Genomic DNA, 227,704 nt, shown 5'->3' on the forward strand with positions numbered 1-227,704 from the left:
CGGGTCCCGCGGGAGGCGCCGCCGACACTTTTGTTCATCCCGGGTTAACGGCCGCCATCTTTCCCGGGGCAGCAGGGCGCATGCGCAGGGAGCCCAGTCCCTCTGGGGCTTTGTTACCTTTTCTCCTTCATCCCTTTTCCCAGTCCCAGGCTGCAGGCTCCAGTTGGCAATGTGTGCATCCAGTGTGGAGGAGGCTCCAGCTGGCAATGTGTGCATCCAGTGTGGAGGAGGCTCCAGCTGGCAATGTGTGCATCCAGTGTGGAGGAGGCTCCAGCTGGCAATGTGTGCATCCAGTGTGGAGGAGGCTCCAGCTGGCAATGTGTGCATCCAGTGTGGAGGAGGCTCCAGCTGGCAATGTGTGCATCCAGTGTGGAGGAGGCTCCAGCTGGCAATGTGTGCATCCAGTGTGGAGGAGGCTCCAGCTGGCAATGTGTGCATCCAGTGTGGAGGAGGCTCCAGTTGGCAATGTGTGCATCCAGTGTGGAGGTGGCTCCAGTTGGCAATGATGTGCATCCAGTGTGGAGGAGGCTCCAGCTGGCAATGATGTGCTTCCAGTGTGGAGGAGGCTCCAGTTGGCAATGTGTGTATCCAGTGTGGAGGAGGCTCCAGTTGGCAATGTGTGTATCCAGTGTGGAGGAGGCTCCAGTTGGCAATGTGTGCATCCAGTGTGGAGGTGGCTCCAGTTGGCAATGATGTGCATCCAGTGTGGAGGTAGCTCCAGTTGGCAATGATGTGCATCCAGTGTGGACATGGCGACAGCTGCCAGGGTCACTTTCACCTAGTGCCGGTCCCACCCATTCCCAGGTTCATTCAGCTCAATTTCACAACCTGCCTTTTTGTTTCTGCAGGTTCTCTCTCACTCCTTTTTTTCTGTTTTAAATTCTTTCCACAGAGTATCGGGAGGGGAGGATTTACAGTCAGGAAACAACCTCATCATCGCATCAAAGTCTGACAGCCGCTGAATGCATCCTAACCTGAATATCGTCAGATTTTGAACACAGAACTGAAAAGCTCCATTCACAGTGGAGAGAAACTGTACATGTGTTCTGCGTGTGGACAAGGCTTCAGCCTGTCGAAACGTTAGTGCAGTCACTCCATGGAGAAACCGTGGAAATGTGTGGACTGTGGGAAGGGATTCCGTTACCCATCCAAACTGGAAATCCATCGTCGTAGTCACACTGGGGAGAGACCATTCTCCTGCTCTGAGTGTGAGAAGGGGTTCGTTAGGTCCTCCCACTTGCTGACACACCAGCAAATTCACACTGGGAAGAGACAATTCACCTGCACCGAATGTGGGAAGGGATTCACTCAGTCATCCAAACTGCTGTCACACCAGCGAGTTCACACTGGGGAGAGACCATTCACCTGCTCCGAATGTGGGAAAGGATTCACTGCTTCATCTTACCTGCTGACACACCAACGTGTTCACACTGATGAGAGACCTTTTAAATGCTCAGACTGTGGGAAGTGCTTTAAAAGATCTGGTGTACTGATGCGCCATCAATGTGCTCACACTGACGAGAGGCCATTCAGATGCAGACACTGTGGGACTGGATTCAGACAATCATATAACCTCACTGTACATCAGCGAGTTCACACTGGGGAGAGGCCGTTCACCTGCTCTGATTGTGGCCAGGGATTCTCTCAGTCATCCAACCTTCTGAAACACCAACGAATCCACAATTAACCACAGTGATCGGATTCTGCTGTTAATCACATTCAGGACTTAAATGTGTTCATTAGGTCTGTTTCTGCTGGAGTTGATGAAATCCAACCCAGTTATAGGGGTTAATATTCTGGATAAAAGTCAAATAAATTAGCTTTGTGTTCAATACTGTGCATTGAATCTTTTCAATAACATCAACATAAATGAATTCCTTTTCAAATATATGGATAAAAGCAAATTACTGTGGATGCTAGAATCTGAAACCAAAAGAGAAAATGCTGGAAAATCTCAGCAGGTCTGGCAGCATCTGTAAGGAGAGAAAAGAGCTGATGTTTCAAGTCCAGATGACCCTTTTGTCAAAGCTCAAAACACCAGCTTTGGCAAAGGGTCATCTGGACTCGAAACATCAGCTCTTTTCTCTCCTTACAGATGCTGCCAGACCTGCTGAGATTTTCCAACATTTTCTCCTTTGGTTCCTTTTGAAATAGCTCCCTTTGTTCTTCCTCCATCTTCACCTCCCACAAATGCTCAAGGAGGAGAAACTCATGATCTTCTTTGTTGCTCAGTTTGAGACAATCCAATCAGCTGCCTCTGCTGCTTCCCTCCCTTTCAATACTCCATAGAATTCTTCTGGTGCAGAAGGAGGCCATTTGGCCCAACAAGTCTGCACCAACTCTCTGAAAGAATAGAATAGAATAGAAACCCGACAGTGCAGAAGGAGGCCATTCGGCCCATCGAGTCTGCACCGACCACAATCCCACCCAGGCCCTCCCCCCACATATTTACCCACTAATCCCTCTAACCTACGCATCCCAGGACTCTAAGGGGCAATTTTTAACCTGGCCAATCAACCTAACCCGCACATCTTTGGACTGTGGGAGGAAACCTGAGCACCCGGAGGAAACCCACGCAGACATGAGGAGAATGTGCAAACTCCACACAGACAGTGACCCAAGCCGGGAATCGAACCCGGGACCCTGGAGCTGTGAAGCAGCAGTGCTAATCACTGTGCTACCGTGCCGCTCCAGAACATATTACACAGCTCCCTTTGCCACCACCTCCCCCCCCTTCCCCCATCCTGTCCCAATAACCCCATGCACATTTTCCTTGCCTACTGCACCTAAGCTACACATCTTGGGATGCCAAGGGGCAATTTAGCATAGCCAATCAACCTGACCTGCACATCTATCTTTGGCCTGTGGGAGGAAACTGGAGCACCCAGAGGAAACACATGGAGACCTGGGGAGAACATGCAAACTCCGCACAGACAGTGACTCAAGCCAGGAATTGAACCTGGGTCCCTGGCGCTTTGAGGCAGCAAGCTAATTGACTCGACAAAATCTTCTTTAAGGTTCCCCTTTGTCTTAGCTCTGAACTCAAATCTTACTCTAGTTTCTCTCACCTCCTCTCATGTCCTCTTAGACCTCAGGGTGGTGCAAGCAGGCACCCTCACCACATTTAAGACGCATTTAGATGAACACCTGAAATGCTATTGCATAAAAGGGTACAGACCAAGTGAAGTGCTGGGTGATGGGATTGGAATGGATTGGTGTTTGATGGCCAGTGCAGACATGATTGGCTGAAAGGCTTCCTTTTGTGCTATCAAACTCTATGAGGAAGGACGGTTGTTGATGTGTTGTCTGGGTGGGTGATATTTGGAGGAGCTGTCTCCCTGGGACTGAACTGAAGCATTTTGTAGCAATGTGAGCCTTGTAAGCTCTTGGCGACACATAAAATCTCCTCACTCTGCTGAGTGACACTTTTGTATGTATTTCAGGCAGTGTGGGGAAAGATCCTGAGTGCACAGCTCAGGAATTTAACAGCCAGGTACTGTGAACTCACTCGCAAATCACATATGCCACATTGGAAGTTGAGATACGTTTGTCCATGTTCAAATTTTAAATACTGTTCATAGAATCATGGAATCCCTGCAGTTCAGAAGAGGCTATTCGGCCTATCGAGCCTGCATTGACTCTCTGACAGAGTATCTCACCCAGACCCTCTCGTCTGCTCTATCCCTCCAACCCCACACATTACCATGGCTAATCCATCTAACCTGCACATCTTTGGACTGTAGGAGGAAACCAGAGCACCCAAAGAGAATCCACACTGACATGGGGAGAGCATGACAGACAGACAGTCACCCAAGCTGGATTTGAACACGGGTCCCTGGAGCTGTGTGGCATAACTGCTGTGCCACTCCTTTTGCTGCTTAATGCTCAGTGACAACATATGGAAGCCCTGGTCAGAGCTGATTGTGCAGTGAGGTTATCAATGGGTTTTGAATGTAAATTCACACACAATGAAGATCAGAATTATGTGAGTTTTTTTCCTGCTCCCCCGTCTGAACCAATAACCGTCTGCACCTATTTACTAAATATAAAAATGCTTTATGAAATGAGCAGTTTCCAATAAAATGAGTAAAACCCGAAACCAAAGACCACCAGCATCTCATTCACTTCGTTTAACAAAGTGGAATGTGTTTAATCTACTTTGATGACTGTTTTTATCCAGAACGTCACTGACACAGAATATTAGAACATGTTTTATTTGATGGTGGGCTAATATAACTATCAGGGGATTTGATATAAACCCTGTCAAACATTACATTTTCAATCCAGCTTTCCAAAGAGAGAATACAGTCGGCAGCAACTTCGACTTATCGACAGTCAGTGAAAACAGAATGTCAGTGAGGCAGTCACACACTGAGACCACACACGAGTCAGAGCCTTTCTACAATATGCTTATTTTAGAAATAAAGAACTTATAAACTTCCCAAGGCAGCTTCTCCTGCAAGTGCAGGAGATGTAACAGCTGCACTTTCACCTCCTCCCAACTCACCATCCAGGGGTTACACATACGTGCCTCAATCCCAAATGTGTCAAATAGTTTGAAATCACATTTTGGAAGTGGAGGAAGGGAGATTTATTTAAAATAAATTGACACAATACATTTTATATATAGATTCTAAGTTTACGCAGAGAGTGGTTGGGGTGTGGAATGGACTGCCTGCAGTGATAGTGGAGTCAGACACTTTAGGAACATTTAAGCGGTTATTGGATAGGCACATGGAGCACACCAGGATGATAGGGAGTGGGATAGCTTGATCTTGGTTTCAGATAAAGCTCGGCACAACATCGTGGGCCGAAGGGCCTGCTCTGTGCTGTACTGTTCTATGTTCTATAATATCTCCACTGTATGTGGCATCTGTGCTATCTTACCCATGTAATGAAGTAAACACGACAAAATTCAACAAAATACAAAAGGTATTGTTACTGAGAGAATACATCATCAATATTTGATTTAATTTATTAGTGTTGCATGTACTAGGATACAGTGAAAAGTATTGTTTCTTATGTACTAGACAAACAAAGCATACTGTTCATAGAGTACAGAGGGGAAAAGGAAAGGATACGGTGCAGAATATAGTGCTGTAGTTACAGGTATGGTGAAGGGAAAGATCAGCTTAATATACGGTAGGTCCAGTCAAAATTCTGATGCAGCAAGGAAGTTGTTCTTGAATTAGTTGGCAGGTGTTTTCAGACTTTTGTATCTTTTTCTCGACAGAAGCAGGTGGAAGAGAGAAGGTCCGGGGTATGAGGGGTTCTTGATTATGCTGGCTGCTTTCTGAGGCAGTGGGAAGTGTAGAGAGAGTCAATCGATGGGAGACTGGTTTGCGTGATGGACTGGGGTACGTTCAGAACACACAACCCTTTGTAATATTACTATGTGAGTACATCACTAATAAAGGAGTTAGTGAGAGTGAAAGAGAAGGCTCTGAAAATCAAAGAGTAGCTCTTGAGAAAATCTCAAACCAGTCATTTAAAAATATATATTTTGATGCCCGAAGTAGAACCTTTCAGGCACAGAATTGTAGATTTTCCACCAAAGAACAATTTAGGATTAAAGGAAAAGTTTATAATTTTGTTGTAACAGAATTCCTGTTGAAAGTTCTTGAATTAAAAGAAATGGTGTTGTCAAAAATGGACCCTGAAGCCCTGAAAATTGGTGACATCGCCAGAATATTAAACCCCAGCCAGTCATATCAGCAGGAACAAAACCACGTATCAATACTAAACAAGATAAACAGCAGCAGTAACAGCAGAATCCAACCCCTGCAGTCACTAATGAACTTGCTGATGTCTCAGGAACCATTGTGACTGAGTGAATCCCTTCCCACACACAGAGCAGTTGAATGGTCTCTTAGTGTGAGTGCATTGGTGAGCCAGCAGGTTGAACCCCAGGCACGGAGCAAGTGAACGGTCTCTGTCCAGTGTGAACTCGCTGCTGAGCAGTGAGGTTGGATGACCGATTGAATCCTTTCCCACACACCGAGCAGCTGAATGGCCTCTCTCCAGTGTGAACTCGCTGGTGTAAAACAAGATTGGATGACTGCCTGAAACTCTTTCCACAGTCAGTGCAGCTGAATGGCTTCTCCTCAGTGTGAATTCGTTGGTGTCTCAGCAGGGTGGGTAAAACTGTGAATCCCTTCCCACACATGGAACAAGTCAATGGTCTCTCCCCAGTGTGAATCCGTTGGTGTGCAACGAGAGAGGTTGCCTGTCTGAAACTCTTTCCACAGCAAGTGCAGCTGAATGGCTTTTGAGTGTGAATCCGCTGGTGTGACAGCAGGTGGGATGACCCAGTGAATCCCTCCCCACACATGGAGCAGGTAAAAGGCCTCTCCCCAGTGTGAACTCGCTGGTGTAATGTGAAGTTGGATGACTGAGTGAATCTCTTTCCACACTCAGGGCAGGTGAACAGTCCCTCCCCAGTGTGAGTGCGTTGGTGTGCCGTGAGTGCTGAAGAATGCCTGAACCTCTTTCCACAGGTAGTGCAGCTGAATGGCTTCTCCTCGGTGTGAATTCGCTGGTGTGACAAAAGGCCAGATAACTGACTGAAAGCCTTCCCACACACAGAGCAGGTGAATGCCCTCTTCCCCGTGTGAACCCGCTGGTGTAATGATAGGTTGGATGACTGAGTGAATCCTTTCCCACATATAGAACAGGTGAATGGCCTCTCCCCAGTGTGACTGCGTTGATGGTTTTCTAGCAGGGATGGATAATTGAATCCTTTCCCACAATCTTCACATCCCCACCGTTTCTCCATGGTGCCGGTGTCCGTGTGTCTCTCCAGGTTGGACAATCAGTTCAAGTCTTGTCCAAACATTGAACAAATGTATGGTTTTTCCTCACCTTGTATTTTACAATGTTTTCTCAAGCTGAATAACTGGTTAAAACTCTTTCCACAGTCAGTTCACTGGAACACTCACTCGGGTGTGTGTGTGTGTGTCTCGGTGCTTTTCCAGTCACTGTTGTTTGAAATGTGTTCTTTTGGAACAGTTGATCATTTATCCTTCCACATTCAAAGACCGATGATATTCAGATCCTGATGAATGGAGTTACTCAACCAGAGCTTGATCTGACGTTTCACATCTGCAAATCCTTCGCTTCTGATCTCCTGTAGAAACAGTTCACAAACTCCGCTTCTCCGGGACAAACAAGCGCCAAGGCCAGCAATGACACTGCGCATGCTCCACATCACAATGCCCGGGGACTGATTGACGGCAGGCGCGGGCCAATAGGAAGAGGGGGCGGGGCTGGAGGACCGAGCGGGAACGGCTGGTCCTCCAACCAATCAGAGTGAATGAGGGGCGGCCAGGTCGGGAGTGGAGCATGCGCGGCAATGGTAAGGCGGTTGTGAGCCTGACAATGCAGCGTGCGCTCTGAGCATGCTCAGTGTCAGTCACAGTGTTGGGGAGTGTTCGGGAGGAGATTGTGAGCACAGGATAGGAAACAGCACCAACTTCTGGCCGAGGCCGCAGGCCCCGCCTTTCCCGCGGGGACAAGCCCCCCTGAGCCAAGGGGGGCGGGCTCGCTAGCTGCCATCTTACGAGTGTGAATGAGGGCGCTCAGAGAGGCGGAGCTTCCTCCTCGGTAATGGGCCTGGGTTACCTAGGCAACCATCTTGGGAGAGGAAGTGGGTCTGGTTCAGATGTCCTGCAAGGGTGGCCATCTTGGTGAGGGTATAGTGAGTGGGCGGGGCTTCTCCCAGTTGCAAGGTGCGGGTTACCCAGGCTGCGGCGACCTTGGAGTGGGTTCAAGTCTTTCCCTGAGACTGGGATTGACAAATTGGGGGAGAGAATATTCCAGAGAAACGAGAATTGTCTGCTCTGAATTTCTATCCTGTACTCATTGTGAGCACTCTTTTCAAACCATTTTCCAGGGGAGGATTCACACAAATTAAAATAAACATCAAAATCTGAGAGAGATTTATCAGGAGCTGAATATCATCGACCTCTGAATGTGGAACAAGAAATGTTTCTCTGTTCTGTCTGTGGGAAAAGATTTCAAACATCAGTGTGACTGGAAAAGCACCGAGACACACACATGAGTGAGAGTGTTCGAGTGAGCTAACTATGGAAAGAGCTTCAACCAGTTACTCAGCCTGAAAAACACCACACCGTGCACACCGAGGAGAAACTGTACATGTGTTGTGTGTGTGAACGAGGCTTCAACTGATTGTCCAACCTGGAGAGACACAAGGGCACTGGCACCATGAAGAAACTGTGGAAATGTGGGGACTGTGAGAAGGGATTCAATTATCCATCCCGGCTGGAAATCCATCAACACAGTCACACTGGGAACAGCATCACAGAGAGACCGCGGAAATGTGAGTCGTCTGGCCTTTGGTCACACCACAGAGTTCACACTGAGGAGAGGCCATACCCCTGCTCAGTCTGTGGGAAGGAATTTACTCAGTTATCTCACCCTGCTAACACACCAGAGAAATCACACTGGGAAGAAGCCATACAGCTGCACTTCTTGTGGGAAGAGCTTCAGGTCTTCATCCAACCTCAGTGCACACAAGCGTGTTCACACTGGGGAGAAATCATTCACCTGCTCTGAGTGTGGGATGGAATTTACTCAGTCAGTCAAACTGGTGATACATAAGAGAATTCACACTGAGGAGAAACCATTTAGCTGCACCTCCTGTGGAAAGAGCTTCGGGAAGTTATCCACACTCACTGCACAGCAACGCACTCACACTGGGGAGAGGCCATGCGCTGTGTGGGGGAAGGGATTCACTCAGTCAGCCAACCTCATGTTACATCAGTAAGTTCACACTGAGGGGAGGCTGTTCAGCTGCACTCACTGTGGAAAGAAATTCAGGCAGTCTTCCAACCTCACTGCACACCAGCAAATTCACACCAGGAAAAAAATCATTCAACTGCTCCGTATGTGGGAAGCGCTTCACTCGATCATCTGGGCTTTGGTCACACCAGCGAGTTCGCACTGGGGAGAAGCCATTCGGCTGAACTCATTGTGAAAAGAGTTTCAGATCTTCATCTGATCTGAACGTACAAAGCGAGTTCACACTGGGGAGAGGTTGTTTACCTGCTGTGTGTGTGGAAAGGGTTTCACTCGGTCAGCCAATCTGCAGACACACCAGAGCGTTCACAAGTGACTGCAGGAGTTGGATTATATTGTTATTTGCTGTTAAGCACACCGAGGATTGTTAGTCTATTTTTTATTTGGTTTGTTTCTGCTGGTGTTAACAGCCCTATTGCAGACAGAACTGTGATATTGTGGATATCCCTTGATTTTTGGGGCTGCTGAGTCCCTATTTAAAAGCACCATCTGTGATCTTTCTCTCTAACTCAAGAACTCTCGACAGGTACTACTTCACAATAAAATTATCAACCTCCACTTGAATTCCATGTTGATCGTTAATGCAAAATCTACAATTCAGTGTTGAAATGTTCCATCTCTAATTATTAAATGCTGATTAATCTTTGCTGACGATTCTCACTGACTTAAATATTCTTTACAATGGGAACTCCAGTACATTATCAAGGTACATTGAACAAAACAGAAAAATATTTCACAGTCACATCAGTAAAATCTTCATCAATCAACACTGATACTGATGAAACTTGGAAGTTGCTGAGTTCATTCATTTCTGACACAGCAGCGGCAACATTTGGTAAAAGTTGCAAAGATGGTTTGAGACCCACTCAGCAGAGATGACATCTGTCATTGAAGCAAAAAGCAAAACCTACCTGATGTACAACATCAACCCAAAAGCTGGAACACTGTGTCACTTGAATGTAGCCAGGACAGATGTGTAAAAAGCAGAGAGAGGTTGTGCAAATAATCATTGGATCAGCCTATTTCAAGAAATGCAAATTGTCTGTGGCAACAGAAATCTCTGTGCTGTGTATGATGGGATCAGGAGAGTAGTTGGCCTTCCCATCATCAAAGTTGCTCCCCTGAAATTGTCACTTGAGCTGGAAAAGGCTATTGATTGCAGACCTACCTCAGTTGATCTTTCTCTACACCCTAGCTATGACTGTATCATGACATTCTGCACTCTCTCCTTCCCAATGTACAGTATGCTTTGTCTGTATAGCGCACAAGAAACAATATTTTTCACTGTATACTAATACATGTGACAATAATAAATCAAACAGACCCCACAGAGAAACTAACTTTATAACAATCAGGATAGAATTAAACACACTGGTATGTTGGGATGCCCTGTGGTTGTGAAAGGCTCTGTAGAAATGTAAGTTTATAAATTGAAGATTTCTGTTCTCTGATCTTGTTATCTGGAACTGAATTGATTTCAGCCACCCCCAACTTGCCATTTATTAAATTCACTTTGGTTCAGACAAGACTTTAACCAATTAAGACAAAGGCAGAATTCTCTGGATAGTAAATTTAAAAAGTTTATTCAATGAAAAAGGTTCACTGAACCACTTTAAGACATTGGCTTTTATAACTTGATGTGGGTGATCAGTCTGGAAGGTTAACCCTCTCTGGCTCCTTCTTTGACAGGAATTTCCTTAAAACTCAGCCTCGGGACTCTTCAGTATTTGGTTCACAGGGAAGACCTTTGGAACCTCTACTTTTATCCCCCTACATCAGAGTTGGGCCTGTTTAACATGCCAATTGGTCAATTTGATGAGATTAATTCAATTGAATCCCCAATATTTACACCACCGTTTCCCTTCATCTTAGTCAGGAATACAACATAATTGTTTCAGACTATCCCTTTACCCGATTCCATACAATCCCTTGTTCATACAGTTTCAAATATTGAAGAGTTTGAAGGTCCCTCTCGCCAGTACATTTATCTTCATTGCACATTCTTTACATACACAGCAATAAACTTTTACATTTTTACAGTAAATAAAACCCAGCCTTTTACTATAACTACTGATTCATTAATTGTAACTTAATACAATCATCTGTTCCTGACTGGTGGCTAATTAATACAGGATTCTTTAATTCATTTGGTTAATACAAGATTCACTGGTTCAAAAAGACACACGATGGAAGACAATAGGTTTCTTTCTTATTCACCTTGATCAGACTGAACAATCGACCTTATTCTTGAGCCAGATTTGATGGAATATAATGTCCTGTATCTTATCAAAATGACAGAAGAAATTCTTAGTTTAAACAATTTCTGCTGGTTATGCAGTTTCCACAAGCATTTGGGTGAATACAGCATTCATTTTAAAAATAAAGCTTCATTCACATGTCAGAGTTTAAGATTGTTTCCTTGACCTTGTTACTTAGAATGTTCAAGGAACAATTCAGCACAGTAACAGGCACTTGGGCCCACCGAGCCTGTGCCAATAGAGCTTCAATCCCTCTGTTCACCTCCTGTCTGTCTATCAAGATACACCTTGAACATTGCTAAAGTGCCTGCTTCCACCCGCTTCACAGGCAGTGCATTCCAGGCACCCAGCACCTCTACAGAGTCATAGAGGTTAACAGCATGGAAACAGGCCCTTTGGCTCAACTTGTCCATGCCACCCCTTTTTTTAAATGACTAAGCGAGTCCGAATTGCCCGCATTTAGCCCATATCCCTCAATAGCAATCTTACTCGGAACTGTCTAAATGTTTATCAAAAGACAAAATTGTACCCGCCTCTACTACTACCTCTGGCAGCTTGTTTCAGACACTCGCCACCCTTTGTGTGAAAAAATTGCCCCTCTGGACCCTTTTGTATCTCTCCCCTCTCACCTTAAACCTATGGCCTCTAGTTTTAGACTTCCCTACCTTTGGGAATAGATATTGGCTATCTAGCTGATCTATACCCCTCATTATTTTATAGACTTCTATAGGATCACCCGTAAGCCTCCTATGCTCCAGAGAAAAAAGTCCCAGTCTATCCAGCCTCTCCTTATAACTCAAACCATCAAGTCCTGGTAGCATCCTAATAAATCTTTTCTGCATTCTTTCCAGCTTAGTAATATCCTTTCTATAATAGGGTGACCAGAACTGTATACGGTATTACAAGTGTGGCCTTAACAATGTCTTGTGCAACTTCAACAAGACATCCCAACTCCTGTATTCAATGTTCTGACCAATGAAACCAAGCATGCCGAATGCCTTCTTCACCGCTCTGTCCATCTGTGACTCCACTTTCAATGTATACTGGTATACATTGTAAGACTGTATTCAATGTAATACTGGTAGCGTGGCTGAGCGGTCTAAAGCACTAGATTTAAGCTTCAGTCTTTCCGGAGGCATAGGTTCAAATCCCACTACTACCAGAATTGATGTCTGTTTAAGCATTGGTGGTTCAGTGGTAGAATTCTCGCCTGCCACGCGGGAGGCCCGGGTTCTATTCCCGGCAAATGCAAAGCCCCTTCTTTTTGAAGGGCCTGTTTCCTGTGCTGTACTATAATGAGCTATGAACATGTACATCCTAGAAATCTTTGTTCTATAACTCTCCCCGATGCCTACCATTAACTGGTTCAATCAACCAAAATGCATCACCTCGCACTTATCTAAATTAAACTCCATCTGCCATTCGTTAGCCCACTGGCTCAATTGATCAAGAACCCATTGCAATCCGAGCTAACCTTCTTCACTATCCACAACGTCACCCACCTTGGTGTCATCTGCAAACTTACTAATCATGCCTCCTAAATTCTCATCCAAATCATTAATATAAATGACAAATAACAGTGGACGCAGCACCGATCCCTGAGGCACACCACTGGTCACAGGCCTCCAGTTTGAAAAACAACCACCCACAATCACCCTCTGTCTTCTGTCATCAAGCAATTTTGTATCCATTTGGCTGCCTCACCCTGGCTCCTGTGAGATTTAATCTTATGCAACAACCTACCATGTGGTACCTTGTCAAAGGCCTTGCTAAAGTCCATGTAGACAACATCAACTGCACTGCCCTCATCTACCTTCTTGGTTACCCCTTCAAAAAACTCAATCAAATTTGTGAGATATGATTTTCCACTCACAAAGCCATGCTGACTGTCCCTAATCAGTCCTTGCCTCTCTAAATGCCTGTACATCCTGTCTCTCAGAATACCTTCGACCAGCGTACCCACTACAGATGTGAGGCTCACCAGCCTGTAGTTCCCAGGCTTTTCTCTGCAGCCCTTTCTAAACAAAGGCACAACATTTGCCACCCTCCAATCTTCAGGCACCTCACCTGTGGCTGTCAATTCAAATATCTCTGCGAGGGGACTCGCAATTTCCTTCCTAGCCTCCCGCAACATCCTGGGACACACTTCATCAGGTCCTGGGGATTTATCTACCTTGATGCGCTTTAAAACTTCGAGCACATCCTTCACTGTTATATGCACACTCCTCAAGACATCACTATTTATTTTCCCAAGTTCCCCAACATCCATGCCTTAACAGTAATTACTGATGAGAAATATTCATTTAGGATCTCACACATCTCTTGTGGATCTGCACGTAGATGACTTTGTTGATCCTTAAAAGGCCCTACTCTCTATACTCTGCATTTGTAGAATCTCTGGATTCTCCTTTGCCTTATCTGCCAAAGCAATCTCATGTCTCCTTTTTGCCCTCCTGATTTCTCTTAACTCTACTCCTACACCCTGTATACTCTTCAAGGGATCCGCTTGATCCCAGCTGCCTATGCATGCCATGTGCCTACTTCTTCTTCTTGACCAGGGCCTCAATATCCCAAGTCATCCAGGGTTCCCTACTTCTACTAGCCTTGCCCTTCACTCTAAGAGGAATGTGCTTATCCTGAACACTGGTTAACACACTTTTGAAAGTCTCCCACTGACCAGACGCCCGTTTGCCTTCCCACAGACTCCCCCAATTAACTTTTGAAAGTTCCTGCCTGATACCATCAAAATTGGCCTTGCCCCAATTTAAAATTTTAACCTTTGGGCCAGACCTATCATTCTCCATAGCTATCTTAAAACTAATAGAATTATGGTCACTGGTCCCAAAGTGATCCCTCACTAACACTTCTGTCACCTGCCCTTCCTTATTTCCCAAGAGGAGGTCAAGTTTTGCCCCTCTCTAGTCGGGCCATCCACATACTGAATGAGAAATTCCTCCTGAATACACTCAACAAATTTCTCTCCATCCAAACCTCTAATACTATGGCTGTCCCAGTCAATGTTGGGAAAGTTAAAATCCCCTACTATTACCACCCTATTTTTTTTGGAGCTATCTGTCATCTCCTTACATATTTGCTCCTCAATTTCCCACCGACTATTTGGAGGCCTATAGTACAACCCTATCAAAGTGACTTCCCCTTCTTATTACTCAATTCTACCCATACAGACTCAGTGGGTGAACCCTCGGATATATCCCCTCTCAGTACTGCTGTGGTGTTTTCCCTCATCAAAAGTGCAGCTCCCCCTCCTCTCTCACCTCCTGTTCTATCTTTCCTATAGCATCTGTACCCTGAAACATTGAGCTGCCAGTCCTGTCCCTCCCTCAGCCATGTTTCAGTAATAGCTATAATATCCCAGTCCCATGTACCCCTCCATGCCCTGAGTTCATCTGCCTTGCCTGCCAGGCCTCTTGCATTGAAATAAGTGCACTTTAATCTGGACCTCCCTTTCTCTCTGCTCTGCTTTTGACTGACCTGTCTAGTACTAGAATTATTGACACTGTCTTTACTATTTAATGTGCTCTCTTTAACTTCTGTCCTCAATCTTCTCTTCTGTCTTCCTATTGCTTTGGGTCCCACCACCCCCTCCCCGCCCACCCCACCCCGCCAAACTAGTTTAAACCCCCCCGACTCGCTCTCACAAATCTCTCCGTCAGGATATTAGTCCCCCTCCAGTTCAGGTGTAACCCATCCCTCTTGAACAGGTCATCCCTTCCCCAGAAGAGATCCCAATGATCCACAAATCTAAATCCCTGCCCACCTGCACCAGCTCTCAAGCCACATATTCATCTGCCTCATCTTCCTGTTCCTACTCTCACTAACACGTGGCACCGGCAGTAGTCCAGAAATTACCATCTTCGAGGTCCTGCACTTTAGTCTGCTGCCTAACTCTCTAAATTCACTCTTCAGGACCTCATCCCTTTTCACCATGTATGTGAAAACTTTCCCCACATGTTTCCCCAAACCTCATCACCTCTCACCTTGTGCCCTCTTGTAGTCGACCCTTCTCCCCTGGGGAAAAGCCTCTGACAATCCACCCTACATTTGCTTCTCATAGTTTTGTAGTTTCTCATAGTTTCTCATAGCATCCGTCTTTCCAGTGAAAACAATCTGAACTTGTCCAACCTCTTCTTGTACCTTAAATCCTCCAGACCAGCAACATACCCTTTGACCCTCAGGAAAGGCTAGGGCTGTTTTTCTCTAGGACAGAGAAGACTGAAGGGTGACCTGATGCAACTCTTTAAGATTATGAAGGGGTTCAATAATCCAATAGGTATTTCAGGAGAAACCTCTTTACCAGCGAGTGGTGAGAATGTGGAACTCACTACCACAGCGAGTGGTTGAGGTGAACAGCGCGAATACATTGAAGGGGAAGCTAGATACATACATGAGGGAGAGAGGAATAGAAGGATATGCTGATGGGGGAGATGAAGAGGGGTGGGTGGAGGCTCATGTGGAGCATAAATACTGACACAGACCAATTGAGCCGACTGGCCTGGCCCTGTGCTGTAGACTCAATGGAACAGAGACAAATGTATCTACCTGTAGTATAGAAAAAACACTATTTACTACCCAGGATAAAATAAATGTCCTTCATCAACTTTTGTGGATCGTTTCAGTGGAGATGTACACTCCCAGGCTCAAACAGCATCAGCCCACTGGAAGCAAAGGTGTGAGAACGGCCAGTTCAGCAGAAAGAAACCCTCCGACCCTCCCACTTCACAAACAGTCAGAGTGAACATGGTTCAGTCCTGGATGTGATTAACAGCAGCAATAACAGTAGAATCCAACCACTGTAATCAATTGTGAACTCGCTGGTGTCTCAGCAGGGTAGATGACTGAGTGAATTCTTTCCCACAGTCAGAGCAGGCGAATGGTCTCTCCCCAGTGTGGACTCGCTGGTGTCTTCTCAGGTTGGACAAATCTCGGAACTGCTTCCCACAATCAGAGCAGGGAAATGGTCTCTCCCCAGTGTGGACTCGCTGGTGTTTTTGCAGAGTGGATGAATCTTTGAATTTCTTCGCACACACTGTGCAGATGAACGGCCTCTCCTCAGTGTGAATTCGGTGGTGTGTCAGCAGATGGGTTGAATTTTTGAATCCCTTCCCACAGTCAGAACAGATGAATGACCTCTCCTCGGTGTGAACCTGTCGGTGTCGTATCAGGTTGGATAACCATCTAAACCTTCTTGCGCAGTGAGAGCAGCTGAATTGTTTCTGCTCAGTGTGAACTCGCTGGTGTGTCTGCAGGTTGGATGACTGACTGAATCCCTTCCCACACTGAGAGCAGGTAAATGGCCTCTCCCCAGTGTGAGCTCGCTGGTGTGTCAGCAGATCGGAGAACTGATTGAATCTCTTCCCACACTCAGAGCAGCTGAATGGCCTCTCCCCAGTGTGAATTCGCTGGTGTGTCAGCAGGTTGGATAACTGAGTGAATCCCTTCCCACACTCAGAGCAAACAAATGGCCTCTCCCCAGAGTGAACTCGCTGATGTATCTTCAGGGTGGATGAATGTTTGAAACCTTTCCCACATGCAGTGCAGGTGAATGGCCTTTCCTTAGTGTGAATTCGCTGGTGTGTCAGCAGGTGGGATGAATTTGTGAATCCCTTCCCACAATCAGAGCAGGTAAACGGCCGCTCCCCAGTGTGAATGCGTCGGTGAGTTTCTAGTTTTGAGGGGGTTATGAATCTCTTTCCGCAGTCCTCACATTTCCATGGTTTCTCCGTGGTGCAGGTGTCCTTGTGTCTCTCCATGTTCAACAATCAAATTAGGTTTCTGCACACAGGACACCCGGCTCCAAATGGGAATGTTTTTTCAAGCTGTGTAACTGGTTAAAACTGGAACACTCAGTTCAGAGTGTGTGTGTTGATGCTTTTCTGGTCACACTGATAGTTAATAACTGCTGAAGCTGATAGAGCAGACAATTATTTCTCCATCTAGATTCAGAGGCCACTGATGTTCACTTTGCAATGAATCAACTAAATCTTTCAGATCCTGATGCGACGTTTGATTTAAGATTTCTGGCTTAAATCCTCACTTCTAACATCTGTAAAAGAAGTTGACAAAAGTAATCAGCGTTAGTACAGGATAGAAATTCAGAACAGACAATTCTAGTTCCTCTGGAGCACGTTTTCCTCTCTCATTCCCCAAAATCTGTAAATTTCATTCGCACACATTGGGAGGCAATGCCCGAGTGGTATTATCACGAGATTATTCATCCAAAACTCAGCTAATGTTCTGGGGACCCAGGTTCGAATGACGCCACGGCAGTCGGTAGAATTTGAATTCAATAAAAAAAATATGGAATTAAGAATCTACTGATGATTGTGAAACCATTGTCGATTGTCAGAAAACCCCATCTGGTTCACTAATGCCCTTCAGGGAAGGAAATCTGCCATCCTCACCTGTCCTGGCCTACATGTGACACCATAGCCACAGAAATGTGTTGGTTCTCAACTGTCCTCTGAAACAGCCCAGTGAGCCAATCAGTTCAAGGGCAATGAGGGATGGGCAATAAATGCTGGCCAGCCAGTGATGCCCATGTCTCATGAATGAAGAAAAAAGAACTCTCCCTCCATTCCCATTCTGCTGGATCTAATATTCACCCTCCCAATTTTCCTGAAGAGGCTGATTGACAGACCTGGGCCAAACTTTCCAGAGTCTGCAGCCTCCCTGGATTCACTTCCTTTCCCTTCAGTTGCTGCAAGTCAACAATTCCCCCAGAAATGAGAAAAGAAATGGAAAGGGGAAGAAAAGAAAGTGTTTTACTCACAGATTTTGGCCTCTTTTAAGGCGACAGGAGAAAGTTTCAGTCTGTGTGAAGTTCAACCTGCATTGTCACAAAGCCCGCGCCCTGGATTGTCTGGAGGGCCACAGCCCTTCCGGTCCTCCAACACTTCCCATGGGTCAACAATTCAGCATGAACGTCAGAGGGTGGGTTCTCCCCCGGAACATTCGCAGCTTCCCCTCGCCATTAGACATGCGCAGTCCCGGACTTGGGGGGGGAGGGGCAGATCACCGAGCGGCTTCTCGCTCTGACCGGAGCCGTCAGCCGGTTGCCTGGAAACCTTGGCTCGATGTGTTGCAGGGGTACGGGAACAATGGATGGGGGCGGGGCTCCCGAGTCCGCGCACCCGGGCTTGCGCATTGGAACCCGGAGACGATTCTTATTGGCTGATTCAGGCAGGGCTCCATTGTGACGTCAGAATACGGAAGTTGTCCAATGAACTTCAGAGTGAAACTCCCTCCTCTGTGTACATCAGGGAGGAAATCAATGTTTCCCCCTTTCCATTTCTTTTCTCATTCTGGGGGAAATTGGGGACTTGCAGCAACTGAAGGGAAAGGAAGTGAATCCAGGAAGGCTGCAGACTCTGAAAAGCTTACAGACGAACATCGGAATTAGGAGCAGGACTAGGCCCAGGTATCTTTTTCTTTCTCTCTCAAAGATATTGACATCCTTTAGCCCCCTCAGTTTGACACATTTATTTATGTGGCTAATAGGATAGCCTCTTACCCAATGTTCACAATTAAAGGGGGAATTTTCCCAGGAGAAAGCTAACATTTAAATGAACAGAAAATTCGTGTGGGACAGAGATATGTACAATGTAGTTATATTGCATCTACTACGTTATTTATGATCCCTTATTTCTTGTCTTGAAATATATAGCAATGTGGCTACTTTACTTATTTCCAGTGATGGAGACGTTACAACATAGAAGGAATCAGTTTGGCAATTCAGATCCATGCCAACTCTCTGTGGAGCAATTCAGTCAGTCCCATTCCTCTCTATATTCCCATTCCCCTGAGTTTCACATCACAATGGAATGGGTGAGAGTGCCAGATAATCTGGGACTGGGGTGGAGTTGTGCAATGTCACTGAGGAGGAACAAAATGGTCTTGATGATGATGTGGATATGTGGCTGGAAGCTCATCTTGGGGTGAAATATTTCACCATGATTGTGAACAGCCTGGTTCAGCCTCAGACAGTTGCCAGGAAGACGGAGAGAGTTTTTTTTAAAAAAGATTATTTATTAGTCGCAAGTAAGGCTTACATTAACATTGCAATGAAGTTACTGTGAAATTCCCCTAGTCGCCCCACTCCGACGCCTGTTCGGGTCAATGCACTTTTTTAACCAGCACATCTTTCAGTTGCTGGCGAGGAAGTGGAGTTTGTATTCAGACTGAAGACACTGGGTTCAGTTTTCCCAGTATTTATACAAAATAAATTTCTGTTCTTTTAGTACTGCAAGTCAGATAAGTCAGGATGGTGTGTGAGTTGGAGGAACTTGGAGGTGATGGTGTTTATATCCACCTGCTACCTTGGTCCTTCTAGATGCTGGAGGTTGAGGGTTTAGGAGATTCTGTCAAAGTTCTTGTCAAGATGCAGATGTATAAATCCCTCTCTTTCACCCCAGCCACTCCTACTTCTCTCTGTCTCCTCCCACAGTGCCACAGTGGGTCTTGTGTAGACCTAGACTGTGTGGCAGGGTTCCTTCCCTGAAGGACATCAATAAACCAGTTGTGTTTTTATGACAATTCAGCAGCTTTCATGGTTACTTTTTCCTCATGCTGACCCCACAAATTACCAGATTTCCAGATTCATTCAGCTCAATTTAACAACCCATCTTTGCATTTTTGTGGGTTCTTTTTCACTCTGTTTTCTGTTTTAAATCAATTTCGCACTGTTTTAGAAGAGGGGGATTTGCAGTTGAGAAACTGAAACCAAACATGACATCAGAACCTGATGGAGTCGGCCAATTTATTGTATTTTGAACATGGAAGAAAAAAGTGCCATTCACAGTAGAGAGAAAATGTACACGTGTTCTTTGTGTGGAGAATCATCTGGCCTTTCGGAACATAGTTGCAGTCACAACAGGAAAATAGCATGTGAGGATTGTGGGAAGGAATTCAATTACCCATCCCTGCTGGAAACTCATCGACGCAGTCACACTGGGGAGAGGCCATTCACCTGTTCCCAGTGTGGGAAGGGATTCACTCAGTTATCCAGCTTACATATGCACCAGAGGACTCATGCTGAGGAGAGGCCATTCACCTGCTCCCAATGTGGGAAGGGATTCAATCAGTCATCCAACCTCGCAACACACCAGCGAGTTCACACTGGGGAGAAACCGTTCACCTGCTCTGAATGTGGGAAGGGATTCGCTCACTCATCCACTCTGTTGATACAGCACGAACTCACACTCAGGAGAAGCCATTCACTTGCTCCCTGTGTGGGAAGGGATTTGCTGACTTAACCAATTTGTTGAAACACCAGCAAGTTCACACTGGGGAGAGGCCATTCACCTGTTCCCAGTGTGGAAAGGGATTTGTTCAGTCAGCCACTTTGTTCACACACCAGCGAATTCACACTGGGGAAAGGCCATTCACCTGCTCTGTGTGTGGGAAAGGATTCAGTCGGTTATCAACTCTCCTGACACACCAGCGAGTTTACACTGGGAGAAGTCACTCATCCAACCTAGCAATACACCAGCGAATCCACACAGAGGAGAAGGCATTCATCTGCTCTGTGTGTGGGAAGAGATTCAATCAATCATCTAAACTAGCAATACATCAGTGGGTTCACAATGTGGAGAGACCATTCACCTGTTTGCAGTGTGGGAAGGGATATGTTACCTCATTGAATCTTCTGACACACCAACAAACTCACAAGTGACTGTTGTGACTGGATTTCAAATTAGGGAGAAACCGTGAAAATGTGGAGACTGTGAGGAGAGTTTCAGTTACCCGTCAGAGCTGGAAGCTCATCGAGGATTCTTTGTTGATAGAGGTTTTCTACAAGCTACTCTGAGACTTGTCTTCTCTCTGGAAGTTTCAAGGCAGTCTATACTCATTATAGCAAATATATTTATGGTTGCTAACTATTTAAAGTGGGATTTACTTTGATAAGAGGAATGTTGCTTATTTGGGACTGAAATTGTGATAAGTTAGAAATTAAAGTTCTTTCCTTTCACTTTTAAATATTATTCAACTGTTAATAGTCAAACTGTTTCATTTGTTGGAATTATATTTGAACTTTTATTTAAAAATGTTTATTTTACCATGAAAAATCCCGAATTTGTCAGTGGAATCATTCCTGGAGTGAAGCATCCTATCCTCACACTTATGCCAAAATAGAAAAATTGTTGGGGTCTACTCTGATTTCCTAATGTAATTTAGAGGTTCTGGTCCAGGACCCGAACAGAAAGGATTCACTCAATCATCCACCCTGCAAACACTCTGGTTTCACACTGGGGAGAGACCTTACAAATGCCCAGACTGCAGGAACTGCTATAAAAGTTGTGGAGAACTGATGTCTCATCAGCGTATTCACACTGATGAGAGACATTCAGATGCTTTTACTGTGAGCCTGGGTTCAGGGGATCATCTCAACTCACTGTACACCAGTGAGTTCACACTGGGGAGAGACCGGGTCCCGATGGACTTAATCCTGGGATCTTAAGTGCGGCTATTGAGATAATAGCAAAAGTTTGATAATCTGAAATAAAAACAGAAAATTGGAAAAATTTGGCCTGGCAGCATCTGTGGAGAGAGAAACAGAGTTAATGTTCGAGTCCGAATGTCTGTTCTTTAGTTGAAGAGGGGTAGAAATGGTGAGTAAGATAGTGACACTGACATCAACTATCAGTGCAGGATAGAAATTCAGAACAGACAATTCCACTTTCTCGGAACATTCTTTCCTCTCCTTCACCCAAACATGTGGTTCAATCAAACAAAAAGACCAAAATCGGCAACAAAGTACCAATAGAATCCCCCTCCCCAGGGCCACCTGGGCACAGGCAAGATCACAGAAAATCAGTCGGCAGCCAGAGTGACCCCTGCCTCCCCCTTCAGCCCCACCCATCCTGGATCTACAGATTGCTGTTTTAACCAGGGTCTAGAGCAGGTCCAGAAGATTCTCCCACTCACCCACCCCCTCCACACTACAGCCTTCTGGACTCAACATTCAGTCCAACAGTTTCAGAGAGTAAACTCTCAGCCCGTTCTGTTTCTTTGTCTTTGATTGTTTCATTTTTCTTTCTTTCAGTCAGCAGCCCCCCTGCTCCAGGCACGGCTTCTGTTTCTTTTCTCGCTCCATCTCCATTCCCTTTGGCTCTTGGGGATTCACTTTTCTCTCATTCGATCTCTCCTGTCTTCCACCCACCCCTTTCTCCAAACCTGTTACATTTCTAACTTTTCCCAGTTCTGGTGAAAGGTCACAGACTTGAAATGTTAACTCTGTTTCTCTCTCTGCACAGATGCTGCCTGACATATTGAGTTTTTTTTCCAACACACCATTTGCCTTTTTTACTGTCTTTTACACCTGCATGCTTACCTTCAGTGATGAGTGTACGAGGACACCCAGGTCTTGTTGCATATTTCCTCCTCCTACTTTATGACTATTCAGATAGTAATCTGTCTTCCCGTTTTTGCTCCCAAAGTGGATGACCTCACATTTATCCAAATTATACTGCATCTGCCAATCATTTGCCCACTCACTCAACTTGTCAAATTACACTGAAGGATTGCTGCATCCTCCTCATAGCTCACCCTCCCACCTTGATTTGTGTCATTAGCAAATATGGAGATATTGCCTTTAGTTCCCTCATTTAAATCAATAATATATATGTAGTAAATAGCTGGGGTCCCAGCTCTGATCCCTTCAGTACCCTATTAGTCACTTCCTGCCATTTGGAAAAAGACCCATTTATTCCTACTCTTTGTTTCCTGTCTGCCAACTAGTTTTCTATCCATCTCAACATACTGCCCCAATCCCATGTGCTTTAATTTTACACGTTAATCTTTTTTGACTTTGTCGGAATTCTTCTGAAAGTCGAAATAAACCACATCCACTGGCTCCCCCTCATCAACTCGACTAGTGATATCCTCAAAGAATTCGAATCGTTTTGTCAAGCACAATTTCCCTTTCTTAAATCCATGCTGACTCTGTGCGATCCTGCCACTGTTTTTCAAGTGTTTTGCTATAAAATCCTTTAAAATTGATTCTTGAATATTCCCCACTAACAGTGTCAGGCTTACTGGTCTATAATTCCTTACTTTCTCCCTCCCCTCCCTTTTTAAATAGTGGGGCTACATTAGCTATCCTCCAACCTGTAGGAACTGTTCCAGAGTTTATAGAATCTTAGAAGTTGACCACCAATTAATCCACTATTTCTCAGGCATCTTCCTCATGTACTCTGGGATGCAAATGATCAGGTCCTGAGGATTTATAGGCCTTCAATCCCATCAGTTTCCCCAACACTAATTCTCGACTAATACTGATCTCCATCAGTTCCTTCCTCTCACTAAACCCTGTGTTCCCCAACATTTTTGTGTCCTCCTTTGTGAAGACAGAACCAAAGTAAGTAGTCAGTTGGTCAGCCATTTCTTTGTTTTCCATTATAAATTCCCCTGTTTCTGACTGTAAGGGACCTACATTTGTCTTCATCAATCTTTCTCTCTTCATACACCTGTAGAAATTTTTCCAGTCAGTTTTTATGTTCTCTGCAAGCTTACTCTCATATTCCATTTTCCTCTTCTTAATCAATCCCTTGGTCCTCTGTTGCTGAATTCTAAACTGCTCCCAATCCTCAGGTCTGTTGTTTTCCTTGGCCAAATTGTATGTCTCTATCTTGGATCTAATGCTATCTCTAATTTCTCAGAATTCTCTGTGTTGTGTCTCACTGCAAAATCCCTAAGTTCATCACATGATGATATTTTGAGTCAGACCTGAAGCACTCGTTAATTGTTCCCCAGTCATTCCTGGGGTTCATTTGTTTATTAATGCTGTTCCAATCTGTCTTTTGTTGTGATATCCAGATCTGCTATAGCTGCTTTCACCCCCTACAAAGCCTGTCAAAGTCTAACCATGTTTCATAACCATCCAGTAGATCATCTATCTTGTCAATCTCATCATTGAACCCAAACAGAAGATCCAAACCTTTATCAGTGTCCAACTGACGGACATCCAGCTCACAAAATACTTTGCTTCTGATTTTCCTTTCGCTGGGAAGTGACAATGCCAAGGCCAGACCTTGGTTCCCCCTTGGTAGGGATGTAACCAGTATCCACATCTCCACTTTCACATGGTTCAGACTCTGAGAGCAGCAGCGGGTAATCTGACCCTGACAATTCCCACTCACTTTCAGCCATTTCTCACAAAAGCTGCTGGGATTGCAAAACTTCTGTCTGAAAAATATTTCCCTTTAGCTTCCAATCTCCACCATTAGAAAACATTCCCTCTGACCATGTTACAATCCTGACAGTCTTATGGTGAAAGAAGAAGTTGGAGCCAATCTTTATTTGGTACAGATTTATTTAGAGTGAAACTTCACAGGTATTTCCCTCCTAACTTCACACTATGTCAGTACATGTCTCTTTATTTGCATTCATAATCATCCAATCAATGCCCTCAATTTGTATATACTTAATCTCAAATGATTTGTTATCCCCAAGAGTGGGAGCAGATAATAAGTCTAATCGGAGTGACTGCTGCGATGTCTCAACAGAGGCTGAATCATTCAACGAATATGATTAACAGAAAAATCCCATCACAATAGTTACTTGTGAACTCGCTGGTGTGTCTACAGAGTGGATGACTGAGTGAATCCCTTCCCACATGTGGAGCAGATGAAAGGTCTCTCCCCAGTGTGAACTCGCTGGTGTAACCGCAGGTTGGATGAGCGAGCAAAACCTTTCCCACAAACGGAGCAAATGAATGGCCTCTCCCCAGTGTGAACTCTCTGGTGTTTCAGCAGATTGGCTGAATGAGCAAATCCCTTCCCACACTGGGAGCAGGTGAACGGTCTCTCCCCGGTGTGCCCTTCCTTGTGTATTGCTAGGTTGGATGACTGATTGAATCCCTTCCCACATACAGAGCAGGTGTATGGTCTTTCCCCAGTGTGAATGCGCTGGTGCGTCCGCAATGTGTGAGAGTGAGCAAATCCCTTCCCACACTGGGAGCAGGTGAACGGCCTCTCCCCAGTGTGAACAGTCTGGTGTGTCAGCAAATTTGATGACCGACTGAATCCCTTCCCACATTGGGAGCAGTTGAACGGCTTCTCCTCAGTGTGAATTTGCTTGTGCAATGCAAGGTTGGATGACTGAGTGAATCCCTTCCCACACACAGAGCAGGTGAACGGTCTCTCTCCAGTGTGCATTCGCTGATGTTTCAGCAGATTGGATGAGTGAGCAAATCGCTTCCCGCACTGGGAGCAGGTGAATGGTCTCTCCCCAGTGTGAATTCGCTGGTGTTTTACTAGGGTGGATGGGTGAGCAAAACCCTTCCCACACTGGGAGCAGGTGAATGGCCTCTCCCCAGTGTGACTGCGTCGATGAGTTTCCAGCAGGGATGGGTAATCGAATTCCTTCCCACAGTCTCTACATTTCCATGCCATCTCCCTGTTGTGACTGCAATTGTGCTCCGAAAGGCCAGATGATTGGTTGAAGTCTTGTCCACACAGAGAACCTATGTATAGTTTCTCTCCACTGTGAACGGTGCTATTTTTTCCATGTTCAAAATACAATGATATTCAGGTTACAATAAATTGGCCGATTCCATCAGGTTCTGATATATTGTTTGAATCCTCATCTTCTAAAACCCTGTGAAATTGATTAAAACAGAAAGAAGAGAGTAAGGGAACCCACAAAAATACAATGGTTGTGAAATTGAGCTGAATGAATCTGGGGCCAGCACTCGGAAAAAGTGACCATGAAAGCTGTTGGATTGTCATGAAAAACCCAACTGATTCACTAAGATAAAAGCAAAATACTGCGGATGCTGGAATCTGAAACAAAAACAGAAAATGCTGGAGAAACTCAGCAGGTCTGACAGCATCTGCAGAGAGAGAATAGGGCCAACGTTCTGAGTCTGGAAGACCCATTGTCGACAAGTTATGATCTTTCAAAAGTCACTGGAGTCAGGGAAAGTCCCAGAGGATTGGAAAATCGCTGTTGTAACCCCACTGTTCAAGAAGGGAACAAGAAAAAAGATGGAAAATTATAGGCCAATTAGCCTAACCTCAGTTGTTGGCAAAATTCTAGAATCCATCGTTAAGGATGAGATTTCTAAATTCTTGGAAGTGCAGGGTCGGATTAAGACAAGTCAGCATGGATTTAGTAAGGGGAGGTCGTGCCTGACAAACCTGTTAGAGTTCTTTGAAGAGATAACAAATAGGTTAGACCAAGGAGAGCCAATGGATGTTATCTATCTTGACTTCCAAAAGGCCTTTGACAAGGTGCCTCACGGGAGACTGCTGAGTAAAATAAGGGCCCATGGTATTCGAGGCAAGGTACTAACATGGATTGACGATTGGCTGTCAGACAGAAGGCAGAGAGTTGGGATAAAAGGTTCTTTCTCAGAATGGCAACCGGTGACAAGTGGTGTCCCGCAGGGTTCAGTGTTGGGGCCACAGCTGTTCTCTTTATATATTAACGATCTAGATGACGGGACTGGGAGCATTCTGGCCAAGTTTGCCGATGATACAAAGATAGGTGGAGGGGCAGGTAGTATTGAGGAGGTGGGGAGGCTGCAGAAAGATTTAGACAGTTTAGGAGAGTGGTCCAAGAAGTGGCTGATGAAATTCAACGTGGGCAAGTGCGAGGTCGTACACTTTGGAAAAAAGAATAGAGGCATGGACTATTTTCTAAACGGTGACAAAATTCATAATGCTAAAGTGCAAAGGGACTTGGGAGTCCTAGTCCAGGATTCTCTAAAGGTAAACTTGCAGGTTGAGTCCGTAATTAAGAAAGCAAATGTAATGTTGTCATTTATCTCAAGAGGCTTGGAATACAAAAGCAGGGATGTACTTCTGAGGCTTTATAAAGCACTGGTTAGGCCCCATTTGGAGTACTGTGAGCAATTTTGGGCCCCACACCTCAGGAAGGACATACTGGCACTGGAGCGGGTCCAGCGGAGATTCACACGGATGATCCCAGGAATGGTAGGCCTGACATACGATGAACGTCTGAGGATCGTGGGATTATGTTCATTGGAGTTTAGGAGGTTGAGGGGAGATCTGATAGAAACTTACAAGATAATGAACGGCTTAGATAGGATGGACGTAGGGAAGTTGTTTCCATTAACAGGGGAGACTAGGACGCGGGGGCACAGCCTTAGAATAAAAGGGAGTCACTTTAGAACAGAGATGAGGAGAAATTTCTTCAGCCAGAGAGTGGTGGGTCTGTGGAATTCATTGCCACAGAGGGCTGTGGAGGCCGAGACGTTGAGCGTCTTCAAGACAGAAATTGATAAATTCTTGATTTCTCGAGGAATTAAGGGCTATGGGGAGAGAGCGGGTAAATGGAGTTGAAATCAACCATGATTGAATGGTGGAGTGGACTCGATGGGCCGAATGGCCTTACTTCCGCTCCTATGTCTTATGGTCTTATGGTCTTAAGTGTCATCCAGACTCAAAACATTGGCTCTATTCTCTCTCCACAGACACTGTCAGACCTGCTGAGTTTCTCCAACATTTTCTGTTTTTGTTCCAACTGATTCACTAATGTCCTTCACGAAAAGAAACTTGTCACCCGGGCTGGGTCTACACAAGACTCTGGGCACTGTGGGAGGAGACAGAGAGAAGTAGGAGAGGCCAGGGGTGAAGGAGAGGGATTTTATACATCAACAACTCAATGAGAACTTTGACAGAATCTCCCAAACCCTCAACCTCCATCATTAAGAAGGACTAAGATAGCAGGTAGACGTGAACACCATCACCTCCAAGTTCCCCTCCAACTCACACACCATCCTGACTTGTCTGATGTCCAGGACTAAGAGAACAGAAATTTCACCCATATAAAGACTGGGAAGTCTGAACCCATTGTCTTCAGTCCCCACTACAAACTCCACTCCCTCACCAGCAACTCTATCCCTCTTCCTGGGAACTGTCTGAGACTGAACCAGGCTGTTCACAATCCTGGTGAAATATTTCACCCCAAGATGAGCTTCCAGCCACATTTCCACATCATCATCAAGACCGTCTACTTCCACCTCAGTACCATCGCCCGACTCCACCCCAGTCTCAGCTCATCTGGAACCCTCATCCATTCTATTGTGACGTCACACTCTCACCATTGTGACGTCACACTCACTCTCCATTGTGACGCGTAACTGTCATGAATTCTATTGTGACGTCAGGACTTCACTCCCTGCCGGTCTTCCACACTCAGCCTCAATGGCGGCAGTCAGCCCAGGCCTAACACGACAAGTTGCGGCTCCATTTGGCACAAACGGGGGGAACCGGGAAGTTCATTTCCGGGGTTTGCCTTTGAACATGTTTAGGATGCTGTTCACCCACCCGCCATGTTCATCGCTCCCCGCGCGCCGCCCTCTTCCTGGTATTGATCTTGGTTCCGACTTTAAACCGTCCGTCCATCGCCATTACCCGCACTGCGCATGCTTCAGATCCCGCCCCTCATTCACTCCGATTGGTTGGAGGACCAGCCGCTCCCGCTCGGTCCTCCAGCCCCGCCCCCTCTTCCTATTGGTCCGGAGCTGCCGTCAATCAGTGCCCGGGCATTGTGATGTGGAGCATGCGCAGTGTCATTGCTGTCCTTGGCGCTTGTTTGTCCCGGAGAAGCGGAGTCAGCGTTAGGCGGTGGCTGGGAGGATCTGGAAACACTTTGTGGATCCGCAAACCCTTCAGAATCATTGTCAGCTCCCTGGTTTGCAGCTGCGGGGCTTCTCCCTCCCTCCCTCCCGGGAACAGGCCCAGGTTAACGGCCCCATCCTGGCTCAGCCACTGGAGGATGGTTCACATCAGAGGATGGGGGAGGGGGACAATAAATAAGAGGTTACACTTTGGCCTCAATTCAATGAGGACTCTGATCTCTGGGAAGGAAGGAAACCCTGGGAGGTTGGCGGGGAGGATTCACAAACACCCGCTGGAGGCCCCAACATCCCCAATAAGACCCATTGGTTTTATTGTCAGTCTGCAGACAGGAGCTGGAGAACTGAACCCATGATGTGGAGATGCCAGCATTGGACTGGGGTAAACACAGTAAGAGTTTTAACAACACCAGGTTAAAGTCCAACAGGTTTATTTGGCAGCAAATGCGATTAGCTTTTGGAGCGCTGCTCCTTTGTCAGATGGAGTGGATATCTGCACCCAGACAGAGGAGAGGGAGGGAGAAAACTGGGAGTGGAGGAAAGAAATGGTGGAGATGGTGAGATGGGTTTGGATTTCAGCCCAGGGAGGAGGGAGAGTGTGTGGGACGGGGATTTACAGATTTGGGGGAACAAAAGAGGAAAAAATGTTCCAGAAAAACTAGAATTATCTTTTCAGAACTTCTAATCCAGACTTAGTTATAATTTTCCTAAATTTCTTTTGCAGGGTGTTAGAAGGGGAGAATTTGCAGATAAAAAGTACAAAAGCAAACATCACATCAAGATTTAACAGAATCACCCGATTCGTCAGGATTTGAATATCATCAACCGTACACTGTGGAAGGAGGAGAATGTCTGTTCTGTCTGTGGGAAAAGATTTCAAACATCACTGTGACTGGAAAAGCACCGAGACACACACACCCGAATGAGAGTGTTCCAGTGAACTGACTGTGGAAAGAGCTTCAACCAGTTACACAGCCTGATAAAACATCACACCATCCACAGCGAGGAGAAACTGTACATGTGTTCTGTGTGTGGATGAAGCTTCAACTGATCGTGCAACCTGGAGAGACACAAGGACACCAGCACCATGGAGAAACCATGGAAATGTGGGGACTGTGGGAAGGGATTTAATTATCCATCCCGGCTGGAATATCATCGATGCACTCACACTGGAGCCAACATCACACACAGGCCACTGAAATGTGGGGACTGTGGTAAAGTGATCAGATCCCCATCAGATCTGGAAACTCATCGACGTGGTCACACTGGGGAGAGACCATTCACCTGCTTCAAGTGTGGGAAAGGATTTGCTCGGACATCCACCCTGCTGAGACACCAGCGAGTTCACACTGGGGTGAGGCCGTTCATCTGCTCCCAATGTGGCATGGGATTCACTCAGTTATCTCACCTCACTGTACATCAGCAAGTTCACACTGGGGAGAGACCATTTAGCTGCTCTGTGTGTGGGAAGGGATTCACCAGTTTAACTAATCTCACTTCTCATCAGCTTGTTCACACTGATAAGAGACTTTTTAAATGTTCGGACTGTGGTAAGAGCTTCAAAAGTACAAGGAATCTCCAGAGACACCAATACATTCACTGTAGTCAGAGCCCATTCTCCTGTTCTGTGTGCGGTAAGGGATTCACTCGGTCATTCAGTCTCCTGCGACACCAGCGAGTTCACACTGGGGCGAGGCCGTTCTCTTGCACTAAATGTGGAAAGCGATTCAGTCGGTCGTGCAGCTTGCAGAGACATCAACAAATTCACTCTGCGGAGAACCCATTCATCTGTTTCATCTGTGGTAAGGGATTCACTCAGTCAGCTCTCCTCCTGAGACACCAGCGTGTTCACTCTACAGAGAAGCCTTTCATCTGCTCTGAGTGTGAGATAGGATTCATTCAGTCATTCCAACTGCTGAGACACCAGCGAATTCACACTGGAGAGAGGCCATTCATTTGCTCCCAGTGTGGGAAGGGATTTACTCAGTCCTACCACCTACTGAGACACCAGCGAGTTCACGAGTGATTGCAGGGTTGGATTCTGCTATTATTGCTCCTGTTAATCACATCCGGGACTGGACTATGTTCATTCTGACAGGGCTCATTCTTTTCATGATGTTAATAATTCCTGTGACTGCACTGGAGTTAATATTTTCTTATAGTATTAAGTCTAACAGCGTTTTGACTGTGTGTTGGGTAAAAGTTTAAAGTTTCAAAGTTTATTTATTGTTGATTTCCCCAAGATAAGACACAAATTGATGTCCTTGTTGTGATATGAAGTTGAGGAAATATACATACGAACAAGTAACCAGGATGTGAAGCAGCATGTGACTGAAGTGTTACTGGGGAGCACTTTGGGATCAATGGCCATAATTCGATTAGTTTTAATATAGTTTTGGAAAAGGATAGGTCTGGTCCACAAGTTAAAGTTCTAAATTGGGGCTTGGCCAATTTTGATGGTATTGTACAGGAACTTTCACAAGCTGATTGGGGAAGGCTGTTCACAGGTCAAGGAACGTCTGGAATGTGGGATGCTTTCAGAAGCGAGATAGCGAGAGTTCAGGGCCAGCACCTTCCTGTTACTGTAAAGGACAAAGCTGGCAGGAGGAGGAAACACTCAATGACGAGAGATATTGAGATTCTGGTCAATAAAAAGAAGGAAGCATATGTCAGGTTCAGACAGCTGGGGCCAAGTGAATCCCTTGAGGAGTATCGGGAGTGCAGAAGTCCACTTAAAATGGAAATCAGGACGGCAAAAAGGGAACATGAGATAGCTTTGGCAGATAAGGTAAAAGAAAATCCAAAGAGATTCTACAAGTATATTAAGGGCAAAAGAGTAACTAGGGAGAGAATCGGCCCCTTAAAGATCAACAAGGTCATTTATGTGTGAAGCCACAGGAGATGGGTGAGATCCTAATGGAATATTTCTCATCAGTATTTACCCTGGAGAAAGACATGAAAACTTGGGAATTCAGGGATGTAAATAGTGATGTCTTCAATGGCGCCCACATTACAGAAGACAAGGTGCTGGAAGTTTTAAAACACATAAAGGTAGATAAATCTCAAGGACCTGATCAAGCGCATCCCAGGACATTGTGGGAAGCTCGGGAAAACATTGTGGCGCCCCCTAGTGTATATATTTGTATCATCAACAACCACGGGTGAGGTGCCAGAAGACTGGAGAGAGGCAAATGTTACAGCTATTTGAGAAAGGCAGCAGAGAAAAGCCAGGGAACTACAGACCGGTGAACCTAACATCAGTGGTGGGTAAGTTGTTGGTTGGTAGTCTGAGAGACAGGATCTACATGCATTTGGAAAGGCAAAGGCTGATTACAGATTGTCAGCATAGCTTTGTGCATGGGAAATTGTGTCTTAAAAATTTAACAGAGCTTTTTGAAAGGGTGACCAAAAAAAAATAGATGAGGACGGTGCAGTAGATGTTGTCTACATGGACTCCAGCAAGGCCTTCGACAAGGTATCTATGGTAGACTGGCCAGTTAAGGTTAGATCACAATGGATCCATGGAGAACTAGCCAGACTTATAAATGGTCCTACCTTGCACTAAGTTGATCTTTCTCGACACCCTAGCTATGACTAACGCTACATTCTGCACTCTCTCGTTTCCTTCTCTATGAATGGTATACTTTGTACAGCGTGCAAGAAACAATACTTTTCACTGTATATTAATACATGTGATAATAAATCAAATCAAAAATTGAATACAGAATTGGTTTGCTGGAAGGAGACAGAGGGTGGTGGTCGAGGGTTGCTTTTCAAACTGGAATTAGAGCAAGAGATGGATGGTCAGTTCCCCTCTGTCCGGGGCTGGGGGATTCACACTCATTTCCCCAGGGCACTCATTCTCACTGCAACTTTACAGGAGAAAGTCCCCGCTTCAATCCTGCCTGCAAACTTTGTGTTTAAAATTGTTACTGAGGAGGAATTAACAGTGAGTTTAGTTTCATGTTGAACAGGATGAGAGTTACTGTTGTCTCCTTCTTAAAACTCCTTCTTCATCTTTAAACAGATAACGGTAAGTCAGAGAAAACTATCCACAGTGACCCCAAAACTAGATACTGCAAATCCGACCTCAAAACAGTGAATATCTTCCCAAACTCAAAGCAGGTGAACAGCCCCTCCCCAATGTGAACTTGGTATACAGTGAGTTGAAATGATCCCCTGAACCCAGTCTCTCATCAGTGTGAAAACATTGATGAGACATTAGTAATCCACAATTTTGGGGTGGCACGGTGACACAATGGTTAGCACTGCTGCCACATAGTGCCAGGGATCTGGGTTCAATTCTGCCTTCGGGTCAGTGTCTGTGTGGAGTTTGCACATTCTCCCCATGTCTGCATGGGTTTCCTCCGGGTGCTCTGATTTCCTCCCACAGTCCAAAGATGTGCAGGTTTGTTTGATTAGCCATGCTAAATTGGCCCGAGTGTCAGGAGAATTAGTAGGGTAAATATGTGGGGTTTGGGGAATAGGGCCTGGGCGGGATTGTGGTCAGACTCAATGGGCCAAATGGCCTCCTTCTGAATGTAAGGATTCTATAAAACTTTTATAGCAGCTCCCACAGTCTGGGCAAATTTAAGGTCTCTCCTCAGTATGAAACTGGGGTGTTTGCAGGATGGGTGAGTGAATCCCTTCTGTTAGGGTCCTGGACCAGAACCCCTAAATTACATTCGGAAGTCAAGCTAGATCCCATCAATTTTTCTATTGGCATAAATGTGAGGATCGGATGCTTCTGACGAGGAGAAATTCCACTGACAAATTAGGGATCTTTCATAGTAAAGCTAACTTTATTTAATATCACAGTTTAAATATAACTCTAACAAATGAATCAGCTTAATCATTAACAGTTGAACAACATTTAAAAATGCAAAGGAACAATCTTAATTTCTAACTTATCACTATTTCAGTTCCAAATAAGCAACATTACTCTTATAGTTGTAAGTGCCACTTTAAATATAGTTAGTAACCATAAATATACTTGAGTGTAGACAGTCTTAAAGCTTTCAGAACGACAACAAGTCTCAGAGCAGCTTGTAGAAACCCTCTATCTTCAAACGATCAGAACTGCAAAAGCTTCTTTCTCCCTGCAAAGACCCACTATCACATGACCTGTCAATCAAATCTAGAAATCCCAGAGGAATGTCTTGTTTAAACAAAAGCCCATCAGCTCTATCAAAGTAACTGATTCCCAGCTTTCACAACCCTTGAGAGACACAGACACACCAGATACCTGCAGAATAAAGCTGGATTTTTAAACATTCCCCCTCAGCAGAAAAACATACACCCACTGCAACACGACCATCACGCTTCCCACACTTGAAGCAGATAAATGGCATCTCCCCAGTTTAAACCCACTGGTGTCGCTAACAAGCTGAGAAGACTGAATGACCCCTTGCCGTACTCAGAGCAGGTAAAGGGCATTTCCCCAGTGTGGTTTCCAGCTCTGACGGTTAATTGAATGTCTCTTTATAGTCTCCACATTTCCATGGTTTCTGCCAAATGTGACTGGTTATCAATGATGCTGATTTCTTCCATGTTCAAAACTTTCTACTTTTCAGGTTATGATAAATTCTGTGGCTACATCCAATCCTGATCTGATGTTTTGTGAGAGTTTCCTGGCCACAAATCCTCTAAGACCGACTGTATTAACATTATCTCAGGATTACTACCAGTGCCATGTGCTATTCAGAGTTGAAACAGCAGGATATATTGGGTGAATACCTGGCTGAAAAGATGATGTGAGAGGCAGGGTTTCAGATTCCTGGGACATTGCGACTGGTTCTGGGGAAGGTGGGACCAGTACAACTGGACAGGGCCAGGACTGATGTCCTTGGGAGGTTGGGGGTGTACTTGTTGAGTCATTGGGAAGGTTTAAACTAAAATGGCAGGGAGATGGAAACCTATGTAAGGATTCAGAGCAGAGGGTATCAAGAACAAGAGAAAAATACAGCAAGAAGAATAAGAAAAGTGGTAGGCAGAGAATCGAGAGCCAGAATCACATACGGACACAGTAAAAAATAGTAAGAATGGGACAACAAATGTTAAAAGGACTAGCCTTAAAGTTTTGTACGTGAACGCCTGGAGCATTCAAAATAAAATGGATGAATTAGTTGCATAGATAGATGTAAAGGGGTATGATACAATTGGGACCACAGAGACATAGCTCCAATGTGACCAAGGATGAGAACTAAACATTGGGGGCTATTCAGTGTTTAGGAAGGACAGACATAAACAAAAAAATGGTGGAGTTGCATTGTTAATTAAAGAAGATATTGATACAATATTAAGGAAAGATAGCACAGAAGATGTGGAATCTGTATAGGTCAAGTTAAGCCAAACCAAGGGGCAAAAAACATTTATGGGTGTGGTATACAGACCACCAAACCAGTGGTAATGTTGGGAAAAGCATTAGACAGGAAATCAGAGATGCATGTGTTAAAGGAATATCTGTGATTACAGGGTGACTTTGATCTGCATATAGATTGGGTGATCAAATTAATCACATTACAATAGAGGAGGAATGTTTGGAGTGTATAGAGGATGGTTTTCTGGACCAATACTTTTGAGGGACCAAGGGAACATGCCATCTTGGACTGGGTATTGTTCAATGAGAAAGGACTAGTTGGCAAACTAGTTGTGAGAGAACCCTTGGGGACGAATGACTATAATATGATAGAATTTTTTGTCAAGGTGAATAATGATGTAGTTGATTCTGACACCAGTGTCCTGAATCTCAGCAAAGGTAACTATAATGGATTGAGGCATGAGTTGGCTATGATGGACTGGGAAACATTACTGAAAGGAAGGACAGTGGACAGACAATGATAGGCATTTAAGGAACAAATAGGTGAACTCCAAAAGTTGTTTTCTCCTATTTGGCGCAAACATGGAAATGGAACTGTAGCCAAACCATGTCTTACAGGGGAAAATAGAGAGAGCACTGGATTCAAAGAAGAAGCAGACAAATTGGCAAGAAAGAGCAACAGACCTGAGGATTGGGAGCAGTTTAAAATTCAACAAAGGAAGATCAAGGGATTGATTCAGAAGGGGAAAATAGAATATGAAAATAAGCCAGTGGGGAACATAAAAACTGAGTGTAAAAGTTTCTATGGTAAAGAGAAAAAGGTTGACAAAAACGAATGTGGGCCCTTTACAGTCAGAAACAGGAATTCATAATAGGGAAAAAAGAAATAGCTGAAGAACTAAATTCGTATTTTGCTTCTTTCTTATGAATCCCATGATTCAAAAAGGGAGGAAGAGATAAAATAGGGAACTATGGACTATTGAGCCTAACATCAGTAGGAGGGAAGTTAACTTAGAAATCATAGAAACCTTACAGTACAGAAAGAGGCCATTCGGCCAATCGAGTCTGCACCGACCACAATCCCACCCAGGCCCTACCCCCATATCCCGACATATTTCCCACTAATCCCTCTAACCTACACATCTCAGGACACTAAGGGCAATTTTTAGCATAGCCAATCAACGTAACCCGCACATCTTTGGACTGTGGGAGGAAACCGGAGCACCCGGAGGAAACCCACGCAGACACGAGGAGAATGTGCAAACTCCACACAGACAGTGACCCAAGCCGGGAATCGAACCCAGGTCACTGGAGCTGTGAAGCAGCAGTGCTAACCACTGTGCTACCGTGCCGCCCCTGCTCGAGTTTATTATCAAGGATTTCATAGCTCAGCATTTAGAAAGCAGTGGCATAATCAGACAAAGTCAGCTTGGATTTACAAAAGGGAAATCATGCTTGACAAACCTACTGGAATTCGTAGAGTTCACCAGGGAGATGTTGTTTAGACTTTCAGATGGCTTTTAGCAAGATCTCACATGACAGATTACTATGTAAAGCTAAAGCACATGGGATTGCGGGTAATGCCTTGAGATGGATGGAAAACTGGTTAGCAGACAGGAAGCAAAGAGTTGGCATAACTTGGTCATATGGACATATGTCTGTCTGGCAGCCTACCTGGAGATTTCCAGCTCTCTGTGTCCAGGGCAGGAAGCAGTGAGCATGGATCTGTCAATCAGCCTCAATCAGCACTTTCAGGAGAATCGGGAGGGTGAATATTAGATACAGCAGAGTGAGAATGGAGGGAGAGTGTGTGGGATGGAAATTTGGGAATGAGAGAGGAAGTAATGTTCTGTTCTGAATTTCTATCCTGCACCAACAGTGATGGCTTTTATAAACTCCTTTTACAGGATATCAGAAGGTGAGGAATTACAGACAGAAATTTCAAACCAAACCATCAACATCTGACAGAGTAACTCAATTCATCAGGAGCTGAATATCATTGGCCTTTGAATCTAGAAGGAGAAATGTTTCTCTATTCTGTCTGCTTCAGAAAAGTTTAAACATCAATGTGACTGGGATAGCACCGAAAAACACACACACACCCAAGTGAGAGTGTTCCAGTGCACTGAGTGTGGAAAGAGCTTTAACCAGTTACACAGCCTGAAAATTCATCGCAGCATCCACAGCGGGGAGAGACTGTACCCGTGTTCTGTGTGAGATTTAACTGATTGTTTAACCTGGAGAGTCACAAGGACACCCGCATCATGGGGAGACTGTGGAAATGTGAGGACTGTGGGAAGAGATACAGAATTCCATCTGAGCTGCAAATTCATGAATGCAGTTACAAGGGGGGGACACCATTCACCTGCCCTGACTGTGGGAAGGGATTCACTCAGTTATCCAGCCTGCAGAGACACCAGCGAGTTCACACTGGGGAGAGGCCATTCACCTGTTCTGACTGTGGGAAGGGATTCACTCGGTTATTCCAGCTGCTGAGTCACAAAGTCACTCACAGCCAGGAGAGATCCTTTAAATGCTCTGACTGTGGGAGCGGATTCAAAAGCTCTCGGGTACTGATTTCCCACCAGCGCATTCACACTGAGGAGAGACCGTTCAGCTGCTCTCACTGCTCAAAGAGGTTTAGAACGTCATCCAACCTGCGAGTACACACTGGGGAGAAACCATTCCTTTGTTCTGAGTGTGGGATGGGATTCGCTCAGTTATCCACTTTGCGGAGACACCAGCGAGTTCATACCAGGGAGAAACCGTTCACATGCTCAGTGTATGGGAACAGCTATGTTCACTTATCCAGCCTGCTGAACCACGAAGTCACTCACACCAATGAGAGACCCTTGAAATGCTCTGAGTGTGGGAGTGGATTCAAAAGCTCTCAGGATCTGGTGTCCCACCAGCGCATTCACACTGAGGAGAGACCGTTCAGCTGCTCTCACTGCACAAAGAAGTTTAAATTGTCATCTGCCCTGCGGACACACCAGCAAATTCACTCTGGGGAGAGACCATTCACCTGCTCCATGTGTGGGAAGGGATTCACTCAGTCATCCCACCTGCTGAGACACCAGCGAATTCACAAGTGATGACAGGGGTTGGATTCTGCTGTTATTGCTGCTGTTGATCACATCCAGGACTGAAGCATGTTCATTCTGACAGTGGGTGAAGTGGGAGGGTCGGAGGGTATCTTTCTGCTGGACTGGCCGGTCTCATGACTTTGCTTCCAGTGGGCTGATGCTCTTTGAGCCTGGGAGAGCACATTTCCAATGAAATGCTCCACAAAGCTGATGAAAGACATATATTTTATCCTGGATGTAAATAGTTTTTCTCACCACTACAGACAGATCTAAAATAAATAAACTTGTCTCTGTTCCATTGAATCTACAGCACAGGGCCGGGCCAGTCGTGTAACTAAGTCTGCACGCTAGATTTTAGTGAAACCCAACCATTTTCAATTTAATTCCAGTTACATTGACAGCAATGAAAGGTCAAAATGTCATTTTGTTCTCGCACAGAGATAAGAAGCCGTTTAGTGTTCAGTATAATCACTCCCATGTATTCATGAAGGGTTATTACATCAATAGGAATCAGCCAGAAACAGGTGACTGACCAAATAGTGAACCTCAGTTAAGTTTCAGTTGAAGGATAAGTTATTAATAATCAGCAGTTAATGGGAAGTCACTTTGGGATATTTCTGTATTTCTCCATCAGCTTTTCTTATGAGGACATGAAGGTGGTGTCAGAGCTGGGAAAGAAATGGGATAAGCCTTGGACTCTCTCCCTATCAGGAACACACACACTGTCCTTGACTGTTGAGTCTGTCTGAATGAATGGGATTCCTGTAAAGACATCAAGATAACAGACAGAGCTGAAAGGAAGGCATTGTCCGAAGTTGAAGAGATTGTGCGTGATTAGCTGGAACCAATGGAGTTGACTCTACTGACAAATTATAGACCAATCAGCCGTTTCCAACCACTTAGAGTCATAGAGGTTTACAGCATGGAAACAGGCCCTTTGGCCCAACTTGTCCATGCCGCCTTTTGTTTTTAAAAAAACCCTAAGCTAATCCCAATTGCCCGCATTTGGCGCATATCCCTCGATATCCATCGTACCCATGTAACTATCTAAATGCATTTTAAAAGACAAAATTGTACCCGCCTCTACTACCACTTCAGGCAGATTGTTCCAGACTCTTATCACCCTCTGTGTGAAATAATTGCCCCTCTGGACACTTCTATATCTTGACATGTGCCTGAGGTGGGCTCACAACATCTTTTGAGTGTAAAGAGAGGGATCCACCTTTGTGAACATGGAGTGTGGAGAAGCGGTTTGGATCTTCAGGGACAGTTGAGCTTCCTCCTATCAGCGTGAAGGTTGTTTCCAATACAGCTCAGGGGCAGATGAGTCGTTTGTCCTGGCACTGGTTCAGTGATGGGTTCCCTGCCAGTCGAAACCCCAGGAAGGTGCCGCCTGTGCTTCTCAGAGGCAGTGACTGTTTCTCTGTCAGCCCCAGGAGTTCACGTTGTCGTCCACTTCTCTTGGATTGATCACTGATTAGAAAGTGGAGTTGGTAGAGTTTCATTGATGAGTAAACTTTACCTTATTTCCCACTCCGTTAGTTAGGTGATAAAGAACAAAGAAAATTACAGCACAGTAATAGGCCCTTCGGCCCTCCAAGCCTGCAATGACCATGCTGCCCACCTGAATGAAAACCCTCTGCCCTTTCCGGGACCATGTCCCTCTATTCCCAAGTTATTCATTTATTTGTCAAGACACCCCTTAGAAGTCACTATCGTATCTGCTTCCACTACCTCCCCTGGGAAGGGGAGTTTCTAAATGTTACATATAAACAATAAACTTTGATAGTATTGACTGATTTGATATCTGAGTCTTTGCTTGATGGTTGAGTCGGTGCAGACTCAATGGGCTGAGTGGCCTCCTTCCGCATTGGAGGAATTCTATGATTCTCAATGGAGATCACAAATGCTGACAATACTCCCAGTGCAGTATAACCATGCTTCTAAACAAGTTGAATATAACATCCCTGCTGTTCAATTCTATCTCTCGAAAATAGAACCCTATTTATGGGCCCCAGACCTTCGGGAAGATGTGAAGTTCTTAGAGAGGGTGCAGAGGAGATTTGCACGAATGGCATCTCACATCATTAAAAAGTAGCTGGATCAGCACTTGGCAAGTCAGAACAGTTAAGGCTATGGGCCAGGTGCTGGTAAATGGGATTCGGAGGGAGGTCAGGTGTTTCTTGCATGTCAGTGCAGACTCGATGGGCTGAAGGCCCTCTTCAGCACTGCACGATTCAATGATGAGGCAATTCAGTTCGTTGGAGAGACTGGAGCAGCTGAAATATCTCTCTTTAAATCAGTCAAGACATTAGGGTCTAGAATGGGGTCATTCAGTCCACTGATTCAATGCTGGCACTTTGCATGTCAAACTCTTGTCCGTTCTATTTATTGACAGATCCATGCTCACTGCTTCCTGTCCTGGAGTGGAGATGCCGGCGTTGGACTGGGGTAAACACAGTAAGAAGTTTAACAACACCAGGTTAAAGTCCAACAGGTTTATTTGGTAGCAAAAGCCACACAAGCTTTTGGAGCCTTAAGCCCCTTCTTCAGGTGAGTCGGAATTCTGTTCACAAACAGGGCATATAAAGACACAAACTCAATGAATAATGGTTGGAATGCGAATACTTACAGCTAATCAAGTCTTTAAGACACAAACAATGTGAGTGGAGAGAGCATCAAGACAGGCTAAAGAGATGTGTATTGGACACTTTCAGCTCTCTGTGTCCTGGACACAGAGAGCTGGAAATCTCCATGCAGGCGGCCAGACAGATATTTTTTTAAATACTTTTCCAATTCAATCAAATCAAATCCAATTCAGAGTCTCAACAAGTTGAGACATCCCAGATCCAGGCCGACAAGACAGGGCAAGCGACCAAACCACCCTGTCCTGGGCCTGATCCACATGAGCCAAGCTGACCGGAGAAGGGGGAGGTTCCTCCTCCAAGACTTGGGCTCATCTGCATCTTAGCCAAAAGGCCGAGACGCCGCTTTTAAAAATTGCTTCATATGAAACACATGAAGCTTCAGTGCAACCCAATGACCCCAACCAAGCGCAGGCGATCCATACTACACTTGATCTTAGCCAAAAGGCCGAGAAGCGATAGCCTGTAAACTTACAGATACTACACTTGATCTTAGCCAAAAGGCCGAGGCGGCCAGACAGATATATGTCTATCTGACTGGAGTAACAATGTGTGGAATGTACAGACTGGGGGGAACAATGGGTGGGGGCGGGGCTCCCGGGTCCGCGCGCCTGGGTGGGGGCGGGGCTCCCGGGTCCGCGCGCCTGAACCCGGAGACGTCACCACGGAGCAGAGTGATTGCTATTGGCTGATTCAGGCAGGGCTCCATTGTGCCGTCACAATGACTCAGAGGGGCGTTCCCAGCACACAGTGTCCCATTGGCAGCAATACCACTGGTTACAGAAGCAAAACACTGCGGATTGGACACCAGCTCAGCGCGGCTGGCGGTCAAAGCCCCGCCCACTCCTACTTGGGCTCGGCTTCCGCCCCCTCATTGTCCACATGCGGGAGATTAACCAATGGCAACGCGTGGAGGACCGGATGGGCGCTGGTCCTCCAGCCAATCAGAGTCCGGGCCCTGTGTCAATGGCTGCGCGGAGCTTGGTCCATTGTCTGTGAGTAAAGTGTTTGAATTCTGCGCTCCAGAGGACTGTGGAGCCTCAGTCATCAAATATTTTCAAGAGAGAGATTGGTAACTTTTGAGGCATTGAGTAACCTGGGGGATAGTTTGGGAAATATTGGCCCTGTGGAAATGATGCTGCGGTAGATCAGCCAATTCTCAATCAATGGTTGAAGCAGGTCGATGGGCTGAATGGCCAACTGCAGCTCCTATTTCTTACGATTTCTGTGCTGGACAGGAAGCAGTGAGCATGGATCTGTCAATCAGCCTCAATCAGCACCTTCAGGAGAATTGGGAGGGTGAATATTAGATACAGCAGAGTGAGAATGGAGGGAGAGTGTGTGGGATGGAGATTTACAGCTTTTGGGGAATGAGAGGGGAAAGAATGTTCCATAGAAACTAGAATTGTCTGTTCTGAATTTCTATTTCTATTTCTAACTCATTTTACAGGATATTGAGCGAGGAATTACAGGCTGAAATCTCAAATGTCACGTCTAGATCTGGCAGTCATATTCCTTGGGAGCGAAATATCATCGGCCTTTGAATCTGGAAGGAGAAATGTTTGTCCAGTCTGTCGATTTGAAAAAAAATTCAAACATCAGTGTGACTGGAACAGCACCAACACACTGTCACACTCGAGTGAGAGTATTCCAATGAACTGACTAAAGAGCTTTAACCAGTTACACAGCCTGAATAAATATCACACCATTCACAGTGAGAAGAGACCGTACTGGTGTTGTGCCTAGACGAGGCATCAACTGATTGTCCACCCAAGAGAGTGGCAAGGACACCTGCACCATGGAGAAACCATGGAAATGTGTGGATTGTGGGAAGAGATACAGAGCCCCATCTCAGCTGGACGCTCATCGGCGCAGTCACACTGGGGAGAGGCCGTTCATCTGCTCTCAGTGTGGGAAGGGATTCACTCTGTCATCCAGCCTGCAGACACACCAGCGAGTTCACACTGGGGAGAGGCCGTTCACCTGCTCTCAGTGTGGGAACAAATTCACTCAGTTATCCAATCTGCAGGCACACCAGCGAGTTCACACTGGGGAGAGGCCATTCACCTGCTCTCAGTGTGGGAAGGGATTCACTCAGTTGTCCAGCCTGCGGACGCACCAGCGAGTTCACACTGGGGAGAGGCCATTCATCTGCTCTCAGTGTGGGGAGGGATTCACTCGGTTATCGAACATGTGGAGACACCAGCGAGTTCACACTGGGGAGAGGCCATTCACCTGCTCTCAGTGTGGGAAGGGATTCAGTCAGTTTTCCAGCCTGCAGACACACCAGCGGGTTCATACTGGGGAGAGGCCGTTCACCTGCTCTCAGTGTGGGAAGGGATTCAGAGCTTCATCCAGCCTGCGGACACACCAGCGAGTTCACACTGGGGAGAGGCCGTTCACCTGCTCTCTGTGTGGGAAGGGATTCACTCGGTCCTCCCACCTGTGGAGACACCAGCGAGTTCACACCGGGGGGAGGCCCTTCACCTGCTCTCAGTGTGGGGAGGGATTCAGAGCTTCATCCAGCCTGCGGACACACCAGCGAGTTCACACTGGGGAGAGACCGTTCACCTGCTCGCAGTGTGGAAAGGGATTCACTCGGTCATCCAGCCTGCGGACACACCAGCGGGTTCACACTGGGGAGAGACCGTTCACCTGCTCTCAGTGTGGGAAGGCATTCATAACTTCATCCAGCCTGCGGACACACCAGCGAGTTCACGCTGGGGAGAGACCATTCACCTGCTCTCTGTGTGGGAAGGCATTCACTCAGTCATCCCACCTGCGGAGGCACCAGCAAGTTCACACTGGGGAGTGGCCTTTCACCTACTCTGTGTGGGAAGCGGTTCAGTGATTCATCCAACCAGCAGAAACACCAACAAGTTCACGCTGGGTGGAAACCGTTCACCTGCTCTGTGTGTGGAAAGGGGTTCTCTCGGTTATTCTGCCTGCAGACACACCAGGGAATTCACACTGGGGAGAGACCGTTCAGCTGCTGTGTGTGTGAAAAGAGATTCAGTCTTTCATCTCAGCTGTTGGTACACCAGCGAGTTCACGAGTGATTCCAGTGGTCGATTTTGCTGTTATTGTTTCTGCTCTCAATTATATTGGTCAATGGGAACGGTCGGAGGGTTTCTTTCTGCTGGACTGGCCGGTCTCACAACTTTGCCTCCAATGGCTGATGCTCTTTGAGTCTTGTTGCGAATACCTGGTTTCAAATTTCACACGGATCACAGAGTGACAGGGTGCTCGGAAGTTCAGAGATATTTAGTCACTATTTCTGTTTGCAACTCCCCCAATGCCCATCCAATTTCCTTTGTAATTGTTTATTGTCTCCACTTCCTCCTCCCTCGTAGGCAGCGAGTTCCAGGTCATTACCATTCACTGCATCAAAATATTCTTCCTCACATGGGCAGCACGGTAGCACAGTGGTTAGCACTGCTGCTGCACAGCTCCAGGGACCTGGGTTCGATTCCCGGCTTGGGTCACAGTCTGTGTGGAGTTTGCACATTCTCCTCGTGTCTGCGTGGGTTTCCTCCAGGTGCTCTGGTTTCCTCCCACAGTCCAAAAATGTGCGGGTTAGGTTGATTGGGCATGCTAAAAATTGCCCCTTAGAGTCCTGAGATGCGTAGGTTAGAGGGATTAGCGGGTAAATGTGTAGGGATATGGGGGTAGGGCCTGGGTGGGATTGTGGTCGGTGCAGACTCGATGGGCCAAATGGCCTCTTTCTGTACTGTAGGGTTTCTCTGATTCTATGATCCCACCCAAAACTTTAAATTTGCTTGTCATCCTTGTCCCATCAGCTAATAGGAACAGATTTTCTTTGTCCACCTTATCTAAACCTGTCAGAATCTTGTCCACCTCTATCAAATCTCCCCTCAACCTCCTTTGCTCCAAGGGGAACAACCCCAGCCTGACATTGACAATAAAGATCAATCCAACAGAATATGTTGCCTTCTGAAATCAAATGGGAATGTTCAATTTCTGTTTTAAAGATATTGTGAATATATTGTCCTGGACAATAAAGGAATTGGAATAACTCATCTTGGGAGTGGTTGAATGGAATATATCAATCTGGAACCCACTTACATTCTAGTGAAAGTCAGGAATGTGTAGCTGGAAATCCCTCCCTAACAGCACTTTGGGTCACCTATACCTCAGGCATTGTAGCAGTTCAGGAAGGCAGTGTTGGGGTTGACCATGGCCGAGGCAGCTACATACAGCCACATATTCTCTTATCATTGATGGACTGTAGTTTGAATGTGAGGCACTATAGGACTGGACTACGGAGTCATCGAGGTTTACAGCATGGAAATAGGCCTATCAGCCCAACTTGTCCATGCTGCCCTTTTCTTTAAACCCCTTAGCAAATCCCAATTGCCCGCATTTGGCCCATATCCCTCTATACCCATCTTATCCATGTAACTGTCTAAAAGCTTTTTAAAAGACAAAATTGTACCCGGCTCTACTACTACCTCTGGCAGCTTGTTCCAGACACTCACCACCCTTTGTGTGAAAAAATTGCTCCTTTCGACACTTTTGTATCTCTCCCCTTTCACCTTAAACCTATGCCTTCTAGTTTTAGACTCCCCTACTTTTGGGAAAAGATATTGACTATCTACCTTATCAATGCCCCTCGTTATTTTATATAAACGAGGTCACCCCTCAGCCTCCTGTGCTCCAGAGAAAAAAGTCCCAGTCTATCCAGCCTCTCCTTATAACTCAAACCATCCAGTCCCAGTAGCATCCTCGTAAATCTTTTCTGCACTCTTTCTAGTTTAATAATACTCTTTCTATAATAGGATGACCAGAACTGCACACACTATTCCAAGTGTGGCCTTACCAATGTCTTGTACAACTTCAACAAGACGTCCCAACTCCTGTATTCAATGTTCTGACCGATGAAACCAAGCATGCCGAATGCCTGCTTCACCATTCTGTCCACCTGTGACTCCAATTTCAAGGAGCTATGAATGTGTACCCCTCGATCTCTTTGTTCTGTAACTCCCCAACGCCCTACCATTAACTGAGTAAGTCCTGCCCTAGCTCAATCTACCAAATTGTCTAAATTAAACTCCATCTGCCATTCGTCAGCCCACTGGCACAATTGATCAAGATCCCGTTGCAATTGGAGATAACTTTCTTCACTGTCCACTATGCCACCAATCTTGGTGTCATCTGCAAACTTACTAACCGTGCCTCCTATATTCTCATCCAAATCATTAATATTAATATATAAATGACAAATAACAGTGGACCCAGTACTGATCCCTGAGGCACACCGCAGGTCACAGTCCTCCAGTTTGAAAAACAACCCTCTACAACCACCCTCCGGCTTCTGTCAAGAAGCCAATTTTGTATCCATTTAGATACCTCACCCTGGATCCCGTGAGATTTTAACCTTATGCAACAACCTACCATTCGGTACTTTGTCAGAGATCTTGCTAAAGTTCATGTCGACAACATCAACTGCACTGCCCTCATCTATCTTCTTAGTTACCCCTTCAAAAAACTCAATCAAATTTGACCACAGCTCAGTTTCTGCGATCATGGACCATTAAAGCTGCTTAGCAGTGCCCTGACAGAGGACCTGGTGAGAATATTTCCTCATTGAGTTAGAATTAAACTTATTCCAGGACTGGCTGGTGTTCAGTGGCTGAGATACCCGAATCTGTGAAAAGGGGGTCTGACCAATCAACAAACAGTGGTAGGTAGTTGATTAAGAAGTTAAGAAGCGTTCTCAGGCATTGTTTAAGTTATTTTATCATAAATTTGTGATGAGAACTGTGAGGGACTATGACCCGATAGTCACTGAAGTGACGGTATACTCCAAGTAGCACTGGACTGAAAAACGAGAGTAGATTCTAATGAATGGTTATAAACCTACCCTAGCATGGCCAGTGAAAAATCTGAGCTCGAGTGATCAAGAATAATAATGTGATAAGGTGCGAAGGAATAAGATCTCACCGTGTAAAAATCAAGTTGGGATGACATTTGTATCACATAGGAGTCAATGAATGGAATACATTGGGTATTGCACATCCCCTAGCCTGGCCTGATTGAACACATGAATGGGCTATTGAAACAACAAATCAAGCTTGACCACACACTCAAAGAGTGGCAAAGGCCTTACATAATTTGAATAATAGGCCACAAAACGGAGGGGTGGCACGGCGGCACAGTGGTTAGCACTGCAGCCTCACAGCACCAGGGACCTGGATTTGACTCCTGGCTTGTGTCACCGTCTGTGTGGAGTTTGCACATTCTCCCCGTGTCTGCGTGGGTTTCATCCAAGTGCACCGGTTTCCTTCCACACTCCAAAGATGTGGGTTAGGTTGATTGGCCATGATAAATTGCCCTTTAGTGTCAGGGTGTTATAGGGTAAATAAGTATGGTTATGGGGGTAGGGCCTGGGTGGGATTGTGGTCGGTGCAGATTCGATGGGCCGAATGGCCGCCTTCTGCACTGTAGGGATTCTATGAACCCTCTTGAGTAAGATGATAAAACAACCTGTCTCTTCAATTCTTCCCCCAGACAGGGAATATGACACACCTGTATGTAAGGGTGGCAAGGTGTGGGTACATATCTCAAACCAAACCCCACAGAAAAGAGGAGATAATTGCTGCTCGACATGCTTGGCTTGTACCTCCTAAGCTGCGTTCACTCCCTATGCATGGGGGATGGAAGGCATCCAGTAAAATATGCACTCAAAACAAATGTACTTGGGCAGAAGGACAGAAATATTATTTGTATAACATCACTGTCCAGGCATCCGTGCTCAATGTGGCGGATTGTAGCCAATGGCCTTTTGTGGTGGTATGTCCTCTACATAACTCCTCATACATGAAGCTTGTACCTTACAGCTGAGTCATGGCCAATGTCAATAGGAATTATCGCCAGTTAATGATACTATTATGCATGAAATTGGACAAGTTTGGTGGGGAAGCGATGGTCTCGTGATATTATCGCTAGATTACTAATTCAGAACTCAGCTAATGTTCTGGGGACCCAGGTTCAAATCCCACCACAGCAGATGGTGAAATTTAATGAAAAAGATCTGGAAATAAGAATCTCCTGATGACCATGAAACCATTGTCGATTGTCAGAAAAAAACCCATCTGATTCACAATGTCCTTTCGGGAAGGAAATCTGCCATCCTTAACTGGTCTGGCCCACATGTGACTCCACGAATAATTTAAAAAAACTATGTCTGCATTACCAGCACTCTCAATGTACATCTGAATGCCAGATAGCTTGAACCCCCTGTAAACCAATGTTGGAAAGATGCATGGGACATATTTGATGTACATACTAATAGAACATATTATTTGATATAGACACACCCACGGTATTGTGCATCTGCCTTCAATTGAACTTAATAAATTATGCAGGTTTATTGAACAAAATACACAAGTTTCTGCACACCTAAGTTAAGACAGGCAACATCTTCTTAGGCAGAGTGTGGAAATGACCTATGCTTAAGGCAAACTTCACCAAACATCGGGTGAACTTAATTGCCTCAGTTTTCACCTTTGGTGGGATGTTTGTAATGTATGGTCATCCAAAGCATCCACTGTTTTTACTTTAATGTTACATCCTGTTGTCATACTGCTACTTTGTACCCTTTTGTTCATCTTAATTGTCTTGTGGCACAGAGTGCGTGCATTGTTCACACAGGTCATTGTTGTGAAGGAACTTATACAGGTACAGATGGGATTGCTGCGTTAACTGCTGAATCTCAGGGTGGAATGTATAGAAAGTAAAGAGTTAAGATATTCACCAGTCAACTCAGCATTTATTCATGCTGTGAGAACCGAAAGAAGCAGCTGCGCTACAGAAACAAGCTGACCTTCCAGTGCTGTATTTGTATATTGTTTCCCAAGCCTGGGAATTGACCAAATCTCCTGTCAGGTTGTTTGTGCCGCACTGTAAAACACGGGGGGCGGGGCTTCGACCCGGGTACGTTGGTCTTCACCTTGGACCGGGATCACGAATGTTGCCGGGACCTCTCGAGCTCCAGACCAGCGTCGTTAGATTAGTCTCCGACAGGCAGAAGGCAGTGAGACTCATTGTTTTAATTTCTCTCGTATTATTTACTCTTTTTGAATAAACCATTATAATAGTTGAGAGATTATAATTCTGGTCTGTCTCTTATTTAACATTCACGTGGATCATTGGTGGCACGGTGGCACAGCAGTTAGCTGCCTCACAGTGCCAGGGACCTGGGTTTGATTCCCAGCTTGGGTCACTTGTCTGTGTTCTCCCCGTGTCTGTGTGGGTTTCCTCCGGGTGCTCCGGTTACCTCCCACAGTCTGAAAGACGTGCTGGTTAGGTGCATTGGCACCTAACCTAACTGGGTCCAGTGCTAAATTCTCCCTCAGTGTACCCGAACAGGCACCAGAGTGTGGCGACTAGGAGATTTTCACAGTGTCTTCATTACAGTGCTCATGTAAACCTACTGTGACACTACCCAGAGGAAACCCATGCAGACATGGGGAGAATGTGCAAACTCCACACAATCACCCAAGGCTGCAATTGAACCCGGGTCCCTGGAGCTGTGAGACAGCAGTGCTAACCACTGTGCCAGCCCATGTTTGTGACCGGGTGTCCCTAGAGAGGGAGCATGTGGTGACTACCAACACAAGATCTTCCGTGGGCACTGCGGGGGCTGGAGTTCTTCATTTCTCACCAGAACCACATCATAGTTTTAAGTTTTTAACTTTTCATTCACGGTTTAGTTTTTGTCCCTTTAAAGGACTCCCCCCCCCCGAACCCCCCCGCCATTCATTTAATTTGATTGTTTAATTTGATAATTTGATCCAAATTCTGATATTAAAAAGAAGGGCAATTCATTATTGACCCCAAATAACAGAGAATATGGAACTTGGTCCATGGTGAGTGGTTGAGGTGAACAGCATGAATACATTGAAAGGAAAGTTAGATCCACACATGAGGGACACAGTAACAGAAGGATATGCTGATCGGGAGGAGATGCAGTGGGGTAGGTGGAGGCTGATGTGGAGCAAATTACTGACAGACCAAAAGAGCTGACTGGCCCGGCCCTGTGCTGGAGACTCAATGGAACAGAGACTAATGTATTTATCTGAGAACTACCTGTAGTGATAGATACAGAATCTATCAATAAATTCAGGCCAGGCTTAAGGTTCATGGTGTTGTAATCTCAGTGAAAACAGTATGGAGCAGCCCCAGCATCTCGGTTACAATGAATACTCATCTCCTGAAAGTCCTTGTGTGGCCAGTGACAATGTGCGTCTGTGAAAGCTGGACCATCGAGACGAGCGGCACAGTGGTTATCACTGCTGCTTCACAGCTCCAGGGACTTGGGTTCGAATCCCGGCTTGGGTCACTCTGTGTGGCGTTTGCACATTCTCCTCGTGTCTGCGTGGGTTTCCTCCGGGTGCTCCGGTTTCCTCCCACAGTCCAAAGATGTGCGGGTTAGGTTGATTGGCCATGCTAAAAATTGCCCTTAGTGTCCTGGGATGCGTAGGTTAGAGGGATTAGCGGGGGGATATGGGGGTAGGGCCTGGGTGGGATTGTGGTCGGTACAGACTCGATGGGCCGAATGGCCTCTTTCTGTGCTGTAGGGCTTCTAAGATTCTAAGAGTGACGAGGTTCCAATAAAAGTGTTTGAAATGAAAGGACTCAGACGGATATTCCGTGTGTCACGGACGGCAAAGTGGGTGAATGAGTGGGTGCTGGAGAAAGCTGGTGTTCACCGGAACCTGTCTGAGGCTCTCACATCCCGGAAGCTCACCTATTTTGGACACGTGTTGTGAATAGGGAGGGAGTGTTTGGAAAGAGGTAATGCAAGACAAACACCTGGAAAATGTGTGCAAGGAAGGCCCGAGACGGGTGGATAATATCGGAATGTGGACCGGCCTCTCGATGGGACAGGCAGTGGAGAAAGATTGTCCAGAGCACGGCCAACCCTCAGAACGAGGACGGATAAAAGACAAGACACCTGTAGTGGTAGGAAAAAGACTATTTACTATCCAGGGTAAAATTAATGTACTCGATAGAAACTAGGAGCAGGCCATTCAAGTCTGCTCCACCATTCAATATGATCATGGCTGATCCTCGATCTCAATGCCATATTCTCCCCATACCACCTGAAGCCATTAAAATCTAAAAAAAATCTATCTCTTCCTTGAATATATTCAGTGACTTGGATTCCACAGCCTTCTGTGGTAGACAATTCCACAAGTTCACTACCCTTTGAAGAATTTTTTCCTCATCTCAGTCTCATCTGACACCTGCTTTTGTGGATCATTTCAGTGGAAATGTGCCCTCGCTCAAAGGGAATCAGCCACTGGAATGAAAATTGAGAGACCGGTCAGTCCAACAGCAAGAAACCCTCCGACCCTCCCACTTCACCAACTGTTAGAATGAACATGGTTCAGTCCTGGATGTGATTAACAGCAGCAATAACAGCAGAATCCAACCCCTGTCATCACTCGTGAACTTGCTGGTGTGTCAGCAGCGTGGATGGCCGAGTGAATCCCTCCCCACAGTCAGAGCAGGTAAATCGTCTCTCCCCAGTGTGAACTCGCTGGTGTCTCCGCAGGGTTGATAAATCACGGAATCCCTTCTCACACTCTGAGCAGGTGAATGGTCTTTCCCCAGTGTGAACTTGCTGGTGTCTCAGCAGACTGGAGGAATCTCCGAATCCTTTCCCACACACGGAGCAGGTGAACGGCTTCTCTCCAGTGTGAACTCGCTGGTGTGTCAGCAGATGGGATGACTGAGTGAAGCCCTTCCCACAATTGGAACAGGTGAACAGTCTCTCCCCAGTGTGAACTCGCTGGTGTTTCAGCAGAGTAGATAAATCACTGAATCCTTTCCCACACACGGAGCAGGTGAACGGTCTCTCCCCAGTGTGACTGCGTTGATGTGTTTCCAGCACAGACGGGAATCTGAATCCCTTTCCACAATCCCCACATTTCCACGGTTTTCCCATGGTGTGGGTGTCTGCGTCTCGGTGCATTTCCTGACACTCTGATGGTTAAACAGGCAATGGTTTCCCCGTCCTAATGAGTGACTCTGTCAGAGCTTGGTGTGAAGCTTTGAGATTTCTGTTGGCAAATCCTCCCCTTTTAATATCCTGTAAAAGGAGTTTAAAATCTCATCACAGTCAATACAGCTCAGAAACTGAGAATAGACAATTCAAGTTGCTGTGGAACATTCTTTCCTCACTGGCTTAAAGTGAATAATGAATTTAAAACATTATTGCAAGTCAGCAAATCAATCAAAATGCTCACAAAGGAGTGGAATTTCTCTCCAGATGTACAGAAATCAGAAATAGTAAAATTATGTTTAATTCATACAGAATTTTAAGAACTCATAATCTCTACAGTGCAGAAAGAGGCTCTTCATCCCATCAAGTCTGCACTGATGACTCAGATGAATGAACATGGTTCAATCCTGGATGTAATTAACAGCAGCAATAACAGCAGAATCCAACCCCTGTAACCACTTGTGAACTCGCTGGTGTCTGAGCAGGTGGGATGACTGAGTTAATCCCTTCCTACAGACATAACAGGTAAATGGCCTCTCCCCAGTGTGAATTCACTGATGTGTCAGCAGATGACACTAAAATAGGTGGTATTGCAGACAGTGAGGAGGTTATCAAAAATTGCAGCAGGATCTTGATCAGCTGGGGAAGTGGGCCGAGAAATGACAAATGGAGTTCAATACAGATAAGTGTAAGGTGTTGCATTTTGGAAAGTCAAATCAAGGTTGGACTTTCACGGTGAATGGCTGGACCTGAGGGAGTATCGAGGAACAGAGGGAACTTGGAGTTCAAGTGCACGGTTCTCTAAAAGTAGAGTCACAGGTAGGTAGGGTAGTGAAAAAGGTTTTTGGCATGCTGGCCTTCATCAGTCAGGGCATTGGGTATAGAAGTTAGGAAGTTATGTTGCAGTTGTACAGGAAGTTAGTGAGGCCGCAGCTGGAATATTGTGTTCAGTTTTGGTTGCCTTGCTATAGGAAAGATGTTATTAAAGTGGAAGGAGTGCAGAAGAGATTTACAAGGATGTTGCCAGGACTCAAGGGACTGAGTTATAGAGAAAGATTGGATACACTCGACTTTTTTCTTTGGAGCGTAGGACACTGAGGGGTGATCTTATCGAGGTGTATAAGATCATGAGAGGCATGGATAGGGTGAACATACTCAGTCTTTTTCCCGGGGTTGGGGAATCAAGAATGAGAGGGCATAGGTTTAAGTTAAGGGGGGAAGAATTAATGGGAACCTGAGGAGCATCTTTTTTACACAGAGGGTGGTACGTATGTGGAATGGACTGCCACAGGAAGTGGTTGAGGCAGGGACATTGACAACATTTAAAAGGTATTTGGACAGATACATGGATAGGAAACGTTTAGAGGGATATGGGCCAAATGCAGCCAAATGGGGTCAGCTTGGATGGGCATTTTGATCGGCATGGACCAGTTTGGGCCGAAGGGCCTGTCTCCGTTCCATCGATTCTATGATTGGATGACTGAATCCCTTTGCACACACAATGCAGGTGAACAGCCTCTCCCCAGTGTGAACTTGCTGCTGAATCACACCAGCCCCAGAGCCAAGGAACCTCTCAGATAACAGAGCACAGCACTAAAAACTCTGAATTGTGGGTGAATGTTCAATAATACTCACCTCTGGAACAATTTCACTCTTTTCAAATTTAAAACCTCCTCCTGGAGCCTGCAGCTGGAAAGATATCAGAAGTACTGGAGTCAGGGAAAAATAGCAGTCATCAAATCTTCCAACTCCCTGTAAAAGGAGGTTACAAGAGTCATTTGTCAACTGTGGTTAGAAATTATGAGATAAACATTTTCCTTGTTTGAGATTGCTGTGTAAATCCTCCCCTTGCAACTCCCTGCTAAAGGAGTTTCCAAAATCCATCAGTCAGTCCAAGATAGAAATTTGTAACATTCTCTCCTATTTCCTTGTGTACAATTATTTAAGATCAATATGCTTACATTGGGAGCAGTTCAGACAAGATTCACTAAGCCGATTCCAGGCATAAATGTGTTTGTTTTATGAAGAAAGTTTGGGCAGGGTGCATCTGTACTCATTAACTTTTAGATAAATGAGAGATGAGCTTACTGAAGCATGTAAGATTATGTTGGTGCTTGACAAGATAAGTCCTGAAAGAATGTTTCTCCAAAACGGGAAATCTAGAACTGCAGGCAATTTAAAAATAAGGCTCTAAGACAGAGATGAGGAGAAATTTCTTCTCTGAGGACCAATAGCCTGTGGAATTCTCTCCCGCAGTGAGCAGTCAAGGCTGGTTCATTGAGTATATTCAAGACTGCTTTCTACACCATTTTCACTCCCAGTCATGGGTTAGGGAGGTTGGGGCTGGAGGAAAATACAATGATCAGATGAGACATGAGTTTACTGAATGGTCGAGCTGAATGTGTCAATGTGTACTGAATGTGTACTGAATGTGTCAATGGCCTGCTCCTGCTCCTAATTCTGATGATCCTTTTCTTCTGTTATTCGGATGGCCACACATTCACCCTGCATAACCACCCCCTCTGAAGAGGGTGTACAGTAACCCAGCCCTGTTGGTCAACGAATCAAACATCTTCTCTCCTGGTCACCAGGACCCTGGAGCTCCACCCATTGCAGATGCCAGAATCTGAAACAAAAAGAGAAAATGCTGGAAAATCTCAGCAGGTCTGACAGCATCTGTGGAGAGAATAGAGCCAACGTTTTGAGTCTGGATGTCCTTTCGTCAGAGCTAAGGACAAAGAAAATCAAAAAGAAATTGAGGGTGGGGGAGGGGGAGCTGTAAAACGACAAAAAGAATGTAAATTAGGGTAAAGATGACAGAGAGAAGTGCTAAAAGTGTCCATTAAGGGATCATAATGTGTGAATGGCAGAATAGAGGTACAGATGGTTCAGGCAGTTGGCTTGAACGGTGGGGTGGGGGTGGGGGAGGCAAGGAGAGTGGGATTGGAAAAGTGGAAAAATGAAAGAGAGAAAGAAGGATGATAAAAATGGATGAATGAGATGAAAAGAAGATGTGGAGATGCCGGCGTTGGACTGGGGTAAACACAGTAAGAAGTTTAACAACACCAGGTTAAAGTCCAACAGGTTTATTTGGTAGCAAAAGCCACACAAGCTTTCGAAGCTCTAAGCCCCTTCTTCAGGTGAGTGGGAATTCTGTTCACAAACAGAGTTTATAAAGACACAGACTCAATTTACATGAATAATGGTTGGAATGCGAATACTTACAACTAATCAAGTCTTTAAGAAACAAAACAATGGGAGTGGAGAGAGCATCAAGACAGGCTAAAAAGATGTGTATTGTCTCCAGACAAGACAGCCAGTGAAACTCTGCAGGTCCACGCAACTGTGGGCGTTACAAATAGTGTGACATGAACCCAATATCCCGGTTGAGGCCGTTCGCGTGTGTGCGGAACTTGGCTATCAGTTTCTGCTCAGCGACTCTGCGCTGTCGTCTGTCGCGAAGGCCGCCTTGGAGAACGCTTACCCGAATATCAGAGGCCGAATGCCTGTGACCGCTGAAGTGCTCCCCAACAGGAAGAGAACAGTCTTGCCTCGACAATCACCAGGTGGTGGTGGAGGCAAACTCGTTGGGGTCTTTTAAGAGACTTCTGGATGAGTACATGGGATTTAATGGGATTGAGGGCTATAGATAGGCCTAGAGGTGGGGATGTGATCGGCGCAACTTGTGGGCCGAAGGGCCTGTTTGTGCTGTGGCTTTCTATGTTCTATGTTCTATGTTCTTACTATGAAAAGAAGAAACAGGATTAAATAAAATAAATGGAAATGGGGTGATGGTGGAGGGGAGTGTTCATGCTCTGAAGTTGTTGAACTCAATGTTCAATCCAGAAGGCTTTAAAGTGCCCAATTGTTCCTCCAGTTTGCGTTGGGGTTCACCAGAATATTGCAAGGATGGACATGTGGACTAGAGCGTAGTGTGGTCTGTTGAAGTGGCAAATGACAGGAAGGTCTGGGTCCTGCTAGAAGGTGCAACACCTGCCCCTTTACCTCCTTTCTGCTCACCATCCAAGATCCTAAACACCCCTTTCAGGTGAAGCCGTGCCATCTTTATCCTAATTACATTCCCTTTGTCCCATTCCACCCCATAGTATAAATCTTTTCTGATTCTCTTTACCCTTAGCTCTGACAAAGGGTCATCCAGACTGGAAACATTGGCTCCATTCTGATTCTGTCCCCACAGAAGCTGTCAGACCTGTTGAGCTTTTCCAACATTGTCTGGTTTAGCTCCGCCCACTGACTGCGCATGCGCCCTGCTCCCCGCGGAACAAAGATGGCGACCGCGGCACAGGGCCTGATCCCGGATAAAATCCCCGCAGCTGCAAACCCGAGACCCGTAGGGTCTGATTCCGACCTTGCGGCCTACAGCGGGTGTTTGTGAAGCCTCCGCTCCCTCCCCACCCCGGCTCTGCACCGCCCTCCGCCCCATCGACTCTCACCGCTGGAAAAACAGTCTCCCGCACTCGCAGGGCTCCGAGTAAAGTGACACTGCGCCTGCGCATTGGGCGCCTGTGGCGTAAATAGGGCACTTTCACACCCGCAGCGAATGCTGGGTGATAACTGGGTGATAGCTGGGTGATAACGACGGACTTCCTACAGAAACTCGGCACACATGGAGCAGTTGAGCCAGGAGCGCTCCTCGTCACAATGGATGTCTCAGCACTCTACACCAGCATCCCCCATGACGATGGCATTGCTGCAACGGCCTCAGTGCTCAGCGCCAACAACTGCCAGTTTCCAGATGCAATTTTACATCTCATCCGCTTCATCCTGGACCACAATATCTTCACCTTCAACAACCAGTTCTTCATCCAGACACACGGAACAGCCATGGGGACCAAATTTGCACCTCAATATGCCAACATCTTCATGCACAGGTTCGAACAAGACTTCTTCACCGCACGGGACCTTCAACCGGTGCTATACACTAGATACATCGATGACATTTTCTTCCTTTGGACTCATGGTGAACAATCACTGAAACAACTCTATGATGACATCAACAAGTTCCATCCCACCATCAGGCTCACCATAGACTACTCTCCGGAATCGGTTGCATTCTTGGACACGCGCATCTCCATTAAGGACGGTCACCTCAGCACCTCACTGTACCGCAAGCCCACGGATAACCTCACGATGCTCCACTTCTCCAGCTTCCACCCTAAACACGTTAAAGAAGCCATCCCCTACGGACAAGCCCTCCGTATACACAGGATCTGCTCGGATGAGGAGGATCGCAACAGACACCTCCAGACGCTGAAAGATGCCCTCATAAGAACAGGATATGGCGCTAGACTCATTGATCAACAGTTCCAACGCGCCACAGCGAAAAACCGCACCGACCTCCTCAGAAGACAAACACGGGACACAGTGGACAGAGTACCCTTCGTTGTCCAGTACTTCCCCGGAGCGGAGAAGCTACGGCATCTCCTCCGGAGCCTTCAACATGTCATTGATGAAGACGAACATCTCGCCAAGGCCATCCCCACACCCCCACTTCTTGCCTTCAAACAACCGCACAACCTCAAACAGACCATTGTCCGCAGCAAACTACCCAGCCTTCAGGAGAACAGTGACCAAGACACCACACAACCCTGCCACAGCAACCTCTGCAAGACGTGCCGGATCATCGACACAGATGCCATCATCTCACGTGAGAACACCATCCACCAGGTACACGGTACATACTCTTGCAACTCGGCCAACGTTGTCTACCTGATACGCTGCAAGAAAGGATGTCCCGAGGCATGGTACATTGGGGAAACTATGCAGACGCTGCGACAACGGATGAATGAACACCGCTCGACAATCACCAGGCAAGACTGTTCTCTTCCTGTTGGGGAGCACTTCAGCGGTCACGGGCATTCGGCCTCTGATATTCGGGTAAGCGTTCTCCAAGGCGGCCTTCGCGACACACGACAGCGCAGAGTCGCGGAGCAGAAACTGATAGCCAGGTTCCGCACACACAAGGACGGCCTCAACCGGGATATTGGGTTTATGTCACACTATTTCACATAAATATTTCTGCTTTTTTCCTCCTGAGTCTTTATCATGCGATCCTAGAATCAGAATTTATGTCACACTATTTGTAACTCCCACAGTTGCGTGGACCTGCAGAGTTTCACTGGCTGTCTTGTCTGGAGACAATACACATCTTTTTAGCCTGTCTTGATGCTCTCTCCACTCCCATTGTTTTGTTTCTTAAAGACTGGATTAGTTGTAAGTATTCGCATTCCAACCATTATTCATGTAAATTGAGTCTGTGTCTTATAAGTTCTGTTTGTGAACAGAATTCCCACTCACCTGAAGAAGGGGCTCAGAGCCTCGAAAGCTTGTGTGGCTTTTGCTACCAAATAAACCTGTTGGACTTTAACCTGGTGTTGTTAAACTTCTTACTGTGATAACTGCACCATTGAATTCTCAAACAGTTAATACAAAATAAAATTGTTAACATTTGAGATAACAAAATATTGTGAATTGGTGATTTGCTGTGCTCTATTTCTGGAAGATCTGCTGTGGATCACACAGAGGTATCAAAGTTTTTACACCGTTTCCCCTCTCACTCATTGAGTCATAGAGGTTTACAGCATGGAAACAGGCCCTTCGGTCCAACTTATCCATGCCGCCCTTTTTTTAAACCCCTAAACTAATCCCAATTGCCCGCATTTGGCCCAGATCCCTCTATACCCATCGTACCCATGTAACTAAATGCTTTTTAAAAGACAAAATTGTACCCACCTCTACGACTACCTCTGGCAGCTTGTTCCACACACTCACCACCCTGTGTGTGAAAAAAATGCCCCTCTGGACACTTTTGTATCTCTCCCCTCTCACCTTAAACCTAAGCTCTCTAGTTTTAGACTCCCCTACCTTTGGGAAAAGATATTGATTATCGAGCTGATCTGCGCCCTTGATTATTTTATAGACCTCTATAAGATCACCCCTCAGCCTCCTACACTCCAGAGAAAAAAGTCCCAGTCTATCCAGCCTCTCCTTATAACTCAATCCATCAAGTCCCGGTAGCATCCTAGTAAATCTTTTCTGCACTCTTTCTAGTTTAATAATATCCTTTCTATAATAGGGTGACTAGAATTGCACACAGTATTCCAAGTGTGGCCTTACCAATGTCTTGTACAACTTCAACAGGACGTTCCAACTCCTGTATCCAAACTCCTCTGTTGATGGTGCTGATTCTGGCTGGGTTCAATCGCACAGTCACTGGTTCCTCTCTCTGTCCCCGATACTGAATATTCACTCTTCTATATAATGATACAACACAAATAGAAACCATTTGGCCCATTATGTCTGTGTTGGCTCTCTGGAAGATCTATCCAATTAATTCCACCCCTGCTGGCAGAGTCAGAACAATGCATATCTGCTGCAGTAATCTGCGACCTTAATGGAAAAAGTTTTCCAGTCGGATAGTTCTCAGACACAATTGCCCCTGTGGAAAGATTGATTATCCAATTCATTGAGCAGATATAAAGTGCCCATTAAGCACACAAAGTGCCTGCCAGAGATTAATTATATATTTCTGCAGACCCCCATATACTGTAGTGATATTATCCTAAAGGGACAAGGGAGTATTCCAGTGTGTTAAGAGTAATTGATTGATGGAATTACAAAGAAAAAGAATTCATGTCCTGAATCTTCAGAATTATTACTTGGCTGGGATGTTTCAGTATGAAAGAATCCCACATATTAGTCAGGCAAAGAGATCATGTCCAATGGACCTGTTAACTACAAATCACTGTTAGATTGCACTGGGGTTTATGTGATCTGGTTTATGAACAAGGTCCGTATCAGACTGGAGCTGTGTCTTTGATTCTCCACAACAGTTGTCATATCCTCACTAAATATCCACCACAACCACAACAGTTAGCCCAGAAATCTGAATTTCTTGTGATCACAGCCTTCAAACTGTTACTGATACAATCACCAAATATTCTGAAAGCTCCTTTGGTTGTAATTCCCTCACAGAAAACCTACCCCTTTGGGGGAGAAAACATGGCTTCTCCACAGCAGAAAGGAAACCACTCCTCACCACTCCAAACTGAAAGATTGGGGATGTTGCTGGTAAGTGTCCAGGACAAATTGCTATTTGTGAGGTGAAGGTAGATCAGCAGCAAGAGTTAGTGAAGGGAGTGATGGTAATAACCAGGCAAACTGAATCACCAGGAAAGCTGCTCTAGAGGAGATTCCATGGGATCCACTCAAAACACAATCGTTGGGACTTGTACGACAGACTCCAGGTAAATGTCTTTTAAAAACTTATCAGGACGCTGACCCAAATGTGACTGTGGGCAAAGAGGGTGGGCACCATAGAAAAAACTTCCCCTCATCACTCACAGCAAGTAAGGACTCACTCATCTGACATAGAGTTTTTAAAAAATCACAAGCATGGTTTGAATTTGACTTTAGTCACACCTTAGAAAGGTAGTATAAGATCAAAGCAAGGCATATTTCTTGTTTTTTGACTCCTCAATATTATACAAGATGATCATACTATCAGCAGCTGAGGATGCATCAGAATGTCCATCAGCACCTGAAGCTGTGCCTCATCTGTATCTAAACTAATCAGATCCTGCAAAATGCATTGTCCTAATGAACACATCCCATATTATTGATCTTCCCTGGGAAACACTGCAGCTTGATTATACCGGCTCACTCTCCACACTAAAAGGAGGAGACTGGTATATCCTGCTAATTACAGGTATATTTAGCTGGTGGGTTGAAGCTTTCCCTGTTTGTAAAAATGATGCAGACACTACAGCTAAAATCCTGTGGGAACAGATCTTTACCAGATGAGGTTTCCTGAAATGGATGGAGAGTGATAATGGTTCCTCAGCAGAAATAATGTAAAAGTTCTGTAGTCTTTGGAAAAGAAAAAATCCAGAAAAATATATATATTTTTAAAAGTTGATGAATTTCATATTTATCCAGAAGTAAAGCCCAGTCAAGATAGGATGGTTATTATTGTCAGAAGCAAAACCTGACTCGCAGAATGAACATTGTTCAGTCCAACTGGGTGGCCCTGTGGCACAGTGGTTAACACTGCTGGCTCATAGTGTCAAGGACTCAGGTTCGATCCACAGCTTTTGTCACTGTCTTTGTGGAGTCTGCACGTTCTCCCCATGTCTGTGTGGGTTTCCTCTGGATGCTCTGGTTTCCTCCCACAGTCCAAAAGACATACTGGTCAGGTACATTGGCCATACTAAATTCTCCCTCAGTGTACCCGAACAAGCGCCAGAGTGTGGTGACTAGGGGATTTTCACAGTATCTTTATTGCAGTGTTAAGGCTACTTGTGACACTAATAAATAAACTTCAAACTTTTTTTAAAAACAGCAGTAATGACAGCAGAAGCCAACCTCTGCAGTCACTTGTGAACTCACTGGTGTCTAACCAGGTTCATAGAAATCCGACAGTACAGAAAGAGACCATTCGGCCCATCGAGTCTACACCGACCACAATCCCACCCAGGCCCACCCCCATATCCCTACATATTTACCCGCTAATCCCTCTAACCTACCTATCTCAAGACACTAAGGGGCAATTTTAGCATGGCCCATCAACCTAACCCGCACATCTTTGGACTGTGGGAGGAAACCGGAGGAAACCGACGCAAACACGAGGAGAATGTGCAGACTCCACACAGACAGCGACCCAAGCCGGGAATCGAACCCAGGTACCTGGAGCTATGAAGCAGCAGTGCTAACCACTGTGCTACCGTGCCACCCAGGTTGGATGACTGAATGAAGCCTATCCCACACCCAAAGCTGATAAAAACTACTCCCCTCTGTGGACTAATTGGTGTCTCAACAGGTTGGAAGAAAGGGAAAGTCCTTTTGCATCCATGGATCAGGTGAATGATATCTCCCTCATGTGAATGAGTTGGTGATGCGCATTTCATGTCTGCTTTTAAAGGTTTTCACACATTGGGAACATGTAAACACTCCTTTCAGTGTGAGCAAGGTAAGGGTCAATGAGACACGGTGACTGAGCAAATCCCTTCCAGCACAAATGTTCGGGTTTGGAATGCACTGCCCAGATTGGGTGGAAGCAAGTTCAACTGAGGCACTCAGGAGGGACTTAGACTGTTATCAGAAAAGGAAGAATGTGCAGGGTTTGATTTGATTTGATTTATTGTCACATGTATTCATAGACAGTGAAAAGTATTGTTTCTTGCGTGCTGTGAAGGAAGGGATTCAGTCAGTTGTGCAGCTTGCGGACGCACCAGCGAGTTCACACTGGGGAGAGGCCGTTCACCTGCTCTCAGTGTGGGAAGGGATTCAGAGCTTCATCCAGCCTGCGGACACAACAGCGAGTTCACACTGGGGAGAGACCATTCACCGGCTCTCAGTGTGGGAAGGGATTCACTCGGTCATCTAGCCTGCGGATACACCAGCGAGTTCACACTGGGGAGAGACCATTCACCTGCTCTCAGTGTGGGAAGGGATTCACTCGGTCCTCCCACCTGTGGAGACACCAGCGAGTTCACACTGGGGAGAGGCCGTTCACCTGCTCTCAGTGTGGGAAGGGATTCACTCGGTCCTCCCACCTGTGGAGACACCAGCGAGTTCACACCGGGGAGAGGCCCTTCAGTTGCTCTCAGTGTGGGGAGGGATTCAGAGCTTCATCCAGCCTGCGGACACACCAGCGAGTTCACACTGGAGAGAGACCATTCACCTGCTCTCAGTGTGGAAAGGGATTCACTCGGTCATCTAGCCTGCGGATACACCAGCGAGTTCACACTGGGGAGAGACCATTCACCTGCTCTCAGTGTGGGAAGGGATTCACTCAGTCATCGCACCTGCGGAGGCACCAGCAAGTTCACACTGGGGAGAGGCCATTCACCTACTCTGTGTGGGAAGCGGTTCTGTCCTGTGGACAGACTACTCAGGAAATGGAATAGGTTGTTCAGCCCTTCAAGTCTGCTCTGTTATTCAATTAGACCCTGGTTGATCCATTAGTCCATCTGATCTTGAACAAATACCTGAATTGTTAACTCAAGCTGGTTACAGCAATTATTAACAGCAGCAGAAACACACCATAGCTATCAGAATGCACATGGGTCAGTGCAGGATGTGATTACCTGTTCAATAACTGGGGAATCTGCCTCCAGAAGACTTGTGAACTCGCTGGTGTCTCATTAGGTTTTGTGACTGAGTGAATCTGTTCCCACATATGGAGCAGGTGAACGGCCTCTCCCCGGTGTGAACTCGCTGGTGTATCAGGAGATCAGATGAGTTAGTGAATCCCTTCCCACACACGGAGCAGGTGAAAGGCCTTTCCCCAGTGTGAGCACGCTTGTGTTTCAGCAGGTGAGATGAACTGCTGAATCCCTTCATACACACAGAGCAGGTGAATGGCCGCTCCCCAGTGTGAAGTCGCTGATGAGTGCGAAGGTTGAACATTCGACTAAAACTCTTCCCACACACGGTGCAGATGAACAGACTCTTCCCAGTGTGGCTGCGCTGATGTGCTTCCAGCTGGGATGGAGAACTGAATTCCTTCCCACAGTCCCCACATTCCCATGGGTTCTCTATGGTGTAGATGTCCTCGTGTTTCTCCAGGTTGGATGATTTAATGTGTGTATATTTCAAATATCCTGTAAAAGGAGTTTAGAAACATCATCACTGTCAGTACGGGATCGAAATTCAGAACAGACATTTCTACTTTCTGTGGAACATAGTTTCCTCACTTGATCCTGTAAAGCAGTAAATCCTCATCCTGAACACTTTCCCACCTCCCTGTCCTGCAACCAACTCCCACATTGAACAACCATCTCATATTTCAATGATTGTCCCGTGTTTGAGTCCAGTGTGCCAGGCTGCATGGCGTATGGGTACTGTTTCACCCATAAGATGGATCTGTGCAGCACCCTCTTCCAACTGTTCTGGCTGCCAACCAGCCCATGCCCACCCTCGCAGTTCCAGCAGCACCGCACACAATACTGCTCACCTGCTCTAACAGACTCATGAAGGATGTCCTTTCATTTTCTCTGAGAGAGTTGGTCAGCCTGGCAAACCCAGTGTGAAATATCTTCACAAATCTTTTCTCCCACTCTCTATTCTGGCTGGGTTCAGTTCTTTTGTACAGAGTCAAAATAAAATCAATCAATTATTTTCTCTCCTGGTCACTGCAGGGAGCTGCAGCTTTTTACTGGGGGTGTTGGGGCCTCCAGCGGGTGTTTGTGAATCCTCCCCGCCCACCTCCCAGGGTTTCCTTCCTTCCCAGAGATCAGAGTCCTCATTGATTTGAGGACAAAGTGTAACCTCTTATTTATTGTCCCCCTCCCCCATCCTCTGATGTGAACCATCCTCCAGTGGCTGAGCCAGGATGGGGCCGTTAACCTGGGCCTGTTCACGGGAGGGAGGGAGGGAAGGAGAAGCCCCGCAGCTGCAAACCAGGGAGCTGACAATGATTCTGAAGGGTTTGCGGATCCACAAAGTGTTTCCAAATCCTCGCAGCCACCGCCTAACGCTGACTCCGCTTCTCCGGGACAAAGGACTCTCGCTCCCGAGGCGAACAAAGGAATTGCGCATGCTCCACATTCAAACCGAGTGTCCGGCCTCATCAGCCGGAGCGGACTGCGCATGTGCCAGATCACAATGCCCCGGGGAGGGTGATTGACTGCAGCTCTGGACCAATAGGAGGAGGGGGGCGGGTCTGAAGGACCGCGGGGGGCTGGTCCTCCGACCAATCAACATGAAAGAGGGGCTCCGACTGAAGCATTGCGGGCAATGGCGACGGCGAATACTTCTTACCTCGGATCCGTAATTTGTAATCGGAAAATCGCCGACCGGTAGGTACGATGGAACCGGCGAGTGGACGGGAAGGCTTCGTAAACAGATTGTGCGGATCTGTAAACTGCCCCCAAAATTCTCCGGTTACCCCATTTGCATCGAGCGGGTCAAAGATCCCTGAGATCGGCCCACGCATTAACGACCTCCATCTTTATTGGGGGCAATATGCGGCAGTGCGCATGGGTGATCGCCATCTTTGTAGGGGGCAATATTGTCAATGAGTGGGAGGGGCTTGTTCTCCATTGTTCAGAATACCGGAACACCAAACCCAGGGACCACTTACACTGAGACATCAAATCCAGGGACCACTTACACCGAGATACCAAATCCATGAGATCATTTACACTGAGACACCAAATTTAAGCAATAATAAAAGGACATCTAAGCAAGCAGCCAATGCCACAATAAAATAAAGCTGCTTACAAACTGCGGAGAACATGTTTTTAAAAAATACATTTCTTAAAGGCACATTAGCGTCACTTTCTTGGAAACATAAAAGGTGCAATCTTCCCCAACAAAAATTCTATTTGTCAAAAGAGTCTGACGAGTTTGACTGCAATCTTCCCAAACAGGGGGTTGGAGTTTAAGAGCCGTGGGGTTATGCTGCAACTGTACAGGACCTTGGTGAGACCACATTTGGAATATTGTGTGCAGTTCTGGTCACCTCACTATAAGAAGGATGTGGAAGCGCTGGAAAGAGTGCAGAGGAGATTTACCAGGATGCTGCCTGGTTTGGAGGGTAGGTCTTATGAGGAAAGGTTGAGGGAGCTAGGGCTGTTCTCTCTGGAGCGGAGGAGGCTGAGGGGAGACTTAATAGAGGTTTATAAAATGATGAAGGGGATCGATAGAGTGAATGTTCAAAGACTATTTCCTCAGGTGGATGGAGCTATTACAAGGTGGCATAACTATAGGGTTCATGGTGGGAGATACAGGAAGGATATCAGAGGTAGGTTCTTTACGTAGAGAGTGGTTAGGGTGTGGAATGGACTGCCTGCAGTGATAGTGGAGTCAGACACTTTAGGAACATTTAAGCGGTTATTGGATAGGCACATGGAGCACACCAGGATGATAGGGAGTGGGATAGCTTGATCTTGGTTTCAGATAAAGCTCGGCACAACATCGTGGGCCGAAGGGCCTGTTCTGTGCTGTACTGTTCTATGTTCTATTGGGAGATTTGTGGGGGGTGTAGAGCTTTTGCATGCCAGGGAAGCCATCAAAATCAACAATGACAATTGAAAAGATCAGAACATTTCAAAGGCTCTCACATGCAGTACGTGTGATGGAGTTTTAATAAACAAGATTCCAAAAGGGTTAATTGATCCAGAAAATAACAGATTTCTTCTGCAATATTGTTCTACAATGGGTGGTTCACAGGAACTCCAGATGTGTGTAAAGTGAAACATTACAGTTCAATTTGTCACACCCACAAGTGGAACACTCAAACAGAACAAGCTTGCGGTTTCTTTTCTTCTCCTGTCTGAGAGAAGAAGCAAAAACCGTGCTAAATATTAATCTCTGAGTTCGATATCCAGGTCAAAGCTTCTGGTGTAAGATTTCTTATGAGTTTCGGGGCAGCCAGTGGCGAAGTAGTATTGAACAAGTAATCCAGAAACCCAAAGTCATGTTCTGGGGATCTGGGTTCGAATCCCACCATGGCAGCTGGTGGAATTTGAATTCAATAACAAAAAAATCCGGAAATAAACTTTTAATGAAACCATTGCCGATTGTCATAAAAAACTCATGTCCTTTAGGGAAGGAAATCTGCACCCTTTCCTGGTATGTTCCACATGTGACTCCAGATCCATAGCAATGTGGGTCTTTAAATGGTCCAGCAAGCCATTCAGTTCAAGGGCAATTAGGGTTGAGCAATGAGTATGGACAGAGTAAATAGTCAGAAACTGTTCCCACTCAAGAGAGCACCAAGAAGTAGGGCACAGATTCAAAGTATTTAGCAAAGGAGTAAGAGTGATGTGAGTAAAAATGTTTCACTCAGAGGTTGGTTGGAGTCTGGAACAAATTCACTGAGAAGGTCGTGGAGGCAGGTTCTATCGAGGTATTGAAAAGAAAATTAGATTGCTATCCGAAAAGAAAGAATGTGCAATGTTACGGGAATAAGGCAGGGAAGTAGGACTGGGTACAATGCCCTTTCAGAGACCCAGGACAGACTCAATGGGCTGAATGATGTCCTTCTGCGCTGTGAGGATTCTGTGTTTCTGTCAGCACAGACCCCACATCATCAGCATTGGAACTGAAACTCCCATCATTACATCAACACCAGAACCACGATGGAATTTCAGAAAACTGGGAAATCTTCCGAAAGGCAACTGATCCCAACAGGTGGGTTTCACCAAGCACCCAATGTCTTCAATAGATTGATAGGATTGATGAAAGTTCAGAGTTTAATCCGGGAAAAGATGAATCAGAGAACAGAAATAATCTTGAGCAAGAAAAGGCCCAAATAATGGCACTGTCAAAAACAGGAGATCAATCATTCTCCTCTTATTATTGGAGAAATCCAAAACACTGTGTTTGAATCAAAGCTGATTTAATCAACATTTACAAACAACATCACTGCACACACCAGCTTTCATGCTTATTAATATCAGCAGCAACAAACTCCAACTGTCAGAATGAACATGGTTCAGTCCTGGATGTGATTAACAGCAGATTCTAAATCCAATCCCTTCAGTTACTTGTGAACTCGCTGGTGCCTCAGCAGTGTGGATGAACGACTGAATCTCTTTCCACACACCGAGCAAGGAAATGGCCTCTCCCCGGTGTGAACTCGCTGGTGTGTCAGCAGGGTGGACGACTGAGTGAATCCCTTCCCACACACTGAGCAGGTGAACGGCCTCTCCCCAGTGTGACTCCTTTGGTGATTAAGTAGGTTGGACATCCAAGTGAAGCCTTTCCTACAGAAAAAGCAGGTGAAGGGCCTCTCCCTGGTGTGAGTGAGTTGGTGCATCAGCAGATCCATCTGGCTTTTAAAGTACTTCTCACAGTCAGGACATTTAAACAGTCTCTTATCAGTATGAACAAGTTGGTGTGTCAGTAGGTCGAATGAACGGGTAAATCCCTTCCCACACACGGAGCAGGGGAACAGTCTCTCCCCAGTGTGAGTGTGTTTATGGTTCAACAGATCATTTTTCCTTTTATAGTTTTTCTCACAGTCAGAACATTGGAAAGGTCTCTCCTCACTGTGGATTCGATGGTGTGACAGGAGGTGGGATGAGTTTGTGAAGTCTTTCCCACAGACGGAGCAGGTGAATGGTCTCTCCCCAGTGTGAACACGCCGGTGTCTTAGAAGGTGGGATGATTTAGTGAATCCTTTCTGACACACAGAGCAAGTGAATGGCCTCTCCCCAGTGTGACTGTGGTGATGAATATGTAACTCAGATGGGTAATCAAATCCCTTCCCACAATCTCCACATTTCCACGGTTTCTCCCCAGTGGGACAGCACTTGTGCTTTGACAGGTTTGTTGAGCGACTGAAACCTCATCCACACACAGAACATGTAAACACCTTCTCCCCATTGTGAACGGTGCTTTTTGATTCCATGTTCAGAAGTCGATGATGTTCAGGCCCTGATGAATTGAGTGACTGTCAGATCCTGATGTGATGTTTGATCTGAGTTTCCCACCTACAAATCATCCTCTTCTAATATGCTGTAAAATTAATTCAAAAAGGAGAAAAAAACAGTGATAAACACAAAGGTAGGTTGTGAAATTGAGCTGAATGAATCCGGTAATTTGTGGAGCCGGCACAAGGAAAAGTGACCACAAAAGCTGCTGGATTGTGATTAAAAACTCAAATGGTTTGCTAATGTCCTTCAATGCAGGAAACCTGCCACCCAGTCCAGATCGACACAAGAATTCAACCTTAATGGGAGGAGAAAGATAGAGACGGGTCCCCCATGCAAGGCTTCTAGAAAAAGTGAGAGGACATGGGATCCAAGGGGCTGCTGCCCTGTGGATCCAGAACTGGCTTGCCCAAAGGAGGCAGAGAGTGGGTATAGATGGGTCTTTTTCTAAATGGAGGTCGGTCACCAGTGGTGTGCCCCAGGGATCTGTTCTGGGACCCTTGCTGTTTGTCATTTTCATAAATGACCTGGATGAGGAAGCGGAGGGATGGGTTGGTAAGTTTGCCGACGACACGAAGGTTGGTGGGGTGGTGGATAGTCTGAAGGGATGTCAGAAGTTACAGAGGGACATAGATAGGATGCAGGACTGGACGGAGAAGTGGCAGATGGACTTCAACCCAGATAAATGCGTAGTGGTCCATTTTGGTAGGACAAATGGGATGAAGGAGCACAATATAAAGGGAAAGACCCTTAGTACGGTAGAGGATCAGAAGGACCTTGGGGTCCGGGTCTATAGGACTCTGAAATCGGCCCCGCAGGTGGAGGAGGTGGTTAAGAAGGCGAATGGTGTGCTGGCCTTTATCAATCGAGGGATTGAGTTTAGGAGTCCGGGGATAATGATGCAGCTATATAAGACCCTCGTCAGACCCCACTTGGAGTACTGTGCTCAGTTCTGGTCGCCTCACTATAGGAAGGATGTGGAAAAGATTGAAAGGGTGCAGAGGAGATTTACAAGGATGTTGCCTGGATTGAGTGGTATGCCTCATGAGGATAGGCTGAGGGAGCTCGGTCTTTTCTCCTTGGAGAGACGAAGGATGAGAGGAGACCTAATAGAGGCATATAAGATGTTGAGAGGCATAGATCGGGTGGACTCTCAGAGGTTTTTTCCCAGGGTGGAAATGTCTGCCACGAGAGGACACAGGTTTAAGGTGCTGGGGGGTCGGTACAGGGGAGATGTTAGGGGTAAGTCTTTCACACAGAGGGTGGTGAGCGAGTGGAATCGGCTGCCGTCAGTGGTGGTGGAGGCGAACTCAATAGGGTCTTTTAAGAGACTCCTGGATGAGTACATGGAGCTTAATAGGATGGAGGGTTATAGGTAGGTCTAGAAGGTAGGGATGTGTTCGGCACAACTTGTGGGCCGAAGGGCCTGTTTGTGCTGTAGTTTTTCTATGTTCTATGAAACAGGGAGGGAATGAACGGTAAGGACTTTATACATCTACAACTGGACAAGAACTTTGACAGAACCTGCCAAAGCACAACCTTCACCAACTCAAAGGACGCAGGAAAACTATCACCTCCAAATGTCGCTTTCAATCTCAAAACAACTTGTAATCCTGAGGTAACCTGTAACCTCCTGCATTTAAGGGGCAATTTAGCCTGGTCAATCGACCTAACCTGCACATCTTTGGGGTGTGGGAGGAAACCGGAGCACCTAAAGGAAACTCATGCAGTCACAAGGAGAACATGCAAACTCCACACAGTCACCCAAAGCTGGAATCGAACCCGGGTCCCTGGTGCTGTGAAACAGCAGTGTTGACCACTGTGCCACCCTGTGCCACTGTACTATGTTGCGCAGAAATAAGTTTTAGGATTCTGGCCGAGTGATTGTGAAGGCAGAGCAGTATACTACCAAGTCAGAATAGTGTGTGATTTTGAAGAGTAAATGCAGATAGTGAGGTTTCCACGGACAAACTGCCCTTATCCATGTTGGAGAAGAGGTGTGTAGTTTTGGAAGCTGCTGTCAAAGGAGGTTTAGCCAATTGCTGGTAATTCTAGTAATGTCCATGTTCCAGTTATTAATTTGAAATTTTTCTAAATGTAAATTTAATGAAAATCCCTGACAGAACTACTTTTTCCTTACTTGAAACACAGCTTTAAATGGTCCGTTTGTTTCTAGATTCAGTTCCATGAGCAATGCCTTCAACTAAACACAATCAAAACACTGCAACTGCTGGAAATCTGAAATGAAAAGAGAAAACGTTGTAAATACTCATCAGGTTAGACAGCATCTATGGAGACAGAAACAGAATTAATGTTTGCAGTCACTGATGCTCCTCTAATAAAACACATACCAATAGCTGCTGTTTAATGGGGCCGTGGATCCCACAATCCCCTGTGCCCCAGAAACAGCTCTATCCATCACACACATTTCCCATTATGACACTTCTGTGTCAAGAGGGCGAGCTGTTTAAAAGTCGTCAAGTTCCATTTTTGCGTGTTGATGTTCATTAAAGATACGGATCGATTTCCCCCTCATTATGTATCAATTTCAGATACTTTGGTCGAGAATTTCCATTCCCCTACTTCCTGGTGGATAATGAATGCCTTGAGTACTTAGAATCATAGAATCCTACAATGCAGAAAGAGGCCATTTGGCCCATCGAGTCTGCACCAACCACAATCCCACCCAGGCCCTATCCACATATCCCTACATATTTACCCACTAACCTATGCATCCCGGGACACTAAGGGGCAATTTAGAATGGCCCATCAACCTAGCCCGCACATCTTTGGACTGTGGGAGGAAACCGGAGCACCCGGAGGAAACCCAGGCAGACACAGGGAGAATGTGCAAACTTCACACAGACAGCGACCCGAGCCGGGATTCGAACCCAGGTCCCTGGAGTGCTAACCACTGTGCTACCGTGCCGCCCCCTAATTTGATTCCTAATTTATTGACTGCACCCCTATCCCTAATTTTCACATCGCAGCTAAAAAAGCTCACTGTTCACAAATGAGGAGTTTCGATGGCGTGCGCTTTACCCACCATTCCTCGCGGTGGGGAATGTCCCCTATCCACAGCACGGGGGGGGGGGAGTTGTGCATGCGCAGTGAAGCAGTGTTTGACGCATGCGTAGCGTGGATGCTGGCAATGGGGAGAGACATTCCTCTGTCTCATCAGCAACCGGTAAGGATGCGGATACATGGAGGGAGGATTGGAACCAGCAGATGGACGGAGAGGGTTTCTAAATATCTGGTGAAGATCTCAAACCTCTAATAGTAATCCGCAGGTCCCGTGTTTGCAGCTTTGGGTCTTTTTCCCGGAACGAGGCTCAGGTTAACAGCCGCCATCTTGATTCAGCAAGGAGCGGAGCGCATGCGCTGGTGTCTTGGTGACGCAACAGTGAGTGGGTGGGGCTTCAGCGTTTTCTGCTCCCAACCGGGTCCCAGTGACCGGAATGCAGAGCAAACTGAGCAACAGGTTTTCAACAGCTTCACCCACTCCCAGGCTGCAGCTAATGTTTGCAGCCCAGAGGAATCCATGGGCCATGTATATACTCCAGAAGTTGTTTATTCCTGTTTGGCGCAAGAGTGGTAAGGGAATTGTGGCCAAGCCATGGCTTACAAGGGAAATTAGAGATAGTATCAGATTCAAGGAAGAAGCATTCAAATCGGCAAGAAAAAGCAATAGGCCCGAGGATTGGGAGCAGTTTAAAATTCAGCAAAGGAGGACCAAGGGATTGATTAAGAAGGGAAAAATGGAGTATGAAAGTAAGCGAGCAGGGAACATAAAAACTGACTGTAAAAGTTTCTATAGATATGTAAAGAGAAGAAGATTGACAAAGACAAATGTTAGAAATGGGAGAATTCATAACGGGGAATAAAGAAATGGCTGAGGGATTAAATTGGTACTTTGCTTCAGTTTTCACAAAGGAAGACGTGAATAATGTACCAGAAGTGCTGAGAGAAACATGTTTTAGTCAGGGGCTGAAGGAAATCAGCATCAGTTGAGAAGTTTTTGGGGAAATTGATGGGATTGAAGGTGGATAAATCTCCAGGTCCAGATAAGCTTCATCCCAGAGTACTTAAGGAAGTGGTCCTGGAAATAGTAGATACATTGGTGGTTATTTTCCCAAATTCTTTGGAATCGGTAATAGTTCCAAGAGATTGGAGGGTAGCTAATGTAAACCCACTATTCAAAAAGGGAGGGAGAGAGAAAACAGGGAACTATAGACCAGTGAGCCTAACATTGGTACTGGGGAAGTTGCTGGTGTCTCTTATCAAGGATTTCACAACTCGGCATTTGGAAGACAGTGGTATAATCAGATAAAGACAGCATGGATTTACAAAAGGGAAATCATGCTTGACGAATCTATTGGAATTTTGTAAGGATGTAAGTAGTAGAGTTGACCGAGGAGAACCAGTGGATGTGGTTTATTTAGACTTTCAGAAGGCTTTCGACAAGGTCTCACATAACAGACTGCTATGTAAAGTTAAAGCACGTAGGATTGCTGGTAATGTCTTGAGATGGATAGAAAGCTGGTTCGCATATAAGAAGCAAAGAGCTGACATAAATGAGTCTTTTCCATGGTGCCGGTGTCCTTGTGTCTCTCTCGGTTAAACAACCTGTTCAAGCCTTGTCCACACAAAGACCTTGTGTATTGTTTCTCAGTGAGGGAATCAAAGTTTATGGGGCAAGGTGGAAAAGTGGAGCTGGGGATTATATCAGATCAGCCATGATCTTATTGAATGAGATCAAACAGTGTCATCACTGATCAGTCAAGAGGTGTTGCGGACCAGGCCCAATTTAAGATCATTAATCAGACTCACAATGTGGCCCACTTATGCTGACTAGAAGATCCATATATCCCGACTCGGGGTCTGGTTCACTCCAGGCAAAAGCAACTTTCCAGGAAGTCTTGCTACAGCTGTACAAGGGCTTGTTAAGAACACACCTTGAGTATTCTGTACAGTTTTGGACTTCTTCCTTCAGGAAAGATATACTGGCATTGGAAGCAGTTCATAGAAAGTTCACAAGGCTGATTCCTGGGGTGAAGGGTTGTCTTATGAGGAAATGCAGAGCATGTTGAATCTTAACTCAGTGGAGTTTAAAAGAAAAAGTAGTGACATTATTGAAACAAATAGGATTTTGAGGGGGTTTGGCAGGGAGCTGCTAGGTGGATGTTTTCTCTCATGAGGAAATCTACAACAGTTTAAATAGATGGAGATGAGGAGGAGTTTCTTCTCTCAGAGGGTTGTTAGTCTTTGGAATTCTGTTCCACAGAGAGCAGCGAAGGCTGGCTCATTGAATGTATTCAAGGCTGAGTTGGACAGATTTTTGACCAACAGGAGAGTCAAGAGGAATGGGTAACTGGCAGGAAAGTGCAGTTAAAGCCAGATCAGGTCAGCCATGGTCTCACTGAATTGCAGAGCAAGCTTGATGGAGTAAATGGCCTCCTTTTTACTCCCATTTCTTATGATCTCTGACTCCAGGACAGCAAACAATGAGCATGGATCTGGGAGCGTGTATATTAGGTACAGCAGAGTGAGAATGGAGGGAGTGTGTGTGGAATGGAGATTTACAGATTTTGGGGAATGAGAGAGGAAAGAATGTTCCATGGAAACTCGAATTGTCTGTTCTGAATGTCTATCCTGTACTGATACTAATGATCTTTGTAAACTCCTTCTCCAGAATATTAGAAGGCGAGGATTTGCCTCAACTCAAGATCTGACAGAATCTGCAATTCACTTGACCTGAATATCATCGGACATTGAATCTAAAAGCAGAAATATTGGTTGTTCTGTCTGCTTCAAACTTCAATGTGATTGGAAAAGCACCGAGATGTACACACACCCAAGTGAGAGTGTTCCGGTGCACTGACTGGAGAAAGCTTTAACTCGCTATACAGCTCCACAAACACATTAGACCGTTCACAGCGTGCAGAGACTGTACAGGTGTTCTGTGTGTGGACGAGGCTTCAACTGACCATCCAACCTGGAGAGACACAAGGACACCAGCGCCATGGAAAAACCATGGAAATGTGGGGACTGTGGGAAGAGATTCCAATCCCCGTCTGCACTCGAGAAACATCGACGCAGCCACACTGGGGAGCGCCCATTCACCTGCTCCAAATGTGGGAAGGGATTCACTCACTCATCGGCCCTCCTGACACATCAGCGAGTTCACACTGGGGAAAGGCCGTTCATCTGCTTTGTGTGTGGAAAGCGATTCTGTGATTCATCGGCCTTATTGGCACACCAGCATGTTCACACTGGGGAGAGGCCATTCACCTGCTCTCAGTGTGGGAAGGGATTCACTCGGTTGTCTAACCTGCAGACACCAGCGAATTCACTCTGGGGAGAGACCGTTCACCTGCTCTGACTGTGGGAAAGGATTCAGTGATTCATCCAACCTGCTTACGCACCAGCGAATTCACACGGGGGAGAAGCCGTTCACCTGTTCTGACTGTGGGAAAGGATTCACTAATTCCTATAACCTGCTGAGACACCAGCGGATTCATACTGGCGAGAGGCCATTAACCTGCCCTGCTTGTGGGAAGGGATTCATTAATTCCTACAACTTGCTGATACACCAGCGAGTTCACACTGGAGAGAGGCCATTCCCCTGCTCTGTGTGTGGGAAGGGATTCACTCAGTCATCCAACTTGCTGACACACCAACGAGTTCACTCTGGAGAGAGGCCGTTCACATGCACTGAGTGTGGGAAGGGATTCACTCAGTTATCCCAGCTAATAACACACCAGCGAGTTCACACCGGGGAGAGACCATTCGCCTGCTCTGTGTGTGGGAAGCAATTCACCCAGTCATCTAGCCTGCTAATGCACCAGCGAGTTCATAAGTTGGATTCTGTTGTTATTGCTGCTGTTAATCACATCCAGGACTGAACCATGTTCATTCTGACAGTTGGTGAAGTGGGAGGGTTGGAGGGTTTCTTTCTGCTGGACTGGCCGATCTCACAACTTTGCTTCCAGTGGGCTGATGCTCTTTGAGCCTGGGAGAGCACATTTCCACTGAAATGATTCACAAAAACTGACAAATTCATTAATTTTATCCTGGATAGTAAATAATGCTTTTCTTACCACTACAGCTAGATCCAAACTAAATATGTTTGTCTCAGTTCCATTGAATCTGTACCCAGTGCATCCATGTCCTAAATGGAGATCACTAATTTGGCAGAGTTCCCAGTGTTGTGTAACCCTGGTTTTAAACAAGTTGAACATAATCTTCCTGCTTTTCAATTCTATCCCTCTGGAATGGAACCCTATCTATGGGCCCGACACTTTAGGAAAGATGTGAAGTTCTGAGAGAGGGTGCAGAGGGGATTTACGGGAAGGAAACCAGGAATGAGGGACTTCAGTTAGTTGGAGAGGCTGGAGTAGCTGAAATTATTCTCTTTAGATCACACAGTAATTGGGACAGGCCATTTGGCCTATTGAGTCCAGGCCAACTTTGTAGAAAAAACATTCAGTCCCATTGCCCTGTTCTAGTGCCATAATCTGCAGATTTATTCCCCTCAAGCGTCCATCCAATTTCCTTTTGGTATCGTTCAGTCTCTGCTTCCACCCCCTCATATTCAGCGAGTTTCAGTTCATTATCAGGGTCTGTGATAAAATGTTCTTCCTTACATCCCCTCTGCATCTCTTCGCCAAACCTTAAATCTGTGCCACCTCATCCTTGTACAACCAGCCAATGGCAACAGCTTTTCTTTCTCTGTCTGATCTAAACCTGTCATAAATTTCTACACCTCTATCGAATCTATCAAACCAAGAGAAATGTTTGTCTCTTCCAAATTTCAGACCTGGACATGACTGTGATGGATTTTGTAAATTTATTTTGTCGTGTATTGGAAAAGAAGTTGCAGGCAGTAACTCAAACTAGATCTCACATCAAAATCTGACTGAGTCACTGTTCAACAGGACCTGGATATTGAGTTCCAGGTCATTACCACTCACTGTGTAAATGTTTTTCCTCCAACCTCCTCTGTAGATCTTGCTCAAAATCTTAAAACTGTGTCCGAAGCTGATGAGAACAGCTTTTCTTTATCTATCTTCTAAAATCTGTTATAAATGTGTACACCTTCATCAAATCTCCCCTCAATCTACTTTGTTCCAAGGAGAACAACCCCAGTTTCTCCAGCCTAACATTGTTGTTAAAACCCCTCATCCCTGGTATTATTCTGGTAAATCTCCTCTGCACCTTCTCAAGGGCCCTCACTTCCTAAAGTGTGGTGATCAGAAATGGACTCACGACTCAAGTTGGGGTCTAACTGGTCCCAGAGGAAACCAATGCAGACAGGAGCATAACATACAAACTCCACACAGTCACCAAAGGCCAGAATTGAACTGGCAGTGTGAGGCAGCAGTGCTAACCACTGTGCCAAAAGCAGGAGGTCATTTGATCCATTGTGCTTATGCCAGCTATCCGATTAATCCCATCGCTCTGCAATTTTCTTAGCGTTTACCCATTTGAAGCCCCCTCCCTTTATCTGCAGTGACAAAGTTTAATAATAAAACCCCAGTCTAAATAACATGTATCTGACTGACAAATGTTGAAGTGTTTGTTTGGAGCCACAAGTTTCAAGTTTCCATTTGAGCTTCGGGAACCTTTCTGCCCGTCTTGCTTCTTGTGTCAATGACAGCCGGGCGACAGAGCTGAGGGCTGAATTTAGCTGAGAATAACAGGGCCTGAGTCCCAGTTGGGAACCTGGGTGTCACACTAAGAGTGAGGCAAAAGGTGCTGGGGAACTGACTGGAAAAGGCCTTTAACTAATTGGGGCATGGGAGGGGTGACTGGGACATGGTGATATGACCCCCAGGGTTCAGTGTCCCTGTGTCCAAAGCAAGGGACCATGGGAACAGATTACAGAGGAGCTGAAGAGAAACATTGTTCACACCTTTTTACCCTTGGCTTTGATCTGAAATAATTTTGTGTTTTTAACCATGTTCTGCTTCATGAATAAACTCTCAGGAATAACATTTTATTTAGCTGGGCTTTTCATGACTAAGTTTATGTATTTTAGAGAAAGCGGGTGAAAGGGGTTGGCAGGCTCATTCTCACCTTCGAAGGTAATTGGTAAAGAGGGCGAGGAGGGAGATGAGATTGTATTTTTTTGAGGCACCAAACACACACAGCTCGGTGTATGGAACCAGTAGAAATGGCAGAGGTGCTCAATGAGTATTTTGCCTCGGTTTTCACAGAGGAGAAGGACCTGGGTGGATGTACTGTGGGCTTGCGGTGGACTGAAAGGATTGAGTATGTGGACTTTAAGAAAGAGGTTGTGCTGGAATCTTTGAATGCCATCAAGATAGATAAGTCGCCGGATCCGGATGGGATGGACCCCAGGTTACTGTGGGAGGCGAGGGAAGAGATTGCAGAGTCCCTGACGATTTTTGCGTCGTCGATGGAGACGGGAGAGGTGCCGGAGGATTGGAGGATTGCGGATGTGGTTCCTATTTTCAAGAAGGGGAATAGGGATAGCCCAGGAAATTACCGACCGGTGAGTCTAACCTCAGTGGTTGGTAAACTGATGGAGAAGATCCTGAGGGACAGGATATATGAGCATTTAGAGAGGTTTAGTATGCTCAAGAATACTCAGCATGGCTTTGTCAAGGGCAGATCATGCCTTACGAGCTGGTGGAGTTCTTCGAAAATGTGACTAAACACATTGACGAAGGGAAGGCGGTAGATGTGGTTTATATAGATATTAGCAAGGCGTTCGATAAGGTCCCCCATGCAAGGCTTCTAGAAAAAGTGAGAGGGCATGGGATCCAAGGGGCAGCTGCCCAGTGGATCCAGAAATTGCTTGCCCAAAGGAGGCAGAGAGTGGGTATAGATGGGTCTTTTTCTAAATGGAGGTCGGTCACCAGTGGTGTGCCCCAGGGATCTGTTCTGGGACCCTTGCTGTTTGTCATTTTCATAAATGACCTGGATGAGGAAGCGGAGGGATGGGTTGGTAAGTTTGCCGACAACACGAAGGTTGGTGGGGTTGTGGATAGTCTGGAGGGATGTCAGAAGTTACAGAGGGACATAGATAGGATGCAAGACTGGGCGGACAAGTGGCAGATGGACTTCAACCCAGATAAATGCGTAGTGGTCCATTTTGGCAGGTCAAATGGGATGCAGTAGTACAATATAAAGGGAAAGACTCTTAGTACTGTAGAGGATCAGAAGGACCTTGGGGTCCGGGTCCATGGGACTCTGAAAGCGGCCCCGCAGGTGGAGGAGGTAGTTAAGAAGGCGTATGGTGTGCTGGCCTTTATCAATCGAGGGATTGAGTTTAGGAGTCCGGGGATAATGCTGCAGCTATATTAGACCCTCGTCAGACCCCACATGGAGTACTTTGCTGAGTTCTGGTCGCCTCACTATAGGATGGATGTGGAAAAGATTGAAAGGGTGCAGAGGAGATTTACAAGGATGTTGCCTGGATTGAGTGGCATGCCTTATGAGGATAGGCTGAGGGAGCTTGGTCTTTTCTCTTTGGAGAGACGAAGGATGAGAGGAGACCTATAGAGGTGTATAAGATGTTGAGAGGCATAGATCGGGTGGACTCTCAGAGGCTTTTTCCCAGGGTGGAAATGTCTGCTACAAGAGGACACCAGTTTAGGGTGCTGGGGGGTAGGTACAGGGGAGATGTTAGGGGTAAGTGTTTGACACACTTCTGTTAAAATCCTGGTTGATTTGTACAAATAGAAAATCACTCTCTTTCTCTTCTTCTGCTTCCAATCCTCTCTCCCTCTTCTCCCTTCATAGAGATCATAATCTTGTCTCGGCTCAGATGGGGGTCAGCTTCCCTTCCCTGAAGGTTATTAATGAGCCAGTTGGGTTTTTAACAATCCAGCAGTTTCCATGCTCACTTTTTCCTTGTGCCAGCCCCAAAAATTGCCATATTTATTCAGCTCAATTTCACAACCTGCCTTTGTGTTTTGTGGATTCTCTCACTTTTTTTTCTGTTTTAAATTCACTTGACATGGTCTTAGAAGGGGTGGTTTTGCAACAGGGAAACCGGAAACCAAACATCATATCGGGATCTGACAAAGTTGCCCAAATTATTGGAACTGAATATCATCAAATTTTGAACATGGAAAGAAAAAAATCCTTGTTCATACTGGTGGGAAATCGTACATGTGTTCTGTGTGTGGACGAGGCTTCAGCCAATCTTCTGGCCTGTCGAGACACAAGCGTATTCACACTGGTGAGAAACTGTGGAAATGTGGGGACTGTGAGGAGGCATTTGGTTACCCGTCTGAGCTGGAAACTCAGTGACGCATTCACCTGCTTTATATGTGGGAAGGGATTCACTCGGTCATCAAACTTGCTGACGCACCAGCGAGTTCACACTGGAGAGAAGCTGTTCACCTGCTCCGTGTGTGATTCATCCAACTGGCTGAAACACCAGCGAGTTCATACTGGGGAGAGACCATTCACCTGTTCTGAATGTGGGAGAGGATTCACCCATTTATCCACCTTGCTGAGACACCAGCGAGTTCACATTGACGAGAGACCTTATAAATACCCGGAATGTGGGAAGTGCTATAAAGGTTCCTGGGAACTTACGTCCCCTCAAAGTGTTCACACTGAAGAGAGACTATTCAGGTGCTCTCACTATGGGACTGGGTTCAGGCAATCATCTCAACTCACTGGACACCAGTGTATTGACACTGGGGAGAGGCCATTCACTTGCTCTGAGTGTGGGAAGGACTTTATGCAGTCATCCACCCATCTGAGACATCAGCGGGTTCACACTAAAGACAGACTTTTCAAAGGTCCAGACTGTGGGAAGTGCTATAAAGGTTCTGAGGAACTGATGTCCCACCAACATCTTCACAATGATGAGAGACCATTCAGGTGCTCTCACTGCGGGACTGGGTTCAGACAATCATCACCCCTCACTGTCCACCAGCGCACTCACATGGGGAGAAACCATTCACCTGCTCCAAGTGTGGGAAGGGATTCATTCAGAAATCTCACTTGCTGAAACACCAACGAGTTCACAAGTAACTACATTGATTGGATTTTCCTGTTAATCTCATCCACGACAACCATCTTCAGTGGAGTCTGTTTCTGTTCATGTGAATAAACTCCAGGCCTGTTACAGTTAATATTGTTGATCAAAGGAAAATAAATCAGTTTTGTCTGAAGCACACAGTGCGGTAAATCTTTTTAATTTCTCATTCATGTTAATTTCTTTGGAAGGGCTCTCCCTCTCCCCTGTCTCCTTCCATCCTCACCTCCAGTAACAAGTGTGAGGAGCTCATGGAGCTTCTTTGTCACTCAGATTGAGACAAATTGATCAACTACCTCTGCTGCTTCCCTTCCTTCCATTAGCCCATTGAGCCAGACTTTATAGAAAGTTCCTCATCCAAGTCCTAACCCCAGGTTTCTCCAGTTTCTATCCTATATCTCACTTATGCCCTCTCAGAGCACATACTGTCTTCTGTTGTATTGACCCTATTCCCACTAAACCACCGAGCACCCACCTTTCCCGTGTTAGCTGATACTGTTTGCAGCTCTCAATCTCTTTTAATCTCTTTTAATTCTGTCCCTCCTCCCTTCAAATTCACCACCATCACCCATCCTAAAAAATCAATCTGTGACCACACCGTTCTCGCCAACAACCGCTCCATCTCATATCACTTTTCTCTCCCAAGTCCCTGAACTCGGAGTCCCTCTGGGATCTATCCATGGCCCCTCCTATCTCTCATCTACATGCTGCCACTATGTTATATCATTCAAAAGCACCGTGTTTGTTTTCACATGCACACTGGCAATGCCCAGTTCTATCATAGAGTCCATGCAGTGCAGAAGGAGGCCATTTGGCCCATCGAGTCTGCACCAACTCTGAGAGAGCATTTTATCAAAATTCATTGATTGTGACAAGGCAAGTTGACAAAGCTGTTTTTTTAAAAAAGCTAATGGGGTCCTCAGTTTATGAATGGAGGTATGGAGTGCAAAGCAGGGAGTTATCCTGAATCTTTATAAATTACTGATTACCCAGCAGTGAGGAAAATTGATCAGGTACACCCTGCATACAAAAAGCAGGACAAATGCTACCCGGCCAATTATTGGTGCATTCAACCTCCCTTGATCATCAGTAAAGTGATGAAAGGGGATATCTGCTGTTAAGTGGCACTTGCTTCAGAAGAAACTACTCACTGATGGTCAGTTTGGGTTCTGCAAGGGTCACTGAGTTCCTGACCTCATTACAGCCTTGGTTCAAACATGGAGAAAAGAGCTGAACTGCCTCATAGAGGTGAAAGTACCTTATTGTATCAGCTGATGTTACTACTGGCAATGTCAGATTCCAGGATGGAAGATGGCTTGATAGATCCTCACTATTATTTTGTTTAGATAGCTGGATGAGCAGACAGAGATTTTTGGTAAACTTTTATTAAACAAGAAAACATTAAGTAGAATTAACTCTCCTTCACCCCAGCAATACCTTGACAGATATAAACAGATTTCTACCATTACACAAGTTACAAACTTTATCTTACACTCAAATATTCTCAGTAAGTTCACAGTCCATGCAAACCAATCGGTGAAATGTGGCCAGACACCCCACACTCTGAAACCAAGTGACAGATGTCACCGAATACAACTTCTCTGGATTTCTCATCATTTCCCCAGATTGGTTGTCAAACTGTGAGCCAACTGATCTCACTGAAATTCTGTCTTCCACATGAGCATTTCCAATCCCACACTCTCGAAGATGACACTTTGGAATCTTCTCCTATACAATTCTTTCTATTGGATGCCTTCACCAAGGATCCACCGCCAGGATTTCAACTTCTTTCTGTATTCGTCTGGCCTCGATCTCCATGTGCATTCAAGCTTCCAAACAATCTCTCAGGTACCCAACCACGCTAACAGAACACACTTGTTTCACAGGCTAGATTCAGGTGTCAGCAACTTTTTGATCACCTCGGATCCCAAAAGGCCAGTATACAGGAACAGCAAGTAATTAGGAAAGCTCATAGAATGTTATTGTTCATAGTGAGGGGAAGTGATTACAAAAGTAGGGAGGTTATGCTCCAGTTGTACACACAATTGGTGAGACCACATCTGGAGTGTTGTGCACAGTATTGGTCTCCCTACTTAAGGAAAGATGTAAATGTATTGGAAGCAGTTTTGAGAAGGTTTTCTAGACTAATACCAGGAATAGACAGGTTGTCTGATGAGGAAATGTTGGACAGGGTCAGCTTGTATCCACTAGAGTTTAGAAGAGTAAGAGGTGATTAGATCAAAACCTGAGGGTCTTGACAGGGTGGATGCGGAGAGAATGTTTTCTTTTAATGGAGAATCTAGACCTGGCAGGGGTGGAGCATATGTTTACAAATAAGAGTTTGCTCATCTATGACCAAGATTACTAATGTTTTCTCTAAGAGGGCTGTGAGTCTCTGGAACTCTTCCTCAAAAGACAGTGGAAGCATTGTCTTTGAATAAGTTAAAAGCACAGTCAAATAGAATCTTGATTTATGAGGGACTGAAAAGTTATTAGGAGTAGCCAGGACTGTGGGGTTGAGGCTAAAATCAGATCTGCCATGATCTTATTGAATTGTGGAGCAGGTTGGAGGGACTGAGTAGCCTACTCCTAGTTCATTCGTTCATATATTCTTATGTCTCTTTCCCTGGAAATCTCTCTCTCTCTTGGGAATGTGCATCACTCAACTTTTCCATTCGCACTGATGATTGAAATCTTTTTGAACAGGGCATCATTGTTCCCCTGACATTTGATCACTGATGATAGTCGTGTCCAAATGAACCAAGATATTTCTGACTGAAAATCCTTCCATTCTAATCCCTTGTAAATAAAAACATCTATCAAAGCAATGAATGTAAGCACAGGATAGAAATTTGAAACTGATATTCTGGTTGTCACATAACCTTCTCCTCCCTTTCTGGAAAGCATTCTTTCTGGTTGTATCACAACTTGATATTGCTCCTGCTCTGTCCAAGACCACAAGAAACTACAAAGGGTCATGAAAGACCAAATCCATCATGCAAACCAGCCTCCTATCCATTGACTATGTCTACATTTCCCACTGTCTTAGAAAAGCAGCCAGCGTAATCAAGGACCCCACGCACCCTGGACATTCTTTCTTCCACCTTCTTCCATCGGGAAAAAGATATAAAGGTCTGAGAACATGTATAACCAAATCGAGAACAGCTTCTTCCCTGAGGCCATCAAACTTTTGAATGGAACTACCTCACATTAATTTGATCTTTCTCTATATCCTAGCTATGACTGTAATACTACATTCTGCACCCTCCTCTTTCCTTCTCTTTGTCAGTAAAACGTACAAGAAACAAACTTCTCACTGTCTACTAATACATGTGACAATAATAAATCAAATCTAATCAAATTTCAAACTTTAAACATCTGCCTCCTCCCTATCAATTGTAAGCCTAATTCTTTTGACCATCCTCCTTATTTTTCCCCAGTTCTCCCCCAAGGACGCTGCTGACTCTGGGGTTCAGTTTCACATTGAGCTATTCCACTCCCCAATATGTCACCCAGGTGTCTAAATTTTTACACCTGAATTTTGCTAAGGCGGCTTCGCTATCAATTCCAGTGACTACCCAGATGTACATCATATCTGGATGGGGTCACTTCGCCTCCTCCCCATCCCATCCATCGCAGTCCCAGGTGTTTGGAGACTGGGCTCCGGCCGAGTAATGGCGGCCGCGGCTCCCACAATCCCCCGCGCTGAGGAAATCGCTCTATTCGCCGGGTGGGACTGCGCATGATGAACCCAGAGAAGTGCTGCGCATGTGCGGAGGATAGCGTTTCCCATTGGCCAACAACTGAGAGCGACCGGGGTCAAAGTGTCTCCCACTCACTTCCGCTGCACCACTGTCTTCATGAGGGGTATTGACCAATGGGAAGAATTGGAGGACCGGAAGGACACTGGTCCTCCAGCCAATCAGAGTGCGGGCTTTGTGACAATGCAGATTGGATTTCAGACAGACTGAAACCTCTTCCTACATGTCAGTAAAACACTTTGTTTTCTTCTCTCCTTTTTCTCATTCTGGGGTTAAATTGGGGACTTGCAGCACCTGAAGGGAAAGGAAGTGAATTCAGGGAGGCTGCAGACTCTGGAAAGGTTGGCCCAGGTATCTCTCTCCTTCTTAAAGACATTGCCATCCTTTGCTTCCTCAACTTGTCACATTTATTTGTCTGGTTAAGAGGATGGTCTCTTTCCTAATGTTCACAATTTAAAGGAGTGATTTCCCGAGGAAATAGCTGAAATAAAGGGGCAGTAAATTAATATAGGACAGCGATGTGTGCAGTCTTGTAATATGGTACAAATTAGATATATTATGCATGGTCCAGTAATAAAGTTCATTTTTTATTATTTTTAGTTTTGTTAATACTGTAACTAAGTAGTTTATTTTCAGTAATCGAGTTATTGTATCACACAAGGAGTCCATTCAGCAACTCAAGTCCATGCTAACTCTCTGTAGAGCCAACTAGTCAGTCCCATTCCCCCATAAGTTCATAAGATAGAGGAGCATAATTAGGCTATTTGGCCCATTGAGTCCGCTCCGCCATTCAATCATGGCTGATATGCTCCTCATCCCGTCTGTATCCCTGTTCCCCTGCCAGTCTATTTTGACTGCCCATCTAATTTCATTTTGAAATATTGAATGTATCAAAATGCACCACCCTCATAGCCAAACAATTGATATTCAAGAATGTTCACTGTTGAAATAATGTTCTATCTCATAGCCTTGCTGTACTTCTATTTATTAAACTGGTCCCCTATGTTACATACATTTTACTTCACTAAGTATATTTAGGTATTTAGACTGGCAGCCTGCATGAAGGTATCTCAGTGCTGGAGAAGAAGCAGTGAGCATGGATTTGTTGATCAGCATGAATCAACACCTTCAGGAGAATTGGAAGGGTGTATTATACATACAGCAGAGTGAGGAGACAGGGATAGGGTGTGGGATGGAGATGTACAGATCCAGAGGAACGAGAAAGGAAGAAATGTTCCACAGAAACTAGAATTGTCTATTCTGAATTTCTGTTTGATACTGACAGTGATGACTTTTGTAAACTCATTTTACAGGAAGTTATAAGGGGAAGATTTGCTGCCAGCAATCTCAAAACATGTTAAGGCTTAATAGAGTCACTCAAATTATCAGAACCTGAATATCATCAGACTTTGAATCTAGAAGAAGAAATATTTATCTGTTTTTTCTGTCACATCAGTGTGACTGGAAAGGCACCAAGAAACACAGGCCTGAGTGAGAGTGTCCAGTACACTGACTGTCAAAAGACCAGTTACACAGACTGCAAAAATATCACATCATTTACAGCGGGGACAGACAGTGCACATGCTCTCTGTGTGGATGAGGATTTAACTGATTGTTAAACCTGGAAAGACACAAGGACATCCACACCATGGAGAAACCGGGGAAAGATGAGGATTGTGGTAAGGAATTCCATATCCCGTCTGCACTGCAAACTCATCAACATATTCGCACTGGGGAGAGACTGTTCCCCTGCTCCAAGTGTGGGGAAGGAGACTGCTCCCCATCTGCCCTGAAGATTCATCAATGCAGCCACACTGGGGAGAGGCCCTTCATCTGCTCTGATTGTGGGAAGGGTTTTCTCCAGGCAGCCGACCTGTGGAATCACCAAGCAGTTCACAGTAGGGAGAGGCTGTACACCTGCTCTGAGTGTGGGAAGGGATTCACTCAGTTATCCCACCTGCTGACACACCAGCAAGTTCACACTGGGGAAAAACCATTCAACTGCTCTGAGTGTGGGAAGCAATTCAATCATTCATCTGAACTTTTGAATCACCAACAAATCCACACCGGAGAGCGACCATTCACCTGCTCCGACTGTGGAAAGGGTTTCACTCAGTCATCTCACCTGCAGATACACCAGCGAGCCCACACTAAGGAGAGGCCTTTCAACTGCTCTGAGTGCGGGAAGTGTTTTATTCAATTATCACACCTAGTGACTCACCAGGAAGTCCACAGGAGGGAGAGGCTGTTCCCCTGCTCCGAGTGTGGGAAGCGTTTTATTCAGTTATCACATCTAGTGACACACAAAGGAACACACACAAGGGAGAGGCCATTCAGCTGCCCCGAATGTGGGAAACGTTTTATCCAATCGTCACACCTAATGTCACACCAGGGAGTTCACAGCAGGGAGAGGCCATTCGTCTGCTCCGAGTGTGGGAGGCGTTTTATTCAATCATCCCACCTAGTGTCACACCAGGAGGTTCACACCAGGGAGAGGCCATTTACCTGTTCCGAGTGTGGCAGGGGATTCATTCAGTTATCCGACCTGCAGAATCACCAGCAAGTTCACACCGGGGAGAGGCCGTTCACCTGCTCTGAGTGTGGGAAGGGATTTACTCGTTCAGCTAACCTGCAGGCACACCGACGTGTTCACACCAGGGAGAGACCATTCACCTGCTCTGAGTGTGGGAAAGGATTCGCTCTTTCATCTTATCTGCAGAGTCACCAGCAAGTTCACACTGGAGAGAGGCCGTTTATCTGCTCTGAGTGTGGAAAGGGATTCATTCAGTCATCCCACCTGCAGACACACCAACGAGTTCACAAGGATTCACAAAGGGATTCACTCAGTCATCCCACCTGCTGAGACACCAGTAAGTTCACAAGTGATGACAGGGGTTGGATTCTGCTGTTATTGCTGCTGTTAATCACATCCAGGACTGAACCATGTTCATTTTGACAATTGGTGAAGTGGGAGGGTCGGAGAGTTTCTTTCTGCTGGACTGGCCAGTCTCACAACTTTGTTTCCAGTGGGCTGATGCTCTTTGAGTCTGGGAGAGCACATTTCCACTGAAATGATCCACAAAAAAAAAGCTGATGAATGTGCCAACTCGACACAGCCACCCAAGGTCGGAATCGAACCCGGTCCCTGGGGCTGTGAGCCAACTGGTCTAACCACTGTGCCACCCAGATCATGGACCCCTGGCAAAACTGGAATCAATGGATATCAAGGGGCAAACTCTCTGCTGGTTGGACGTATACTGGCAATTAGGAAGATGGTTGTGGTTGTGGAGGGTCAGTCATCTCAGCTCCAGGACATCAATGCAGGGATCTCTCAGGGTCGTGTCCGAGGCCCAACCATCTTCAGCTGCTTCATCAATGACCTTCCCTCCTTCATAAGATCAGAAGTGGGGATATCCGCCAATGAATACACAATGTTCAGCACCATTTGTGACTCCTCAGATACTGAAACAGTCCATGTCCAAATACAACAATATCCAGGCTTGGGCTGACAAGTGGCAAGTAACATTCATGCCACATAAGTCCGAGGCAATGACCATCTCCAACAGGAGAAGATCTAACCATCACCCCTTGACATTCAAGGGTATTACCATCACTGAATCCCCCTTCCATTATCAACATCCTGCGGGGGTTACATTGACCAGAAACTCATAGACACTGTGGCTACCAGAGCAGGTCAGAGACTGGCAGCCCTGAGGAGAGTAACTCACTTTCTGACTCCCCCAGCCAAAGCCCGTCCACCATCTACAAGACACAAGTCAGGAATGAGATGGAATACTCTCCACTTGCCTGAATGAGTGCAGCTCCCAACAACACTCAAGCTCAAAACCATCCAGGACAAAGCAGCCCCACTTGATCAACACACTAACCATAAACATTCACTCCCTCTACCACCGACGGACAGGAGCAACAGTGTGTACCATCTACAAAATGCACTGCAGGGACTCACCAAGACTCCTTAGGCAGCATCTTACAGACTCAGGAACATTACCATCTAGAAGGACAAGAGCAGCAGATACATGAAAATATCACCACCTGGAGTTTCCTCTCTAAGTCACTCATGTCAGGAAAACAGAGATAGTTTTAAGTGATCTATGTTTCTATTGTTAAATATTAGAAATAAAGTATAGATTTAAGTAAGTTTGATTTAGTGTTTCTGTGTAGGAAGAGGAGAACTTTGGTTGGATTCATGTTGAACAAAGGTGTTTGCATGTGTGGGGGATAGGTTTCAATTGAAATTGTATTCCTGTTGTGCTGAGAGAGTTTATGGCGTGAAAAATAAACGTGAAGTTGGAGAAATAATGCATTGTTGCATAGCAACCAGGGGCACCTTGAGGGTGAGAAGGTTTTTTGAGTGTAGTATTAGTTGAATTTATAGTCTTTGGTCGTGACTTTTAAGGGGCGTCTTGACAAATACATGAATAGGATGGGAATAGAGGGATATGGTCCCCGGAAGGGGAGGGGGTTTTAGTTCAGTCGGGCAGCATGACCGGTGCAGGCTTGGAGGGCTGAAGGGCCTGTTCCTGTGCTGTAATTTTCTTTGTTCGTTGTTCTATAGCAGTTGGGGTGAGGAAACGAGAGAGTGAGCAGCTCTCAGCTCTACTAGAAGCAGGAAAGCCATACAATGGAGTAATGTGTCCGAAAGCAAGCTCCAGAGGAATTAAAGGACAGTTCGTTTGAGAAACCCGGGAATGGAAAAGAAGTTTCAGGAATATTTAAGTAAAAAAGGAACAGCATTGTCTTTGGAACAGGATACTATTCATGGAAGTTAAACTCAGACCTGGGAAGAAAAGAACTGATGAGGTTGGCGAAAGAGAAGCCGCATATCTGAAATAGTGGGAAGGTTTGATGTCCTTAAATCCAGATTTTGAAGCAATTGTATTCTGTTACGGACTGATGATCTGAGTTTATGCAGAATTTTGGAAGCATGTTGCAATTCAAGGCAAAGGAATTCTGAGAGTTAAAAACCTAGAGGCAGCTTCTTGCTAAAAGAGTGGAGAGAAAGCCTTGTTTGAAAGAACAATTGGAAGACCTGGAAGTGAGAAAGTTGCTTTGGAAGGAGATATTAACACGTGTCTTTTTGAGAGCCAAGTTTGGAAACACTCGTGACAATCATCTGGGGGGAAATTTGAGGAGAAATCCACAGAGGATCGATTGAGTTGCATCTGCCACTTGGTTTCAGAGTGGGGCTTGTCTGATCACAGCCAACCTGTGGGTTTAAAGGAACCATGTGTTTACTGAGAACATTATAGCATAAGGAATTTTAAATCTATGTTATTCTTGAAATCTGGATACATTTGTGAAGGTAAGTGTGAGTCAAGGAGTATTTTGTTATCGTCAAACTCTTCGTGTTTAATAAATATTTTGTTAAAAGCTAATTGGCAGTCCTGTGATTCTGTTCCTTTATGTTTTCTACAAAAAGTAAAAGTTGCGGTCTTTTGAGCCAGTGTTCCATCCTGGAATCATCCTGTCCAATTATAACATCAACTGGGATCGTAACACTCACCATCTTGACTTCAAAATATATCGCTGTTCCTTCGCTGTCACTCGGTCAAAATCCTGGAGCTTCCTCCCAAACAAGTGTGGGTGTCCCTATGCCACAGGGATTGGCCAGGATTGACAAAGACTGCTGGAGGCAAGGCTATTGGTTAATATAACTTTTTATTGCACCTTCTTCTAAATATGTACAGCACAAGGCTCAGCATAGAACCATCTCTCAGCAAACTCTTATCATCTGATCTTACATCACTGGGTAGAATATTTACAAATTTAACATTGACCCTTTACACTGCACCAAGTCTTCAGTCAGCCTCCTAACATCCCCTCAGTGCCAGTTGTCTGATTTATCAATTGATGTTTCTGAGATTCACCTTGGGACACTCTCCTACATTGAAGGTCTGATGTGAACAAAAGTTATTTTTTAAATCTCATTGTAACAGACTGAGGAAGTCAGGATTAAAACAATATCTGGGTAAATGGAGTTAGGTCACAGATCAGCCATGACCTCAGTGAATGAGAGAACAGGCTTGAGGGATAAATGGCCTCCTCCTGTTCCTGGTAAACTTGGACTCAGACACCAGCTGATGAATGGAAAGTGATGGGAGACCTGGGGAGAAGAGACTTCATCAGAAACCAGCACTGGAGCAGAGTTAGAGAGTGGGAGAAGCCTGGGAGAAACTACACAGGAACTGGAGTTGGTTGTTCAGCTCTTCCAGTCCGCTCTGTCATTCATAGAAATCATAGAAACCCTACAGTGCAGAAGGAGGCCATTCGGCCCATCGAGTCTGCACCGACCACAATCCCACCCAGGCCCTACCCACACATATTTACCTGCTAATCCCTCTAACCCACGCATCTCAGGACTCTAAGGGGCAATTTTTAACCTGGCCAATCAACCTAACCTGCACATCTTTGGACTGTGGGAGGAAACCGGGGCACCCGGAGGAAACCCACGCAGACACGAGGAGAATGTGCAAACTCCACACAGACAGTGAACCGAGCCGGGAATCGAACCCGGGACCCTGGAGCTGTGAAGCAGCAGTGCTAACCACTGTGCTACCGTGCCGCCCAGTTAGACTCTGGCTGATCAATCAGATTATTATCAAGATTTATTTGATTCTATTCTGTAGATTAAGCTGCAGCTCAGTTTTTTGGGAAATTAACATCAGCAGAAACAAACTCCAACTATCACAATGGGAACATGTGAATTAGGAGCAGGAGAAGGCCACTCGGCCCCTCGAGCCTGCTCCACCATTCAATAGGGTCCCGGCTGATGTGATTGTAGCTTCAACTCCACTTTCCTTCTTACCCCTCACACCCTTTGACTCTCGTCAATCAAGAATCTATTAAATTCAGACTTCAGAATATTCAGTGAGCCAGCCTCCACCACTCTCTGTGGAAGAGAATTCCACACTGTAACAACCCTCTGAGAGAAAAGGTTTCTCCTCATCCCAGTCTTAAATGGGAGACCCCGTATTTTTAAACTGTGCCTCTAGTTCTCCTCTCTCTACAATCAACATCCACTCTGTCAAGTCCCCTCTGAATTTTATGTTTCAATCAGATCCTCTCTCATTCTTCTAAACCCCTTTAGATACAGGCCGAACATGTCCAACATTTCCTTGTATGATAACACCCTCATCCCGTGAATCAGTCAACTAAACCTTCTCTGAACTACTTCTCACACAAGTCCTCTCTTAAGTAAGGAGACCAAAACTGTACACCGTGCTCTAGATGTGGTCTCACCAATACCCTGAACAAATGCAGCAAAACATCTCTGCAATAAACAACAATTCATTTACCTTTCTAATCATTTGCTGGATCCACACACTAACTTTTCCTGATTACGGTACCAGGACACCCAGATCCCTCTGTACCTCAAAGTTCTGCAATCTCTCTCTGTTTAAATAATCAGCTGCTTTTCCATCCTTCCTGCCAAATGGACAAGTTCACATTATCCAAAAATCTTGTTCCAGTTGCCAACTTTTTGCCCACTCACTGACCCTATCTATATCGCTTTGCAGGCTTGTTATGGTCATTCACATCTCACTTTCCTACCTACCTTTGTGTTATCAACAAATTTTGATCCTGTCATCCACATCATGAAAATAGTTTGTCAATAGTTGAGGGCCCAGCACTGGTCCCTGTGGCACTCCACAGGCTACACTTTGCCATCCCAAAAATGACTTGTTTCTCCCTCCTCTCTGTTTCCGATTAGCTCATCAATCCTCTATCCATGCTAATATAAAGAATCAACATGGATAAAATGCTAATATGCCTTATGCTACGAATTCTTATTAAGTGTGGTAAACATTGATGTGGCACCTTGTCAAATGCCTTCTGGAAAACTAAATACACCACATCCACAGGTTCCACTTTATCCACATTGCTTGTTACTTCCTCAAAGAATCCAACACATCAATTAACAGGATGTCCCTTGCACAAAACCATGTTGACTCTGCCTGATTGCACGGAGATTATCTGTGTCCCATCCCAGTCTCCTTAATAACAGAATGAACATGATTCAGTCCTGCATGGGATTAGCAGCAACAGCAGAATCCAACCCCTGCAGTGACTTGTGAACTTGCTGGTGTCTCAGCAGATTGGCTGACCGAGCAAATCTCTTCCCACATACGGAGCAGGTGAACGATCTCTCTCCCGTGTGAACCTGCTGGTGTCTCAGCAGGTGGGATGACTGAGTGAACCTTTTCCCACACATGGAGCAGGTGAATGATCTCTCCCCAGTGTGAATTTGCTGGTGTCTCAGCAGGTCCTTAGTGCTTTTAAAGCTCTTCTCACAGTCAGAACATTTAAAAGGTCTCTGATCAGTGTGGACCAGTTGATGTGCAATGAGCTGGGGTGGCTGAGTGAATCGTTTCCCACATGTGGAGCAAGTGAAGGGTTTCTCCCCAGTGTGAATTCGCTCGTGTATCAGGAGGTGAGGTGAATCAGTGTATCCCTTCCCACACACACAGCAAATGAATGGTTTCTCCCCAGTGTGAACTCGCTGGTGTCTCAGACGGTGGGATGAATGGGTGAATCCCATCCCACACACCGAGCAGGTGAACGGTTTCTCCCCAGTGTGAACTCGCTGGTGTGTCACCAAATCCTGTTTACTTTTAAAGCTCTTCTCACAGTCAGGACACTGAAATGGTCTCTTATCAGAGTGAACTCGCTGGTGTGTTTGCAGCTGGGATAAACGTCCGAATCTCCTCTCACACACGGAGCAGGTGAATGGCTTCTCCCCAGTGTGAGTGCGCTGATGGACTTGTAAATCATTTTTACTTTTAAATCTCTTCTCACAGTCAGAACATTGAAATGGTCTCTGATCAGTGTGAACAAGTTGGTGTGTCAGAAGGTGGGATGACTGAGTGAATCCCTTCCCACACACTGAGCAGGTGAACGGTCTCACCGCCATGTGAGTGCGCTGGTGTCTCAGGAGGTCCTTTGTGCTTTTAAAGCTTTTCTCACAATCAGAACACTGAAACAGTCTCTGATCGGAGTGAACCTGCCGGTGAATCAGGAGGCTTGATAAAGCATGACATCCCCTCCCACATTCGAGGCAGGCGAACGGCCTCTCACCAGTGTGAACACGCCGGTGTGTATAGAGGCTGGATGAGTAAGCAAATCCTTTCCCACACTCAGAGCAGGTGAACGGCCTCTCACCAGTGTGAATGCGACGATGAATATCCAATTCGGACGGGTAATTGAATCCCCTCCCACAGTCCATACATTTCAATGGTTTCTCTGTGGTGCGGGTGTCCTCGTGTGACTCCAGGTTGGATGATGAGTTGAAGCCTCGTTTACACAGAATATGTGTCGGGTCACTACTCACTGAGAATGATGTGATTGTTTTTCAGACTTGTTAAACCACTTTCCACATTCAGCACATTGGAAACTCTCAGGTGTGTTTGTGTGTAGGTGCCTTTTCAGTCACACTGATGTTTGAAATCTTTGCCCGCAGACAGAATGAACATTTCTCCTTCTGGAGACAAAGGCTGACGATATTCAGTTTCTGATGAATCAAATCACTGAAACAGATCTTGATGTGAAGTTTGGTTTGAGTTTCACATCTGTAAATCCTGCTTCATAATACCCTGCAAAAACAGTTTACAAATACCATCACTGTCAGTGCAGGATAGAAATTCTGAACAGACAATTCATAGTTTCTCTGGAACATATTTTCCTCTCTTGTTCCCCCAAATCTATAAATCCCCGTCCCACACACTCTCCCTCCTCCCCTGGGCTGAAATCCAAACCCATCTCCACCATTTCTTCCCTCCACTCCCAGTTTTCTCCCTCCCTCTCCTCTGTCTGGGTTCAGTTCTTGATGTGGAAATCTCACCAACTGTCCTGGCTGGAGACAATACACATCTCTTAAACCTGTGCTTAACCCTCTCTCCACTCACATTGTCTGTACCTTTAAGACTTGATTACCTGTAAAGACTCGCATTCCAACCATTATCTTGTAAATTGAGTTTGTGTCTTTATATATGCCCTGTTTATGAACACAAGTCCTACTCACCTGACGAAGAAGCAGTGATCCGAAAGCGAGTGGCTTTTGCTACCAAATAAACCTGTTGGACTTTAACCTGGTGTTGTTAGACTTATTACTGGGTTCGGTTCTTCAGCTCCTGTCTGCAGACTGACAATAAAACCAATGGGTCTTATTGGGGGTGTTGGGGCCTCCAGAGGGTGTTTGTGAATCCTCCCCGCCCACCTCCCAGGGTTTCCTTCCTTCCCAGAGATCAGAGTCCTCATTGATTTGAGGCCAAAGTGAAACCTGTTATTTATTGTCCCCCTCCCCCATCCTCTGATGTGAACCATCCTCCAGTGGCTGAGCCAGGATGGGGCCGTTAACCTGGGCCTGTTCCCGGGAGGGAGGGAGGGAGAAGCCCCGCAGCTGCAAACCAGGGAGCTGACAATGATTCTGAAGGGTTTGCGGATCCACAAAGTGTTTCCAAATCCTCCCAGCCACCGCCTAACGCTGACTCCGCTTCTCCGGGACAAACAAGCGCCAAGGACAGCAATGACACTGCGCATGCTCCACATCACAATGCCCGGGCACTGATTGACGGCAGCTCCGGACCATTCGGAAGAGGGGGCGGGGCTGGAGGACCGAGCGGGAGCGGCTGGTCCTCCAACCAATCGGAGTGAATGAGGGGCGGGACCTGAAGCATTCGCAGTGCGGGTAATGGCGTCGGAAGGACGGTTTTGACTCGGAAGCGAGATCAATACAAGGTAGAGGGCGGCGTGCGGGGAATGATAAATGTGGCGGGTGGGTGGAGAGGCTTCGTAAACATGTTGTTCAAACCCAGACCCCGGAAATGAACTTCCCGGTCCCCCCCCTTTGTACCAAATGGAGCGGCAGCTTGTAGTGTTAGACCCGGGCTGACTGCCGCCATTGAGGCTGCATGTGGGAGGCCGGCAGGGATTGTGATCGGAGAGGGAAGCCCTGACGTCACAATGGAGGGTGAGGGTGTGACGTCACAATGGAATGGGTGAGGATGTGACGTCACAATGGAATGGGTGAGGGTGTGACGTCACAATGGAATGTGATCGGAGAGCGAAGTTTCACTCTGAAGCCCATTGGACAACTTGCGCATTGTGACGCTACGATAGAACCCTGCCTGAATCAGCCAATAGGAATCACTGTGCTCCGCGGTGATGTCTCCGGGTTCCAGTGCGCAGGCCCGGGCTCGCGGACCCGGGAGCTCCGCCCCCACCCATTGTTCCCCTCCCCCTGCACCACATCGAGCCAAGGTTTCCAGGCAACCGGCTGACGGCTCCGGCCAGAGCGAGAAGCCGCTCGGTGATCTCCCCCTCCCCCCGGCAGGGGACTGCAAAATGTGCGAGGGAGAGGGAAGCTGTGCATATGCGGGGGAGAACCCACCCTCTGAATGAGAGAGGAAAGAATGTTCCATAGAAATTGTCTGTTCTGAATTTCTATCCTGTACTGACACTGATGACTTTTGTAAACTCATTTTACAGGATATTGAAAGAGGAATCACAGGCTGAAATCTCAAACATCACGTCTCGATCTGACAGAGTCATATTCCTTGGGAGCTGAATATCATCGGACTTTGAATCCAGAAGGAGAAATGATTGTCCAGTCTGTCGATTTGCAAAGATTTGGAATGTCAGTGTGAGTGAAAAAGCATCAACACACTGCCACACTTGAGTGAGAGTGTTCCAATGCACTGACTAAAGAGCTTTAACCAGTTACACAGCCTGAATAAATATCGCAACGTTCACAGCGGGTCGAGACTGTAATCTTGTTCTGTGTGTGGACGAAGTTTCAACTAATTGTCCACCCAAGAGAGAGGTAAGGACACCTGCACCATGGAGAAACCATGGAAATGTGTGGACTGTGGGAAGGGATACAGAGCGCCATCTCAGCTGGAAGCTCATCGGCGCAGCCACACTGGGGAGAGACCATTCACCTGCTCTCTGTGTGGGAAGGGATTCGCTTGTTCATCCGACCTGCAGAGACACCAGCGTGTTCACACTGGGCAGAAACCATTCACCTGCTCTCAATGTGGGAAGGGATTCACTCAGTCATCCCACCTGCAGAGACACCAGCGAGATCACACTGGAGAGAGGCCGTTCACCTGCTCTCAGTGTGGGAAGGGATTCACTCGGTTATCCCACCTGCAGACACACCAGCGAGTTCACACTGGGGAGAGGTCGTTCACCTGCTCTCAGTGTGGGGAGGGATTCACTCAGTTATCCATCTTGCTGACACACCAGCGAGTTCACACTGGGGAGAGGCCGTTCACCTGCTCTCAGTGTGGGAAGGGATTCATTCAGTTATCCAACCTGAGGAGACATCAGCGAGTTCACACTGGGGAGAAACCATTCACCTGTTCTCAGTGTGGAAAGGGATTCACTCGGTCATCCAACCTGCAGACACACCAGCAAGTTCACACTGGGGAGAGGCCATTCACCTGCCCTCACTGTGGGACGGGTTTCAGTGTTTCATCCCGGCTGCTGAGACACCAGCAAGTTCACGAGTGATTCCAGGGGTTGGATTCTGCTGTCATTGTTTCTGCTGTCAGTTGCATCCAGGACTGCATTTTGTTCATTCTCACAGTTGGTCAATGGGAAGGGTCAGAGGGTTTCTTTGTGCTGGACTCAGCCTCCAGTGGGCTGATGCTCTTTGAGTCTTTTTGCAAATACCTGGTTTCAAATGTCACAAAGATCACAGAGTGACAGGGTGTTAGGAAGTTTCGAGATATTTAGTCAGAAGAAAACAGAGGTTGGCAGTGCAAAGGTACATTTCTGAATGGAGGGCTGTGACAAGTGACATTCCTCAGGGATCAGTGCTGGGACTTTTGCTGTTTGTAATATATATAAATGATTTGGAGGAAAATGTAACTGGTTTGATTGGTAAGTTTGTGGACGACACAAAGGTTGGTGGAATTGCGGAAAGCGATGGGGACTGGCAGAGGATACAGCAGGATATAGATCAGTTGGAGACTTGGGCGGAGAGATGGCAGATGAAGTTTAATCTGGACAATTGTGAGGTAATGCATTTTAGAAGGTCTAATACAGATGGGAAATATACAGTAAATGGCAGAACCCTTAAGAGTATTGATAGGCAGAGGGATCTGGGTGTACAGGTACACAGGTCATTGAAAGTGGCAATGCAGGTGGAGAAGATAATCAAGAAGGCATACGGCATGCTTGCCTTCATCAGCCGGGGCATTGAGTTTAAAAATTGGCAAGTCATGTTGCAGCTTTATAGAACCTTAGTTAGACTGCACTTGGAATCTCGTGTTCAATTCTGGTCACCACACTACCAGAAGGATGTGGAGGCTTTGGAGAGGGTACGGAAAATATTTATCAGGATATTGCCTGGTGTGGAGGGCATTAGCTATGAGGAGAGGTTGGAGAAACTTGGTTTGTTCTCACTGGAGCGACGGAGGTTGAGGGGGGGGGCGACCTGATAGAAGTCTACAAGATTATGAAGGGCATGGACAGAGTGGATAATCAGAAGCTTTTTCCCAGGGTGGAAGAGTCAATTACTGGGGGCATAGGTTCAAGGTGTGAGGGGTGCCCCTTGCACCTTGAACCTATGCCCCCCTAGTCATTGACTCTTCAACCCTAGGAACAAGCATCTGACTATCCACTCTGTCCATGCCCCTCATAATCTTGTGGACTTCTACCTTATCTAAACCTGTCAGAATCTTGTCCACCTCTATCAAATCTCCCCTCAACCTCCTTTGCTCCAAGGGGAACAACCCCAGCCTGACATTGACAATAAAGAACAAACTAACAGAAAATGTTACTGTCTGACATCAAATAGGAATGTTTAATTTCTGTTTTAAAGATATTGTGAATATATTGTCCTGGACAATAAAGGAATTGGAATAACTCACCTTGGGTGTGGTTGAATGGAATATATCAATCTGGAATCCACCTACAGTCTAGTGAAAGTCTGGAATATGTAGCTGGAAATCCCTCCCTAACAGAACTGTGGGTGTACTTACACCTCAGGCATTGCAGCAGTTCAAGAAGGCACCCTTGGGGTTGGGTTTGACCATGGCCAAGGCAGCTACATACAGCCACATATTCTGTTATAATTGAAGGACTGCAGATTGAATGTGAAGCATTGTGGGACTGGACTATCTTGACCACATTCCTGAGACTGCCCGGAAACAAGTGCCTATTTTACTTTATAATTGAGGTTTTCTGGGAATAAGTTAAATGCGGAAATATTAAGCATAGCCAGGAGGAATTTGGAATAACTGAGAATTTTATCCCCAGATAAAGAACAAAGATTTTGCTGGTGTTTGGGTGTAACGTGTTTGGGATTTTAAATCAACAAAGATGTTGCCTCTAACATCAGTCTTTGTAAGTTGGCTTAAAAAAGGTTCAGTTATAATGACGGATCTTGGATCTTATTTTAATCAAGGAGTTGTGAGCTTGTAGTGCTCTGTCGCTTTAAGAAGCTATAGCTGCGAGAGAGAATGCTGAGGATTCATTGTTTGAAATTTACGAGCTGTGAGAATCTGTGTGTTTTGTTTGTTTTATGTGGATGTTTGTAGATATGTTTTATCATTGTTTTGGGCTACATTTGTTTAGGTTTATCTTTCTGGAGAATTAACCTTATCTTGAGTCTTTAAAGGCATTTTTGGAAGTTTAAAAACAGGATCACAAGAACGCTTAAGGAATTCATTTTGGTTATTGTTGTTGTAAATCACATGCTAAGTTTCTCTGTTTGTGTGTGGATGATATTTGTGGGTTGAACGCTTCAAGCTTTGAGGTTTTTTGTCTGTGATTTAAATCAAACAGATTTTTAAAAAAGGAAGTGTGATTAATAAAACTTTTTTTGTTCAGAAGTTATGAACCTGGAGCCATATGTACTGACCAGAGACAGGATTCCAGGATAGTTTACTAAACATGTGGGAATTTTAATCCGGATACAATTCACCCATGTGAGAATGAGAGTTTTAATTTGTAATGGTTATTTAAAATTTGACACATGTGAAATGATTCAGACCAATCCTGTGTTGGATTGATCTTGGGTTAAACTTCCTGTCAGGTCCAAAGATTTATTCCTGACGCAAGTAACACAAAGAAAAGGAAAATTCTGGAATTGGATACTGAAGAAAAGAGTTTAAAAAGAGAGAGCATTAAATAGAAATGTTCCCAGACCATGTGGTCATTCGATTAAAACAAAGGAAGGGTGCTGACGTCCATTTGAGAACTTTTAATCCACCCCATTTCTAACTAAGGGAGTCTATGTACAAAGAAAACCCAAGAAAGACCCCCCCGAAGGGGGGGTTTGGAAAGCATCATGATGAGGGCACCTGTCCATGAGATGATCACAAAGCCCCATAATGCCCAGATACTAATTTTATTGAACCTATAATGTATGTAATCTATCACCATTCTGATTGGATCGTGTCCAGCCGGGATGGGCTGAGTAACTGGATAAGAATTGATGATATTCTTTGTTGGGTGGAGTTACACATGGTCAGCCCCTGTGGCTTCTCCCCGCTGGCGTAACTCAATAAACTGTTTGTCGATTGAATCAGGCACAACACACTGGGTACATTACCACTTCATCCTTGGGAGTGGCCTGATAGGCCGTGGTCCAGAATAAATGTGGCCTTTGGGGGGCCTTTCATGAATCACATGTGTTTGGTCATTGTAAATGTGCATTCAAAATGGTTGGAAGCACAGATCATGAGTAATATTCCAGCTCCTGTGACAACAGAGAAGCTCTGTCAAATTTTCACTTGCCCTGGGTTACCAGATTGGCTTGTTTCAGATAACGACACTCTCTTTATAAGTGAGGTGTTTCAGGAATTCCTGTAAAGGAATGGTCTACGTCATGTGCGTACTGCACCGTTTCATCTGGCTACAAATGGTCTTCATGATGTGGAGATGCTGGCGTTGGACTGGGGTAAACACAGTCAGAAGTTTAACAACAACAGGTTAAAGTCCAATAGGTTTATTTGTTAGCAAATGCATTTGTTAGCTCGTGGCATTTGCTAACAAATGAACCTGTTGGACTTTAACCTGGTGTTGTTAAACTTCTTACTGTACAAATGGTCTCGCAGAAAGAGCTGTTCAAAGTCTGAAGGAGGGATTGAAAAGAATGGCAGGCGATACTTTAGGAACAAGCTCTCAAGATTTTTGTTCCAGTTTCGCATCACACCACAATCCACAACCGGACTCTCCTGTGGAATTTTTTGGTCGAAGGTTGAAGTCTCATCTGGATCTGCTTCATCCAGATCTCAGAGCAAAAGTGAGCAGGAGACAAGAGAAGCAGAAGGAGGGACACGACTGCCACGCCAAAGAGAGGCAGTTCAAACCGAGTGATCAGGTTTACATCAGAAACTTTGGGAGTAACCAAAGGTGGTTACCGGGAATAATTTTAAACCAAAGTGGTCCAGTATCTTGGGTGGTGAGACTGTAAAACGGAAGAGTTGTTCGCAGACACCAAGACCATATTCGCTTGCGGTGTGACCCCGAGTCAGGAACAGTTTCAGAGTCAGCAACCATTACTGAGAACATGGCAGAGGGTCATGCTGCTGTGGATGTTCACCGGGAAATGGTTCCAGCTTTGCCAGTTGACTCTGCTGTGGGAGTGGAAGAGGAATGTTCATGTACAGATTCTCAAACTACCTCTTCACCTCCCATTCCAGAAACACCATTACAAGATTTACCAGTGGTATTGTACAGGTCGCAATGCAACCACAAAGCTCCTGACAGACTTCCGTATTGTTAAAGACATTACTTTGTTGTATTTCTGTCCTGATGGGGGATTGAAATTTAAGGGGAGGAGAAGTGTTACAGAGTGTTCTTCACAACCTCTCTCCCTTCTGAGCACGTGCAGGCTTTGGGCGGGGTTTCAGTCTGCAAGTCCAGGCTGGTTCCAATGCTCCTGTTTCCTTTTGTTTGCCAATGATTTTTAAACTTTGTTATTTATTTATATAAAGAACATCCTGCTTTTAACAATGCATTTGACTACCTTATTTGTGACTGAAGTTCCCACAATTGTAAAGCAGGAGATTAGTTAAATGGACAGCCTGAATTGAGAGACAATTAAAGAATAAATGATTCATTAATACAGATGTTAGGCTGGAAATGTAAATTTGAACACAAAAGTTTATAACGTTTAGAATTATAAAGATATAAAGAATGGTTAAAATGCTGTGAGAATTATAAAATGTTCCCTTCTGAAGCCAACAGAATAGAAAAAACAGATAACAAGACTTGTTAGGATGGCCTGGTGGCACACTGGTTAGTTCTGCTGCCTCACAGCGCCAGGGACCTGGGTTTGATTCCCGGCTTGGGTGACTCTGTGGAGTTTGCACGTTGTTCCCGTGTCTGCCTGGTTTTCTTCCGGGTGCTCTGGTTTCCTCCCACAGTCCGAAAGATGTGCTGGTTAGGTGCATTGACCATGCTAAATTCTCCCTCAGTGTACCCGAACAGATGCCAGAGTGCGGTGACTGGGGGATTTTCCCAGGAACTTCATTTATTAGTGTCACAAGTCGGCTTACATTAACACTGCATTGAAGTTACTCTGAAAACCAGCATGTCTTTCGGACTGTGGGAGGAAACCGGAGCACCCGAAGGAAACCCACGCAGACACGGGGAGAATGTGCATACTGTGACCCAAGCCGGGAGTCGAACCCAGGTCCCTGGCGCTGTGAGGCAGCAGTGCAAACCACTGTGCCCTACAGAGAGGTGTTGGGAGCTGTTGATTTTACAAGTTATCCATGTTTTCGGAGCCATCACTTCATGTCCTGGTCTGAAAAGGATAGAGAGAAATCTGTTCATAAGATCTTGGAGCAGAATTAGGCCATTCGGCCCATCGAATCATTCGATCATGGCTGATATGCTCCTCATCCCTAGTTCCTGCTTCTCCCCATAACATTTCATAAGTTCATACATTCAATTGTTAAAGCTGAGCTTTCTCCTTTTACTGTTAATCGATACTTTCCTTTTTTATCTTTCTGACTTGTTACATTTTTAATGGTTAATAAACTTCCTGAATTCACCATTTAAAGTATTCTTTCGAGCCACATGGTTAAGTCACTGGAACCTGGTGTGATTTACAGTTATGGAGTTATTGTAAACAAGAGAACCTCATAAGTCTTTGTTCAAATAAATCACCATTCTCACAAATGGAATGCTATCCTTTATTACGAGAGAAATTGAACATTGAAGTAAAGATGTTCTGCTTCAGTTATACAGGGCGTTGCTGAGACTGCATCTTGAACACCGGGTGCAGTTTTGTCTCCAATTAAACAAAGGATCGTAGGATCCCTGCAGTACAGACAGAGGCCGTTCTGCCCATTGAGTCTGTACCAAACAGCATCCCACCCAGGCCCTATTCCCATAACCCCACACATTTACCCTGCTAATCCCCCTGACACAAGGGTCAATTTAGCATGGCCAATCCACCTAACCCGCACATCTTTGGACTGTGGGAGGAAACCGGAGCACCCGGATGAAACCCACACAGACATGGGGAGAACGTGCAAACTCCACACAGACAGTGACCCAGGCTGGAATTGAACCTGGGTCCCTGGTGTTATGATGCAGCAGTGCTAACCACTGTGCTGCCGTGCTGCCCCATTTTATAAATACCATGGAAGCAGTTCAGAGGAGATTTACTAGATTGATTCCCAATCCAGTAGTGTGAAACATTAACTCTGTTTCTCTCTCCACAGATGCTGCCAGACCTGCTGCGTTTTTCCAGTCCTTTCTGTATTTATTTCAGATCTACCTGTAGTGGGGGGAAAAACACTATTTACTATCCAGGATAAAATAAATGTCCTTCATCAGCTTTTGTGGATCATTTCAGTGGAAATGTGCTCTCCCAGGTTCAAAGAGCATCAGCCCACTGGAAGCAAAGTCGTGCGATCGGCCAGTCCAGCAGAAAGAATCTCTCCCACCCTTCCACTTCACCAACTATAAGAATAAACATGGTTCAGTCCTGGATGTGATTAATGGCAGGAATAACAGCAGAATCCAACCCGTCATCACTTGTGAACTTGCTGGTGTGTCCGCAGGCTAGATGACTGAGTGAATCCCTTCCCACACACACAGCAAGTGAACGGTCTCTCCCCAGTGTGAACTCGCTGGTGTATCCGCAGGTGGGATGACGTTCTAAATCTCTTTGAGCAGTGAGAGCAGCTGAACGGTCTGTCCTCAGTGTGAATGCGCTGGTGAATCATCAGTTCCCGAGAGCTTTTGAAATCACTTCCACAGTCAGAACATTTAAATGGTCTCTCATTGGTGTGAGTGAGATTGTGGTTCTGCAGGCTGGATGACTGAGTGAATCCCTTCCCACACACAGAGCAGGTGAACGGTCTTTCCCCAGTGTGAACTCGCTGGTGTATCCGCAGGTGGGATGGCGTTCTAAATTTCTTTGCACAGTGAGAGCAGCTGAACGGTCTCTCCCCAGTGTGAATGCGCTGGTGGATAATCAGTTCCCGAGAGCTTTTGAAACCACTCCCACAGTCAGAGCATTTAAAGGGTCTCTCATTGCTATGAGTGACTTTGTGTTTTGACAGGTTGGATAACTGCGTAAATCCTTTCCCACACACCAAGCAGGTGAACGGTCTCTCCCCAGTGTGAATGCGCTGGTGAATCATCAGTTCCCGAGAGGTTTTGAAATCACGCCCACAGTCAGAGCATTTAAAGGGTTTCTCATTGCTGTGAGTGACTTTGTGTTTCGACAGGTTGGATAACTGCATAAATCCTTTCCCACACAGCAAGCAGGTGAATGGTCTCTCTCCAGTGTGAACACGCTGGTGTTTCTGCAGATCGGGTAAATGAGCGAATCCGTTCCCACACTCAAAGCAGATGAACGCTCTTTCTCCAGTATGAACCAGCTGATGACGCTGCAGATTATATAACCGAGTGAATCTCTGCCCACACACAGAGCAGGTGAATGGCCTCTCCCCGGTGTGACTGCGTCGATGAATTTCCAGTTTACAGGGAGCTCTGTATCCCTTCCCACAGTCCCCACATTTCCACGGTTTCTCCATGGTGCGGGTATCCTTGTGACTCTCCAGGTTAAACAATCAGTTAAATCTCACACAGAACACGGGTACAGTCTCTCCCCGCTGTGAATGCTGCAATGTATTTTCAGGCTGTGTAACTGGTTAAAGCTCTTTCCACACTCAGTGCACTGGAACACTCTCACTCGGGTGTATCTGTGCCTTGGTGCTTTTCCAGTCACATTGATATTAAAGGCCTGTTGACGCAGACAGAACAGAGAAACATTTCTCCTTCCAGATTCAAAGGCTGATAATATTCAGGTCTGATGAATTGAGTGAGGGTGTCAGATGCTGATGTGATGTTTGTTTCAAGATTTTGGTCTGTCAATCCTCACCTTCTCATATCCTGTAAACGAGTTTGAAAAATTCATCAATGTCAGCACAGGATAGAAATTCAGAACAGACAATTCTAGTTTCTATGGAACATTCTTCCTCTCTCATTCCCCAAAAGCTGTATATCTCCATCCCAAACACTCTCCCTCCATTCTCACTCTGCTGTATCTAATATTCACCCTCCCAATTCTCCTGAAGGTGCTGATTGAGGCTGATTGACAGATCCATGCTCACTGCTTCCTGTCCTGGACACAGAGAGCTGGAAATCTCCATGCTGGCTGCCAGACAGATATATGTCTATCTGACTGGACTAACAAACATAGAAACCCTACAGTGTAGAAAGAGGCCATTTGGCCCATCGAGTCTGCACCGATCACAATCCCACCCAGGCCGTACCCCTATATCTCTACATATTTCCCTGTTAATCCCTCTAACCTACACATCTCAGGACACTAAGGGGCATTTTTTAGCATGGCCAATCAACCTAACCCGCACATCTTTGGACTGTGGGAGGAAACCGGAGCACCTGGAGGAAACCCACACAGACACGAGGAGAATGTGCAAACTCCACACAGACAGTGACCCAACCCGGGAATCGAACCCAGGTCCCTGGAGCTGTGAAGCAGCAGTGCTAACCACTGTGCTACCGTGCCGCCCCATAAATGTTTCTGCCCGGTTTCGAACCAGGGACCTTTCGCGTGTGAGGCGAACTTGATAACCACTACACTACAATGTGTGGAATGTACGGACTGGATTCACTTCCTTTCCCTTCAGTTGCTGCAAGTTCCCAATTTCCCCCAGAATGAGAAAAGAAATGGAAAGGGGGAGAAAAGAAAGTGTTTTACTCACAGATGTTGGCCTCTTTTAAGGTAAAAGAAGCGGCTTTGCATTGCCCAGGAATCGAACCCAGGCCTCCCGCATGACAGGCAAGAATTCTACCACTGAACCACCAATGCACAGGGCAGAGAAAACTGCTCAGTTCTTTCAACCAGTGCTTTCACATGCAAAGAAATGTTGATGATTTGCAGCAGCAAATTCAATGCTGCTAACACACACACACAACAACACTGTTGGAGAGAGGAGGAAGATTGAATCTGTCCACTCCCCCAAGGCCCGGGGCTGCGCATGTCCAAGGGAGAGGGGAAGCTGCGCATGTGCGGGGGAGGTCCTCCAGCCAATCAGAGCTCCCCATTGTCTGAATGCGGAAGTTGGACAATGAGCTTGTTCAGCTGCTCATTCCTGCCCAGCAAAGCTGCTGCTGCTCTTTCTCTGAATGAAGATTGAACTTCAGACAGACTTAAACTTCCTCCTGTCTCCAAAATCTGTGAGAGTGTGGGCCAGTGGCGCAATGGATAACGCGTTTGACTACGGATCAGAAGATTCCAGGTTCAACTCCTGGCTGGCTCGATGTCAATTTGAAAAATAGTTCGTGAGCTCCTTTTGACCGAAAAGAGGCCAACATCTGTGAGTAAAACACTTTCTTTGTTCCCCTTTTGCGTTTCTTTTGCATTCTGGGGGAAATTGGGGACTTGTTGAATTTTTAACTTCCAGGTCACCACTCGCTGCCTAAATAAAAATCCTCCTCACATTCTTCATGTATCTGTAACCAGGTAATACAGTGCATTACACACAGCATCAGTCTGCTCATTTATGGCTAAATGTAAAACTTTAACGTGGCTGTCAGCTTGAAGATTAATCATGGATCATTTGCACTTCCACAACCCTCTGAGGCAGCGGGTTCCAGGTAATGACCTTTCTGCACCAAAATAAAATTCTTCCCCACATCCTTCTCCTTCTCCCAATCCAGTTATCCGGTCCCACATATGGCACAGATTTTAATTTCTAGCGTGTAGGCCTGTCGTTACACGTAGGTTTTCAGATCTCTGTGTCCAATACAGAAAGTGGTCAGCATGGATCCGTTAATCAGCCTGAATCAGCACCTTCAATAGACTTGGGAGGTTGTATACTCAGGAGAGCAGAGTGAGAATTGAGGGAGAGTGTGTGGGATGGAGATTGACAGCTTTTGGAGAATGAGAGAGGAAAGAATGTTCCATAGAAACTAGAATTGTCTGTTCTGAATTTCTATCCTGTACTGACAATGATGTCTATTGTAAATTCCTTTTATAGATATCAGGAGGTGAGGATTTATAGACAGAAATTTCAAACTAAACATCACATCAAGATTTGACAGAGTCATTCGATTTATTGGGACCTGAATATCATCGACCTTTGAATCTAGAAAAGCAATGTTTGTCTGATCTGTTTGCTTAAGGAGATTTTAAACATCAGTGTGACTGGAACACACCTGAGTGAGAGTGTTCCAGTCCACTGATAGTGGAAAGAGCTTTAACCAGTTACACAGGCTGAAACAACATTGCACCGTTTACAGTGAAGAGAGATCGTACACGTGTTCTGTGTGGACAAGGATTCAACTGATCATCAAACCTGGAGAGTCACAAGGACACCCGCATCATGGAGAAACTGTGGAAGTGTGACGATTGTGGACAAGGATTCATGTTGCCCTGTGATTTGGAAATTCATCAATGCAGTCACACTCGGGAGAGACCCTTCACTTGCTCAGTGTGTGGGAAGGGATACATTAAGTTCTCCCACCTGCTGAGTCACAATCTCACTCACACCAATGAGAGACCCTTTAAATGCTCTGACTGTGGGAGCGGATTTAAAAGCTCTGGAGAACTGGTGTCCCACCAGCGCATTCACAGTGAGGAGAGACTGTTCAGCTGCTCTCTCTGCACAATGAAATTTAAATGGTCATCCACACTGCGGAGACATCAGCGGGTTCACACCGGGGAGAGACCATTCAGCTGCTCCATGTGTGGGAAGGGATTCTCTCGGTCCTCCGAACTGCGGGCACACCAACGAATTCACACTGGGGAGAGACCGTTCACCTGCTCTGTGTGTGGGAAGGGATTCTTTCGGTCATCCGCCCTGCTGACGCACAAAGTCACTCACACCAATGAGAGACCCTTTAAATGCTCTGACTGTGAGAGTTGCTTCAAAAGTTCTCGGGATCTGATGTCCCACCAGCGCATTCACACTGAGGACAGACCGTTCAGCTGCTCTCACTGCACAATGAGATTTAGATCATCATCAAACCTGCGGAACCACCAGCGAGTTCACTCCGGGGAGAGACCATTCACTTGCTCTGACTGTGGGAAGGGATTCACGCAGTTATCCACCCTGCTGACACACCAGCGAGTTCACACCGGAGAGAGGCCGTTCACCTGCTCTGTGTGTGGGAAGGGATTCACTAATTTACCCAACCTTCTGAGTCATAAAGTCACTCACACCAGTGAGAGGCCCTTTAAATGCTCGGACTGTGGGAGTGAATTCAAAATTTCTGGAGAACTGGTGTCCCACCAGCGCATTCACACTGAGGACAGACCGTTCAGCTGCTCTCTCTGCACAAAGAGATTTAAGAGGTCATCCACACTGCAGAGACACCAGCAAGTTCACACCAGGGAGAGACCGTTCATCTGCTCTGTGTGTGGGAAGGGATTCAGTCAGTCATTCACCCTGCTGACACACCAGCGTCTTCACACCGAGGAGAGACCATTTACCTGCACCGAGTGTGGGAAGGGATTCACTCTGTCATCCACCCTGCTGACTCACCAGCAAGTTCACAGCGGGGAGAGACCGTTCACCTGCTCCGAGTGTGGGAACAGATTCACTCGGTTATCCAGCCTGCAGAGACACAAAGTCACTCATTCCCAGGAAAGACCCTTTAAATGCTCTGACTGTGGGAGTGGCTTCAAAATTTCTGAGCATCTGATAGATCACCAGCGCATTCACACTGGGGAGAGACCGTTCAGCTGCTCTCACTGCACAAAGAGGTTTGGAAGGGCATGCACACTGAGGAGACACCAGCGAGTTCACACTGGGAGAGACCATTCACCTGCTCTGTGTGCGGAAGGATTCTCTCGATACCCCAGCTGCTGAGGCACAATGTCCCTCACACCCAGGAGAGACCCTTTAAATGCTCTGACTGTGGGAATGGTTTCAAAAGCTCTCAGGAACTGATGATCCACCAGTCCAATCACAGCTGCTGTGTGTGGGAAGAAATTCACCAGTTCATCCCTCCTGCTGAGACACCAGCGAGTTCACAAGTGATGAAAGGGGTTGGATTCTGCTGTTATTGCTGCTGTTAATCACATCCAGGACTGAACCATGTTCACTCTGACAGTTGGTGAAGTGGGAGGGTTGGAGGGTTTCTTTCTGCTGGACTGGCTGGTCTCACAATTTTGCTTCCAGTGGGCTGATGCTCTTTGAGCCTGGGAGAGCACATTTCCACTGAAATGACCCACACAAACTGACGAAGAACATTTATTTTATCCTGGAGAGTAAATAATGTTTTTCCTACCACTACAGGTAGATCTACAGTAAGTACATTTGTCTCTGTTCCATTGAGTCTACAGCACAGGGCCGGGCCAGTCGGCTCAATTGGTCTGTGTCAGTATTTATGCTCCACATGAGCCTCCACCCACCCCTCTTCATCTCCCCCCATCAGCATATCCTTCTATTCCTCTCTCCCTCATGTATGTATCTAGCTTCCCCTTCAATGTATTCATGCTGTTCACCTCAACCACTCGCTGTGGTGGTGAGTTCCACATTCTCACCACTCGCTGGTAAAGAGGTTTCTCCTGAAATCCCTATTGAATTATTGAACCCCTTCATAATCTTAAAGACTTCCATCAGGTCACCCTTCAGTCTTCTCTTTTCTAGAGAAAAGCAGCCCCAGCCTTTCCTGAGGGTTAAATGCTCTCAGTTCTGGGATTATTCTTGTGAATCTTTGTTGCTCCTTCTCCAGTGCCTCTATTTCCTTTTTCTAAATGGAGATCACAAATGTTGACAGTGCTCCCAGTGTAGTCTAACCCTGGTTCTAAACAAGTTGAACAGAACCTCCCTGCTGTTCAATTCTATCCCTCGAGAATGGAACCCTATACATGGGCCCCACACTTTAGGAAAGATGTGAAGTTCTTAGAGAGGGTGCAGAGGAGATTTACGAGAATGACTCCAGGGATGAGGGACTTCAGTGAGTTGGAGGGACTGGAACAGCTGAAATTTCTCTCTTTAGATCAGACAGGCATTAGGATTGGGAATGGGGCCATTCAGCCCATTGAGTCCATGCTGGCTCTCTTCAGATCAAACTGTTGCCCTGTTCTCTCTCCGTGTCCCGTAGATTTATTTCCCAGAAATGCCCATCCAATTTCCTTTTGGAAACATTCCATTATCTCTGCTTCAGCCGCTCGTAGGAAGTGAGTTCCAGATATTTACCACTTCAAATGCAACCGAGGAGCAGAGAGCACAAAAGGAGGCCGTGTGACCCATTGTGCCCCTGCTGCCTCTTCAAACATTCTCAGCAACAAGGTCAAGGAAGACATGTTAAATTCGAACATGTGACTGGAGTTGTATTTTAAAAATTAATGTTGGATTCACCTACATGCTTGTGGAAGCTGCATTGCTGGCAGGAATTGTCTGAACTAAGAATTTCTTCTATGAATTTGATCAGTTGGGGGACATTATATTCTGTCAAATCTGGCTCAAGAATAAGGTTGATTGCTCAGTTCAAGTAAGAAGGAAAGCTATTGGCTTGCAGCAAGTGTCTTTTCGAACCAGTATATCTTGTATTAACCTTATTCAGTTGTGGGACATGGGCGTCGCTGGCTGGCCAACATTTATTGCCCATCCCTAGATGCCCTTGTTCAGAGGGCAGTTGAGAGTCAACCACATTCTATGAACCAAATGTGTTCATTAAATATTACTGTATTTAGGACAAAGAACAAAGAAAATTACAGCACAGGAACAGGCCCTTCGGCCCTCCAAGCCTGCACCGACCATGCTGCCTGACTTAACGAATACCCCATACCCTTCCGGGGACCATATCCGTCTATTCCCATCCTATTCATGTATTTGTCACGATGCCCCTTAAAAGTCACTACCGTATCCGCTTCCACTACCTCCCCCAGCAACGAGTTCCAGGCACCCACTACTCTCTGTGTAAAAAATCTGCCTTGTACATCTCCTTTAAACATTGCGCCTCGCACCTTAAACCTATGTCCCCCAGTAATTGACTCTTCCACCCTGGGAAAAAGCTTCTGATTATCCACTCTGTCCATGCCTCTCATAATCTTGTAGACTTCTATCAGGTCGCCCCTCGATCTCCGTCGCTCCAGTGAGAACAAACCAAGTTTCTCCAACCTCTCCTCATAGCTAATGCCCTCCATACCAGGCAACATCCTGGTAAATCTTTTCTGTACCCTCTCCAAAGCCTCCACCTCTTTCTGGTAGCGTGGCGACCAGAATTGAACACTATATTTCAAGTGCGGCCTAACTAAGGTTCTATAAAGCTGCAACATGACTTGCCAATTTTTAAACTCAGTGCACTGGCCGATAAAGGCAATCATGCCGTATGCCTTTTTGACTACCTTCTCCACCTGCATTGCCACCTTCAGTGACCTGTGTACCTGTACACCCAGATCCCTTTGCCTATCAATACTCATAAGGGTTCTGCCATTTACTGTATATTTCCTATCTGTATGACACCTTCCAAAATGCATTACCTCACATTTGTCTGGATTAAACTCCATCTGCCATCTCTCCGCCCAAGTCTCCAACCGATCTACATCCTACTGTATCCTCTGATGGTCCTCATCGCTATCTGCAAATCCTCCAACCTATGTGTCGCCCGCAAACTTACGAATCAAACCAGTTACATTTTCCTCCAAATCATTTGTGCATATTACAAACAGCAAAGATCCCAGCACTGATCCCTGAGGAATGCCACTTGTCACAGCCCTCCATTCAGAAATGCATTCTTCCACTGATACCCTCTGTCTTCTTTGACCAAGCCAGTTTTGTATCCACCTTGCCAGCTCACCTCTGATCCCATGCAACTTCACCTTGTGCATCAGTCTGCCATGAGGGACCTTGTCAAAGGCCTTACTGAAGTCCATGTAGACAACATCCACTGCCCTACCCTCATCAATCATCTTCGTCACTTCCTCGAAAAACCCGATCAAGTTCGTGAGACATGACCTCCCCTTCACAAAACCATGTTGACTCTCACTAATACGTCCACTTATTTCCAAGTGGGAATAAATCCTGTCTCGAAGAATCCTCTCCAATAATTTCCCTACCACTGATGTAAGGCTCACCAGCCTGTAATTACCTGGATTATTCTTGCTACCCTTCTTAAACAAAGGAACAACATTGGCTATTCTCCAATTCTCTGGGACCTCCCCGTAGCCAGTGAGGATACAAATATTTCTCTCAAGGCCCCAGCAATTTCCTCCCTTGCCTCCCTCAGTATTCTGGGGTATATCCCATCAGGCCCTGGGGACTTGTCTACCTTAATGTTTCTCAAGAACCCCAATACCTCCTCCTTTTTGATCTCAACATGACTCAAACTATCTACACATCCTTTCCCAGACTCATCATCCACCAAGTCCTCTTTGGTGAATACTGACACAAAGTACTCATTTAATATCTCCCCATTTCCTCTGGCTCCGTGCATAGATTCCCTCCCTTGTCCTTGAGTGGGCCAACCCTCTCCCTGGCTACCCTCTTGCTCTTTATATATGTATAAAAAGCCTTGGGATTTTCCTTAATCCTGCTGGCCAATGCTTTTTCGTGACCCCTTTTAGCCCGCCTTACTCCTTGCTTAAGTTTCTTTCTACTTTCCTTGTATTCCACACTTGCTTCGTGTGTTCCCAGCCTCCTAGCTTTGACAAATGTTTCGTTTTTCTCTTTGACGAGGCTCACAATATCTCTCATTATCCAAGGTTCCCAAAACTTGCCATACTTATCCTTCACCCTTACAGGAATGTGCTGGTCCTGAATCCCTATCAACTTACACTTGAAAGCCTCCCACACGCCAGATGTTGATTTGCCCTCAAACATCTGCCCCATCTGGTAGCTATTTATTAGCTACCAGTCATGAACAGATGAGAAAGTCATGAGCCTTAATTGAGTTATAGTTAATCAATGAATCAGTCGTTATAGTAAAAGATTGAGTTTTATTTGCTGTAAAAGTTTAATTGCTGTGTATGTAAAGAATGTGCAATGAGGATAAATGTCCTGGCGAGAGAGACCTTCAAGCTCTGATTAGCCTCAACATTTGAAACTGTGAGAATAAGGGATTGTATAGAATCAGATAAAGGGATAGTATGAACCAGTTCTATTGTATTCCTGTCTAAGATAATAAGAGGTGGTGGTGTTAGTAATTGAGGATCCAGTTAAATTAATCTAGTGGTCAAATTGACCAATTGTCATAATACAACAGGCCCAACTCTGACGTGAAGTAATCGTCACTTTGTGGATAAAAGTAGAGGTTCTGAACGTCTTCCTTGCGAGCCAAATACTGAAAACTCCCGAGGCTGAGTTCCAAGGAAATTACTGTCAGAGAAGGAACCAGACTCCCAAGGCTGAATTCCACAAGAATTCCTGTCAAAGAAGGAGCCAGAGAGGGTTACATTTCTACAGACTGATCACCCGCATGAAGTTGTAAAAATCAATGTCTTAAAGTTTATTTATTAGTCTCTCTATTAGTGCGATGCCTATGGCAGTTTCCCAACTGGGGCGCAGGCCCCGTTATTCTCAGCTAATATTAGCCCTCAACTCCATCGCCTGGCTGTCATTGACACGAGCAATAGAGACAGAAAGGTGCCCAGGCTCAAATGGGAAGTCGAAATGTGTGCCTTTAAATGAACTGTTAGGATCTCTGATGATCAACAATTTTTTAAAAATTCTAAACCCAGTGAGTAAATTAAAGAATGACATGACAAAACTTCAAGTTTATGGCGTTTACTCCAACAAACTGGAAGCAACAATGATTAAACACTTTTTTATAGGGAACATCGCCCTTAAACTGTAAAATTAAACTTTGCCCTTTTACTCTTAACACCATTAAATATCCACTCAATGGATATATTTTACCCTGCCTTGGAATGTTGACACTCTTTCTCCAAAAACCAGCCCAAAGTGATTCTTTACTCCTCAACAGTTTATTTCCATTGTTTTCCTTTTCCAGTTTGGCAACCTTTAATCCCAGAACTGTCCTTCACAGTGATGGTTCTCCTGGACATTTTCCCACGAACACAAGCAAGGCGAATCTTCCAGCCTTGGTTCAGAATTCTCAGAAATCTGTGACCAACATTCGACATCGGAGCAGAAATCGGCCATTTGGCCCTTTGAGTTTCCTCCACCGTTTATTTACATCATGGCTGATCTTTTTGTGTTGCGTTCTCGTGCTATACCCGATACTTTTGATGCCCTTATCCAACAAGAATTAGTATAAAGGCAAAATTCTGCTGTTGTTGGAATCTGAAACAAAAACAGAAAATGCTGGACAATCTCAGCAAGTCTGACAGCATCTGTAGAGAGAGAATGGAGGCAACATTTTGAGTCAGGATGACCCTTTGTCAGAGGTGAAGACAAGGAAAATCGGACAAAATTGGGAAGCAATCTATTAAACCTCCTCTGAACCACTTTCAATGCATTTGTATCATTTCTTAAATAGGAGACAAAGCTGCACCGAGCGTTCAAGATGCAGTCTCAGCAACGCCCTGCATAACTGAAGCAGAACATCTTTACTCCGAGGTTCACTTTCTCTCGTAATAAAGGATAACATTCCATTTGTAAGAACTTTGATTTATTTGAACTAAGATTTATGGGGGTTCTCTTGTTTACAATAACCTCCCTAATAGTAAATCACAACAGGTTCCAGTGACTTAACCATATGGCAAGAAAGAACACATTAAATGGTGAATTCAGAAAGTTTATTTATCATTAAAAATGTAACAAGTCAGAAAGATAAAAACGGAGTGTCGATTAACAGTTAATAGAGAAAGTTTAACATTAACAATTGAACAGACTTCTCTCCATCCCTCTCAGACCAGGACATGAAGTGACCGCTCCAAAAACATGGATAACTTGTAAAACCAACAGCTCTCAACACCTCTCTGTAAACATCTCTCCCTCCACCTCTCTCTACCAAATTGCCTTCTCAAGACCACTTTTTTATACTTTAAAAATGCCGAAAGCCCATCTTAGCCAATTCCCATAAATCTTCAATTATAAACTAAAATAGACATGAGTTTTCAGATGATTTGAAAAGAAATGAACTGTCTGCTGAAAGGGTTAACTTTTCTACAGAACCTAAAGGGATGGGGAGTGAGCAGCAAACACTTGGCCCTCAATAATACCACTTTACACAAGTATAAAAATCAAAACAAACTCGATTGTAAACTTCATCTCTTAATTTTTTTGTTATATTCCAGAACCTAATTATTTTCATTTGATCAGTTTTTGTTAGGGATGGACAACTTCTGTTCTTTATAAACTGATTCACTCATTTTGTTTATTCTACATGGGCTCAGAGAATCAGAACCCAGACTTTATCATCCTTATCCTTTTTCTCCCTTTGCCACCACTCCCTCTGTTTTGCGGGAGGGTCGTGGGGATTCCAATCAGAACTAATCATTTTATCAGAAAAGTTAAATACTGCGGATGCTGGAATCTGAAACAACAACAGAAAATGCTGGAAAAGCTCAGCAGGTCTGGCAGCATCTGTGGAGACAGAGTGGAGCCAATGTTTCAAGTATGGATGACCCTTCATAAGAGCTGTTATGAAATGTCTTCCAGACTTGAAACGTTGGCTGTATTCTCTAATAATTTTATCGATAAGTTTCTTGTTCTTAGTTTCCAAACAGCAGGTAAGAGACCTGTCCAGTCCTCACTCAAGCTCTGATTTTTCACTGGCCATGCTTGGGTCAGTTTATAACCATTAGAATCTACTCTGAGGTCTGCTTTTCAGTCCAGTGCTACTTGGAGTATACCGTCACTTCACTGACTATCGGGTCACATGTCCCTCACAGTTCTTATCACAAATTTGGGATAAAATAATTTAAACAATGCCTGAGAACGCTTTTTAACTTCTTAACCAACTACCTACCACTGTTTGTTGATTGGTCAGACCCCCTTTTTACAGATTCGGGAATCTCAGCCGCTGAACACCAGCCGGTCCTGGAATAAGTTTAATTCTAACCCATTCTGAGTAAATATTCTCACCAGGTCCTCTGTCGGGGCCCTGCTAAGCAGCTTTAATGGTCCGTGATTGCAGAAACTGAGCAGTCACAGGAATGTGGTCAAGATAGTCCAGTCCCACAATGCCTCACATTCAATCTGCTGTCCTTCAATTATAACAGAATATGTGGCTGTATGTAGCTGCCTCGGCCACAATCAGCGCCAACACTGCCTTCCTGAACTGCTACAATGCCTGAGGTATAAGTACACCCACAGTGCTGTTAGGGAGGGATTTCCAGCTACACATTCCATACTTCCTCTAGACTGTAGGTGGATACCAGATTGATATATTCCATTCACCCACACCCAAGGTGAGTTATTCCAATTTCTTTATTGTCCAGGACAATATATTCACAATATCTTTCAAACAGAAATTAAAGAATATTTTGATGCAGTGCATGGTACTGACCTGGAACTCGCTGCCTATGAGGGTGGAGGAAGTGGAGACAGTAAACAATTACAAAGGAAATTGGATGGGCTTCTGGGGGCGTTTCAAACAGAAATGCTGACTAAATATCTCTGAACTTCCTAACACCCTGTCACTCTGTGATCCTTGTGAAATTTGAAACCAGGTATTCGCAACAAGACTCAAAGAGCATCAGCCCACTGGAGGCAAAGTTGTGAGACCGGCCAGTCCAGCAGAAAGAAACCCTCCGACCCTCCCCATTGACCAACTGTGAGAATGAACAGAATGCAGTCCTGGTGTAATTGAGAGCAGAAACAATAACAGCAGAATCCAACCCCTGTGAACTTGTTGGTGCCTCAGCAGCTGTGATGAAATTCTGAACCCTTTTTATACGCTGAGCAGGTGGACGGTTTCTCCCCAGTGTAACCTCACTGATGTCTCAGCAGGTGGGACAACTGAGTGAATTCCTTCCCACACTGAGAGCAGGTGAATGGCCTCTCCCCATGTGAACTCGCTGGTGTCTCTGCAGGTTTGATGAACGAGCGAAACCCTTCCCACACTGAGAGCAGGTAAACGGCCTCTCCCCAGTGTGAATGCGCTGATGTGTCTGCAGGACGGATGACTGAGCGAAACCCTTCCCACACTGAGAGCAGGTAAACGGCCTCTCCCCAGCGTGAATGCGCTGATGTGTCTGCAGGTGGGATAACTGAGTGAATCCCTTTCCACACTGAGAGCAGGTGAACGGCCTCTCCCCAGTGTGAATTCGCTGGTGTCTCTGCAAAGTGGATGACATGGTGAATCCCTTTCCACACTGAGAGCAGGTGTACGGCCTCTCCCCAGTATGAACGCGCTGATGTGTCTGCAGGTCGGATAACCGAGTGAATCCCTTTCCACACTGAGAGCAGGTGAATGGCCTCTCCCCAGTGTGAATTCGCTGGTGTGTCCACAGGTTGGATAACTGGTTGAACCCCTTCCCACATTGAGAGCAGGTGAATGGCCTCTCCCCAGTGTGAATTCGCTGGTGTCTCTGCAAAGTGGATGACACAGTGAATCCCTTTCCACACTGAGAGCAGGTGAACGGTCTCTCTCCAGTGTGAACTCGCTTGTGTGTCTGCAGGTGGGGGAACCGAATGAATCCCTCCCCACACTCAAAGCAGATGAATGGCCTCTCCCCAGTGTGGTTGCGCCGATGAGCATCCAGCAGAGAGGGGTATCTGTATCTCTTTCCACAGTCTGCACATTTCCATGGTTTCTCCATGGTGCAGGTGTCCTTGCCTCTCCCTTGGGTGGCCAATCAGTTGAAGCCTTGTCCACACACAGAACAGTCTCTCCCCGCTGTGAATGGTGTGATATTTATTCAGGCTGTGTAACTGGTTAAAGCTCTTCAGTCAGTACACTGGAACACTCTCACTTGAATGTGGAAGTGTGTTGATGCTTTTCCAGTCACACTAATGTTTGAAATCTTTTCAAATCTTCCAGATTCAATGGCCGATGATATTCAGGTCCCAAGGAATATGACTCTGCCAGATCTAGATGTGACGTTTGAGATTTTAGCCTGTGATTCCTCTTTCAATATCCTGCAAAACAAGTTGACACAAGTCATCAGTGTCAGTACAGGATCGAAATTCAGAACAGACAATTCCAGTTTCTATGGAACATTCTTTCTCTCTCAATCCCCAAAAGCTGTGAATCTCCATCCCACACACTCTCCCTCCATTCTCACTCTGCTGTATCTAATATTTACCCTTCCAATTCTCCTGAAGGTGCTGATTGAGGCTGATTGACAGATCCATGCTCACTCCTTCCTGTCCTTAACACAGAGAGCTGAAAATCTCCATGCAGGCTGCCAAACAGGTACATGTCTATCTGGCCGGCCGAACAATGTGTGGGATATACCGACTGGATTCACTTCCTTACCATTCAGTTGCTACAAGTCCCCAATTTCCTCCAGAATGAGAAAAGAAATGGAAAGGGGGAAACATTGATTTCCTCCCAGATGTTGTCCAGAGGCGGAAGTTTCAATCATTGGCCAACTTCCGCATTGTGATGGCACAATATAACCGAGCCTGAATTAGCCAATAGGAATAAGTCTGTTCCCATGTGACGTCCTGTGGTTCCAGTGCGCAGGCCCGGGCGCGCGTCCACGGGAGCCCCGCCCCCACCCATTGTTCCCCTCCCCCTGCACCTCCTCGAGCCAAGGTTTCCAGGCAACCGGCTGGCGGCTCCGGCCAGAGCGAGAAGCCGCGCGGTGATCTCCCCCTCCCCCCTCTCTCTACGGCGGCTGCTCCAAAAAGAGATCGAGAGCGACCGCTGGCGGCAGCCGCACTGCGCCTGCTCCGGACAGCTCGGCTCAGCAGCACTCTCTGCGCCTGCTCCGGACAGCTCGGCTCAGCAGCGCTCTCTGCGGCTGCTCCGGACAGCTCGGCTCAGCAGCGCTCTCTGCGGCTGCTCCGGACAGCTCGGCTCAGCAGCACTCTCTGCGCCTGCTCCGGACAGCTCGGCTCAGCAGCGCTCTCTGCGCCTGCTCCGGACAGCTCGGCTCAGCAGCGCTCTCTGCGCCTGCTCCGGACAGCTCGGCTCAGCAGCGCTCTCTGCGCCTGCTCCGGACAGCTCGGCTCAGCAGCGCTCTCTGCGCCTGCGTGCTGGGCTGCCAGCTGAGGGAGTGGGGGAGGGGACTTTGCAAAATCTCTTCCCATCATTTTCTTCCAAGTCCCGCAGTTTGATTTGAAACAGAACAGCTTCTGTTTGTAGCTTCACCACAGACTCAAACTTCACACACAGACTCCAACTTCACACACAGACTCCAACTTCACACACAGACTCCAACTTCACACACAGACTCAAACTTCACACACAGACTCAAACTTCACACAGACTCAAACTTCACACAGACTCAAACTTCACACAGACTCAAACTTCACACAGACTCAAACTTCACCACAGACTCAAACTTCACCACAGACTCCAACTTCACCACAGACTCAAACTTCACACACAGACTCAAACTTCACACACAGACTCAAACTTCACACACAGACTCAAACTTCACACACAGACTCAAACTTCACACACAGACTCAAACTTCACCACAGACTCAAACTTCACCACAGACTCAAACTTCACACACAGACTCAAACTTCACACACAGACTCAAACTTCACACACAGACTCAAACTTCACACAGACTCAAACTTCACACAGACTCAAACTTCACACAGACTCAAACTTCACACAGACTCAAACTTCACCACAGACTCAAACTTCACCACAGACTCAAACTTCACCACAGACTCAAACTTCACACACAGACTCAAACTTCACACACAGACTCAAACTTCACACACAGACTCAAACTTCACACACAGACTCAAACTTCACCACAGACTCAAACTTCACCACAGACTCAAACTTCACCACAGACTCAAACTTCACCACAGACTCAAACTTCACACACAGACTCAAACTTCACTACAGACTCAAACTTCACCACAGACTCAAACTTCACCACAGACTCAAACTTCACACACAGACTCAAACTTCACCACAGACTCAAACTTCACCACAGACTCAAACTTCACACACAGACTCAAACTTCACCACAGACTCAAACTTCACCACAGACTCAAACTTCACCACAGACTCAAACTTCACCACAGACTCCAACTTCACCACAGACTCAAACTTCACACACAGACTCAAACTTCACCACAGACTCAAACTTCACCACAGACTCAAACTTCACCAGACTCCAACTTCACCACAGACTCAAACTTCACACACAGACTCAAACTTCACACACAGACTCAAACTTCAAACACAGACTCCAACTTCCTCCTCTGGACAACATCTGTGAGGAAAACACTTTCTTTCTCCCCCTGGGAAATACAGAGACAGAGAAATTCTCTGGAACTGGAATTAGAGCCAAATATACTGAGGGGGAAATGTTTGTGATTTTGTGGAACCTGTTTTTATTGTCCGAGCTTTTTAAAGTGTAATTTATCCTGTCTATTCAAACACTGTTTCTTAATGCATGATTCAGTGATGTTAATTTTAGATTAATTTTTAAAGTAAAATTTTTTTAAAATGAAACATTGTCTTTCAGTTTATTCCATTGGGATTTGTGGGAATTTGTTTATTATAAGGTGACCATGAGGATCGTAACAACATTGATATGTCTGGTGTTGTTATATGGTGCATATGATGTGGAGATGCCGGTGTTGGACTGGGGTGGGCACAGTAAGAAGTCTCACAACACCTGGTTAAAGTCCAACGGGTTTATTTGGAATCATGAGCTTTCAGCGCGCTGCTCCTTCTCACCTGATGAAGGGGCAGTGCTCTGAAAGCTTGTGATTCCAAATAAACCTGTTGGACTTTAACCTGGTGTTGTGATACTTCTTACCATATGGTGCATATTAGGTATATTATTTATGGATTTGTATTACAGTTGATGTTGTTTAATTCCAGAATAGTATTGTAACTACTCTGTATATTTTCCAGTCAAAGAGTCAGCAGAGCACAAGATAAATCAATTCAGCAGCTTGAGTCCGTGCCCAGTCTCTGTCGGGGAATCCACTCAGTGCCATTTTTCCTCCATATCCCTGTTCCCCAGTACGTTTAATTCCTTCAAGTGCCCGACAAATTTTATTTTGAAATCACTGGTCGTCTCCACTTCCACCACTCTCATCGTCAGTGAGTTCCAGAACATGATTGCTTGCTCCCTAAGTCAAGTTCTTCCGCATCCATCTGTCATAGAATCATAGAAACCCTACAGTACAGAAAGAGGCCATTCGGCCCATCGAGTCTGCACCGACCACAATCCCACCCAGGCTCTACCCCCATATCCCTACATATTTTACCCACTAATCCCTCTCATCTATGCATCCCAGGACACTAAGGGGCAATTTTAACATGGCCAATCAACCTAACCCGCACATCTTTGGACTTTAATCTCTAATCTCTAATCATGTATCTCTAATCATGTAATAGAGTTCTGAATATTGCTTACATTTTTAGTCCACTAAATATGCAAATTTTTTATATGCTTAGACACAAGCCTGTGTGAAGATTTCGGGAATATGTGTCCTGTACATGAAACAGTCAGCACGGATCTGTCGATTAGGATGAATCAGCACCCTCAGGACAATGTCTATTTCAGGTCCAGCAAAGTGAGAATGGAGGGAGAGTGTTTGGGATGGAGATTTACAAAGTTAAGAATGAGAGGAAAGAATGTTCCACAGAAACTAGAATTGTCTGTTCTGAGTTTTTATCCTGTACTGGCAGCAATGATTCTTGTGAATTTCTTTCACAGGCTATTAGAAGGGGAGAATTTACAGACACAAATCTCAACAAACATGACGTTAGGATCTGACAGAGTCACCCAATTATTCAGGATCTGAATACCATCGGCATTTGAAACTAGAATGGGAAATGTTTGTCTGTTCCTTCAAACTGTTTAAACATCAGTGTGACTGGAAAATCACTGAGACACATTCACTCGAGTGAGAGTATTCCAGTGAACTGACTGTGGAAAGAGCTTTAACCAGTTACACAGCCTGGAAAAGATTGAAGGATTCACAGTGAAGAGAGAGACCATGTATGTGTTATCTGTGGGGTCAAACCTTCATCTGAACCTGGAGATGTACAAAGACACTCAGACCATGGAAATGTAGGGACTGTGGGAAGGGATTCAATTGTCCCTCGAAGCTGGAAACCCTTCGATGCAGCCACACTGTGGAGACACCGTTCACCTGCTCTGAGTTTGGAAGGGGATTTCGTGATTCATCCACCCTGAGGAATCACCAGCGACTTCACATCAGGGAGAGGCCATTCACCTGCTCTGAGTGTGGGAAGAAATTCAGCGATTCGTCTGCCCTGCTGACACACCAGCGGGTTCACAATGGGGAGAGACCATTCACCTGTTGTGTGTGTGGAAAGGGATTCACTCAGTCATCTACCCTGCAGAACCACCAGCGATTTCACACGGGTAAGGGACTGTCCCCCTGCTCAGAGCGTGGGAAGGGATTCACTCACTCATCCCTCCCGCTGACAAACCAACGCATTCACACTGGGCCGAGGCCATTCATCTGCTCCGAGTGTGGGAAGGGATTCACTCAATTATCTAGTCTGCTGAGACACAAATGATTACACACTGGGGAAAGGCCATTCATCTGATGTGTGTGTGGGAAGTGACTCAGTCAATCATCCAGTCTGCTGGAATACTGAGGCACCTCCCCCAATAAGGAACCTGTTCAATGCTCTGACTGTGGGAGCTGCTTTAAAACCTTAGCCTACCTGAGGGTCGACCAGCGCATTCACACTGAGGAGACTCCGTTCAGGAGCTCTCACTGTGCAAAGAGGTTTAGAACATCATCTGACCTACTGAAACATCAGGGAATTCACACTGGGGAGAGACCCTGATAATTCCCACTCACTTTCAGTGATTTCTCATAAAACCTACCAGATTGGAAGCTTCTGCCTGAAATTTTATTTTCCCTTAGTTTCCAAACTGAGACCATTCACCTGCTCAGTGTGTGGGAAAGGATTCACTTGTTCACCCAAGCTGCTGAGACACCATGGCAGTCACACCCATTAGTGATCTTTTGGATGCTCTGACTGTGGCTGTTAATTATATCAATAGAGGTTAAGTTTATTCAGATGGAGGGCGCTGATTAGACAGTTATAATGAGCAGGTAAAAAGTGGGACTCACTAATATAGCTTGGAGTCAGAGTTGAACCTGTAATGTTTGATTCTGTGAACAAATCTATACCAAATAAAGATTGACTCCGCCCCAAGGCTGTCAGGATTATAACATGGTAACAGAAAATGCTTGTCTAATGGTGAAGGTTGGAAACTAAAAGAAAGTATATTTCAGACAGAAGCTTCCAATCCCAGCAGCTTTTGTGAGAAATGACTGAAAGGCAGTGGGAATTGTCAGGGTCTGATTACCTGCTGATGCTCTCGGAGTCTGAACCATACAACCAGTGGAAGAATGAAGTGGCGATGTGGACACGGGTTACATCCCGATCAAGGAGGAAACAAGATCTGGCCTTGGCATTGTCACTTCCTAACACAAGGAAAATCAGCAACAAAGCATTTTCTGATCAGCCAAACTGCAAGTTGATAACTGCACTGGCACGGATGATTCATGTAAAGAATTCACTTCAGGTGGTTGGAGGGTAGAATCCGTCAATTGGTCTATGGGAGAAATCCCTAATTCCCCTCTGTGCCGGGCGATCGCCCTCCTGCTTTAAAGGGATACAATTAGTTCCATTTTCAGTCATCAATTATCTGATTGTTCCATGAAAAGAATTGCTCGAAGCAACAAATTATTGGAGATACCAGAAGAGGGTTTCTTCATGTGTAACGTTTGGACTGAAGGAGAATAAACATCTTTTTCTTCGATTTGTTTTGAAACACTGTTTGTGTGAATTTTTGCGATCCCGGTCAGGACTGTTAACGTTTGCAGAGAAATTCGAACACCCAGTGATTAACTGAAAGAATTACATCACAAGATTCCACATTTTTAAACAAAAACAAACTTTACTGTATGTTTAAATAAAATTTAAAAAGACACACTACAAATTGAATACTAGTCAATAAAGATTTATGATATAAACCTAGTTATATTTTTTTACCTCCCCCCAAGAGTTTCTTTATACTTAATGATATCTTGAAGGTTCATTCACTTCTGTTCCTAGGACCATCCCAAAGGTATGTCAAAGCTCTCCACAATTCACTTTAATTCTCCCCAGTACTCCAGATATTCTCCAAGCTCCAAGAGTTTATGGGAGTCCATCCATTATCCTTTCACTAAACAAGCCTCCAATTTTCCTTTAAGCTCTCAAACTGTGGACTCCTCAGTCCAAACATGGGCTTCACTGCATTCTTGCTGACGGATTTAAATGTTGGAAACACCCCTGGTTTCTAATGGTCCTCTCGGCTTCTGGTCCCACAGCTGGTTCACAGCTCCTGGTCCCACAACTGGTGGCTTCCAAGCTAACTGCAGACTGTCCGCTGGAACCAGGTCATTGATTGGAAAGGACTCAAAAGGTTCCGGGGAAAAGGCAGGAGAATGGGATTGAGATTTATCAGCCATGATCAAATGGCACAGCAGATTTGATGGGCCAAATAGCCTAATTCTGCTCCTATATCTTATGGTCTAATTCTAACCAAGGCTCCACCCTGAATCACATATCCCCATGGTAACAGAGACCAGGTGGAATATCTGACAGATATCTAGCTTCAAAACGAAACCTTTTTTCCCTGAGGTCTGCATGAAGAATTCACCTAACAAAAACAGTACAATAATTGTCAGACCCAATGTCTCCAGCTAAAAGACCCAGCTGACCTTTTACAGTTCTTACCTCTCGAGTTTTGACTTCTTAAACCAACATGGGCCATGCTTTGTGACTGCAAATTCCCTGAGGGTATTTTTGTCAGATTCTCCATCCAGGTTTTCCATTTTTTAAAAGCAATTCTTGCAACTAATTCTTATTTCTAAAACATAGGAATTATGAAATTAGATTTTTGGAACAAAAACAGGAAAAAATGAAAATGTATCACCTTCATAATATCCCATTTAGAATATTACAATATACAACATGCTGTATATCTTAACAACAGCCATGATCTTATTGAATTGTGGAGCAGGCTCGAAGGGCCAAATGGCCTCCTCCTGTTCCTAAATCCACTGTTTTCCTGTGTTGATCTATCTTATAACCTGCAACAGACACAATAATCCCTCCATTGTCCACTTCACATTCACAAGTCCAGCTTGGTAACAGCACACTGCTGGGTTCCATGTCCAGGAATTCAGTCCACTGAAGATGGAAATTACTGCTTGCAGTCTTTTCTGAAACTTTTCTTTTTACAATAATTATAGTCCAAAGTTCCTCCTGCAAAAGGAGAGTCTTCATTGCTGTTCAGTTGTGAATTTTCAAGTTCTATTTTGAAAACAGTCTGTTCAGAGTTCACATTTTGAAATTTATTTTCTTCCATGTTTGCAGTTTCTCCATTGTTTAAATCCAGAGAGAATATTCCAGTCAATTCCACCTTGAAACCGAATTCTTCTTGCTCAGTTATAGCTGATTCCTTTATTGTCCAGGACAATATATTCACAATATCTTTAAAACAGAAATTAAACATTCCCATTTGATTTCAGACAGGAACATATTATGTTAGTTTGTTCTTTATTGTCGATGTCAGGCTGGGGTTGTTCTCCTTGGAGCAAAGGAGGTTGAGGGGAGATTTGATAGGGGTGGACAAGATTCTGACAGGTTTAGATAAGGTGGACAAAGAAAAGCTGTTCCCATTAGCTGAAGGGACAAGGACGAGGGGGACACAGATTTCTTGTTTTGGGTCAGAGATGCAAGGGGGGGGGGGGGGGGGGGGGAGATGTGAGGAAGAATATTCTGATGCAGCGAATGGTAATGACCTGAAACTCGCTGCCTACGAGGGTGGAGGAAGTGGAGACAATAAACAATTACAAAGGAAATTGGATGAGCATTTGGGATGTGCCAAACAGAACGACGAACAAAGAAAATTTTGTTTTCTCAAAGAAAACAAAAAAAAAACAAAAAAAAGAACAAAGAAAATCCATCAAGACTTAATTTGACTGAGTGTGGCAGAAAGGGACCTACACAGGGTTGGAGTCGGTGGGATTTGGCGGGGGGAACTCTCCACCGGTTGGGGATATACCAGGTACAGACGAGGATGGCTGTGGTTGTTGGAGGTCAGTCATCACTGCAAGGGTCACTGCAGGGTTCATCTAAAACTCTGCTGGCCATGTTTAAACTCACATTAAGTGTTATTCCACTATCACCCTTGTGCACGATGATCCACCCAGTAAAGCAACAACTTAATATTAAAATTCTCATCCTTGGTTTCAAATCACTCCATGACCTTGCCTGTCCCAATATCTATAATCTCCTATAAGCCCCACAACCCTCAATATATTACACTGCTCTAATTCTGGTCTTTAGTTTGTCCCTGCCCTTGCTTCACCATTGCAAGCTCTACCTTCAGTTGCTTAGGCTCCAACCTCTGGAATACCATCCCTACACTCTCCAACTCTCCACCTCGCTTTACTCCTTTAACACACCCCTTAAAATCGACCACTTTGACCAAACTTTTGGTCATCTAACCTGATATCTTCTCTGTGGCTCAATATCATACTTTACTCTACAATGCTCCCTGGATGTTTTATTATTTTAAGGCGCTATATAAATATATTTTGTTGTTCCTCATGTCTCCTGGGCCTAATCATTTTCAGCGGCTTCATTCATTACCGTCTCCCCACCGTAGGGTGGGAAACGGGGATGTTCACTGATGATTGCAGTGTATATGACCATTCACAACTCTGAATACTGAAGCTGCCCGCATGCAGCGCAGGACCAGGACAACATTCAGGTTGGAGCTGATTGTCAATTCATATTGACACCACATAATTATCAGGAAATATCTATTTCCAGCAAGAAAATCTAACCATCTTCCCTTGATATTCAATGGCATTACCGTCAGTGAATGCCCCACCAGCAATAACTTTGGGGTTACCATTGACCAGTCATTTAAATACTGTGGTTACAGGAGCAGATCAGAGGTTGGGAGTTTTGTGGCAGGTTACTCACTTAATGATTCCCCAAAGGCTTGCCATGATTCACAAGGTATAAATCAGGAGTAAGGTGGAATATTCCCTACCTGGATGAGTGTACCTGCAACAATTTTGTAGATCATATCCAGGACAAAGTAGCTCGCCTGATCAGCATCTCAAATACCACCTTAAACATTCACTCTCCACCATCAGCCCACAATGGTGGCAGTGTATCCACATATTAGATACACTGCAAGAAATCACCAAGGCTGTTTTCACAGCATGTTCCAAACCCTAACTTCTACCACTTGAAAAACAAGTGCAGCCAGCGTATGGGAATGCCACCATCTGCAAATTGTACTCCACATCACACACCATTCTGACTTGAAAATCAATCACCATTCCTTCTCTGTCACTGCATCAAATTCCTGGAACTCTCTAACAGCGTTGTGGGTATACCTACACCAGATGGATTGCAGCGATTCAAGAAAGTGGCTCACTTTCTTCACAAGGGCAATCAGTGATGCGCAATGAATGTTGGCCTTGCCAGTCACATTCACATCCCCTGAAAGAATAAAACAAAATCCTCATCCCTGGTATCATTCCCAGTCATGAGGACTGCAATTATCAATGAACAGCTCCGCTTTCGACTTTATGATGGGGGGGAAGGTCATTGGTGGAGCAACTGAGGATGGATGGGCCTCGGACACTACCCTGGGGCTGAGATGATTGGCCTCCAACAACCGCGATCATCCTCCTCTGTGCGGGATGTGGCTCTCGCCGGTGGAGAGTTTCCCCCTGATTCCCATTGACTTCAATGTTAATCGGGTTGCTTGATGCCACGCAGGGTCAAATGCTGCCTTGATGTCAATGGCAATCACTCCAACATCACCCAGTTCAACTCTTTTGTCCATGTTTGGACAAAGGCTGTAAATGAGGCAGGAGGTGAGTGGTCCTCGGTGGAACCCAAAATGAGCATCAGTGAGCAGGTTATTGCTGTATAAATGCTGCTTGATCGCACCGTTGGCAACAACATCTTCCATCATTTTGCTGATGAGCGAGACTCGTGACATTGGAGGGCAGTTGGCCAGTTTGGATTTTTCCTTATCCATTGCCTTCAGCTGCTTATTGATATCCCTTGAAGTGAATCGAATTGGCTGAAGATGGGCATCTGTGATACTGGGGACCTCAGGATGGATAATTCATATGGAGAGATTAGAGAAGCTGGAATTGCACTCTATAGAGCAGGAAAGGTTAAGGAAAGATTTAATAGAGATATTCAAACTTTTGAGAGGTTTTAGTCCTATTTTCAAGAAGGGGAATAGGGATAGCCCAGGTAATTACCGACCAGTGAGTCTAACCTCAGTGGTTAGTAAACTGATGGAGAAGATCCTGAGGGACAGGATATATGAGCATTTAGAGAGGTTTAGTATGCTCAAGAATACTCAGCATGGCTTTGTCAAGGGCAGATCGTGCCTTACGAGCCTGGTGGAGTTCCCCTCGCACCTTAAACCCATGCCCCGAGTAATTGACTCTTCCACCCTGGGAAAAAGCTTTTGACTACCCACTCTGTCCATGCCCCTCATAATTTTGTAGACTTCTATCAGGTCGCCGCTCAACCTCCGTCGTTCCAGTGAGAACAAACCAAGTTTCTCCAACCTCTCCTGATAGCTAATGCCCTCCACACCAGGCAACATCCTGATAAATATTTTTCCGTACCCTCTCCAAAGCCTCCACGTCCTTCTGGTAGTGTGGTGACCAGAATTGAACACTAGATTCCAAGTGCGGTCCAACTAAGGTTCTATAAAGCTGCAACAAGACTTGCCAATTTTTAAACTCAATGCCCCGGCCGATGAAGGCAAGCATGCCGTATGCCTTCTTGATTATCTTCTCCACCTGCATTGCCACTTTCAATGACCTGTGTACCTGTACACCCAGATGCCTCTGCCTATCAATACTCTTCAGGGTTCTGCCATTTACTGTATATTTCCCATCTGTATTAGACCTTCCAAAATGCATTACCTCACATTTTTCCGGATTAAACTTCATCTGCCATCTCTCCGCCCAAGTCTCCAACTGATCCATATCCTGCTGTATCCTCTGCCGGTCCCCATCGCTATCCGCAAATCCACCAACCTTTGTGTCGTCCACAAACTTACCAATCAAACCAGTTACATTTTCCTCCAAATCATTTATATATATTACAAACAGCAAAAGTCCCAGCACTGATCCCTGAGGAATGTCACTTGTCACAGCCCTCCATTCAGAAATGTACCTTTGCACTGCCAACCTCTGTTTTCTTCTGACTAAATATCTCTAAACTTCCTAACACCCTGTCACTCTGTGATCCTTGTGACATTTGAAACCAGGCATTCACAAAAAGACTCAAAGAGCATCAGCCCACTGGAGGCTGAGACCAGCCAGTCCAGCACAAAGAAACCCTCTGACCCTTCCCATTGACCAACTGTGAGAATGAACAAAATGCAATCCTGGATGTAATTGAGAACAGAAACAATAACAGCAGAATCCAACCCCTGGAATCACTCGTGAACCTGTTGATGTCTCAGCAGCTGGGATGAAACGCTGAAACCCTTCCCACACTGAGAGCAGGTGAACGGCCTCTCCCCAGTGTGAACTAGCTGGTGTGTCCGCAGGGTGCATAACTGAGTGAATTCTTGCCCACACTGAGAGCAGGTGAATGGTCTCTCCCCAGTGTGAACTCGTTCGTGTGTCCGCAGGTTGGATGACTGAGTGAATCCCTTCCCACACTGAGAGCAGGTGAACGGCCTCTCCCCGGTGTGAATGCGTTGGTGTCTCTGCAGGTGGGATGGCTGAGTGAATCCCTTCCCACACTGAGAGCAGGTGAATGGACTCTCCCCAGTGTGAACTCGCTGGTGTCTCTGCAGGTGGGATGACCGAGTGAATCCCTTCCCACACTGAGAACAGGTGAATGGCCTCTCTCCAGTGTGAACTCGCTGGTGTGTCTGCAGGCTGCAGAACTGAATGAATCCCTGCCCACACTGAGAGCAGGTGAATGGTCTCTCCCCAGTGTGAACTCGCTGGTGTGACTGCAGGTTGGTTGACCGAGTGAATCCCTTCCCACACTGAGAGCAGATGAACGGCCTCTCCCCAGTGTGGTTGCGCCGATGAGCTTCCAGCTGAGATGGGGTTCTGCATCCCTTCCCACAGTCCACACATTTCCATGGTTTCTCCATGGTGCAGGCGTCCTTGCCTCTCTCTTGGGTGGACAACTAGTTGAAACTTCGTCCACACACAGAACAAGATTACAGTCTCTACCCGCTGTGAATGTTGTGATATTTATTCAGACTGTGTAACTGGTTAAAGCTCTTTAGTCAGTGCACTGGAACACACTCACTCAAGTGTGGCAGTGTGTTGATGCTTTTTCACTCACACTGACATTTTAAATCCTTTCAAATCGACAGACTGGACAATCATTTCTCCTTCTGGATTCAAAGTCCGATGATATTGAGGTCCCAAGGAATATGATTCTGTCACGTCTAGACGTGATGTTTGAGATTTCAGTCTGTGATTCTTCTTTCAATATCCTGTAAAATAAGTTTCCAAAAGTCATCAGTGTCAGTACAGCATAGAAATTCAGAACAGACAATTTCTATGGAACATTCTTTCCTCTCTCATTCCCCAAAAGCTGTAAATCTCCATCCCACACACTCTCTCCCCATTCTCAGCAGGTCTGGCAGCATCTGTATGGAGAGAAAAGAACTGATGTTTCAAAGCTTTGACAAAGGATCATCTGGACAAGAAACATCAGCTCTTTTCTCTCCTTACAGATGCTGCCAGACCTGCTGAGATTTTCCAGCATTTTCTCTCTTGGTTTCAGATTCCAGCATCCGCAGTAATTTGCTTTTATAAGGCTGCAGATACCTCCTCCCAAGTAACATGCGTGTGCCCAAGACATCACCACTTGTTTCCCTTATTGCTTTCGCACCCATGGTGCTCTCCGCAGTCAACACAGAGGAGAAGTATTCATTAAAAATCTCACCCATCTCCTGTGGCTCCACACACAGATGGCCATACTGATTTTTAAGGAGATCTATTCTCTCTCTCACCACCCTTTTACTCTTAAGATAGTGATAGAACCTCTTGGAATTTTCTTTAATCTTACCTGCCAGATCCATATCAGACCCTCTTTTTGTCCTCCTGATTTCCCTCTTCAGTATTTTCTTACACTTTTTATAGTCAGAGTGATTCACTTGTCCCCGATTGCCTAAACCCAATGTATGCTTCCTTCTTTTACCTGACCAGAGCCCAATGTCTGCCAGAGATCCTTAAATTTACCATTCTTTCCCTGCATCTTAACAGGAATATACTGCCCCTGGACTCTTGATATCACACTTTTAAAACCTCCCATTTGCCAGTCATTCCTTTCCCTTCAAACAAACTCACCTAATCGACATCTGCTAGATCCTGCCTAATGCCCACAAAAGTGGCCCTGCTCCAGTTTAGGGCCTTGACCTGTGGACCTGTCCTATCTTTTTCCAGAACTATTTTGGAACTATTGGTGCTCCCAATAGTGCTCCCTGACTGACACTTCAGTCACTTGCTCCACCTCATTTCTTAACTGTCTAATAGAAAGTGAGTCCAGGAATTGATGATGAAAAATAAGGAGCTGGGAGATGAATTGAACAAGTATTTTGCCTTGGTGTTCACAATAGAGGATACAGTTCAAACTCAGAAACAGCTGGAAATCAGAAAACAGGAGTGTGGGATGAACTCTGAAAAAGCACAATTCCCAGGGGAGTGGTCCTCAGCAAACTGTTGGAGCTGTGGGCTGATGAGTCCTCGGGTCCTGCTGGGCTCCATTCTCGGGTCTTAACAGAGTGAGATAGTTGATGTGTTGTTCAATTTTCTATAATTCCCCATCGGGAATTGGATAAAGGGAAACCGGTGGATGCGCTGTCCTTAGATTTCCAGAAGACATTTGATGAGGTGCCACATCAAAGGTTATTGCAGCAAATAAAAATTCATGCTGCGGGGTTAACATGTTGGCGTGGATAGAAGATTGGCTAACAGCAAACAGTGGGGAGAAATGGATCATTTTCTGGTTTGAGAGAGAGAGAAACTGGGGCAACCTTTCCAGCGTCTGCACATTCCCTGGATTCACTTCCTTTCCCTTCAGTTGCTGCAAGTCCCCAATTTCCCCCAGAATGAGAAAAGAAATGGAAAGAGGGTTGAAGAGAAAGTGATTTACTCACAGATGTTGGTTTCTTTTTGTTTATTACAAATACGTTAATGCAAAACAGTTACAAATACACAAAGAACAAATGTGAAAAAAATACATTACCAATGGCTAACGCCATCCATTTATCAGTTACTACCTTCTATTTCGGAAGGGTTCACTAACGGTCATAGTTTTCCAGGGCATTGCCCTCTCAATACACCTCCAATTACAAATCATAATCTACAAAGTGACAAACATTAGTACAACACAACAAGAATAAACATTGCAGCATATCCGCCGCCCTCCAGGGCACCGCCTCCCGGGTTTTTCCCCTGCCGGGGGATGCAACCCTCCAGAGGTACTCAGGTCCGGGGGTTCCACCTGACGGATGTTCGACTGGAGGCAGGGGGACAGGAAAACCACCCCAAACCTACTCAATCCGGACTGCCTTCCGGATTTTCGGCTGGGGCGGTGGGAAAAGCTCTCCGGGATACTCAATTCGGCCTGCCTTCCCAATTTTTCTCCCGGAGAACAAAACCCCCCCGGTGTTACCCCTCTGGGTGCCCCGGACACTTTCCCCAACTGGATGTCACACCCCCCGGGGGTCACTCTATCCGGGGGGGGGGGATACCCCCAGGCCACAAACAATGCAAAGATTTTCCGTTGGTTAGTACAAACACGATATTACAAAACAATTACAAATGAACAAAGAACAAATCTGAAAAATACATTACCGATGGCTAACACCATCCATTTATCAATTACTACCTTCCATTTCGGAAGGGTTCATCATCAATTACAGTTTTCCAGGGCATTGCCCTCAAAATACACCTCCATTTACAAATCATAATCTACAAATCTACAAACATTAACACAACACTACAACTGTACACAACAAAAAATAAACACTGAAGCATAAGGGCACCGTCCCCTGGGTTTGTCCACCTGCCGGGGGATGCAACCCTCCAGTGGTACTCATATCCGGGGGTTACACCTTACGGATGTTCAGCCGGAGGGGGGAAATGGGGAAACCACCCCGAACCTACTCAATCCGGAATCCCTTCCGGAATTTCAGCCGGGGCGGTGGGAGAGTCTCTCCAGGGTACTCAGTTCGGGCCTGCCTTCCCAATTTTTCTCCCGGAGAATAAAATCCCTCTGGTGTTACTATATCCGGGGCTTCACCACCCAGAACTTTCCCCAAGTGGATGTCACACCCCCCGGGGGTGACTTTATCCAGGGGGGGATGCCCCCCAGGCCACAAATAACGCAAGAAAATAGACGGGGGCCGGAACAAACCACCAACTATCATAACAGGAAAACCACATATTACAATAACAAACAATCCATGAACAACCATACAATTGTGAAACATTTCGGAGGCATCGCCTTCCAGAGCTTCGCCCATCAACATTCCACCGTCCGAAGTCGACAACGCTCAACTACAGTCCTCCAAAGTCCACCACTCCGGGCCAGAACTTCCAAAATCACACCCACTGGGGCTGCACCGTCTGGGGTCACACCTTCCGCGGCTGAACCTTCCGAAACCATAGTTCCCAAATGGCTCCTCCCTGGCTTGGGTCTTCCGAGATTGCATCTACCTGGGCCACGCCTTTCAAGGCACAGGAATCCCAGCGAGAGCAGCATTCAACAAGCCCGAGCCGAAACAAAAAGTTCTTGCACAAGTCACGAACCCAAGCACTTGAAACAGAAACTTCACGCCGACCAAGGCGTTCCTCCCAGCGGCCACATTTCCAAAAGCTCACCGCAAGGCGCGCATTAAGCCCGCCTTGAACTCCTTATCCTCTGCCCGCCCCCTGCCTGGAGCACACTATACTGGCCAACACGCAAAGCGAACGGCCAATATGGTGGACTGGCTGGACAATCCAATCTTTCCCACTCACAGATGTTGGCGACAGGGGGAAGTTTGAGTCTGTCTGAAGATCAATCTTCATTCACACAAAGCCCGCGCTCTGGTTGGCTGGAAGACCAGAGTCCTTCCAGTCCTCCAACTCTTCCCATTGGTCAACACCTCAGCATGAAGATCAGAGGGTGGGTTCTCCCCTGCACACGAGGCGGGGCTCCCGGGTCCGCCCGCCCGGGCCTGCGCACTGGAAGGTGGAGACATCAACACGGAGCAGAGTGATTCCTATTGGCTGATTCAGGCAGGGCTCCATTGTGACGTCACAATGTGGAAGTTGTCCAATGAGCTTCAGAGTGAAACTCCCTCCTCTGGACAACATCTGGGAGGAAATCAATGTTTCCCCCTTTCCATTTCTTTTCTCATTCTGGGGGAAATTGGGGGCTTGCAGCAACTGAAGGGAATGAAGTGAATTCAGTCTGTATATTCCACACATATTTACTCCACTAATGTAGACATTTATCTGTCTGGCAGCCTGCATGGAAATTTTCAGCTCTCTGCGTCCAGGGCAGGAAGCAGTGAGCATGGATCTGTCAATCACACATGAGGACGGCCTCAACCGGGATCTTGGGTTCATGTCACACTATCTGTAAACCCCACAACTTGCCTGGGCTTGCAAAATCTCACTAACTGTCCTGGCTGGAGACAATACACATCTCTTTAACCTGTGCTTAACCCTCTCTCCACTCACATTGCCTGTACCTTTAAGACTTGATGACCTGTAAAGACTCGCATTCCAACCATTATCTTGTAAATTGAGTTTGTGTCTTTATATGCCATGTTTGTGAACAGAAGTCCCACTCACCTGATGAAGGAGCAGCGCTCCGAAAGGCTTATGCTACCAAATAAACCTGTTGGACTTTAACCTGGTGTCCTGAGACCTCTTTCCGTGCTTACCCCAGTTCAACGCCGGCATCTCCACACTCTGAGTGGAAACAGAGAGAAGTAGGAGAGGCCGGATGTGAGGAGAGAGATTTTATATACATCTACAACTCAACAGGAACTTTGACAGAATTTCCAAATCCTGTGAACAGCATCAGCTCCAAGTTCCTCTCCAACCCATACACCATCCTGACTTGTCTGACATCCAGTACTGAAAGAACAGAAATTTATTTCATATAAATACTGGGAAGACTGAACCCATTGTGTTCAGTCCCCACTACAAACTCCACTCCCTCGCCAACAACTTTATCTCTCCTCCTGGCAACTGTCTGAGGCTGGACTAGGCTGTTCACAAACAGGGTGAAATAGTTCATCCCAAGATGAGCTTCCAGCCACATGTCCACATCATCATCAAGACCACCTTCATTCATAGAAGCATTGATAGTAATTAATTAACAATAATGAATAATAAAATACAGTGTAGAAGGAGGCCATTCAGCCCATCGAGCCTGCACCGACAACAATCCCATCCAGGCCCTATCCACATATTTACCTGTTAATCCCCCTGATACCAAGTGACAATTTATCATGGCCAATCCGTCTAACCGGCACATCTTTGGACTGTGGAAGGAAACCGGAACACCCGGAGGAAACCCACACAGACACGGGGAGAATGTAGAAACTCTGCACAGACAGCGACCCGAGGCTGGAATAGAACCCGGGTCCCTGGCGCTGTTAGGCAGCTGCACTAACCACTGTGCCACCGGGCCACATGTCAGTGCCATCGCCCGACTCCAGCCCAGTCTCAGCTCATCTGGAACCCTCACCCATTCCATTGTGACGTCACACTCTCACCCATTCCATTGTGACGTCACACTCTCACCCATTCCATTGTGACGTCACACCCTCACCCATTCCATTGTGACATCACACTCTCACCCATTCCATTGTGACGTCAGGGCTTCCCTCTCCAATCACAATCCATGCCGGCCTCCCACATGCAGCCTCAATGGCGGCAGTCAGCCCGGGTCTAACACTACAAGCTGCCGCTCCATTTGGTACAAAGCGGGGGACCGGGAAGTTCATTTCCGGGGTTTGGGTTTGAACAACATGTTTACAAAGTCTCTCCACCCACCCGCCACATTTATCATTCCCCGCGCGCCGCCCTCGACCTCGTATTGATCTCGCTTCCAAGTTAAAACCGTCCGTCCGTCGCCATTACCCGCACTGCGCATGCTTCAGGTCCCGCCCCTCATTCACTCTGATTGGTTGGAGGACCAGCCGCTCCCGCTCGGTCCTCCAGCCCCGCCCCCTCTTCCTATTGGTCCGGAGCTGCCGTCAATCAGTCCCCGGGCATTGTGATGTGGAGCATGCGCAGTGTCATTGCTGTCCTTGGCGCTTGTTTGTCCCGGAGAAGCGGAGTCAGCGTTAGGCGGTGGCTGGGAGGATTTGGAAACACTTTGTGGATCCGCAAACCCTTCAGAATCATTGTCAGCTCCCTGGTTTGCAGCTGCGGGGCTTCTCCCTCCCTCCCTCCCGGGAACAGGCCCAGGTTAACGGCCCCATCCTGGCTCAGCCACTGGAGGATGGTTCACATCAGAGGATGGGGGAAGGGGACAATAAATAAGAGGTTACACGTTGGCCTCAAATCAATGAGGACTCTGATCTCTGGGAAGGAAGGAAACCCTGGGAGGTGGGCGGGGAGGATTCACAAACACCCGCTGGAGGCCCCAACACCCCCAATAAGAAGCTGCAGCTCCCTGCAGTGACCAGGAGAGAAAAATAATTGATTTTATTTTCACTCTGTACAAAAGAACTGAACCCAGCCAGAATAGAGAGTGGGAGAAAAGATTTGTGAAGATATTTCACACTGGGTTTGCCAGGCTGACCAACTCTCTGAGAAAATAAAAGGACATCCTTCATGAGTCTGTCGGAGCAGGTGAGCAGTATTGTGTGCGGTGCTGCTGGAACTGTGTGGGTGGGCACGGGCTGGTTGGCAGCCAGAACAGTTGGAAGAGGGTGCTGCACAGATCCATCTTATGGGTGAAACAGCACCCATACACCATGCAGCCTGGCACACTGGAGTCATGGGACAATCCATTGAAATATGAGATGGTTGGTTAATGTGGGAGTTGGTTGCAGGACAGGGAGGAGGGAAAGTGTTCAGGATGAGGATTTACTGCTTTACAGGAACAAGTGAGGAAACGATGTTCCACAGAACATAGTTTCAAATTCCAGTATCCGCAGTAATTTGCTTTGATCCCACATAAACTTATTGGACTTTAACCTGGTGTTCTGAGACTTCTTACTGTGCAAACTCCACAGAGACAATCACCCACCGCTGGAATCGAACCCAGACTCAGTGATGCAGCAGTGCTAACCGCTGTGCCACAGTGAAGGTAGTTTGCCGCAAATTTGGGGTGATAACAATGGGCTGGATGTTGCTCAGAATGTGGAGCACTGCAGCAAAGTGCACAGAGACAGAGCAGCAGACTGGACTGAGAAATGGAGTCTGCAGACTGGAACTGGCAGCATGAGGAGAGGTTATTTAGTCTAACACTCACAGCAATCTACAACCCACCCCCATTACCGAGACAGTGAGACAGAGATTACAAACACTCACCAGCACAGCTCCACTGAAACGTCCCAGGAAAAGGGGGAATCTGTGACGGTTCCTGTCCTGAAATAGCCCCAGGACTGTCACTCAAACCCCCAACCCGGCCCAGTTCACAGCTCAGCCTCTCAGCTTGCAGCTTCCTGCACCTTGAGCCAACCCTGCCCAGGTGTGGGAGGGATGTCGAACCACAGAGTGGGGGGAGGGGTGACCTCCTGCTGTGTCCCAAATAGTTTCTCCTTCCCCTCCCCCTTGGCGCTCTACGGTCTGAATGTGGATGTGTTGATGGACATTGCAGAGCCTCACTGAGCTTATCCTGGGTCACATCTGTGATCATCCAGACTGGAAGCATTAACTCCATTCTCTCTCCACAGATGCTGTCAGACCTGCTGAGATTTTCCAGCATTTTCTGTTTCAGATTCCAGCACCCGCAGTGTTTTGCCTTTATCTTCATTTCAACAAGCATTCTTTGATGGCCTTTATCCCCAATGCTCCTTTCCAGAGCTTCCCACCTTCTGCTATTGTCCCTGACTCCCACATTAACTCTGTCATTCCTGCCCTTTATCCCGCTCACATCCCGCTCGAAACTCAGGCTCAGAGTTTTAGCGCCATCTCCCCCTCCCCCAGCCTCCACATCCCAACACCCGGAATCTCTAACCCAGCGGTTCCAGTTTGTCTGGTTTGAGTTCAGATTTGCCGCAGCACCGACAGGGTTTCACTTCAAACCAGCCGGAACTGACTGCTCACAAATCCCTAAATGTTTCTCCAGCAGCCCGGGCTTGTTAATGTTGTTTAAAGTCAGCGCCCAAATGCAGTTACTCTCCTCAGTTTAAAAAGCTTCTCCGTTTAATCCAAAGTATTATTCGCACCAGACACAAACACAAAATTGTGAACGTTACCCACCGCGCCCCTCCCGGCCCCAACTCCCCCGCCCCCCCCCTCCTCCCCCCCGCCCCCCCCAACGAGACCCGAGCTGGGGTGTCCTGAGTAAGAGACATCTGTTTCGGTTGTGACAATTCTTACACATTCTCTGGTTGACATAAAACGGAAAACGCTGGAAATTGCCCCCATTACCGAGATAGTGAGACAGATTACAAACACTCTTTTTTTTAATTTCAAAAATATACTTTATTCACAAAAAAAACTCTCCAATAAAACATTGCAAAATGACAGATCCAAAAGTCATAAACAGTGCAAAAAAGAATCATTTTTACAGTACAATACAGTGCTTATTTACAAAAACATTACATTTCGTTACATTTCATTACTTAAAACTATATACATACGTCAGAGTTTACTGTGTGCCGTTATTTTTCAGGTTGGCACACAGTTACGCAGGCCGAGGGTATTCTGCAGTTACTGAGCCCTCGGTCTGCCTCGGTTGAGATGCTTTACACGGTGGCCTTTCCCCATTGTGCCTTGGCGGCGGCTGCCCCAAGCTTGAGCGTGTCCCTGAGCACAGAGTCCTGGACCTTGGAATGTGCCAGTCTGCAACATTCGCTCGAGGACAATTCTTTCAGCTGGAAGATCAGCAAGTTTTGGGTGGACCAAAGTGCGTCCTTCACCGAGTTGATGACCCTCCAGCAGCAGTTGATATTTGTTTCGGTGTGCGTCCCCAGAAACAGCCCGTAGAGCACAGAGTCCTGCATCACCGAGCTGCTCGGGACGAACCGCGACAAATACCACTGCATCTCATTCCAGACCTTCTTTGCAAAGGCACATTCCACAAGGAGGTGTGCGACCGTCTCATCAGCCCCGCAGCCACTTCGAGGGCAGCGTGCGGTGAGGTTGAGACCTCGGATGTGCATAAAGAATCTGACGGAGTGCCCTTCTCACCACCAGCCAAGCCAGGTCTTTGTGCTTGTTTGTGAGTTCTGGTGATGAGGCATTCTGCCAAATGACATTGACAGTCCGCTCAGGGAACCATCCGACAGGATCTGCCGTCTCCTTTTCTCTCAGGGCCTCAAGGACATTACGTGCTGACCACTGCTTGATAGCCATGTGGTCAAAGGTGTGTTTCCGGAAGAATTTCTCCACGAAGGACAGGTGCTGCGGTATGGTCCAACTACTTGGAGCGTTCCACGGCAATGTGGCCAGACCCATTCTCCGCAACACTTGGGACAGGTGGAACCTCAAAAAATAGTAGCACTTGCTGTTACTGTACCGAGGATCTACACACAGCTTGATGCAGCCGCACACAAAGGTGGCCATCAGGATGAGGGCGGCGTTGGGAACGTTTTTCCCTTCATTCTCTGGAGATTTGTGCATCGCCTCCCTCCGGACACGATCCATCTTTGATCTCCAGATGAACTTAAAGATGGCCCGGGTCACTGCTGCTGCACAGGACTTGGGGAGAGGCCACACCTGCGCCACGTACAACAACACGGACAGAACCTCGCATTGGATCACAAGGTTCTTCCCAGTGATGGAGAGGGAGCGTTGCTCCCACAATCCCAATTTTTGTCTGGCTTTGGCGATGCGCTCCTCCCAGTTTTTGGCCCATGCCCCTGCCGCTCCGAACCATATCCCCAGCACCTTGAGGTAGTCTACCCTAACGGTGAAGGGGACAAAGGATGTGTCAGGCCAGCTCCCAAAGAACATGGCCTCACTCTTACCCTGGTTGATTTTGGCCCCCGAGGCCAGCTCGAACTGCTCACAGACTCGAAGGAGCCTGCGAACAGACGAGGGGTCCGAGCAGAAAACAGCCACGTCATCCATGTAGAGGGAGGCTTTGACTTGCGTCCCTCCGCTGCCTGGGATTGTAACCGCTTTGATGCCTGGGTCGCTTCTGAGGGCCTCGGCAAAGGGTTCAATGCAACACACAAAAAGGGCGGAGGAGAGAGGGCAGCCCTGCCTGACTCCAGACCTGATCTGAAACATATCTGATTCCCACCCATTGATTGAAACTGCGCTACTGATGTCTGTGTAGAGCAGTTGGATCCAATTGCGGATTCCCTCCCCAAAGCCCATTTTGGAGAGCACATCCATCATGTAGCTGTGCGATATTCTGTCAAACGCTTTCTCCTGGTCTAGACTGATGAGGCAGGTGTCCACCTGCCTGTCCTGCACGTAGGCGGTCATACCCCTGAGTAGCACGAGGCTATCAGAGATCTTCCTGCCGGGTACAGCACAGGTTTGATCAGGATGGATCACTGACCCCAGAGCAGACTTGACCCGGTTGGCGATGACCTTGGCCAGAATTTTATAATCCACATTCAATAGTGAAATGGGTCTCCAATTTCTAATTTCTTCCCTTTCCCCCTTCTGCTTGTAGATGAGGGTGATGATGCCTTTCCTCATGGACTCTGACATGCTGCCTTCCAGAAGCATACTCTCGTATACTTCCAGGAGGTCCGGGCCCGTCAAGTCCCACAACGCCGAGTAAAGCTCAGCCGGTAAGCCGTCGCTACCGGGAGTTTTACCCTTCTGAAGGGACTCGACTGCCTTTGTCAGCTCATCCAGAGCTACCGGTCTGTCCAGGCTCTCCCGCTCGCCGTCGTCCAAGACTTGCGTGATAGACGGCAGGAAAGAATGGGAGGCCGTGCTGTCTGTTGGCTTCAGGTCATACAGTCCGGCATAGAAGGATTTGCAGATCCTCAGGATGTCAGACTGCGATGACCTTACAGAGCCATCTTCTTCCTTCAGGCTTGTGATCACAGAGGTTTCTCTGTGCACCTTCTGGAAGAAGAAACGCGAGCACGTTTCGTCCTGCTCCACGGAGCGGACCCTGGACCGGAAGATAACCTTGGAGGCCTCCGAGGCAAAGAGCGAGGCTTGCTGGCTCTTCACCTCCCGGAGGTCCTCCTTGACATCCACCCCCATCGACTGCAGTTGGAGTAGCTCCTGCATGCTTTTCTGGAGTCGGGACATTTCCCCCCGTCTCTCCCTGGCCTTCTGAACCCCTTTTCGGATAAAGAACCTCTTGATGTTGCCCTTGATGGTTTCCCACCAGAGCGATGGAGACTCAAAGAAGGGTTTCACGGTTCTCCAACCATGGTAAACCCTCTTGAGTTCCTCGAGGTTCTCTGGGGTCAACAGTTCTACATTAAGCTTCCAGGACCCCCTGCCCACTTTCTGGTTTTCCTCCAGCTGACAGTCTGCCAGCAGGAGGCAGTGGTCAGAGAAGAACACCGGCTTGACGTCGGTGGACCTGACCGTGAGCGCGCGGGATGCAAACATGAAGTCGATCCTGGAGCGGACAGACCCGTCTGGCCGCGACCACGTGTATCTACGCTGCCCTCCATCTGCTGGGTTGCTGAAGACGTCGAGCAACTTGGCATCTTTGACTGTTTCCAGCAGGGCTCTGGACGTAGTGTCCAGTTTACTTTCGGCCCTGTTGGACCGGCCGCCCTTGTCAATGATACAGTTAAAGTCCCCACCAGTATGATTGGCCTGGAGGTGGTGAGTAGCAGTGGCAGCTGTTCGAAGAGTGCCAGCCGCTCGGTCTTGACGGCAGGGGCATACACATTTATCAGCCTGAGAGGGCAGTTCTTGTACGTGACGTCTGCTACGAGGAGGCGTCCTCCCACCACCTCCTTAACATCGGAGACGGTGAAGTTGCCCCCCCGCAGCAGAATGCCTAGGCCGGATGAACGGCAGTCATTCCCACCTGACCAGATGGACGGTCCGTGGGACCACACACTCGACCAGCGCCTGTAGTTGCTGAGGTGTGGTATTCCACACTCCTGCAGGAACAGCAGGTCGGCCTTGACCTTGGCCAGGTAGGACAAGCTGGCCGCACATCTCAGATTATCTTTGACGCTGCGAACATTTAAAGATGCAAACTTTAAAGACATTTTAATGTTTAAAAGGTTTGTCAGTTCTTAAGTGTCCTTCAGTCAGCCTCCTCCAGGTGCTGCATTCCTGTGGCGCTGATGAAATTCTGCAGGGCTGCAGGGCTGAAGTAGCAGTCCGACCCTGCCTCAGGGCCCCGACCACGACTGGGTGACATGGTCGGTGTCGTGTAGCCCTCGGTTGGTGCCGGGCTTGCGGGCCGATCTCCGTCTTGGGCATCGTCGGTGTCCTCGTTCCTGTTGTCCGGGGTTTCGGGGGCCTCGGCCGCACTGCTGCATCCGTCGGCTGGATGGTCCCCGGCTGCTTTGTGGTCGTTGGTCCGAGTCCGTTGTGGTTCCCGTGCCACTTTTCTATTGAGCCGTTTGATGCTTTGTCGGCTGCCCGCTTTCTTTTCCTCGTCTGAGGAGACGTCGCCACTGGAGACCCTGGCTGCGCAGGATTTCCTTTTCTGGGTGCTTTTCTTTTTCTTTACCACCTGCCAGGGGCCCTCGGGATCTCCGTTCTCCTGCTCCATGTCCTCTGCGCCCTCTGCTGGTGGTGGTGTGGATGTGTCATCATCCTGCTGCACTGGGGGGGCCACCTTTGCTTCAGAAGCTTTCTCCGTGCCAGGATCTTTTGCGGTGGGCTTCTTGTTCCCTGAGGTGGCAGGAGCACTCACCTTCCTCGCTCCGCCTCCGGTGATCTGGGCGTAAGTGACCTTCCGCTTGGGGCAGACTCTGTAAACATGGCCAGTCTCCCCACACAGGTTGCAACATTTGCTGTCTTTGCACTCGTCGGTCGAGTGCCCCTCCTTCAGGCAGTTTCTGCATACGGTGACACTGCAGCTTGCAGCAAAATGGCCGGTTTTGCCGCAGTTGCGGCAGTCGTGGCTGGCCCGTGTAGTACAGGAAGCCTCGATTCCCTCCGATGGCAAAATTGGAGGGCGGGTGCAGAAGGCCTCCCTTGGGGTCAGTCTTCAGGGTGACTCTCACCTGCCTTTTACAGGTCCATATTCCGTACTGGTCCATGACGTCCACGCTCTCTCCCTTCACCTCCACGTACCTGGAGAGGAACGTCAGCACGTCACCCGCAGGGACGTAGTGGTTATACATTTGGAATGTGATAACCCGGTTCTGCTGGGACGGCATGGTGAACAGGGGCTCCGCCGTCAGGATAGAGAGGGGCCCCTCTTTGCCTTTCTCCTTCACCGCTGTCAGGAGCTTGAGGCATCCTGACAGGCTTCTGAAGCTGATATCCACGTGCGGCGGCTTGCTGTACTCAGCCACACCGTAGACGTCTGCTGCTTGGAATCCGCAGCACTCGAACAATACCTTCTTCACGAGGTAATCGCGGCCCACAGGCGAGCCTCCTCCCGAAGCCTTCACCCGGATGGTGTTGGGCTGCCTTTGGCCTGTAGCTTTCAGAGCAGCTGCAGCCATAGCTCGAAAACACTGAGTCTTACTGTACCGGCGTTAGGTTCAAGCCAGAGGCTTGAAACCAGCATAAAGATCCACCAGTAGCAGCAGAGCTCAAGTGTTGCAGACGGTCGTCTGCCGGTCGTCTGACGCCTGCTTCTTCAATCCACAATCCCCATCGAAACTCGATAGCTCCTTGCGAAATCCGAGCCCTTGGCTTTGATCATACACTTGATCTTAGCCAAAAGGCCGAGAAGCGATCGTCTCTCTTGCCCGTGACGCTCCTTGCATTGAAGCAGATGCACTCCAGACCTCCAGGCTCACTGAGGTCATCCTCCCCCAGAATGCTCTTCCTCTTAGATAGCCTTGTCTTGTCCCCAGCCTCTATGCTTATTGACCTATTGTTCTGATCCCCACCCCCCCCGCCACATTAGTTTAAACCCACCCGAACCGCAATCGCAAAACTCCCAACTAGGATATTCTTGCCCTTCCAGTTTAGGTGTAACCCATCCTTCTTGTACAGGTGCCATCCTCTCTTGAAGACTTTCCAGTGATCCACGAATTTGAATCCCTCCCTCCTGCACCAGTCTTTTAGCCACGTGTTCAGCTTTACAATCTCCCAGTTCCTCGCCTCACCAGCTTGTGGCACTGGGAGTTGTCCAGAGATCGCTACCCTTAGAGGTCCTGCTTTTCAGCCTACTACCCAACTCCCTGAATTGCTCTCTCAGGACCTCCCTGCTCTTTCTGCCTATGTCATTTGCACCAATGTGGACAATGATGTCTGTCTGGTTACGCGCCCCTTTTAGGATGCTTCCTTCCCGCTCAGAGACATCCAGGACCCCGGCACCAGGGAGGCAGACTACCATCCTGGAGTCTCGTTCACGCCCACAGAACCGCCTGCCTGTGCCTCTAACTGTTGCATCCCCACTACTATTGCTCTCATAGACCCCCTCTTTCCCTTCTGAGCCACAGAGCCCGACTCCGTGCCAGTGACCCAGTCACCGTGGCTTCCCCCTGGAGGGTCATCCCCCCCCCCCCCCCCCCCCCCCCCCCCACCCCCCACCCCACAGTATCCAAAACTGTATACTTATTCTGGAGGGGGACAACCCCTCCATTCGTCAGATCTCGAAGCTTAAGTCCTGAAGAATATTCAGGCTTAACCTGATAAATGGCAAGTAATGTTTCACTACACAAGTGCCAGGCAAGGACCATCTCCCACAGAAAGGAATCTAACCATATTCCCTTTACTTTGAATGGCAGCACCATTGCTGAATCCTCAACCATCAACATCCTGGCTGGTGGGGGCGCACTGGGACCATTGGCCAGACACGGAACTGTAAAGACTACGGCTCCAAGAGTTGGTCAGAGTCTGTGAATTCAGATGAGGAATTTGCTTCCTGTTTCTCAAATGCTTGTCCTCCATCTACAAGGCACAAATCAGCAGTATGATGGAATCCACTCATCTTGATGGAATGAGTGCAGCTTCAAAAACACTCAAGAAACTCATCCATGACAAAGGAGCCACTGGATCAGCAGGCCGTTTACCAAATTAAACATTGACTCCACCACTGACACACAGTGGCAGCATTGTGTACCACATACAAGGTGGACTGTAGCAACTCACCAGGGCTCCTGAGACAGCATCTTCCAAACACGTACTACCTATCACCTAGATGGGCAAAGATATCAGATGAATGGAACAACAACGACCTTCAGATTCCCTTCCGAGCCAGACACCATCCTGACTTGGAATATATTCGCTTCTCGGCCTTTTGGCTAAGATCAAGTGTAGTATGGATTGGATGCTGCACTTGGTTGAGGTAATTAGGTTACACTGAAGCTTCATATGTTTCATATGAAGCAATTTTTAAAAGCGGCACCTCGGCCTTTTGGCTAAGGTGCAAATGAGCTCAAGTCTTGGAGGAGGTGTTGCTTTGCTCCTCCAATCAGCTTGGCTCATGTAGATCAGGCCAGGACAGGGTGATTTGGTCGCTCACCCTGTCTTGTCAGCCTGGATCGGAAATGTCTCAACTTGTTGAGACTTTGAATTGGATTTGATTTGATTGAATTGGAATATTGCTTTTGCATCAGTGCTGTGGGATCAAATCCTGGACATCCCTTCCTAACGGCATTGTACCAGATGGCTGCAGATTTTAAGAAGTTGATTCACCACCACCTTCTCTAGGGCAATTGGGGATGGGTTACAAGTCCTCGCATTGCCAATGACACCATGAAGGTCACCAATCTCTCGCTGGAGGATGCTATTTGTGTTCATACCTGAGACATGGTAACACTGCTGGCCTGGATTGACTCCTCCATGCTTTGTGTATGGAGACACGTAGCCTTTTTAAACTCCATCAGATGTTCAAACAGCTTACGCTGCAGCTCCAGTATCTGCCGCCTTGTTAAAGACTTTAGTGATTTTTCATCTTCCTGAAGCTGGCAATGCTCTGTCCTCAGAGTGTGAGTGAACTCAGCTATTACTGCCTCCATCAGCTGCTCGGGTTTCTCTGTGCTGTCCTGTGCTGCCAGATTGTGACCCCTTTGCTAATCGTGTGAGACAGTAACTGCTCTGGTGGAGGTCACGATGGAATAACATGACAGTGCATCCTCTGAGGACCCTTCCTCATCTTCCGAGATAGATGCCTGTTTCCCGCTCACCGCAGCTGTTGATTTGTGAGAGAGTGAAGGATGTTACAGGGTAATGCACATTCCAACATGTCCTGCAGACTGTTCCTAATCTGGAACTCCATGTGACCAATGGTGAACACACAAACACCAGGTTATGGACTCAGCAGCAGAGTCTCTCCTGTGTCCATCCATTCACTCACACAATCTCTCTGGATCCACAACCCATCTCACCATCAGCGATTGCCCACCCAGCCTCCAGGTCTCCCAGCTCCAGCACTTCATCTTCCATTGCCATAAGGATGACACAATCCGCACACTGTCACTCTTGGCTGCTTCTCTGACATTTTGTGCTCTCTTCTACAAGCACATAAATTTACATTGTTACTCACCCATCGAAGACACGCCCTATCCTATTGGTGCTGCCTGCCTGACAGACCATCATGGGACCACCAGGCTGGTCACTCAGACTCGGCAGTACAGCAGTCATCTCTGACTGGCCAGAACCCTTCACAGAGAGGCTGACATGTTCCTGACAGTCAATGCTGCTGTCAGATACATTGCCAAAGTATCTGGATTTCTCTTCCATTCTCATACACACATCAGCCTGTAGGTTTAACGCTCACCTTGTCAGAACATTTCAGTTTATTGATCCTTTTGCCTCACTGCAACCACGTACTGCCTGCTCAGGCCCTCGGCAGTTTCCATCCAGATCTGCTTGGGTTGATGTGACAGATCTCCTCCTCCAGTCCTGAGGGAACAGAACCTCCCTCCAAATCCATATAGCCTTGAGAATTTCCAGGGAAGTGTCAGCGAATTGGGTTTAATCTGCCTTCTGCCATTTCAGCCCTTTGTTCATTAACCAGGGCTCCCTCACTGGTCTCTGCAGAGCTGCTGCCTTGGAAAGTGCTGCTGGCTGCCTTTAAATATGGTGCCAGCATTGCCTGAATCGGATCTTCCTCTGCAGCGAGTGGTTGAGGTCTGGAATGCACAGGGTTACAGGGAGAAGGTGGGGAAATGACATTTAGTGCATTGCTCATTGGGGAGTCAGTGCAGACACCATGGGCCGAATGGCCTCCTTCTGCTCTGTAACAATTCTGTGATTCTGCATGTGTTGCTTGAGTGGCGGCTTCCCCTCGCCGGTCAGACATTAATGTGCTGGTTCGAACTATCGTGTTGGGTTTGTTCCATTGGTTCGGTGTCTACAGTGTGATGTAAAATGACGTTAATGTAGTGGGTTTGATCCCTGTACCCGCTATGGGAGTTCATGGAGTCCCACCTCCTCCCATTGCCCCACATTTACTGAGTTGTGTCCCTGAAACTACAAATAATAAATTGTCTCATACTGACCTGCAGGAGTCTGGAGTGTATCTGGTGAGTGTTTTTGTTGTTTTTTTAGTGTAGTAATTAAAATATCAATTGGATTTAAAATGAAGCTGCTGCATATTTCTCCCGGGATCTTCAGCACAGTGACTCCAGGGAGCTCAATCAGAACAGAGTAGAATCAGGGAAGAGAGAGCACACACCCTATTTACAGCACAGTGACTCCAGGGAGCTGCATCAGAACAGAGTAGAGTCAGGGAAGAGAGAGCACACACACTATTTACAGCACAGTGACTCCGGGGAACTCCGTCACAGCAGAGTAGAGTTGGGGAAGAGAGAGCAGACACCCTGCACTGCGATAAGGTTAAAGGTCCAGACAATTAATGTTACTGAATACTGGTGTTTAAAGCCAGTTGAATGGTTCGTCGGAGACGAGGGAACAGGACAGAAGAATAGTTGTGGGACTCAGGGGAGTTGGGGGGGTTTAGTTCTGGTTCATTGGGGGATGTTAGTTGGGGGTTTTGGATGGTGATCATGTCATTGGGATCTAGTGGGATCTGGCTGAGTGATGGGTTTTGTGGTTGATTAGGAGAATTGGAGAAGGCAGTGGAGTCAGGTTGGGTCAGGGATAATGAAGATAAACCAGGTTATCCAAGGTTGTTGTATGCTGGTCAGTGGGGCATGATTGGATGAATCGGTTGTGGCGTTACTCAGGTATTAGATTAGATTGTGCGCTGTCTAACATTACCTGAGTAACTATCCAGGTGATCATGTGAATCTGTCCCAAGTCTCCGATTCTAACTGGGAGTCAGAGATATTCACCCAGGGTCGCAGGCAGCAGGAGATTCTCCATTGGCAATTTAAACTTCTCCAGCAGTTCCGAGGTAGATCCGTGCGTCAGGACATCCAAAGGGTCCCGATGCACATCTTCAGTTGTGTGTCTGGTCTCTGGCGATCCAGCAACCAGAAGATTTGTCCCATTAGCTCCAGTCTCCTGTTATTTACTCTGTTGTTCAATCTGTTTATTTTCTGTTTCTTCTTTAATCTATTTCAGGCTGAGGCGTAATCAGTTCAGTCCAAATGGAGAGAGACACCTGGAGTCACTGCGGGGATCCAGACCGGGACTGGAAGTGTTCGTGTGAACATTGCAATTTATAAACATTGCTGCTCCACCGGGTGCAGTGAATTCCTGAACTGTGCAGTTCTGTGCGCCATTTTCATCTCCACATTGAAAGAACAATTGCTGCAAACCATTGTTTAAACAGCAATGTGTTGTCAGTGTTTTCAGCAATAAAGTCTTCACCCTCCTTTCAAAAGGGAGCAGCGAAGATAATTCTCCAGGGAGAACAGTGGATGTGTGTGTGTGAGAGAGAGAAATTCTAACAGTACCCAGCAGAGGGCAGATTGGTCAATCTTGTCAGAGTTTCCTCTCTGTCTCTGTGAATGAATTAAAGGCTCCACCATCCTCTCCTCAAAACCTCTTTCATTGTCTTGTGATTAAAGTGATACAATGCCACCATCTGCTGGCGTTGCACAGCTACTGCAGGCACTGCACTTTGTGAGACTCAGACAGGTTCAGTACCTCCCATGTCTGCATCTGGGAATCGGTTGCTGAAGTGTGAATATTGAACAATATTGTCAGGGATTGAAGTTTGCAGCAGGAACCTCGGCTGGTGAATTAACCCTTTTATCACCAGACATTGTACATGAGCTCTGTTTCCTGATTTGGGAGATATTGTCTGGGGATTGTCGATGGGGATGATCTCAGACTGTAATGTGCACATTTGGTGCAGTTATCAGACACTAATCCCATTCAGAATGGGAGTGGGTAAACTCTGTAATTCCTGTGTCAGACATTGTCAGTTTTAATCTTCCACGATGGATCTTGCTAACGGTTTTTTAAATATTTCCAAGATAATTGCCTCAATTTCACAGACTGATTCTTTCAACATTGAAAACACAAACATTTTAAGACACAATGACAGCCTTTATTCACATTTTGTCTGTTCTCTGGCAAACAAAAATCAGTTCTAAACAAATAATTCCCATGTTGCAGCTCTTGCTGTACAATTCCACAGGTTTCGGTGATGCAGAGAGCAGCTCCATTGGAATCCAAATCCGCCCCTCCATCCCACGTTTACCCTGTCAGTTGTCAACCTCGACAATACTTCCCACGTATTTATTAGGAAAAGTTTCAGTGTTGACGCTGGTGAAGCAGGGTGACCATTCCTTAACCCACAACAAACACACACACACACGGTAAATGTTACTTCAATTATTTCTGGAACTGTTAATATCCCGAATGCACGAGTTGGTTAAGATGATTCCAATACAAAAGTGGAAAGTGTTTCTGCTTTATAATCTCAACCTCACACAGACAATGACATTCCCACACAAAAACACACTATCACAAACATAATCTCACACAGAGCAATGTACACAGAGACACAATCATGAAAACAATCACATACAGACACACGATCAGACACATACATCTGCAAATCCTATACACATCCCTCCAGACACACACAAAGATGCACACAGACACAAACTGAAACCCACACACATTTACACACTGACATGCTCACAGGCACAGAGAAACACATTCAAACACACACAAACCCACACACTTGCACATTCTTACCCACGTACTGACACACAGAAAGACTTACAGAGACAAACACAGAATCTGACTTAAATACACACAACACACAGCAATACATTCACAGAAACGCAGAGCACAAACCACAGCAAGCAACAAACACATGGATTGCAGTGGTTAACGAATTCTCAGCACCTCGAAGCCAAACGGAATTCAAGCTGGACAACAAGTGATCACGTTTCTTCTGAAACCGACATCCCTGAAACGAAAGCAAAAAAAGGAACACTGTCGTAGCATTGCAGAAGATGCAGTTTCCTCTTGTTCCTTATATCTCACTGAGCAGATGCAGAGTTATAGCATAGAAAGCTCGAATTCACAATTCCTGTCTGCTCCTGCACACTTACCTTCGCTTTATTTAATTTTTGAATGCATGATTTATTTTGGATTATCCAAAGATCTCAGGACGGAGGCATGATATCAAATATTACCATTATTTATAAAACTGTTTATTTGACCATGACAGATATTACCTGACGTTTACCAGTTAGTTGCTTTTCATCCATCTGCAGTTGCAGCTGCCGGCGCTGAAAAGTGGATCGATATTCAACACCAATAAAACGTCACATTGAATCAGGGAAATTCTTCAAAGACTATTAATTAATTACTTTCAAATTAGTATCATTCCTTCAGAACAATCTATTCATTTCATCCATTACTATAATTTAAATGAACTTTATTGTGTTGTCTGGTCTGTGCTAGTTTTAACTTAATACGGCTCAGTCTGTGACATGATCTATGTTATTGAGTCTGGGAAGAGAAACGGTTAATGTTGCTGCTCTGTAATTGTAATGAATATTCCTCATTTTATAATCGGTATAACAGTAGTTATTTGCAATTAAATTCTAGTTGGGGAATTAGTCAAATGCTAATTGGGAATCATTAGAATCCTGAAACTAATACGTACACTGAAGCGAATAAAGAGCGGGGGGCTAATATAAATACTGGAGCTAACAATGAGCGTCACATTAAAAAGACCATAAAACCATAAGATGGAGGAGCAAAATTCAGCTATTCTGCTCATCGAGTCTACTCTGCCATTTAATTATGGCTGAAAAATTTCTCAACCCCATTATCCCACCTTTTCCCCATAACATTTGATCCCCTAACCAATAAAGAACGTATCTATCTCTGTCTTGAATACACTCAATGAACTGGCAGGCACAACGTTTTGTGGCAATGAATTCCATCGATACACCACCCTTTGGCTGAAGAAAGTCCTCATCTCGATGCAAAAGGGTTGTTCCTTTTTCCTGGGCTGCGCCCTCGGATCATTGTCTCTCCTACGAGTGGAAGCATCTTCCCCACATCCACTCTATCCGGGTCTTTCAGTCATCTGTAAGTTTCAATAAGAGCCCCCCAACCCTTATCCTTCAAAGCTCCATCGAGTTCAGACCCAGAGTCCTCAAACACTCCTCATACATCAAGCTGCTCATTTCCGGGATCATTCCCGTGAACTTCCTCTTGACCATCTCCAGGACCAGCACATCCTTTCTCTGAGACAGAGCCCAAAATTGATCACAATACTCCAAATATGGTCCGACCAGAGCCTTATAAAGCTTCAGCAGTACATCCCTGGGTTTGACGGCACGGGTTCTTTCAATTTCTAAATGTTGCAAAGACCTTGAGGTTAACAATTGAAACTCAGCTGATAAAGTTATTTTTACATATCAATGTCCCAGATTGGTTTGTTGTGGTTGGCCTAACAGGAGGAGATTCCGCTGCAGTTTCCAGTCGCTTTCTCATCCGCTGGGAGTGGAATTGATTTAACTGCTGTCTGTGATCGCCTTGAACAAATATTAAATTGGAGAGATGATAAAGTTTGAATTGTAATATCTAAATGTGCAAAGTATCTGGGAGCAGAGTGAATTTGATAAAGGCTGGATTACAGACTGGGGGAATTAGAGTGAAGCTGTTGTGCTGAGTGAATGATTCTTGTACGGAGATATGGGAGAGAGGGATGAATGGAGGGAAGGAGAGATGGGAGAGAGGGATGGATGGGAGGGTGAAATGGATGCAGAGAGGGAGGGATTGGGGGAGGGATGGATTGAGGGAGGGAAAGATTGATGGAGATAGGGAGGGATGGGGAGAGAAATGGATGGATAAAGGGACGGAGGGAGGGAGGAATTGATGGAGAGACGGAGGGAGCGTGAGATGGATGGAGGGAATCTGCTGCGGAATTTATTGCGGTATGTGGAATTTGTTACTAGCTGCACACCATCTCTGAGCGTATCAAGCTCTGATATTATATCTGATGGACATTGACTCAGCTTCCACTGCAATGCAGGCTGACATTCGCCAACATCTCAGGTCAGCAGTGGAAGCTCAGGTTACAACGATTGGATCCATGCTTGCTGCCATGCAGCCTCAGGCAGCTATTCGCATGGAGTGAGGTCTTCACGGGGTCTGCATACACTCTTCAATCAAGAAATATGTGCTGCCACAGAACGTTACTATTGCTGCTGTCATGTCTCATTGGAGTGGCAGTGGCTGAGCGGAGCAAGAAAATGCTGCTTTCTATCAGAATGCTCATCCCATTCACTGACAGTTTGTCAGTCTCCGTCATGTTGCCAATCAGCCAGCTCAGACAGCTGATACCCATCTCCAGATGTTGCAAAGAAAATCTGAGTCATCAACCACCAACTTTCTTGAATCTCACCCAATGAACAGAAGCGGACGGAATGTTGAAACAACAACGGGACAAGATTGGTGTTAGGGCAGATAACTGCTTTGGAAAATAATGGGAATATTGGCGCCAAACAAGCGTCAGTCCGTGGCCATCGCCAACGAGAGAGAATATTACCATCTCCACTTGAAATGCAATAGAAATATCATCGCTGCATCCTCCAAAAGCAAAGCTTAATAGTTACCATTAACTATTAATGATTACCAGTGTTTAATTATTCTTTAAATAAATAGGCAACCAAATGACAGGTGAGTGACATTTTATTTATTTTATTTTGTTGGAAATTATTTGGATGTTCGCTCGATAGTTTTCAGAAACACCTGAGCTGCTGCAGAGAGACAAAGATGTCAGCGATCAGCTCAAAGTCAAATGGTCTGTATCAGGTGGAAAGGTTTTTTTTTCAGACTTTGATATTGACCAGAGAGAGGAATAGAATCATAGCATATGGGATGGAATAGGAGCTCCTGATTAAAATAGTATCTTCTGTCTTCTCGAAATTTGATTGACAAGAATAGTAATGCAATTAAACGTGGTTTACACAATTAATGGCTGTTTAGGGAAACTTAACAGGAACACCAATGATTGCCAGAGTGGGATAGTAACCAGCATGAATGATCAAAAATTGTGTATCAGATCCGATGAGCTAATGTTTCCCAATAATAATCCATTGTCAGATAGATAAGTCCCTCTGTTAATCTCCTGCTCATTATTGCAACATTCCAGTCCATTGGTCTCCGATTCTGATCTGCGGTTGTGAAATTCCAGTCTGTTGTTCTCGGACTCTGACCCATTGTTGTAACATTCCAATCCATTGTACTCAGATTCGGATCTCTCCTCTCCCTCTTTCTGGAGCCGCTGATCCTTGTTTCTGATAGAAGTGCCGCTCCCACTGACACTATGGGAAAACTTACTGAAATGAGTGCTTTTTTGATAGAAGGGGGAAACCATCCAGTGTCACAATTCGGATCCGTGGAGACTGATATGAATTGCAGTCACTGAACAAAGAGTTTCAGTTAACCCCTTTCAATCCAGCACTTTCCTTATATCACCATGAAGTGAGACAATCAGCTGTTCTGGATGACATATGTTGGTTTACAGAGGGATAGGATGGTGGAAATAGCGGAGGGACTAGTTTGACCTTTCTGGTACGCTGGTGTTGTGCCAGAGTATTGAGGTTTGTAAATTATCCTAGTTCTAAAAGAAGAATGATTCACCGTGGTGCGTACATCAGCATAGAATATGTGGTGAGGAAATCTGTACAGGCCTGAACACAAATAAAGATGAGACTTTTTGGTAAAGTATGTATTTCGAATGAAAAAGAAAACTTATACCAATGTCAGTGGGATTTTGTGGGCCATGACTTCCTGGATCTCCAGTGTCCCATTTGGGGCTATCCCAAGGATGGGCTGGGGAATCCCTTTTTGCATTTCCTCACTTAATTTTGTTTTCCTTAAATTCCCCAGAACATTCCATGAACTGCGCTGCTCGGCTTGGAACTTTTGATGTAGAATCATAGAATCATTGAAACGCTATAATGCAGAAGCAGGTACAGACTCTCTCTGACAAAGTACCTTTCCCTATCCCGGCATCCGCACCCATTTACCATAGCGAATCCATCTAACCAACACATCTTCGGACACGAAGGGGAATTTATCATGACCAATACACCTAAACTGCAGATATTTGGACTGTGGGAGAAACCCGGTGAACTCAAAGGAAATCCACGCAGGAGAATGTGCATGTTGCACACAGACAGGCACCCGAGGCTGGAATTGAACCCGGGTCCATGGTGCTGTGAGGCAGCAGTGCCAACCAATCTTTCACAGTGCCGCACTGTATGATGCCAATTTCTGCCATTTTTGGCTATTTTAATCTCATTTTTACTTGGAACGAGTTCGAAGGGAAGAAAAAGAAACTTTAAACTTGAGACTAACTATTTTAGAGAGTTGGACAGAACCCTGCACAGAAGCCCGCCACCTCCCTGCCCTCCATCCACTCTCCAGCATGGCCACCACCCTGGTGCAAACACCCTCATCACATCTCTCTGCCTGTCCAGAGAAAATGTGTGTGAATCAATGGCGCGCACCTGGGTGGGATATATGTGGGTTCTGCGAGGCTCAATATTTAGAACAATCTTCCCGGCCACGCTGGCAGAGTCCAAAAGCACTTCCCACCAGTGCTCCGCCAAAAAGATCACACACATAGGAAAATAAATGACATCTGTGTTAGCCAATCCACCTCACCCGCGCGTCTTTGGACTATGGGAGTAATCAGAATCAAAGTATCCCTACAGTGCTGAAGGAGGCAATTTGGCCCATCGATTCTGCACCGAACACAATCCCCCCAGGCCCTATTCCCGTAACCCCCACTTACCGTGCTAATCCCTCTGACATTAGAGGAAATTTACCATGGCCAATCCACCTAACCTGCACATATTTGGACTGTGGGAGGAAACCGGAGCGCCTGAGGGAAACCAAAACACACACACACACACACACCCACAACACACAAACCGGGAGAAAGTGCAAGCAGGAAATAGAAACAATGACAGAACATCATTCCTGGCCTTGTTCATGTACCTCCATGTATTTAACCTGCTTTCTCCCTAACACACACATCTTGGAACACTAATTGACAATTTAGCATGGGCAATCCACTGTGGCCAATCGACTTAACCAGACATTGTTCAACTGCAGGAGCACTCGGAGGATGGCCGCGCAGAAACTGGGAGAACATGTGAAGTCCACACAGACAGGCACCCAAGATCAGAATTGAAGCCAGTGGCCTGGCACTCTGAGGCAGCAGTGCTAACCATTCTGCCACCACACTGCTCGCCTTACAATTAAAGGTCATAATTTCAGTATTTGCTGATTGCATATTACTCGGAAATCTAATGAACTGATATCAGTTAGATTTTATAGGACTCAAATCGGATCAAGACATGATCAGAGACACAACAGATTAATATCCATACATGTATACGTTCCGGTGTATGTGTACATATCGACGTATATGAAGTGGTGGGACATGCTTATGAGATGCTTTTAAACAAAAGCGACATGTTATTTGTTTTCCTGAATAGAGGCATAGAATAGTCAATGCAAGAATGTCACCTTAACATTGCATTAATCTTTATTTAGTCCACAGCTAAAGCAAGGTGTTTAATTCTGTGCACCAAATTTTCCTGGTCTGGGAGAAGGTGCTCAGGAGAGTAAGTCGATTGGTGATGATGATGAGTAGGAGCTTCAGTCACGTGGTGAGACTGACGAAGCTGGGACTGCTTTCCCGAGAGGAGGTCCAAAATATAAGATACTCAGCAGACAAATTTAAAAACCAGTCTGGGTTCACACTGTCCTTTGAGATTCAGTGTCACAGGCTTGGTTGGGTTCACTGTGTCCTTTCAGATTCAGTGTCTCAGGCTTGGCTGGTTTCACTCTGTCCTTTGAGATTCAGTGTCTCAGGCCTGTCTGGGTTCACGCTGTCCTTTGAGATTCAGTGTCACAGGCCTGTCTGGGTTCACGCTGTCCTTTGAGATTCAGTGTCTCAGGCCTGTCTGGGTTCACTCTGTCCTTTGAGATTCAGTGTCACAGGCCGGGCTGGATTCCCACTGGCCTTTCAGATTCACTGTGACAGACCTGGCTGGATGTGCTGACTCTCATGTTTCCTTAGAATTGAACGGAGTTGGACATTTTTGGGTTTCCGATGGGGTTGGGACAAAGTTTCTGTGGAGATAAAGATTTGCAGCAGCAGACAGATTTTCACCTCCCTCACTCTCTGGTCAAACGGTTGTATTGAGGTGACCTTATTTCATGATGTTGGAGGAAACTGATCTCTCTCTATTTCCTATTACCAATCTCATAAAGCAATGCTAGCATCACTGCGCATTTAGTTCTATATCTGGCCACTGTCTTATTCTCACTGTGCATCAGGTAACACATTGTCCTCACTTGGTACTCGTTCCACTCATCCAGGTAAATCAGTTATTCACCACCAATCCTGTAACATCACTGAGGTCGCCACTGATGTCACTAAACAACCAGGTTATAACAGGGTTATAACAGTTCCGTGCCGTACCACCACCCACCAAACCCTCTTATTATATCACTGGTATTGTTCGCTAAGGAAACGAAAATTGTTCAACAAAAGATAATGTTTGCCATGAGATTTGTCTCCTTCAGTCAATCTGTATCAAAGATGACCTCATGTAAATCCCATGACAATGAAATCAGAAGTATGACGGGAGAAAAAGGGGATAAGGAGAGATTAGCGAGAGGCAACATGGTTTTGTGAAGGGGAGGTCATGTCTCACAAGCATGATCGAGTCTTTTGAGGTGACGAAGAGGATTAATGAGGATAGGAAAGTGGCTGGATTTGAGGAAAGGCCTTTGACAAGGTCCCTCATGGCAGACTGGTGAAGAACGTGAAGTCGCATGGGATCAGACGTGAGCTGGCAAGGTGGATACAGAACTGGCTCCGTCATAGAAGACAGACGGTAACAGTGGAAGAGTGCACTTCTGAATGGAGGGCTGTGACAGGGATCAGTGCTGGGTCCTTTGCTGTTGTAATATATGTATAAGTGATTTGGAGGAAAATGTAACTGGTTTGATTAGTAAGTTTGCAGACAACACAAAGGTTGGTGGATTTGTGGATAGTGATGAGGAACATCAGAGGATGCAGCAGGATGTAGACCGGTTGGCGGCTTGGGCAGAGAGATAGCAGATGAAGTTTAATCCGGACAAATTTGAGGTACTGCATTTTGGAAGATCCAATACAGATGGGAAATATACAGTAAATGGCAGAACCCTTCAGAGTATCGATAGGCAGAGGGATCTGGGTGTTCAGGTACACAGGTCACTGAAAGTGGCAACGCAGGTGGAGAAGACAGTCAAGACGGCATACGGCATGCTTGCCTTCATCGGCTGGGGCATTGAATTTAAAAATTGGCAAGTCATTTTGCAGCTTTATAGAACTTTAGTTCGGCCGCACTTGGAACATAATATTCAATTCTGGTCGGCACATTACCAGAAAGATGTGGAGGCTTTAGAGAGAGTACGGAAAAGATTTACCAGGATGTTGTCTAGTATGGAGGGCATTAGCTATGAGGAGAGGTTGGAGAAGTTTGGTTTGTTCTCACTGGAACAACGGAGGTTGAGGGGAGACCTGATAGAAGTCTACAAGATTATGAGGGGCATGGACAAAGTGGATAGTCAGAAGTTTCTTCCCAGGGTGGAAGAGTCAATTAGTAGGCATAGGTTTGAGGTGCGAGAGGCAATGTTTAAAGGAGATGTATGAGGCACGTTTTTTACGCAGAGGGTGGTGGGTGCCTGGAACTCACTGCCGGGGGAGGTAGTGGAAGCAGATAAGATAGTGAGTTTTAAGGGGCGTCTGAACAAATACATGAATAGGGTAGGAATAGAGAGATATGGTCCCCGTAATTGTAGGGAGTTTCTGTTCAGTCGGGCAGCATGGACAGACAGGGATAGTGAGAGAGGGAGAGAATGAGGGGAAAACAGGACAAAACAGCAAGAGGTGAGGTTTGTGGGGGTGCAGTGAGGGGGTGGGAAGAGACAAAGGATCACAATGACCCAAGCCCGGAATTGAACCCGGGTTCCTGGAGCAGTGAGGCAGCAGCGCAGACCAATGTGCCACCATGCCGCCTGACATGTTATGATTCAATTCTGAGGGTCCCGGGGGGAGGGGGGTGGATTTCACTGTCTCAGCCCCTCTCTGCCTCACTCTCTCTGTATAAACATTTACCAAATTAAAAAACACTCAACACTGCACCTTCTGGGATCTTGCTGTGCATCACAGGGATGTTGCTTTTAAAAAGGGTTTGGCTCAGTTTTAAGAGGGAGTTCAACCCTTTCTGGAAATGTGGGAACACGCACACACACACACACGCACACACACACACAGGGTAATGAGTGGTGAAGGGGGCTCACAGCAGGTGATAGTGTGGGGGTGTGTTGGGGAGGATTGTGACAGGATGCGGGTGGGGGGGAGAGAGAGAGAAAGTCAGAGGGAGAGAGAAAGACAAGTGGAGAGAGAAAGACAGATGAAGATGGAGGGGGTGGGAGAGAGAGAGAGAAAGCAGAGAAAAATGGAGGGAGAGAGAGAGAAAGACAGTCAGGGAGAGAGAGAGAAAGACAGACAGAGAGGGAGGGAAAGGGAAGGAGAGTGAGAGAGAGAAAGACAGACAGGGAAGGAGAGAGAGAGAAAAAGACAGACAGGGAGGGAGAGAGGTAGAGGAAGACCGACAGGGAGGGAAGGAGAGAGGGAGGGTGAGGGGGAAATTGGAAAAGACAGCAAGAGGTGAGGTTTGTGGGGGTGCAGTGAGGGGGTGGGAAGAGACACTGGATCACAGTGACCCAATCCGGGAATCGAGCCTGGGTCCCTGGAGCTGTGGGATCTTGCTGTGTACGCACTGAGCCTGTGGCCTTTGCCCGCACTGCAACAGTGACCACACTTTTTAAAACAAAATCTTGCTCAAAGTGGGTTCGAAGGAAAAAAGTTGAAACGGGGTCGGGTAAATTCAAGGGCTTAAATTGCCGAGGCATCGGAAGCTCTGCAGCCGGTGCTGGGGAATGGGAGTGGTACAGATTGGTATTTGATGGCCAACATAGACCTGGTGAGCCGAAGGTGCCGTTTCTGTGCTGTGTGACTCCATATTCTTTTCTCTCTCTCTTTTCCCAGGAATTTATATTTGGATGGGGGGGTTTTAGAACTTCCCTGTCTCTGTCTCTCCAGCGTTCTTACCAATCCCTGCACCCCACCCCTCCCTCTCCCCAGACAGTCCTGTCTATATTTCATCTTTCAATCAAATGTGAAAGATAACACCAATGTGAATTGTTGTCAATTTAAATTCAGGGAGGGAAAGACAGATTGAAAAAGACAGAGAGAGAAAGAGAGAGAAAGACAGGGAGGGAGAGAGAGAAATACAGAGAGAGAGAAATACAGGGAGGGAGAGAGAGAGAAAGACAAGGAGAGAAAATGACAGAGAAAGAGAGAGACAGGGAGGGAAGGACAAAGACAGAGAAAGACAGGCAGGGCGAAAGAGAGAGAGAGAGCGAGGGAGAGAGAGAGAGAGAGATAAGGACAGGGAGGGAGGGAGAGAAAGAAAGGGAGGGAGGGAAAGAGAGAGAGAAAGATAGGGAGGGAGCGAGTGAGGGGGAATACAGGGAAAGACAGCAAGAGGTGAGGTTTGTGGGGGTACAGTGAGGGGGTGGGAAGTGACACAGGATCTGGGGGGACTCCTGTGGGGAGTCAGTGTCCAGCTTCCAGTCTCTGGAGAAAATCCTCAGTCACACCCTTCTGGGATTCCTGATTCGCAAAAATAAACCAATGCTGGGAGGGTGATTTAAAGAAAGTGTATCCTTCTGGCCACAGCTTGTTCCCAGTTGAAAGAGGGGAGATTAGCTCTCTCTGGAGACTGAGGTGGGGAGGGGGTTATATATCCAGATTCTGAATGGTGTTCAGGGGGATGGGGGGTGGGGAATGATTACACCAGGCGTGAGGCTGGGGGAATGAAATGTGTCCCCCTTTTGTCCTCTCCGGGTATGATCACATTGCTGGCCATGCGATCCTGCTCTGCCATCAATGGCCCGCCGCCTTTCCTGAACTGCAATTGGATAGCACACAATTTAAAAGCAAAGCTTGCTCAGTGAGTGTGAAGCCCCTGGGAGGGAGGGAGGGGGAGAGAGGGGGCTGAAATTAAACCTTTCCTGCCCCGCCACCCTCTCAGTTTTCTTTTGATTGTGGGTTTTATTTTAAATGATCTGACAGAAACTTAGAGAGAGCATTTCAATCCCGATTCACCTTGAGATAAAGTACCAGAGCAGAGATTAGTACAGGTTATCGAGAGACAGGAGCAGAGATGGGGTATTGGACAGATATAGATCTGGGGAACTGTGTACGAGACAGAGAGGGAGAAACAGAGGGGGGCGGGGTCTGATAGAAGTGGGAACTTCATTGGGGCCTCCTGCGTTTATTCACTGGCCTGTCTGTGCAGTAAAGCCCCCAGAATGCTTTGATGGGTCTAATAAATTCAATACTGGGACAGTCAGGAGGCATTTGGAGGTTCATTGCATTTGAAATGTGTTCCCATTTTGTCAGGGTTTAATAATGAGGATGTGAAAATGAGTGTTTCCACCACTCCCAGTGAGATTGTGAATTTCTGCAAGTCCTGGGATCTTGCTGTGCCTTTTACTGTTTTCAATCAGCTTTTGTTTTGGTTTGAATCAAATTTCACTTTTTTTCTCTTTCGCTCTTCCAAGGAGAATTTCTTTTGGAATCTTTGACGATGCAGAGAGCGAATAGTTTTGCCGTGAGGAATCCTCCGACAAGAACAATAACCAGAGAGAAAAATATTAATAAAAGTCCACGTGTCTTTGTCGTTCATTTCCATGCACAGACTTGTGGGGTTTTAACACCGAGGGTTAGTGGTCTGTGTGTCAGGGGGAGGGGGGTATTCCCAGTGATCCCTGCTCCAATGCAATCCCACAGATTTCAATCCCTCTCCCTGAAGCTCTGTCTGTGCAACTCCCCCATCCTCAGAACTGTTTTACCACTTCTTTCTAATCCCTGTCTCTCCCCATCCTTTACACTTCAGCCTCTCAAAATGGCAGCGGCTTTCCCTTTTTCTCTCCTTCTATCTTACACTCTCTCTTTGATACACTGTCACTGTCTTTCTATTTCCCTGGACATCTCACTTTGTATCTCAGCCTCTCTGCACATCTCCCTCTCTCTCTCTGTGGATAATTTTATCTCAATCACAGCAGCCTCCTCCCTCTTTCTCTGCCCGCACCCCCCTCTCTCTCTCTGCTCCCCCCTCTCTCGCTGTAGTTATCTCTGCTGCTCTCTCTCTGTGAATCTCTGTGCGAATTACAGTAGTGTCCCCTCTATCTCCATCTCTCTGCCTCTTATCTCTCTCTCTGCTCTCTTCTGGAAGACGGGTCAGATCATGGGTTTGCTGTTCCCAAGGAGCGAAGAGCCAGGAACATAGCGGAGGGGAGGTAGAAATCGGTGAAAGGGGGAAGAATTTGTAATCCAGGGGCTTGTTCAGAGCCAATGTTGATTAGACAGAGGGAAGGGGGTGGGGGGGGGGGGGGGGGAATCAGACAGGTACAAGAGGGGGGAATATTGTTCAGAGGGATTGCAGGGAAGGACGACAGAGATTCGGCAGGGAGGGAGTCGGGAGGATTTGAGAGTGATTGAAGGAGAGAACCTAGAGGGATTTTGGGGAGTTGAAAGGAAATGGGGGAAACCTAGGGCGGAGGGGGGTGTTTGGGATTCAGGGAACACTGAGGGAATGTGGGGGGGGGGGGGGATTAGAGGGATGTAAACCAGGGTTTGGTGAGGATTTAGCAGTTGGGAATTAGGGAGACAATCAGGGGGGAATTGGAGGGATTCGTGAAGGGCGGCCCTCGAGAGGGATTTCTGGGGGTGGGAGGGATCTGGGGGGGCTTCGGGAGATTCAGCAGTGGGGGGAATAAGACATGTCTTGTGGCTTAGACAGATTGGAGGGGGTGGGATTTCTGAGGGAGAGGGATGCAGCGAGGGCGGAGGGACCCATTCAGGGGGATTGGAGAGGAATCTGAGGCTCAGAATCGAGAGGGATTCTGGGGGCGGGGGTGGGGGAGGCTGTGTTCGAGGGAGTCAGGGCGGAGACCGGGGAGTTAGGGTCAGAGGGAAAGGGATTTAGGGTGGGGCTTTGCATCAGTGTTAAGGTGGTGGGGGTAGAGAGGGGGATTGGGATTCAGCCGGGGGAGGGGGGAGGGGCATTGACAGTGATAAAGGGGAGGGGTGAGAGACTTGTGTTGAGGAAGACCGAGTGAGGCATTTGCAGGTGACAGCAGGATTGAGAGGTGGACTGAGAGGTATTTAGGGTGGGGGGGCATTAGATGGCAGTGGTGGGGGGTGACACCCAAGGGATTCAAGAGAGGGACTTTTGGGGAATCGGGGGTGGGGTGGGGAGAGAGGGAAAGAGAGGGAGAGTGTGGGGGAGGGAGAGAGTTTGGTGAGGGGAGAGAGAGCGGGGTGGGGTAGAGAGAGCAGGGTGGGAGGAGAGAGAGCGAGAGTGCGGCGGGGATAGAGAGAACGAGAGTGCAGGGGAGAGAGAGCGAGAGTGTGGGGGAGAGAGAGCGAGAGTGCAGAGGGGGAGAGAGTGGACGGGGGAGAACAGGGGGGGGTGGGGGAGAGCAAGGGGTGGGGGAGAGAGAGAGAGTGGGGGAGTGGAGGGGGGGAGCGGGGGAGTGGGGGGAGAGAGAGCGGGGGAGTGGGGGGAGAGAGAGCGTGGGATGGGGGGAGAGAGAGAGCGGTGGGGGGACAGAGAGCGGGTGGGCGGTGGGGGGACAGAGAGCGGGTGGGTGGTGGGGGACAGAGAGCGGGTGGGTGGTGGGGGCACAGAGAGTGGGGGGGGGGTGGGAGACAGAGAGCAGCGGCGTGGGAGAGAGAGAAGAAGGACAGAGAGAGAAGGACAGAGAGAGAGAGAGAGGACAGAGAGACAGAGAAAAAGGACAGAGAGAGAGAAAGGAGACAGAGAGAGAGAGAGAGAAAGGACAGAGAAAGAGAGAAAAAGGACAGAGAGAAAGACAGAGAGAGAGATAGACTGAGCGGGAAAAACAGAGAGAAAGAGAAGAGAGAGAACAAAGAGAGAGAGAGAGATAGACTGATTGGGAAAGATAGAGAAAGAACAGAGAGAAAAAAGAGAAAGAAAAAGTCAGAGATAAAGATTGAGAGATTGAAATTTGAGAGATCACAAGTTAAAGATGGACAGAAATTGAGAAGAGGCTGCAAAGAAAGAGAAAAAGCAGAGGTGGGTAAATGGGCAGACAGAATTTGAAGAGCTCCATACTCACCATGGGAATGTCCTCCCTCGGTGATCTCTCAAACTCTTTCCATCCCCTCTCCCATGGTGGGCGAGAGAGATCCAAGGCCAGGGGCTTTGTGCTGGGTAAAGGGGGTTTAAAATATCAGTGCAAGCGCGCACACACGCACATTCACAAAGACAAAGTTACCCTGACACTTACCAATCCACGTGTAGAGAGACAGAACAATGAATCCCCAGCCTTTTCATACCCTCACCGAGTCACACAAACTGCCCACACATCCCCAATCAACCCCCATCCCACCACATCTCCTACACCTCACCTGAACCCACCTACTCCAGGTATGGCCCAGTCCAACACCAATCTGTCTCTGAGAGGATGGGTGAGGGTTGTGTGTGTGGGTTAGTGAGCACCATGCAAATGATTTATCCCAAGGCTCTCTCACTCTTCACATCACCAGCACTGGGGGCTGAGAGAAAATGGGTTTAAAGTAACTAGCAGCCCTGCCCAGACAGAGAGAGACCAGGTCTGAATGTGGATTGCACAACTTGTTCATTCAGGACTCCATCGGCTACAGATTTGCATCTTTTGCTGATTCTTGCAAAGTTCATTTTTTGCTTATGTTGCCTGAACTCAAACACTTTCTTGCAAAGTTCTTCATTGTTGCATTTACAATTCAATTTCTGATTTCCAAACCAATCTCTGTTGTTGTCTGCCCGGGTGTCTGAATGGGTGCGCCCTGTGCTTAATGTTTAATAAGTCACCACAGATCAGAGCTGCCAAAGAAGCGTTCAGACTTTTTTGAGAGCAGAAGCACTGATTGGGGGAGGGGAGGGAGAGAATGAGAGTGAAGTTTCATTCAGATAGATGTTGTCAATGCGTCTTTAACCAGCAACTCTGCAGAGAGAGAGAGATGCAGGGTTTCAAACTCTCTGGGAACTGTACCCAGGGACACACACATACACACAGATAGGCATCAGCTCATGTTTATAGGAACAACCAGGCTGGAGTCTGCAGCTAATTCCCGCCCCCCACCTCCCCTCTTAAAAAAATGTGCTTCATGCATGAAGTCTGTGAAGGTTCCATGACTTCCCATTCAGTGTAATCCAGTTCAGTTTGTTTGAATACAGTGTGTGACCCTCTGAAGGAGTTGACACATTAGTTAGATTTCTAATCTTCATTTCCTATCAAACATTCTCCAGTGTGTTGGGCTGCACAGATCAGATCGAGCTGGGCACGAGCAAGACCACAGCAGATCAGCCAGAGTGATCCCTGCCTTCCTCTCCAGCCCTATCGATCCTGGATCTACAGATGACTGTTTTAACTAGGGTCTGGAGCAGGTCCAGGGGAAATCCTCCCACTCACCCAGCCCCTCCACACTTTACAGCCTTCTGGACTCAACATCCAGTCCAACAGTTTCAGAAAGTAAACTCTGAGTCCATTCTGTTTCCTTTTCTTTGATTCCTTTCCCCTTCTTTCAGTCAGCAGTCCCCCTGCTCCAGGCACAGCTTCTTTGTTTCTTTTCTCTCTCCATCTCCATTCCCTTTGGCGCTTGGGGATTCACTTTTCTCTCATTCAAACTCTTCTGCCTATCACAGACCTTCCCTTAGTCCTTGTCCCAGCCACCCCCTTCTCCAAACCTGCAACATTTCTAACTGTTCACCAAATGCCCTATTCAAGAGGGATAAAAAACATCATGTATCTTTGCTTAAATTCTGACCTACAATATGGTCAAAGCGTGATCTCAATGAGCGGGATTTTAACTTCCCCGAATTTGGAGCTTTGCTTCTTCAGGATTAAGAGGAAATGGGTGCAGTCTCATCATCTCTCATGTCCCAGGAAGTTCCACACCACCCTAACATTTCCCAGTAGCTGCTGCGAATAATATAGCTGTTTAAAACTTTCCTTATCATCTCCTTACCATCCCAGCAAGATCCAAACCCTGCAGTATTTCCAGCAGTGAATTACAATGAAAGTATCAGACAGAAGGTGCAGTGTGTTTTCGATAAAAATAAACAGCCGGTTGGACTTGGGAATATTGTAAAACAAATACAAGTATATGTGATGTGTTTCGCTGATTGTGGAATTGGTTGTAATTCTCACACTATTTCTTTTACAGTTTCAGGTAATAGTCATCAATAAATCCAAATCCAGGATGTGGTGTCCTCAGATAGATGACTCTGCATTACATCAAAGGGGAGACCCCTGAACTTTTCCACAAATATCACTGTGTGGAATATGCTTCAACTCCAGCTATAGGTCTTGTAATTTCTGAATCAGTCGGGTCATTCCTCCTGGTTTTTTATGAATTGGCATTTAGCTTCTCATTTTGAGTGAGTCTGCATTCTGTTCAACGAGAAACAGAATAGAATGTATATCGGATATTGTACTGTCCGTATTGAAGCTCTTATATCACATTACATTGTGGAGCAGAGCCGGGATTATAATTCAAAATTTGGTGCTTATTATTGTCATATGTATTTGAATTCCATTTCGTAGCAGCTTCCATTCTTACACCATTAAATAAAGATTATGACAGATGAAGACACGGTTTGATTCCTTTCTCTTCATTTTTGTGCTCGAGATCGACACATAGAGAACTACATTTCCCCAACAACTGAACACAGCACCTTGCTTCATTCCAGCACTACCCCAAACACACAAATCCTCTGCTATCCGCACAGTTTAGCACATTTCATCCATGTGCTGCCTCCTCCCAAATCCTGTTGTTATCCTCACGCTTTATTATATTCCACCAATCTGCCATTGGCTTACTAAATCCTGCTTTTACCATCACCCTTTCTAACATTTCACCAATCCGTGCGTGTTCTCCAAAACACTGCTGTTATCCACAATGTTTACTACATTTCACCATTCTGTCCACATCCAGGCCTGTGACACTGAATCTCAAAATACACATTGAACCCAGCCAGGCCGAAGAGCTTGAATCTCAAAAGACAGAGTGAATCCAGCTAAGACTGTGACACTGAATCTCAAAAGACTGAATGAACCCAACCAGGTCTGTGACACTGAATCTCAAAGGACAGAGTGAACCCAGACAGGTCTGTGACACTGAATATGAAAGGACACAGTGATTCCAACCAGGCCTGTGAAACTGAATCTCAAAGGACAGAGTGAATCCAACCAGGCCTGCGACACTGAATCTCAAAGGACGCAGTGTATCCAGCCAGGCTTGTGAAACCCAAACTGAAAGTATACACTGATCCCAACCAGGCCTGTGACCCTGAATCGGAAAGAACAGAGTGAACGCAGTGATGCGCGATTAAATCACTCGGGATGCTGTACGTACCCGGGAAATAAAGGCTTTTATTAGTAACAAGAATGGAGCACACTATATTACAATACCATCCCTGACTAAAGGGTCACCAGGCAGTGCAGTGACCTTTGTACTGCTACAGGTAGGCGGAGCCAACTGGAGTGTACCACAAAACAATACCAACAGGTAGAACACCCCAACCCTAACCCCAACAGTGTCAACAGTAGTATATACACGAGATACCCATAGTGCTAACCATCTATGGTTCAGTACCCATAGTAGTAACCATCTATGGTTCACCACATTCACCCCTCCTTTAAGACAAAAGGCCAGTGGGACAAACAAAAGAAGAGAAAAAAAAACAGTGCAAACTGTCCATAATGTCACAGGTTCAGTCTTATCGGAGGGCCGCACCGTCTCTGCAACCTCCTCAACACTGGCGGTAGCGCCGGTTCTGGTGACCGTGATGACCCTCTCTCCAAAACGGTGTCCAGAGACTCCTCCAGTTCCTCACGGACAGGTGGACCACAAGGTGGCGATGACCTCCTGGACTCAAGCACGCCCCGAGGTGGCGACAATCTCCTGGACTCAGGCAAGCTGTACACAGGAGTAAGAGGGTTAAGTGGTGGTCCCGATACTGCCCGCGCCTTGTCAGGAGGGGAGATAACGGTCCAGGGGTCCTTAACCAGGGGTGCGTGAGCGACAGGGGTTTCCAAGTCCCCTGCAGGTGCCAGATCTCGAATAGAGACCGTGTCCTCTCGCCCGTCAGGATATGGTACATAGGCATATTGAGGGTTGGCGTGGAGGAGGTGGACCTGTTCAACCAAAGGGTCGAACTTGCAGGTCCTAACATGCCGCCGCAGGAGGACAGGTCCTGAGTACGTCAACCAAGACGGCAGTGAGGTCCCAGAGGAAGACATCCTAGGGAAGGTAAACATCCGCTCATGTGGGGTAGCGTTGGTTGCCGTACACAGGAGGGACCGGATTGAGTGGAGCGCATCAGAAAGTACCTCTTGCCAACGGGAGACTGGAAGACCCTTGGACCTCAAGGCCAGTAAGACAGCCTTCCAGACTGTAGCATTTTCTCTTTCAACCTGCCCGTTACCCCTGGGATTGTAACTCGTCGTACGACTTGTGGCAATCCCTTTTGAGAGCAGGTATTGCCTCAAGTCATCACTCATAAATGACGAGCCCCTTTCACTATGTATATAGCTGGGGTAACCGAACAGTGTGAAAAGATCCCTCAACGCTTTAATAACCGTGGCAGCGATCATGTCTGAACAGGGAATGGCAAAAGGGAATCGGGAGTACTCGTCAATCACATTGAGGAAGTACACATTCCGATCTGTCGAAGGAAGGGAGCCCTTGAAGTCCACACTCAGTCTTTCAAAGGGCCGAGTGGCCTCAATGAGATGTGCCCTGTCAGGTCGGTAGAAGTGCGGCTTGCATTCAGCACATACCTGGCAGCTTCGGGTTATTGACCTGACATCCTCCACTGAGTGGGGTAGATTTCGGGCCTTTATGAAATGGAAGAGCCGAGTGATCCCCGGATGGCAGAGATCATTGTGGAGGGCCTGTAACCGATCCTTCTGCAAACTGGCACATGTTCCACGCGACAGGGCGTCTGAGGGCTCATTGAGCTTCCCCGGACGGTACATGATATCATAGTTGTAGGTGGAGAGTTCAATTCTCCACCTCAAGATTTTATCATTTTTGATCTTACCCCGTAACGTGTTGTTGAACATGAATGCCAAGGACCACTGGTCCGTGAGCAGGGTAAATCGTTTCCCAGCCAAGTAATGGCGCCAATGCCGTACGGCCTCCACAATGGCCTGAGCCTCGTTTTCCACCGCGGAGTGCCGAATTTCAGGGCCTTGGTGGGTGCGAGAGAAAAAGGCGACGGGCCTGCCCACTTGGTTGCATGTGGCGGCCAGGGCGAAGTCAGATGCATCACTCTCCATCTGAAAGGAGATGGATTCATCAACAGCGTGCATCGTGGCTTTCGCGATGTCAGCTTTTATCCCTTCAAAGGCTAAGCGTGCCTCTGCTGCCAGGGGAAAGGAAGTAGACTTAATAAGTGGACGGGCTTTGTCCGCATAGTTGGGGACCCACTGTGCGTAGTATGAGAAGAAGCCTATGCATCTTCTCAGTGCTTTAATGCTAGTGGGTAAGGGAAGTGCAAGGAGGGGACACATACAGTCTGGATCAGGGCCAAGGACCCCGTTTTCCACCACGTAATCCAAGAATAGCTAGGCGGCGGTTGCTAAAGACACACTTCTCCCTGTTATAGGTCAAATTCAGGCGAGACACAGTGCGTAAGAACTGTAGGAGGTTTGCGTCGTGGTCCTGCTGGTCACGGCCGCAGATAGTGACGTTGTCCAGGTACGGGAAGGTAGCCCGTCGCCCGTTTTGGTCCACCATTCGGTCCATTGAATGCTGGAAGACCGAGACCCCATTCGTGACGCCAAAGGGGACCCTTAAGAAATGATAGAGACGACCATCTGCCTCAAAGGCCGTGTATTTTCGGTCCTCTGGGTGGATGGGGAGCTGGTGGTAGGCTGACTTCAAGTCGATGGTGGAGAACACCCAGTAATGCGCAATCTGGTTGACCATGTCAGATATGCGCGGGAGAGGATACGCATCCAACTGCGTGTATCTCTTAATGGGCTGACTATAGTCTATGACCATCCGGGGTTTGTCTCCAGTTTTAACCACCATGACTTGTGCTCTCCATGGGCTAGAGCTAGGTTGAATGATCCCTTCCCTGAGGAGCCGCTGAACCTCAGATCGAATAAAGATCCGATCCTCAGCACTGTAACGCCTGCTCTTAGTTGCAATGGGCTTGCAGCCTGGCACGAGATTCTCGAATAAAGATGGCGGGGTGATTCTGAGTGTCGAGAGGCTACACGTGGAGTGCGCTGGGCAATTTGGAGGCTGCTGTTCTCCCACTGAAAGTGAAGGGAGTGGCCCATTGTACTGCAGGGTCACCCTCCGCAGGTGGACCATAAAGTTTAGCCCCAGGAGTATCGGAGCACCAAGGTGCGGTAACACGAGGAGCCTGAAGTGCTCGTAAACTGTGCCTCGCACCGTTAGGTTGACCACGCAGCTCCTGAGCATGGTAACAGATCGGGACCTCGACGCCATCGAAATTGTCTGTCTGACAGCCTGTACTCGGAGTCCGCACCGTTTTACAGTTTCAGGGTGAATAAAATTCTCCGTGCTCCCACTATCAAACAGACAATGAAATGGGCGTCCATTTACCTCTATGCCCATCATGGACTTGTCGAGTCTGTGAGGCTTGGCCTGGTCCAGGACGACTGATGCCACCGTTGAGCCTGGATTGCAACTGCACGCAGCTGAGATGGTTGATGATGATGAAGATGACCCTGCTGGTCGTCTGTGGTTGGTGCCGACCAAAATGGCTGCGCCCATGGATCGCACGTGGTCGGTGGCGCTGAAAATGGCGGCACCTGCAGGTCGCATGCGTCTTGTGCCATCGTCGTCAGGAATGGTGGCGTCCATGAACCGCACGTGGTGGATGACCTCGATGAAGCCTGAGACAAGGAGACAGATTCTGGAGAATCACACGCCGCACTGCTATTCTTCGAAGGTGGTTCAGCTCTACATACTTTGGCATAGTGCCCTTTCTTCCCACACGCAGAGCAAAATACCGTTCTGGCCGGACATCGCTGCCGAGGGTGTTTCGCCAAACCACAGAAATAGCACCGTGGGCCTCCTGGAGCAGCCACCGTCGTCAGGTCCGAGGTTGCAGGCACGATCGCGCAGTTTCTCAGAGCCACTGAGTAGAGTTGGTTCGGTGGCTGTACTTGCCACGACGTTCCCACGTTGTCGGTGGGGTAAGTTTCTCGGCTTCTGGAGGCCGTTTCCATCGTGTCAGCCAATTCCACCGTCTTAGCTAGGTCTAGGTTGCCTTGCTCTAGCAAGGCTGCCGCCGTCGAGTGGCTAGAAGGTGTCGAGCATGAATCTCGTTTGGCGGTTTGTTGTACAGTTTCTGAAGTAGTTCGATGGCCGCTTTGTAGTCAGGGTCATCGCGGATTGATGAGTATACAGTGTCGCTTACCCTTGCGTGGAGGACCCGCAGTCGATCGGCGTCGCTTTGAGTGGCTGTTGAGGCCTCGACATAATCTTGGAAACACTTGAGCCAATGATCGAACGTGTTCGACGTGCCCGCCGCACGCGGATCTAACGTCAGTCGATTGGGTTTCAACAGTTGCTCCATGGTTCTTTTTTTTTCTTGTTAACCAAATTTGTTACTAATAAAATTGATGCGTGATTAAATCACTCGGGATGCTGTACGTACCCGGGAAATAAAGGCTTTTATTAGTAACAAGAATGGAGCACACTATATTTCAATACAATCCCAGACTAAAGGGTCACCAGGCAGTGCAGTGACCTTTGCACTGCTACAGGTAGGCGGAGCCAACTGGAGTGTACCACAAAACAATACCAACAGGTAGAACACCCCAACCCTAACCCCAACAGTGTCAACAGTAGTATATACACGAGATACCCATAGTGCTAACCATCTATGGTTCAGTATCCATAGTGGTAACCATCTATGGTTCACCACACGCAGCCAGGCCTGTGACATTGAATCTGAAAGGACACAGTGAACCTAGGCAGGCCTGTGGCACTGGATCTCAAATAACAGTTCGAACCCAGCCAGTCCTGTGACATTGAATATGAAAGGATAGGGTGGATCCAGCCGGGCCTGTGACACTGAATCGCAAATAACAGTTCGAACACATCCAGGACTGTTTCACTGAATCTCAAAAGGACAGAGTGAACACAGCCAGGCCTGTGACCCCAAATTTCAAAGGACACAGTGAACCCAGCCAGGCCTGTGACACTGAATCTCAAAGGACACAGTGTATCCAGGCAGGCCTGTGACACCCAAACTGAAAGTATACACTGATCCCAACCAGGCCTGTGACCCTGAATCTGAAAGTACAGAGTGAGCAGAGCCAGGCCTGTGACACCGAATCTCAAAGGACACAGTGTATCCAGCCAGGTCTGTGACTCTGTATATGAAAGGGTACAGTGATCCCAACCAGGCCTGTGACACTGAAGCTCAAAGGACAGATTGAACCCAGACAGATCTGTGACACTGAATCTCAAAGGAATGAGTGAACCCAGCCAGGCCTGAGACCTTAAATCTCAAATAACAGTTCGAACACAGCCAGGCCTGTGAAACTGAATATCAAATGACAGAGTGAACCCAGTGATGCCTGAGACACTGAATCTCAAGGAACAGAGGGAATCTAGCCAGGCTTGTGGCACTAAATTGCAAATAGCAGTGCGAACACAACCCGGCCTGTGACACTGAAGCTCAAAGGACATAGTGTATCCAACCAGCCCTGTAACACTCGAACTGAAAGGATACACTGATCCCAACCAGGCCTGTGACACTGAATCGGAAAGAACAGAGTGAACCCAGCCAGGCCTGTGACATTGAATCTGAAAGGACACAGTGAACCAAGTCAGGCCTGTGACGCTGGATCTGAAAGGACACAGTGAACCAAGTCAGGCCTGTGACACTGGATCTGAAAGGACAGATTGAACCAAGCCAGGTCTATGACCCCAAATTTCAAAGGACACAGTGAACCCAGCCAGGCCTGTGACTCTGAATCTCAAGGGACACGCTGAATCAAACCAGGACTGTGACACTGAATTTGAAAGGAAAGAGTGAACTCAGCCAGGCCGATAACACTCAAACTGAAAGGACAGAGTGAACCCAGCCAGGCCTGTGACACTGAATCTCAAAGAACAGAGCGAATTCAGACAGGCCTGTGACACTGAATCTCAAATAACAGTTTGAAAACCGCTAGGCCTGTGACACTGAATTTCAAATAACAGTTCGAACACAGCCAGGCCTGTGACACTGAATTTCAAAGGACAGAGTGAACCCAGTGACGCCTGAGACGCTGAATCGCAAGGGACAGAGTGAATCTAGCCAGGCCTCTGGCACTCAATCTCAAATAGCAGTTCAAACACAGCCGGGCCTGTGACACTGAAGCTCAAAGGACAGATTGAACCCAGCCATGCCTGTGACACTGAATATGAAGGGACACATGTATCCAGCCAGGTCGGTGACACTGAATCACAAAGGACAGAGTGAATCCAACCAGGCCTGTGAAACTGAATCTCAAAGGAAACTGTGTATCCTGCCAGCCCTGTGACACTCAAACTGAAAGCATACACTGATCCCAACCAGGCCTGTGAAACTGAATCTGAAAGGAAACTGTGTATCCTGCCAGCCCTGTGACACTCAAACTGAAAGGATACACTGATCCCAACCAGGCCTGTGACACTGAATCTGAAAGAACAGAGTGAACACAGCCAGGCCTGTGACATTGAATCTGAAAGGACACAGTGAACCTAGGCAGGCCTGTGACACTGGATCGCAAATAACAGTTCAAACCAGCCAGTCCTGGGACATTGAATATGAAAGGAGAGTGGATCCAGCCGGGCCTGTGACACTCAATCTCAAAGGACAGAGCGAACCCAGCCAGGCCTGTGACACTGAATCTCAAAAGACACAGTGAACCCAGCCAGGCCTGTGACACTGAATCTGAAAGGAATGAGTGAACCCTGCCTGGCCGGAGACCTTAAATCTCAAATAACAGTTCGAACACAGCTAGGCCTGTGAAACTGAATCTCAAAGGACAGAGTGAAGCCAGCCAGGCCTGTGACACTGAATATCAAAGGTCAGAGTTAACCCAGTGACGCCGGAGACACTGAATCTCCAAGGACAAAGTGAATCCAGCCGGGTCTGTAACACGAAATCTCAAATAGCAGTTCAAACACAACCAGGCCTGTGACACTGAATCTCAATGGACACAGTGTATCCAGCCAGGCCTGTGGCACCCAAACTGAAAGGATACAGTGATCCCAACCAGGCCTGTGACACTGAATCTGAAAGTACAGAGTAAGCAGAGCCAAGCCTGTGACACCGAATCTCAAATCACACAGTGAATCCAGCCAGGCCTGTGACACTGCACCTCAAAGGACACAATGTATCCAGCCAGGTCTGTGACACTGAATATGAAAGGGTACACTGATCCCAACCAGGCCTGTGACACTGTATCTCAAGGGACAGAATGAATCCTGCCAAGCATGTGACACTGAATCTCAAAAGACACAGTGAACCAAGTCAGGCCTGTGACACTGAATCTGAAAGGAAACTGTGTATCCTGCCAGCCCTGTGACACTCAAACTGAAAGGATACACTGATCCCAACCAGGCCTGTGACCCTGAATCGGAAAGAACAGAGTGACCGCAGCCAGGCCTGTGACATTGAATCTGAAAGGACACAGTGAACCATGTCAGGCCTGTGACACTGAATCTCAAAGGACAGAATGAATCCAGGAGATGATTTGTGATTTCTGTCTTCAATCTCATGAAATTCACTACGATGATTCAGAAGCAGTAAACGATAACAAATTTCAACTATAAAGCTGGTTGCTATCAATATTTACACTGCAGCTGTTAAAGTCCTTGGCATTTATTGTAAACAGACATTTCCCCTTTACAGTAGTGCCCGGGATATACATCACACACCTCCCTGGCAGCAAGCATTATCTGCCCCACAAATCAAATAGCCATGTCTGAATGATCGAACTCTACACAGATCAACAGATATTGGACAAATATGCTTGTTCAGCAAGATAAACCGATGAGCACTGACAAACTGAACCAGCACCAATGACTGGCTCAGAGTCACAGGGTCAGAATGTCACACAGTACAGAAGAGGCCCTGCGGCCACTTGTGTCAGCAACGACAAAACTACATTAATCGCACTCCTCAGCACTTGGCCCAGAATCTTGCATAATTTGATCTTTCAGGAGCTCATCCACGTAGCTTTGATGGTTGTAAGGTTTTCTACCTCTTCACCCTCCCAGGCACTGCATTCCAGACTGCCGGCGCCCTCTGGATGACTACACCCCGCCCACCCCTCTCAGTTCCTCAACTTAGATTTTGTGCCCCCTCATCCTTTATCCTTCAACTGGGAGAAACAGCCACTTCATATCCACCATGAACATATGTCTCATAATCTTGTACACCTCAATCAGGTCCCCACTTCACCTTCTCTGTTGTAATAAAAGCAACAAGAGGTGAACCGGCCTCTCTTCATTGTTCAAATTCTCCTGGTGAATCTCATCAACACTTTCTCCGTCGCCACAAAATCCTTCCTATCGTGTGACGACCAGAACTGCACACAGTTATCCACCTGTGGCCTACACAAAGTTTTGTGCAGCTCCAATATAACCTCTCTCCCTAATAATCCGTGCAAGATCGATGATGACAAGCTTCCCATATGCATTTTAAACTACCCTACTCAAGTGCTCTGCTGCCTTTCAGGGCCTGTGGAGCAGGCCAGAAGCTTCTATGGTCTTGCAATTCATTGATTACGCCCTTGCCTTCTCAATCCTTTCAAAATGCATCAGCTTGCCCTTCTTGGCGTTCAATCTGTCACCGATCTGCTCATTTTACCAACTCGGCTACATCTTCGTGCAAACTAAGACCTGCTTCCTCACTACTAAGCATTCTGCCAATCTTGGTGTCATCTGTAATCGAGCACAATCATCCCGTCGCTCCTACCCCCACAAACGCGCACACACACACACACACATTCCCATACTAATCATTGATATATATCATGAACAATAAGGCAACGAGCACTGATCCCTGTGGTACACCTCTGGATACCGGTCTCCAGTTCGACAAAGCGCCTTCTACCACCACTTTCTGTGTCTTAACACTGAGTCAGTTATGGATCCAACTTGTCAAGTTGCCCTGGATCCAATGTACTTTTATCTTATTGATCAGTCTGCACTTCAATAAATTGTCAAAGGTTTTGCTGGGATCCATAGAAGCTACATCAATTGTACTTCCCTCATCTACGCATCCAATCACCTTGTTGAAAAATGCATCACGTTTATTCGGCATCATCTCCCTCTGACAAAGTCCTGCTGACTGTCGCTGAGTGAACCTGGACTCGACAAGTGGAGATTGATACTCTGCTTCTGAATTATCTCCAGTTTGCTGAAAACTGATGTTTTAAACATTGACCAATAATTCGCATGTACATCCACGAACAGCAAAAAATAAACAAATCCCATTATCTAATAAACAGTAATTAGTGAAGTTTGCAAACATGGTCAGACTCAGTGACCATAGTATAATTCCAAGCAATTTAAAATGATCTCGCGACAATTGGTACTCAGTCTGTCCTGAAACTGACATACTAATGATGGGTTGACAACAAACCATGCTTTGACCAAGAACTTGTTAACTGACTGAATTCACTGATGGAATCTTATTGATGTTCCGCGGGCTGATCATCGAACATAGAACATAGAACAGTACAGCACAGAACAGGCCCTTCGGCCCACGATGTTTTGCCGAGCTTTATCTGAAACCAGGATCAAGCTATCCCACTCCCTATCATCCTGGTGTGCTCCATGTGCCTATCCAATAACCGCTTAATGTTCCAAAAGTGTCTGACTCCACTATCACTGCAGGCAGTCCATTCCACACCCCAACCACTCTCTGCGTAAAGAACCTACCTCTGATATCGATCCTATATCTCCCACCATGAACCCTATAGTTATGCCCCCTTGTAATAGCTCCATCCACCCGAGGAAATAGACTTTGAACGTTCACTCTATCTATCCCCTTCATCATTTTATAAAGCTCTATTAAGTCTCCCCTCAGCCTCCTCCGCTCCAGAGAGAACAGCCCTAGCTCCCTCAACCTTTCCTCATAAGACCTACCCTCCAAACCAGGCAGCATCCTGGTAAATCTCCTCTGCACTCTTTCCAGCGCTTCAACATCCTTCTTATAGTGAGGTGACCAGAACTGCACACAATATTCCAAATGTGGTCTCACCAAGGTCCTGTACAGTTGCAGCATAACGTTCCGGCTCTTAAACTCCAACCCCCTGTTAATAAAAGCTAACACACTATAGGCCTTCTTCACAGCTCTATCCACTTGAGTGGCAACCTTTAGAGATCTGTGGATATGGACCCCAAGATCTCTCTGTTCCTCCACAGTCTTCAGAACCCTACCTTTGACCCTGTAATCCACATTTAAATTAGTCCTACCAAACTGAATCACCTCACATTTATCAGGGTTAAACTCCATTTGCCATTTTTCAGCCCAGCTTTGCATCCTATCGATGTCTCTTTGCAGCCTACAACAGCCCTCCACCTCATCCACTACTCCACCAATCTTGGTGTCATCAGCAACTTTACTGATCCACCCTTCAGCCCCCTCCTCTAAGTCACAAAGAGCAGAGGACCAAGCACTGATCCCTGTGGCGCTCCGCCAGCAACCTGTCTCCAGTCCAAAAATTTTCCATCCACCACCACCCTCTGTTCTTCGATCAGACAGCCAATTACCTATCCAATCGGCCAACTTTCCCTCCATCCCACACCTCACTTTCATCATAAGCCGACCATGGGGGACCTTATCAAACACCTTACTAAAATCCATGTATATGACATCAACTGCCCTACCTTCATCAACACACTTAGTTACCTCCTCAAAAAATTCTATCAAATTTGTGAGGCACGACTTGCCCTTCACGAATCCGTGCTGACTATCCCGGATTAATCCGCATCTTTCTAAATGGTCATAAATCCCATCCCTAAGGACCTTTTCCATCAATTTGCCAACCACCGAAGTAAGACTAACTGGTCTATAATTACCAGGGTCATTTCTATTCCCTTTCTTAAACAGAGGAACAACATTCGCCACTCTCCAGTCCTCTGGCACCATCCCCGTGGACAGTGAGGACCCAAAGATCAAAGCCAAAGGCTCTGCAATCTCATCCCTTGCCTCCCAAAGAATCCTAGGATACATTTCATCAGGCCCAGGGGACTTATCGACCTTCAGTTTATTCAAAACTGCCAGGACATCCTCCCTCCGAACAATTATTTCCTCCAGCCTATTAGCCTGTAACACCTTCTCTTCCTCAAAAACATGGCCCCTCTCCTTGGTGAACACTGAAGAAAAGTATTCATTCATCACCTCGCCTATCTCTACTGACTCCATACACAAGTTCCCACTGCTGTCCTTGACTGGCCCTAACCTCACCCTGGTCATTCTATTATTCCACACATAAGAGTAAAAAGCCTTGGGGTTTTCATTGATCTGACCCGCCAAGGACTTCTCATGTCCCCTCCTAGCTCTCCTAAGCCCCCTTTTCAGCTCGTTCCTTGCTAACTTGTAACACTCAATCGAGCCCTCTGAACCTTGTTTCCTCATCCCTACATAAGCTTCCCTCTTACTTTTCACAAGACATTCCACCTCTTTCATGATCCATGGTTCCCTCACTCGGCCATTTCCTCCCTGCCTGACAGGGACGTACCTGTCAAGGACACCCAGTATTTGTTCCTTGAAAAAGTTCCACTTTTCATTAGTGCCTTTCCCTGACAGTTTCTGTTCCCAACTTATGCCCCCTAATTCTTGCCTAATCGCATCATAATTACCTCTCCCCCAATTGTAAACCTTGCTCTGCCGTACGGCCCTATCCCTCTCCATTGCAATAACAAAAGACACCGAATTGTGGTCAGTATCTCCAAAGTGCTCTCCCACAACCAAATCTAACACTTGGCCCGATTCATTTCCCAGTACCAAATCCAATGTGGCCTCACCTCTTGTCGGCCTATCCACATATTGTGTCAGGAAACCCTCCTGCACACACTGCACAAAAACTGCTCCATCCAAACTATTTGACCTACCAAGGTTCCAATCAATATTTGGAAAGTTGAAGTCCCCCATGACAACTACCCTGTGACCCCCACACATATCCATAATCTGCTTTGCAATTTCTTCCTCCACATCTCTATTACTATTTGGGGGCCTATAGTAAACTCCTAACAACGTGACCGCTCCTTTCCTAATTCTAACTTCAGCCCATATTACCTCAGTGTGCAGATCCCCCTCGAAATGCCTTTCCGCAGCCGTTAAACAATCCTTGATTAACAGTGCCGCTCCTCCACCTCTTTTACCAGCTTCCCTACACTTACTGAAACATCTATACGCCGGAACGTCCAACAACCATTCCTGTCCTTGTTCTACCCACCTCTCCGTAATGGCCATAACATCGTAGTCCCAAGTATCAATCCACGCTCCAAGTTCATCTACTTTGTTCTGGATGCTCCTTGCATTGAAGTAGACACACTTCAACCCACCTTCCTGTCTACCGATACCCACCCTTGACCTTGATACCTTCCCCACTACCTCACCACCCTCAACACTGACTTCTGGACTACAACTCCTTTTCCCACTCCCCTGACAAATTAGTTTAAACCCCCCTGAAGAGCTGTAGCAAATTTCCCTCCCAGGATATTGGTGCCCCTCTGGTTCAGGTGCACCCCGTCCTGTTTGTACAGGTCCCACCTTCCCCAAAATGTGTTCCAATTATTCACGTATCTGAAACCCTCCCTCCTCCACCATCCCTGCAACCACCTGTTTAACTGCACTCTCTCCCTGTTCCTCAACTCACTATCACATGGCACCGGTAACATACCAGAGTTGACCACATGATTTGTCTTGGCTCTCAGCTTCCAGCCCAGCTCCCGAAATTCCTGTTTTAAATCCCCATCCCTTCTCTTACCTATGTCGTTGGTACCAATGTGTACTTGTGACTCTTTCCCCTCCCCCTTAAGAATCCGGAAGACACGGTCCGAGACGTCACAGACCCTGGCATCCGGTAGGCAACATACCATCCTCGAGTCTCTTTTGCTGCCACAGAACCTCCTATCTATCCCTCTAACTAACGAGTCCCCAATAACTATGGCCCTCCCGTTCTTCCCCTTACCCTCCCAAGCCACAGAGATGGACACAGTGCTGGAGATCCTCTCACTGCGGCTCACCACTGGTATGTCGTCCCCCTCAACCGTATCCAAAGCGGAATACTTGTTGCTAAGGGGAACGACCACAGGGGATCCCTGCACTGACTGCTTCCTCGCAGCCCCTCTCACGGTCACCCATCTATTTTCATTCCTCAGAGTAACTGTATCCCTAAAGCTTCTGTCTCTGGCCACCTCTGCGTCCCTCATGATCCTAAGTTCATCGAACTCCAGCTCCAGTTCCCTAACACGGTTTTGGAGGAGCTGCAGATGGGTGCACTTCCCACAGGTGTAATCAGCAGGGACACTGACGTCGTCCCTCACCTCAAACATACTGCAAGAGGAACATAGCACTGCCTGCACACCCATCCCCTCTAGATACCTTGCCAGTACCAGGTAGAAACAGCAAAAATGAGTTAAACTCACCCCTGCCTCGCCCTTTCCCCCGAAACTCTGTGAGCCAAAGCCCTTACAGCTTTCACTCAGCTTCCCACTCACTCCCCTGTCCGCTCCCGACGTTGCCCGCTGTATAGAGTGACTTTTATACTAAAAAACACAATCTGCCAGAATCCCCTGCCGCCTAGTCCCACTTCCTCAGAGTTTAAACCCTTGAAAAAAGCCCGCGAAAAAACGGATTAAATAAATCAATAAATAAATCACAGCACTTTACTCACCCTCAGTACTCCTGCTGAGAATCTCTCCCTCTGTCCTGCACCACTTCGAACAAATGGGCAGGATATCGTCAGAAGTCTCACAACACCAGGTTAAAGTCCAACAGGTGTATTTGGTATCACGAGCTTTCAGAGCACTGCTCCTTCATCAGGTGAGTGATGAAAGAGCAGCGCTCCTCGTGCTCGTGATGCGAAATGAACCTGTTGGACTTTAACGTGTTGTTGTGAGACTTCTTACTGCGCCCACCCCAGTCCAACGCCGACATCTCCACATCGTGGTCAGGATGTAGATAGCAGAGAGAGACATTGAATGTTCCTTTGTACAAAGGAATTGAACCATTCCAGAACAGTGCAAAGGTGGGCAAGTGAGTTCGATTACTAATTGCCCCCTAGTGTCCCAAGATGTATAAATTCGGTGTTTAGCGGGATAAATATGTGGTGTTACAGCGATAAAGCATGAGTAAGATGCTCTGTTGAAGAGCCAGTTCAGGCTCGATACGTCGAATGACCTCCTGCTGCAAAATAGGGATCCTATGGTTCAATCACTGAGTGTTAACCTGTGAGTTCCGGTATTGGGGTTAATGCTTATATGATGCGATCTTAGTTGATGCTGAGGCACATAAAATTCTTCCCCAAGACATTTAGACACTGATTAAACAAACAGTCAAATAACCAATATATTTTTGCGAGGAGATGTGAGACGTGAGAAATTTTAGCTGGAAAATTATGTTCGGCAGACAGGTGCTGCCAAATGGAAAGATGAATGCTAATGATATCAAAGAGCAACCAATGCTTGCTAATTCAACCTCCATAAACTGAATCGATACGCACAGTATTTCCTAAATAACCAGTACGTGGGAGAATAATGAGACTCCACCCTAATAATGAGTCTCCACCCTATATCAATATCCGAAGCTCTAATTTCCATGGCACCCAGGACCTGCTTAAGACTTTCTCTCTTCACAAAGTGACTGCAGTGCTTAAGCCGCCCTCTCAGTAATAAAGGAAGTCAGGGATGCCAACGTCACAAAATGACCCATATGGAAATCATCCTGTGTTTGTAGTTAATCATTTCATAGATTGGATACATTTTTGAGAACTGAAACACATTGAAATTGACCAAAAACTGTAAAGATATTTTGTAACTAAAGGAGGAGCTGTACCCATTATCCAAAGTTCTTATCTGCTCTCATCTCAACACTATAAGTGAACTTGTGCACCCGGTCTGCTGTGTTAACGGGGGAAGCACTGAGGGATAATAGATATGGGGCTGAATGGTGGACCCACAGCATCTACGCGTGGCAAGGTCTATGTGTTATCTATTGATTTATGCAGCCCAGGCAATCGTTTTAATCTCACACCATTGATTTCAATGTTGTTGAACACAAGTGAAATTTTATAAGGTTTAGCGACACACTATTCCTGGAGTACCCGATAACCCTGTAGGAATATTTGGAGATGCCATTCTGTCATATGCTGCTAGTGATTTCATGAAGGTACTTGAAGTTTTACATGTCCCAGTGCACTGCCCGATACAAGTTCGAAAGTCCTATTGCAATCCGTCAATGTTAAAGGGCAGCAGCGACTAACATGCGAGCAGAGACATGGCCACAAGGCCAGGTGCTTCCTGTCTGTTCAGCAAACAGGAAAACGCGCAGCGAGTGTTCTGAGGCTGCGCAGACAGTGAGCTGCTTCGGGATGACACAAAGTATAACTCAATACCAATTGTTCAGCTTCTCAGGAATCATTTCTTCCTGTATGGAACAAATATGTTTGTGGGCTTCCCTTCTCTCAACGCGGCTCTGTGAAGACATTCACTCAAATTACTGTCAAGTTGATCATGAAAATAAAGTTACATTTGTCCAGCAGATAAGAAATATTTCTGAGCCGCATCGTCCCGCCGAACTCTGTCACTCTAAACTGGGCGGAGGCAGCAAAATCGCTCAGAGATGGAATGGTGGCCTCGACAGTATGTTCAAAAAGTAATTAAGTTCAAATAGAGAATAACAGTCTTTTAACAGAAGCATTTCATCCAAGATTTCCGTACGGAGGTGCTACAGATAAGTAGACATGCATAAATTGGGCTCTCTGTCCTTCGAGAATATTGTTCTCCAAATAGAGACAGTAAAAACTTCGGAAGTTGTTCTTAGAACAAGTAGGAAAAGGCTGATTTTCACTCGGACAAAGATTTATTTTTATTCCAGGTGTTACAGATTTGAACTTCTTGCTTGAGTTGCTGCTGGAGTGAAGTCTATTCACTTTTCCCTTGTGAAGATGTTAAAATCAGGTTGTGAATACATGCGGTATTCGGACTCCACTGGATTCTTGAACTGCCGATTAGACTGGACTTGTCACTGATAGATTTCTTGAGGAAAGTGAATGGATCTGACGTGCAATTTATGCATTTTCTCCACATCGCGCCAATCCATTTCCCCTGGATTTAACCTGAAAATTTTAACCCTAATCCTGTCCACGGCCTTCAACTGTTTCTCGGAAATGGTTCGTTGAAGTAAGCGGTAAAACAGTGCAAAAACAATGTACATAATCCAGTGCAGGCCGAATATGATTTGCAAACATTTTCCATATGCATTTCCTTCACTCGCCTGTGTCTGTGCTGGAAGATATGATGATTCGATGATCCGATGCTGGGTTGGTGACTCGTTTCCTTTTCAAAAATGAAGGCCTCATTAGCTGCACAGGACAAGGAGGTGGATATAACTGTCATTGGTATCTTTTATCAAACGGCAATTGACATTTCACACATCAATTCGGAGCATCAATTAGTCAGACGCGAGGAAACATTATTTTCTGAACACAGCTTTCTCAAATAATTCATTCCTGGAGCGTTTGGTATTTCAGAAAGTGTTGGAAGGACAGCCCGGCACCGATGTACAAAACTCGGTGAACAGTCAAGTCTGATCGCAGTAACCGACAGTCGGGACGATGCTGCGCTCCTTCCTGACTCTAATTACATTGCAGCTTCTCAACTGTGAGTTATTATTGATTGAAAGTATCCCGATGTCTATTGAGAATTCACTAACATAAAATTTTAACAAATATATAGATATATTGAGCTTTCGTAATAAAAATGTTGGTGACCTATGTAAGGGAAAGTTGATAATTTGAATAATAATTGTCATCTGGAGGTAATGGGATATTAATGTACATCAATTTAACAATGAGAGGAGGCGAGTTCAGTGTCTGAAAAGCTGGAGGATGAAGAAGTGCTCAGCACATTGAAAACCTGCTTGCTTCTGCGTTTGAAGTATTGCAACGCACAAAGGAGCCAAGAACAGGCTAGTGGGGTTAGACTGAATTGATTTTATTCCACCCGGCACAGTCCCTTCGGACCGAGGGGCCTAACACCTTTGCCGAGTATTGCTCCGAGTCCACGAGTGTCCAACGAAAAGTGTATTTAATCGCCGTCTGCCTTACATTCGTGAGCAGATTAAATTAATTGGAGTTGAGAATCAAAATGGACTGTCAAATCTAAATCTGGAAAATTATATATTTTTTCCAGCAGTGTTTTGAATTCCCCGCTCCACTTAGGAAGACGGCTCTGATATATTCAAATTCGTCCTTCGTTGTTATGAAGTGCGCATTGAAATTGGAAATTTAAGTTGCAGAAGTTTCAGTTGGTGAATAATTTAGATCCCCAGTTTGTTTTTAACTTATTTCCTTCCAAATATATTTAGAATATAGAACATCTGATTAAAGCATGTTTTAATTTCTCGGCCGAGACTTAGGGCAACCTGAGATTTAAATACAAAATTGAATGAAAATGCCGCGCTTGCGCATGGACAACATCTTACTGTAAAACCTCTATTCGGACCACTTGATTTGTGTTGGTACAAATTAGAGCAGTCGCTGTGAGAATCTGCTGAAAAGGAGTTTGAGTGGAAGCCAACTCACTGCGTTTAAAAATGCAGGAATTTTGGCGAGGACTGTCCAGACATATTTCTCTTGATATTTCTCAGTATATTTTCCGTCTGAACCCCGTGTAGAGAGAAAACAAACAAATCATTTAAAATAGCTGCCTCCGCCTCAGACTGTTGGGCTCGGTCTGTGAATAATGCATTTCAACACATTGACTTGAATCGCAATTAATAATGTCATTTATTAATTTCATTAATATGAAGAAAAAACGTATCTTATGTTGATAATGTAATTTGCTAAATATGCGTGATTTGCTTTCTGACGTTTGCTGCTCAATTGCCTCATATCTCCTACCCGTATTTTACCAGAATGTGTTAAATTAATATTTCTATGCAGAGATGTTTTCAGGTTCCAATTATTTTTCATTCTCAAAACTATTCCACGCTTTCATTTTCTCTCTGTCTCATGCCGTTTTCTGTGGCAGATCGAGACCTGATCTTTCATCTCCTTCCACAGGCCCACTAGTTTTGTTGAGATTTAAGTCGTTGACTTGGTTCAGTTTCCCTTGGTTCCCAACGTGCCTCTTCTGTTATATTTATTCTTCCCAATGTCACTGCAAATGCTGTTTTACTGATAGGAAAGCGCCCCATTACTGTTATCAAACACTTCACGCAGTAAAGAACAAACAGTCCGCGAAATAAATTTTTAAAAATACTGATTGGACTTTGCAGTTGCTTATAAGAACATGCTTTGTAAAAGAAAGAAGAACACATTTTATATTGTTTTACCATTAATCCTCTGCTCAAGAGACTCACCTCATTAAACATTGATTTTTTTTGTTGCTACTGAATCGCTAGTTGGGGTTTTATGAAGTGAATGTTGAAATGGTTTACTTAACTTGTAGAATCTTATCATAATACATTTTGCGCAAAGTTACATTTTCAGTTCATTAGTCTTCAAAAACATCAGCAAATGAATAAGAAACTTAGATTTACCACGGAATCCAACTCAGATACGGCAGGTAGGATTAAATATTCTACTGGGTCTGCTGGACAGACGGAATTGAAATTCTAGTTAAACAGCGTAGTCTGGGTGTAGACCGTCGCCACAGGTGGAAGAGCATACATTGCAGAATGGAATCTAAGTCAATGAACTGCTTGTGGAATAACAGTAAAAGTTATAATTACTGCCGATGGAATGCGTGCACACATTTGGGATTGATGCTTCTCAGTGGAAGAGCTGTCTGCTCGTCGTGTGGTTCAGTGAGCTGCCTTTTGTTAAACAGATTATTTTGAATTGGAGAAGTGGACACGGCTGTAAATAGTGAAAAGTTAAATATTAAATCGAGGTGGGACCAACATTGCTTTAACCGGTTTATTGAGCAATATACTTGATATCAGTGGCACGAGTGAAATAATAGGGAAGTGAAAAATCTGACTTCTTCCGCGAATTTGCTGCATGGGCATTTCTGATTCCTCTTGGGGACAATGAACGTCAGAAATCACAACAAAGCTTTCTCACCAAACATTAACATCAGTATTCTGTACCAGTCACTGGATATTTGTCAACCTCTTCCCAGATACTCTCAATATCCATTAAGCTCTCTGTTGCATTTAATGAGATGTGAAAACCTGTGACTCATTCTCGATTGGCGAATTCCACCGTTTCCTTGTAAAATGTTTTGAACGATTTTGTAACATTAGCTTCGGCCTCCAGACCCCAGAAATATATCACCTTCTCTCGCAAAGATTGGATACGTGCCTGCTTATATTCTAAATGCGATATCTTATACTCAGGCAAGAGTTAATTTGGTATGGCCATACAATTGGAAATTATGATTCCACCAGCGACTCATTATTTGTCTTTTCTGCTGTGAGCTAAATGGTATCAGTGTTTAACGGTGGTTTTCAACGGCGAATACAATGTTATGTAATTAATTCCACACGTAAAGCTGATATTTATTTGTTATGTGTCAGGTCTCATAGTTTAAGATAAAAGATTATTGACAGATCGATCGACTCAGTCATGGGGAGATATATTTGTTCCTTGACTGTTTTGTACCACTGGCGTTTTATGATCTTAAATGGGCCTACATTTTACAGTACCACACTTTCCATGTCTCTGTATCTCTTTCAAACAACGTAAACATCCCACATTCAGACACGGCTTTTGCACTCTTATTATTATACTATTTCTTGTGAAGTCAGTGTCCCTGACAATGCAGCATTTATTGCCTGTCCCCAGATGTATTCAGGAATATGTCTCTGAGCCTTTTTTTCCCTGACTGGCTGCAGTATATGATACACTGATGCAAGCATAGTGGCGTTACGGATTGAGCTCACAAGAGAATGAAGCAACCCCAATATAGTCCCAACTCAGCATGGTGTCCGACTTAGAAGGGAATGCGAAATTCAAGGTACCGCTGTATTTCTGTCCTTGTACTTTTAGGTGGTAGAGATCGCGGTTTTGGAATGAACTGTGGAATGGGTTTTGGTCATTTGCTGCTGTGTATCATCTACACAGTACACAGATGTTTCAGGTGATGGCTGGCATGTCCAGAAAATCAGGCGGCTTGTATGGTGGCCAGCACCTTCTATTTTATTGCTTGTTTGTGTCACTCGTGACCTGATGCAGGAGGAAAGGGGGAACAGGCTCAAGGTGAGAGGGGGAAAGTTTGAGATGTGTGAGGGAAGTTCTTCACAGAGAGTAGTGGGTGCCTGGGACGTGCTGCCAGAGGAGATGGTTGAAGTAGGCATATTAGCAACATTTAAGAGGCATCTGGATGGGTACATGAACAGGCAAGAAATACAAATATATGGACGGAGTGAGGGCAGCAGGTTTTTTTTTACTTGGATCATCCTAATCGACATGAAGGACCGAAGTACCTGTGCTGTACTTTTCTTTGTTCTTTGATCTTGAAATGGGTCAGAGATTCAGTGGGAGAATTACTGAAAGCTGAAAAGTGGAGCAAAAGATATAAAGACAGAATGGATGAAGAGGTCCAGAGATTCTCGGTGGACCATCGAGAGTTTGAAAATTTTGAGTAAATATTGAAATGTTTTCCCACAATTCTGGTAACGAGCAGCAAATAAGTGGAAGGTGATCGATATTGTCTATTGATAGTGAAGAGTTAATAAGGATGACTGACTAGTGTCTGCATTGAAAATAAATGAAGCACTCTCCGTATTGTGGACGGCGGTGCAGAGATATTCGAGTAACTTTATTATTGTTACTCTGTGTATCAAGTCAAAAATTTCAGCAACCCAACTGGAGACAAGAATCACTGTCCTGTTAATTCTATTATGTAAACTAGGGACTCAAATGGATTAGGAGATTTGACTGACGCAAAATCTCCCAGTTTGGGAATACGGTAACACGTGGTTAAAATAATTTTTAAAAGATGGAATGAGACCCGGATATTAATAGGCCATAATATCACGGGTGTGGTAATTTGAATAAAACTTTTTAATATCGACTCCTTGCAAATCATATCATGAAGAAATAACACAGATCCTCGGTGTTGACATTGTGATGTATGGTTTTGACAGCTTCATTCGTCTCGTGTTGCAGCGAAGATTAATTTTCAAAATTTCATTTCAGGCAGACCAGGAAACAGTCAGACTGACCGATCAGGTAATCGCCCTCCAAGTTCATATCTGACATTTGACTGCACTAATCCATCCAACTGAATGTTAAATCCTGAGACAATTTCAGTGTCTTTGTGTTCAATGTTTCCATTCTGGGTCTGCCTGTCAGTTGTGAAGGAAAGTGGTCTTGCAATGTTTTTCTGACAGTCTTTAATTGCTGCACCCCGATTCAGTACGACATTAAATTAGGTCCCTGAGGAGCAGGGTGAGAAGCAACGCGGCGCCGCTGTCATTTAGAGATAATTTTTCACTTCCGGAGTTACCAGCCAGCGCTGACATGCAGCGCAATTGTTGTTGCCCCTCCCACCACCGACATATTAGGGTTCCGCCGAAAACCCGCCGCATCTTACCGCCCCAGGAAGGGCTGGAGACTACCTGACTGTCTAATTCAGCTCGGTGCAACAGGGCGGCTCTGTTTCGACAGTGGTGGCAATATCGAATCGATACTAGGATTGGCATTTCACGATGTTAGTCCAGGCAGTATGATAGACCGTGGAACATGACAGTCCTGACTTGCACTGATTCAATCAATTATGCGCCTATCGACATTCCCGCCTGATGCAGCAGAATGATGCTTCGAACATCCAACTGATTTCCCCCTCCTTTTTGGGGAGCTGCCCCTTTTACTTTGTCCTGATTCAATCTGAGTTTGTTTACTTGGTTTGGTTTGACCTAAAAAGAGGACATCCAACTGATTCACGGATTGTTCCCACTGTCTATTTATATTCCCGCTTCCACTTGCAATCTCGAATATTATGTCAGGGTTTGTTGAGGTTCTGGACACACTCGATGTTTCAAATTATTCCGATCTGACCTGCCGTATCAGCCGGCCAATAACTGTTGGTTTATTTCTGTATTTTACAGAGGCGGTGAAGCTGAGACTGGCGAATGGGCAGAGTCGGTGCGCTGGGAGAGTGGAGATTCACTACAAGGGACACTGGGGGACCGTGCATGGTTATAACTGGGACCAGCCGGACGCCGATGTTGTGTGTGGGGAGCTGGGCTGCGGGACCGCGCTCTCTGCACCGGGCTGGGCTCAATTTGGGGAAGGATCCGGACCCATTGTGACGTCAGATGTTCAGTGCAAAGGGAGCGAGACCGCTCTGCGGGACTGTCGCTCATTTCCACGGGGTCACTATCCTGAATCTTTCTTTCCGCACTCCAGTGATGCCGGTGTGATTTGCTCAGGTAAAAAAAAACAAATCTCTCCATCATCTACAGCCTGCTCTCCGGGAAGGGGCGGATAAAGGTTTCTGAGACTGTACGCAGTCGTAAAGAGAGTGGTGAATAATTTCAATATTCTGAAAATAGAAGTGTTCTTACATTAACACCAGGATTTAAGTTTATAATAAAGTAACAGCAATGAGAGTGATTAACAATGACCACAACCGTGCACAGGCCAGCTGTGTCCTTGAGCTGAGCGCTTGCTGTTAGCTATGTTCAGGAGAGGAGCTGTTCGCTCCTGGTTCCTCACTGATCAGTTCCGATCACCATTCAACAAATAATGAAGCATTCCAGGACCACACGGAGCAAATCCTGTCCAATATTCGGGCTTCTGCTGAGCAATCGTTTATATTCATCTGTCCGCAGCGTTTGGGTTATTCTGCTATTTTAACTTAACTCCAAATCGCTCCATTCTTAATGCCTATTTTTTGCATCAGTGTCCAGAAATTGTCCCCTCAGATGAAAATGTGGTCCGAACCCCAGAGATACGGTCGGAGGCACCCCGATCCCCCAATCCTTCGAGCTCTCCACCACCACCCCTCCCCCAGTGCCTCAACCGACACAACCACACGGCAACTACGTGGGGGAGGAGGTGGTTGAGGGAAGCCCAGGCATGCTAATGTGTCCCGACCTTGCCTGTGCAGAGTCAAAAGGTCGGGCATGCTTTGATCGGCTGGCTGTGCACGTAATTATACTTATAGGGAGTCCGGATCATGCGACACTCCGTCGGAATTGGCGGCTGTCGCTGACTTAAATCCGGGTGTCTCGGTCCATGTGTTTGACATTTACTGACTATTGATTGTGGAGGCCATAGAGCGCTTATCCAGTCACTGCGGCTACTTTCAGAGCTACAATCACTGGTCAGATTGAACGTGTTCCAAGAGCGGAGTGAGGATGAGAAGGGTCTGGAGGAGATTCATGCGTGCTGGAAACTTCCCTCTATTCTTCCCTCGCCACGAATTCTGCCACAGCTGCTGAATTGTTCCAACGTTTTCTGATTTTGTGTGAGAGGGGACTGGCTGGATATCTCCTGTCTCTCCAAGCGTGTCGTTTTTATAACTGTCATGTAAATCCTCGTCCCAAAATGTTTGATGCTATTTGGAAAGTTTTCTCCCTCTCACACCCTGAATCTGATGAATTCCAACTGTTCCTATCTGATTTCCCCTCGTGTTATTTGTTTTGGAGGAGTTTACCTTTAGAATCTGTCAGGGAGAGAAATCAGAAATGTTACTGGGAGAGAGTTCCTTTGTATTTGAATGAATAGTGCTGGCTCAATTTGGTCATTAGGTTATATTTCAAACAAATGTGCGGCAGTTGATACTTTCTCCAGAATAAAGTGAAGGAAGATGAGTTGTTTTAACATTTGCAGCTGCTGCAGCTTCAGGCAGATTTCACACAGTGTAAACTGACAGAAGGAGATGTTGTCTAGACTCAGTAACCAGTAGCCTGCGACACTCTCACTGGACTATTTTCCAGAACAGGAGATCCTTTCACGGATGCAGTTCCCTGAATTGCCGATTCCATTCCAGATATGGACTGACCAAAGTTTTTGCAGAAACTCTCCCCCCCCCCCCTCCCCGCCCCCGCCCCCCATTTCATAGTCGAGCCATCTAAATAGAAATGCTAAAATTCCAGGAGGATTTTTGATTACGTTTTGCACCTGGCCTTTGCATTTTGTGATTTGTACACATGGACCTTCAGTAAAGCTCGAGTGTTGTTTGCTAATCACCATTGAGACGTTCTGGAATCCACCGTTTCATTTCTGCTTGAAGTCCTCTCAGAACGTTCATTCTCAACACTCCGAAAAATAAATATAGAATTTCGTTTGATGCCTATCAGTTAGAACGTCCCTGGGCAAATAATTCCATATGTTATTGATTCAGGTCCGCCTGTTGCACATTGTGATATTTCCCATCACCAGGCGGTAGGGGGCAATTATACTCAGAATTTATTGAGATAAACCAGCGCTCGGTTCAATTTAAGGGAGGAATGGGGAAGAGTGTTCCAGAGGAATCGCTGTGAGACTGAACACGGCTTCTGGAGAGTATAATAGTTGACACCTATTGAACTTAATGAAACATCTTTAATTATAGAATTTCTTAATGCAGAAAAAGGACATTCAGCCCGTTGAGTCGAACCGACAGAGTATCTAACCCAGGTCGCACCCCACGTTTTTACTTCGATCATTCCCCTGAATGTACATCTTTAGATTAAGGGGCAACTAAGAGGAACCAGATTCAGAACCAATCATGATAGAATCTAATTAAGCGGATGTGAATACTTTTTGATAATAATTAGTGTGATTCTGATCTGTTGTTATTCAGCCCACAGATTTCCAAAACTAGTATTCGGAGCTTTCACATGCTCCGGCAGATTGGAGATCCATAGCAATATAGAATCTGGCACAGTGTGTGACCTTGACTTGGATTGGAATGACGCCAGAGTGGTCTGTGCTGAGCTTCAGTGCGGAGTCGCTATTTCCGTTAGAAGCGGGGCTTATTTTGGAGAGGGCGCTGGATTAATATGGAACGAAAGATTTGAATGTAAAGGCGGCGAGACAGGCCTGACGGACTGCACCCTTGTTCCTGTAACTCGGTCCGAGTGCACCCACAGGAACGATGTCAGTGTGATCTGTTCCGGTGAGTGCAGACTTGTGAATATTAGAAAAAAAATTCTTAATATTTCAGCAATGGAGAGATTACAGTTCTCTTTCTCTCTAACATGGTCATACCTAACCAGAACATAAGAACATAAGAACATAAGAAATAGGAGCAGGAGTAGGCCATCTAGCCCCTCAAGCCTGCCCCGCCATTCAATAAGATCATGGCTGATCTGACGTGGATCAGTACCACTTACCCGCCTGATCCCCATAACCCTTCATTCCCTTACCGATCAGGAATCCATCCATCCGCGCTTCATATTTCACTGTAAATTTGTTGTAATTTTGAAACATTATTTTAAAGTATGCACCTTTTTTGCAAATCAGAAATGTCTGCGTTTTTATTCGTGGTCTGAAATGAGCAGATTATTATTGTTGATTTAGTACCTTGGCTAAACATAGGCTTCTCTTAAACATTTGATATGACATTATTTGTGGAGCTGTTGGGTAGACGTACTCTGCATCCCAAGCCATGAACCCACTGCATGGATTATAGCAGACAATAACTGTGTTTGCATTTTAAAGAGGTTATTGGCGCAGCAGAATAAATGAAGCGTTTTATATTTCAAGTATCTTGCATTAAACAAAATAATTGAATGAGCTCAGTAAAGGCATTGCAAGTGCATGTTTTACATCCAGCTGTTCAGGTGGAAAATTGTACGAATGTGTAGAGGAGATTTCAAAGCATGGATAACGTGTCAATAATGTGCATAACCTCCAGAATAATACAGTAATCTTTCGAACGACATTTATTTTCTGAATTATCCGGTCCGAGATTCTGTCTAATTTTGGAGGTGCACTTACCATTTTATGCTCAGCTTATTGCTCCAGAGGATATCGTTTTATAATTGCATCGTCATGCAATGCTTAAACACCGTGCACTTTATTTAAAATGTATACTGGACCTGCTGCAAAGACAGTATATTCTGCCAATGGCACATGAGCTTTTCTCTTCAGGATGGACTGTTCTCTTTGGGTTGAAGCACCTTCCTAAAAGCATCACACATAATGTTCATTAGTTTTATATGATCTTTTGTGAATATTGGGCAATGATTGTAGATGCAGATGTAAAGTGTGTTTTCCCGTTTACAAAAATAAACTGTCATGTGTTTTTCTAATTTCGATGTATAAATTATTTGGGTTTGTGTTTGTACGTGAAACAGGAAATCATGGGCCGAGATTGGTTGGTGGAAAGGACAGGTGCTCCGGCCGTGTGGAAGTGCTGCATGGAGAACACTGGGGGACGCTCTGTGATGCTTACTTTGCTTTCGAAGACGCCAGTGTGATCTGTGAGCATCTTCAGTGTGGAGTGGTAGAGAAAATCCCGAGAGGTGCAGCCTTTGGGAAGGGAAATGGCCCAGTGTGGAAGGAGAACTACAGCTGCCGCGGGAGTGAGTCCTGGTTGTGGGAGTGTCCGATTTCATCCGTGGAAGAGTTTAACTGCTCACATGAAAATGACGCCAGTGTCATCTGCACGGGTGAGTCCCGAAAGCAAAACACGTGGTGCTGGGATTAGTGAGGATATTTCTGCATTTAACCGCCCAAATGCTACCCCATCCTTGAGTTCCATAAACATGTATTATTCATCCGCTTATCAATGTATTTGCTTCAAATATGGAGCAGCCACGCTGGCTGTTCAGCCTCCTGTCTGGCTGTGCTCAGCAGCCTCTCATGACATCCTTCACCGGGGAGAGCGGCTCTGGCGAAAGGTAATATTAATTTGAGTTAATTTGCTGCACTGTAACCACTGGTCTCCATGTCTTTCTTCGCCTAGATGAAAACTGGTCACTGAGATTGACGAATGGGGGAAGTCGGTGTGATGGGCGAGTGGAGATTTACCACAATCACAGCTGGGGCAGAGTGCACGACAGCCTCTGGGATCTGAATGACGCGAACGTGGCCTGCAGACCTCTTTTTAGGTCAAACCAAGTAAACAAACTCAAATTAAATCAGGACAAAGTAAAAGGGGCAGCTCCCCAAAAAGGAGGGGGAACAGCCCGAACAGAAATCAAAATGCAAAGGAAACTTAAAAACATCAAATTAAAATGTGGTTATTAGGGTCAATAATGCACCCCAACCCCTGCGGTGCCCAGCGGGCGCGGAAAGCGTCAACCTCGTCCGTGGACACCGCATGCTCCCTCTCCAGGGACACCTGGCCGCGAACGTAGCCGCGGTAGAGGGGAAGACAGTCAGGATGGACGGCCCCCTCGATCGCCCGCTGCCTGGACCGGTAAATGGCGCGTTTCGCCAGGCCCAGGAGCAGGTTCACGAGGAGGTCGCCATCCCGACCCTCCCCTCTCCGCACCGGGTGTCCGTAGATCAGGAGCGTGGGACTGAAGTGCAAACAAAACATCAATAAAAGATTCTTCAGGAAAACATAAAGGGAGTGCAGCCTAAGACACTCAACATAGACATGGTCCACGGACTCCACAAGGCCACAGAAAGGGCAGTCTTCGGAGCCCGTGAACCAGTGAATCCTACGGTTGTGCGGAACTGCTGCATGCATCACCCTCCACCCCAGGTCCCCGACGTAATTGGGGGAGATCCCTCCGTAGAGGGACCTCCAGCGGGGAGAACGTGGCCTGCAGACAGCTGGGCTGCGGCGAAGCGGAAGCCGCCTTTTACAATTCAAAGTACGGAGAGGGTGAAGGGTCTGTGTGGGTAAACGATGTCCGGTGTGAAGGGAACGAATCGCATCTCCGAAAGTGCAGCACATTCATATTGAACCCGAATCGTAGTGACAGCATCGGCGTAGGGGTTCTGTGCTCAGGTGAATAAACAGGTCACTTTTCCAGAAACATAAAGGGAAAAATGTAATCTTGGTCAACTGGGGAATATACTTTACTTCTTCCTCGGGAACACGTAGCTGAGATATTTCACACTGGTGCTTGGATGCAGGACAGGACGCCCCGGAAAGAAAAATAAAACATAATAGTTTGGAATATGATGACAATAACAATTTAATAAAATCATTTAACAACTTTACAAATCTCCAGGTAACTTCCCTCTGTAAATTGAGACCAACACAACTAAAGACAAATCGGCAATGGGGACTAATGTGCTGATCAGTGGGGTGGGTTTCAACAGCACAACGAAGAGAGAGGGGGCCACGTTTAAGAAGGGGATTGCAACCTTGTGTCCCAGTCACTCACATAATGACTGTTTAAATAAGTATGAAGAAAGGATTGCTGCATGAAGCGTCAGATGGGAAGGAAAGCCAAAATCTTAGTTAAAGGTAATTTATTGGTAACAAGTAAGGCTGACATGAACACTGGAATGAAGTTACAGTGAAATTCCCCGAGTCGCCACAGTCCACCGCCTGCTTGGGTCAATGCACGTCTTTCAGAATATGGGCGGAAACCGGAGCAAACCCACGCAGACACGGGGAGAATGTACAAATTCCACACAGACAGTGATCCAAGCCAGGAATCAAACCCAGGTCCTTGGTGTTGCGAACACAGCAGTGCTAACCACTGTCTACCGTGTGGATTGGATCCATGAGCGGTGATTTTCATGATCGCTCGGGGTAGTGGGGCTGGCTATGACAGAGCGGTGAGCAGGAGTGGAGAGCATCGATATCTCTGAATATGACCATGATATTTTGAAGCCAATTTGTATTGACGGAAGAGAGTCCAATGCAGATCAAATAGCCAGGGCTGGTGGTGCTGTTGGTCAGTATGGGGGCAGGGGAAGGGATTGGGGAGGGAGGGGGTGCGAGTGCGGGTTATTGCGTGCGCTGGTCGCGGCTGGTGAGTTGAAATGTGCACTGTTCGTTTCGAAAAGTTCTGATTGCATTCACGTGTTTTGGAGGGGCGTCCATCAGAGTAGTTTTGAAATCTGCATTCTTGAGATAACAAGGAACTGATGAACATTTTGGGTGAGTTCGCAAGAAAGGACACTGTCTGAAAGGTCAAGTCGCTGCCAGCCGACTTGCATATTTGCAGTACCTCTGATATGTTCCGATATATATGTGTGAACTGGTGAAGTATCTAATGAAGTTTGCATGGCAAAATGAGGCAGTGAAAAACAAAGAATCAAATGTCTGCTTAAAACATTCTGTGTGGAACAACTAATTACCACAATTACATAATTGATGACAAAGCAATACAAGCTGCAATGAGTGGGTCAGATCCAAACCGAAAACCGTCGCATCATATTACCGTTGGAAATGTGAATATCGAGAAGATTTGTAAACTCTCCATCATTTATTTTCCCTCCGAACAGAAACTGTTTTTTCTAGAGCATAGATTAATGTCGCTGTCAACGGCAGTTAAAATGCAGGTTTTAATTGAGCTGGAAATTATACAATAGTTTGAATTTAGCAACGAGATGAATATGTTTAAGAAACATAATATGAAACTTTCATTATTCTATTAGAACACAAGCAGTTAAGGCTCTCTGGCGGTGGAAGCCGATGTGCGGGCCGACTGGAGATTTATCACAATGGGACCTGGGGCTCAGTTTGTGATGATTCCTGGGATCTGACAGACGCTGACGTGGTTTGCAAGCAGCTGGATTGTGGACACGCATTGCGGCTTCCTCTTCATACATCGGCTGGACCTGACGCAGACCCAATTTGGTTGGATGAGCTGGAATGCTCCGGGAGTGAATCATTTCTCTGGGAATGTCCCCATGCATTGTGGGGGAACCACGACTGTAATCATAAAGAAGATGTGAAGATCATGTGCTCTGGTAACTGTCCTAACTTCAGTTACATTAGAACTTTCATACATGAGATATGTTCCTGATATACCTAAGGACGGCGCTTACCCTTCTGTCAAATCCCTCTCTGACTTTTTTTATTCTGGGCGTAATTATTGCTAAAGTATTTCGACAGCCGACTTCTAATGTGTTGCCTTATGTTTCTTTATCCCTCATTTCCTGACATAAATGCATCTTCCACTTAATATCACTGACTATTCTGATCACGAGCCTTAAGTTTCATCAGGTTATGTGTAAAATGTTCCGGATAACGACATTATTTTGCAAAGATATTTGATTTAATCACTTATTTCTCAAGAAGCATGCTGTCACTTTATTCTTCGCATCAAAATTCGCTCCATTCCACTTAGCAGGACGAAAACTAAGTTGTCATTGGCATGTGTATCCTGCCTGGTATTAACATTTTGATACATACTTTGCAGTCCTCTTCAGTATTAACTATACAAACCAGTTTGCTGCCACAAAAGACGTTCATTTTTACTGCCGATTACAAAGTCCCAAGGAGCAGCGACCGCAGCGCCAATCCATGTGAATCTCACACCGGAACTTTTGCTACTTAAGTAACGAGAAACTTTACAAACTTTTTAAATTTACTTTTATACTGAATGCCTAGTTTCCCATTGTCTTTCATGGGCTTTCACTATGGGAACTTTTTGAACCTCTTCTGGTAGTCTGCGCACAGAGCATAAAGCATTGGCCCTCTCACCATTCCGGCAAGCAATCAATCTTCCCCCTCCTTTTTGGGGAGCTGCCCCTTTTACTTTGTCCTGCTTTAATCTGAGTTTGTTTATTTGGTTTGACCTAAAAAGAGGGCAAGCAATCAATCGGGTCCATCATTCAAATATTTCGATTGAAATTCAATGTTGCTTATTCTTGATTATATCTGTATTTCTGTGACCTTTGTGAAATAATTATGGCAAACCGTGAACTCAACTTAGACATATATATATATATACATATATATATATATGTACATATATATACCCACAGTGCACTGTGGATACAGAATTGTTAATTGAACCATGTGGTTATTTATTACTTGCTTGACAGAGCACAAAGAGCTGCGTTTGGTGAAGGGAAAGCATCGCTGTGAGGGCAGAGTGGAAGTGTTCTATAATGGGACCTGGGGAACAGTTTGCTCTGAAAACCTGTATCAAGATGCTGGAACAGTGATCTGTAAACAGTTAGGTTGCGGCACATTCGTTTCCATCGACTATGACGCTCGCTCATTCGGAGAAGGATCCGGACCTATTTGGTTGGATGAGGTCGAGTGCCTTTCACACGAGTCGACCCTTTGGCAATGCCAGGCAGACCCGTGGGGTCAACACAACTGTCATCATCGGGAAGATGCAGGTGTCGTTTGTTCAGGTAACACAATCAATCATTTTGCTTGCAGGTGTGATTTGAAATATTGATGTAGCTCATGGAGTCAGCATGTTTATCTTATCAACAGGGGGAGACACACCGAAGCAAGAGCAGGACAGTGCAAACGGCTGCAAGCGAGAATCAGGTTCTTTCTCAACTTTAATAAAACAGCTACCTGATTGTATTCCTCTCTTGTGCTACATCAAGGTTAATAATTTGTTGATTATCTTTGACAAATTTAGGGCAAAGTTTGCGCTTGGCTGAAGGTAACAACAACTGCTCCGGGAGATTGGAGGCATTGTGTAATAGAGCCTGGGGCACGGTTTGTGATGATTCTTGGGATATGAACGATGCCAGTGTTGTCTGCAGACAGCTGGGCTGTGGCTCTGCTCTCGAGGCCACAGGAGGGGCCGCTTTTGGGCAGGGTAACGGTACTGTCTGGCTGGATGAGGTGAAGTGCACCGGAAGCGAAGCCTTTCTGTTTGACTGCCCTTCTTCGTCATTAGCTCAAGCTGACTGTGATCACAAGGAAGATGCCAGTGTGATTTGCTCCGGTAAGTGTTCCACTGATCGGTTCCGTTTGGGACTGTGCGACGTTGTCCGACCCATTTTTGATGAATATAATCCATGTTTTCAGATGTCTTTCTGACCAACAATGCAAATAATTGTGCTCTTTTTACCATGTCTTCATCAGGTCCGGAATTATCTCCGACTTCTCCGTCCACACCTTCAGGTATATCTCTGTAATAAATATCAATCACTATTCCAGCTAATTTTACATTGGGATAAATAATTGTCACACATTGGCATTGCCTTAATTTTGTCAATTTCTAACGACATTCTGAGTGTTTGCTGATCATATAAGTATTTAAAAACATTGTGGACATTTTATCTCACAAAACTTCCTTGAATCTTTCATCAAGGACATGAAGATGAAAGCGCCTCCATCCCTCTGGTGATCTGCATCTCACTCGGTGTCCTGTTAATCTGTGAGTTAATCGCCCTTTTGGCAGTAATGCAGAGGAGATCATCAATAAATGGTAAGGCTCGAATCATATCCCTGAACCCACGCTGAGTCATGGATGTTGCTTCATACATCAGAGGGGATTCTCTGCCGTTTTGCAAAGAATGACTTGGGTACAATTCAGAAACAACTTAACTGAGTATTGGCCAGCAAGTTATTTCAAGCCACATGAGAAACAGTAAAATATTACATATAAATGAGGGAGTTATCTACATTCATATTCCTCCTCCACCCACCAGTCCATGAGACATGGAATGGGATTTATCTTTGTTGCAATACATTAAAACGTTGATTGCAAGAAATTGAACTCTGATGGCCGGCACTCTCTGGTATTAAAGGCGATGGCAGCAGAGATAGTGGGTGCATTAGTTATGATATTCCAATTTTCATAGATTCTGGAAAGATACCAGTGGATTGAACACACGCTGATCTGACACCCTTATTCACAAAAGGAGAGACGCAAAAAGTGGCAAACTGTAGACCACTTATTTTGACCTTTGTGGTGGGAAGTTGTTGCAGTCAGTCATTAAGCAGGAGATAACTGATCAATGGAAAACAAAGCGGAATTCACCAGGGTCAGCTCGATTTTATGAAGGGCAAGTTGTGTTTGACAAACTTGCTACAGTTTTTTGAGGATTTAAACAGAGAGATGGATGATGGGAATCACGTGGATGTGGCATATCTGGATGATAGAAGGCATTGGACAAGAGTGTTAGATCCCAGGGGTTGGGCACAGAACATTGGCTTGGATAGAGGATTGATTGAGTGAGAGAAAGCATAGGGTCGGAATAAATGGGTCCTTCTCTGGAGTGAAATTGACTGTAACACGACGGATGACGCCGTTTTCAGTTTTCATCTGTTTACAACCGATTTAACTGACCTGCGATTAGGGCCAGAATGCAACATAGCAAGATTCGCGGAGGATCCGAAGATGAGTGGGAAAGCAGGCTCTGTTGAGATTATAGAGGTTACAGTTGGATATTGACAGGCTAGGAGAATGGGCCAGAATGTGACAAATGGAGGTTAATGTTGATACGTGTGTGGTCATCCATTTTCACGACAAAACATTAAAAGGGTAAATTATTATTTATATGGGAAGCGCATTCAAAGTCTGTCAGTGCAGAGGGATCTGGGTGTCCTTGTGCATGAATGACAGAACATGAACATTGGATGGGCATTTGAGGGGGTTTCAAACAAAAATAGTGACTCTTAACTTCCTAACACCCTGTCACTCTGTGATCCGTGTGAAATTTGAAACCGGGTATTCGCAACAAGACTCAAAGAGCATCAGCCCACTGGAGGCAAAGTCATGAGACCGGCCAGTCCAGCAGAAAGAAACCCTCCGACCCTCCCCATTGACCAACTGTGAGAATGAACAAAATGCAGTCCTGGATGTAATTGAGAGCAGAAACTATAACAGCAGAATCCAACCCCTGGAATCACTCGTGAACTTGTTGGTGTCTCAGCAGGTGGGATGAAAGACTGAATCTTTTCTCACACACAGAGCAGCTGAATGGTCTCTCCCCAGTGTGAACTCGCTGGTGTATCCGCAGGTGGGAGGACCGAGTGAATCCCTTCCCACATTGAGAGCAGGTGAACGGCCTCTCCCCAGTGTGAACTCGCTGGTGTCTCAGCAGCCTGGATGAATCACAGAATCCCTTCCCACACTGACAGCAGGTGAATGGCCTCTCTTCAGTGTGAACTCGTTGGTGTATCTGCAGGCTGGATAATCGAGTAAATCCCTTCCCACACTGAGGGCAGGTGAATGGTCTCTCCCCCGTGTGAACTCGCTGGTGTGTCAGCAGGCTGGATGACTGAGTGAATCCCTTCCCACACTGAGAGCAGGTGAATGGCCTCTCTCCAGTGTGAACTCGCTGATGTATCTGCAGCTGGGATGACTGAGTGAATCCCTCCCCACATTGAGAGCAGGTGAATGGCCTCTCCCCAGTGTGAACTCGCTGGTGTATCTGCAGGTGGGATGACTGAGTGAATCCCTTCCCACACTGAGAGCAGGTGAATGGCCTCTCCCCAGTGTGAACTCGCTGGTGTCTCCGCAGGTGGGATAACAGAGTGAATCCCTTCCCACACTGAGAGCAGGTGAATGGCCTCTCCCCAGTGTGAACTCGCTGGTGTGCCCGCAGGTTGAATGACTGAGTGAAACCCTTACCACACTGAGGACAGGTGAATGGCCTCTCCCCAGTGTGAACTCGCTGGTGTGTCCGCAGGTTGGATAATCGGGTAAATCCCTTCCCACACTGAGAGCAGGTGAACGGTCTCTCCCCAGTGTGAACTCGCTGGTGTGCCTGCAGGCTGGATGACTGAGTGAATCCCCTCCCACACTGAGAGCAGGTGAACGGCCTCTCCCCAGTGTGAATTCGCTGATGTATCTGCAGCTGGGTTGACTGAGTGAATCTTTCCCCACATTGAGAGCAGGTGAATGGCCTCTCCCCAGTGTGAACTCGCTGGTGTATCTGTAGGTGGGATGACTGAGTGAATCCCTTCCCACACTGAGAGCAGGTGAATGGCCTCTCCCCAGTGTGAACTCGCTGGTGTCTCCGCAGGTGGGATGAGTGAGTGAATCCCTTCCCACACTGAGAGCAGGTGAACGGTCTCTCCCCAGTGTGAACTCGCTGGTGTGACTGCAAGTTGAATGACCGAGTGAATCCCTTCCCACACTGAGAGCAGGTGAATGGCCTCTCCCCAGTGTGGCTGCGCCAATGAGCTTCCAGCAGAGATGGGGCTCTGTATCTCTTACCACAGTCCCCACATTTCGACTGTTTCTCCATGATGCAGGTGTCCTTGCTGCTCTCTTGGGCGGACAATCAGTTGAAGCCTCGTCCACACACAGAACACGGGTACAGTCTCTCCCCGCTGTGAATGGTGTGATATTTATTCAGGCTGTGTAACTGGTTAAAGCTCTTTAGTCAGTGCACTGGAACACTCTCACTCGAGTGTGGCAGAGTGTTGGTACTTTTCCAGTCACACTGATGTTTGAAATCTTTTCAAATCAACAGACTGGACAACAATTTCTCCTTCTAGATTCAAAGTCCGATGATATTCAGCTCCCAAGGAATATGACTCTGTCAGATCTGACGTGACGTTTGAGATTTCGGCCTGTGATTCCTCTTTCAATATCCTGTAAAACAAGTTTACAAAAGTCATCAGTGTCAGTACAGGATAGAAATTCAGAACAGACAGTTCTAGTTTCTATGGAACATTCTTTCCTCTCTCATTCCCCAAAAAGCTGTGAATCTCCATCCCACACACTCTCCCTCCATTCTCATTCTGCTGTATCTAATATTCACCCTCCCAATTCTCCTGAAGGTGCTGATTGAGGCTGATTGACAGATCCATGCTCACTGCTTCCTGTCCTGGACACAGAGACCATAACAAATAGGAGCTGCAGTCGGCCATTTGGCTCATCGATTCTTTTAAACTATTCAATGAGATAATTCGTTCATCTACCTCAGCATCATTCTCCCCACACTAAACCCATATCCCTTGATATCTTCAATATCTAGAAACCAATCAATCTCTCTCTTGAAAATAGTTGATGACTGAGGCTTCACTGTCCTCAGGGGTTGAGAATTCCAAATCTTCACCACATCTTTGAGTGAAGAAATCCCCCTCACATATTAGCTTTTGCTCCATCTTCTTGTCTGTTCCCCATAACCCTTGACACCCTTGTCAGTCAAAGATCTGTCTTACTGGAATATATTCAATGATCCTCAGCCTCCACTGGTCCCTGTGGAAGAGAAATCCAAAACCTCACAACCCTCTGAGGGAAGAGATGTCTGGAAATATATAACGTAGCTACAGTTCCATATTACAAGATATTCAGATCCCAAGGAATATGACTCTGTCTAGAGGTGACAGTTGAGATTTTTGCCTGTGATTCCTCGTTCAATATCCTGTGAAATGAGTTTGCAAAAGTCATCACAGTCAGTATAGGATAGAAATTCAGAGCAGACAATTCTAGTTTCTATGGAACGTTATTTCCTATTTCATTCCCAAAAAGTTGTAAATCTCCATCCATATCTATGGATTCTATTAAAAAATGAAAGTGGATGGACACTTGAAGGAAATAAACTTTCAGGAGAATGGGGATATAGAGTGGGAATGGGACTGGAATGTTATACAGAGAGTCAGCATGGACTCGAGTTACCGAATGGATTCCTTCTGTGCTGTAATGACTTTATGACTGGAAATGTATAACATCGCTGCAGCATTATATTGGAATGCAAGAAATAATAATTAATGCATTTTATTACAGAAACATAAATAATGTATCTAATCTGGGTATCATATAACACTAGACGTATCTCTGTTCTATATTAACATACTGTCCCCTTAAATGTCAGCCATCTCCTGGGGAAAGCTGCCCTTTTATGTGAACATTAGGAAAAAGACCATCCTTTTAGACAGACAAATAAATGTGTCACGCTGAGGGAGCAAAGGATGTTTACCAGGCTGATTCAGGGAATCACAGGACTGATGTATGAGGAGAGATTGACTAGGTTAGAATTGTTTTCATTGGAGTTCAGATGAATGAGGGGGGAGTCTCAAAGAGACTTATAAAATTCTAAGGGTCGAAACAGGATAGATGCAGGGAGGATGTTCCCGATGGAGTCCAGAACCGGGGGTCACAGTCTGAGGATTCAGGGTAGACCATTTAGGACAGATTTGAGGAGACATTTCTCCACCCAAAGAGTGGTGAGTCTGTGGAATTTATTACCACAGGAAGTAGTTGATGCCAAAACATTGAATGTATTCAAGAGACGGCTGGATATAGCACTTGGAGCGAATGGGATCAAAGGTTATGGGGAAAAAGCAGGTTTAGGCTATTGAGTTGGATGATTAGCCATGATTGCAATGAATGGCGGAGCAGGCTCGAAGGGCCAAATGGCCTCCTCCTGCTCCTATCTTCTATGTTTCTATATCAATGTCTTCAAGAGAGAGAGAGAGAGAGACCTGGGCCAATCTTTCCAGAGTCTGCAGCTTCCCTGGATTCACTTCCTTTCCCTTCAGTTGCTGCAAGTCCCCAATTTCCCCCAGAATGAGAAAAGAAATCGAAAGGGGGAGAAAAGAAAGTGTTTTACTCACAGATTTTGGCCTCTTTAAAGGAATGCAGTGCCAATTTGCAGATAGCACAGAAAGCCAGCAAAGGGACCCTGCCGAAACCCGGGATTGAACCAGGGACCTTTAGATCTTCAGTCTAACGCTCTTAATTGCTTGCACTTAATTGAAACAGGAGGAAGTTTGAATCTGCCTGAAGCTCAATCTTCAATCACACAAGGCCCGCGCTCTGATTGGCTGGAGGACCAGAATCCTTCCGGTCCTCCAACTCTTCCCATTGGCCAGAGCTGGTGAGAGGCAGTGAATCAAAAGTGCGCATGTGCGCGTTTTGGGGGAATGCGCATGTGCGGGTGTGGGGCGGGGCCCGGGACAAAGCCGGCGCACTGACCATTGTCTGTCCGGGTCTTCCAGCCTGTCCCATTGGACAACAGCTCAGCGCGGCTGGAGGACAAAGTCCCGCCCACCCCCACGTGGGGCTCCGCCCCTCATTGTCTGTCTGTGGGGGCTGACCAATGGAAACACTGGAGGACCGGAAGGATTCTGGTCCTCCAGCCAATCAGAGCTCCCCATTGTCTGAATGCGGAAGTGGGACAATGAGCTTGTTCAGCTGCCCATTCCTGCCCAGCAAAGCTGCTGCTGCTTCTCTCGGTCTGAATGGAGATTGAACTTCAGACGGCCTGAAACGTGCCTCCTCTGGGGTAGCGCCTGCACTTTGTTTCCGGGGTGGGGTGAGTTCACGTTCGCCCGTGTAGCGGGGTCCCCGGGTCGGAGCCGGGCGGAAATTTTGGGTTTGTTTTCTTTTTTTTTTGTGAGTACCTTTATTTTTCGTTCTTCCTCACGGAGACGCCCGGTTTTTGTTTTGTTGGGTTTGTTTGTTTGTTTTTCGTTCCCTGCGGGGAGGGAGGAGGGAGGTGAGCTGCTGCTTGCCTGTTGCCTGGCCTGCCTGTCGCCCGGCCTGTCTGCCTGCCGCCCGGCCTGCCTGCCTGCCGCCCGACCTGCCTGCCTGCCGCCCGACCTGCCTGCCTGCCGCCCGACCTGCCTGCCTGCCGCCCGACCTGCCTGCCTGCCGCCCGACCTGCCTGCCTGCCGCCCGACCTGCCTGCCTGCCGCCCGACCTGCCTGCCTGCCGCCCGGCCTGCCTGACTGCCTGCCTGCCGCCCGGCCTGCCTGACTGCCTGCCTGCCGCCCGGCCTGCCTGACTGCCTGCCTGCCGCCCGGCCTGCCTGACTGCCTGCCTGCCGCCCGGCCTGCCTGCCTGCCGCCCGGCCTGCCTGCCTGCCTGCCTGCCGCCCGGCCTGCCTGCCGGCCTGCCTGCCTGCCGCCCGGCCTGCCTGCCTGCCTGCCGCCCGGCCTGCCTGCCTGCCTGCCTGCCGCCCGGCCTGCCTGCCTGCCGCCCGGCCTGCCTGCCTGCCGCCCTGCCTGCCTGCCTGCCTGCCTGCCGCCCTGCCTGCCTGCCTGCCTGCCTGCCGCCCGGCCTGCCTGCCTGCCGCCCGGCCTGCCTGCCTGCCTGCCGCCCGGCCTGCCTGCCTGCCTGCCGCCCGGCCTGCCTGCCTGCCTGCCGCCCGGCCTGCCTGCCTGCCTGCCGCCCGGCCTGCCTGCCTGCCTGCCGCCCGGCCTGCCTGCCTGCCTGCCGCCCGGCCTGCCTGCCTGCCGCCCGGCCTGCCTGCCGCCCGGCCTGCCTGCCGCCCGGCCTGCCTGCCTGCCTGCCTGCCGCCCGGCCGGCCTGCCTGCCTGCCGCCCGGCCTGCCTGCCTGCCTGCCGCCCGGCCTGCCTGCCTGCCTGCCTGCCTGCCGCCCGGCCTGCCGGCCGCCCGGCCTGCCTGCCTGCCGCCCGGCCTGCCTGCCTGCCGGCCTGCCTGCCTGCCTGCCGCCCGGCCTGCCTGCCTGCCTGCCGCCCGGCCTGCCTGCCTGCCTGCCTGCCGCCCTGCCTGCCTGCCTGCCTGCCGCCCGGCCTGCCTGCCTGCCTGCCTGCCGCCCGGCCTGCCTGCCTGCCTGCCTGCCGCCCGGCCTGCCTGCCTGCCTGCCGGCCGCCCGGCCTGCCTGCCTGCCGCCCGGCCTGTGGAGGGTGCGCTCTCCCCAGAGGGAGGGAGGAAAAGAGGACAAGGAGTGACTGGAGGGGAGAAGGGGGGGGGGGGGGGCGAAGGCGTTTTTCTCTGGACTTTAACATCTGCAGTGGGGGGGGGTGAAGACCCCGTGGCCTTTTTTGAACAGTGTGCGCCCAACAGGGCCAGAAAGCCGAAGTCCCCCACCCACTGCTGCTGCCCCCGGGAGCGGCACCGCCTCCCCTTTTCCCTCCTGACTGGGGCACCGGCCTTGTGCCTCATCTCCCTCCTGCTCCTCCAACCTCCTCTCTCCCTCTCTCACTCCGGGGAGAGAGCACCTACACCCCTCCCCGCCTACCCCACCCTGCCTTATCTTCCCCATCCCACATACACCCTGCCGTGCATCTGGGCAGTCTCGGGGTGGGTGTAGCACTTCCCTTCATACGATGGCGACATCACCAGCGTCGCCGGTGGCAGGGCCTTCTCGGCCCACCTATGCGGGCGTGGCGGCTGCCAGAGCCCCCGCCGCTCCCAAGGCCCTGCAGCCATTCTCCCTAATCACACGGCAGCTCGGGGTGAAGTGCTACGCCCACCCCGACATGTCTATCGAGGCCTGCGTTAAGGCAATGGCTGGGGTTGTCGGCCCCTCAGCCATTGTCGCGGCCTCAAAGATGTACGGCCGGGCCGTATTCTTCCTGAAGGCCGAGCGGGCGGTTCGCCTCGCCCTGGAAAAGGGGCTCACGGTGGGCGGGACGTTCCTGGCGGTGGACCCTTTGGAGGCCACCGCCCACAAGATAGTAATATCGAACGTCCCGCCCTTCCTACCGAGTGAGCTCCTCCTCCCCCACCTCCATCTACTGGGGGAGGTCAGGTCCGGGGTGCAGCCGATCCCGCTTGGCCTTCGGGACCCCTCCCTCCGCCACATATACTCCTTCCGGCGCCAGGTTTTTGTCCGCCTGGCCCGGGAGGAGGAACTGGAGGGAGGTTTCAATGTCCCCCACGAGGGGACCACGTACCGGGTCTTTTGGTCCGCGGACGGTGTGCGGTGCCATGCCTGTAAGGAGGTGGGGCACGTGAGGAAAAACTGCCCCGTCTCCAAGGCCGCCGACCACCAACCCAAGGCGGCCGCAGCTGGCACCGCAGCCCCCTCTCCCCCCAAGCGAGTACCATCTGCCCCCCCGCGAGGGGAGGCCACGCCGGCAGCAGCTGCCACCTCAGCTGCCGGCGGGGGGGAGCGGAGCCCCCGCGCGACCAAAAGGCCCAGAAGGGACCCGCGAAAAAGAAGGGGGGTACCGGAACCCCGGCCCCCAGGAAAGGCACCCCAACCACCCCGGCAGCCGGCTCGGGGACCGCCTCAGTCTCCACCTGCGCCCCCCCCCCCCCACCACCATCTGCCGGGCCCGTGGGCTCTCCTGGGCCTAATGCTGGGTCCGGCGCCCGGGATCATGGGCCCGAGCATGGGGGGGTAAGCGACCCCGAGCCGGCAAAACTGGCGACGCCGCCACCTCGGGGGGACGTGACGGGAGAGCAGGGGGGGCGCGGCAAGGCGAAGAGGGAAGGAGGGCGAGGGGCCTCGCCTGCCCGAGGGCAGGTTAACAAAAAGAGGCGGGGCCCCTCGGGCACCGTAGAGTTCGAGGTCTGCGTGCCCCTCCCCCCTTGTGAGTCATCTCCTGCCGTGCCCCCACCTGTCTTTGTGCCTTGTCCCCAGAAAAAAGGGGGCAAGGCACCCTGTAAATCGAAGCATGTGCTGCCTCAGTCCCCCGGCGAGGAGTCTCCGGGGCCGGTTGGCAGCGGGGCCCCCACGGTTCCGTTCCACCCGGCCGGTTACAACCCGGAGTTCTTCTTCAGTCTGTCGGGGGACTGGGGCGACACTCCAATGTTCATGTCCTCGTGCGGCGGCGGCGAAGAGACGATCCACTCGTCCTCTCCGTCCCGACCTTGGACGCTGGACATCCCCAACCTCAGTCCGAAGGATACACCGGACCTGGGGGGTGTCCAAGCGTCTGGGGCGGGGGGGGGGGCTGGGCCGCCGTCGCACGGGGGCCCGCAATCCGGGAAAGGTGAGCCCGGGGGGAACCCCTCCTCCACCGATCCTGGGGGTGGGATCGGGGAGGGGCTAGGGCTAGTTGGTGGCTCCGTGCCGCCCGCCGTACGTCCTGCGGCGGGGGACTCGGAGTCGAGGGGCGACCGCCCTGAGGAGGTCAGCGGCTCGGTGGAGGGCACGGGGACACTTTCAGAGTCTGCCCAGAGCGAGGCGGGGGACTCCCTCGTGCCCCCCACCGAGTCGTCCCTCATCCCCTCCAAGGACCTCAGGGTCTTTATCCGTAACCATTCCGGTCGCTCCGACATAATCCAGCTAGCCCTCGGCCGCTGGCCGGACCTGGCGCAGCTCGTCCGGTCCGTGAAGGCATGCTCGCATGCCTCCGCGGGCCTGGAGAAAATAGAGCGGCGCTGGGTACTGCGGTTCCTCCACAGGCTCGAAAAGGTGGGGGGTGGACTGGTGAGAATTGCGCCAGCGCCCCCCCACACACCTAGTTAAGTGGTGACGGTGGCACAAAGCTGCTGACATGAAGGTGACCATAGCCAGCCTCAACATCAACGGCAGCAGTGGGCCACACCGCAGGTTCCAGAACTTCTCGGTCCTCCGTGACGGGAAGTATGCGGTGTGTTTCCTGCAGGAAACCCACACCGTTCCGGGAGACGAAGCCCAATGGCTCCTGGAGTGGCGAGGGGGGGTCTACATGAGCCACCTCACGCTCGCTTCTTGCGGGGTGGCTATCTTGTTGGCCCCGCGTTATAAGCCGGAGATCTTGGGGGTCAAGGAGCCGGTGCCAGGCCGGTTGCTGCACTTGACGGTCCGTGAGGGGGGCGTGGTCATTCACTTGCTGAATGTCTACGCCCCGACCGCTGGACCGCAGCAAACGACTTTCTACGAGAAAGTGTCCGCTCACATCGACACCATCGCGGGGGGCGAATGCATTATCCTCGGGGGAGATTTCAACTGCATCCTCGAGGCACGGGACCGCACCGGCCCCTGGCTGCGCACTCCGGCGGTGGTGAAGTTGCGGGACCTGATCGGGTCCCACGACTTGGTGGACGTCTGGAGACATCTCCATCCTGGCTCCAGCGCCTTCACTTTCGTGAGGCCTGGAGTCGGAGCGTCCAGGCTCGACCGCCTTTACATTTCGAAGGCGCACGTGTCCGGCGTGTCCTCGGTCTCCATGCGGCCGGTGTCGAGCACGGACCACAGCCTGGTGTGGGCGGACTTTGCGCCGTCTCGCATCCGGCGGGGGTCCGCGTACTGGCACTTTAACAACACGCTGCTGGAGGACGAGCGCTTCCTGGACTCGTTCCGTCGATTCTGGGCCGGCTGGAGAAGGAAGCGGGGAGGCTTCCCCTCCTTGAGGCTCTGGTGGGATGTGGGCAAGACTCACGTCCGTACCTTCTGTCAGGGGTACGCGAGGGGGTCGACAAAGAGGCGGAAATCCAGGCTCGAGGAGTTGGAGAAGGAGGTGCTCGACCTGGAGGCACGTCTCAGTCGGCCTGACGCGGACCCGGCCCTGCGTTCGGAGTACAGGGAGAAGAAGGACGCGCTGCGAGACCTGCAGCTTGCCAGGTCTCGCGGCGCGTACGTGAGGTCGCGGCTCCAGTTCCAGGTGGACCTGGACCGCGGCTCCCCCTTCTTCTACTCGCTGGAAAGAGGGCGGGCTAACCGTCAGCAGCTCCTTACGCTGCTGGCCGACGACGGTTCCCCCGTCTCGGATCCGGAGGGCATCCGGGCCATTGCCCGGGAGTATTACACCTCGCTCTTCTCTCCGGATCCGTCCAGCGAGGATGCCCGCAGACTTCTGTGGGAGGACCTGCCGCAGGTCGGCCCGGAGGGCGTCGGCAGGCTCGAGGCCCCTACCACCATGGCCGAGCTGACCGGCGCCCTAAATGGCCTCAGCCGGGGCAAGGCCCCTGGGCTGGACGGGCTGACAGTAGAGTTCTTCAGGGCGTTCTGGGACGTCCTGGGGAGCGACTACGCGGGGGTCCTGGGGGAGAGCGTCCCCCCCCCGAATTGCCCCCCCCCGAATTGCCCCCCCCCCCGAATTGCCCCCCCCCCCGAATTCCCCCCCCCGAATTGCGCCCCCCCCCGAATTGCCCCCCCCCGAATTGCCCCCCTCCCGAATTGCCCCCCCCCGAATTGCCCCCCTCCCGAATTGCGCCCCCCCCCGAATTGCGCCCCCCCCCGATTTGCGCCCCCCCCCCCGAATTGCGCCCCCCCCCCCCGAATTGCGCCCCCCCCCCCGAATTGCGCCCCCCCCCCCGAATTGCGCCCCCCCCCTGAATTGCGGCGCCCCCGAATTGCGCCCCCCCGACTTGCGCCCCCCCCCGCTTCCCGTCTCCAGCTGTTCCCACCAGACACAAAAACCGCTGCTGAATCTCCCCCCCCCCCCCTCCCCTTCCTGCCAATGCCCTATAGATTCCTCTCTCAGCTCAATCCCCCCCGAACCCTTCTCCTGAACCCACTCCCAATCCTTTTAAACCCGCCACCCTCAGTCTCTCACCCCCAAATTCCCCTCCCCCCAAACCCCTCCTTAATTCCCCACTCCAGAAACCCACTCTAAATCCCTCCACTTCAACGCCTCTAACCCTCCCTGCTGCCCAATCTCTCTCGGCCCCTCCCCCCGATCCTCTCTGCCCAATCTTCTCCAATCCCACTCTAATCACCCCCCCACTCACTCTCTCTCAGGAACTCACCGCCAAAGCCCTCTGAGCCACTCCCAATCCTTCTCAACCCGCTGCCCTCAATCTCCACTAATTCCCCCCCAAAACTCCTCTTTCCCCCACCTGATTCCCTGTCCCTCTGCCCGATCTCCTTTAATCCGACTCTGTAAGCACCCCCTCCCCCCCGCTCAATCTCTCTGACACCCACTGCCAATCTGACTCTCAGCCCCCTGAATCCTCCAAGTTCCTGCCCCAAATCCTCAGCCCCCCCCCCCAAAGGCTCCCTTTGCCCCCCCCCTGCCAAAATCAAGCCCCCAATCCTTCCTCAGTCCTCCCCACCCCTGAATCCCTCTGAGTCACCCCCCCACTCCGAATCGCTCGACACCCCCCCAATTCTAACCCTGATGCAAGGCCCCACCCTAAATCCCTCTCTGAATTTCCCCCCTCCCAAATCCCTATAAATCCACCCCGCCCTCAATCCCTTTCCCTCCACCCCGACTCGCCCCCCTGCTAACTCCCTCTGACTCCCTACCCCATCCAGACCCTCCCCAGATTCTAAGCCCCTGAGATTCCTCTGGAATCCCCCCTGAATGTCTCCCGAGATCGCACCCACCCTCGCCACATTCCTCTGCCCCCGAATCCTGCTCCCTCTCCAATCCCACCCCTTCTATCTGTCTGAGCACCAAACCATGTCTTTTAATCCCCGTAAACCCCCCAATCCCTCCTGTATCCCTCAGAACCCCAGAAATCCCCCTCTGAGCCCCCTCTTCCCGAATTCCCCCCGATTCCCTCCCTCTCAGCCCCGCTAAATCCCAAAGTCCCCATGAGACCCTTAAATCCCCCTGAATCCCTCTAATTCCCGACCCTTAATCCCTCCTGTATCCCTCAGAACCCCAGAAATCCCCCTCTGAGCCCCCTCTTCCCGAATTCCCCCCGATTCCCTCCCTCTCAGCCCCGCTAAATCCCAAAGTCCCCATGAGACCCTTAAATCCCCCTGAATCCCTCTAATTCACAATCCCTGAGTCTCCCCCTACATCCCTCTCCACTCTCCCCCTTTAATCCTCCTCAATCCCCCCCCCACTCCAGCCAAATCTGTCGTCCCTCCTCACAATCCCTCTAAATCTCCCGATCCTTCCCTCTGAGCCCCGTATCCCTCTAAGTTCCCCTCTTTCCCCCCCCGCCCCTCTCAACCTGGCAAATTCCCACTCCCTCCCTGTGAACAGCCTCTGGACTGACAGATCCCCCCCTTTCTAATTAGTACCCCCCCCTCCGTGCGTCCATCCCCGTCCACCACCCCCCTGTAAACAGCTCCTGGTGGAGTTGGATGTGGAAACTCTGCCCATTTTAAACATTAACGTTCAAATGACTAATTCCCTTGACACTGAGCAGCCTGTGTTATAACATCCCCCACCCCCATCCTGTACAACAGACCCCCTGTCTGATTCCCCCTCCCCTCCTCCATTGCCCCCTTTCTCTGATAACCCCTGACTCTGGTCAGCCTGTGTTATAATTTTTCCCGCTCTTGTACAACAGCCTCCCCCACCGGCCCCTTCCCTCTCTGTCTAATAGCCCCGGCTCTGAACAAACCCCTGTATTACACACTCCCCCCTTTCAGCAGTGCTGGATCCCTCTGAATTGCCCCTGATTCCCTCCCTCTGCGTTCCTGGGCCTTTGCTGCTTGTGAACAGCAAACCCGTGATCTGGCCCGTCCCCCACGAGAGAGCAGAGAGAGAGATATAAGAGACAGAGAAGCAGAGATATAGAGATGGAGATAGAGAGAATGCTGCTGTAATTCAGACAGAATGATTCACAGAGAGGGGGAAGCAGAGATCAGAGAGATGGAGATGGGGAGGATGCGACTGTAATTCAGACTGATTCACAGAGGGGGAAGCAGAGATCAGAGAGAGGGGGAAGCAGATAGAGAGAGGGAAGCGATAGAGAGAGAGATAAGAGACAAAAGTAGAGTTAAAGTTAAAATTTTATTTGTTAATCACAAGTAGGCTTACATTAACACTGCAATGAAGTTATTGTGAAAAGATATAGAGATGGGGAGTGAGAGAGAATGCTGCTGTACTTCAGACAGAATGAGTCACAGAGAGGGAGCAGAGATAGACAGAGGGGGGAGCAGAGATAGAGAGAGAGACGGAGAGGAGGCTGCTGTGATTGAGATAAAATGATCCACAAAGAGAGAGAGGGAGATGTCCAGAGAGGCTGAGATACAAAGTGAGATGTGGAGATAAGTAGAAAGTGGGGCTTTGGCAAGACAGAGTGACAACGTTTCAGAGAGAGTGAAAGACAGGGGAAAGATGCTGCCATTGTGAGAGGCTGAGGTATAAAGGATGAGGAGAGACAGGGATTGGAAAGATGTGGAGAAACAGTTCTGAGGATGGGGGAGTTGCACAGACAGAGCTTCAGGGAGAGGGATTGAAATCTGTGGGATTACATTGGAGCAGGGATCACTGGGAATACCCCCTCCCCCTGACACACAGACCACTAACCCTCAGTGTAAAAGCCCCACCAGTCTATCTGTGTATAAAAATGAACGACAAAGACACGGGGACTTTTATTAATATTTTTCTCTCTGGTTATAGCTCTTGTCCGAGGATTCCTCATGGCAAAACTATTCGCTCTCTGCATCGCCAAAGTTTCCAAAGGAATTCTCCTTGGAAGAGAGAAAGAGAAAATAAAGTGAAATTTGATTAAACACAAAACAAAAGCTGATTAAAAACAATAAAAGGCACAGCAAGATCCCAGGACTTGCTGAAATTCACAATCTCACTGGGGGGGGTGGGGGAAACATTCATTTTCACCTCCTCATTATTAAACCCTGACAAAATGGGAACACGTTTCAAATGCAATGAACTTCCAACTGCCTCCTGACTGTCCCGATATTGAATTTATTAAACACATCAAAGCATTCTGGGGGCTTTACTCCAGAGACAGGCCAGTGAATAAACACAGGAGGCCCCAATGAAGTTCCCACTTCTATCAGTCACCTCTCCCCCCCCCCCTCCCCCCCCCTCTATTTCTCCCTCTCCGTCTCCTACACACTTCCCCCAGATCTATATCTGTCCAATACCCCGTCTCTGGATAACCTGTCCTGATCTCTGCTCTGTTTCTCTACCTCGAGGTGAATCTGGATTGAAATGCTCTCTCTAAGTTTCTGTCTGACCGTTTAAAATAAAACTCACAATCAAAAGGGAAATGAGAGGGGGCAAGTCGGGCAGGAAAATCCACAATCCCACCCTGAAGCGGCTGCTTCACATTTTATTGAACCATTGAATTCAGCCACTTAAACCCTGTTGGGGAATTAAGCGAATGCAAAAGTGCTGCTGAGATTTAGGCCATGAAGTGCGGTCTAGTCACAGAGGCTGCATTATTCCTCAGGTAGAAAGAACAAACCCCCCTCTCTCCCACCCCCCAGTTAAACAGAACAATCTTCTCCATCCACACCCACAAATCCCAGCGCCCTGTCTAAAAACACAAGCAGGACTGTGGGATTGAGAACAAGCCTTTCCCCCAGGCTCAGGAATTTGAATTTCAGCTCCCTCTCCCTCCCGAGTGCTTCACAGTGAAAGGGAGAGAGAGAGACTGGGAATGCTGCAATCAGGATCCACAGGGAGTCCCACACTGCAGGAGGACACCCACCTCCCCCTCCACCCCCAGAGCCTCTGTCTCTATCCCCCTACCCCCCTCCACTGAGCCCCCGACACTCCCCACCCATTCTCTGTTCCTCTCTCTCTACCCCACCCTCCTTCCTCTCCATCTTTTCATGTTTAAAGTGTGGGGCGCTGTCACAGTGCAGAGAATATGGGGTGGGGAGGAGGGCACAGCAAGATCCCACACACAGTCTGAGCAGGGCCAGATACAAAGTGATATTTTAAGTGAGGATTGGGCTAAAGTGAGTGGGCAATGAGGGAACCACACTTCTTCCTCTCTCTCCCTCGCTCCCCCCCCCCTCCATCTCTCCCCCACCCCAAATAAAAATAATGAGTCACTCCAGGATTGGGGCTGTTTGTACATTCGATATGAACAGGGAACCTTCCACTCCGAGCACAGTCACACCTCTCTCTCCCATTCCCTCTGTCTCTCGCTGTTTCTTTCTCTCTGCCCGTTTCTCTGCCTCTATCTCTGAACCTGTCCAGCCCCCTCTGTGTCTCTTTTGCTTTCCCCCCAGATCTATATATATATATCCAATACCCCATCTCTGCCCCGGTCTCTCCTACTCTGGATAATCTGTCCTGATCTCTGCTCTGTTTCTCCATCTGGGGATGAATGGGGATTAAAATGCTCTCTCTGATAAGTTTCTGTCTGACCGTTTCAAATAATGACGTGTTGTGGGCCACGTCTGCTATTTCTCAGTGATTTCCATGGGGAAATGGGGAGGGAAGCTCCTTCTGCAAAGCTACATCTCTCTCTCACTGCAATGTGGTAGCAGCCACATTCCAATATCTTTACAACACATCAAATATGAGGAAAATATATTTTCAAACACAACAGCACAGATTCAGCCTCAGTTACACAGTCGCTGTTTATAAATCCCACCTTCTGGGAGGCTGTGAGTGAGGGTCTTTATCTCAGAGTAAAGTATAAAGTAAAGTTTATTTCTTAGTCACAAGTAAGGCTTACATTAACACTGCAATGAAGTTACTGTGAAATTCTCCTAGTCGCCACACTCTGGCGCCTGTTAATGCGCCAGAGTGGGTTAATGCACCTAACCAGAGACTGGGGAGCTGGCTGGGCTGTGAGTGCACAGCGGAGGCTCCCCCACCCCCACCCGCTAACCCACTCCCCTCCAATCTCTCTCCTCTCCCTGCCCCTCTGCCTTTGCTCTCTCTCTCTCTGTTACCATCCCTTTCTCTCTCTCTCTCTCTCTGTTACCATCCCTTTCTCTCTCTCTCTCTGTTACCATCCCTTTCTCTCTCTCTCCCTCCCTGATAACTCTCAATCACGGGAGAAAGATTGAAGAGAAAGAGATATAGCAGGAAAACCCACAATCACATCCCAAATCCAATGAAAGGGTTGACCAGGATGTTGCCTGGTATGGAGGGTATTGGCTGTGAGGAGTGATTGAATAAACTGGGATTGTTCTCCCTGGAAAGACGGAGGCTGAGGGACGACCAGCTGGAAGTTTATAAAATTATGAGGGGTGTGGCGAGGATGAACAGTTGGGAGCTTTTTCCCAGGACAGAAATGATAATTACAAGGGGAACAAGTTCAAGATAAGGAGGAAAGGTTGAGTGTAGCTGGGCGGGGAAGGTTTTTACACAGAGGGTGGTGGGGGCCTGGAATGCGCTGCCAAGTGAGGTGGTTGAGGCAGATACGTTAGTGACATTTAAGATTTATCTGGATAGACACATGAACAAACGGGGTATAGAGGGATACAGGCCATTGGTCTCGATAGGTAAACATGATCGGCGCAGGCTTGGAGGGCCAAAGGACCTGTTCCTGTGCTGTGCTGTTCTTTGTATTAAAGTGTCTGCTGCAGGTTTTATTCGACCGTCGAGTCCCATCGATTTAAACACAGGCACTGTTTGGAAAAGGAGCAAAATGCAAAAGCCTTCCTGAGGTGAGGCCTGGGATTGAGGCCTGGTCACAGAGGCTGCATTATACATCCTGGGACAAAGAACAGATTCCCCAGGCCCCGGACAGTTCACCAGAACAATCCCCTCCAGCCCCGAAACCTCCCGGACAGGGCCTGGGAGGAGGGAGGGGGGGGAAAAGGGAACCAGTGCTGCCCCCACCCCCTGTCCCCTTCCACCCTCCCCTCACACCGCACGCAGCCCCCATTACAGAATCATAGGACCCTACAGTACAGAAGGAGGCCCATTCGGCCCATCAGGTCTACACCGACCACATTCACATCCAGGCCCCATCCTCATTACTCCATGTGACTTTCTCTCTCTCTCTGTCTCTCTCTCCCTCTCTCTTTGTGTGACTTTCTCTCTGTCTCTCCCGATCTCTCTCTCCCTGTCCAATATTGTTATGAAGTTGCATATATAAGGTTAAAAATGTGGTGTTTGACAAATGTAAATATTGAAAAGAAATGCTGAGAAAACCAAAACGAACCATCCATGGTTGTGTCTTTAGAAAGCCTGTGTCTTTGTGCTGGGGATTTTAAACTGCAGAAGACAACTTTACAACATTTGTGTCCAAAGCAGCAGCCAGAGTCCCAGCAGAGCAAAACAGGCTTTGAATTGGGTGAATGATTTTAAAACAAGCTCTCAAACACACACAACCAATTGCATTCAAATTGGGGCGTTGGTGACAGCCTCAAGCCACTCAAATTGCAGGAATACTGTGAGGAAATTCTGGGTATTTAAACCCGGGACAGGGGGAAATAACGGGGAGGGAGCGACCTTGCTGCCTCTTTAGATTGAAGGAGGGAGAGTCTGATACTGAATCCTGCAGTAATATATACAGCTTCATCACATCACCATCTAAATAGAAGCAGAAACCAACTCAGAAAGTATTCCAGACCCAAGCAGCAGAAGAAAGTTCACACTTCCAACAGACGCCTGGTATTATATTATTTGAGGGTGACTCTATTCTGTAATGATTTATTTCATTATTCCTGAGTGAGTCTTGTCATTGGAACAGCATTCTACTGGGGAGTTTATTCAGTTTGTTCATTGTTTTAATAAGGTTGTCACCCAGTCTAAATTAAAGACCTGTTAGTTGTTCCTGATACAGAGAGTGTCAGATCCTGCTTTAATTTACCAATTCCTCCCACAGCACAAAGCTGTGCGGGTTGGGTGGATTGGCCGTGTTAAATTGACCCCAGTGTCAGGGGGATTAGCAGGTTAAAAGTGTGGGGTCATGAGAATAGGGCCTGGTTGGGATTGTGGTCGGTACAGACTAGATGGGCCGAATGGCCTCCTTCTGCACATCTGTCTAAAACCAGTAGCTTCCTCCTGTCTCACACACACTTACTTAAGATTACGAGGCGAGGTGTATCCCTTTGGGGGGGTTACAAAATAGCGCAGAGGGAAACATCACCTCAGAGTGGTAACAATATTTATAATCCCACAATCACACCCCCACCCTCCCTTAGTCAATGAATGAATGATTCAAATGACAATGAAGGTAATTCTGCACAGCAAGATCCCACTGCCAGTCCCACGATGGAGGAGGGCAGCCCCAGACTCTGTGTCTCTTTCCCCCTGCCCCTGCTGAGACCCTCTCACACCCCCCCCACACCCTCTCTGTTTAGCTCTCCCTCCATTTCTCTATCTCTCTCTCTGCCTCCTCCGCCTCCCCAACCCTTCTCCTTCCCCTCAATCTTTCCTGTTTAAAGTTCTGCTCACGGTCACAGTGCGAGGAATAGGGAGCCAGACCCACCTGTGTGCATAGCCAGATCCCACACACACACACACAACCTGGTGAGGGCCAGATTAAATAAATGTTGTGGGTGAGGACTGCAGGAGAGTGTGTGGGAAATGGGATCCACTCTCTCTCTCTTCCCAAATTAAATTGGCAACAATTCACATTGGTGTTTTCTTAAACATTTTATTGAAAGATGAAATATAGACAGGAATGTCTGGGGAGAGAGAGAGGGGAGGGGTGCTGGGATTGGTAAGAATACTGGAGAGACAGAGACAGGGAAATTCTATACCCACCCCCCCATCCAAATAGAAATTCCTGGGAAAAGAGAGAGAGAAAAGAATCTGGAGTCACACAGCACAGAAACAGGCCCTTCGGCCCACCAGCTCCATGTTGGCCATCAAATCCCAATCTATCCTCCTCCCATTCCCCAGCACCTGCTCCAGAGCCTACGATGCCTTGGCGATTAAAGTGCTTGAATTTACCCGACCCCTTTTCAAGCTTTTTCCTTGAACCCACTTTGCGGTCCCTGAGCCAGATTTAGTTTAATAAAGTGTGGTCGTTGTTGCAGTGCAGGCAAAGGCCACAGGCCCAGTGTGTGCACAGCAAGATCCCACAGCAGCAGCAGCAGCCATGTGAACCTGAATCAGATGGGACACAGTCCTCCCCCCCACTCTCTCGCCTGCTGTGACCCCCCTTCCCCACTCACTACCCTGTGTGTGTGTGTCTGCATCATCCCAAATCTCCAGAAAGGCTGGAACTCCCTCTTAAAAGTAACCCTTTTTAAAACTAAAATCCCTGTGGTGCACAGCAAGATCCCACAAAGTGCAGTCAGCTGTGTTGAGGGTTTTTTAAATTTGGGAATTGTTTATACAGAGTGAGGGAGCCAGAGAGGGGCTGAGACAGTGAAATCCCTCTCTCAGGACCCTCAGAATTAAACTGGAGACCCTGTCCCTCACTGAAACCCCCCCCTCCCTCTAACAGCCTGTGTCTCTCCCCCTGCATCTAACCCACAACTCCAGCTGTTTCCATCCCTCCCTCTTCCTCTCTCTCCCTGCCTCTCTGTCTCCATCTGTTTCTGCTCGAGAAGAGACAGGGAGAGAGAGAACAGGGAGAGAGAGAGACGGGGAGAGATAGAGATAAAGCGAGAGAGACAGATATTTGATAATTAATTGTGTATGGTCGCATGATTGAGTGTGGTTTAATTTGGTGATTTTTTTAATACAGAGAGGCAGAGAGAGAGGTGAAGACAGTGACATTCTCTCCCTGGCACCCTCGCAAGTTCAAAGACACAAAAGCTGCAGACACTCACACACACAAACTGGGTTTGGTAAGTTTCCCAATCTCTGCAGCTTCCCATGTGGCCCAGGGTTTGAATTGAAATTTAAAAGCAGCTTGGAGAGACTGCAGGATTTTTGAGTTGAGTTTCTCCCCCCCTCACCCTGTAAATATAAAATAGAAATTCCTGGATTAAAATATTCCCTTGGACAGAGCAGAGGGAATGTGTGAGTGGTGTGTGTGTGTGTCTGAGACCTAGGCTGGATTTGGGAATATCTGCCTGCTGAAGAGGGTCAGTGAAACCATCCTGGCTGAATATCTCATCGCTAAAGAGTCACAGAGAGAGATATCTGATAAATAAATGTGTTACTGAACCCACTCTGGATGCTCCCTCTATCTCTGTCTTTCTCACTAACTTCATTGCAGTGTTAATGTAAGCCTTGTGACACTAATAAATAAACTTTAAATCTTTCAACTTTAAAAACTCTCTCTTTCTGTCTCTCTCAGTAACTGCAGCGTTAATGTGAGCCTGACTTGTGACAGGAATAAACACACTTTAAAACTTTAAACATCCTCTCTGTCTCTTTATCTCTCTGTCTCTTTCTGTCTCTTTATCTATGTCTCTGTCTGTGTGTCTCTGCCTCTCTCTGTCTCTCTCAGTAACTTCATTGCAGTGTTAATGTAAGCCTTACTTATGACACTAATATATAAACTTCAAAACTTTCAACTTTAAAAACTCTGTCTGTGTGTCTCTGACTCAATTCAGACACTAGTTCAGTGCCAGGTTGAGAGGGGGTCAGTATTGAGCAGAATGGGAGGCAGTTTGATACAAAGTTTGCAGAAACTGCAGCGAGTGTTTGTAAACATGTTGGGGTTGTGGAAAGGTCAGTGTGTAACAAGCTGAGGGAAGGTGTTTCCACTTCACATGTGGCTACTTTCTTTAAATTAAATAGCACAAGAGGCCAGGATTCCCCCTTCCCAGTTACACAATCTCTCAGTAAAATCTAAAGATTAATTCTTGGGGAAAGAGAGAGAAAATAATTAAAATACAAGAAAATATTTAAATTAAATAGCACAGCAAAAACCCAGGATCTCCTCTCAGTTACACAATCTCTCAGTAACACCCAAACACAACAAGTCAGTTGTAAAGCAGAGACTAAAGAGTTAGGGTGGCACGGTAGCACAGTGGTTAGCACTGCTGCTTCACAGCTCCAGGGACCTGGGTTCGATTCCCGGCTTGGGTCACTGTCTGTGTGGAGTTTGCACATTCTCCTCGTGTCTGCATGGGTTTCCTCCGGGTGCTCCGGTTTCCTCCCACAGTCCAAAGATGTGCGGGTTAGGTTGATTGGCCATGCTAAACATTGCCCTTAGTGTCCTGAGATGCCTAGGTTAGAGGGATTAGTGGTAAATATGTAGGGATATGTGGTCGGTGCAGACTCGATGGGCCGAATGGCCTCTTTCTGTACTGTAGGGTTTCTATGATTCTATGAGACAGTTCCCTCCCTGTGTGTTTCTCTCTCTCTCTCTCTATTCCACTCTCATTCAGATCTCGCTCCCTCTGATATGAAACATTAAATCTGGATCAGGTTAATAAACAGACACAACTCACTCAGGGTGAAGCCTGAGCAACAGGCCTCAGTCAGCCCTCCCTCTGGAAGAAGCTCCTCTCCCTCATCCTGGTCACAAACATTCCCGTCCTTTGGATCCTCGACACATCCCCAGTTTTCAAAATTCCTCAGGAGAAAAAGAGATAAAAATTGGTTAAAAAGAGAGAGAAAAAGAGACAAGGCCATTTTAACAATAAGACACACAACATATCACAGCGAGGAGTCCAGCATTTCCATTCAAGTCCATTCAGCATCATGTCCACACAAGCAAAGCACAGGTCAAAAAGCAGATTGAGACACACACTGACACACACACACACTGAATCAGAGTGGGAATGTTTTCAGTGCAGGGGGATTATTGGTGTGGGGACTGAAGGCTCTCAGATTCACATTTATCCTGAGTGTGCTGGATGCAAACCCCACCCGAAGTCTCTGACATGCCTGCAATGTCTGTCTCTCTATTGAGATGCTAATTCACCCCCCCTCCCCCTCTCACCCCAGAGGAGTTTGTGGTAATGTCAGACTGACTATTGATATGTTAATGCAGGGAGGCAATGGATTCTGCAAGCTCCTGCCTTTAGTTTCTTTAGTTTAGTTTCAAACTTTATTTCTTTTCCCCTGTAGGTCGTGTTCGTCCATTTCAAAAACCCCCTGACCCCCTCACAGCAGCCCTGAAAATCCTTGCAGCCGCTCCCCACAACCCAGCGAGTGGAGGGGGAATGGGAATGTGTGAGTGAGTGGATTGGGGGATTGTGTCAGTGTGTGTCTGTCTATCCCACCCTCTCTGCTCACACTTCCTGCCCAGCCTGCTGAAGACAGGGAAAGAATGGGAGTTGAACAAAGCCTCCTCTCTGCCTCCATTTTCAAAGGATTTGCCCCTTTCTCACACCAGTTTTGTCCATTGAGCTGTCCCTATCAATTGGAAAAAAGTTTTATTTATCTCGCTGTGAGATATGAAGTCACTAATTACTAAATACAGGCAAAAACATCCCATTATGAGACAGGGAGCTTCAATGGGATTTTAAACTGAAATCCTCGGATGTCAATTCCTTAGGTTAAAAGTTTCTAATTCATTAATTTGGATTAAATTAAAACCGGCCAGTATATTCTCACCAGCTGCTTTCTGTTAACTCTCCCCCTTATCACCGGTGGTTAACACTGCTGCCTCACAGCGCCAGGGACCCGGGTTGGATTCCTGGCTTGGGTCACTGTCTGTGCGGAGTCTGCACGTTCTCCCCGTGTCTGCGTGGGTTTCCTCCGGGTGCTCCGGTTTCCTCCCACAGTCTGAAAGACGTGCTGGTTAGGGTGCATTGGCCGTGCTAAATTCTCCCTCAGTGTAACCCGAATAGGCACTGGAGTGTGGCGACTAGGGGATTCTCACAGTAACTTCATTGCAGTGTTAACGTAACCCTACTTGTGACACTCGTAAATAAACTGAAACTTAACACTCCTGCACTCTCCCGCCAGCACTCACTCACTCTTATACACTTACTCAGTCTCACACACATTACACACATACTCACTTTTACACACTCCCTCTTGCACACTTGCTCACACACACTCACTCTCATAAACACTCACTTTAACACACTCTCATCAACACACACATGAATACTCCCTCACACACTCTCACACACACTCACATTCACTCACTCGCACGCACTCACACACTCTCTGTCTCTCACACACACTCTCTGTCTCTCACACACACTCTGTCTCTCACACACACTCTCTGTCTCGCTCACACACACTCTCTGTCTCTCTCACACACACTCTCTGTCTCACTCACACACACTCTCTGTCTCTCACACACACTCTCTGTCTCTCACACACACACCCTGTCTCTCACACACACTCTCTGTCTCTCACATACACTCTCTGTCTCTCACACACACTCTCTGTCTCTCACACACACTCTCTGTCTCTCACACACACTCTCTGTCTCTCACACACACTCTCTGTCTCTCACACACACTCTCTGTCTCTCACACACACTCTCTGTCTCTCACACACACTCTCTGTCTCTCACACACACTCTCTGTCTCGCTCACACACACTCTGTCTCTCACACACACTCTCTGTCTCGCTCACACACACTCTCTGTCTCTCACACACACTCTCTGTCTCGCTCACACACTCTCTGTCTCGCTCACACACTCTCTGTCTCGCTCACACACTCTCTGTCTCTCACACACATTCTCTGTCTCTCACACACACTCTCTGTCTCTCACAGACACTCTCTGTCTCTCACACACACTCTCTGTCTCTCAAACACACTCTCTGTCTCACACACACTCTCTGTCTCTCACACACACTCTCTGTCTCTCACACACTCTCTGTCTCTCACACACACTCTCTGTCTCTCTCACACACACTCTCTGTCTCTCTCACACACTCTCTGTCTCTCACACACACACTCTGTCTCTCACACACTCTCTGTCTCTCACACACACTCTCTGTCTCGCTCACACACTCTGTCTCGCTCACACACACTCTGTCTCTCACACACACTCTGTCTCTCTCACACACTCTCTGTCTCTCTCACACACTCTCTGTCTCTCTCACACACTCTCTGTCTCACTCACACACACTCTCTGTCTCACTCACACACACACTCTCTGTCTCTCACACACACACTCTCTGTCTCTCACACACACTCTCTGTCTCGCTCACACACACTCTCTGTCTCGCTCACACACACTCTCTGTCTCACTCACACACACTCTCTGTCTCGCTCACACACACTCTCTGTCTCGCTCACACACACTCTCTGTCTCGCTCACACACACTCTCTGTCTCTCTCACACACACTCTCTGTCTCGCTCACACACACACTCTGTCTCGCTCACACACACTCTCTGTCTCTCACACACACTCTCTGTCTCTCACACACACTCTCTGTCTCTCACACACACTCTGTCTCTCTCACACACTCTCTGTCTCACTCACACACACTCTCTGTCTCACTCACACACACACTCTCTGTCTCTCACACACACACTCTCTGTCTCTCACACACACACTCTCTGTCTCTCTCACACACTCTCTCTGTCTCTCACACACACACTCTCTGTCTCTCTCACACACTCTCTGTCTCTCTAACACACTCTCTGTCTCTCACACACACACACTCAGTCTCTCACACACACTCTCTGTCTCGCTCACACACTCTATCGCTCACACACTCTCTGTCTCACTCCCACACGCACTCTGTCTCTCACACACACACTCTGTCTCGCTCACACACTCTCTGTCTCTCACACACACTCTCTGTCTCTCACACACACTCTCTGTCTCTCACACACACTCTCTGTCTCTCACACACACTCTCTGTCTCTCACACACACTCTCTGTCTCTCACACACACTCTCTGTCTCGCTCACACACACTCTCTGTCTCTCACACACACTCTCTGTCTCTCTCACACTCACTCTCTGTCTCTCACACACACTCTCTGTCTCGCTCACACACTCTCTGTCTCTCACACACACTCTCTGTCTCTCACACACACTCTCTGTCTCTCACACACACTCTCTGTCTCTCAACCACACTCTCTGTCTCACACACACTCTCTGTCTCTCACACACACTCTCTGTCTCTCTCACACACTCTCTGTCTCTCACACACACTCTCTGTCTCTCACACACACTCTCTGTCTCTCACACACACTCTCTGTCTCGCTCACACACTCTGTCTCGCTCACACACACTCTGTCTCTCACACACACTCTGTCTCTCTCACACACTCTCTGTCTCTCTCACACACTCTCTGTCTCTCTCACACACTCTCTGTCTCACTCACACACACTCTCTGTCTCACTCACACACACACTCTCTGTCTCTCACACACACACTCTCTGTCTCTCACACACACTCTCTGTCTCGCTCACACACACTCTCTGTCTCGCTCACACACACTCTCTGTCTCGCTCACACACACTCTCTGTCTCGCTCACACACACTCTCTGTCTCGCTCACACACACTCTCTGTCTCGCTCACACACACACTCTGTCTCGCTCACACACACTCTCTGTCTCTCACACACACTCTCTGTCTCTCACACACACTCTCTGTCTCTCACACACACTCTGTCTCTCTCACACACTCTCTGTCTCACTCACACACACTCTCTGTCTCACTCACACACACACTCTCTGTCTCTCACACACACACTCTCTGTCTCTCACACACACACTCTCTGTCTCTCACACACACACTCTCTGTCTCTCTCACACACTCTCTGTCTCTCTAACACACTCTCTGTCTCTCACACACACACACTCAGTCTCTCACACACTCTCTGTCTCGCTCACACACTCTCTGTCTCACTCCCACACGCACTCTGTCTCTCACACACACACTCTGTCTCGCTCACACACTCTGTCTCGCTCACACACTCTCTGTCTCTCACACACACTCTCTGTCTCTCTCACACACTCTCTGTCTCTCACACACACTCTCTGTCTCTCACACACACTCTCTGTCTCTCACACACACTCTCTGTCTCTCACACACACTCTCTGTCTCTCACACACACTTTCTGTCTCTCACACACACTCTCTGTCTCTCACACACACACTCTGTCTCTCACACACACTCTGTCTCTCACACACACTGTCTCTCACACACACTGTCTCTCACACACACTCTCTGTCTCGCTCACACGCACTCTCTGTCTCGCTCTCACACACTCTCTGTCTCGCTCTCACACACTCTCTGTCTCTCTCACACACACTCTCTGTCTCGCTCTCACACACTCTCTGTCTCGCTCTCACACACTCTCTGTCTCTCTCACACACACTCTCTGTCTCGCTCTCACACACTCTCTGTCTCGCTCACACACACTCTCTGTCTCGCTCACACACACTCTCTGTCTCGCTCACACACACACTCTGTCTCGTTCACACACACTCTCTGTCTCGCTCACACACACTCTCTGTCTCGCTCACACACTCTCTGTCTCGCTCACACACACTCTGTCTCTCACACACACTCTATGTCTCGCTCACACACACTCTCTGTCTCGCTCACACACACTCTCTGTCTCGCTCACACACACTCTCTGTCTCTCACACACACTCTCTGTCTCGCTCACACACACTCTCTGTCTCTCTCACACACTCTCTGTCTCTCACACACACTCTATGTCTCGCTCACACACACTCTCTGTCTCGCTCACACACACTCTCTGTCTCGCTCACACACACTCTCTGTCTCGCTCACACACTCTCTGTCTCGCTCACACACACTCTCTGTCTCGCTCACACACACTCTCTGTCTCGCTCTCACACACTCTCTGTCTCGCTCACACACACTCTCTGTCTCGCTCACACACACTCTCTGTCTCTCACACACACTCTCTGTCTCGCTCACACACTCTCTGTCTCGCTCACACACACTCTCTGTCTCGCTCACACACACTCTCTGTCTCTCACACACACTCTCTGTCTCGCTCACACATACACTCTGTCTCTCTCACACACACTCTCTGTCTCGCTCTCACACACTCTCTGTCTCGCTCACACACACTCTCTGTCTCGCTCACACGCACTCTCTGTCTCTCACACACACTCTCTGTCTCTCTCACACACACTCTCTGTCTCGCTCACACACACTCTCTGTCTCGCTCACACGCACTCTCTGTCTCTCACACACACTCTCTGTCTCGCTCACACACACTCTCTGTCTCACACACACTCTCTGTCTCGCTCACGCACACTCTCTGTCTCACACACACTCTCTGTCTCGCTCACACACACTCACTGTCTCGCTCACACACACTCTCTGTCTCTCACACACATTCTCTGTCTCGCTCACACACACTCTCTGTCTCTCACACACACTCTCTGTCTCTCACACACACTCTCTGTCTCTCACACACTCTCTCTGTCTCACTCACACACTCTCTGTCTCACACACACTCTCTGTCTCTCACACACACTCTCTGTCTCTCACACACTCTCTCTGTCTCACTCACACACTCTCTCACGCTCTCAGACACACACATACTATCTCACACACACTCTCTCTCTCTCACACACACACACACTCTCTCTCTGTATCTCACCCGATGCTGTACCTGTCCTGGGAGTGTTTGATGTGTGGCAGCTTTTCCCTGTATCTATCCCCATGCTGTGTCTGTCAATGGAATATTTGATCGTCATGATGTGGAGATTTGATAGTTATTTGATAGTGACAGTGTAGAGGGAGCTTTATCTGTATCTAACCCCGTGCTGTACCTGTCCTGTGTGTGTTTCATGGGGACAGTGTAGAGGGAGCTTCACTCTGTATCTAAACCCATGCTGTACCTGTCCTGGGAGTGTTTGATGGGGACAGTGTAGAGGGAGCTTCACTCTGTATCTAAACCCATGCTGTACCTGTCCTGGGAGTGTTTGATGAGGACAGTGAAGTGGGAGCTTTACTCTATATCTAACCACTTGCTGTATCTGTCGTGGGAGTGTTTGATGGGGACAGTGTCGAGGGAGCTTTACTCTGTGTCTAACCCCGTGCTGTACCTGTGCTGGGCAAGTTTGATGGGGACAGTGTAGAGGGAGCTTTACTCTGTATCTAGTCCCCTGCTGTACCTGTCCTGGGAGTGTTTGATGGGGACAGTGTAGAGGGAGATTTATTCTGTATCTAACCCCATGCTGTACCTGTCCTGGGAGTGTTTGATGGGGACAGTGTCGAGGGAGCTTTACTCTACATCTAACCACTTGCTGTATCTGTCCTGGGAGTGTTTGATGGGGATAGTGCAGAGGGAGCTTTACTCTGTATCTAATCCATGCTGTCCCTGTCTTGGGAGTGTTTGATGGGGACAGTATCGAGGGAGCTTTACTCTGTATCTAACCCCGTGCTGTACCTGTCCTTGGTTTGTTTGATGGGGACAGTGTACAATGAGCTTTAATCTGTATCTCACCCCGTGCTGTACCTGTCCTGGGAGTGTTTGATGGGGATAGTAT

The 227,704-nt window shown here is 47.1% G+C and overlaps 8 protein-coding genes, 3 long non-coding RNA genes, 3 other non-coding genes and 2 pseudogenes across 14 annotated transcripts; 10 read left to right on the forward strand and 6 right to left on the reverse strand.

The window, feature by feature from the left end:
* Positions 1-5,869: 5,869 nt before the first annotated feature.
* On the reverse strand, positions 5,870-25,530 carry LOC144485543 (uncharacterized). The gene is made up of 3 exons (XM_078203676.1): positions 24,813-25,530; positions 15,905-16,559; positions 5,870-6,769 (listed from the first exon to the last, which is right to left on the reverse strand). Exons 1-3 carry the CDS (start codon positions 25,484-25,486, stop codon positions 5,870-5,872), a joined length of 2,229 nt encoding a protein of 742 aa, XP_078059802.1. The 5' UTR covers positions 25,487-25,530.
* trnag-gcc (transfer RNA glycine (anticodon GCC)) lies at positions 12,256-12,326 on the forward strand. The gene has a single exon. It is a non-coding gene; the product is annotated as a tRNA-Gly (tRNA).
* Positions 18,297-32,416, forward strand: LOC144485553 (uncharacterized). Its single transcript, XM_078203687.1, has 2 exons — positions 18,297-18,513; positions 29,423-32,416. Exon 2 carries the CDS (start codon positions 29,786-29,788, stop codon positions 30,722-30,724), a length of 939 nt encoding a protein of 312 aa, XP_078059813.1. The 5' UTR covers positions 18,297-18,513; positions 29,423-29,785; the 3' UTR covers positions 30,725-32,416.
* On the forward strand, positions 19,868-20,766 carry LOC144485534 (uncharacterized; annotated as a pseudogene).
* Positions 32,417-37,722: 5,306 nt separating the features above from the next.
* Positions 37,723-83,880, forward strand: LOC144485544 (uncharacterized). Its single transcript, XM_078203677.1, is given in 9 exon segments — positions 37,723-38,108; positions 42,528-43,577; positions 43,579-43,776; positions 62,018-62,641; positions 74,130-74,516; positions 74,518-74,946; positions 79,824-80,048; positions 82,092-82,160; positions 83,646-83,880. Coding segments are annotated over 9 exon segments (3,603 nt in total).
* LOC144485555 (uncharacterized) lies at positions 50,733-53,532 on the reverse strand. Its single transcript, XM_078203689.1, has 2 exons — positions 53,416-53,532; positions 50,733-51,867 (listed from the first exon to the last, which is right to left on the reverse strand). Exon 2 carries the CDS (start codon positions 51,748-51,750, stop codon positions 51,217-51,219), a length of 534 nt encoding a protein of 177 aa, XP_078059815.1. The 5' UTR covers positions 51,751-51,867; positions 53,416-53,532; the 3' UTR covers positions 50,733-51,216.
* On the reverse strand, positions 67,134-70,421 carry LOC144485557 (uncharacterized). The gene is made up of 2 exons (XR_013496174.1): positions 70,324-70,421; positions 67,134-68,268 (listed from the first exon to the last, which is right to left on the reverse strand). It is a non-coding gene; the product is annotated as an uncharacterized LOC144485557 (long non-coding RNA).
* Positions 83,881-85,633: 1,753 nt separating the features above from the next.
* On the forward strand, positions 85,634-96,497 carry LOC144485545 (uncharacterized). Its single transcript, XM_078203678.1, has 4 exons — positions 85,634-85,645; positions 86,098-86,753; positions 88,483-88,499; positions 95,887-96,497. The coding sequence occupies exons 1-4, from the start codon at positions 85,634-85,636 to the stop codon at positions 96,495-96,497; spliced, it is 1,296 nt and encodes a 431-aa protein (XP_078059804.1).
* Positions 96,498-102,121: 5,624 nt separating this feature from the next.
* On the reverse strand, positions 102,122-105,440 carry LOC144485535 (uncharacterized). Its single transcript, XM_078203671.1, has 2 exons — positions 105,191-105,440; positions 102,122-104,354 (listed from the first exon to the last, which is right to left on the reverse strand). The coding sequence occupies exon 2, from the start codon at positions 103,994-103,996 to the stop codon at positions 102,986-102,988; it is 1,011 nt and encodes a 336-aa protein (XP_078059797.1). The 5' UTR covers positions 103,997-104,354; positions 105,191-105,440; the 3' UTR covers positions 102,122-102,985.
* On the reverse strand, positions 105,227-105,297 carry trnad-guc (transfer RNA aspartic acid (anticodon GUC)). Its single transcript has one exon. It is a non-coding gene; the product is annotated as a tRNA-Asp (tRNA).
* A 235-nt stretch (positions 105,441-105,675) lies between the features above and the next one.
* On the forward strand, positions 105,676-105,748 carry trnar-acg (transfer RNA arginine (anticodon ACG)). The gene has a single exon. It is a non-coding gene; the product is annotated as a tRNA-Arg (tRNA).
* A 10,429-nt stretch (positions 105,749-116,177) lies between these two features.
* LOC144485546 (uncharacterized) lies at positions 116,178-201,496 on the reverse strand. Its single transcript, XM_078203679.1, has 4 exons — positions 200,194-201,496; positions 177,169-177,182; positions 128,992-129,597; positions 116,178-116,952 (listed from the first exon to the last, which is right to left on the reverse strand). Exons 1-4 carry the CDS (start codon positions 201,494-201,496, stop codon positions 116,290-116,292), a joined length of 2,586 nt encoding a protein of 861 aa, XP_078059805.1. The 3' UTR covers positions 116,178-116,289.
* Positions 144,998-145,200, forward strand: LOC144485562 (U2 spliceosomal RNA; annotated as a pseudogene).
* LOC144485561 (uncharacterized) lies at positions 182,983-188,682 on the forward strand. Its single transcript, XR_013496177.1, has 3 exons — positions 182,983-183,182; positions 187,670-187,702; positions 188,581-188,682. It is a non-coding gene; the product is annotated as an uncharacterized LOC144485561 (long non-coding RNA).
* Positions 191,395-193,439, forward strand: LOC144485560 (uncharacterized). The gene is made up of 3 exons (XR_013496176.1): positions 191,395-191,579; positions 192,763-193,077; positions 193,374-193,439. It is a non-coding gene; the product is annotated as an uncharacterized LOC144485560 (long non-coding RNA).
* LOC144485537 (scavenger receptor cysteine-rich type 1 protein M130-like) lies at positions 194,268-199,695 on the forward strand. The gene is made up of 7 exons (XM_078203672.1): positions 194,268-194,304; positions 195,977-196,291; positions 197,372-197,689; positions 197,775-197,831; positions 197,929-198,240; positions 198,324-198,419; positions 199,601-199,695. The coding sequence occupies exons 1-7, from the start codon at positions 194,268-194,270 to the stop codon at positions 199,693-199,695; spliced, it is 1,230 nt and encodes a 409-aa protein (XP_078059798.1).
* Positions 201,497-227,704: the final 26,208 nt, after the last annotated feature.

This window comes from Mustelus asterias, unplaced genomic scaffold, assembly GCF_964213995.1.
Source record: "Mustelus asterias unplaced genomic scaffold, sMusAst1.hap1.1 HAP1_SCAFFOLD_198, whole genome shotgun sequence".
In the NCBI taxonomy this organism is placed as follows: domain Eukaryota; kingdom Metazoa; phylum Chordata; class Chondrichthyes; order Carcharhiniformes; family Triakidae; genus Mustelus; species Mustelus asterias.

Coding starts and splice junctions, on each gene's coding strand:
- LOC144485543 (XM_078203676.1), bottom strand. CDS start 25,486: ATGGCATGGAAATGTAGAGACTGTGGGAAGGAATTCGATTACCCATCC. Junction 16,560..24,812: donor AGAGTTCACACTGGGGAGAG/GCCATTCATTTG, acceptor CTCTGGGGAGAG/GCCATTTGTTTGCTCTGAGT. Junction 6,770..15,904: donor CCCTGCTGAGACACCAGCGA/GTTCACAATTGA, acceptor GGCACCATGGAG/AAACGGTGGGGATGTGAAGA.
- LOC144485553 (XM_078203687.1), top strand. CDS start 29,786: ATGGAGAAACCATGGAAATGTGGGGACTGTGGGAAGGGATTTAATTAT.
- LOC144485555 (XM_078203689.1), bottom strand. CDS start 51,750: ATGCACCGAGACGCAGACACCCACACCATGGGAAAACCGTGGAAATGT.
- LOC144485535 (XM_078203671.1), bottom strand. CDS start 103,996: ATGGAGAAACCGTGGAAATGTGGGGACTGTGGGAAGGGATACAGAGCT.
- LOC144485537 (XM_078203672.1), top strand. CDS start 194,268: ATGTCCGGTGTGAAGGGAACGAATCGCATCTCCGAAA. Junction 197,690..197,774: donor TGCAGGTGTCGTTTGTTCAG/GTAACACAATCA, acceptor TCTTATCAACAG/GGGGAGACACACCGAAGCAA. Junction 198,420..199,600: donor TTCTCCGTCCACACCTTCAG/GTATATCTCTGT, acceptor ACCTGCGATTAG/GGCCAGAATGCAACATAGCA.
- LOC144485546 (XM_078203679.1), bottom strand. CDS start 201,496: ATGGAGAAACAGTCGAAATGTGGGGACTGTGGTAAGAGATACAGAGCC. Junction 116,953..128,991: donor AGCTGCTGAGACATCAACAG/GTTCACGAGTGA, acceptor CAGACACACAAG/CGAGTTCACACTGGAGAGAG.